The 268,118-nt window shown below is 39.1% G+C and overlaps 3 protein-coding genes and 2 long non-coding RNA genes across 10 annotated transcripts; 2 read left to right on the top strand and 3 right to left on the bottom strand.

Moving 5' to 3' along the window:
- Positions 1 to 24,600: 24,600 nt before the first annotated feature.
- LOC145516134 (uncharacterized) lies at positions 24,601 to 34,029 on the bottom strand. Its single transcript, XM_081517317.1, has 5 exons — positions 34,010 to 34,029; positions 33,795 to 33,875; positions 29,432 to 29,816; positions 28,087 to 28,176; positions 24,601 to 25,250 (listed from the first exon to the last, which is right to left on the bottom strand). Exons 1-4 carry the CDS (start codon positions 34,027 to 34,029, stop codon positions 28,129 to 28,131), a joined length of 534 nt encoding a protein of 177 aa, XP_081373443.1. The 3' UTR covers positions 24,601 to 25,250; positions 28,087 to 28,128.
- Positions 34,030 to 34,702: 673 nt separating this feature from the next.
- LOC145538045 (cyclin-dependent kinase inhibitor 2A-like) lies at positions 34,703 to 59,808 on the bottom strand. 3 transcript variants are annotated; one of them, XM_081569397.1, is made up of 3 exons: positions 59,361 to 59,808; positions 37,615 to 37,921; positions 34,703 to 34,974 (listed from the first exon to the last, which is right to left on the bottom strand). In XM_081569397.1, exons 2-3 carry the CDS (start codon positions 37,916 to 37,918, stop codon positions 34,949 to 34,951), a joined length of 330 nt encoding a protein of 109 aa, XP_081425523.1. In that variant the 5' UTR covers positions 37,919 to 37,921; positions 59,361 to 59,808; the 3' UTR covers positions 34,703 to 34,948. The 3 variants fall into 3 exon arrangements, with proteins under 3 accessions (XP_081425523.1, XP_081425512.1, XP_081425534.1); XM_081569386.1 differs by lacking the exon at positions 59,361 to 59,808 and adding an exon at positions 41,123 to 41,624; XM_081569408.1 differs by lacking the exon at positions 59,361 to 59,808 and adding an exon at positions 41,037 to 41,150.
- Positions 59,809 to 59,909: 101 nt separating this feature from the next.
- On the top strand, positions 59,910 to 126,984 carry LOC145538051 (uncharacterized). The gene is made up of 8 exons (XR_014076612.1): positions 59,910 to 60,240; positions 61,597 to 61,724; positions 93,788 to 93,905; positions 98,096 to 98,149; positions 116,736 to 116,857; positions 119,201 to 119,323; positions 119,894 to 119,968; positions 125,900 to 126,984. It is a non-coding gene; the product is annotated as an uncharacterized LOC145538051 (long non-coding RNA).
- Positions 69,377 to 74,358, bottom strand: CDKN2B (cyclin dependent kinase inhibitor 2B). 4 transcript variants are annotated; one of them, XM_081569359.1, is made up of 4 exons: positions 73,767 to 74,317; positions 71,282 to 71,514; positions 70,999 to 71,204; positions 69,377 to 70,704 (listed from the first exon to the last, which is right to left on the bottom strand). In XM_081569359.1, the coding sequence occupies exons 1-3, from the start codon at positions 73,899 to 73,901 to the stop codon at positions 71,051 to 71,053; spliced, it is 522 nt and encodes a 173-aa protein (XP_081425485.1). In that variant the 5' UTR covers positions 73,902 to 74,317; the 3' UTR covers positions 69,377 to 70,704; positions 70,999 to 71,050. The 4 variants fall into 4 exon arrangements, with proteins under 4 accessions (XP_081425485.1, XP_081425479.1, XP_081425496.1 ...); XM_081569353.1 differs by having other exon boundaries at positions 69,377 to 71,204; positions 73,767 to 74,358; XM_081569370.1 differs by having other exon boundaries at positions 70,999 to 71,514.
- A 4,053-nt stretch (positions 126,985 to 131,037) lies between the features above and the next one.
- Positions 131,038 to 151,043, top strand: LOC145538053 (uncharacterized). The gene is made up of 5 exons (XR_014076613.1): positions 131,038 to 131,475; positions 132,920 to 133,049; positions 133,225 to 133,303; positions 149,681 to 149,779; positions 150,558 to 151,043. It is a non-coding gene; the product is annotated as an uncharacterized LOC145538053 (long non-coding RNA).
- The last annotated feature ends 117,075 nt before the right edge of the window (positions 151,044 to 268,118 follow it).

Below are 268,118 nucleotides of genomic sequence, written 5' to 3'. Positions count from 1 at the left end.
TTGGGTAGACTCCGGAAGTTGGTGATGGACAGAGAGGCCTGGCGTGCTGCAATTCATGGGGTCGCAGAAAGTCGGACACGACTGAGTGACTGAACTGAACTGAACTGAACTGATACAGTAAACCCATGAGCAAGCAGTAAGAAAGTTACTTCAGAAATATATAGTGCAAAAAAACCATTTAAGAAATTAAAATGCTAGATGAGATGATATTAATTCAATGCAAAAGAAAGCAATAAGGAGGAACAGAGGAACAAAAAAGACACAAACACATAAAAAACAAAGTAAAAGGGCAAATATAAATTCTAGTACAGACATACCTCAAAGATATTGCAGGTTTGGTTTTAGACCACTACAAAAAAACAAATATCACAATAAAGCAAGTCACAAGAATTTTTTGGTTTCCCATTGCATATAAAAGTTATATTTACCCTATAATGTACTCCATTAAATGTGAAATGGCTTTATGTCTGAGAAAACAATGTACACCCTTATTTTAAAAGACTTTGTTGCACACAACACAGTAAGTCAACTATAATCCACTAAATTTTTTTAAATTAAAAAAAATACTTTATTGCTAAAAATATACTAACCACCATCTGAGCCTTCAACAAGTTATAGCAGTAACATCAAACAAAGGTCACTGATCACAGATCGCCGTAAGAAATTCACTAATTAAAAAGTCTGAAATACTGCGAACATAACCAAAATGTGACAGAGACATGAAGTGAGAAAATGCTGTCGGAAAAATAGAAGCAAGAGACTCGCTAAACACAGGATTACCAGCAAGCTTCAATTTGTAAAAACCACAATATCTATTAAGTGCAATAAAGGGATGCACAATAAAACCACATATGCCTATACATCAATAATCATGTTAAATGTAACTACATTAAACAATTCAAAGGCAGACACTGTCAGACTGAATTACAAACAACAAGATCCAACTATATGCTATCTACAGAAGATATTTTAGATTCAAAATACAAACAAATTCAAACTAAAGGGATGCTAAAAGATATATTATGCAAACAGTAACCACAAGAAACCTGGAGTGGCTATACTAATGTCAGAAAAAATAGACATTAAAAAAGTGCTGCTAGACAAAAAAGAGTGGCATTTTACAATCATTAGAGTCAACCCATGAGGAAGACATAACAATTATAAGCATATGTGCACCTAATAGAACATAAAAATATATGAAGCAAAACTGAATAATGAAGGGAGAAATAGGTAAGTCAACATAATAGTTTAAGATTTCAACACTCTACTTTATTTAAAAGAACAATTAACTAGAAGATCAACAAGGAAACAAAAGATTTGGACAACACTATAAACCAACCATTTATTTATACAACATTCACAGAACACCCCACAGAATAGGAACAGAATATACATTCTTTCCAAGTGTACATGGCCAACCTCTAAGACAGAGAGAGCATAGACAGACCAAGACAGACAGACCATAAAACAAACCACAGTGAATGTACAAAAAATAGAAACGATGAAAAGATTAAGAGGATAGACATGATACAAAACTATGCTTTCCAACACTAGAAATCAGTAACAATAAAAAGTGGAAAATTCAGAAACATATGGGAATTAAACTGTACACTCCTAAATAATCAGTGGGTCAAAGAAATAAAAAAGGAACTTACGAAGTATGTTGAAATGAATAAAAATGAAGACACATACCAAAACTTAAAGGATACAGCAAAAAGCAATGCTCAAAGGCATTTGTAGCAATAAATACTTATTTTATGGAAAAAAAAAGACCTCAAATCAGTAACCTAACCTTCTACTTTAAGACACTAGAAAAAGATGAGCAAAATAAACCTAAAGCAAGGACTTCCTGGAGTCCTGTATAAGAATCCGGCTGCCAATGTAGGGGATCCAGGAGATTCCACATGCTGTGGAGCAACTAAATCCATGCACCACAAGAACTGAGCCTGAGCTCCAGAGACTGCAAGCCACAACTACTGAGCCCATCACACACAACTACTGAGTCCCACACGCCTAGAGCCCATGCTCTGCAACTAGAGAAACCACTACAATGAGAAACCTGCCTGAGGAGCCCCTGCTCACCACAACTAGAGTCCACAACTAAAGTCCTTACAAAGCAACGAAGACCCAGTGCAGCCAAAAGTAAATAAATAAATAATTAAGAGAAAAAAAAAATCTAAAGTGAAAAGAAATGGTAGATTAGAATGGAAATTAATGAAATATAGAATAGAAAATAATAAAGAAAATCAATTAAACAGAAAGCTGATTCTCTAAAAAAAGAAAGAAAGAAAATTGATAAAACTGGCCACTCCAGTACTCTTGCCTGGAGAATCCCATGGATGGAGGAGCCTGGTAGGCTGCAGTTCATGGGGTCGCGAAGAGTCGGACACGACTGAGCGACTTCACTTTCACTTTTCCCTTTCATGCATTGGAGAAGGAAATGGCAACCCACTCCAGTGTTCTTGCCTGGAGAATCCCAGGGACGGCAGAGCCTGGTGGGCTGCCGTCTATGGGGTCGCACAGAGTCGGACATGACTGAAGCGACTTAGCAGCAGTAGCTTTAGTAATGAAGGCAAAAGAGATGAGACTCACACTGCTAGAATTAGAAATGAAAGAAGGTACACTCCTACTGATCTTCCGGAAATAAAAGGACCATCAAAAAATACTATAAAAACTGTATGCTAACAAATTTGACAACTAGATAAAAGGGGAAAGTCCCAGAAACACACAACTTCTAAAATTAACTCAAAAAGAAAACTATAACAAAGATATTAAATTGGCAACCAAAACACTACCCAGAATGATCATTTCAACAGATGCAGAAGCAACTTTGACAATATTCAATAACCTCTTACGATGAAGTTCTCAACAAATTAGAAATACAAAGAAATTATCTTAACATAGCAAAGACCATACACAAAACCCCACAATTAACATCATACTGAACAACCTGAAAACTAAAAGATCAGGAATAAGGCAAGATGCCCATTCTTGCCACCTCTATACAATTCTGTACTATGAGTCCTAGTCACAGCAATTACATGGGGGTAGAGGATGAGGAGCATCCAAATTGGAGAGAAAGAAGTAAAACTATTTGTTTGTAGATGAGACAATCTGATATAGAAAACCTTAAAGACTAAAAGGTACACACACATACACACACATCAAAAACAAAAACAAAAAAAATCTGCTAGAACAAATGAATTCAGAAAAGTTGCAGGATACAAAATAAACATTAGAAAATCAGTTGTATTTCTATATGCTAAACAGCAAACTACCCAAAAAATAAAATCTCATTTGTAATAGCATTAAAAAGAAAAAATGGCTTAGAAGTAAACTCAACTAATGAGGTGAAAGATACTTATACTGGAATCTTCAAAACACTGATGAATGACATTAAAGAAGACACGAATTAATGAAAAGGCTTCCTGTGCTCACAGATGGGAAGAATTAATACTGTTAAGATATTCTTATTACCAAAAGTGATCTACCAATTCTGAGAAATGCTTATCAAAATCTCGATTTTTTCACACTTAGAAAAAAATATCAAGTTCATATGAAACCACGAAGGACACAGAACGGCCAAAGCAATCTTGAGAAAAAAGAACAAAGCTGGAGGCATCACACTTCCTGAATGTAAATACATTATAGAGCTACAGTAATTGAAACATGTGTTACTGGCATGAAGACAGATAAACCAACCAACCAAACTAGAGAGCCCAGAAATAAACTCACACATATACAGTGAACTCATCTTCAATAGAGGTATCAAGAATTTTGTTATTGCTGTTGCTCAGTCATTAAGTTATGTCCGATTCTTTGTGACTCCATAGATTGCAGCAAACCAGGCTCCCCTATCCTTCACTATCTCCCAGAGTTTGTTCAGATTCATGTCCATTGAGTCGGTGATGCTATCCAACCATCTCATCCTCTGCCTTCTCCTTTTGCCTTCAATCTTTCCCAGCATTAGGGTCTTTCCTAATGAATTGGCTCTTCATATCAGGTAGCTAAAGTATTGGAGCTTCAACTTCAGCATCAGTCCTTCCAATGAATATTAGGGACTGATTTCCTTTAGGATTGACTGGTTTGATCTCCTTGCAGTCCAAAGGACTCTCAAGAGTCTTCTCCAACACCACAGTTCAAAAGAATCAATTCTTCGGAGTTCAGCTTTCTTTATGGTGCAACTCTCACATCCACACATGACTACTGGAAAAACTATAGCTTTGATGGACCTTTGTCGGCAAAGTAATGTCTCTGCTTTTTAATATGCTGTCTAGGTTTGTTATCACTTTCCTTCCAAGGAGCAAGTGTTTTCTAATTTCATGACTATACTCACCACCTGTAGTGATTTTTTGGAGGCCAAGAAAATATAATCTGTCACTGCTTCCACTTTTTCCCCTTCTGTTTGCCATGAAGTGGTGGGACCGGATGCCATGATCTTAGTGTTTAATGCTGAGTTCATACCAGCTTATTCACTCTCCTTTTTCACCCTCATCAAGAGGCTCTTTAGCTCCTCTTCACTTCCTGCTATTAGAGGGGTATCATCTGCATATCTGAGTCTGTTGATATTTCCCCTGCCAATCTTGATTCTAGCTTGTGATACATCCAGCTTGGCATTTCACATGATGTATTCTGTCTATACGTTAAATAAGCAGGGTGACAACATACAGCCTTCCCTACTCTTTTCCCAATTTGGAACCAGTCAGTTGTTCCATGTCTCGATCTAACTATTGCTTCTTGACCTGCATACAGGTTTCTCAGGAGACAAGTTAAGGTGGGCTGGTACTCCCCTCTCTTTAAGAATTTTCCACAGTTTGTTGTGATCCACACAATCAACGTCTTTGGCATAGTGAATAAATCAGAAGTAGATGTTTTTCTGGAACTCTCTTGCTTTTTCTATGATCCAACAGACACTGGCAATTTGATCTCTGGTTCCTCTGCCTTTTCCAAATCCAGCTTATACATCTGAAAGTTCTTAGTTCATGTACTGCTGAAGCCTAGCTTGAAGGATTTTGAGCATACCCTTGCTAGCATGTGAAATGGGCACAACTGTATGGTAGTTTGAACATTCTTTGGCATTGCCCTTCTTTGGGACTGGAATGAAAACTGACCTTTTTCAGTCCTACGCCCACTACTGAATCTTGGAAGACAAATGAAGCAGGGTAAAGGCTAATCGTTTTGTCAAGATAACACACTGGTTATAAACAAACACCCTTTTCCAACAACCCAAAAGATGACTCCACACATGGACATCACCAGATAGTGAACTTGGAAATCAGATTATGTTCTTTCCAGCTGAAGATGAAGAAGCTCTATACAGTTAGAAAAAACAAGACCTGGAGCTAACAGTGGCTCAGATAATGAGCTACTTATTGCAAAATTCAGGCTACAATTGAAGAAAGGAAAAACAACTAGGCCATTCAGGTATGACCTGAGGTGACAAATATATTCAAGGGATTAGATCTGATAGAGTGCCTGAAGCACTATGGATGGAAATTCATAACACTGTACAGGAGGCAGAGACCAAAACCATTCCAAAGAAAAAGAAATGCAAGAAGACAAAGTGGTTGTCTGAAGAGGATTTACAAATAGATGAAGAAAGAAGTGAAAAGCAAAGGAGAAAGGGAAAGATAAAACTAACTGAATGCAGAGTTCCAGAGAATAGATAAGAAGGCCTGCTTCAATGAACAATGCAAAAGAAGTATAGGAAAACAAAGAATGGGAAAGACTAGAGATTTCTTCAAGATAACCGGAGATACCAAGGGAGCACTTCATGCAAAGGTGGGCATGATAAAAGACAAAAATGGTAAGGACCTAACAGAAGCAGAAGAGGCTAAGAAGAGGTGGCAGGAATATACAGAAGAACTCTACAAAAAAGGTCTTAATGACCTGGATAACCACAATGGTGTGGTCACTCACCTAGAGCCGGACATCCTGGAGTGTGAAGTCAAAAGGGACTTAGGAAGCATTACTAAAAACAAAGCCAGTGGAGGTGATGGAATTCCAGCTGAGCTACTTAAAATCCTAAAGAATGATGCTGTTAAAGTGCTGCACTCCATCAGTTCAGTTCAGTTCAGTCACTCAGTCATGTCCAACTCTGCGACCCCATGGACTGCAGCACACCAGGCTTCCCTGTCCATCACCAGCTCCCAGAGCTTGCTCAAATTCATGTCCATCCAACCATCTCAGCCTCTGTCATCCCCTTCTCCTCCTACCTTCAATCTTTCCCAGCATCAGGGTCTTTTCCACAGTGAGTCAGTTCTTCACATCAGGTGGCCAAAGTATTGGAGTTTCAGCTTCAGCATTAGTTCTTCCAATGAAATTCGTATGTCAGCAAATTTGGAAAACTCAGCAATGGCCACAGGACTAGAAAAGGTCAGCTTTCATTCCAATCTCAAATAAGGGCAATGCCAAAGAATGTTCAAACTGTAACCAACAACATGACAATACAAATTGAATTAATTTTTAAAATGGTGGAGGGGACTTCCCTGGTGGTCCAGTGGTTAAGAATCTACCTGACAATGCAGGGGGTACAGGTTTGATCCCTGGTCTGGCAAGATTCCACTGGCCTCAGGGAAACTAAGCCTGTGTGCCATCAATCTACTGAGCCCTCGCTCTAAAGAAGCCCCCATTTGCCACAACTAGAGAAAGTTGGTGCACAGGAACCAAGACCCAGAGCAACTAAAAATAAATAAATAAATTTTTTTAAATGGTAGAGATGAGGGGAGCGTGATTGTCTGGGTCGTGAAGATCTTTTTTGTACAATTCTTCTGTGTATTCTTGCTACCTCGTCTTAATATCTTCTGCTTCTGTTAGGTCCCTACCATTTCTGTCCTTTATTGAGCCTATCTTTGCATGAAATGTTCCCTTGGTATCTTTAATTTGCTTGAAAAGATTTCTAGTCTTTCCCATTCTATTGTTTTCCTCTATTTCTTCGCATTGATCACTGAGGAAGGCTTTCTTATCTCTTCTTGCTATTCTTTGGAACTCTGCATTCAAATGGGTATATCTTTCCTTTTCTCCTTTGCTTTTCGATTCCCGTCTTTTCACAGCTATTTGTAAGGCCTCCTCATAAAGCCATTTTGCTTTTTTGCATTTCTTTTTCTTGGGGATGGTCTTGATTCCTGTCTCCTGTACAATGTCACGAACCTCCATCCATAGTTCATTAGGTATTCTGTATATTAGATCTAGTCCTTTAAATCTATTTCTCACTTCTACTTTATAGTCATAAGGGAATTGATTTAGGTCATACATGAATGGTCTAGCAGTTTTTCTCTACTTTCTTCAATTTCAGTCTGAATTTGGCAATAAGGAGTTCATGATCTGAGCAACAGTCAGCTCCCAGTCTTGTTTTTGCTGACTGTATAGAGCTTCTCCATCTTTGGCTGAAAAGAATATAATCAATCTGATTTCGGTGTTGACCATCTGGTGCTGTCCATGTATAGAGTCTTCTCTTGTGTTGTTGAAGAGGGTGTTTGCTATGACCAGTGTGTTCTCTTGGAAGAACGCTATTAGACTTTGCCCTGCTTCATTCTGTACTCCAAGGTCAAATTTGTCTGTTATTCAAGGTGTTATTCCAGACAATCACGATGGTGTGATCACTCACCTAGAGCCAGACATCCTAGAATGTGAAGTCAAGTGGGCCTAAGGAAGCATCACTACGAACAAAGCTAGTGGAAGTGATGGAATTCCAGTTGAGCTATTTCAAATCCTGAAAGATGATGCTGTGAAAGTGCTGCACTCAATATGCCAGCAAATATGAAAAACTCATCAGTGGCCACAGGATTGGAAAAGGTCAGTTTTCATTCTAATCCCAAAGAAAGGCAATGCTGAAGGATGCTCAAACTACTGCACAATTGCACTCATCTCACATGCTAGTAAAGTAATGCTTAAAATTCTCCAAGCCAGGCTTCAGCAATACGTGAACCATGAACTTCCAGATGGTCAAGCTGGTTTTAGAAAAGGCAGAGGAACGAGAGATCAAATTGCCAATATCTGATGGATCATCGAAAAAGCAAGAGAGTACCAGAAAAACATCTATTCCTGCTTTATTGACTATGCCAAAGCCTTTGACTGTGTGGATCACAATAAACTGTGGAAAACTCTGAAAGAGATGGGAATACCAGACCACCTGACCTGCCTCTTGAGAAATCTGTATGCAGGTCAGGAAGCAACAATTAGAACTGGACATGGAACAAAAGACTGGTTCCAAATAGGAAAAGGAGTACGTCAAGGCTGTCTATTGTCACCCTGCTTATTTAACTTATATGCAGAGTACATCATGAGAAACGCAGGGCTGGATGAAGCACAAGCTGGAATCAAGATTGCTAGGAGAAATATCAATAACCTCAGATATGCAGATGACACCACCCTTATGGCAGAAAGTGAAGAACTAAAGAACCTCTTGATGAAAGTGAAAGTGGAGAGTGAAAAGGTTGGCTTAAAGCTCAACGTTCAGAAAACTAAGATCATGGCATCTGGTCCCATCACTTCATGGCAGATAGATGGGGAAACAGTAGAAACAGTGGCTGACTTTATTTTTCTGGGCTCCAAAATCACTGCAGATGGTGACTGAGCCATGAAATTAAAAGAGGCTAACTCCTTGGAAGGAAAGTTATGACCAACCTAGATAGCATATTAAAAAGCAGAGACATTACTTTGCCAACAAAGGTCCATCTGGTCAAGGCTATGGTTTTTCCAGTGGTCATGTATGGATGTGAGAGTTGGACTATAAAGAAAACTGAGTGCTGAAGAATTGATGCTTTTGAACTGCGGTGTTGGAGAAGACTCTTGAGAGTCCCTTGGACTGCAAGGAGATCCAACCAGTCCATCCTAAAGGAGATCGGTCCTAGGTGTTCATTGGAAGGACTGATGTTGAAGCTGAAACTCCAATACTTTTGCCACCTGATTTGAAGAGCTGACTCATTGGAAAAGACCCTGATGCTGGGAAAGATTGAGGGCAGGAGGAGAAGGGGACGACAGAGGATGAGATGTCTGAATGGCATCATCGACTCGATGGACATGGGTTTGGGTGGACTCAGGGAGTTGGTGGTGGACAGGGAAGCCTGGCATGCTCTGGTTCATGGGGTCGCAAAGAGTTGGACGTGACTGAATGACTGAACTGAACTGATCTGATGGGGGGAGCAAAGGAAAATGAGCTAACTGTACTAATTTTAAGAGTTTCTCTTTGTACTATGGTCAAGATGCAAATTTGATCCTGAGATTTTTAAGTTGCCAGGAATAGTAAAAACAAAAGTATGACAAGTGTTATAGTGCTCATTACTAGGAATGAGGCAACATGTTAAGTTCACAATAAATCCCTAAGTAAAGTGCATAAGAAATAGCTGTCAGTCGGATTCTTACATGCAAGAAACAGATGCCATCTCCAGCTAAGTCACTAAACAGATAGAGGGACAGCTCACAGAATCTACTATGAAGAATTTATATATAGTCTCAATATGAAACCACAACACGAAAAATCAATGCAAGCACATTTCAGAATTGATATGGAGATAAAACTCTCCTGCCAGTGCCACTGGACACTGCCACTTCCATGTGCACAGCTAGCCCAGCTGTGCAGTGTATCTGGCAGCACCTGATTGGTAGAGTCGAGGTCACATGTCTGTGCTGCAGATGCAAAAGAGAAAGAGAATGTAAGCATCTGGCACGGTTAGCTCCTATAGCATACTCGACCCTATGAATCAAATAATCTGGGGGTTAGGAATTCCACCAAAACAGATGATATATTTCCTGATAATAACCCTAACTGTCTTATGAATTTGCTCTATAATAAATGAAGTTCACCCTGGGAGGGGCTTAACGAAGAGACAGCTAATTGTTCCTTGTTCCACACTGACTTGCTGATCTAACTATTCTCAATCCAATGATGTATTATAATCCTGCATTTATTTACTGTTTTCAGTGGAGGCTCTTAATAAATACATGTTTGTAGTTTTAGTGAATCAATTTAACTTGATCAAAACGTAGAACCCAAAATGCTTGCAGGAGTGGCTACACTAGCAATCCTTCTTCTTATCTCAAAAGGCTCTTAATAAAACTGAATCCATCAGTTAAAACAGCAAATGATTAGGTTAAGAACAAAAATATCAACATATAATAAACATTTGTTTACCTTAAAATGAAATTAGCCATTATCCAAATAGAAACTGAAATTCCCACCAAGATATAAATTTCAAAAGTGACAGAGATACATATAAAGAATTGAAAATTGAAGTAATAAAAAAAGCTACTGGGGAGAAGATTAATTCAACTATATGCACGACCATCTCAAAAGACAAACTGAGCTCTGTTGTATTCTTCCTGAGTAGTGACTGCAACTGACAGAGGAGGAGGCCATAATGGCCTGTTTCTTTCCATGGTGCTGAGTGGAGCCTGCTTTGCTGCTGCTAAGTCACTTCAGTCAACTCTGTGCAACCCCATAGATGCCAGCCCACCAGGCTCCTCTGTTCCTGGGATTGTCAAGGCAAGAATACTGGAGTGGGTTGCCATTTCCTTCTCCAATGCACGCATGCATGCTAAGTTGCTTCAGTCGTGTCCGATTCTGTGTGACCCCATGGACAGCAGCCCACCAGGCTCCTCTGCCCACAGAATTCTCTAGGCACGAGTACTGCTTTGCTAGATGACTTCAAATGCAGGCTATTTCAAAAGGTGGATTCAGGGACAGCATAGTTTTTAGAGTATGACTGCCAGTGAGCATGGGTGAGGCATGCTTAGGCTTGCTGCAGGATGATGATCCTTGGATTATACGGACAAATTAGCCTGAAACAAGTAACCTAAGACTGTCTCTCAAAAATCTCAAGGTCCAACTCTGAACCAGAATTTAAAATGTCTTCTACTGATAATATGTGGAAGTAGAATGAAATACTCCTGGAAAGAGAAGAGATGGAAAATATGAAGCTGAGTTTCTAGGAGAAGAAAGCCTTTTTCTGCTCACAGAGCTGCTGTCTATTCCAGGGGCAGTTGGCCTTCTCTCTGTACCTTCATCAAAACTGCTTCTCTACTGCTCTTGCACTCAAACTATGGCACAATTGCACTCATCTCACACACTAGCAAAGTAATGCTCAAAATTCTCCAAGGCAGGCTTCAGCAACATGTGAATCAAGAACTTTCAGATGTTCAAGCTGGTTTTGTTCAGAGATAAAATTGCCAACATCCACTGGATCATCGAAAAAGCAAGAGAGTTCCAGAAAAACATCTATTTCTGTTTTATTGATTATGCCAAAGCCTTGGACTGTGTTGATCACAATCAACTCTGGAAAATTCTGAAAGAGATGGGAATACCAGACCACCTGACCTGCCTCTTGAGAAACATGTATGCAGGTCAGGAAGCAACAGCTAGAACTGGACATGGAACAATAGGCTGGTTCCAAATAGGAAAAGGAGTACGTCAAGGCTGTCTATTGTCACCCTGCTTATTTAACTTATATGCAGAGTACATCATGAGAAATGCAGGGCTGGATGAAGCACAAGCTGGAATCAAGATTGCCGGGAGAAATATCAATAACCTCAGATATGCGGATGACACCACCTTTATGGCAGAAAGTGAAGAATAACTAAAAGGTCTCTTGATGAAAGTGAAAGAAGAGAGTGAAAAAGTTGGCTTAAAGCTCAACATTCAGAAAACTAAGATCATGGCATCTGGTCCCATCACTTCATGGCAAATAGATGGGGAAAAACAGTGGAAAAAGTGTCACACTTTATATTTTGGGCTCCAAAATCACTGCAGATGGTGACTGTAGCCGTGAAATTAAAAGATGCTTACTCCTTGGAAGGAAAGTTATGACCAACCTAGACAGCATATTAAAAAAACATTACTTTGCCAACAAAGGTCCGTCTAGTCAAGGCTACGGCTTTTCCAGTAGTCATGTATGGATGTGAGAGTTGGACTGTGAAGAAAGCTGAGCACCGAAGAATTGATGTTTTTGAACTATGGTGTTGGAGAAGACTCGAGAGTCCCTTGGACTTCAAGGAGATCCAACCAGTCCATCCTAAAGGAGATCAGCCCTGGGTGTTCATTGGAAGGACTGATGTTGAAGCTGAAACTCCAATACTTTGGCCACCTGATGCGAAGAGTTGACTCATTGGAAAAGACCCTGATGCTGGGAAGGATTGGGGGCAGGAAGAGAAGGGGACAACAGAGGATGAGATGGCTGGATGACATCACCGACTCGATAGACATGAGTCTGGGTAAACTCTTGGAGTTGGTGATGGACAGGGAGGCCTGGTGTGCTGCAATTCATGGGGTCGCAAAGAATCAGACACAACTGAGCGACTGAACTGAACTGACTGCTCTTGCTTAACAAACCTAAATGCTGTGAGTCACTTTTACCAGCAATGTAGACAGGTCTTGGTAACTGCTGAACATCCTGAGCAAACAATCCTGACTCACCAAAAAGAAAAAAATATATACATTAAACATCATAGTAAGGATGAAGCAGAGAAAAAAAATTCAGGGCACAAAGAGAATTATCTGATAATGCATGAGATTGTTTTGGTTGATATTGCTGATTAATAAGGATTTACTTTTAATGCCCAAATTTTCAACGTACAATTTTCTCAATTCACTTAGAACAATGCTGGGTTTAGTACTATTCAGAGGATGTTATTTAACTGGAAATGGAAAATCGCTTAGAGCCAATATGAAATTTTGATTTACTTATTATTTCTTAGTTAATAGAAACCAAAGTTAAAGTCAACATACCTTCAAAAAAAGTATTGGTTTAGGCTGCTGATATTTTTTCCCCAAATTTTCTGTTAGTATTCCTGATTATAATATATACATACATACACACACACTGCCTATTCCAAGAATATGGAAAACGAAGTAAAAGATGTGAAATTTCATTACCATAGAAAGTTAGAAATGCTGACAATGGCAGCACTCTGTTAAGTGCATAGGTGAGATGTCAATATAGTGAAAGAATTTCCAAGGGCCCCAAAACAAGAAGGAACAGAAAAACAAAGCAGTAATAGTATGGGGAGGGGGAACTTCTGACAATAGCAATCAAGATTTGGATTTTTGTAATAGCCACTCACTGATGGAGATAAGACTTTGAAACTAAGAAAGCAAGACACTGGAATGTTGAAATTCTCACACAGAACTGGATCTCTTATACAGCTATAAACTGATGGCCAAGAGGTCCTAGGATATATGCATGAGAATGCATAAGATTGTGCCATTTGCTGCCATTAGTGGCTCTGAGTCGAGAGAAACATCTTGTGAGGAAGTCTCCCTTAAAGTTGGTTTGGTATTTACTTAGTTGTGTGGTCTGGATACCTCCATAAAAAGAAATAAACTAATTACAGACTAATAATTTTTGTGAGACCTGATAAAAACAGACAGAAGTTAGGAATTCCCTTTAGGTCCAGTGGTTGGAACTCCACACTTTCATTGCAGGGGGCATGAGGGTCAGGGAATTAGGATCCCACAGGCCACACAGCATGGCCAAAATAATTTTTTTAATAAATAGAAAGAAGCAACATGCTTTGGAAAGATTCACCTAAAACTCAGGCTACATAGGATTTTTATGGATAAAGCCCCATTTAAAATGATCTCATTTTCCAAAATACAAAGCTCAAAAGGGAACAATCTTCCATGAGGAAATGTCAGCAAAGAGAAGAGAAAGTGAAAGTCACCCAGTCCTGTCCAACTCTTGTGACCCCATGGACTATACAGTCCATGGAATTCTCCAGGCCAGAATAGTGGAGTGGGTAGCCCTTCCCTTCTCCAAGGGGTCTTCCCAACCCAGTTGATCGAACCCAGGTCTCCTGCATTGCAGGAGGATTCTTTACCAGCTGAGCCACAAGGGAAGCCCAAGAATACTGGAATGGGTAGCCTATCCCTTCTCCAGAGGATCTTCCTGACCCAGGAATCGAACCAGAGTCTTCTGTGTTGCAGGTGGATTCTTCACCAACTGAGCTATCAGGGAGGAAGAGAGCCAGATTATATTCCTAAGAATGTGAGATAATGGAAAACTTAATTACATAAATCCTATTATAAAAATATTTTTGAAAATAATAGAAAATATGCTAATATATATATATATATATATATATATATATATATATACAGAGTGAAATTTTTCTGGAGTTAAATTGTAAAGAAACTAATTATGTAGATCCAATTGCATAAAGGACTTTGAATGACAAAAAGAACTGCATAGCCAATAGTGGTTGGGCAGAAAATAAAGACTGTAGTGATGGAAAACAGATCAGTGAATTGCCAGGGGTTAGAAGTGAGGGAAAGGTGTAACTACAAAGCAAGGTTTTGAAGGAATTGTTTTGTATCCTGATTGTGGTTGTGATTCACATGAATCTGTATAAGTGAATGCACTGTGCACCCACAAAAAAAATCAATTTTTCTGTATGATAATTTAGAAATAAAAGATAAAGAAGAGTTTGAGGGAGTTCCCTGGTGGTTTAGTTGTAAAGAATTTACTTGCCAATGCAGGAGGCAAGGGTTTGATCCCTGGTCCAGGAAGATCCCACATGCCTTGGAGCACACACAGCCTGCGCACCACAGCTACTGAGCCTGTGCTCTAGAGCCCAGGAGCTGCAACCACTGAGCCCAGATGCCACAGCTAACGAAGCCCACGTGCCCTAGAGCTCGAGCTTCTCAGCAAGTGAGGCCACTACAATCAGAAGCCTGCGCACTGCAACTAGAGAGGAACCCCTGCTCTCAGCAACTGGAGAAAAGTCCTTGCAGTAGCGAAGACCAAGCATAGCCATAAATAAATAAATAAATAAATAAGCAATTTTTGATTATTAAAAAAGAATTGTTTTAAAATATACTTTAGAAAAGTAGAAATTTTTATATTTCCAAAATATTCTTTAGAAAAATAGAAACAAAGGCTGGAAAAACAGTGGAAAAAGTGTCACACTTTATATTTTGGGCTCCAAAATCACTGCAGATGGTGACTGTAGCCGTGAAATTAAAAGATGCTTACTCCTTGGAAGGAAAGTTATGACCAACCTAGACAGCATATTAAAAAAACATTACTTTGCCAACAAAGGTCCGTCTAGTCAAGGCTACGGCTTTTCCAGTAGTCATGTATGGATGTGAGAGTTGGACTGTGAAGAAAGCTGAGCACCGAAGAATTGATGTTTTTGAATTATGGTTCAAAACTACAGTTCAAACTACAGTTTCCATGTGCCAGACAATATGCTATTCGTTTAACAAGTATTAAACACTTTGATTCTCACAACACATCCATGAGGCAGATACTATTAAATTCCCCATTATGTAGATGAGGAAACTAAGGCTCAAGAATATTAGGTAACTTGACCAAGTCACACATAGTTTAACAGTGGCATAACCAGGATCAAACCCATAAGGTCTATCTCTAGATTCTGAAAGTGGAGGTATTAGAGAAAAATAAAAACTAGTGTAGGCTCAGCAGAGAAGGGTGAAGGTTGTAAACAATATTAAATAGAACAGTCAGCATAAGAAAATGACACCTGATGATAAGAGAATTAGTCTCTGGGGAAGAGAAGTCCAGAGAGAAGAGTTCTAAGACCCTAAGTTGGGGAGGGCCTGGCATATTTGAAGAATGGCAAGGAGGCTGGTGCAGCTGAATCAAAACGATCCAGTGGAACAATAGCAGTAGATGAGGTAAAAGAGACAGATATAGGAATGTAAGTCACTAAAAAGTTCAGGGATTTTTTTGAGGGATGGTGGTGTCTTTGTGGGTTTTCTCTTTGTTTTTAGTAACAACTTTATTATATTACAATTCACATATCTTAAAGTTCACACTAATAAAGTATACAAGTCAGTGGTTAAATAATACATTCAGAACGGGGCTACCATCACCACAATCCAACTCCAGAGGATTTTCATCACTCCCAAAAGAATCCCCATATCTTAGCAGCTGTTTCTCATTCCACCTTTCCCCTTGCCTCTGGAAACCACTAATTCACTTCCTATCTCTATGGAATTGCCTATTCTGGACATTTCATATAAAAAGAATCATACAACATGTGACCTGTGCCTGGATTCTTCTGTTTGGCATAATAGTTTCAAGGTTCAGCCACACTGTAGCATACATATATCAGTACTTTGTTACATTTTAGGGCTGGATGATACCACATTTTGGTGTATCAATTTGGCACTGGGCTACACAAATGACAAATATGTTTGTTGATATATTATAAAGCATACAACTTAGGAATAACCAAACGGAAAAGATGCATAGGGAAAGGTATTAACAGGTGGTGGTGTCAAGTCAGTGATGCCATCCAGCCATCTCATCCTCTGTAGTCCCCTTCTCCTCCTGCCCTCAATCTTTCCCAGCATCAGGGTCTTTTCCAATGATTCAGCTCTTTGCATCAGGTGGCCAAAGTATTGGAGTTTCAGCCTCAACATCAGTCCTTCCAATGAAAACCCAGGACTGATCTCCTTTAGGATGGACTGGTTGGATCTCCTTGCAGTCCAAGGGACTCTCAAGAGTCTTCTCCAACACCACAGTTCAAAAGCATCAATTCTTTGGAGCTCAACTTTCTTCATAGTCCAACTCTCACATCCATACATGACCACTGGAAAAACCATAGCCTTGACTAGATGGAACTTTGTTGGCAAAATAATGTCTCTGCTTTTTAATATGCTATCTACGTTGGTCATAACTTTCCTTCCAAGGAGTAAGCGTCTTTTAATTTCATGGCTGCAATCACCATCTGCAGTGATTCTGGAGCCCAGAAAAATAATGTCAGCCACTGTTTCCACTGTTTCCCCATCTATCTGCTGTGAAGTGATGGGACCAGATGCCATGATCTTAGTTTTCTGAATGTTGAGCTTTAAGCCAACTTTTTCACTCTTCACTTTCACTTTCATCAAGAGGCTCTTTAGTTCTTCTTCACTTTCTGCCATAAGGGTGGTGTCATCTGCATATCTGAGGTTATTGAAGACCATAGGGTTGTCAATAAAAAATTCAAATCAGCCAGAAAAAAGTCAATAAAACAGTCATCAAAGCACACAAAAGCAAGAAATAGGACTCAAAAAGAAGCCAAGTGTCATTTAGGAAGCAATTATCTGATAACACAAAACTCAGAGTCCTTTTGGACCTAACCTTAATGTACATATTAAATATCAGTTAACTGATAAGGTTTTGTGGATTATATTTGCCAAAGGTTATTTGTATTTCAAAAAGGAGTTAACTTCTAAAACAATGGAGTGCTTTAATTCATTCACCAAATATTTGCTGAGTACCTACTCTGGGATGTGATGGTGAACACAACGGAAACTTTTCCTGGAGTCAAGGGGTTTTGGAGCAAGCAGTAAATCCAAATATCAATCAAACAACACTATGCCACAATTGCAAACTGAGGTAAATAAGTGTTCCAAAAAGAAAGAAAATCATTCTGTGAGCACTTATACCAAAGACTCTAATCAAGGAAGTAATCTGGAGGAAATAACCATTTAACTGAGATCTGAAGGATGAGCTGGGTTGAAAGGTCTGAGCCTTCAAGTGAAACAAGATTTTTACCAGAGAATTGGTGTGTTAATTTGCTAGGGTTGCCATAACAAAGTAACACAAAGTAGATGGCATAAACAACAGGAATGTATTGGCTCTCAGTTCTAAAAAGCTAGAAGTCAAGGTGTCTATAAAATTGGTTCCTTCTGAGAGTGTTTAGGGAGCCTCTGTTCCATTCCTCTTCCCCAGATTATGGCAGTTTGCTGGCAATCTTTGGTGTCTCTTGGCTTGGTTTCTGCTTCATCTTCATATGGCATTCTCCTTGTGTTCATATCTGTGCCTAAATTTCCCCGTTTTATAAGGACATCAGTCATATTAAATTAGGGCTTCACCCTAATCCTCATCTTAATTAATTACATCTGCAATGACCCTATTCCAAACAAGGTCACATTTTGAGGTACTAGAGGCTAGGACTTCAACATATGTATTTTGCAGGTATAAAATTCAATCCACAACAGTTGGAAAAGATACAATGTGAACAAAGAGGGGTCTCAAATTCACCTCCTGACTTCAAATGGGTTGCTAACGAGAATAAAAATTTTCATATCAGAGACCTTCAGGAAATTCCATGTCCTCAAGAGAGTGTTGGATTACATTTATACTCTTCAAGAAGGAAGCAGAAACTAAGAAGAAATTGAGGCTACAGAGCATTAGCTAATTACAGAGTAACAATACTAGGAATACAGTGGAAAGTTTGGGAGGTGGGAGAGATTTGGGTTAAGAACAAGGGATTATAGAGCATTATGAGCATGAAGGGCAGAGAGAGGAAATTGGTCAGGAGTGCTTACTTACACTGAGGTTTCTGACTGATGAAAACAGGAATAAGAAGCAAAGGTGGCTTTAATCCCAAATGCTTTTTAGAGAAAGGCCTAAAGACCTCCCAGTGTAGAGCAAGATCAGGCTCAATAAGCATAGTCCATGTTCTCCTGGACAGAACTAGGATCAAATTCTGGCTCTACCATTCACTGGATATATACGGTTGGGCCAGGGTCAGCACCTCTCTAAGCCTTTGCTTCCCTATTTATAAGATGGGGCTTCTCTCATGACTCACTGGTAAAGAATCTTCCTGCCGATGCAAGAGACAGGAGACGCAAGTTCAATCCCTGAGTAAGATGCCCTGGAGAAGGAAATGGCAACCCACTCCAGAATTCCTGCCTGGGAAATCCCCATGGACAGAGGAGCCTGGTGGGCTATAGTCCATGGGGTCACAAAAAAGTTGGAAAAATTGAATGATTGAGCATACATGCATATATATATGTATGTATATCCATATACATATATGCACACACATATGTATATACACATATATGTGTGTGTATATATATACATATATACATATATGTAAAACATCAGAACATCTAAATATATAAAGCAAACATTGACAGTTTGAAGGAAGAAATAAGCAATACAAGACAAGATAATAACAGTGAAAGACTTCACTCTCAATAATGGAGAGAACATTCAGACATAAGATCAAAAAGGAAACAGAGAACTTGAACAAAACTATAGACTAAATGGACCTAAGAGACATACAAAGAACATTCCACACCGTATCAACAGAGTACACATTCTTCTCAAGTGCACATGCAACATTCTCCAGGAAGCTCATATTTAGGTCACAAAACATGTCTTAACAAGTTTAAGAAGACTGAAATTATACCAAGTATCTTTTCTGCCCACAATGGAATGAAACTAGCAGTCAATAGTAGATGATAAATGGGAAAATTAACAAATGTGAAAATTAAGCAATAATAATCCTGAGCAACTAGTTTTAAAGGAAATTGCAATATACCTTGTGATAAACAAAAACACAACATATCAAAATACATGAGGTACAACAAAATATTCAGAAAATCAGTCCTGAATATTCTTTGGAAGGACTGATATTGAAGCTGAAGCTCCAACACTTTGGCCACCTGATGGAATAAAAAAGATTAAAACATAAGTAAATGAAATAGAGAATAGATTAACAATGTGAAAAAACCAACAAAACTAAGAGGTGATATCATGAAAAGATAAACAAAACTGACAAACTCTTAGACGACTTAGAAAAAAAAAAGAGAGATGACAAAATAAAAACATGAATGCCAATCTGTCTCAAACTCTTCCCAAAACTCAAAGAGAAGTATACATCCAAATTCATTTACAAGGTCAGCGTCACCCTGATATCAAAGCGAGGTACCAGAATTACCCTGATAACAAATAAGAAAAGAAAACTACAGACCAATGTCCTAGATGAATACAGATACAAAAATCCTGAACAAAATACCAGCAAACCAAATTCAACAGCTCTTTAAAAGGATCATAAATCATGACCAAGTGGGATTTATCCCTGGAATGAAAGGATGGTGCAACATATACAAATCAATGTGTCACACCATAAGGCCAGAATATAGAATAAAACTTATAGACGCATCTCAATAGATACACAAAACGCACTTGACAAAATTCAAATATCCTTTCAGGATAAAAATCTCAACATAAGGAAATTACCTCAACATAACAGAAGCCAGATATGATAAGCACACAGGTAACATCACACTAAATGGTAAAAAAAATTGAAAGCTTTTCCTCTAATATCAGTAACAGATAAAGATGACTGCTATGCTACTTCTATTTAGCATAGTACTAGAAGTTAGAGGTAGAGCACTTTAGGCAAGAAAAAGAAATAAAAGGCATCCAAATTGGAAAATAAGATCTAAAATTATCCACGTTTGCAAATGATATGATCTTATATATAGAGAAAATCCTAAAGACTCCACCATAAAGGTGTTAGAACTAATAAATTTGGTAAAGTTGCAGGATACAAAATCAACATACAAAAATCAGTTGCATTTCTATATACTAACTAAACTATCTGAAAAGAAAATTAAAGAAACAATCTCATTCACAATAGCATAAAAACATATTTAGGAATTTAGGAATATACATATAAATATAAAAATACATATAAATATACATATTTAGTATATTTAGGAATAAATTTAAACAAGGAGGTAAAAGATTTGTACACTAAAAACTATAAGACACTGATAAAGACACGAACAAATGGAAAGATATCCATGTCCATGAATTGAAGAGTTAATATTGTTAAAATGTCCATACAATCCAAAGTGATCTACAGATTCTATGTGACCACTACCAAAATTCTAGTGGTATTTTTCACAGAAGTAGAAAAAACAATCCTAAAACTCATATGGAAACACTGAAGAACATGAACAGAAAAAGCAATCCTGCAAAGCTGAAAACACCCCACTTACTGATTTCAAAATATACTACAGAGCTACAGTAGTTAAAACAGTACTGTGCCTGCATAAAGACAGAGATCTAACCAATGGAACAGATTAAAGAGCCCAGAAATAAACATATGCATATATGGTCAACCTGATCTTTAATGAAAGTGCCAAGAATACACAACAGGGAAAGGACAATTTCCCCAGCAAATGGTGTTAAGAAAACCGGATATTCACATGCAAAAGAATGAAACCTTACCCTTATTTTATACCATATATACAAATCAACTCAAAATGGATTAACATTTAAAAAAGAGATAAGAAAGTGTAAAACTCCTAAAAGAAAATGTAGGGAAAAAGCTTTGTGACACTGGTCTTGACAATGACTTTTTTTGTATATGACAACAATACCTCAGGCAAGAAAAGCAGAACAGTCAACTGAGACTACATCAAACTAAAAAGCCTCTCTATAGCAACAGAAATAAGAAAGTGAAAAGGCAATTTGTGGACTCAGGGAAAACACTTGCAAACTATATAATTTATACACACACACACACACACACACACACACACAGAACTCCTAAAAGATGATGCTGTGAAAGTGCTGCACTCAATATGCCAGCAAATTTGGAAAACTCAGCAGTGGCCACAGGACTGGAAAAGGTCAGTTTTCATTCCAATCCCAAAGAAAGGCAATGCCAAAGAATGTTCAAACTACCACACAATTGCACTCATCTTACACATTAGCAAAGTAATGCTCAAAATTCTCCAAGCCAGGCTTCAACAGTATGTGAACCGTGACCTTCCAGATGTTCAAGCTGGATTTAGAAAAGGCAGAGGAACCAGAGAGCAAATTGCAAACATCCATTGGATCATAGAAAAAGCAAGAGAATCTACTTCTGCTTCATTGACTATGCTAAAGTCTTTGACTGTGCGGATCACAACAAACTGTGAAAAATTCTTAAAAGAGACGGGAATACCAGATCACCCTATCTGCCTTCTAAGAAATCTGTATGCAGGTCAAGAAGCAACAGTTAGAACCAGACATGGAACAATGGACTGGTTCCAAATTGGGAAAGGAGTATGTGAAAGCTGTATATTGCCACTCTGCTTGTTTAGCTTATATGCAGAGTAAGTACATCATGAGAAATGCTGGACTGCATGAAGCACAAGCTGGAATCAAGATTGCTAGGAGAAATATCAATAACCTCAGATATGCAGATGACACCACCCTTATGGCAAAAAGTGAAGAGGAACTAAAGAGCCTCTTGATGAAAGTGAAAGAGGAGAGTGAAAAAGCTGGCTTAAAACTAAACACTCAAAGAACTATGATCATGGCATCTGGTCCTATCACTTCATGGCAAATAGATGGGGAAACATTAGAAATAGTGACAGATTTTATTTTTCTGGGGTTCAAAATCACTGCAGATGGTGACTCCAGCCATGAAATTAAAAGACACTTGCTCCTTGGAAGAAAAGCTATGACCAACCTATACAGCATATTAAAAAGCAGAGACATTACTTTGCCAACAAAGGTCCATCTAGTCAAGGCTATGGTTTTTCCAGTGGTCATGTATGTGAGAGTTGAACCATAAAGAAAGCTGAGCACTGAAGAATTGATGCTCTTCAACTGTGATGTTTGAGAAGACTCTTCAGAGTCCCTTGGACTGCAAGGAGATCCAACCAGTCAATCCTAAGGGAACTGAATATTCAGTCATGAATATTCATTGGAAGGACTGCTGTTGAAACTAAAGCTCCAATACTTTGGCCATGTGCTGTGAAGAACTGACTCATTGGAAAAGATCCTGATACTGGGAAAGACTGAAGGCAGGAGGAGAAGGGGATGACAGAGGATGAGATGGTTGGATGGCATCATTGGCTTGATGGAGATAAGCTTGAGCAAGCTCCAGGAGTTGGTGATGGACAGGGTAGCCTGGTGTGCTGCAGTCCATGGGGTCACTAGTCAGACACGACTGAGTGACTGAAGTGAACTGAGAACTCAATAGCCAAATACCAAAACCTGATTTTCAAATGAGCTAAGGACCTGAATAGGCATTAATCCCAAGAAGACATAAAAATGTCTATCAGGTACACGAAAAAATGTTCCACAGTCTAAAAATGTGAAGGAAATACAAATCAAAGCCACAATGAAATATCGTCTCATACCTGTAAGGATGGTTATTATTATTTTTTTTTTAAATCACAAGAGTTGGTGAGGATGTGGAAAAATTGGAACCGTTATGCACTGTTGGTAGAAATGCAAAACAGTATAGCCACTATGGTAAACCGCATAGAGGTTCTTCAAAAAATTAAAAATAGAACTACCATATGACCAAGCAATCCCACTTTTAGATATTTATCCAAAAGAACTGAAACCAAGACCTCAAAGAAATATTAGCACTCCCATGTTCATTATACCAGCATTCACGATAGCCAAGATGTGAAAACAACATAAATATCTATCAACAGATGAATGAAGAAACAATACTATACACATACAATGGATTATTATTTAGCCTTTAAAAAGAAGGAAACTCCGCAGTATGCAACAACATGGATGAACTTTGAAGATTTTATGCTAAGTGAAATAAACCAGTCACAGAAAGACAAATATTACATGACTTCACTTATATATGGTATCTAAAATAGTAAAAATCATAGAATCAAAATGTGCAATGGTGGTTGCCAAGGGGCAGAGAGAGGGGTGGTATGAATTATTAATCAACAGGCATAAAGTTTTAGTTAAGCAAGATGAATAAGTTCTAAAGATCTGTTATACAATATACTGTTATCTATCCTATAGTTAACAATACTGTATTGTACACTTAAAAATTATTAAGAGGGTAAATCTCATGCTAAGTGTTCATTCTAAAAATTAAATTTTAAAAAAGAACTCTGAAATGGTCTGACTGGGTTAAATCAATTCGTTTTTGAGGCTCTGAGGGATAATTTGTTTCTTACCTTTTCTACTCTCTAGAGGCTGCCCATATTTCTAGGCTTACTGCCCTCTTTATTTCATCTTCACAGCCATCAACATCAAACTAAGTCTCCCATTGCTAACTCTCTGGCTCTTTGTTATGCCTCTCTCTCCTATTTATATGAGTTATAATTACATTGGGACCATCTGGATAATCTCCCTATACATGGGAGAATGACTAATGTCCTCCAAGATATACAAGTCTGAATTCCTGGAACCTATTATTACTGCCATAAAAGGAAAGAGAGACTTCTGAATATGTAATTAAATTAAGGATTTTGAAATGGGGAAATTATCCTAGATATCTGGGTGAACTATAATTACAAGTGTCCTTATAAGAGGGAGATTGAAGGAGATTTTATGAAAGAGATATGACAGAAGTAGAGATTAGAGAGATTTATGCTTCCAAGATAGAGGAAGAGGCCCCTAACCAAGGAATACAAGTGTCCACTAGAAGACAAGAAAAGGGACTTTCCATTCAGAGACTCCAGGAAAAAATCAGCCCTACAAACACTTTTATTTTAGCCCAGTGAAACTGATTTTGGCCTTCTGAAATCCAGAACGGTAAGAAAATAAATGTGTATTGTTTTAAGCTACTAAATTTTAGTAACAATAGGAAACTAATACACCATCTCAAGGTCTGCTGATTACCAACCTTAATTCCACCAGAAACCTTCATTTTATTTGCCTTGTAACTTAACATACTCAGTTTCCAGGGAGTAGGACATGGACATCTTGCGGGGAAGGGCATTATACTGCCTATATCACAACTTCACACAAAGGGAAAATAAAGTACAAGTCAACAAAATAAGTAAATGTCAAGTATTAACAGCAAATGTAGGAGAATGTATTCACAATCTTGGGTGTGTCGAAGGTCTTAAGACAACAATATTGTTAAGACTGCTTTTGAAAAAACTGATACATTTATTTCCATTAAAGTTTTAAAACTCTGTAATCTAAATTACATAAAGCAAAAGCACAAGCAACAAGCTGGCAGAAAACATTTGCAGCATATATAACCAAGAATAGGAGTTCCCTGGTGGGTCAGATGGTAAAAGGATCTGCCTACAATGCAGGAGACCTGGGTTCGATCCCTGGGTCGGGAAGATCCCCCTGGATAAGAAAATGGCAACCCACTCCAGTACTCTTGCCTGGAAAATCCCAAGGACAGACGGAGGAGCCTGGTAGGCTACAGTCCACAGAGTCGCAAAGAGTCGGTCCAAAGAGTCAGATATGACTGAGTGACTTCACTTTCACTTTTAACCAAGGATTACTAGCCCATTTTATACTAGTAAATATAGAAAATGACTTAAGTGTTTATCAGTAAGGGAATGATTAAATGGTGCATTTACCCATACAATAGAAAGTTAGTTGCACAGTCGTGTCCAGCTCTTTGTGATTCCATGGACTGCAGCCTGTCCCACTCCTCTGTCCATGGAATTCTCCAGGCACAAGTACTAGAGTGCGTTGTCATTTCCTTCTCCAGGAGATGTGCCTGACCTGGGGATCGAATCCAGGTCTCCCACATTGCAGGCAGATTCTTTACCAGCTGAGCTACAAGGGAAGCATACAAATTGTTGTAGGCTACCTACAACAATTTAAAAGAATAAGCAAGAATTTTTCTGATTCTTTGCAAAAATCTCAAAGACATTAATATTTTAGACAGTAACAGAACAGTATGTACTGTATAATGCTATTTTTAGGGGGGAAACAATATGCACCAATCAAAGCCATAAATCAAAAAGCATTTTCCCCACTTTCATGAAGATATCAGCAGTTACCTCTGGGCAGAAGAGCAGCAACAAAGGGAAACATTAATTTTGTTCTATATTATTTGAAGACAGACACACTCTTGTATAAACTGCATAATATTTTTTAAAGCACAATTTTGTCTTATTCATCATTGTATCCAAGCAGCCAGCACAGTACTTGACTGGTAATGTTTGTTTAGCGAATGAAATCCAAGGGGATGAGATTTACTGCTAATGATAAATCATGTGCTGGTGAGAATATGCCTGAGTTATGCCTAAACTCTTTCTGCTTCAAGCCCAGCTTGGTCTTCATTTGGAAACTGCTTTGGGGAAATTGGAGGACTGAGCCAAAAGTGAGTGAGTGAATATGTGTGTGTATGTGTGCTTTAGTATGTATAATAATTTATATTCTTTATGCTTCCAGACAGTAACTCTGCAAAGCAGTCATCCTCATACCCATTTTACAAAATAAGGAAACTAACGGTTAGATAAGGGACTAACTGAAATGACTTACCCTAAGGTTTTCTTTGTTCTCTTCCTGTAAATGAAATTTTGACAGTGACAGAATATGGTGAGTTCAACAAAACTACTTCCTTCTACCAGTACTTTACTAGGTGTTTGTTTTACTTGTATTAAATAGTTCATACCTTTGTTTTTTAAACTGGCAGTAAACTGTATTCAGTACAAAGTAAATCTCCCTCCACACAGCCTGTAGTCATCTACCTCCCTCCCTTGAGACAAGAGTCAGCAACTTTTTTTGTGTCTTTTCAGAAATATTCTATGTATATACAAGCACACATACAAATATATCTAAAATCTAATTTGAAGTATTTTACACACATAGTCCTGTACTTTTCTTATTTCACTCAACAATGTACTTTGGAAATCATTTCATACTTGCTAGATCTACTACATTCTGGTTAATAGCTGTACATTACTAATTTTAGGGAAAACTCATAACTTAATTAATTCCTCATTTATGGCGACTGCAGTTGTTTCATATCTTCCGTTATTACAAAACTACAGTGGCTATTGTTATACATAGGCCATTTTGCACATGTGCAAATGTATCTGCAGAATAATTTCTAGAGGAGCAATTGCTGAATACAAAAGATGTATTAAATTTTTCGTGGATACTGATAATTTCCCTCTGTAGATGTTATATAATTTTACTGCCTCCCCCACCAGTGTTTATTTATACTCCTCTTCCAACACTTGGTAATATTTTCTTTCTTTAATTATTTTTTTAATTGAAGGAAACTTGCTTTATAGAATTTTGTTGTTTTCTGTCAACCATAGTGTTTTCTTATACAAGGAAAAGAAAAAAAAAAGGAAAAAATTTACTTCATTTGCATTTGGCACCCAAAGGTAGCTCTTTCAACCTTGCCCAGATACAAGCTGCAGTTCTATCAACCCTCCATTTCCTGCAATGGTACTACTTATCAACCAAAACTGTGAAACCTATTTCTTTCTCTTTTACTTTAAACATGACTGATCTACTTCATATAGGGCTGGGCATGGAAATTAGTAATTCTGCTCTTCCATTTGAAAGATAACTCTCCTTTCAAGGTGATCAACCCCTCACTACCCTGGGGCACTTTCTGATTGAACTTTCCAGAAACATCCACCTTTGGTTCTAGGGTGGACCCACTGTCCCTTCCTGGCAAGTATGTATATCAGGTACTTTTTCTGGCAAAAAAGAAACACACTGTTGCCATCTCTCTCCTCCCTCCTTTCATCAATCTCATCTCACTAGTCCTTAGGAAAACACTTTATTTCATTATTATTTAGCTTTGTGCAAACAAGTTTCCCCAGTTCCCCAACCACAAAGATAGACTCCTTGATTTCCAAGGCCAAATTTATTTCTTCTTACTACTGGGCCAAGAGAAAATCTATTTATTCTTTCCTATACAAAGTTTGTGGAGAAGGAAATGGCAACCCACTCCAGTATTCTTGCCTGGAAAACCCTACAGAGGAGCTTGGTGGGCTACAATCCACAGGGTAACAACTGAGCTTGCACACTCATACAAAGTTTTGAAAATATGGGAACTAGGAAAATCTTTTTATATGTTAAAACAGCTTTAATATTATATAGCAACTAATGGTGACTTAGACATTAGCAAGTAGAAGGATCCTGAGATTTGCTTCCTAGATTGCCAACTTCAAATTTCATCTGCGACAACAGTTTTCTCACTTGAGTTATTAACAATAAGAAGAATCATTTCATTATATGATTTATAATGAGGGTAGCACTATTTCTTTCTCTCTCCTCCAATAAAGAAATAATACTATCAGCAGCTTCTTCTGGGTAGAGTTAACATGTTGATTTGTTCTCTTATTCACTTAAAAAAAACAACTTTGGGGCAATCTTTACAGAATCAAGGATGTTCGGCTTGATTGGAAACAGTTATGATTTTAGTCTGTTAAGAAGTTTGTGTAACAGGAAAGATTTTCTCAGAAGGTAGCCAGAACAGAATATTGGAAGATTTATGATCAACACCAGTACTTTATGTTTTGTTTTTATCTGTCCTTAGAGATGGTGAGTCCTGTAGTCCTATGGCTTGGCACAGTGCCTAACATACAAGAGGTACTCAATTAATTATTTCTTGCATAAACTAATGAAAGAGACGACTACTTACAGAGGCAGAACTCCTCGCATTCTTCCCCCTCAAATCTCACATCTATTTTCTTAGTAAATTGGTAGGGTCTGGGGCAGCTACATTGTCCACCTGGATGGAAACAGAGTTTAGGGAATAATTATTCTGTTTACTCAGAAATACCTTAAAGATATAAATAAACAGAGAAGATAAATAATTTCAGGTAGCTGTACATGGGGCAGAAAACGTAAATGCAGACTTGTTCCTCGACTATGATGTCTCAATAGAAATAATTCTCTAAGGCCAAGCCATCTACAGACAGAACTGGGGCAACACTCGATTGAGTCAGCTATTTAAAAGAAAAGACTACTGAGAATTCAGAAAACAATCTAAATTACTGTAAAACAATTCACTCAAAGAAAATTCAAATAGAAAAAACAGGAAAACTATATTTGAATTTTCTTTGAGTGAATTATATATATATTTGTTGTTGTTGTTTATTGCTTGACCATTACTGCTTAAGTCCAGCACGTGAGTTCTCGGGGTAGGTGTTGCTTGCTCCTTGGAAGAAAAGTTATGATCAACCTAGACAGCATATTAAAAAGCAGAGACATTATTTTCCCAACAAAGGTCCTTCTAGTCAAAGCTTGGTTTTACCAATAGTCATGTATGGATGTGAGAGTTGGACTATAAAGAAAGCTGAGCTCCGAAGAATTGATGCTTTTGAACTATGGTGTTGTAGAAGATTCCTGAGAGTCCCTTGATGCAAGGAGATTCAACCAGTCCATCCTAAAGGAGATCAGTCCTGAATATTCATTGGAAGGACTGATGCTGAAGCTGAAATTCCAATACTTTGGCCACCTGATGCGAAGAGCTGACTCATTTGAAAAGACCCTGATGCTGGGAAAGATTGAAGGTAGGAGGAGAAGGGGACGAGATGGTTGGATGGCATCACCGACTCAATGGACATGAGTTTGAGTAAACTCCAGGAGTTGGCGATGGACAGGGAGGCCTGGCGTGCTGCAGTCCATGGGGTCGCAGAGTCGGACACGACTGAGCGACTGAACTGGGCCCCTCCCATCGGGCGCCAGGGCCTTGCAGGCAGCTGGGAGACGCGGCCGAACCCAGGGAGCTCTGCTCTCCGGGGGCCTGGGGCTCTCCGTTCGCCGCACCCTGGGCGCTCCCCACTGACGCTAGAATACCCCTCAGTCCGGCAGTTTGTTTCCTCCAAGGCCGGTTGACCCCGAATTTCCGTTAATAGGGGGAAAACCCAGGCCGGCCCCAGAGCCGGGATGCGGTCTCGCACCCTCGAGCCAGCCTCCGGGACGGGGCCTGCCGTCTAGTTTAAAACCTCTCCCTTTCCTCTTCCTCGCTCCCTTTCTCTCACCTTCCTTCTTGCTCTCTTTCGTTTGTTTTTCAAATCGGAGCAGACAGCCGAGTTTTTCGAGTCGCTCGCAGGAGGCCGTCCCCCAGCCCCGCGTTTCACTTCCCAGTTGCGCTGGCGGCGCCAGCTGCAGGGCGGCGCCGTGAGTGCTCGCTCGGGGGACGCGCACGTGTACGCCCCGCTCAGCTCGGCGACCGCAGGTTCCGTAAAGGGCCCGAGAGCGGCTCCTGTGGGCCAGAGCTTATTCGGGGCCTTCAGCTGAGGGCCCTGAGGCGCTCCCACCCTGCTGGGAATCGTGTAGAAGAACAGGGTGGGCGTGCGTGTCTCTGTGTGTGTGTGTGTGTGTGTGTGTGTGAGAGAGAGAGTGAGTTGAGGAAAGAAGAGCCTCCTTTTACAGTGCAAAAAAGAGGCAGGAGAGCGGGAGGAGAAAATTTTGGAAGAGGCTAGCTGAATCTTCCTGGAGTAGGAAATGGCAACCCACTCCAGGATTCTTGCCTGGAAAATTCCATCGACAGACGAACCTGGCGGGCTACAGTGCATGGAGTCGCGAAGAGTGGAACACGACTGAGCTCTCAGATACAGCTGAGTGTTAGAACTAGACCGGGCTTCAGAGACGTGGTGGGGGACAGAAAGTGGGAAGGTGGGGCAGGGAAGACTTGAGTCCCAGTCACATAGAATGTATAGAGAAAGGAACCTGGCACATCAGAGTCATTTTGCCATTCGGCTGGAAAGCAAAACAAAACAAAAGCTAGAAGGGCTATCAGTGGAAATGGCAGAATAGGAAGCTCCATGGGCCGTCCCTACACAGAAACACCAAAATGGTGTCAGAAATGACTTCCTGGGAGCTCTGAGAAATAGTTGATCATTTGTAGCATTCAAGTGAACCCTCAATCAAGAAAAAGATGATTTAAACACAGCATAATGGAGACATTACTAGCGATTTTAAGGGAATAAAAAAGATTATAAGAGAAAACTATGAACAATGTACACTAACAAATTAGGTAACCTAGATAAAATGGACGAATTCCTAGAAACATATAGACCATCAAAACTGATTCGAGAAAAAAAAAAAAAAGAAATCTAAACAGCCTTATAACCAGAGATTGAATCAGTAGTTAAAAAAAAAAACAAAACACCTTCTGATGAAGAAAAGTCCAGGACCTGATCAGTGATTCACTAGTGAATTGTATGAACTGCTTAAAGAACAATTAACACCAATCCTTTTCAAACTCTTCTAAGAATAGAAAAATAGCCAACACTTCTTAACTCATTTGATGGGATCAATATTATGTGATACCAAAACCAGAGACATCACAACAAAAAAAAACTACAGACCAATATCCCCTATGAATATAGATGCAAAACATTCTGAATAAAATCCTTGCAAACTGAATCCAGCAGAATGTTAAGATAATTACACACCACGACCAGGTGATATTTATCTCACAAGGGGTTCCACAAATAAGAACCAATCAATTATAATATACCATATTAATAGAATGAAAGAAAATATAATAATCTTCAATTGATGCAGAAAAAGAATTTTACAAAATCCAACACTTTTTCATGATAAAAACATTAAACAAGCTAGGAATAAAGAGAACTTCCTCAATCTGATTAAGAGTGTTTATGGAAACAAACAAACCCTACAACTAACATCAATAGTGAAAGACTGAAAGAGTTACCGTTAAGATCAGGAACAAGAACAATGCCTGCTTTCACTGCTTCTATTCAAAATTGTATAAGAAACATTGTCCTGAAAGTTCTAACTTGAGCATTATGTCAAGAAAAAGGAAATAAGATATATCCAAATTGGAAATAAACAAGTAAAACTATCCCTCTTTGCAGATAATATGATCGTATATGGAAAATAAAGAATACACACATGCACAAACACACAAAAAGAAAACTATTAGAGCTAATAAATTCAGTGAAACTGCAGGATAGAAGAGCAACATGAAAATCAGTTGTATTTCTAGACACTAGAAATGAATAATCCAGATAAGGAATTGAGAAAATTCAATTTTTAGTAGCATCAAAAAGAATAAAATATTTAGAAATAAATTTAACCAAATAGGTGTGATTAAAGACCTAAGTGAATGGAAACACATCCTGTGTTCATAAATTAGAAGACTTAATAGTGTCAAGATGGCAGTAGTACCTAAGGTAACCTACATATCCAGTGAAATCCCTGTGAAAATCCCAATGTGCTTTTTTCTTTTTTTGGTAGAAATGAAAAAGCTGATCCTGAAACATACATGGTATTGCAAGGGACCCCAGATACAAACTTGAACCAGATCAAGATACTTTTGAAAAGAAGAACAGAAATAGAATCCTTACTTCTCAATTTCAAAACATACTGCAAAGCTAAAGTAATAAAAACAGTGTGGAGCAGATATTAAAAATACATATATATCTCAGTGGAATATAATTGAGAATCCAGAAATAAACCAATACATCTATACTCAATTGATTTTTTAAATTTACTTAAAATTTTTTGTCGTTGTTGTTGCACTAGGTCATCATTGCTGTGCACAGGCCTTCTCTAGTTGTGGTTAGCAGAGGCTTCTCTTCATTGTGGTGTGCAGGCTCCTCAAAATGGTGGTTTCTCTTATTGCGGAGCACAAGCTCTAGGGGCACAGGCTTCAGTAGTTTCAGTCAATTGATTTTTGACAAGAATCTCAGACCATTCAATTGACAAATAACAGTCTCATTAACAAATGGTGTCAGACAGTTGGATATCCACTTGGACGGGAAGATAGAACCCTACATTACACCACATGCCAAAAAAAAAAATATCAAAATTCATCAAAGAATTAAGTAAGAGTTATAAAACTCTAAAAGTCATAGAAAAAGTATAGAGGTAAATCTTCAATAAGGACCTACTGTATAGTAAGGGGAACTCTGCTCAATATTATGCAACAATCTAAATGGGAGAAGAATTTGAAAAAGAATAGATTTGTGTATATGTATAACTAAATAACTTGAGGTACACCTGAAACTAACACAACATACTTCAATATGAAATAAAAAGTTAAAAAAGAAAACATAGAGGTAAATCTTTATGACTCTGGATTTGGTAATGGAATCTTAGATATGACACCAAAAGCATAAATAGCAAACATAAAGCAAAATTAATTAGACCTCATCAAAACTAAAATGTTTTGTTCACAGGAACACTATTAAGAAAGTCAAATGACCACAGATAGAATGAAAGAAAATATTCATAAATCACATATTTGATAAGGACCTAGGATCTATAATATACAAAGATTTCTTACAACTTCACAGCAAAAAGAAAAGTAACCCAATTTTTAAATGGGCAAAGGACTTGAAAAGACATTTCTCCTTTGAAAACATACAAGTAATCAATAAACACATGAAAAGATACTCAACATCTGCACTCATTAAGGAAATATAAATCAAACCCACAATGAGTTATACTTAATGCCCAATAGGATGTCTTCTTAAAACACACACAGACACACACACACACAGAAAATAAGGAGGATGTGGAGATGTTGGATTTCTTGTACATCGCTGTTAGGAATATTTAATGGTGCAGCTGCTGTGGATAACAGTTTGGCAGTTCCACAAAAGGTTAAGTAGTATAATTATAACCTAGCAATTCCACTCCTAGACAAAGGAATTGAATACCCCAAAGCATTGAAAACAAGTATTCAAAACAAATACTTGTATACAAATGTTCACAGCACTATTCACAAAAGCCAAAAGGTGGAAACAACCCAAATGTTCATTACCATATGACCAGATAAACAATGGACTATTATTCAACCGTAAAAAGGAGTGAAGTACTGATACATGCTGCAACATGGATGAACCTCAAAAGCATTATGCTAAGTGAAAGAAGACAGACGCAAAGGACAACATATTGTATGACCTCACTTATCACCAAGTGTCCAGAATAGGTAAATCCACAGAGACAACAAGAGGTTAGTGGTTGCCAGGGACTGGGAACAGGGAGGGTCTAGGAACAGGGAGGGTCTAGTGAACATGCTTATTGGGTATGGAGGTCTCCTATGGAGATGATGAAAATGTTTTGAAACTGGATAAATGGTGATGGCCGCACAACATTATGAGTGTACTAATATCACCTTAGTGGATTATAAAATTTATAATTGTTGATCTTATGTGAATTGCACCTCAATAAAAAATGAATAAGCCACAGAGGCCAAGGCAGCCCTAGCTGAAGTTGGAGCCACGTTCCTGCAGCACCCTTGCTCTGGCAGGGAAGGCAGAGCGGGTTTTGGCTTGTTTGGCGGTCAGAGCAACAGACCCACGCCCCCCTCCTCCCTCCCTCCCCGCCAATCCCAGAGCACTGGGCGGGCACTGAGGGCCCTCTCACGCAGGTCCCCAGCGAGTTGCAGAAAGAGGCGCGTGGTTGCCAGTCACGTTCTGCTGGCTTCGCCACCTATTGGCTGTAACACTTCGTGCAAAGTACCCAAAACTTTACCGGACTCGAATTCTGGGGCCAGGTAAGTAAGGGAAATCTCAATCTGAGGTCTCACCTGGAGTTTCCATTTATCAATTTTTAACCCCATTTCATCAATCTAAATTTGCCGCTTTGGCGATTTCGTCATCTGAAATCCGGATGTCTTATTGATCTATGGTAACATGGCAACCCACTCCAGTATTCGTGCCAGGAAAAATGCTACGGACAGAGGAGTCCATGGGGTCTCCAAGAGTCCGATACGACTGAAGTGACTGAGCGGTGCACACACACGTACACACGCACTAGTAACTGCAGCGGTTTTTTTAAGAGGTACGTGAAACAATGGTGTGTCGGAAACAAATAAATAGGCCTTAAAATTTGTAGTTATGTGTTGTGTGCTTATTATTTGATGTCTGTCTCGCCTCCCTTCCCACCTATACCCCTGGCAAGGTGCCATAATAGGTGCGTAATAAATATTGACTGAACGGAAAGAACACTATTTGTTTTTATTTTTTTTATCCTTGGCTCCACCCCCCTCCCCCCACAGGCAGTTTGACACAAGTAGAGTCATGTAATTCATTTAAGCTTCGTTTTCCTAGTTCACAAAATGGCTGTAATAAACCCAGAGCCTGGCGGGTGCGAGGCTTGAAAGAAGTGTCTTTTTTAGACGTGTTCCCAGGGCACGAGTACTCGCTCCATAAAACTCCAACCCGATGAAAAGACAAGAAGGGTGTTTTTTTTTTTTTTTTTAAGAAAACTTTTATAGCAAAATGTATATGGGAAATTTAAGGGAAGGGAAAGGAAAATCGAAGCCGTTCCAATTTTTTTTTTAAAAAAAAAAGCTTTATTTGATGCGTGCCTGCTAAATAGCTTCAGTCGTGTCCGACTCTTTGCGACCCCATGGACCGTAGCCCGCCAGGCTTCTCTGCCCTCTAGGAAACATTAGCGGAGTGGACTGCAATGAGTTCCTCCAAGCGATCATCTCAACCGAGGGAACTGGCATTAAGACAGCTGGGAAGAATTGGGTGTGGGTGATGTTCTTTCTCGTATTCCAAATTCAGTTGATTTCAATGATTCTTTAGGTCCGAGCTGTCTGTAGATGGCAGAGAGAGAGAGAGAAAACACATTAGAAAACGGAAGTCAAAGACTGTAACACCTCCCTCCTCCTCTCTGCTCCCACCTCCCACCCTCGGCAATGCTGACGTCTTATCCAACCCTCAGTACAGGGTCTGTCTAGGGGTCTGGACCTTCCCAGCCGCCGCGGCACTCACTGTTCTCAGGAATTTCGCAGCGCGTCCGCTGCCAGGCTGGGCTGCTCCGGGCTCCGCAGTCACTCCCAACGCGCCCCACGAGGGCAGGGAGACAGCGGTTGAACAGCCCGCGGGGTTGAGAAAACAAAGCGGGTCTATCACTAGTGCCAAGCTGTTTACCACACATAACTCCAAGCGACTGGAGGCGAAGGTGTAGCCGCCTTGCCCTTCGAACATGCCCAGGTAGCACCTAACTCAGAGCGATTCAGCGAACTGGCGTAACCAGAGAGGTCAGGAGTGCTCGGACTCAGGGGTGCTCCGCAGTTATGAGAAACTTCGGTTCCAGTCCTATTGTCTTTTTTCCCAGACACCCCTTTCCCAAAGCGGCTAATAGCTTCCTAATGTTTCTAGAACAAAATCTGTGTGTGTGTTTTAATATTTATTTATTTGGTGCCCAGGGTCTTAGCTGTGACATGTAGGATCTTTCATCTTCACTGTGGCATGCAAACTCAGCTGTGGCACAAGGAATATAGTTCCCTGACCAAAGATGGATCAAACCGGGGTGTCTTACATTAGGAGTACGGAGTCTCAGCCAATGGAAAACCAGGTTGATCTAACATCCTTTTTTGGACTTACTGGGCCACTATCTTATCTGGTCTCTACCCTTCTCTCTTTGATCTCTGTGTGCTTTCTCCATCTGGTCTTTCCATCTTCTTAACCTGCCACGTTCTTTTGGAAGTAAGTCTTTGCACTTGAGAGTTTCTCTGCCTCCAGTGGCTAATCTCTTCTCATAAGTCTGGTTCTCTGACCACTCTTAAGATAGCCTCGCCTCCTATTCACACTTCACTCTTATCCACCACATTGGTTTTACAAACTCACTCTTCGAAATACACTGTTATGTTGCTTAAAAGTCTAGTTTCCCGGACTATAAGCTCAATGAGGGCAAGACTCCTGTTTTGTCTTGTTCATTTCTGTGTCCGACCTAGAATGGGGCTGATCACACAGCAGGAACTTTGAAAAAGAAAAGAAAGAAGAAAGGGTGGGAAGAAGGGGATGTGGAAGGCAGAGAGGAAGGAGGGATCATCTGTACTTGGGTTAAATATCTTAGGTTAGATTATTCATTTGCCTGTGGCCCAATTTGATCATCTAAATCCTCCTCTTCAGCTCCTCCCAGTTCTTGCTCAGCCCAACAGCCCTCTGATTGGCCCCTGATCCTATGCCTTCCCTGGTGGCTCAGACGATAAGGCATTTACCTACAATGAGGGAGACCTGGGTTCAATCCTTGGGTAGGGAAGATCTCCTGGAGAAGGAAATGGCAATCCACTCCAGTATTCTTGCTTGGAATGGAAAACCCCATGAACGGAGGAGCCTGGTAGGCTTGGAAATCCCAGGAACGGAGGAGCCTGGTAGGCTACAGTCCATGGGGTCCCAGAGTTGGACACGACTGAGCGACTTCACTTTCCTATGCCACCGCCTTACGCAAGCTTCAATTTCAGGAGAGAGAGAGTGGCAGGCTAAAGATGTGCGTGCCTCTCATACCCAAGGCGCAGTGCTCAAGACATCTCCCCAAAATCCAGAGCTAGCCCCTCCACTCCGTCCTCCTAAGCTCCCCTAGTGCACGAGGAGCCTAATACCCCAGTTCTGAGCCAAAACAGGATAGGTTTCAATCTCTTTGAGGTTATGGTTTACCTTAAATTTTCGTGTAATTTCGTATTGATATAATGCTTTAGATAGATAGATAAAACAATTCTGTCTTCAGAAAACTAAGAGTAAAGTTGGTATTTTAGGCAGGTAGGAATGAGCTGGGGGAGAGGGGGCCAAGGGAAAAGAAGTTCTTGTGGTGGTAGAAAAAGGCAAGGAAGACCACATTCCCATCATAACAGAATGCTCAAGGGAGGGAAAAGCTTAAGAGAGTGTTTCTCATAGAGTGCAGCAAATCCCAGTGTGCAGAGGTGGGGAGGTCTCCGCTCCAGTTGCCCTCAGAACCCACTGTGGGGGAGCTCTGGAAAACTCGACCGCATTTGCAACAGAGTTGGGAATGACAGGTCTCTGCCAGATGATGCCACGCGAAGCTGACTTTGAAAATCCCAGAGTGGTTCAGCGATCTTGGTAAACTAATGGGAAAACTGAGAGCCATTGAATGGATGCGGCTGCAGCTCATTTGCAGGAAGAGGGGCCACTAGACCTGTAGCCTCCGGAGTGTTCAGCTCTCCTCAATCTAGTCTAGTTGTGCAGTGAGTGTTTACAGGATGGGAGGCACGGTTTCTGCGATGGGCTTTAACGTGCGGAAATCCATCTTGAGATACACCCGTCCGCAGCCCTAACGTGGTGGCGCGATCGGAGACTGGGGTTGTCCCACGGGTTGGCAGGGTGAGCTAACACCAAATAGCCTACTCTCTTTAATCCAACTTTCTCTTCTGAAAAGTGAATGCTCTGGGATGCGGAAGTTCTCTGAGTTCAAACTCGTGGATCCACCACCTCACCTGCCGGACCTTCCGCGGAGTCTGCGCGGGCGTGGCTACCGCCTTCCGTGCCCTCTGCAGCCGCGCGCAGGTACCGGGCGACGTCGCGGTGGCCCCGCTCCTCAGCCAGGTCCACGGGCAGGCGACCCCAGGCATCACGCACTTCCAGCTGCGCCCCGGCTCGGTGCAGGGCCACCAGCGTCTCCAGGAAGCCCTCCCGGGCTGCGTCGTGCACCGGGCGGGTGAGGGTGGCGGGGTCCGCGCGGTTGGGGTCCGCGCCGTGGAGCAGCAGCAGCTCGGCCACGCGGGCGCTGCCCATCATCATCACCTGCCAGAGAGAGCAGAGTGGTCAGGGCCGGTGGGGGCAGGGGCAGGATTAAAGAAGTTACTTGTAGAACCCCTACTCCCTGCAGATGCGTTTACGATCTGCAAGTGTCTAGTTACTACTTTTTTTTTCAGTTACCAACTAGCTTAGCCAGTTCTCCTACCTGTTCTTTTTTTTTTTTTCTGTATACATTGTTATATTCTCCAACATTTTGCGGGGTTCCAGCCACGAACAGAACACTACCAGAGTCACAGATAACAGCAAAAGGGTGAGGAACAAACTGACTTCTACAGCCTAGCCTCCTGTGTTTTCTTATTTTGATATGAAATTACGCAAGCCCCAGAGACTTTGTATGGTTCACTGCTGTATGTCCAAGCCCCGAACGTGGTAATTGTTTAAAAGCAAAAATGAAAAAGAAAAAAAAAAAACACAAAAACTTAATTCTTGTAAAACTTTAAGCTACCCTTGATTTCCCTGAACGTTAAACTTCAATTTCTTTAAGTATAAAATGAAACAGTTTGTCTAGCCAGTCCTAAAATTTCTTATTCTGGTAAGCTAAATAACGTCCCCCAAAGATGTCCACTTCCTGATACTCAAAAGCTGTTAACATATTACCTTATACGAAAAAAGGGACTTTGCAGATGTGATTAAATTAAGGATTTTGCAGGCAATTAACCTGTATTGTCAGGGTGGGCACAATTTAATTACAAGTTTCCTTATAAAAAGATCACAGTCAGAGAGAAGATATAAGAATGGAAGCAGAGGTCAGAGAGAAAACGCTGGAGCCCAGAGCCAAGGAACGTTGACTGTCACTAAATGTTGGGAGAGGCAAGAAATGGATTCTTCCTTAGAACTCCCAAAGGGAATGCAACCCTGTGGACCCATTTTAGAATTCTAACTTACAGAACCATAAGATAATAAATTTATGTTGATACTAAATTTGTGGTAATTTGTTAAAGCAGAAATAGGAAGACACTTTCCAACATCACACTCTGAGACTTCATTAAAGAGGAGGTGCTCACCTCATTTGGTTCCTAAATAATCTTTGATGATATAAGATCATTACCAAAGAGGAATTTTGAAATACTGTTCACAATCACAGCAACTTTACAATTTGAGTGTTATATGGTGGGTGGCGGTGACAGACCATTCTTTTTTAGGGTAACCATTATTTGGTTACATTAGCTACACCATATTTAGGAATTATTTATTTTTAGTTGAATTCTGTATTAAACTCAAATTAACTTGTCCAAACCAAGGAATCTTAACAAGTCATACTTGAGTTCTGTCCTGGAGAAAGTGAAACTGATTTAATTTTCAAAAAAACACAGAGAAAATTTAAGTGAACCAACTTGAAGCTACAAAAAGAAAGAAAAACTAACATAATGTATTAGAAAAAGAATTGTTTTAAAAGAAAAACTGGGGAAATTTACACTATTAGATTTCTAATGGATTATGAATTAATTTCCAAAACAAAGGGGCCGCACCCAAGGATACCATAATCTTTTGGAAGCTCTACTACAAGTGCCAGAGCTCATATATATATGTATGTCTACTTCCATGCTTGTATATAATGCAGGTGAAAATATATTAGATGAGTTGGATAAATTAAGTCCTTGGTCTTAGTTATAAAATTGGTTAAAGGTTTTATTATATGCTACAGTATAAAAGTATGAAAAGTAACATAATATTTAAATATTTAAATCATAGTAGCAATCCAAAGCAAAAAGAAAATCATTCCAATGAATATTTCCAGGGTACTTAAGTCAAATTGAAGATGTAAATTTAATTTAGTAATTAAAATTTTTCTATAAGCTAAGTATTTTTTTTTAAGCTAAGTATTTTTAAACACAGATTTGGTTAGGGTTCAAAACTATAATCATATCCCTTTTGTAGATGACCTTATCCTATTTAAAAATAATTTAAAATTAATTATCTAACTTTCTTTTTGTATTTAAACAATAAGATGTAATATAACATCTTCCAGAACTAGAAGGCTGTAACACTGAGTCTGCAAACTGCTGGCAAAACTTTAGAGATATCAAATTATGAATCATGCATGCATTTTTCAAAAAAAGAACTCATGCTTCTCTTCTACAACCACTCAACTTTTTCATCTCCACATCTCTCCACATTTCAAATCCCCAATAATCTCAAATTTGAGGATATTTTATTTTTATTTTTGTATCTAAAAGTATATAAAATGTATCTATTCTATGTAGCATAGTTTGAAGAAAGGACGATTCACTTGTGAAACTTATAAAGTTCCAAATTGAGTTACTTTTCCTTTGTCTTGTTTTGCTGGAGTCTTTGCAGTGTGCATTTCATACAAATTTTATTTTTCAGAATCAGAAATCATTGTCGAAACCTGGAATAAAACTGTAGTGACGGCCAGGAAGAATTCATTTTCAACCCCAGATTCAGGAAGTTAGTGAAGGAAAAAAAGAAAAAAACAGAAAAATCGAACTCACAACGCATCCTCACACATACAAAACTGGTGGGGAGAGGAGAAATGACATTTTTAAACTATGAGGAATTGAAAACTCCTCAACAAATTAATCTATACCAAGTAAGTTTAAAATACCCCAAAAGGTAAGAGACAATCGAGTGGTAACTAAATTGGCAGCATTGTTTCAGGCATAATTGCACTAATTTTTTTTTCCATATATGTCTATTTCCTAAACAAGCATATATATTCCTTACTCGGTTAAAAAATAATAAACACGATATGTGGTTGCTTCTGAATAATTTAAATCGACCTTTATTCCAACTTACACAGCAGTAAACTTCCACTGAAATCTCCCTCCCAACCGCCCCCCCCCCAACAAAGAAGTCGATCAACTCCATTCACAATTCTATAAGTTCCGGGGGTAAATGGTCCAGAAAGTCTTACTGTCTTTATACTCGTACTCCAGACGTTCGTCAATTTCGCATCTCGGTCTATATTAACACACATAGGTTCTCCCCTCTAGATCGTCACACCATTTTAGAGATCTGAACCCCACGCGCCTTCTCGGCCAACTCCGGGGGCGTCCTGAGCCCCCTGAGAGTCGCCGAGAGGAGGTCTCCGATCCCGAACTCGCTCTGAAAAGTCTCCCCTTTACCAAAAAACGCTTACCTGGTTCCGACACACTGGCAGACCTCGTCCTCCAAAGCCTCTCGCCCTGCACCCCCCACCCTTCTGCGGCAGACCTGCTGACCCACCTGAATCGCGCTTCGACCGTAACGGTTCGGCGCGTTGGCCGACGCCCCCGCCTCGAGCAGCGCCCGCACCTCTTCAGCCCGGCCCAGCGCGGCGGCGGCGGCCAGCAAGTCGGCCGAGGTCTCCATGCTGCTCCCCAACGCTCGCCCCTCGCTCCCTCCCTTCCTCCCGCCTGCGTTGTGCGCGGGCGGCCCGCCCAGGCAGCTTGTGAGCCGCCCTCCCCTTCTCTTTCCTCCTCCCGGGCTGGCGGAAGCGGCCCCCAGACTCGGCCCCTCAACTCCTTCCGAGAAGTCTTTCCACCCGGGGGGCGCCCTCCACGTGCTCTTCCAGCAGGCGCCCTTTGCTCCCAACGAACGAGAAATCTATGAAGTCGCTCCCCGCCGGGCAGCCTTGGTCGCAGGTTGGCCGCCCACGCGACCAGAGGCACCGGCCGGAAGCTGTCCGCTCTGGCAGCGCAGCGAGACCGCGAAAGGAGGGCGCCCTGGGACCTCCTACCTGCCCCCCTCCCCGCGTCCTCGCGGCCGGTCTCCGCGCGCAGCGCGCCCCCACTCCCATCAGAGGCGCACGCGCGGCTCCGAGAGAGTTCACTCCAGCCAAGTAAAAATTCCTCGCGTATGCGCCCTGCGTGGCATGAGACAACTGCACAGGATTCCTAACTGCCAAGTTCGAACCAGTGTGTTTGGTGTCATAGGCAAAGTATTGCTTCCTCTTTTAATCAGAAGAAACAGCCAGCTTGTCCTGGCGCTGAGAGCCCAGGATAGGTATCAGACATTCCACCATGAAGCTTTCCCTCTTGGAGAGGACACACTCCCCCTCCAAAGCTCAGCACCTGGTTTTCGAGCGCTGACTCAATTATGCCAGAAATTCTAGCTCAAACATCCCTTCTGGAGAGCTGGCTCACACGCCAGCCTGTGCCTCCCTCCCTCCACACACATGTAAAACGGATGTCGGGGGAGAGCGTTTCCTAGGCTTGCACAATGCCTGGTACTACTGCCCAGTATACGGGCTGGCTGCGAGCAGATGAGGTCAATTTAAAAGGGATGGTGGAGATTTCTACCTATAAGCAGTTAGGAAAATGGCAAGGGTGTCCTTGGGCTTAATAGGCTCTGTTCTCAATAATTCCTCCTACACCAGAAAACATGCTCATTGCCCTAGGGACAGGGTTGCATTCAGAGATGATTCAGAAAGCAGGCTCACACACTGTCATGGTGCCACTTCTGTCCACCTTTCCTTCCTATTAGAAAAACCTCACACTTTTCTTAGTTATAAAATGGCCGCGGGGGGGGTGCGGTTAAGAGTCGTGCCTACTTCCTAGGGCTGTTTTGAGTTTTAAATGAATTGATACACACATAAGCATTTAGAACAGTATCACACATCCTAAGCTAAAGCCTGTTAGCTCTTAAATTATCCATTTTGAAAATTTTCTTGCAATCTAGGAGACAGAGAAGGAAATGGTTTGGGTAAAACTATCAATATTACATATAAAAGGGCAGGCAAGAAAACTTTAACCACTGAAACAATGATAGACATCTTCCAACAACCGCCATATTTAATGAAACTGCTGCTGCTGCCCCTGCTGCTGCTAAGTCGCTTCAGTCTTGTCCGACTCTGTGCGACCCCACAGACGGCTGCCCACCAGTCTCTTCCGTCCCTGGGATTCTCCAGGCAAGAACACTGGAGTGGGTTGCCATTGCTTTCTCCATTTTATGAAAAGTTAATGCTTAATCTGTCTGCTAGATAACCCAGCTCTGTTTTAAAAGTTATATTTCAATCCCTACTTGACTCCTCTTGAAGACTCGGAATACTTGACTATACTTTCAGTGGCTGTTAGCTTAGGCAACACATGAGGTTTTAAATAATGCCAATTAAAACACTTACGGGATGTCAAATCCATTATAATATCCACAATGCATCACTGTGTTATTTATATTTTCCTCCAGACACCTCTCAATTACTAGAGCAACCATGATGTGGAAAATTCAAACTGTAGTAGAACATAATGTAAACATCTTCTAATGTAGTTTAAGGTATTGTATGATGGGGGAGGGGAAAACAGCGGTTGTGGTAATGAGATGGAGGGAACAGATTTCCCTTGTAATATGTCTGGCTTTTTAGACTAATGCCAAAATTAGTTCTCATCATTAAAATAATGGTTCTTAATCTTAGGGTAGGGAGAATAGGCCCTTAGGAGAACCTGTTGAAAGCTATATACCCTTTCCTTCAAAAATAAAATATGCAATTTTATTTAAAAAGTGTGTTTGCTGGCACATATAACTTTTAGGGAATTCAGAAATTCGTCTAAAATTCAACTATAGATTCCTTTATCAGGAACTCTTTAAACTCTCATGCAATATGTTGGACTGCTGATGAAGGAAATGAGTGATAGAATGGTATAAAAACATCCACTGGATGCATTATATATGGACATAGAGGTCGATTTCTTCAAGAGCAGGTTTTAGACATGTATGCACTAGCTCCAACACTTACAGTAGAGTTCGCTAAAGACTATGGCATCCTTGAGTGTGGCCCCTTTGTTCTGGAAATTGACCCCATACTCGGTTATAAATCTTGTATAAATAGGTAGCTAGTAATAGTATGAAAGATTGCCTAGTTTTTCTTTCAAACTCTCAATTTACTCATGTATATCAGATCAGACCTGAGGGGGAAAACCTCAGAAGAAATAAAATATAAAACCCAGGATTCTGGTGCTGGTTATACTAGTCTCAGATTCCCCATATGTAAAATGAAGTCATATTTTATGGATTGATAAAATAGGATGATACATGTCAAAGAGCTTTAAAAATTCTAAAGTTTGTTGGTTACTGTTATTACCCTTCTCAAACGTCCTTCTCTTCACTGAGAATGACATGGCTTTATTTAGATTTGTGCTGTGTTGGCAGTTTTGAAAATCTATACTATGAAACAAAACTCTGTCTCAATTCTGATCGTTTTTTTTTCATGATTACTCACCTCTTAAAAATGAATGTCCATTCAACAAGCTCAGAGGTTAAGGGTAGAGCACTGAGTGGGGCGGGGCGGGTGGGGAGGGGAGAAGATGTTAAATGTATGGGGCTTGAGTTGGAATGCCTGGGTTCAAACCTAGACTTTTCACTTAATCACTCTATAACAAAGTAACTTAATGCACATGGAGCTCAGTTTTTTCATTTGTATAACTGGGATAATGGTACTTGCCTCAAGCAGTTGTTGTAAGGATTAAGTGAGGTATTATATGTAATATGTGTAGAAGAGCAAAGAGAAGCAGAGGATGACACAAGAAAATGAAAACGGAACCAAGCTCATTCTGTGGCTTCAGCAAAGTTTCCATGGATGCTGAAAACTTATCTTAGTCTTAAAAAATGTGAGTATAAAGATATAAAAGTATAAAGGTGTTCCAGGTAGAAGTGAATGCAAAGAGGTTTGGGAAAACTGAAAATAATTTACTGGGATGCATGTGAGAAGCTGGAAAAATAAACTTCTGAAAGAAAAGCCTGCAAAGGAGTCTGCTAAGTGCTGCTTATATGGATCAGAAGGAAAACCAAGAGTGAATGGGATGTCAAGGAAGTGGGGACACTGTGTGTAGGCTACTCTTTCACAGGCTAGCTGCAACAGTTCAAGGCAATGTGTGGTAAGATGAGTCAGAAGGAAGGTGGAAGAGGCCTGAGCACACATGTACCCTAAATGAAGTGTGCCAGGTGACAGGAAGACGTTAGGAGAAGAAAAAAAGAGAGAGAGAGAGAAATTGAGGACACAGGCAAGATAGGGTATTTCTGAGGACCTGAGGCACCTAAAAAGTCAGGAAGAAATGGAGTACAAGGCACAGGGAATGGTCATAAATTTGATGCAGGAGATTCAGCTAGATGTGGGAAAGGAGAAAAGGTCAGGGCAGGGAGGAAGTTGAAACACTTCCTTCTGTGAACAAAGAAGCCTAGCTTGTTTACAGTGATGATAAGATGGTGGGTTAGGAAGTGAGAGTGGTGAAGATTTAGGTTATCTGTTAGGAAGAAAGAGGGATGGGCTAAGACAGACTTAGAAACTGAGAAGGCTTTCCTTCAGCCTGGAGAACCCAGCTGAGGGTAGATGACACTACTAGAGGAGTGAGTGACTCTTTTATTTAAATTAAAGAAAGCCTTGTGATGATGGTGCTCCTGTGACCCTACAAATAAAAGAATAGTAATTCTAGATGTGAATATTAATTCAACACATCACCAGAAAGAGAAAGAAAGACATTTGAGAAGGTGTTAGTAGTATTCTGAAATTAAGTTCTGGTTCTTACAAGCCACTGCAGGATTCACAGGGTATGATATGCATGATATGCAAACACATCATTTGAAATCATTATTTTATGAGGAAAATAGAGGGTATTGGATACATAACTCTGACTTGGTGACAGGACTGTCTGACAACTGACAGTCCTGGTTTCACTATCTGACATGTTTTTAAAAATAATTTTTAATTGGGGGATAATTGCTTTATAATATTGTATTGGTTTCTGCCATACAACAACATGAATCAGCCATAGGTATACATATGTCCCCTCCCTCTTGAACTTCCTTTCCACCTCCCACCCCAACCTGCCCCCCCCACCCAGGTCACAGAACACCTGATTTGAGCTCCCTGTAGCATACAGCAAATTTTCACTGGCTATCTAATTTTACATATGGTAGTCTATGTTTCAATGCTCCTCTCTCAATTCATCCCACCGTCTCCTTCCCCTACTGTGTCCACAAGTCTGTTCTCTATGTCTACGTAATGACATGCTTTTCCACTGTGAAATCTTTTGAGAATACTCTTAGCTTCAATGTCCACATCTTTAAAATGGACTCTATCTTGCTCTATCTTTCTGTCTCATGAGATTGTTATATCAAGTGAGGCAATATACATGAAAGCATACATCTCTTTACTGTATTTAATATTAGTATTGTTATAAAAGAACCGTCCAACATATAGCTTGAGGTTAAAAATAAAAAATATATAGAATACCTTTGGACAGAAACAAAGAAGCCTGTTAACTGTGGGGAGAAGAAAAGGGGTATGAGGATAGGCATGTGATTTTCTTTTCATATTCTATGACTTATATTGTTGGAATTTTATACTATATGCACATATTAACCATCTAATTAAGTAAACAATATATTTTATTAGACAAATATGATGGCTTCTGAAAGCCATCATTCATAATGTTATTTGACAAAGATTAACTGAGTTTGTACTATATGCCAGGCACTTGGCTTTAAATTGTGCATACAAAAAAAAGAAGGGTCCTTAATCAAGAGGGTAAATTGGTAACAGCCATCAACATGTTTGATTCTCTGGAGGAGAAAGGTGGTCTGGAATTCAGATGTAACCTCTAAGGGAGCCTACATTAACAGTATAGGAGAAGGAAGATGCACTCTGATCTGTGCACATTAGTGTTCACACTTTAGTGTGGTAATACACTTCAGACCTGTGTTATCAGGAAAATGACGTTGTGTTTCAGGGCCTGGAGAGGTTCCAATAATTAAGGTGATCTCCTTAGGAAACAGCTTATCAGAGTAGGTGTGCTCAGTTAACAGTGCTTCTAGACATATGTGGGTTGAGCCTGAATAAATGGGCTCTAGTGTTGAGTAAATGCAGATGGTGACTGAAGCCATGAAATTAAAAGACACTTGCTCCTTGGAAGTAAAGTTATGACCAACCTAGACAGCATATTAAAAAGCAGAGACATTACTTTGCCAACAAAAGTCTGTCTAGTCAAGGCTATGGTTTTTCCAGTGGACATGTATGGATGTGAGAGTTGGACTATAAAGACAGCTGAGCGCTGAAGAATCGATGCTTTTGAACTGTGGTGTTGGAGAAGACTCTTGAGAGTCCCTTGGACTGCAAGGAGATCCAAGCAGTCCATCCTAAAGTAGATCAGTCCTAGGTGTTCATTGGAAGGACTGATGTTGAAGCTGAAACTCCAATACTTTGGCCACCTGATGCGAAGAGCTGACTCATCTGAAAAGACTCTGATGCTGGGAAAGATTGAAGGTAGGAGGAGAAAGGGATGACAGAGGATGAGATGGTTGGAGGGCATCACCAACTCAATGGACATGAGTTTGAGTAAACTCCTGGAGTTGGTGATGGACAGGGAGGCCTGGCGTGCTGCAGTCCATGGAGTCACAAAGAGTCGGACACGACTGAGCGACTGAACTGAACTGAAAGCAATGAAAGAATAATTTCAGGCACCTCTTTTAATATAGAAAGAGATAGTAAAGTAAAGAAGAGCCCAGGCCTAGCTCCACCACCAACTTTATCACCTTGAGAAAGTAATACTTTATTCTGGCTTCGATATCTTCAAAGTGGACACAATAACAGCTGTACCTCAAGAGACTTGTTCAGCCAAGAAAACTGCCCCTCAGAGTGCCCCTGGGTAAGAATTCTAAGAGCTTAGTGTCCAAGCTTGGCATTTTAAATGGGAAAGAACTTTTTTGGGTAAAAAATAGCAAAGAACACAAGATTTTCCTTTATTTATTTCCCCACAGGGATACAAGGTAACTATAGCAGAAGGGGAGATCTCTGAGAAACAAAGCAGATCTCTGTGACAGGTTAGTTAAGAAAAGGGAATGTGCCCCCAGAAATTATATCTTTGGAAAATTCAAGATGGAGGCATGTTTTCTTCTCCTTTTTTTCTTTTTTAACTATTCTCTAATTAAATTCAATACAGCACAGTTACTGAGTATCTGTTATGAATAAGGCACTCTTTCAGGGACTCTATGATTTTAACTTGCACTCTGAATTATTGCAAAATTTATCTTCCTGCTCAAACAGGATGTGGGCAAAGGGCACAAAACACAAATTCTCTTTAACTTATTATAAACCCGATGCATAATTATAGATAAGTCCCAATTTCTCTAGGTTTCCAAAGTGTTAATTGGGTGTAGAATCTGCAGTACCTATCATCATTTTCCCAAGATGATTTTGAGGATAACTCATAAGTGTATGTTATACAGCAGCTGTCTTTTTCAAAGTGTGTGCAAAACATATGTGATTTTAAATCTATGTAAGGAATTTACTATTAAAAATATTTATAGAGTGGACTCTTGTGAAATGAGGACTCTTTATAAATCATGAAAATGATTAATCTCTAACTAAATTGTTTTGTAAATGTCTGTTTTTGTTTATTGATAAGTTTCTTTTGTTGAATTACTTATTTATGCTTATCTGTGGCTACTTAGCAAGTTGAAAAAACTAAAAGATAGCACTGTATGTGTGTGTATGTGTCTCTCTCTTTATATATATAGTATGTGTATATATATAATATATATTCGTGTGCATACATGAATAATTTGTTTATATGCACAGAATATGGAGAATTAGAATTAGCCTCATCCTGAAGGACAAAATAAGTAAAGCATATAATTAGAAGAGAGAGAGACAGAAGGAAATAGAAATAAGAGAAAATTCATTCCAAGTTGCCAAGAAAATCATAATGGCTACCATTATTGAACCCCAACTATGTGATAAGCATTAAGCAGCTTTAGATACATCATTTCTAATCCCATCACTATCCTGTGGGATAGAGAGTATTATCCTTCCTTCATAAATCAGAAAAAAAGAAGCCCAGAGTGCTTAAGTCACAATGCAAAAGGAGACACAGTTCAAGCTCAAGGTTCCCAGTTCCGTCTGAGAGATGCACACTCTCCCCACTAGGTCTCCCTGCTGATTGATTTATACAGTACATAGTGGACAACTCAGCCGTGCTTTCTCTTTCTTGAGAACTGTGCCATCAGGCAGGTTGTGAATTCTGGACCAAGGTGACAGGATCTCCACTTTTGGAAATTACCATGCTTCTGTGTGATTATTCCTGGCTAATAATACAGATGGTGACAGAAATTTGGTTCTTGAAGTCCCCTCAAAGTCACTTAATCCAGTCCTCTCATTTTTGAATGACTTTTTCCTGATTATAGTTCACATATGCAAAAAAAAAAAAGTAAGAAATGAGCTTCATAAAGAAAATGAAAAATTATACTACATAGAAACAAGAACAACATTTTGAAATATTTCCTTCCTGTCTTTTATCCTTGTTCAGTTCTTGTGGATATAACACAGTTTTGAAATGAGCTTTTCCTCTTACTCATTGTTAGAGCATTTTCCCAAATTCTCCAAAATCACTTTATAAACACTACTTTTAATTTGCTGCAACATACTCTACTTGGGGGAAAATGTTTACCTACTGATGCCCCTGTTGTCAGATATTTAAGGTGTTTCAAATTTTTGCAATAAATAGTATTGCAGGTTTTCAACGTGTGTAAGTCTTGTGACACATACTAAAAAATTGTTTTTCAAAGTTACCCCTTTGATTTATAAATGGAGGGGTAGTGCATTGCCATGGTTACTCAGCAAGTAAATGTTTCCTGCAGATCTTAAACCCAATCCTCCTTCATGTTCTTTCTTGGGCCACAGCAACTTACTCTACCATGACAAATGTGGTTGGTGAGGATGTCAACCACACCCTTAAATAATGATCTTGGAGAAGACACAAATGCAACATGGGTAATGGGACAATCTTACTCTTTATACTCAGGTAGCCCTCATCCCTCATTGACCAGTTCTGCGGACTTGAATAAATGACATAAACTTTCTGAGCCTCCATTTCCTTACCTCTCAAAGTGGGGAATAAAACATATCTCATAGGGTTATTATAAAGAATATAGAATGTCAGATATAGAAAAATCCAGGCACACAGTAGGCTCTCAATAAATGGAACTTATTTTCTTTTTCTTTTTTTAAAAGGATACGACATTTACTATCATCTTATTCATTTAGGCCATCTGTCAATTTTTTTTTCTCATTACTGTACATTCTGGCAGATATCTGTGGATTGAACAAGCAAACTCCTTTCCAAAAGGTGTGATTAATTCTGTCCTCTTTGAATTCTAATCCCATGAAAACAGAGCTTCTTTGTAATCACGTTGGCTGTGTTATAATAAAAGTATACTTCCACAAAATCTTTCATTAAATCATGGGAAGTAACAAAGGAGTGTGTCACTATGCTCATTCAGTGTTTCCTCTGCATTCATTGCCACCCACCACCATTCCTTGGATTGCAGTACAAGTAGAAAGTACAATGGAGAAACTACAGGCAAAATTGTAAAGTTTACCTTCTCTAAGCTTCTATTCCCAATCTCCCTCTTTTTCCTCCTTGATGGGATAGATTTTCTCTTTTCAAACATGTGTTGCTGTCTTAATTGCTAACCTTGAAGACATATAGTATTTGAGCATGTAGTATGCTGGTGCTTGTATGTGCGACTATCAACTCGAGAAAGTGAAACTAACGGAGAAGTAATATTGTGTTTAGTTTTTACTCTTGGTGGAAGTTGAGTGTTCGCGGTTGATCAATAGGGTTTAACGATGATTTAGGATACTCAAATTTCCAGTAGCCTAATACTCAAGTATTCTAATATATCTATATTGTAGCTTTCCTCTTCAAAGGGAGACCTAGTTACCACCCTCCCCACAACTATCCTTTAAGAGCAGACTGTCTTCTTGGGGCTCTAGAGTCTAACTGTTATCTTCATTTTTTTTTTTTCTTTCCTGGACTACTGAAAATTCTGAAGCCAAACTATCCTCTGATATTGTAAAAGATCATAAGAAAATTTTCCATGTTGGATCACTCTTCCTGTAGTCACACTCTTTATCCACTATGGGATTAAACTTCTCTAGAAGGGATCAACTTCATGATCACATACGTCAATTTTGAATAAATCATAAAATGCTTTCTATTTGTTTTAGCACCTTTCACTTACAGATTTAACATTCCCACTTATGCTTTTCCCTTGAGACTCTAGATTGAAGATATACTTTTACAGTTCTCTATCTTATGCTTAAGATGATAACTCCCAGACTTTATTTTTCAAAAAAAAATGATAACAGAATATTTTTTATGTTTACTCTGCACTAATTTTATATACTTCAGTCAATTTTGCCCAAGGAAGTATATTCAATATATTTTGTCTCTTTGATATCCTACTAAACATGAATAAGAATAGTTGGAGGTTATCTTCCAAGGCAGACATTTTGAAGGTTTTGAGGATGACTTTAATGCTGTTTCCCCACTTTCCGTCCACCACACACACACACACTCACACACACAACCCTATGCATGCACATTTTTTACCAAAGAACTTTTAGGAAAATCTGTGCAAAAACTATTGATTCAGATACACTGCAGCAAACTTTCTGAAGGAATAAAGAACTCATTATCTCAGTGTTCCCTCCAAAAATTATTATTTGGGGTTATTAAATTTTTTGATAAGTTGAAGGCAAGTTAATAACTTTTTTCAATTTTCTAAAACCAATTTAATTTCTTATTTTAGAAAACAGAGGTTCATGACTATTGTTAAAACCTATTTAATAATTATGAATACTAGAAAAGTTTGGGATCACACTACAAAGGCCATCATGTAGGGCTTCTCAAAACTTTATACTGATTTTCTGCACAAACTTACCTGACACCTTGGAATACATCAGGTATTTGAATAAATAAATATATGTTTATTATGATATGCATATTCTTTAAAATGGAGTTCAGGAATTCCTAGCCACTCTAAATAATTATAGTTAAGAAGGCATTTACTGTAAAAGTAAACTAATGTGCTTTTAAGGATGTAGCTTAATTAGTCACTTTAATAATAACTGACAAATATATGTGATGGATTGAAAGTTTACAATGCCTCTTTACATATGCTATTTGTAGATGTACTAGTTCTTACTGCATGAGTACTAGAGGGCACCACCTCAGGTTTACAGATGAAAGCACTGAGAGCTGTAAGTATTTAGTCCTGGTACCGCACAGCTAGTAAGTAAAAGAAATGGAAGCTAATCACAGACAACATATTTCAAGAAAGTGACGTTTCTACTTTGTGCTTCAAGTGACCCTTATGCTGGTGCATAGGTTTCCTATTTATTGATCTTAAATTGAAGTGGAAGTGAGTAATTTAATTTACAAGGAAGTTTTGAGTTAGTTTTATTCTGGGCAAGATATAAATTTCTAAAACAAGTTAATCTTCTTGTTTTATTATGAGATTCAATGGCTTTTAGAGCCTAGAAGGGACTTCAGTTATTAAACTGCCTTATTTTTCAGAACTTTTTCATTCACCTAATCAATATATATTTGTTAGAATATATGTAGCTGATGCTGAATAAAACGTGGATCCAAGAGTTAAGCAACTTACAAAATAACAAGTAACTATAAGAGATGGACCTGAAATTATATATATACATTTATATATAAATGTATACATATAGTTATATATAATATGTATATATAATATATATAGTTATATATAATATGTGTGTGTATATATATATGTATGTATATATATATATATAAAACATGTATTCTCTCAAGAGGCAGTTATAAAGGGCTAAGTTAGGGCATTTGGGGCAAGAAGCACACCTAGTTGAATTCAGCGTGTTACTAGTCAATGACTTTTGACAGACCATTTGCAATCCAGTCTATGAAATGTGAGAATAAAACCCCTAAAACAAAAGGAAAATGTGACAATTAAATGAAATAATGTAAGTTGATGTGCTCTATTACTGTTAATAATCTCCTCATGATTATTTTGAGGGAAAAGAGAAAGCAAACTTGACCATATACTTTTAGAAGAAAGTTTCAACAAGTTTCTTTTCAAAAATTGTGTTACACAAAATAAACTCAGTTTCAACTATTCAGCATGTAAATTGAATGGAGTAAAATTCAAAGTGTCCATGTTGCATGTATGTGTAACAATTATTTCCGAGTTAAAATATACTGCTGCTTCTATAGGCTGGTAAAGATTTGCAACTGGGGGGATACACTGTTTTGGGATAGTTGCTGTTTCTTTAAATTGGGTGAAAGAGTTGTACAATTGCTGAGTCAGATGATCTGGCAGCCTGAGAGATTCAGAGCAAGAAAATGGTGGCACTCAAAAAAAGAAAGTAAAACGTAAGTTTCCCCCCCTAATAAACCAGCAAACTAATAGGTGGAACATTAGAAAAAATGTAGTTTAAAAGCAGAAAAATTATGACTATAATTGGGAAAGCATAATATTGTAGTTTTACCTATAATTGCATATTCTTTTTAAGCTTACATTATTTATAAATATATTTTCTCCTCGCCAATGTGTTTTTACAGACACAAAGATCCATCATTTTGTCGATAAGTGCTTTATTCTGTTATGGGTACATTTTACTGTAATTTGCCTTGATCATAAATAAATATAATTTAAAACCTGTAAAATACTTCTATGTTTTCTTTTCTTTCTCTTACATAATTTTAGTGTGTTATGTTTACTGCTTGGTTTCTGATTTGGAAAATAAAATAAAATGAAAAAAATCCCTTATTACTTATTACTCTATCTATCTAGCACTATCCCTCCTATGTAAACAACAGTAAATGTATATAGTGCTTCAAAAAGACATCATTACTGTCTTTTGTGGAAATTTTCTGTCTGGTGCTAGAAGCTTTAATGCACAAGTATATCCTATTACATCCTTTGCCCTCAAATGTGTTCTGATTGTAGAGACCTGGCATCTAAGAGATGATCTTTTCCAAGTCACATGAAGAATCACGTAATACTAATAAAGGTCCCCTTCATTTGGTAAAATAGCTCCTCCAATGATTTATTCAGATTCTCAGTGTCCTATCTGGGACCCAAAGTGTGATTCTAAAGTTTTAAATCTTATCTAAAAGTCTGAATCTCAATTTAAAAGTAAATAATCAAAAATAAGTTAAAAAAAAAAAAAGTTGGCCATATTTGTTCCAAGGAGCCACCTCTTAACAGAATCCCCCTTAAATGCTTTAAAATGCAGGTTCTTGGGACTCCACAGAAAATCTGCTCAGTCAGATATTCTGAGAGTGATATGATATTCTGAGCTCCAGAAATATGTATTTTAAAGAGCAGTCCAGGTAATAATGCTGCTGATAACCTTTGCCTTACTTCTTTAACCTCTCTGATTATTCTCATGCTTAATTTAAGAAAAGGCATATCTATTTACACCACTCTGATGGCATAACTTTGTTAGTTTCAATTTGTTTAAGAGATTGTATATCCTTGTTCATACAGTTCTGAACCTCTACAATCTACAAAACTTTTCTTCCTTGAGAAAAAAACACTTACTGGCTTTGAAACCATTTAAATAAATTCTGAGATTTTCTTTTTAAAGGTAAAGGGGAAACTGAGAGCTAGTTGAAGAAGAATTAAAAAGTCATTTGTAATAAAAGTTTAAAAATCAACTTATTCTTTTCCAAAGGACCTCTGAGGCACTGTAATTTTAAATCTTGTACTTGACACTTTAATTCTTCCCTTCTATTACTTCTTTCTGATTATGTAGTCCTGCCCAACTGCAACAATCACTCCAGGTTTTATGAAATATAAAACTGCACTGACAAGCAGAGATTATCTCCAATCCTTCTTTCTTTAAAAAGCAAATGTTATTGACATATAGTAAGTTCAACAATTGTCAGCGCACATGGGATTGCTGAACAATCATTGAAAGACCATGAATTAGGATTCGCAGCCTCTGCGGAGGCCCCCAGTTGGTGGGCATTTTCTAAGGTGGAGTAGTCTTTAAAAAGAACTCCCTTTTCCTACTAAACAAAATATTTATTACTAAGGTTGTCTCCATCAGTTGGCTTGCTGACATAGAAGTTGACCTTATTTTCAAACTTACTTTTTTTTTTTCATTCTGATAAATGATATCTTTTAATGTTTTAACTTAAGGAGAAAAGTTTTCAAATATGAGGAAAGCTTCAGTTATGAGAAGAAACCTATTGCGAGACCGTATCCGTAGAAGAATATTACGGACTGTTCTTTATACCCCTTGCATCCCAGATAGAGAAACAAAGAAATCGAGGCCTGTCAACACTCTGGTTGCCCCCTAGCCTGGAAGGTAAAGAAATAGTCGCCAAAACTTGGAAGTGCGCCTCGAGTGAACCTGTCCCATCCCGCTCCCTCTCTTGGGGGTGGGGGAGGCCTACTCAGTTTCAAGCTGGAGAGGTGACCCAGAGATGTCCCCTGTCATACTTTCACCCCTCTGAAAGCCACGAAGCCCACTCAGATCCCACCTGCCCCGACGCCTCTCTTACCTCTCTCAGCCCGCGTCCTGCTCTGCGTTTAACCCTTGCTCTGCTCTGTTACTTTGATGAAATATTATCTGCGGAAATAGTTGCGGTGAGAAGGAGCGAGGCCCAGGGAAGGCTAAAAATAGAAAGCGCGCGTTTTGGGAGTTGGGTGATCAAGTGGGTCGGCGTCTAGCTCTGGCTGGAGGGTCCTGCCCCAGCGGCCAATAAAATCTCCAGCATTCAAAGCATCTCTAAAAACAGATTCGGTGGGGATAGGAGTCAAGGAGGGTGGCTGGGGTTGAGAAGTGAAGGGCCGGTTCGGGGCAACTTCGAGTCTCACTTCCTTGAGTCTCACTTCCTCGAGACCTCACTTTGAGGTCCTGGCGACAATCATGGCCACCCCAGCTCAGCTTTGGGAAATGGCAAGCCCCACCTAGAAGTCGTCTAGAGGGGACTTGGGAGAAGGGATCCTGAGAAGGGGGCAAGTGCTAGAACCGGAGAGGCCTAACACCCAGGCACCTTGAAAACAGGTAGAGCCACCCATTTATCAATTATTAAAAACTACGTTGTGAATAGGGACAGCGTGCCCTAGAGTCAGAACCCTTACAGACTCTCCCCATACCTTAAAGTCACCTTCTTATATAGAATAATTGCACAACTCCTTTTCCTCATCCTTTCTGAGCAAGGTCTTATCACTGTACTGTAGGAAAATAAGGTTTTTATCTTTTCTTTCTTTTTTAACTGGCGATGCTCATAACACTTTGGAAAACTCAAAAGTATAACGAAAAAATAAAAGACCAGCAACCATCTTGAGGAAGCCACTATAAATATTTTGTTACAGTGTGTGTGTGTGTGTGTTTGTGTGTGGAGAGAGAGAAGCAAAAAGAATAAAAGTTTACTGTTACTGTTTTAAATCTTGCTTTTAAAAAATCACTTAACTTTATAATGTAATAATTTTACATTCTATTAAATATTCTTCAAAAACGTGATTGCCTATAATGATCCAGATCTGAAATATTTCAGACCTAATTCCAGAGTATAATTCAACATAATTTAACAATATGATTGCTAGAATTTTAGGCAATTTTCAATTTCTTGCTACTATTTATTTGTATCGATTTTTGTCAGAATTTTTCTTTCCTTAAGATGATGCCTACTTATAGAAAAGCTAAATAAAAGTGTATGGATATTTAGAAGCTCTTGATATACAATGTAAAAAATGTTTTTGCCGGTGAGGTGTTTAGGAAAGTGCATAAATCTTCAGTCAATAAACAGACACAGTGTTAGTCATCAGGTATGCAAAAATCAGAATCTGTAGGATTTTTTTTAAAGCTATTCAATATTAAATTTTATGTTTAGAAAATAAAACTATACCCATTGTTTACATAATTTAAACTACAGAAAGGAAACACCACTAAAACTTTTTATCAGGCTGGATTTTGGAGCAGAGAGGATTCTCTGGCCTAGAGTGTTTTAGGATGGAGTAGGGCAAGTGAGGTTGTTATGCTTTTCAAAAAGGACTAAAGGTTTTAGAAGCAAAAACACTGGGCCAAATGTTCAGCCTTCCTTTAAGAAAGTATTTTTTGAGATGCTATAGATCATTTTATCATCAGGAATCACTCACACGTTAGGGAAATGGCTTAGCTTAACTCTATCATGGTAGTTACTAGTGATACTAATACGTAATTAGCAGACCTGTAAAATATTGTGGACTCAGACAGAAATAGGCTGTGTTGAGAATGGACGTTTTTTAAAATTCGAGTCCTCAAATAAGTAAATGAATATTGTCTTATTTCTGATAGTTAGAGATCATGTACACATTGGGAATAATGGTTTAAGCTAACTGTATAGTGCTTACGTGAGAGAACACTGTGCCGTTAAAGGAGGAGAAAACTCCTAAGAGTTCCCAGATAGCAATGAACAAATAAATAGTTAATTTCAAAAAGTATGACTATTTTATAAATACACCAAGGTAGAGACAACAAGTCAATTAGTGTGATTCATCAGGTATGTATGGATAAGACACTAGTAACATGAAATTTTATTATATACAGTTTCCAGTTATATAAAAAAGTCATAATGAATATATTTGCAAAACTATAAAACTATGTTAAACTATCACTACCATACAGGTCAGCATTAATGTTAAATAATTCATACAAGTTATATTTTTAGCACTGTGGCTCTCAAGGAATTGTATGAGTCCCAACATAATTACCATCCACATATATTCTTAAATCAGCACAACCATAGACATAATATATATAATTGTGAAATATAGAATTACATGCCATTTATAATGAATACTTCCAGATGTTTATATATGTGTAAAATTTCATATACGAAGTTAGAGAATTGCACATATTTTTAAAATATTCTATTTTATCTAAGCCACGTGTTCTTGCATCAGATATTTGCTGAAAATTGGGCTTTTCATATGATCAATGCATTTTAAATAGTTTTCATTCCTGAAAATTGACTTATACCTAAATAACAAGAAATAAATGGCTATTTTCAATGAACCTATCATTTTTATATTTTAACACTTTATACAACAAATATATTATAAAATGAATATTTCTCTAACTTAAAATAATTGCAATATTATCCTATGTACTCCTAAAATAGAAATTAAGTAATTACAGTATTTACATAGGTTAAAATTTTCTACTTCGTTACTATAGGTTTTTGGATGCAACTTAATAATTTAAATAAAATAGCTTTATATAGAGAATAGTATTAAAAATGAAGATATTAAAAAACATATAGTGGCTAAATGCTTGCTGGTACAAATAAAGCACCGTTTAAAAAATGGGATCCTATTAGTGTTTTAAAATGAACTGAAATCAAATCCAGTAACACCCCTTGAAATTTTTTACAAGCTACTTCTACTAATGCTCAAAAATAACTGAACTTAATAAGAACATGAAAAAGAAAATGTGTACTTTCCCTATCAATTGTTTGTAGATTTTCGCCAATAGAATTGAGGCACCTAATTAAACACAGATAGTGTTAACAGTTTTACATTTACATGTCAAAAAATCTACTAACGTTAAAATAAAAAAAATAATTCCCCCCTATGCTGGCCTTTGCTTTTTTCAAAACACATATTCCCAGGGAAATAATGCCGCAAGGAAGGTCACAAAAATGAAGCCTCATTAAATTGTTTTTGGATGTATCATCCTGGTTCTAATTAGGACTCTATATATTATAACTATATATATATATTTCAACTATTCTGGTCATAGGAAATTACATCGACTGTGTAAAGAATTAGCTGATGTGAGGACACAGCTACCTAGATTTCTGTTTTTCAAGAAGTAGGCCTCATTTTGGGCCTTTTAGTTGGGGCCTGAGATGATTAAAATATGATCGGTGTCATCCTTGGCCTCCGCACTGCAGTTCTGGCTTCTTCTAAACACGTGGGCACTGTCCCGACTCCTTTAGATAACACCAGGCCGCTAAAGAAGAAACCTCCATCTCACTACGAAAGTCAATCTCTTCTTTGACTTGAAACAGCAAGTGATTGCTCCTCTTAGAAGTTACTGATCCTGCGATCAATATTACTATTTCGAGAGTAATAGTAATATTTGAGGGTTCGAGCCCCCACCCTCAAACCTCCTCCACTACTGTTAGGAGAGAGGGTTGACCGGGCAGGAAGACTAGGGAGAAAAAAGGCGGCCTCCGGAAATCTAAGACCGTTAGTAATACCTTCCTTCAGGGCACAATAAAGTGCTTTTGAAATACACCTTGTGTGTGGATGTGTGTGTTTGTTTACTGATTCCCAGTCAGGAAATTCAGGATTGACTTCTAGAGTGGGTTTAGAATCTCCCGGTTTCCCCCAGAGTTTCAGGAACTTAAGGAGGTGTGTGAAGGGGGCTCCGGGCTCAACATGCTGGGAGAACTGCACCTCGGAGAAACTGTGACCCGTTTGGGGAGAAAGTGGAAGGAGCCTCCAACCCCCGTAACAGCCTCCTCCAACCTCGTCCCGAGGTGACTTATCTGTGCACTAGATTACATCAAACAAAATCACCCAAGGGCAGATTGCGCCCCGGGATTTTCGAGGCCTTTCCTACCTGGTGAATGATATGATCTCTGCGCTCAGAACTGGCTCCTCACTAGCATCAGCACGAGGGCTTCAACGGCCCCCACAGTCGGCGCTGCCCACTTACCCGCTAGCAGCACGATGTCCACAAGAAAAACTCTGACTCGTGGTGGGCCGTCTGCGCGCCGAATCCTCACAGTGATCAAGAACCGGCGCACCATGTTCTTGCCGCCTCTGAGCTCGGCGACTGCTGCCCCTGCCTTTTGACTTCAGAGGTAAGCAGCACGGCGCCCGCCCCCCAATGATTGCAAACGATGACCCACTCGCAGCCGCCCGCCCATCCCCGCCCCGCAGGCGCGCCCCCGCCCGGGCAGGCGCGCGCTCGCTCGCCCCCAACCTCCTGGGAGCCCAGAACCGTTCTGCGCTCAGCGCGCGCGGGAAAGGCGGGCTGAGGCGCCGGGCGGCGCGCGCGCGGGAGGCTAGCTTCCTAGGTTCCTCTCTCGCCCGCGCACCCACCTCTCCTTTCCCGCCTTGTCCACGCTGCCCCCCTCCCCTGCCCCGCCACCTTCCCACCCAGCGCGCGGGAGCGCCACGCGGTGACAGCTCCGGGTCCTGACGCCACAACGCATCTCCAGGCAGCCCGCCCCCCTCGCCACATCCGTCACCTGACCCGGCCATATCAGGAACCGCCGCGGTCCCGCTCGCGTCCCTGCTTCCCTGTCCCCCTTCCTTTATTCCTCGCGCCCCTCGCTGGGGAGGGGGGTCCTCCCTTTCTTCAAACCGGATTATTTAAAAAACAAAAAGAAAGGAAAAAGAAAAAAAAAAACGCAAAGTCATCTCCTGGCTCTATCCGCCATTCAGGAGGTTGGATGTCAGTTTTTGAAAGAAATGGCGCTACGCTCCACTTCTAGATTTGGGAAACGAGCGGAATTAAAGGAAACTGCTGCGACATCTGGACACTGCGTGGCGCTGGCGCCGCTGGAGCGGCGGGCCCCGCGCCGGACCAGGTAGGCGGAGCCGAACCCCAACTCCCGCTGGGTCGGGGCGCCCCTTCCCATCCCAGCTCCACGCGCTGCGGAGGGTTCTGGGCTAGGCCAAGAGTCCATTCACCAAGCAATTTTTATTTTCGGTTTTGACATCCCGCTCGGCGAAGCATCTGAACGCTTCTTCCTCTTTTCTCCTCCCGCCGTGCTCCCCTCCCCCACGGCTGCTCCCCGCTCTCCGGGTGTCCCTGCGTCCACCGGTCCTTCCTCCCGCAGCCTTACCACCCTCCTCCCGCCCCGCGCTCGGACACTCTTCCCTGTCGCTGCCGGAGTCCCCAGCATGGTCCCTCTTCTCTCTCCTCGCCTCCTTCCCTACCTCCCCCCTCTTTTCTTCCACATCACTGATCCTTTCTTTCTGGACCCCCCCCACCCCCCTCCCTGTGCTGCTGTGGTCCACCCTGCACAGGAAAGCGGGGGAAGGAAAGGAAAGAGCCGCATAAAGGAGCGGGGAGGGAGGTTGAGTCGAGGACACCGAGGCGGCCTGAGGACACTCAAGAGCCGGGTTCTGGAGCGCAGTCGGACTGGTCCCGGCTCCCGGGCTGGAAAGAGCTTTGACGCGGGCTCGCCGGCTCCCCGAAGGCGAGTGGTCCAGCCCGGGACGCCGCTTGCAGGCGGGCGGCGCTGACCCGATGCGCCCAGCTCCTCGGCCCCGAAGTCGGTCTCGATCGGCCCAGAGCCTCACGGGCTGGAGGCGCGGCCTGGCCGCTCGGCTTGGAAGAGAGGGTGTGGGACTAGGCCCAGCCCTCGGAGCCTGAAAGGTGGACCACATTGAAGTGGCTTCTTTTGCTTGTCCCCGAGCCTAGTGGCCAAGCTGCCGAAGCGGATCCCTAGGGAGACAGCCGATAGGTCCTCTGGAGCGAACGCGGAGCTCCTCACTATCTGGAGGAGGCAAGTGGGACTCGGATGGTGCGAGCCACCGTACTGTAACGGTGAGGCCAGGTCCAACTGCACTCGGGCTGCTTCCACTCCCCATCCCTCACTTCCGCACAGGACGCAGCCTCCTGACTGGCCGGTTGAAGTGAGACTCAGGCGCCAGGCTTAAATGTTTTTGTTTAGTCGCTAAGTCACGTCTGACTCTTTGCCACCCTGTGGACTGGAGTCTGCCAAGCTCTTCTGTCCATGGGATTTACGAGGCAAGAATACTGTAGAGGGTTACTATTTCCTTCTTCAGGGGATCTTCCCGACACAGGGATCGAACCGGTGCCTCCTGCGTCTCCTGCATTGGCAGGAGGATTCTTGAGGATTGAGCCACCAGGGAAGCCCCAGGCTCAAATAGGCACTCTAAATAAATTACAAATGCACCTCTCCTCTCTCCTGTAGGAATCCCTCAGACTTTCCTGACCATCCAGGCTCCATGCTGAGGCTGCTTGCCACTCTTATGTGACAGAATGAATGTGCTTCCTCGCTCTTCACAAGGCTCGCTCATTCTTCTTCAGGTCTCTTCTCAGGTATCCGCCCTCAGAGACTCTTCCTCTAGGCACTGTATTTTTTTTTTTTCCCTTAACGCCCTTACCCTACAGAAGTTATCATAAGTAATTATTTGCCTCTCAGTAATTAGTATGCAACCTCCATGGAAGGCGGATCTTGCTCTGTTTTGCACTATGCCCATGATCCCCTCCTTCACTCCCCCCACCAAAAAAAAACTTCATAGGAGAGATGGGCTTGTAAAAACTTACAATTATAATGAGGGAATTTCGTTTTATGGCAAACAGAGGAGGGGTACTTTAGAAGACGAAGTATAAGAGAAAGAATCCTGGAGGAGAAGTACTGCCCAATTGCAGCTTAGTATCATTTAAGAACCTTGGAGAGATGAAAGAGTGAACCCAGGTAGTGTTATTAGCTGGGGCAGTATACTATGGTGGGTGAGGATGAGAAGACTTGTATTACACATTTCTGTATTATCATTTCTTGAAATTAATATGGTTCTCTAGAGAGACAGAAGCACATGTGTGTGTTTCTATGATTTATTTTAAGGAATTGGCTTACCTCAGTTGTGGGGCTGGCAAAACTTGAAATCTGCCTGACAAATAGGCAGGCTGGAGACCCAGAAAGAGTTGATGTTGCAGTTTTGAGCCAGAAGACAGCAGCCTGGACACTGAATTCTTTCTTCTTTGGGCAACCTCTCTTTCATTTAAGGCCTTCAACTAACTGGATGAGGCCCACACACGTTATGGAGGATAATCTGCTTTACTTAAAGTCTATGGATTTAAATGTTATTATATATTAAAAATAGCTTTATAGCAATATCTTAACTGGTGTTTGACCAAACAGTTGGACACCATAGCCTTGCCAAGCTGACACATAAAATTAAACCTCACATTATCCTATTATTCCAAAGAGGTCTGCTGAGCTTCAGTTTCCCAAATGAAGTTTTTAACTTCAGATCCCAAGTTTAAATTCAGGGATCTGTCTGCATTGATTTGGCCTGTATAGCTTCACCTATAACCATTTCCTCTCCACCTAAACTTGTTCTGGGGATAAGGGGAATTACTCACTTCAGAGGAATATCATTTGAATGACAGCACAGAATAAAACGACTATACAATAAGCTCTATATTGTAGTGAATGAACAGTTCAATGAATATAAAATTAAAAACTCAAACTTAAATTCCATCTTGGTTTTCCCTTGCTGCCCAACACCTGTGTTTTTTTAGTTGTGGTATGCAGGGGAATTCCATCTAATTTTAATATTAGACTAAGCAAAATATAATTATGAAGATGAATCTTTACCAGCACAACTAATTTGTGGCATTCCAAAGACATTTGGCGTTTCATGTGACTTTGGCTATGTGTTCTTCAAAAACAGTATGACCAAGAGCTGGGCAGTGTTATTTGTATACACTTTGGCTTCTTTTACTTATTTTATCCTCACTGTGGGCCTTTGAATTTGGGATTACTACCCTATCTTACAGGTGAGAAAACTGAGGCCTAGAGGGACTAAAATCTTGGGTACTTTATGACCTGCAAGTGCCAAGGCTGGAATCATTAAGAAAGTCTTTGGACTAAAGTTCTTGTGCCCTTTATGTTGTTCTACAGGCTAGAATCAACAGGAAGTGAGCTATTGATGGGTCATTTTTGGCATAAAAATGGACTTCACAGATCTGAGTGTTTGAATGGAGGAAAATGATTTTTTATTTTTAAAAATGATTTCTATTTTAGATAAGCAAATTCATCCCACAGGCAGAGATAGGAGTGGACATTTTACTAATGACTTGTCTGTACCATCCAACTCTACTACCCACCTCCCCAGCCATGATGTCCTAGAGACAACTAGCTTTTTCCCTCAGGTATCTCTTGATTGTCAAAATTCTGTGAGAAATTTTCCTAATATTGCACATGCTCAAACTAAAAATCCCAAAGGTGTAAGACACAGGACACTATAAGCAAGATTTTAAAACTATTATTTGAACATATATGATGAAAGATTAACTCTTAGAATATATGAATACATAAGTGAGTTAGAAAAATAACCCAGTAAGAATGGTAGCAAATAATATAATGGGCAGTTTAGAATAGAAGATATTAAAATAGTCAAATGGTAAAAAAAATATGAAAATATATTTAACTTTACTGATTAGTAAAGAAATGTAACAAAAACACTGACATATACCTATAGGTATGGCAGAAATAAAAAGAGTGATAACATTGGGAAAGTTGTCAGAAAATAATCATCCTTACATACTATTGTAACTTGGTACATTCATTTTGGAAGGCAACTTTATAGTATCTATTAAAACTACATACATATACATACCCTTTGGCTCAGCCATCCCACTGAGTTTATGTATGCACATATACACATACATAAATATAGGTATGGAAATATGTATACTATTTGTGTAGGGTTTATATGTGTATGAAAGAAATACATATTACATATGTATGTATACATGTCTTCCCTTTGACTTAGCAATTCTACTCCTATAACTCATTTAAGTATGAGAAGTATATATGCATATATATGTGTATATATTATTGAAGATATACACATACACATATATATACAAACATAAGTATGGAAAGATTCTATACACAAATATGTGCAGACATACACTGTATGCGTGTGTGTTTGTGTGTGTGAGAGGAAAAAGAGAGATGTACCCTTAACCTTAGCAATGTCATTTCTATAAATTGCTACAGATTGCTCATATAGGGATTAAAAAAAGTTCTTTGTAGCATCATATGTAGTAGCAAAAAAGAGAAACAATTTACATGTTTGTCGATAAGAAACTGATTTTAAAAAATTTGGGTTTATCTATAATATATAAACTATGCAACTATACAAAAAATGAAATGCATCTTTATTTCCTAATGTAGGTTGTCAAAGATCTACTACCAAAAAAAACAAGTTGCAGAATGGTTTTCTAAATGTGTGTATTGGGAAGGAGTGTTTACAATTATATGTACTTATATTTCTGGAAAGTTGATTAGTTAAAAAAAAAAGTAGTTACTCCTGGATAGTGAGAATGGTGAGTAGGGAAGTTTCAGGAGGTATTTACTTAATTCTGTTTATTTTCTGTACTGTTTGAAAGTTTACTATGAACCAGAATTTTAAAATAACAACTACAGAAATTTTCATCTTCAAAACTAGAGATTCTAATTTTGTAGTCCTGAAGTGGTCAGTGACTTCAAAATTTGGAACATAAATGATTGAGAGCCAGGGTTGAGAATTACTTCCCTACCTGTTGATCTCAAATGACTGGTGGGGAAAGCACTGTCATTTATACAGATACCTGGGGCACATGTAAAATGAAATGTCATGTAATTTTTCCCTAGAAAGGGGATGGCATATTCTTCTGTTCAAGATGGAATTTAAACAGATCAAAAGGCTCCTGAGGCTCTGGAGTAGATCCATATATAATATCTCTAACTATCAAAGGCAGACCAGAGGTGAGAGAGTAGTAGAGTATGACAAAATATTTTAGGCAAGGTTATAGCTTATAATTCTAAATTGGCATGTTGGAAGCAGATACAGAAGACTGTACAGGGTACTTACTTTTGTGTCCTAGGAAAGGTGATAGAGTTTAGTAACTCATAACCCACAGACAGAATGAGAATCCAATTTCCCAGAATTCACAGAAGAAAACTCTGTGTATTATCGATAATCTGGTGACCTACCTGTGGCTTTGTTAATAGAAAAAGTGCTTACTATTTTATGTCTTTATGTTATCTCTTATAAACATATTATTAAATATGTAATGACACATACTAAAATTATTTATAGCTTAATCTGATAAAGAAAACAAAATGCAATTATTTATATTAAGAGATGAGTGAAAACTGAAGAACAATGGATAATTTTTACCTATCTGGTTTAGGGCTATATTGAAAACCACTCAAACAGCAGACACTCATGACTGGTTCTGACTCCCACTCTTAGCCACACCTTTTATCTTGTCAGAAGAAAGTGGAATTCTCAGTGAAATGCAGTTTTCAACTAAAACAAAGGGATGAAGAAATTTGTGATGGGATAGGGAAGTAGAGTGGAGTTTGGTTAAAATGACCCAGAGGTCACACAAGAAAAGAGTTCAAAGGAAGTAGCTCCAATCCTGTCAGAATATAGAGTATTCCAAAGAGAAAACAGATTATGCATTTTGAGAGAAGGCCAAATTTGAAACGGAAATGAGGCATGTTTTAATTACTGTAATTGGTCTTAAAAGTTTTCACCTTAACTCTGTAGTAAAACATTTTATGTGCCAGCACTGACTGTATAGATCTAATGGAGGTCTAATGTCAGGGGCCTCTGAATGGGAAAGGGATTAACAGGTGTTTGGGGTTCTTTGTAAACTTCAAAGAAAATGTAGATGTCTGTGAGACAGTCATTGTATCATCTTTGTACTTTTCTTTCCATTTTTTTTTACCCCCAGAAAAATATTTTGTTTATACTGATTTAAAACTTCAAATCAGAAAATCAGAATTGGGGTGCTCAGTTGGGAAATATATGATTTATATTACTGTGCTTAATATGTAATCCATGCCAGTTATGTGTTATTTAATCAGTAGTACTGGCTTCAAAGCAAAATTTCCTATATTACATAATTAACAAAGGGGTGATATATATACAAGTTATTTCCATAAAGTAAAAAGGACTCCTACCCTGGTGGCTTAGATGGTAAAGAATCCATCTACCAATGCGGGAGACCTGGGTTTGATTCCTGTGTTGGAAAGATACCCTGAAGAACGAAATGGCAAGCCACTCTAGGATTCTTGTCTGGAGAATCCCATGGAGTGAGGAGCCTGGTAGGCTACAGCCCATGGGGTTGCAAAGAGTTGGATATGACTGAGGGACTAACACACACATACACACCGTTTGTAAAAGCTGATCCTGAGAAAAGCTTTATAGAAAATGCAGACAGTAGGGAATGAGCAGATTCCCATTATTTTAGGCCTGGAGATATTTCACAAACCCCACCAGCGTGTAGATCATATACAGTTTGTTTTGGTTTGATTTGATTAATTCTGTTGAGCTACTCGCTGATCCATCTTCCACAAAACACCACATGCCTCTCCTTCTATTCCTTTCTTCTCATCTCATTCTCTGCCCTCCTGAAATGGCTGACTCATACATATTCAAAACAAAGATCATGGCATCCGGTCCCATCACTTCATGGCAAATAGATGGGGAAACAATGGAAAAGGTGACAGACTTTATTTTCTTGGGCTCCAAAATCACTGCAGATGGTGATTGCAGCCATGAAATTAAAAGATGCTTACTCCTTGGAAGAAAAGCTGTGACCAACCTAGACAGCGTATTAAAAAGCAGAGATATTACTTTGCTGACAAAGATCTGCCTAGTCAAAGTTATGGTTTTTTCAGTAGTCATGTGTGGATGTGAGAATTGAACTATAAAGAAAGCTGAACGCCTAAGAATTGATGCTTTTGGACTGTGGTGTTGGAGAAGTCTCTTGAGAGTCCCTTGGACTGCAAGGAGATCCAACCAGTCAATCCTAAAGGAAATCAATCCTGAATATTCATTGGAAGGATTGATGCTGAAGCTCCAATACTTTGGCCACCTGATGTGAAGAACTGACTCACTGGCAAAGACCCTGATGCTAGATTGAAGGCAGGAGGGGAAGGGGACAGAGGATGAGATGCTTGAATGGTATCATTGACTCGATGGATATGAGTTTAAGCAAGCTCTGGGAGTTGGTGATGGACAGGGAAGCCCGGCATGCTGCAGTCCATGAGGTCGAAAAGAGTGGGACAGGACTGAATGACTGAACTCAACTGTACTTGTTCAGGTGATACTAAGCTCTTCCCTGACCGGCTGGTTCCTACTATCACCGAACACTTAGGGACCTAAAACTTCATAATCCAATGGAAGCAAATGAGAAAGTGCAGACCTTTAGAAATGGATCTGTAAAATCCATGACAGCTATTTATAGAGTTATTCATCTTCTAATGACATTTCTACATATTTTAGCCTTCTCATGCTTCCCACTTTCTATTCCTTCCAAAATCCCCAACCTTTTTTCTTGGTTTTAACTCCTATACCAACTCCTTTTAGGTCAGAATCACTTGTTATAAGCGTACTTTAAAAACATCTTTCCTTTCAGAGCATTTAGTTGGTAAATACCTACTTCAGCATTATTTTAATAAATTTATTGGGTTTACCTGCTTATCTCACTTAAACAACTGAGTTCTTTTGATGGCTCTGAGTGACATGAGATAAATGCAAAATGCAACAACAAAAAATCAGGTAAGATGGAGTGAGAAAGAGCTTAAAATTAAACTACATATTTAGTTTACAAAGCATCTTTTTTGTGCTAGTTCCCACAAACTTGTCTATAACTTTTCAGTTAACTGGTAGAGGTGGTACTTACAAAGATCCCCCATCCCCCAGGGCTCCAGAATTTAAAAATGTGTTTCTTCTCTCTCTTCCTTTATATAGCTTTTCTTGGCTCAGAAAGACCATGGCAAAATCATTACTAATAAAATATAAGATCCCATTACAGTCATGTATATGACAAACTTATAAAGGAATTAAAATGTTAGTGATGGTTGGGAGCTTAAAAATAATCTAGTTCCATTCCCATTTTTTATACATGAGGAAGTTGGGGCTAATCATGTCATTTGATTTAGTAGATCATATATTGAATTAGCTGAAGAACCAATACCAGAATCCAGGTCTCCTACCTTCCATTCAAGTCCTAATTTCTTTTTCCTTCATTCCCTCTTTCTTCCCTGGAATTTTAAATAGAACAGGTAAAGATGTTTAAAGTATTGTGATTCAACTCTTGTTGCTTCTTCAGGTAATTTAAAAAATTAAAATGTTCTTATTTTCTTATGCATTTACCGCCCCCCCCATCTTTTTAAACTTGGTAATTGAATGTGATGAAAGTACACCAACCTAGGATTTCACAAGATAATGAAATAGTTTGTTAGTAGTGAAAACATAGTACTCATATCAATTTGGTTATGATTAGCTGCTGACATAAATACTGAAGCAGTCTTCTTATATTGTAGATGACATCAGACTTGCCATTTGTTTCAGAAAGTAGTCCACAAGAGTGTTTCTAAGGTTTTACAATCACTAATTCTAATTGCTTTTTTTTTTTTTTTGGTAGAGTGGCAATATCTTGAACATTGGAAAAGAAAAATAAGCATGTCTTGGTTTTTAAAATAATTGATAATTACGGAGGTGGTAAAAAAAAAATCCCTATTGACTATTGCATATTAACACACAAGTAACTTGTTTTTTAACATTTCCCATAAAGGAAGGGCAATATAGAATCTCAATGTGCTTGGTGTAAGTTAAATTAGTTTTATTTATTTGCTGAAGGTCAGTTACCTAGCTTTATAAAATGAACTTATTTGGTCCTGGACACCATATTCATATTGTTTTTGTCATAACACAGAAATAAAATATCATTAAGGCATTCCTATGAACACACTTTCCCAAAGCTGCTAGGAGCTGTATGGATCTTGAGCTCTCAGAATTTATTTCATTCCTTATATTTGAAATTACTAATTTTAGCCATTAGAACATAGGAAATTTTAAATAGATTTTAAATAGATTTTGCTTTCATAGTAAATCATCCTCGTTTTCTCATCCATTCACTCAGCTGAAAAAAGAAATATAAAAATGAGGCCAAATGAATACATTATTGAATTATAAATTTATTTTACTTCCAGATCTTGCAGTGAAGGTCAGGTGATAAGATTTTTACAAACCTTGGTAATATTTTAGATTTAGATACAGAAATTAACATGTATATTTTTCTGTAATTGTAAAATGGAGCCAGAAGCAGGGCTCATGTATATAGAGCTATATTTATTTGCATATATCCTTCAAAGTAAAATCTTAAACAGATTTAACATATATATTTCTTGTGCGACTGATAAAACACATTGGCCATATCTGCCTACCAGGTGGATTTGAAATCTGAATTTACTTTTACATGCATCATAAATATTTCAGTGCAACCAGGTGGTACTTGATTTTCCAATAATGTATGATGTTTTGGCATATATATATATATGAATCTCACAATACCCTGTAGTACCCAACTATACTTTCTTGATTTACTTTCCATTAATATAAGGTTGTCACCAGATTCCATAACTCCCTTAAATTAGGAATGGAATCACATGTTTTCAAGCCAAAACCTTGGCGTCCTATCTCAACTTTTCTTTTTAACATTAAAACAGTGAAATATCAGTTATTCCAATGCTGTGATGAATCATGCAACACTGGAAATTAAATCTCCGAACAGTACACCTTTAGTTTGTTCAGCAGATATTAAGACATTCCACGAGCCATCATTACGTATTTTCAACGGTTTCACACTCAGTCTACTCTTTCAGCAACCCTTTGGGAAATATCCTGAGATCATTTACTGGGTAAATGCATGGATCTTCTAAAAAACATTTGTAATATTTCATAGTTTGACCCTGGAGACACTCCAGTGAAGGAAAAAAACTTTAACAAGAAATAAATAGGTTAAGGACTGAAGTAATCTGGGCATTGGCACTGTGCCATAGCTTCGCATAAAAGCTGTAGTTCTTCCTCACTTCCTTCCCAAGGGCCGCGAGTTACTTTGTTATTTAAAGTCTCCGAATTAAGACTGCTACTGAAGAACAACCCAGAAGTTCAAAATATCACAAAATCTTTTCAAGTGGCAATTTACAGGGGGCTCTCTGAATCCTACCGTGTAGAGATCAAACAAATCGCTACAGTTAACAGCCTACCTACAATCGCTCTGGATAGAACCCGGACTTCAGTCTGTGAGAGGACGAAACACCGCAGGAATCTCGCCGTAACAACAGCAAATGGGCGCCCCTTTCGGAGAGCTGTTCAGCATCACCTCGACTTTGAGGTGATTTCCGGGTCCTCTCTTCCCCATCGCTATCTGATGGGGCTGGACAAGAGGCCCCAAGGCTTCCAGTAGGTAGCTTTTTGCTCGCGACCTGCCCCGCTCCGCAAGCCTGTAAAGAAAGCGTTGGTCGCCTACTGAGCCTGTATCGATCTTCGTCCTCGTCATTGTATGGTCCTCCATCTCCAGATTTTCCCTCAGGGCTCGACGCCCGACGTGGGGACTTACAGGGGAGGTCCTTCAAGGTCAGTGGGGCGATCTTTATCACCAGCCTCCCACCTGAAGGCTAGTTGCCGCCGCCTCCCACTCCGCCCCAGCACCTTCGGTGTGAAGATTTACAGCACTTGAGTTTGTTCATGGACTTGTTCACATGCCGCTTTTCACCAGAAAACCCTGAAAAACAAACCTGGGAGTTCCACATTCGGCTCCTACTGGAAATCCATGTGCCCCACCTCTCTTCATTTTGCTTCAGGGCGGTATCCGGGTGGGGGGGGGGGAGAGAAAAAGTCATTCCCAGTCAACTCCTCCTTCCCTGCCGGGAATCCAGTCGCCCAGGAAGACTTCCGCTGCTCCACGTTTGCAGCCCTCTTTGAAGTAAGTTGGGGTGGCGGACTGGAGAGGAAAAAAAAAAGTCGTTGTGGGCAGCTATGTACGCGCGCCCTCAGTCTCCCGCGGCCGCGCGCAGGTACCGGGCGACGTCGCGGTGACCTCGCTCCTCAGCCAGGTCCACGGGCAGGCGGCCCCAGGCATCGCGCACATCCAGCCGCCCCCCGGCTCGGTGCAGCGCCACCAGCGTGTCCAGGAAGCCCTCCCGGGCGGCGTCGTGCACCGGTCGGGTGAGGGTGGCGGGGTCCGCGCAGTTGGGGTCCGCGCCGTGGAGCAGCAGCAGCTCGGCCACGCGGGCGCTGCCCATCATCATCACCTGCCGGAGAGCGCAGAGTGGTCAGGACGCGGGTAGGGGCAAGTAGAGTCTTTTCAAAGAAATACCTATTCTTGATCTCCAGGCCCTGACAAGCCTCGGAAGTCTAGTTAAACTTCATTTGCGGACGCAAATCCCCCCCTCCCGCCCCGCTCCCGCACACCTGGCAGCCCCAGTTTATACTCTGTTCAGACCTAATTAGTTCACTTTTATTCTCCAAACGGGGAAGACAAGAAGAGCTGATAACAAAGTGCTTATCGCCGTTGTGGGAAATTTTTTAAAAAATTTCCATTGAAACAGGGGAATCTATGTTGTTAAATGATGGGGAGAGTTAAGTGTAAAGACTTCTAAAGTCTTAAATGTATTTCCCTTGCTCTCCCCTCTCCCCCAGCCATAATCCCCATCTAAAAAATTTACTAGGCAGTCAGCTGATATATTTATTTTAGACGTTAGAGTAATGCTTTAGGAGAGAAAATAAGAAACAACTATGTTTAAAACAAGGTTTACTTTGTTTAGTTCTTGTAGTAAATCCCCTGTGGGAAGGCTTTTGCTTTTCATTGTTATATGTCTCTGCTCATAAAGGGAATATATATAGTCCCATAATTTGAGCCACAATGGGAGATAGAGGGGGGAAAAGTAAAGTCGTGCATAGTTTTATAAGACGATGAAAACAAACTATTTGTTTTCAATCAATGATTCACCACTTTTAATATTTAACATTATAGATAAGGGCTAAAGTTTAGAGGATAATATATTTGATGTGACTTTGCATTGTACAGGATTTTATAATGTGCTAGGATTTTATATTGTTAAATAGTAAACATTTTGCTATCTAAAAAGGAGCTTGGAATTTAGCAGTCAAACCAGAGCAATGCATAATTTAGAAAAACGATGTTTTGAAGCAGTGATCCTACTGTGTCCATCTGTGTACATGTACATTATGCCAGCATTTACTTTCTTAACATTTTTTGATAATTAAATATTCAAAATGAAATTATATGTTCTTGCGAGTTTATGCTTTAAAATGTACCATGGAATCAAAATATAGTATGCTAGTTTTTTCATTGTTCCATGGTTATTGAAAACATCCATTTCCTCCCTTAAAAACCATGATATATTTTCTATTAGTGATGTAAAGGACATTTCATATATAGAGGAGAAAAAGTGGCTCTTAATAGCTCAGAATATGGTGAATTAAAATGACAATTAAAAGCCCCCTATTACAGTTACTAATATAATTTGAAGTCTTTAAGGACTACTTTAAAATATTTTTGCTGCTTTAAATAATCCTTCATTTCTTCCAACATTTTCTATGAATTAAAAATGAATAAATACATATTTTCTTTAAAAATTGCACGATTAACAAGATTTCTCACTAATGACTTGGTTCTGGAAGATGATTGTGAGGTGAATACTAATTTTTAGTATTTAATACTGCTGACTACGTGATCAACAGTAAAACACAAAATACTACCTTTGATTTTAAAGAAATTAAAAAAATAGATAAGCACTGATTAAAGTGGGATTAATAGTTAAACATATCGAATAATTGAATTTTAACAATGAAGAGGCTAATTATTCATAAAGACCCTTTGCCATTTAACAAAGCTGCAGGAATGTTTATGTAATCCAAGCATTCAGAATGATAAAAATCTATAGAAGCATATTTTTTCTTATGTAACACTCAAGAAACACTGCTAACGTAAAATAAAAGGAATTAAGTACTGCGGTTGAGGAATCCTGACATTACTTTGTATTCAATTCGCCTGCATGAGGAAAGAATATAACATTTCATATCGCAGCTTAAAAATTCAGGATGTTTTGTTTCATGTGTTGTGATGTAGGAGTCCTTAAATCCAATCCAAATTGCGCAACTTGCAATTTAATTATCTCTATCGTTGAAAGTTGATCGCTATTTGTTGAAAGACAAACAGATAAGACAAAGCAGTTCTCCCCCAAATAGCCTCTCCTTTTTCCCTTTCCTGCCCAGTTGAACCTATCGCTTTCATCTCTTATGAGATGGGAGAGGCTTTTGCCCCTCTATTAAAAATAAAAGCAAACTGAGGTAGTGGGGTTTCCAATCCCTTTCTTTAGAATTTTTGATGAGTGAAAACCTGCTTTACACCTGAGCTCCATACTCCAGCAAAAAGAGACACAGGTCTGTCCGTGGAGATCTCAGTTCCAGCCGTGTCCACGGAGGCAGCGGCCCCGTGTTCGTGCGCCCCCTGCCGGCGAGGCCCGGGGACCCCAGCTACCTGGATCGGGCGTCTCCCGAAGCGGTTGAGTCCGTTGGGATCCACACCGGCTTCGAGGAGCTGCCGCACGGCCTCCACTTGGCCCCGCGCCGCGGCGTTGGCCAGTTCCGCATCACCGCCACCACCACTGAGCATGCCCTTGTCCTCTTCGCTCACTTCGCAGCCCCCAGGCGCAAACTGTCCCGGATAATCCACCGCTGGCCGTGAACTTAGCAACACCTTACCCTCCCTTCCCACCTCGCCACTCGGGAAGGGCTCTCCCCACTCGGGAAGAGCTCAGCTCAGCTTCTGCCCCTCTTTGCCGTCCTTCTGCGGCTTGAGGGGTCGGTACAATGGCCGAACGGCCCGTAGTTAAAGCCGGGCTTTTCCCGGATGGCTCCCAGGAAAATGCGCCTCGCGCAGCCGCAACCTTGCGCGAACCTACTCTGGTTGCACAGTGCGGGCGCGTCAGAGAGTCCTCACCGCAGAGCTTCCCTCCGGCGGAGCGGAGCGCCGGCAGGGACTGAACCCGTTCCCAGCTGGGCTGTCGAGAGGCGCTCTCCCACCTCCTTAGGCTCCGCCCCCTGCGGGTCCGGGCACGTCCCACTGTGTTGGCGCGATGGCCAGGCCCGCGGCTGACGTTACAGCCTAAGAGGGTAGGGGCGGGGGAGAGCAGTCCAGATGGTGCCCGGCCGCATGCGCCGAACAACGCCGAGCGGAGCCCGCTGCGCTACTGCCTGTGGGGTATCCAGCAATTCTAGGTTAAGTTTTTTGGAGCAATTGAAGCAGTGTACTCAGCTCCTGATCTCCTCCCTCCAGCAGGCGGAGCAGAGGATTTCTAGTTCTTCAGTCCCGGCCACTTAGAGATGTTAGTCGCTCCCTGTGTAATCAAAAGGCCGGGCATTTGAAATAACCTTGTCTCAAGATGTCTTAAAGAGACAGCTCTGCCCCTCTCAGGCAGGTTAAATTCATCCCCAGGCAGTACTTGAATTTCACTTGCTTCACATCTTCCATCAAATTTAGCAATTGGGAAGGGGGTGTCTATTTGACTCAGCCAAAAATCGGTCTGATTGAAAAATCCCAAGAATCATATTTTGAATGTGCTTTTTATTCTTTTCGTCTTTAAATTATGGATGCAATACTAAAAAATAAAAACAACCCACAAAAACAAACAAAAAACTTAGCCACCTACTACCCACACCTAATTTGAGAGTTGCAGAGCTTGGTACGTCGGACACTTAAAAAATATAAATATACATTTTAAGAACTTGAGATCTCAAGTTCATGATATTTGAACTATTTTTCTTTGCACTCTTACCTATTTAAACCCACCTCAGCAAGTACTTGATTTCCATTTATCATGGGTAATAAAGGAAATTATGCAGTAACAGTAATGAAACATAATAAAACAGGGGTGTGGTGCTGGGCCTGTCATTAAACAGGCTGAACCTGTCATTAAACCCGCTTCTGAAGATTTAAAGGCCAAGTGCTTTGCTTTTCTTTCTAATATTCGTGAGTTTGTATTAACATATGCATTGATTTAAAGGTTAAAAAAATTACAGCTGATGTGCTATTGAAATAAGAGAACCACAAGTTATGTATTTGTATTTCCTCACGTAAAACTTTGGTGAGGAGCTACATGATAATGCCCCTAATATTTAACAGCTCTTGAACATCCTTTTTGGTTTAGAGTGCAGAGAAACACAAAGGGAGGACAACTGAAGTAAGAGACTCCACATGTTTCCTCTGTAGTGTGTCTTATTTTGGACTCCCTTGGTTCCAATCCACTGTAGAATAAAGAAGAGCTCTTTATGGACAGGGTGGGGTGGCATGGAAGTGGTGGTTAGGGCTAAAGCTTTGCTGACTGAGTCTCAACAGGGTTGAAATTCACCTGGATGGGGAAGGGAAGGGGGCAACATTAATAACATTTTTTTCTGTCTTACCACACCCTCATTTCTTAGTTTTCACAGTTTTAATTCCTCTTTCACTCTTATTTGAACCTCTACTCTTATCCAGGGGTGGGGGGGACCCTGTCCTTTTATTTGTTGGTGATGATTCTATTCCTAGTCTGGCCAGAAGAACAGAAGTCTGTTGCTGGATGAAAAACATGAATAACTCTTTTTGTCTTAGAGGCCAGTTCCCATGCACAGTGTATTTGAGATTACAGGTGTGAAGGTTGAATGGGGGAAGGAAGAGAAAAGATGGACAGTAGGAAGCCAGAGACTTTGAAATGAATGGCATTGGGTCTCTGCAAGTTACCTTGAGGAGTTGAATCACTAGACTGACATTGGTGGGTATGGTGGCAAATAGGCTCAGACAAAAATATCTTCATCAGAACAGCCTGATTACTCTGAAATTTAGTGCACAGCCAGATGCAACAAGGTATTAGAGGGAAGATTGTTGGATCTTCCTTCTAATGAATTCAGCAGTTAAATTTAGTTCAAGAATACTTAGTTCAGCATATGCTATACTACATTTCACAGTTGAACAAGATATTGATCCTAGATTTTAAACCAACAAATAGAGAGTTTGAGAATCAATGCAATCCCTATCAAAATACCAATGGCATTTTTCAAAGAAATCGGACAAGTAACACTAAAATTTATATGGAACCACAAAAATTCCAAATAACCAAAGCCATCTTGAGAAAGAACAACAAAGCCAGAGGCATCACACTTTCCTGATTTCAAACCACATTACAAAGTTACAGTTATTGAAACAGAATGGCATTGGCATAAATAAGGAAATAAAGATCAATGGGATAGAATTGGAAGCCCAGAAATAAATCCATACTTATCTGGTCAATTAATTTATGACAAGGGAGCCAAGAATATACAATGTGGGAAGGAAAGTTTCTTCAAAAAATGCTGTTGGGAAAACTGGAAAGTCACATGCATAATAATGAATCTTGACAGCTATCTTACACCATACACCAAAATTGACTCAAGATAATTAAAGACTTGAATGTAAGACCTTAAACCATAAAACTCCTAGAAGTGGTAAGGAGTGGCAAGGAGTGGTAAAACTCATAGGTGGTAAGTTCTTTGACATAGGACTTGGCAATGATTTTTTGACTCTGACAATGAAAGCAAAGATAACTAAGTGGGACTACATCATACTAAAAAGCTTCTTCACAGAAAAGGAAATCATCAACAAGATGAAAGTCACCCTCTATGATTGGGAGACAATATTTCCAAACCGTATATCTGATAAGGGATTAACATTCAAAATATATAGAGATCTCATACAACTCAATAGCAAAAACCCAAGCAATACAATTAGAAAATGGGCAGAAAGTCTGAATAGACATTTTCCCAAAGAAGACATACAGATGGCCAACAGGTACATGAAATGATGTATAACATCACTAATCATCAGGAAAATGCAAATCAAAACCACAGTGAGATATCATCTCAAACTTGTTAAAATCGCTATTATCGGAAAGACAAGAAATACCAAATGTTGGCGAGGATGTGGAGAAAAGGCAACACCAGCACACAGTTCATGGGATATAAATTGAGGCAGCCACTATGGAAAGCAGTATGGAGCATCCTCATAAAACTAAAAATAGAACCACCATATGATCCAGCAATTCTACTTCTGTATATTTATCTGAAGAAAATGAAAATACTAACTCAAAAAGATACATAAATCCCCATGTTCACTGCAGAATTATTTACAATAGCCAATATATGGAAACAACCTATGTGTCCACTGATGGATATATGGATAAGCAACTTCTCAAATATATGTTTTAGCTACAAGAAGACTTAAATCTTGCCTTTTGTGATAATATAAATGGAACTTGAGGGCATTATGGTAAGTGAAATAAGACAAAGACAAATACCATATGATCTATTTTATACATAGAGTCTAAAATGAAACAAAATCCCTTCCTCAAAAAACAAAATAAAAATAATCAAACTCATTAATACAGAAAACAGATTGTTGGTTACAAGAGACAGGGAGCGGGGGCTGTGTAAAAAATGGGTGAACTTTTTTTTTAGCTTGAATAAATTCTTTAAATAAATGTAAAAAAGGTATTCCCCCTTTAATTGTAACAGCAGTCTCATGTTTGTCAGCTCTACAATTTCTCCTTCGGTATAGTCTCATGTTTGAAGTCTTGTTCACCCCTACAGCTAGTTACAATACTTGTGACGTTAGGGGGACAAAATCCAGCCCTTCTTGCTGCAGCTGGTTGCCCAGCCACTACTAATAATCCTTGTCTCCCTCTTTAAGTACCCATTCTAGATTCCCTCCCTCTTAGCACATCTGGTGATCTAGGTGTCTAACTTAGCAAGTCAAGTAGATCCCCATTCCTGAGAGTTGTGACTAGTCCTCATGCTCTTTTCAGATCATGGTTGGTATATTTGTGTATTTACTGTCACAATTGGGCAGATAAATAGCAAGAGTATTCCAATGGATATACTGGATATTCCAATGAATATCAAATGCTTTTTTCCTTTTCTTAGATTCAGAAGTCCCATCTTCTCCTGATAAACATGATCAATTATCCCCTATAGGAAAGATGACTCCTTTATGTCCTAATTGGTCTCTTAGCATGAAGGGTCTGAAGTGGGCAGCATCTAGAGCTTAAATAGGACTCTTCCAACATCTCATGGTGAAACTGTTCTCTCTCTTTATGAACCTAGATTTCCAGGCCACAGATATTAGAATTGTAAGGGTGGAAAATATAAATTTCTCATGTGGGTTACAAAATGTGATAAGCCACTCCTGGCAATGGTCAGAGAGGTAGCAATGTCTAGGTTTCAGAGGAGGACCATCCAGGATGAAATAGAATCCTAGTTCATGAATAGAACAATAGAGGAAACCAAGGCAAAGTTTTAGGGTTCCCAATGAAAATGAGTTCAGGATAGAAGTTATGAGAGCTTGTCTTATGACACGGAACTGGGCAAGAAGCATTGGTATTGAGGAATTGAAGGAAATGCTACTAGTGACAGATATGATTATTCAGGTACTCAAGAATTCAGATGTAGAACAACAGACTACTTGCAGATTTCCTTTTTGAAAAGGTAGATATAGGGATGGATGAAAATAGTGCTTGAATATACTACTATGACTATTACTACTATTATATAAGTATACAATTTTAACTCTATTCTAAAATGAATGTTAGTATGATTGCATAAAAACATGGCTCAAAATTACAAACCCAGTTGACCATGATAACTAAGTTCATAAATTTTCCTTAAACTGGATAAACTTTCTTAGTCTAGTCTTCTGAAATTGCATGCTTCATCAGCATAGGTAGATATGACATGTGGAGAAGAGAGGAAGAGTGAAGTGGGTACAAGATGGCCAGAGCTTAAAAAAATAAAAAAGACTCCTAGATTTTAAGAAACTCTTTCTAGTGACACTCAAAACTAACAAAGAGTTTCCATTTAATGTGATAACTTTACTGAGAGATGCATCTATAAGGTATCCTGGGAGTTAGGAATAGGGGAACTTAAGAAGTACAGGGAATTTTCTTAGAGATGTCATTTGAAGAGAGTCTTTAAAAATGCATTGGAGGTTTACTGCTTCCTGCATTCTTGCTTCAAGCCTTGGATTTCTCTAAAACAACAAAAGATTAGTGAAATATAGCCTGAATCAATTTTTGAGCCATCTTCTTACATGGTAAGACATGGTCAAAGTGTCTAAAAAATAAAAACTATTTGAAGTTGATAAGATGGAAGAGAATTGTTGTTGTTGAAGGAGATGTAGATAAAGAATGTTAAGACAGGAAAAGTCCAAAGAGCAGAATGACTGATAATCTTCCAATAAGCAGATATGTGCACTAAACAAATTGACTGGAAAAGAACTTTGGACAGGGAAAATATTGCCAGGGGTATGCTTGGTTTCTAGCACCATGGACAGCACTTCTCTATTAAGCAAAATGTGGGTGGTCCTAACCCACTCCAGACTGAGAATTCCTGAGGAAGCTGCAAATTTGGTTTTCCAAAGTCCCTTGCTCCCCTGAAATTTAAAGGAAACCAATGGAAGCTCAATGGACGTCTTTTACAAAACCAACCTGCTCAGCCTGGTTTCCAAGTATTATTGGATAATCTACACAGAGAATTCTACGTAGACAATATTAAATATCCTCTATACTTGAAAGATGAGAGGAGAAATTACACTTATTGTGTACTATGTTGCAAATGCTTTATGAGTATTATTTTATTCAATCCTCATAAAATTCCTATACAACATGCACTTGTATCTCACTTTTACAGGCAAGACAAAAGAGAAGTTAAGTCACTTGCATACTAGCTAATCATTGGAGGTATAGTCTAACCTGTGTGGCTTCAGAGCCTCTACCATTTATACTACATTGGGTTTTTTGCAGCTGTCATGATAGGCTTAACTGGAAAGAAAGCACAACAAACTGGTTTATAATTATTTTTCAGTCTATACTGTGTTTTCCAGATGGCTCACCTCATAACACATCCTTAATAGACTTCAAAGATGATATTTCACACATAATACAGTAGCACATTTGTCTTGGGCAATAGAGGGAGATAATGAAACATTTTACCTCTTCCTGAAACCCAGCTGTCTCTAGGATGAAATATAACCTGTTGTTAATGCTTTGAACACATTTAAGAGATGAAATGGATGGGAACAGAGTGGGCAACTGAAACTGGGAATTGAAATAGCTCTGCCTTTTAATAGATTGAATTATTTACAAGTGAGATGGGAGAGAAAGTAAACAGTAAATTGGCATAGAATTTTGGAAGTTAATAGAAGGGAAAGAATAGAATCAGTTCCAATATCATAAATAATTCAGATCCCTAGTGAAGATGTTTGTATTCTAGTTCGTGAAACTACAGGGCTTCCCAGGTGGAGCTAGTGGTAAACTACCTGCCTCCAATGCAAGTTAGACGTAAGAGATGCAGGTTCGATTCCTGGGTCATAAAATCCTCTGGAGTAGGGCATGGCAGCCCACTCCAGTATTCTTGTCTGGAGACTCCCACGGACAGAGGAGCCAGGCAGGCTGCAGTCCACAGGGTCCCACAGAGTTGGACATGATTGAAGCAACACTATATATGAACTCACTTTCAGTTCAGTTCAGTTCAGTCGCTCAGTGGTGTCCTACTCTTTGCGACCCCATGAATTGCAGCACGCCAGGCCTCCCTGTCCATCACCAACTCCTGGAGTCCACCCAAACCCATGTCCATCGAGTCGGTGATGCCATCCAACCATCTCATCCTCTGTCGTCCCCTTCTCCTCCCGCCCCCAATCCTACCCAGCATTAGGGTCTTTTCCAATGAGTCAACCCTTCGCATGAGGTGGCCAAAGTATTGGAGTTTCAGCTTCAACATCAGACCTTCCAATGAACACCCAGGATTAATCTCTTTTAGGGTGGATTGATTGGATCTCCTTGCAGTCCAAGGGACTCTCAAGAGTCTTCTCCAACACCACAGTTCAAAAGCATCAATTCTGCGGCACTCAGCTTTCTTCACCGTCCAACTCTCACATCCATACATGACCACTGGAAAAACCATAGCCTGGACTAGATGGACTTTTGTTGGCAAAGTAATGTCTCTGCTTTTAAATATGCTATCTAGGTTGGCCATAACCTTCCTTCCAAGGAATAAGTGTCTTTTAATTTCATGGCTGCAGTCACCATCAGCAGTGATTCTGGAGCCCAAAAAAATAAATTCTGACACTGTTTCCACTGTTTCCCCATCTATTTCCCATGAAGTGGTGGGACCAGATGCCATGATCTTAGTTTTCTGAATGTTAAACTTTAAGCCAACTTTTTCACTCTCTTTCACCTTCATCAAGAAGCTCTTTAGTTCTTCTTCGCTTTCTGCCATAAGGGTGGTGTCATCCGCATATCTGAGGTTATTGATATTTCTCCTGGCAATCTTGATTCCAGCTTGTGTTTCTTCCAGCCCAGCGTTTCTCATGATGTACTCTGCATATAAGTTAAATAAGCAGGGTGACAATATACAGCCTTGACGTACTCCTTTTCCTATTTGGAACCAGTCTGTTGTTCCATGTCCAGTTCTAACTGTTGCTTCCTGACCTGCATACAGGTTTCTCAAGAGACAGGTCAGATGGTCTGGTATTCCCATCTCTTTCAGAATTTTCCACAGTTTATTGTGATCCACACAGTCAAAGGCTTTGGCACAGTCAATAAAGCAGAAATAGATGTTTTTCTGGAACTCTCTTGCTTTTTCGATGATCCAGCGGATATTGGCAATTTGATCTCTGGTTCCTCTGCCTTTTTTAAAACCAGCTTGAACATCTGGAAGTTCACGGTTCACGTATTGCTGAAGCCTGGCTTGGAGAATTTTGAGCATTACTTTACTAGCATGTGAGATGAGTGCAATTGTGCGGTAGTTTGAGCATTCTTTGGCATTGCCTTTCTTTGGGATTGGAACGAAAACTGACCTTTTCCAGTCCTGAGGCCACTGCTGAGTATTCCAAATTTGCTGGCATATTGAGTGCAGCACTTTCACAGCATCACCTTTGAGGATTTGAAATAGCTCAACTGGAATTCCATCACCTCCACTAGCTTTGTTCGTAGTGATGCTTCCTAAGGCCCACTTGACTTCACATTCAAGGATGTCTGGCCCTAGGTGAGTGAGAAGTATGAATAAAATCAGTTGAGTGAGCAAGAGAAGTAGTGACATAATTACACCCTCATTACTGTCTCTTTCTTTTTTAAATCTTAGACAGTGGTTCTAAGTTGGGAGAGAAAGAAATTCAGAATCATATTCACGGCTTTTTCAAGCTACTGTGTATATGACCCACATCTCACCAGGAGACTTAATCCTCTCCATTTCACCATTTGAGATTTATTGCCCCAGGACCCACAGTACAGCTCCTTCTATATCCCCATATATGGTTATAAGTTTAATTGAATGATGGACATATATATCATTTTAGCATCAGTATTAGTTTTCTGGGGCTGTGTGTGCATTCTAAATTGCTTCAGTCGTGTCTGACTCTTTTTGACCCTACGAACTTGTAGCCCACCAGGCTCCTCTGTCCATGGGATTCTCCAGGCAAGAATACTGAAATGGGCTGCCATGCCCTCCTCCAGGGTATATTCCTGACCCAGGGATCGAACCTGCATCTCTTATGTCTCCTTCATTGGCAGGCAAGTTCTTTACTGCTAGCACCACCACAGACAAGGTGGCTTTAAGAACAGGATTTTATTTTTTTAGTTTTGGTTCACTCTTCTTGCCTTGCAGATGATCTCTTTCCTACTACTGCTTTACATAGTCACACTGTGTGCATGCAAGTTCCTGGTATCTCTTTTGTGTGTCCAAACATCCTCTCCTTATTAAGATACTAGTCAGATTGGATTATACCCCACTCCAGGAGCCTTGTTTTAACTTAATCACCTTAATGTGCTGTCTTCCAATACAGTCATTCTAAGATACTGGGGGTTAAAGATTTAACATATGAACAATTCAGTTCATATGGAGTCTCTTCCAAGTTTTACACATATCACTTTTCATTGCTTTTTAAAAAACTGTTGTCAGTAATTTATTTATTTGAATAAGCATGAAAATAAAATCAACACATTGAAATTGGTTGAAGTTTTTACTAGTCTCTTTTGTCTATTCTAATTTATCAGCTCCCCTCTTTCTTTCTTTCTTCTTTTTTTCCTCTTTCAATTTATTTATTGCAGGAATTGGGTTGCTAATTTTGTAATTTTCAAAAGTCTGGACTTTGCAGAATGCTTCTTCATGATGACATTTAACATTTTTCTCTGTCACTTGTATTTCTTATCATTTGTTATTTAGATCCAGAGTTTGGGTGTCATTCAGGCTTGATATTTCGGCAAAAATACTTCATAAGTAGAATTATAAACTTCCACCAAGAGACAAATAATCTGATTGTCTCTTTTTCTACAACTTGAACAGTCATTAATTATTTCTTAGATCTATCATTTCCTTAGGGGTTGCAAAATGGTGATATTTTAATCCTTTCAATACTTCTTCATCTACTAGCTGGGCTACTTCTATAAAGAGACATTTTTCTTTATTATCTACTTGGTTGCCCTCAGGTACATATAAGATACAGAATGAATACTTTATTTTCAAGTTTTCAAAATGATGAGTTGAGTCCCTAACTTCTTCCAAAGGTGATTACTGACTTTTAAATTATTGTAGAGGTAGGCATTTAAACATAATTGGTATGTTTCAGTTTATTATAATTATCATTCCTACTGATGCTCAACCCCTATCTTTGGCCAATGGGAACTCCTGAAAGTTGGCTCCTGAGTCTTTTTAACATGACTTCAGTAGTCCTTGACAGAATCCTTTATTTCTGGCATGATAATATATTCCACTTTTATCTTGTCTATTTCCCTCACTAGACATGGTATCAACCATTTCTCAAGGGAGCACTGATTATTTTTTAGTGGGAAATGGAATTTTGAAAACACAGTCTGAGTTCTGGAGATTTTATTGCTACCCAGCAAGTGATTATATTTTTAGGCCTTTGTGTTTATACACTAAAAATAGTTTAATCAGAATATTTAGATACATTTTCACCAACATGAATTTACAGAGGACTTACTGCTCAAGTTAGACACGATGAATAATACAGCAGTATAAGAGTCAGTAATTATTTGTGACATGAAGTTCTCTCTCTTTATTTTATATTGACTGTCTAGTTTTAATGTTAGTATCTAGTGAATTTCACAGCTCTTATTATTGTAGATGGAATATCAGGAAAGGGAATGAAAGGTTGAGTTACCTGAAAAGCATTTTCTCAAAGTAGAGATAGTTGCTAAATTTCTTGAAATATGCTAAAAGAAAAATTTCAATGAACTGAGAATTTTACTTTATCTTCATTTTCTCTTGAATATTGTTATTTAGCATAAATTACATATTTAACTTTTTTTTTCTCAGAAATGTGTTATTTCTGAGCTATGTGTAGTACTAATTTTCATTAGGGCTAATTATACATTTCTGATAAAGTATATTTTTTCTTTATATATATTTGGCATGGATATATAAAGGACTCTTTATATATAAAAGCATAAAACTTTATAGTGATTTTTTAAAACTTAAAATGTAGTGATTTTTTAACAACTTAAAAAAATTACAAAGCTTATTTGTTTAAAAAAATGCAAGTGCATATACAAGCACATATACACATATCTCAGCAGAATGAATTGGCTTGAAGATTTTATTAATCTGTTATGTGGTGGATCCCGCTCTACATTCAAGCCTCCATCTGTTTGAGTTATCGTGAAATGAAAAGTGGATCTTTTTCTCATCTACAAGAGCAAGAAAATGTTGCTCTTGTAGATCTAGCACAGACACAATCAAATCATTACCCTTTACATTGCTAGAGAAGCTGCTTATTCAGAATGTAAGATCTTTGGAAGAGGAATGTTATTTCTCTTTCAATTCACTCCTCAATCTTCTGCAATCTGGCTTTCAGAATCTAGGTAACCATTTGTGAAAGTAATCAATGATTTTCTTGTCACTTAATTCAATAATCTGACTATAATTTCTTATAATCTTCATTTGACTATAGTTTCTTCCTACAGCTTTGTATCCAGATTAACTCTCTTTTCTTGTGGCTTTTAAATTTCTTGCCTCTCACAAAACCATTCTCTCATATATTTACAATATGTTGTGTGTGTGATGTAAATAATACCAACATGTTCACATCTTCCTACAAATATATATATATATACATATATATATATTGTTTGTTTGTTTGTGCCTTTTAGCATGTGGGATCTTAGGTCCCCGACAAGGGATCAAACCCATGGGCCCTGCATTGGGAGCATGGAGTCTTAACCATTGGACTGCTAGGGAAGTCCCCTAAAATATATTCTTATTTCACATTTAATCCATCCATATTTTTAGTGACAATGCCAAAGTGAAATCTTGAATTATTAGCTATCTGTAAAATATCTACTTATTCATTAAGAAATTTAATGTTGATTCCCTACTAAATATCAGATACTATGGGCTAGGTATAAGTGATGAGCAAATCAGAGAGTATTAACTACAAAACTTGGTAATGCCATTATGTAAAATTCCTGGATGCTATATGAATGCATAATGAGGGAATTGATCTGGTCTGGTGGTCAAGAAAATTAAGGGATATTTGGGTTGAGATCTGTAGGATAATGTTGGTATTAATTAATCAAAGGAATGGGGCAGTAGTTGCAAGGAGGAACATTCCAGGCTGAAAGAACTGCATGTGAAGCTCTGAGGTGGGGGTAAGTATGGACATACTGAATGAGTTATGGTTAAGCACATAAGCATAGCATCATTAACTCAACAGACATAAATTTGAGCAGACTCTGGGAGATTGTGAAGGACTGTGTGCTGCAGTCCTTGGGGTCGCAGAGAAGGACACGATTTAGCAACTGAACAATAACAATAGTTAAGCACAGGGATGGAGGAGGAGAGAGTATGGCTAACTGTGGTTGGAAAATTAAGTACAGCAAAATCTTGTAAGGGCAATATACGCCATGCTAAGAATTTTTTCTTTATATTAAGAAAAGGAGAAGCCATTGATGTGTTTAAGCAGAGAAGTGATGTGGTCAGATTTTCAATTAAATAAAAGAAGAAAAAAATTACTTTAGATGCACATTGGAGAATGATTTGGAGAAGAAGCAAGAGTAGATAACTGTGGGGTGGCAATTCAGCGGATAGATTATGGTAGCTTGAACTAAAGTGTTTCAAATCCTCAAAGGTGATGCTGTGAAAGTGCTGCACTCGATATGCCAGCAAATTTGGAAAACTCAGCAGTGGCCACAGGACTGGAAAAGGTCAGTTTTCGTTCCAATCCCAAAGAAAGGCAATGCCAAAGAATGCACAAACTACCGCACAATTGCACTCATCTCACATGCTAGTAAAGTAATGCTCAAAATTCTCCAAGCCAGGCTTCAGCAATACGTGAACCGTGAACTTCCAGATGTTCAAGCTAGTTTTAAAAAAGGCAGAGGAACCAGAGATCAAATTGCCAATATCCTCTGGATCATCGAAAAAGCAAGAGAGTTCCAGAAAACCATCTATTTCTGCTTTATTGACTATGCCAAAGCCTTTGACTGTGTGGATCACAATAAACTGTGGAAAATTCTGAAAGAGATGGGAATACCAGACCATCTGACCTGTCTCTTGAGAAACCTGTATGCAGGTCAGGAAGCAACAGTTAGAACTGGACATGGAACAACAGACTGGTTCCAAATAGGAAAAGGAGTACGTCAAGGCTGTCTATTGTCACCCTGCTTATTTAACTTATATGCAGAGTACATCATGAGAAACGCTGGGCTGGAAGAAACACAAGCTGGAATCAAGATTGCCGGGAGAAATATCCATAACCTCAGATATGCGGATGACACCACCCTTATGGCAGAAAGTGAAGAAGAACTAAAGAGCCTCTTGATGAAGGTGAAGGAGGAGAGTGAAAAAGTTGGCTTAAAGCTCAACGTTCAGAAAACTAAGATCATGGCATCTGGTCCCATCACTCCATGGGAAATAGATGGGGAAACAGTGGAAACAGTGTCAGACTTTACTTTTTTGGGCTCCAGAATCACTGCTGATGGTGACTGCAGCCATGAAATTAAAAGACGCTTACTCCTTGGAAGGAAGGTTATGGCCAACCTAGATAGCATGTTTAAAAGCAGAGACATTACTTTGCCAACAAAAGTCTGTCTAGTCAAGGCTATGGTTTTTCCAGTGGTCATGTATGGATGTGAGAGTTGGACGGTGAAGAAAGCTGAGTGCCGAAGAATTGATGCTTTTGAACTGTGGTGTTGGAGAAGACTCTTGAGAGTCCCTTGGACTGCAAGGAGATCCAATCAATCCATCCTAAAAGAGATCAATCCTGGGTGTTCATTGGAAGGTCTGATGTTGAAGCTGAAACTCCAATACTTTGGCCACCTCATGCGAAGGATTGACTCATTGGAAAAGACCCTAATGCTGGGTAGGATTGGGGGCGGGAGGAGAAGGGGACGACAGAGGATGAGATGGTTGGATGGCATCACCGACTCGATGAACATGGGTTTGGGTAGACTCCGGGAGTTGGTGATGGACAGAGAGGCCTGGCGTGTTGCAGTTCATGGGGTCGCAGAGAGTCGGACACGACAGAGCGACTGAACTGAACTGAACTGAACTGAACTAAAGTGTTTGTACCCAACATGGAAATAAATAGAATGCTGTAAGGTATATTTAATATTTAAGGATTAACTTCAACAGAGTTTAGCAATAAATTTGAGATAGCAGATAAGAGAGAGGAAGATATTATGCAGATTTGTACAACTGAAGAAGTTGGTGATCATGGTCATCAGAATAAGGAATAGTGGAGGAGGATGCAGTTTGAGGTAAAGATCACATGTTTGCGTTCAGAGAGCTTGAACTTGAGACATGGTGATGTATCCAGAGTGGAGATGTCCAGTATTAGAAAGATGGGTCTGGAGCTCAGAGAGGAGTGCAAATTTTAAATGCAAACTAATTTGTACTGACAAATGTAGAAATGAAATTTGATGTCACAGTTTTAGCATGGAAGGTTTATTTTTCAGAAAATAATAGTAAAAGTTATAACAAATAATTCTGAAATGTTTCCAGCAAAAAAGTTGATAAAATACATTGAAACCACCTCTTCCAACTTTAAATTTGCTTGATCATTCTGAAGATATTTTTTACACTTCTTTTCATTGATAATGTTTTTTGTTTATTTTTAAAAATTTAGGCTTAACTGTTTTTTGATTGTTTATATATAAGGACCAGTTCCCAAGTTGTGAATGCACAGGCATACTTTGGAAATGTCAGATCAGTTCCAGACCACAGCAATAAAATAAATATCACAATAAAGCATTTGCACAAATTTTTTTGTTTCCTAGTGCATATAAAAGTCATATTTATACTATAGTCGGTGCGTGCATGCGTGCTCAGTCTCTCAGTTATGTCCGATTCTTTGTGACCCCATAGACTCTAATCCATCAGGCTTCTCTGTCCATAGAATTTTCCAAGTAAGAATACTGGAGTGGGCTGCCATTTCCTATACCTGGGAATCTTCCCTGACCCAGAGATCGAACCCATGTCTCCTTCATCTTCTGTATTGGCAGGAGGATTCTCTACTATTGTGCTACCTGGGAAATCGTACTTAGTCTGAAAGTGAAGTGAAAGTGTTAGTTGCTCAGTCATGTCCAATCTTTGCAAGCCCATGTACTGTAGCCTGCTAGACTCCTCTGTCCCTGAAATTATCCAGGCAAGAATACTGGAGTGGGTAGCCATTCTCTTCTCCAGGGGATCTTCCCTGACCTAGGGATTGAACCTGGGTCTTCTGCATTGGAGGCAGGTTCTTTACCATCTGAGCCACCAGGGAAGCCCCATACTGTAGTCTATTAAGTGCTAAATTGCATTATGTTTAAAAAAAAGTGCATACCTTAATTAAAAATATTTTATTACTAAAAAATGCTAAACATTGTCTGATTCTTCAACAAGTCATAATCTTTTTGCTCATGGAAGGTCTTAGCTCCATGTTGATGGCTTCTGACTAATCAGGGTGGTGGTTTCTGAAGATTGGTGAGAGTGTGGCGATTCCTTAAAATAAGATAAAATGAAGTTTGCTGCATTCATTAACTCTTCCTTTCATGGAAGATCTTTCTGTAGATGCAATGCAGTTTGATAACATTTTACCCACTGTAGAATTTTTTTCAAAATTGGAGTCAATCCTCTCAAATCCTGATGCTGCTTTATCAACTAAGTTTATGTAATACTCTAAATTTTTTGTTGTCATTTCAACAGTCTTCAAAGCATCTTCATCAGGAGTAGATTCCATTTCAAGAAACCATTTCTTTGCTCATCCGTAAAAAGTGACTCCTCATTTGTTAAAGTTTTATCATGAGATTGCAGCAATTCAGTTACATCTTCAGGCTGCACTTCTAATTCTAATTCTCTTGCTCTTTCCACCACATCTGCAGTTACTTCCTCCACTGAAGTCTCGAATCCCTCAAAGTCATCTATGAGGATTGAAATCAATTTCTTCCAAACTCTTGTTAATATTGATATTTTGCCCTCTTCTCGTAAACCATGGATGTTCTTAATGGTATCTAGAATACTGAATCCTTTCCAGAAGATTTTCAGTTGACTTTGCTCAGAATAATGACTATCTATGGTAGCTGTAGCCTTATGAAATGTATTTCTTAAATAATAAGACTTGAAAGTCAAAATTATTCCTTGATGCATGAGCTGCAGAATAAATGTTGTGTTAGCAGAATGAAAACAATCTTAATCTCATTGTATATCAGAGGTCTTGGGTGACCAGGTGCATTGTCAGTGAGCAGTCATATTTTGAAAATAATCTTTTTTTTCCCCTTGAGCAGTAGCTCTCAGTAACAGGCTTAAAATATTTAGTAAACCATGTGTAGACAGACATACTGTCATACAAATTCTGTCGTTTCATTTACAGAGCTGAGACAGAGTAGATGTAGCATGATTTTTAAGGGTCCTAAGATTTCTGGAATGGTAGATGAGCACTGGCCTCAATTTAAAAGTCATCGCTGCATTAGCCCCAGGCTTTGAGTTTTGACTTCTCCTCTCTAGCTGTGAAAGTCCAAGATGGTATCTTCTTCTAATACAAGGTTTTATGTATAAATGAAAATCTGTGTTTAATAGAGTCACCTTTGTTAATTATCTTAGCCAGATCTCTGGATATCTTGCTGTAGCTCCCACATCAGTACTTGATGCTTCACCTTGCACTTTTACGTTATGGAGACATAAACCTCATGAACCAACTTCTGCTACCTTCAAGCTTTTTCCCTCACCTGTCTCAGCCTTCACAGAATTGCCAAGAGTTAGGGCTTTCTTTGGGTTAGGCGTCTTAAGGGAATGCTGTAGCTGGTTTGATCTTACATTCAGACTGCTGAAACTTTCTCCATATCAGCAACAAGCCTCTTTTACTTTGTTATCACTCATGTGTTCAGTGGAGTAGCAATTTTAATTTCCTACAAGAACTTTCCCTTTTCATTCAAAAATTAACTGTTTGGTGCACCAGGCTTCCCTGGTGGCTCAGATGGTAAAGAATCTGCCTGCAATGTGGGATACCCAGGTTTGATCCCTGGGTTGGGAAGATCCCCTGGAGAAGGGAATGGCTACCCACTCCAGTATTCTTGCTTGGAGAATCCCATGGACAGAGGAGCCTGGCAGGCTGCAGTCCATAGGGTTGCAAAGAGTCGAACACGACTGAATGATTTCATTTTCTTTCTTTTGGTGGGGAAGGCCTGACTTGTGAACTATCCAGGCTTTCAACGTACCTTCCTCTCTAAGCTTAATCATTTCTGGCTTTGATTTAAAGTGAGAGACCTGCAACTCTTCCTTCCACTTGAATGCTCAGAGGCTATTGTGAGGTGATTAATTGGCCTAGTTTTAATTTGTCTTATCTCAGTGAATAGGAAGGCCTGAGGAGAGGGAGAGAGTCAGGGAAGGGCAGGTCAGAGGAGAAGTCATAATACACATATTTATCCGTTAAGTCTGCCATCTTTATGTTGTTACAGTTCGTGGTGGCCTCAAACAATTACAACAGTAATATCAGAGATCACTGATCACAGATCATCATAACAAATATAATAATAACCAAAAAGTTTGAAATATCATGAGAATTATCAAAATATGACACACAGACTTGAAAGGAATAAATGCTCTTGGAAAAATAGTGTAGATTTTCTTGCTGCATGGTTGCCAAAAATCTTCAGTCTGTAAAAAACACAAGATCTGTGAAGCACAATTAAATGAAGGGCAGTGAAACAAGGTATGCCTGTAATTCAAATTGGAATAATCTATTGCATTCAACCTTGGAATAATCTATTGAAACAAATCAGAGAACTACATAAAAAACACTCAGAAACAATGCCAGGAGAAGGCATTTACCACATAATATCCCTGATAAGAGTTTCTTCTGAAGTTTCTCTTTATATGTACATTCTTACTAAGTGAAAAAAATAGTGAGCAAGACAATATCATTAGAAAATTATCTAAAAGTAAGGCCCTTTCTGAATGAGGAATACTTTTCTCCATGGTTGCTCATTTCTGTGTGCGTCTGTTTTGATTATTCAGTTCATGTGATAGTCACTCAACAAATATTTAATGAGTGTCTGTTATGTGACAGGCACTCTTTTAAGCTCTCTAGATGTATTGGTGACAAAATAGTAAAACATCCCCATCTTCATGGCTCTTATATTCTAGGAAGGGTAGCAATTTTTGTTGTAAAGTTAATCATATTATAGAAATAACATGTAAAAGAAATTATTTTAACACATGTAAACCCATGGCTGATTCTTGTCAATGTATGGCAAAAACTATTACAATATTGTAAAGTAATTAGCCCCCAAGTAAAATAAATAAATTTATAAAAAAAAAAAAAAAAAAAAAAAAAAAAAAATAAAATTGAATATATTTCATATGTTATACTACACCCTCAAACATATGAGGTTTGTTGTTCAGTAGCTCAGTTGTGTCCGACTTTCTTGCAACCCCATGGACTGTAGCCCGCCAGGTTCCTCTGTCTATGGGATTCTCTAGGCAAGAATACTGGAGTGGGTTGCCATTTCCTTCTCCAACACAAGATTTAGCTTATGATAAATTAATACCCCATCATATAAAGACTTCTAAAAATTTTTTTATTACATGAATGAATCAATAATAGGACCATTTTCTCAAAAATCATAAACTGAACACAGAGTTATTTTCCTCTTAAAGAAAGCTTGGTAGATTTAAAGTAAAAGTTTCAAGAAACAGACCTAGACAGCATAATAAGGCATGTCAGGTTTGGGTTACTGATTTTGCTATTCCTATGTTAAATGAGTACCCCTGATTCAGAGCTGAAGAACTAGATGTGATTATACACCAAGGCATAGTTGAAATGAAAGTTTTACAAAAGCATCATAAGCCAAGATTGAGTATCGTTATGATGGCAGTTTTAGGATTTTAACTTTGACACTCTAGTCTCAAATTGTGTTGATGCGGTTATAACCAAGGCAGTGTTGAAATGAAAGTTTCAAAACAAATTCAAAGAGTTATCAGAAACATAATCAATATAAAGGCAATGTTAAGATTTTAAAATTTGGCACCTAATCTTAAATTAGCACTTGAAATTTAACAGTGAAGTATTAGACATGCTTATAAAACAGTGTTACTGATTTTGTTGTATACTTTGTGAGTACGGTTTGAGGTTCATCTATGTGGGGTTCCTGATGGAACATTTGATATGAATTCAGTCGTAGAGGAGATGGTCTAACCAATTCAGATTGTTGAATATTCTCCAGAAACACTGGCCAGGACTCTTTAAAGGATCCAGAGAAGAGAGAATGTAGGTGGCCACGCTCTGATGGCACCTTCCATCTGGTCTCTGACCCAACACACAAGACTCTGCGGTAGTCAGGGTGATATATGCCCGCGAGGCACACACCTGTACTGCTGTATGGGGTTATCTTCCAGGGCTATATGGGAAGAGAAGAGTAATGGGAAGACATTTCTTCTAAGTTTAATCTGAACATTCTTAGAGAATATCACAATGGCTTGCTTTCAGATTTTTTAAAATAATTTTCCATTTTAATGTATTTACTTCTGACTTTGTATATTTACAAGTTAATTTTATCTTGTTTGTAGTTACTAGGGCCTGAATCTTGTGGTGTTAATACTCCATGATTCAAATGAGCAAAAACTTGCTTCCTATTACAAAATGGGGAGTGAATAATATAGAAAGTGGTAGTTTCCTCATAGGACCATTCCATTTTGTACAGCCTCCTGAATTCTAATTCCCACTGGTTCATGGGCTATAACTTTAGTAACATTTTCTCAAAGTAGATTTTGCGAGTCTATTTTTCTTGATCTAAAGACATAAAGCTCAAAGTTCTTCTTGGAAAGAGAATTAAAAACATTTTACTTACCCTTATTACTTAGAAAATCAGATGTCAGTGAAAATTTACATGTCATACTGAAAAAGCAAAACTCAGATGCTGTCTGCTCTTGAGGAGAGATTTCTTTGCAGTTACACAACCCACCAGGTATTTGGAGCCCATGAGTAATGTGCTTCTTCTTTGTTTATAGAATTGTTCTTGGTTGGAAGGACATGCAGAGGAAGTGGAGAGTGGTAACATCCCTGCCTGGAAGGAGCCCTAAGAAGTGCCTTAACTGTACATTTCTGTTTGCTCCTCTGCACTTCAGAGTAAGTGGGGCGAAAGAGTTTGGGCCAGGAAGCAATTGGTTCTTTATTCTGTTTAATGTGTATGTCCTGTTTGGGGATTTGGCAAAAAGAAAAAAAGATTCATTCTCTGACCTTGTTTTGAATGCCCTGGTATTGATATATTTTCCTGCATTCCAGAGGAAAAAAATTAGAACGCTAAAATGTGAAAGTGTAAGAAGTCAAAAAAGATGAGGTGTGGGCATACTGAGTGGAGGTCCAGTCCTTTAAAACATTACTAGCAGAAGTAGACTTAAAACAGGATTTAAAGTTAGGTAGACCTGAGTTTAAATTCTACTTGTCAATGTATGGCAAAACCACTACAATATTGTAAAGTAATTAGCCTCCAATTAAAATAAATAAATTAAGAAAATAAATTCTACTTGTCTTATTATTTTGCTAAGTTACTTTGGCCAAGTTATTTAACCTCTTTAACGTTCCGTTTCCTCATTCAAATGAATGGTAATATTAACACATCTTTCCTCAAGGATAAATATTAGTTGAAACTGTATATGCACATTTTAGCATAGTGAGCTCCTAATATGTGGAAGTTATTATTAATACATCTAAGGACAAGAAAAAAGGCATAGAGAATGAATAGTGTTTTATTAATAAAATATTAATAGATGTTTTATTTGTCAGCAAACAATTTAGGATTGGATTTTCAAGGAGTCATCTCTTTTACCAGGTGTAGTTAGGTTTGCTCTGCTAGTAACAAGGATATATCTAGTTACCTTCTTCAACCAGAGTCATGGGGCAAAAGTTAATGAATAAGATTCAGTGTATTTACTGAGCATGCTAAATTTTATGCAATCATTTGTATACCGCTTTCACAGTTTTTGTCCTATTCTTAGATCATCTAGTATATTCTTAATATTTTTCTTCGTTTTGACTCACACTTTCCTCAACTTCATTTAAATCTCACTTAAGCAACATTAGCTATAAAATCATGGGTTTGCTATGCACATTATATTTTTCTAATACACTCTAAAAACATATACTTGAGAAAAGTTCCTCCTATAATCCCATGGGCCACTTAAAATCATCTCAAGCACCTCTAGTGCTATGTTACTTTAGTTTGGAAAATATTGACACACGTGATCTTCCTTAGTCCTTGTAACAATTATATGAGGCAAAGAGAGAAGGTGTAATTATTCCCATTTCTAAGATGAGAAAATCAGGTTCATGGATAAAATTTTACAGTCAGTAAATTTCCAGAAATGGGCCTGGTACTCATGCTTTCTCCATATCAACCCAATGCTTCCACTGTACTATGAATACTTCTAAGGAACACAAATTTAGAACTAAGAGTAAAGTAATTTTTTAATTTAGATATGACTATTTTGGAATTTGGTGGTAATTTGAATAGCAGCCAAACATAAAATAATTAGCAAACAGAAATACTGAGAATAGATTGCCAAGTGGTGGTCGGCAGCAACTCATAGTTTCAAATTAGCTCAGCCTCCTAGGAGTCAAGCCTGTGTAATCCCCTCCACTTGAATTACTTACTTTGAACCAATAGAATGTGGCAATTTAGAGAAGGTATCATTTCCCTGATTACAAAAGTTTTCAAAAGATTGTCACTTCTATCTTGCTAGAAGACTCTCTCTCCTGCTGGTTCTGATGAAGAAAAGTTGCCATAGGAGAGAGGACCTGAGGGCTGTCTCCAGCTAAAGCTGGCAGGGAACTGAAGCTCTTTGTTCACCCTCTCTCAAGGAAATTAATCCTGCCAACAATCAGGTATATTAACTTGGAAGCAGCGCCTTCCCTAGGTGAGCCTTCAGATGAGACCCCAGCCCTGCTGGACACTTTTACTGCAGCCTGGTGAGAAACTGTGAAGAGGAGGACCAGTCACACCATCCTCAGAATCCTGGCCCACAGGCATTTTAAGCCATTCATTTTGGGGAGGGGGTGATTTAATTTACTAATCAGCAACATGTAACATGAGTCCATAGGGGTCCTTTGGAGAAGTGAATTAATGAGGTGGGATCAAGTGAAATGGTTGCGTGTGGGCCCCAAGTGTTTGCAGTTCTAATGGATTGTGATACCTAACACTGGACACCTTTTCTATCTCTTTTTATTCTCCCATTCTTTCCTCCTTTCCCCCTCTTTCCCGCCTCTTCATTTCTTCTACTCTTTCCTATGTTTTTAATTAATAGAGCAGTTGGAAGCTTAAAGACAATAGTAACACTAAAGAGAACTCCCATCTGTAAAACAGCATCATGTAACCTTGCTATAATGCCTTGCCTTGGGCTTCATACGCAGGTTTCATGTGCATATGTGGGAAGTACTTGACAAAGGTTCAACTCTTGCTATTATTGAATCATCACGGAGTTGCTTCATTACTGTCCATTTCATTTTGTTTTCAGTTTTCTATTTGTGAGAGTATCTTTATTCCTTGCAGGTTTTATATAATCATCTTTTCCCTTTTCCTCTGTGTGAGATTTATAGCACTAATCTATCAGTATCATTTGCTGACTTTGATATGAAGATGGTTTTTTCTGCAGGTATCCTTTCTACAAAATTAACAACATTGAGAATGAGGAAATGACATGCCTGCTTTACATCATAATGAGTCCCCTTGGATTTTCTATTCACCACATTACCTAAAATATTTTCACTTTTTTTTTTCTTGGCCCTACTGAGCAGTGTGTGGGTTCTTAGTTCCCCCATGAGGGATCAAACCCATGCCCTCTGCAGTGAAAGAGTGAAGTCTTAACCACTGAACCACCAGGGAAGTCCCCTTCCCTTCCTTTTTCTGTTTTGAAAGGTTTTTACTTTTAAGCAGTGTTTATTTCTATCTCACATGCACAAGTAGCTAAAGAGAATTAGGCAAGGACCATTCCAAGTGATTCTATCTGTATACATCCTTGAAAATAATCTGACACTAGTCCTTGATAAATGGGGGAGGGGTCAGTTGTGTGAAGGGACAGAGCGGTGGTGGGGAAGTGTATATACAGACAAGTCTGAATCACAGATTCCTCACTGTGTGTCAGCAAAATTTAATAACAGCACTACTCCTAAACACACACACACACGTAAATGAATCATAAAAACTTCCAACAAGTGCTGGCAAGTCAGATGGCAGACTCACCCCGAAACCTGTTTCTCTAATAAAAACCTTGTAATTAAAAACAAGGTTGTCCATAAGTTATAACATATAATAACAATCATACGCACTGGTACCAGACTTGATTAGAAAGCTAAAAGTTAGCATTCTCAGGTGAATTCTTCAACTCGACCATAGGCAACTAGCAGGTTATCATCTATAGGTAAACAGTGAGATGCTACCTGGCTCAAATGCTAATACGTATGGACCTTGTTCCAAAAAGAGACTGAGGTGATGCAGTTTTACTCATCTTGTAAGAACAATACTAGTGTTTGCCGTATATTGATAAAGTTCTTACTATGTGCCAGATACATTGTTAGGTATTGAATGTGCTGTCTCAGTTTATCTTCTTTAAAGTCAGAGAACAGTTTACCATGTTTTATTTATATAAAACTGAGGCTTAAAGTGGTTTACTGATTTTCCTAAGTTTACACAAGCAATGAGTGACCAAGTCAGGGTTTGAATCTAAGTCTGCCTGATTCCTCAAAGGTACTCTTTCCATCAAAGTTGTGGCCTTGGTAAAGGACATGAAATTAGTGAATATATTAGTGAATATATAGGTGTAACATATGGCTGTGGCCTTGCACCAGACCCTATTGAAAGCATGGTAGATTGGACGTGCGTGCTAAGTCACTTCAGACGTGTCTGACTCTTTGCGACCCTGTGGACTATAGCCTGTCAAGCTCCTCCGCCTATGGGATTCTCTGGGCAAGAATGGTGTAGTAAAAGTGGCCTTTTCTCTGTTGCAACCTTTTAAATCTCGGACAAGTCACCCAGCTTTGCTGAGTTTTTGTTTTTGTTTTTTTTCGAACTGATCAACGCTATCATCTCAATTAGTTATTAGCTAATAGGCCTTCCATAATAAAATACTGTTCTTCTAGTCTATAAATTCATGTACTCAGGTGCACCAAGCTAACAAGCCTAAGGCAAGTGAACCCTGGAACGTGGCATGCTGTTCCTTTGGAGTTCCCCTGTGGCAGGGGGTCAGTGTCTTAGAATGGATGGAAGTTCCCTGAAACTATAGCACTATTTTTTCATTGTGTTTCTCCCTCTTTTTCTCTCGTAGGTGCCCAGTTTGGTAAGATGTCCTGTGAGAACCTGAAGTGTAAAGGAGCTGAAAGTAGGTCTGGGAAGGATGTGAAAGAATTCCTTGGTGAAATTCAGGTTCTAAGTTTTGGAAACACAAATATGCTTTCCCCAACTGAGTTTTTAAGGAGTGGAAGAAAGATCTATGCACAGGCAGAATGCCCTAAATTGATTGCAGTATACTCCCATTTCTTAGAATTTCATAATTCCCTAAAAGTATTTACTATACTCCGGAGAAGGCAATGGCACCCCACTCCAGTACTCTTGCCTGGAAAATCCCATGGACGGAGGAGCCTGGTAGGCTACAGTCCATGGGGTCGCTAAGAGTCGGACACGACTGAGCGACTTCACTTTCACTTTTCCCTTTCATGCACTGGAGAAGGAAATGGCAACCCACTCCAGTATTCTTGCCTGGAGAATCCCAGGGACGGCGGAGCCTGGTGGGCTGCCGTCTATGGGGTCGCACAGAGTCGGACACGACTGAAGTGACTTAGCAGCTTAGCATTTACTATACTCAACCTTTTAAAAATACTTAATGGCATACTGCATTGCAGAAGTTGGCCAAATTGTTCTCTAAAGGGCCAGATAGTAAACTCTTTACCCTTTGTGGGCCAGATACTCAATTCTGCTGTTACAGCACCGAAGCAACCATAGATAATACAGAAATGAATGAGAATGTCTGCATTTCAGTATAGCTTTATATAAAAAAACAGACAGCAGGACAGATTGGACACAAGGGTCACAGGTTGCTGACTCCTGGTATAGTGGAGACAGTCCAGGGGGAATCTGAGTATGGTTCTTTCACTCTAACTGGTGTTCCTGGGAAAGATATTTAATTTAGATTTGATGTAGCTTTCTTATCTGTAAAATTGGAAAAATAAAACTTACTTCACAGACTATTATGAAGATTAAGCCATGTAGCTAAATACAGCAAACTGGCACCTAATAACTTCTTAATAAATGGTAACTATAATTATTATCATCATCACAGTATTATTATTTTAATTCTCTTAGTTTTTTTTTTTTTCAGTTGTTTCAGCAGTCTAACTAATGTATTCACAGCAAACCGATAAATGCTGTTGAGGGCAGTTGGAACTGTGTTTTGCTTGTTCACCATTGAAAATTCTTCTACTGGAATTGGAATGTTGCTTAAGAGAGTGTTGGTGCTTATTTCATACTTACTGAGCTAATACCATTCTCTCTTAGTTCTAGTTTCTCTACCTCAAGATCTTTGAAAACAATTGTATAGGAATGGGTGTAGGTGTGCTTTTTCCCTTTATTTTCCTTGTTGGGCGATCATGTATATGTCGATTGGCACCAAACATACCTCTCACCTCTCCTCATGCTACAGGTTTCTAGTGACTGAACTCGGAAAAGCCCTGGTGGCTGTGAGTGGGAGAGTCTGGGTGTGTCTGGCTTGGGCTGTGGCACCAAGGGAGGGTGGATACGACTGTTCCACTTGTGTAACGTGGGCGCTAACCAAGTGGCTGCTGCTCTGTGTATTTGCCTTTGTCTTCTCCGTGAAAAGTCCCTGGCTGATTTGAGCTGCTGGATCCCACAGCCTCATTTCTAGAGGTGAATTTGGCTCATGAAAGTGAGACTCTAGCTTTTTATCTTTGTGAATTTCCCTAGGAGAAAAGGTGATCACTGCTGAGGTCTTGAGTCACTGCAATACTCAGAATTTTTTGTCAAAGGGGAAAAATTGTACAGTAAGGCAGAAGCCATAGAATGGAGCCTGGGATGTTGACTTACTGTGAACGTAGGGGCTACATTTAACAGATGACCTTCAATTCCCATTATTGAAAGGATAACCAGTTCTTTTCTCTTTTTTCCTTGACCTTTTCCCCATTCTCTCCTTTTCATTTACCTTTCTTATAATGAAGAGTAAAGACAAATGATAACAAATATGCTGTGGGCTGGTATGGAGGCTAGATATACACTTAACATCTGAAGTTCACTTTTCTTTTTGAATTAAAATTATAGTGTGCACAGGTTAATTAGATTGAAGGCTTTAAACATTAATAGAGATAAAGCTTGCAAAAGTGACTCCAGAGAAAGTGTCTAAAACAACCTAGTAACACTTAAGGATAATACTAAAAGTGTTCACACACTGTACTTTAAAACAAAATTATTTTTGGTAGGTAAAATAATCCAAACACTCAAAATTTTTTTTATCAAAAATTCACTCTAAATCATTGTAATTTTGGAGGTAAAACGTAATAGTGATTAAGTAAAGAATGCATAATATTTCATACTTTATTTACATATTTGTGCCTTTTTCTGCTTTTGCTTAATCTTTAGGAAAAGTGTTTAAGTTGAATCAAATAACAAAGAAAGTTTTAACCTAGACTGTTTCCTCCTGATTGTTTTCTTTCACTTCTATACACATGGACATGTCTGTATGCTAAGCTACCTCATTCTTTTAACATCACTGTATGAGATATTCTATGATTTATTTACTCTCCCCTATTAATGGGTTCTTAGCTTGTTTCCTATTTTACTCAGAAAGGTTTACACTTGTGTGCTCATGCAAAGTTAGAAATTGTATGCTAATTTCATGGGTGGTGTTTTCTTCCATAGCTCCTGGCTTCTTGCATGCCTTTGAGAATCATCTTATGAAAAAAGCCCAAATTGCTTTTGGAAAGATGTTTTATATATATTTATATCTATTTCCAGGTCTATTCCATGATTTGGTTGCATCAAAGACCCAGCAGTATAGGTTTAATTCGAACTCCAGCAAAACCTAATACTATGGTTGGACTCTGGTCAGGCAACTTGCCACTAATTCATCTGTGGGATGGGATTTAAAGGTGACTCTTCCACATTTTCACATCAACATACTGATTTGGCCTTAGTGCCTACTTGCTGTCCCTTTCTCTCGATGCTGCTGCTGCTGCTGAGTCGCTTCAGTCGTGTCCGATTCTGTGCGACCCCACAGACAGCAGCCCACCAGGCTCCGCCGTCCCTGGGATTCTCGAGGCAAGAATACTGGAATGGGTTGCCATTTCCTTCTCCAATGCATGAAAGTGAAAAGTGAAAGTGAAGTCGCTCAGTCGTGTCCGACTCTTAGCAACCCCATGGACTGCAGCCCACCAGGCTCCTCTGTCCATGGGATTTTCCACCTTTCTCTTGATAAAGCTCACAAAACTATTTGTGTACATGTCCCTGTCTTCTTTACTCCTCTAAGGGTAGGGACCATACCTTACCATCTCTGTAGTTTTGAAAGTTTCGACCACAGGGCCTGGCCCAGAGTGGTTACTCAAGAAATGTGTGTTAAAAAAAGAAAAGAAAAGAAATGTGTGTTAGAGAAATACTTATGGTGGTTTAGTTGCTAAGCCATGTCTGACTCTTGCGACCCTATGGACTGTAGTCTGCCAGGCCTCTATGTCCATGAGATTTCCCAGGCAAGAATACTGGAGTAGGTTGCCATTTTTCTTCTCCAGGGGATCTTCCCAACCTAGGAATTGAACCCTGGTCTCCTGCATTGCTGGAGGATTCTTTACTACCTGAGTCACCAGGGAAGCCCCAGAGAAATCATTATACTCAGCTAGAAATTCTCATTCAGATTTCCATATCTGAACAACTGGCTTTCAGGTTTTGGGTGGGATAAAGAAGAAATATGGCTTTTAGGTACATAACTGCACTTTAATGTAGAATTTAAGAGCTGCCACATATAGTTCAGAATCCTCTGTGGCTTTCTGGAATTAACCTCACTTCTATACTAGCCATGTGTCAATGCTTGGTGACTCTTATCCTGGCGTGTTTTGGCAGGAAAGAACTCTTCACCTGGTTTGCCTAATCTACATTGGCTTCTAGTTTCAACAGGAATTGTTTACATGCATTTAATTTTAGCTCTTGGGCTATAACATGTCATTGTTCTTTTTACTTATCTCCTCCCCTTGTACTTGAAACAGACAGGCATCTTCAGTTCCTGCTGTTCCTGTTTGCTGTGCTCTCAGGTGACTTTTAGCTTTACCTTTTAGATTTCCTGGCACTCCGACATATTTTCCAGTTGTATTTCTTGTGTAAGAAAATATAGACTATGTCATTATAAAGGGGAGTGGAATTTGGGGGACAGTATTTAAATCATTCAGGGAACTCATATCCTGGTTTTAAGAAAAATTAAAGCAAAGTATTTGGATGAACTTATATAATTGTTCTGTATTCAATTTACAGGATACTGTATCCAGCTCTTAATTTTATCTGTTCCTGTCACAATGAATCTAGAAGAAAAAATATATACTTAGAGCTTAGTTTTAAAAAAGTCATTTTTAGTAGAATTACTTTTATTAATTTTTTCTTATTTAGGGGAAAAAGCATTCCCTAGAAAAATAATAACAAACTTTGGACAAAACAATGTTTTATTAAGCGTAAGTACTCCATGAAAATTGAAAGTACCCAAAACAATCTTGTACAAGTGCTTTGAAAAGTCTCTTGCACAACTCAATTTCTTTATAGTACTTACACAATCATATTTCTGAATGATTTTCTATAAACAATTTTTTTGGATAAAAAGCCTTTAAGGTTTTTTTAACAAAGAAATAACTTTAGAAGGAAATAGATTTATGATTGTGTACTTCTACACTAGGACAGACATAAAATTATGTATTTTTTTAAGTACAGTTTTCATGTCAATTGTTGAGACAAGGAAATGCAATACACTGTAGGAGGTAATAGTTTGCCACCTAGAGGAGAGACATGAAACAACAGTCCTTCAAACAACTTCAGTAGAATTCATTCCTTAATTATTTACTCATTTAATTATTAAAAAAATAAGTATCTACTAGGCTTAATTATTGTGCCAGTACATATTTGGTAATCTTCTAAAGAGTTATGAGCTCAAAGAAACCACAAAGTGTATCTTACTTTAATTGCACAGCTGCTTCTTTTTAAAATCATACATTTTTAAGACTATAGCTCAAAATATCTGGACAACCCCAAATATCATATTTGTGATGTTACTTTTAGTTCTTGGGATATCTTTATTGGTTTTTACTCATCCAACTGTAATATCTACAGTGTAGATATTATTGGCTTCTCTGTACAAATTAGGAAATGTAGCCTGAGAGAAATTAAATAACAAGTTTAAAGTGTTACAGCTGTTTCATTATAGTGCCAGTGTGACCCCAGAGTGACATCACTCTGCTCAATTCTAGTCCAATCCAGATGCTCACAAACTATCAGATTGTATCTGGGGTGTGTGCAGTGCTTATGGGTTGAAAAGGAGATCATGGCCAGCATTGGACTGTCAAGAAAGCAAGCTGGGAGAAGCTTGATGAAGTCAACCAACTAGTCAGAATATAGATGGTAGGATTGCTCATATATATTGGTCATATATATAGATTCATTCCATATAATCAACTCCTAAATATCCCTGAGTTAGTCCAGTCTGCTGCTGCTGCTGCTAAGTCGCTTCAGTCGTGTCCGACTCTGTGCGACCCCGTAGACAGCAGCCCACGAGGCTCCGCCATCCCTGGGATTCTCCAGGCAAGAACACTGGCGTGGGTTGCCATTTCCTTCTCCAATGCATGAAAGTGAAAAGTGAAAGTGAAGTCGCTCAGTCGTGTCTGACTCTCAGCGACCCCATGGACTGCAGCCTAGGCCAAAGTAAATAGAAGGCTGTGACAGTCGGTGTGCGTGATCACCCCCTTTGCAGCTGGGTATCTAGTATCATTAAAAACCACATCTCATGCAATACAGAGATATACAATTTATAAATGAATACAACATCAAACTCTTTTGCCATCTGATTCAGTGTTGTTGTCATTTCTGTCAAGCAGACAGGCCATGCTGATTATGTAGATGTGGAAACTGAAATACAAGAGGTTCCCCGAATTCAGTTCTGGCACCAGGTAATCCTTGGTGCTGGAATTAGTCCCTAGGTTTTCTGAGGTCAACCCAGCATATTTTCTATCTTTCTCATCGCCAGTAGAACTGGCTTTGCTTTCTCTGACTTTTCTTAGTCACTTCTGTGGTTTTATACCATTCCCTCCTTGTCATTAAATAACTCTCAAGGAAAGGCAGAAATTCTCATGAAAACAGAAAACAAATGTACTAGAGAGGCTGGCCTTACAAGAGGTAAAACAGAGATAAGGAGAAGGCCTGTTGTGAAGTGGTGTCCATTGCTACAAAGGAGAAAATGGATATATTGGGAGGAAAGGAAAAGAGAGAAAATGAAAACCTCTAAATTAGTTCTGAAGTAGTGAGGAGAACAAATGTTATTTGTATACCTGAAAACAGGCATCATCTGGAGGAGTTGCATCTAAGGTGAACAAAAGTGTAATTGTAGAAACTGTCTAGCTGTTGAGAGATTCTACTGGGAACCATTTTTCAAAGTAAAGAAAATTCTGATCAACCTCTAGTTTGTTAATGGAGAGGACTTTGCCCAGCTATACCCAGAAAGCTTGAGAATATCACACCAGCACAACCCTGAGACAAACTGTTTACCAAGGGGATTTTCTTAAAGAGAAATATTAAGAAACATTAAACAAAATTTGTTTAATTCTGCTGCAAGGACGTGTGACGAGTGCATGATGACTCTCTATTGTAGACTGTCAAGACTTAACCTTTCTGCATCTACTGCTGAGGGAGGAAGAAGAGCGTTTTCTTAGGGTTTTGAATTTACTTCAGTTGAAATCTAACTGAAAAAGGCAGCACCAGAGGCTGTACCTTACTTATTTTGTATCATTCTCTGCACCTAACAACACGTTTTTTTTTTTTTTTTTTGGATGATGATTAATAAAGGGTGCTGTATTTTATTTAGTTATTTATATTTAGAAATAATATCCAGATATTGTTATTCAATAAATTTGAATGATTTTAATAAAGACATCTGAGGACAGTTCACATTCAAAAATTGGTTCAGTTTGACTTATGTTTCCTTCTAGTTGAAAATTCATAGGCTCCAAAGCAACTGTTTTCTGTTTGAAAATAACTCAAAAATCACCCAGAAGCAATGACCCTGATCCCCCTGCTTTTATTTATGTATGGTTAAAGTTCAAATTTCTCAACATACCATAATCTCAGTGTAACTGGCCAAATTCCATGGTGGATAGATAATTAAATCTAGCCTAGCAGGGCAGATTTGGAGGAAGAGAGCAGTCACACTGTACTTCTGATAATCTATGAGCCAAGTTTACTGTGTTTGACATGAGTGGTTGGACTCTCCTCACTTGCTGACTGGACTAGCCCAGCAGGTTCTGCAGGTGAGATCACTGCTTGGCTCTCTCATTGCCAGGCCTGATAGGCGGAAGAAGACATGAAATAAATGGACTGACTTTGGATTCAGAAATTCTCTTTCCTATTTCCTCTCCCAAACCCTTTCTTCTGCCAACTGTCTAGGGACTGAAACACGTATTTACAAATGCATGCATTCATTCATCCAACAAATGTTTACCAAGAATCCATAATGTGTCAGGCACTGACCTAGGCTCTAGAAATATAATATATATATGTACATACATATATATATAATCAGACATTTCCTGCCTTTAAGGATTTATAAATGAATAATTGAAATACTCAGCGAAAAATAATAATAATAATCCAAGTCTCTTAAAAAGCAGAAAGTGCACAAAGGTATGGCATGGAAGTGTATTTATAGATGGGAACATATTAAATTTATGGATATGTGAACCTGTTTTTCCGTTCCACTGTGCATTCAGAATAAGCCCTACCCTCCCTTCTATACTCAGAGGCTGTCTTGGCTAAGGCCACCACAAGTGCTGCTGGAAGCACTGCTCTCAAGGGGCTCCACCTACACTGTTTTTGAGTGTCTTCCATGTGTTGTCCCACAAGTACTCAGACCCAGTAGTAAGATTAAAGAATTTTACTATGATATTCACTTTGACCTTATCATGTTAAAGAAAAGAAAAGAGGTATGATTGAACTTCTCAAAAAGCCCTTATGTTTCAGCAAGAGTCTCTGAAGTCTCTTTTGTGGCATAATCATATAAGGATTGATGTTAAATGATATGTTTAAACTCCCCTAATCAATGAAATTATAGTCTTTATGGTTAGGTAATGTGTTGCCTTGCTTATGACATGTATACATGCTTTGAAAATCTATTTACAATAGAGTTTTTATGCTATTCCTATTAATAGGCTGTCATTGTAACACTATTATAACACTCTTATATAGGGGTTTTAATTCAGCCTGTTTCTTTCAGTTTTAGCTTCCTCCCTGACCAATTGTACAGGGCTATCAGGTCTGCATTATGATTATGAAGCTTTAGGTTATTTGTTGGTGTAATATTCACATTAATCATTCATTCAACAAAAAGTTATTACTGCTACTATGTGCTTAGACTTTTCAAACCAGTCCGTCCTAAAGGAAATCAGTCCTGAATATTCATTGGAAGGACTGATGCTGAAGCTGAAATTCCAATACTTTGGCCACCTGATGCGAAGAACTGACTTATTGGAAAAGATCCTGATGCTGGGAAAGATTAAAGGCAGGGGGAGAAGGGGACGACAGAGGATGAGATGGTTGGATGGCATCACCGACTCTATGGACATGAGTTTGAGCAAGCTCCGGGAGTTGGTGATGGACAGGGATGCCTGGCATGCTGCAGTCCATGGGGTCGCAAAGGGTCAGACATGACTGAGCAACTGAACTGAACTGAATGTGCTTAGACTTTTCCAATGTTGTGAAGAGTGAGTGGTTAAAAGTTTCCCTACATGTATTAGAAATTAAAGATTTTTTTAACCCATGCATTTTAAACATTGGTAAGTTCAGTTCAGTTCAGTCGCTCAGTCGTGTCCGACTCTCTGCGACCCTATGAATTGCAGCACGCCAGGCCTCTCTGTCCATCACCAACTCCCGGAGTTTACCCAAACCCATGTTCATCGAGTCGGTGATGCCATCCAACCATCTCATCCTCTGTCGTCCCCTTCTCCTCCCGCCCCCAATGCTACCCAGCATTAGGGTCTTTTCCAATGAGTCAACCCTTCGCATGAGGTGGCCAAAGTATTGGAGCTTCAGCTTCAACATCAGACCTTCCAATGAACACCCAGGATTGATCTCTTTTAGGATGGATTGATTGGATCTCCTTGCAGTCCAAGGGACTCTCAAGAGTCTTCTCCAACACCACAGTTCAAACGCATCAATTCTGTGGCGCTCAACTTTCTTCACCGTCCAACTCTCACATCCATACATGACCACTGGAAAAACCATAGCCTTGACTAGACGGGCTTTTGTTGGCAAAGTAATGTCTCTGCTTTTAAACATGCTATCTAGGTTGGCCATAACCTTCCTTCCAAGGAGTAAGCATCTTTTAATTTCATGGCTGCAGTCACCATCAGCAGTGATTCTGGAGCCCAAAAAAGTAAAGTCTGACACTGTTTCCACTGTTTCCCCATCTATTTCCCATGGAGTGATGGGACCAGATGCCATGATCTTAGTTTTCTGAACGTTGAGCTTTAAGCCAACTTTTTCACTCTCCTCCTTCACCTTCATCAAGAGGCTCTTTAGTTCTTCTTCACTTTCTGCCATAAGGGTGGTGTCATCCGCATATCTGAGGTTATTGGTAAAGTGAAAAGTAAAGTTGCTCAGTCATGTCTGACTCTTTGCAACCACATGGACTATACAGTCCATGGAATTTTCTAGGCCAGAATACTGGAACGAGTAGCCTTTCCCTTCCCCAGGGGATCTTCCCAATCCAGGGATTGAACCCAGGTCTCCCACATTGCAGCTGAGCCACAAGGGAAACAATTGTAAAGATTGTCTCCTATTCATAGGTTTTCTCAATAGTAAGAAATCCTTGGTGTTGAATAAGGTATGACTCACAGTTTAAGCCCTTTCCATATTCACTGCCTTTATATTTTTCTCCAGTAAGAGCTATCTGAATAAGCAGAATGTTCTGATCAAAGACACACACATAGAGTTTTAATTATCTTCAAATTTAGGTAGCTTTCAGTCATTGAGCACATATTAATGTACTGACATAGACGAAGACTGAATTTTCCCTCAAGAGATTTGTAATCTAGAATATGAGAGATTTGTTTCTTTCAAAATGTGACACTCCTTCCTCACTCCTCAGATTGTGAAAGTTGTTGTTTATGCATTGTTTCCCAAACTTCAGTTGTTGCTCATAATTTTCATAATTTTGTTGTATTCACATACCACATACCACCTGTACAATTATGCTTCTGTAAATACTACTATTTTTTTACTTAATGAAATTCATTTAATAATAATAATAATAATTGTTAAATCACTAAGTTAATGTGCTAGCTGTAAAATTTTCAAATGTACTTTAATATATACCAAGCTAAGTTGCTTCAGTTGTGTCTGACTCTCTGTGACCCTATGGACTGTAGCCCGCCAGGCTCCTCTGTCCATGGGATTCTCCAGGCAGGAATACTGGAGTGAGTTGCCATACTCTCCTCCAGAGTATCTTCCCAACCTAGAGATCGAACCTGTGTCTCTTATGCCTCTTGCATTGGCAGGCAGCTTCTTTACCATTAGCACCATCTGGGAAGCCCTAATATGACTTCTAAATTAAGCATGACTTTTAAATTAAATTTTGTGTGTGTGTGTATATCCCCAAATCTTCTCAAGGGCTTTTAGTACTACACGTGTCTTACCTTGGGAAGCTTTACATGTAGGAATTACCTTTGAAAGTGAGGAATGGCAGAAAAAAATAAAATGCATAAATAATGACAATAACCATAGCAGTGGTAACAAGAGCTATTATTTATTAAAGGTTTTGCATAGTCATTTAATTTTACCTTACTTAATCTCTGCAACTCTCACAGCCATGCCTATCACAACGTGAAACAAAAAGGCAGGAAAGAGAGAAGAGTGAAAGTGAAGCTTAATTTTGCCTAGAGCAGCTGTAACTAATAATATGCATCATAATATTTTAGCATTTATTCTTTATTTAGATGAGATTTCATACCTGATTATTTTATGAAAATTGGAGTGTGATAGTGGCAGATTAAAACACTTTTAATCAAATATATTTGCTATATTTGTTAGTCAAATAGAATAATAACCACAGAAAAAGGATGTTAGTGTCAATTAAACCCATTCTATAAATGCAGGGAGAAATCAGATTAAAAGTTTTATTTATATATATTTTTTGGCTAATAGTTTTTTGTTTCTTCAGTTGCTTATCACTGAGAATATCTTTGTCCTACTGAACCAAGGTATTTGTTCAAAAACCTCTGCATTCTCTGGTACAGTGCCTAACTTATTAAAGGCAAAATTCTTCTATCTCTCTGCTAAAAAATAGTGAAATAAATATTTTTTATAAACATTAAAAAATATTAAATTTGGAGGAGACCTGAGGAGACTAGGACAACTCCTTCACTTTATGGAAGGAAAAAAAGTTCAAACCTGGCAATAATTAGAAAAAATTTCCCCGTGTTTGCATAACTGGTATTTCCATCCTTTTATGACATACACGTGTTCTATTTGCATACCTGAATTTTGATTTCTAATATATTGTGAATTCCCAGCAAAAACCATGCCTTGTTTCTTACCTGAATTTTCAGCAGAATTCCTTGTATTTAGTGGATCTGAAAGAATTGTTTTTTAGCTAGCTAAATTGGATAGTATATCCCATAAAGCTTGCTTTTTAATTCTTTGACATAAGCTTTCTAGATATGTAAACCTCATTCAATCATTTATCTTCCCTATAAAAGTGTAAAAGACGTGTATTTGAGAGATACTTTGGTGTGAAATATACTATAAGAAGTATTGCATTTCCAGAGCTCTGTTTTAAACTGTGAAGTTCAATGCATCTTCCTTTTTAATCCTCAAAACTGCTTTTTTTTTTTTTAAATAGCTTGATGGACTATTACATGCTTATTCTATCTCCCCCTTCTTCCTGTGCCCTTTTCTCTACCAGTTTTTTTTTTTCTCCTAGTCTTCTTGGCACTTGGAAGACTTTTTCTGCCAGATGAGTCAGTTAGAGTGGAAAATTTTAACCTGAATTTTCTTTATTGGCTGGGAAAAGAGGCTTGAAGGCAAAGATGTATGAATTTGCTTCATTAGGCTCTTCATATCACCCTCCTGCTTATTTAACTTATATGCAGAGTACATCATGAGAAACACTGGGCTGGATGAAGCACAAGCTGGAATCAAGATTGCTGGGAGAAATATCAATAACCTCAGATATGCAGATGACATCACCCTTATGGCAGAAAGTGAAGAAGAACTAAAGAGCTTCTTGATGAAAGAGAAAGAGGAGAGTGAAAAATTTGGCTTAAAGCTCAACATTCAGAAAACTAAGATCATGGCATCCAGTCCCATCACTTCATGGCAAATAGATGGGGAAACAGTGGAAAGAGTGGATGACTTTATTTTGGGGGCTCCAAAATCACTGCAGATGGTGATTGCAGCCATGAAATTAAAAGATGCTTACTCCTTGGAAGGAAAGTTATGACCAACCTAGACAGCATATTAAAAAGCAGAGACATTACTTTGCCAACAAAGGTCCATCTAGTCAAGGCTATGGTTTTTCCAGTAATCATGTATGGATGTGAGAGTTGGACTATAAAGAAAGCTGAGTGCCGAAGAATTGATGCTTTTGAACTGAGGTGTTGGAGAAGACTCTTGAGAGTCCCTTAGACTGCAAGGAGATCCAACCAGTCCATTTTAAAGGAAATCAGTCCTGGGTGTTCATTGGAAGGACTGATGTTGAAGCTGAAACTCCAATATTTTGGCCACCTGATGCAAAGAGCTGACTCATTGGAAAAGCCCCTGATGCTGGAAAGATTGAAGGCAGGAGGAGAGGGGATGACAGAGGATGAGATGGTTAGATGGCATCACTGACTCAATGGACATGAGTTTGTGTAAACTCGCAGTTGGTGATGGACATGGAGGCCTGGTGTGCTATGGTTCATGGGGTCACAAAGAGTTGGACACGACTGAGCGACTGAACTGACTAACTGACTGACCACCCTCTTGACCCTCTCTTGAGAATACCACTTTATATTCACATTAGAAAGCACCAAATCACCTGCCACTGTGCAGAAAAATCACGTGATCTTGAAATCACGAGATCAATACTCAATTTAGAAAGTTTTTTTTGAAGAACGAGAAAAATGTTATTGATTTACTTGTGTGTGCGCATTTTTCTTAATACCTAGTCTAATTCCACAAAGGGTTTAAGGAGGTTTTACAAACACAAATAATACTGTAGGATCAAGAGTGGAAAGGAAAAAATATGTATATTTTGCAAAAAGAGAAAAGGAAAATAGGAGAGGAATTGTTAAGTTGAAAATAAATTGTTTGTATTCTAGCACAGAGTACCTATCAGCTGTCGAGTGTTGATTATAGGTAGAACATAACACTATCTAATCAAAATATGTAGTCTAGTAGAATATGTAGCCACTATTTTGAATCTGTTTAGATTTGGTAGATGTAGAAATTGAGGCTTGAGCTGGTTAATTTAATGAACTCCACACTGCTAATTAATGGTAGAAATGGGCTTTTACATCCAAAGCAATCTATGGCTTGCTTTTTGCAGAGGTATTTATTATTAGTAATGGTAATACACCATACTATCTTAGCAAATACACAAATTAGCTGCATTAAATCCGTCATTTTTTTCCCTAACTGTCAATGCTTAAGAAGTACGATAGGTTGGAGAATCAGTAATTGTTGGGTACTGGTGGTAGTTGTGGTTTTGATGGAGGAAGTAGTAAAATACACAGGTTGTCCCTGCTTTTTCCTACAGTGCAGGTCAAAAGTACACCATTTAAAGACTGATGTTATCCTTGAAGGCTGTATTCTTCACCAAGATATTGGTGTTAAATAAACTATACAGACTCAGCCATCAAGAATCTTCCTGCAATGTGGGAGACTGGGGTTTGATCCCTGAATCAGGAAGATCCTTTGGAGAAGTGAATGCAATTCACTCCAGTATTCTTGCCTGGAGAATCCCATGGACAGAGGAGCCTGGCAGGCTACAGTCCATGGGGTCGCAAAGAGTCAGACACGACTGAGCGACTAACACGTTCACCTTCATTTGCTGTAAATGTGAAGATACAACAGTAAAAATTCTACTATGATATAAATTGCTTGAAATTGTGGTTAAAGCTCTTTACAATCTCATAAATCACCATGCACATTCATTAAACACTATATATATATATATATACACATATATATATATATATGCACACACACAAATATAATACCATACTGCAATATCACAAAATCAGACCTAAAATTAATTTGTTGGCTATATTAAATACTAAATATTCAATAGGATGCAATTTTATTTGCACTAGACTTAAGACATAGGAAAAAAAATTGGAACAACCTGAATATTTCAGATCTCTTAAGAAAAGTCCCTTGAGAAAGTATTTTGAAAAGCTTCTTTTCCTCCAGATAAATTTCTCTGTGGCAAATGGAAGCCATCAGAATAATTCCCTACACCTTAAAGCTATTTCAAAGTACTATAATTTGTCTGCTTGACAGCTTACTGAGTTAGATCAGAGTAATGATTCAAGAAAATGTGCTGACTCTCTATGTCTTAGACACATGCTGAGAACATTGTGAACATCATATAGAAATTTTAATAGCAACTCCATGAGATGTTATTATCCCCATTTTAGAGATTGAGAAACCACAGAAAGATCAGAGAAGTAAAACAATTTGCCCCAGGGCCACATCCATGAAGGAACCTGAATTTAAACCTAGACATGATGCCAAACCCCATGGACTTAACCACTGGACTGTCCCCCTATCCTCTAAAGGAACAGCTAAGGTTGTCATAGAGACTTGACTGTGTATAGACAGTTGCTTCAAGAGAGGAAAGAGGCAAGAGGATTTGGAGTATAGGTTTCAGGTCAGGTCAGTTCAGTTCAGTCGCTCACTCATGTCTGACTCTTTGTGACCCCATGGACTGCAGCATGCCAGGCCTCCCTGTCCATCACCAACTCCCGGAGCTTGCTCAAACTCATGTGCATTGAGTAGGTGATGTCATCCAACCATCTCATCCTCTGTCATCCCCTCTCCTCCTGCCTTAAATCCTTCCCAGCATCAGGGTCTTTTCAAATGAGTCAGCTCTTCGCATCAGGTGGCCAAAGTATTGGAGTTTCAGCTTCAGCATCAGTCCTTCCAATGAATAGTCAGGACTGATTTCCTTTAGGATGGACTGGTTGGATCTCCTTGCAGTCCAAGGGACTCTCAAGAGTCTTCTCCAACACCACAGTTCAAAAGCATCCATTCTTTGGTGTTCAGTTTTCTTTCTATTTCAACTTGCACATCCGTACATGACCACTGGAAAAACCAAGCTTTGACTAGATGGACATTTGTTGGCAAAGTAATGTCTTTGCTTTTTAATGTGCTATATAGGTTGGTCATAACTCTTCTTCCAAAGAGCAAGCATCTTTTAATTTCATGGCTGCAGTCACTATCTGCAGTGATTTTGGAGTGCAAAAAATAGTCTGTCACTGTTTCCATCGTCTCCCCATCTATCAGCCATGAAGTGATGGGACCAGATGCCATGATCTTAGTTTTCTGAATGTTGAGTTTTCAGTCAACTTTTCCACTCTCCTCTTTTACTTTCATCAAGAGGTTCTTTAGTTCTTCTTTGCTTTCTGCCATAAGGGTGGTGTCATCTGCATATCTGAGGTTATTGATATTTCTCTCAGCAATCTTGATTCCAGCTTGTGCTTCATCCAGCCCAGCATTTCTCATGACGACTCTGCATGTGTGTTAAATAAGCAGGGTGACAATATACAGTCTTGACCTACTCCTTTCCTGATTTGGAACCAGTCTGTTGTTCCATGTCCAGTTCTAGCTGTTGCTTCTTGACCTGCATACAGATTTTTCAGGAAGCAGGTCAGGTTGTTTGGTATTCCCACTTCTTTAAGAATTTTCCACAGTTTGTTGTGATCCACACAGTGAAAGGCTTTGGCATAGTCAATAAAATAGAAGTAGATGTTTTTCTGGAACTCTCTACCTTTTTTGATGATCCAGTGGATGTTGGCGATTTGATCTCTGGTTCCTCTGCCTCTTCTAAATCCAGCTTGAACTTCTGGAATTTCACAGTTCACATACTGCTGAAGCCTGGCCTGAAGAATTCTGAGCATTATTTTGCTACTGTGTGAGATGAGTGCAATTGTGTGGTAGTTTGAACATTCTTTGGTATTACCTTTCTTTGGGATTGAAATGAAAACTGACCTTTTCCAGTCCTGTGGCCACTGATGAGTTTTCCAAATTTGCTGGCATATTGAGTGCAGCACTTTCACAGCATCATCTTTTAGAATTTGAAATAGCTCAACTGGAATTCTATCACCTCCACTAGCTTTGTTCATAGTGATGCTTCCTAAGGCCCACTTGACTTCTCATTCCAGGATGTCTGGCTCTAGGTGAGTGATTCCACCACTGGGGTTATCTATGTCATGAAGATCTTTTTTTGTATATTCTTCTGTGTATTCTTGCCACCTCTTCTTAATATCTTCTGCTTCTGTTAGGTCTCTACCATTTCTGTCCTTTATTGAGCCCATCTTTGCATGAAATGTTCCCTTGGTATCTCTCATTTTCTTGAAGAGATCTCTAGTATTTCCCATTCTATTGCTCTCCTCTATTTCTTTGCACTGATCACTGAGGAAGGCTTTCTTATCTCTCCTTAATATTCTTTGGAGCTCTGCATTCAAAGGGGTATATCTTTCCTTTTCTCCTTTGCCTTTTGCTTCTCTTCTTTTCACAGCTATTTGTAAGGCCTCCTCAGACAACCATTTTGCGTTTTTGCATTTCTTTTTCGTGGGGATAGTCTTGATCACCGCCTCTTATACAATGTCACAAACCTCTGTCCATAGTTCTTCAGGTACTCTATCAGATCTAATCCCTTGAATCTATTTGTCACTTGCCCTGTATAATGGTAAGGGATTTGATTGAGGTCATACCTGAATGGTCTAGTGGTTTTCCCTACTTTCTTCAATTTCAGTCTGAATTTTGCAATAAGGAATTCATGATCTGAGCCACAGTCAGCTCCCAGTCTTGTTTTTGCTGACTGCATAGAACTTCTTCATCTTTGGCTGCAAAGAATATAATCAATCTGATTTCAGTATTGACCATCTCGTGCTGTCCATGTGTAGAGTCTTCTCTTGTGTTGTTGGAAAAGGGTGTTTGCTATGACCAGTGCATTCTCTTGGCAAAACTCTATTAGCCTTTGCCCTGCTTCTTTCTGTATTCCAAGGCCAAACTTGCCTGTTACTCTAGGTATTTCTTGACTTCCTACTTTTGCATTCCAGTCTCCTATAATGAAAAGGACATCTTTTTTGTGTGTTAGTTCTGGAAAGTCTTGTAGGTCTTCATAGAACTGTTCAACTTCAGCTTCTTCAGCATTACTGGTTAGGGCATAGACTTGGATTACTGTGATATTGAATGGTTTGCCTTGGAAACAAACAGAGATAATTCTGTCATTTTTGAGACTGCATCCAAGTACTGCATTTTGGACTCTTGTTGAGTGTGATAGCTACTCCATTTCTTCTAAGGGATTCTTGCCCACAGTAGTAGATATAATGGTCATCTGAGTTAAATTCACCCATTCCAGTGCATTTTAGTTCGCTGATTCCTAAAATGTTGATACTCACTCTTGCCATCTTCTGTTTGACCACTTTCAATTTGCCTTGATTCATGTACATAACACTCCTGGTTCCTATGCAATTTTGTTCTTTACAGCATCAGACTTTACTTCCATCACCAGTCACATCCACAAATGGGCGTTGTTTTCCCTTTGGCTCTGTCTCTTCATTCTTTCTGGAGTTATTTCTCCACTGATCTGGAGCATATTGGGCACCTACCGACCTGGGGAGTTCATCTTTCAGTGTCCTATCTTTTTGCCTTTTCATGCTGTTCATGGGTTTAAACTAGCTGAAATTGCTGAAACTGGAAGATGGAACTCTTGTATTCTAGTTATTGAGTGGAAGTATACCATATTCAATGTATTTCTCTACTTTGCACACTGTCCAGGTGATAAAGGGACTTAGGAAGTGGGGAATAAGAAATATCTCCCGTGTTTAGGCCAAATCACATATTTATGAACACTTGCCTCTTCTTTCTCCTACAATCAGTCTCTCTTTTGATGAGAGGAAGAATAGCCTCATTCTGAATCAATGAAAAGACTTCTGTCTTCTTGCCAGCAGATATATGTTATCTGTACTTACAGAATTGTAAGTGTACCTCAAAGGAGCATTCTATTGGGAAGAAAGATAATGAGATGAAATAAAAGAGAATGAATATTTTTAAAATCATAGACACCTAGGATGAAATCCTGGGGTTGATGCTTTTTAGTAGCATAACCTACTTTACTTCTTTGAGCACTGATTTCTTTTTCTGAAACTTGAGGGTGATCCGAATTACCTCCAGAGTTATAATAAAGATATAATGCATATAATACAGATAAACTCATGATCCTAAAAGACATAGACCAAATGAAGTCTTTTCATCTCTTGTATTTATCTAAGAGCTCGTCCCTTTCCTTCTCTTCTCTCTCTCTCCTCCCTTTTCTTTTCTTTCTCTTATTTTTTTCTGTAGCAGTGTTTAACAAGCCCAAGAGTTTTGTCTATGTATATTGTTTCTACAATTTTGTATAAAGGGAGACCCTGATTCTTTGCATTTGTTTGTGTATTAATATAAGTGTCTCATCTTCACAGGTTTTAGAGGGGGACTCTGGATGCTGGTGGATCGGTGAGAAAAAGCACTTATTTTACCCCTGACCTGAGCACTGAAGAAAAACCCTTTCACCACTGTTGCAAATTCATTCTTCCAAGAACTGGTGAGTTGAAGAACTTATCCATTGTGTCTCCATTAAAGAAGATATATTGCAAAACATAACTAATAACATCAACAGCAACAACAACAAAAGTAGAAACAAGGACCTACTATGTAATGCCTTCCTAAGTATTTTCCCTTTAAGGAAATTTTGAGATCCAGCTTTTCTGTGGTTAGACTCTGGATAAGAAAATATTAAGTTGGAAACTCCAAAGATGATGTAAGTCGTTGGGTATATTTTATAGCTGGATTTGTTCAACAACCACTTGTCACTGTCATCCTATTAATGTCTCTCTGTACTAACTCCATTGCCCCAGGCAGTCGTGTGCCTCTCTAAGACATCTGTCAGCTGTGACCTTCTCTTGGAGGGAGGGAACTGGCCAAAGGGTGCATACCAACCAAAGCTCCTCATTATATTGGCCTAACTCTCCTGATCTTACATTTCTCAACATATATCTTTTTCTCCTTTTGTATTGCATAAGTCCAGTGGAATCATTTCCATTGAATTACATGGAAGAGTCTGTTCATGGGGCTAGTCCGGCAGTTCTCCTTTGGATATTTAACTTTCACAATTTCGTAATTTACATATACTGTTTTCTTGAAGTCATAGTTCATTCTCAGGTCCTTTAAACAGTTCAGTTCAGTTCAGTCACTCAGTCGTGTCCGACTCTTTGCTACCTCATGAGCTGCAGCACGCCAGGCCTCCCTGTCCAACACCAATTTCTGGAGCCCACCCAAACTGATGTCTATTGAGTCGGTGATGCCATCCAACCATCTCATCCTCTGTCGTCCCCTTCTCCTCCTGCCTTCAATCTTTCCCAGCATCAGGGTCTTTCAAATGAGTCAGCTCTTTGTATCAGGTGGCCAAAGTATTGGAGTTTCAGCTTCAACATCAGACCTTCCAATGAACACCCAGGACTGATCTCCTTTAGGATGGATTGATTGGATCTCCTTGCAGTCCAAGGGACTCTCAAAAGTCTTCTCCAACACCTCAGTTCAAAAGCATCAATTCTTTGGTGCTCAGTTTCTTTATAGTCTAACTCTCACATCCATACATGACCACTGGAAAAACCATAGCCTTGACTAGACAGACCTTTGTTGATAAAGTAATGTCTCTGCTTTTTAATATGTTATCTAGGTTGGTCATAACCTTTCTTCCAAGGAGTAAGTGTCTTTTAATTTCGTGGCTGCAATCACCATCTGCAGTGATTTTGGAGCCCAAAAAAATAAAGTCTGGCACTGTTTCCACTGTTTCCCCATCTATTTCCCATGAAGTGATGGGACCAGATGCCACGATCTTAGTTTTCTGAATGTTGAGCTTTAAGCCAACTTTTTCACTCTCCTCTTTCACTTTCATCAAGAGGGTTTTTAGTTCCTCCTCACTTTCTGCCATAAGGGTGGTGTCATCTGCATATTTGAGGTTATTGATATTTCTCCCGGCAATTTTGATTCCAGCTTGTGCTTCCCCCAGTCCAGCGTTTCTCATGATGTACTCTGCATATAAGTCAAATAAGCAGGGTGACAATATACAGCTTTGACATACTCCTTTTCCTATTTAGAACCAGTCTTTTTTGTTCCATGTCCAGTTCTAACTGTTGCTTCCTGACCTGCATACAGGTTTTTCAAGAGGAAGGTCAGGTGGTCTGGTATTCCCATCTCTTTCAGAATTTTCCACAGCTAATTCAAACAGTTAAATTTATTAATTTATTAAATTTATATAAATAATTTTAAATTATATTATATATTAAATATAATTATTATAATTTTAAGTATAATAAATTATTATAAATAATTATAAAAATGATTTATAAATTTATTAAATTAAACAGTTAAATGTCTTTAATTGCATCTTTATGGTTTTACTGTTTTTTTTTTCCTCTGGATAATTTTTGGGGATATATCTAGTAACCAATCCATGTCAGGGAAGCAGTAGGACAAATAAATGATCTTGAACCACCTTGGTTGATTGAATAAGATGTTTGAGAGAACACTGGAGAAGTGGGGAGGTTGCAGGGGAATATGCTAAAATGTTCTGTTACTCCTGTCCCAACTTTACCCCTTTGTCATTTTGGTGGCGATTTGGATCATAAGAAATATTAATGACAAATCTAGTCTTGTTTAAAGATGAAAATCCTAACAGTGTTTACCTCATAGGGATATTGTAAGGTTTAAATGAAATAATCTGTATAAGAGGTGTGGCACTATGCTTTCCATTCTATAAGAACTCAATATCAGCTGTACAGCTATTATTACTCTCAATTCTGAAATTCTATTGGTCAACCTTTCTCCACTGGAGTTTTAAAATAAAATCTAATAATTAGGCTAATATGTTATATGGTTCTTCCAGGGTTCAAGCATTATTGTGAAAGACAGAAACCTTTCCTGAGTCAGTACTGCTGCAGTACTACTTTTGAGGATAAAATCGGGATACTTATTTGGAATGTTTTTAACTCCAAAGAAACTGTCTGAGGTAACTGGTGGGAGATGGGACACAAGAAACCTATTAGACATCCAAACTGAATTAATCTTAGTTGAATAAAATTCCTGAACAGCTCATTGCCACATCTGAGGAACAGTTTTGGTCTAAATGAGAATGATCAGAGATTATAGAAAAAGTTCCTTCCTGCTCTTTTAAAAAATATTTGTTTATATGTTGAAATATAGATGATGTACAATATAATGCTAGTTTCAGGTGTACAACATAGTGATGCTAAATTTTAAATGACTATGAAATAATCAGCATGGTAATTCTAGTAACTGTCTGTACCCATACAGTTATCATAGTACTATTGACAATATTCCCCATGCTGTATATTACATGCCCGTGGCTTATTTATAAGTAGAAATTTGTACCTCTTAATCCTCTTCACCAATGCTTATTTTGCCCAACCTCTATTCCTTCCCCTCTGACAGCTATCCATTTGTTCTCTGAATCTATGTGTCTGTTTTCATTTTGTTTGGTTTGTTAGATTTCACATATAACTGAGATCATGGGGTATTTGTCTTTCTCTAACATTTCTCTTACCATAATACCTTATAGATCCATCCTCATTGCTGCAAACGGCAAGATTTCTGTTTTCATAGCTGAGTAATATTTCTCTCTGTGTATATGTATGTAAGTATATATATACATATAGATCCGTATCTTCTTTATCCATTCATCTATTGGTGAATAATGCTGTGGTAGTTCAGATGGTAAAGAATCTGCCTGCACTGCAGGAGACCCCGGTTTGATTCCTGGGTTGGGAAGATCTGCTGGAGAAGGGACAGGCTACCCACTCCAGTATTCTTGGGCTTCCCTGGTGGCTCAGAAAGTAAAGAATCTGCCTGCAATGGGGGAGACCTGGGTTCAATCCCTGGGTTGGGAAGATCCCCTGGAGAAGGGGATGGCTACCCACTCCAGTACTCTGGCCTGGAGAATACAGGCCTAGACTGTACAGTCCATGGGGTTACGAAGAGCTGGACATGACTGAGCAACTTTCACTTTCACATTGGTGGATAATGCTGTAATGAACACAGGGGTGCATATATCTTTTTGAATTAGTGTTTTTGTTTAGGTGAATACCCAGAAGTGAAATTGCTGGGTCATGTGGTAGTTCTATTTTTAATTTTTTGAAGAACCGCCATACTGTTTTCCATAGAGGCTGTACCAATTAACAATCCCACCAACAGTGTTGAAGGTTTCCCTTTCTCCACATCTTCATCAACACTTGTTATCTTTTGTCTTTTTGATAACAGCTGTTCTGACAGATGTGAGATGATATCTCATAGTGGTTTTAATTTGCGTTTCCTTGATGTTCATGATGTTGAGCATATTTTCATGTATTTGTTGGCCATCTGTATGTCTTCTTTGGAAAAATGTTTATTTAGATATCCTGCCCATGTTTTATCAGGTTATTCTTTTGCTATTGAATTGTATGAATTATATATATGTGTGTGTATATATATATGATATTAACCCCATATTGGACATAATTGCTTGCAAATATCTCCTCCCACTCAGTAGGTGACTTTTTCATTTTGTTGATGCTTTCCTTTGCTGAGCAACAGATTTTTTAGTTTGATGTAATACTATTTGTTTATTTTGGCTTTTGTTTCCCCTTTGTCTGAAGAGATAGATCCAAAAAAATATTGCCTAGTCCAGTGTCAAAGAGTATACTGCCTATGTTTTCTCCTTGGAGTTTTATGATCAATTCTTATAATTGTCTCTAATCCATTTTGAACTCATTTTTGTATATGCTGTGAAAAAGTAGTTCAGTTTCATTCTTTTGCATGTAACTGTCCAGTTTTTCCAACATCACTTATTAAAGAGACTGTCTTTCCCCCACTGTATAGTCTTGCCTCCTTTGGTGCAGGTTAATTGTGTGTGTGTGTGTTTCTGGGACTCTTTCCTGTTCTGTCTAAATGCAAATCTGTGGGGCATTTACCCAAGTAATGCAGCTCTTTTGATATGAGTGTGAAGCTTCTTTGCCCTTTCCTTTTAGAACACTCCCTCACCCCACCCTCTCTCTATGGGCCTCCAGGAACCTTCAGCTCTAATATAAAGGGTGCTCCAACCAGCCAGAGCACGTGGCCCAACTTTTAATAGCAACTGCAAAAAGCTGGCGCAAAAGAGAAACACGATTTCCTTCACAGAGCTGAAATAGCTCTGACTAAGCCCAAGGGCCCTGAAGACAGACAGACCTGAATTTAAATGGTGTTTTAGTTCTAACAATGAATTTCTTCCTAAACTTAGGCGTAATGTATAATATTATTAAATGATACATATTTCATGGGATCATAATGAAGAGGAACTGAAGTCATATTTGTAAAGAGCTTCATAGATTGGCCAGCATATAGTAAACATTTAGTAATCAGTAGCTATTATTATTTTTTCCTCAAAATATTTTGTTTGCCAGCAATCATGAAAGTCAGTCTTTGTATAGATCCCATGACTAGGACTTGGAGAAGAAAAATGGTCTGAACAATTTGGACAATTATCTTTCTCCTTAGGATCAAGGGAGGCATTTTTTTCCCTTAAATATCCAAATGGTCCATGTCACTTTACTCATCCAGGGACTTGCCACATCTATACCTCACTTTTATACAATGGAAAACATTAAAAAACATGTATATACACACATATACTTAGGTATTAATATAATATATGAATGTACTTTCTGTAACATTTTGCTCATCTGTTCTCTCCAATGACTGCAACCCTGTGAGGTAGGTTTTATATTATTCTATTTTATGATTAAAGGAAAAAAGAAGCAACTTGGCCAGGCCACAGGCCTTGCAGCTGATTAGGGATAGAGCTGGGGTGTCCTGACCCCTTTCCAGTTTTTCTTCCTTTGTACTGCTCCAATGACCATGTAAACGAAATGCACTGGAGCTTGGCTGCCAGAGAAGTTTCAGCTGATAGGTAACCAAAGGAAACAGCATGGCTGAAATCCAGTTAAAAGTTAAAATCCCGTTGGGCAGTTCCTTCTTAAGTGACGACAGGAATTGCTGTCACATCCCCGTCTAGCCACTTTGCAAACAGCGGGGATGTTAGCAAGAGCTCGCGGTGAGCGGTGAATGCTTCCTAAGGGAGCTGTGATTGCTTTGGCTGGGTTCTGCCGTAGCCGTTTCCTGGTGATGAAGAGACTGTAGGCAGACAATCAGAGGCGGTTACCATTTTCTAATAACCACCTCAGGTTTCTGGCACCTAATTCTCTGGGACAGTCTAGGGAAGCTCTTTATGTTATTTTATGCTACTTGTCAAGTTCAACTGCTTGTCTAATTTCGCTGGGAAATATGACACTGTCCATCAAATTGCTCACCACAGTGGGATCCAGTGTGTGCTTTACACAAGTGAAAAAGTGAGTTAGTTGCTCAGTCGTGTCTGACTCTTTGCAACCCTGTGGACTGCAGCCTGCCAGGCTCCTCTGTCCACGGAATTCTTCAGGCAAGAGTACTGGAGCAGGTTGCCATTTCCTCCTCCAGGGCATCTTCCCAACACAGGGATCTAACCCAGCTCTCCCACATTGCTGGTGGACCCTTTACCATCTCAGCCACCAGAGAAGTGTGCTTCACACGTGGAATTGTCATAGGTGTTCTGGTCGTCTCTGACAAGCAAACAGCAGAGAGAGAAATTTTTTTAAATGGCCCCATTTTACCCAGTTTTCCCATCTGTGGTCCCATGGTGTTTTGAAATCGGGTTGTGGTCCTGAGTGAATGACACAAGGAAACACTTTGCTGCTTGTATTGCCTACTTGGTTTTCATGAACCTCACATGGACTGGCTTCATCCTGTCCCCAAGTTCATAAGTCTCTATCTTCCTCTCTGCTTCCTGTGCAGGCTTCCTCTGGTTTGTGGGCTGTGTACTTCATCTTGTTCCTTCAAGGCGAGGACTGAGCTACTGGTCAAACAGCTTCTGTGGTGGCTTCTACCATCTGCTTATCATCCAATCCCAGGCTCAGGTTTTCCTTCCTTGTTTTTTTATACCTGAAATAGCTCTTTTCCCAAATTTTTCTATAGCCTTCTCTTTCCACTTTCTTTCCCCTCTTCATAGTAATTAAGCAGAAGTTATGCTCCCTTTCCACACTTTGACTTTGTAATACTTTTTTCCCTAAAGAGTTATGTTCATGAGATTAACCAAAACATGTTAAACTTGGTATTGATTCGATGACTTCATAAACCCTAGACTCCTTGACAGCTTTTGTGTGTGTGTGTGTGTGTGTGTGTGTGTGTGTGTGTGTGTGAATGAGCTGGCTTGAATCTCTGCTAATCTACCTGAATTTCCTTCTTAAGGCAGTTACATATAATGCCTCTTAGAAGGAATTATCTATATAAATTTGCAGTTTGGCAGGCAGGCTCCTCCTGGGATGCTGGAGGATTAATAATAAGTCATGGAGATTACACGTTCGTGTGGGAAATATGAAGGCCCCAATGTGGGTAAATACTACTTAAGAAGACCCCACATCACAAGGAAGGTTGGAAGTATTTTGGAGACTCTTAAAACACTCCCTTTGTATCACTTAACACAGTGGACTTTCTCCCTCTAGTGAATGTTATATTCACATTGAATCATTCCAGCGATTTGCTTTTAGCCTGCATATACCATGTACTGTCTGATCTGGGTAGATAAACCAGCCTTATAGGTTTAAAGGAGATTGCATGAGCTGCTGCTGGGAAGTTTTTCTTGAGTTAGTTAGGAACCTGTGAAACTTAGTCCTCGATATTTCAGTAGCTGTCATCGGTAATAAAATCTGGTCCTCAGCATGGTGAGGGACGCTGGTGGGCAAATAGAGGGAAATCCCTTACTCTTTTTTTCTGACTTCCCCACAAACTTATGCTATGACCTTAATTTAAGAGCTTATTGCTTCTCTCACTAAAAAGTTACAAATTTCAATACTTTCTGCTAAACAAAAGTAAAATTATAAGAATGTAATACTCTTCCAGTGCCCTGGAAATTGTCAAAGACTGCCCAAGGACTCCCCAAGAGCTGGACTGGGTCTGACTCAGAGACTGTTTCATCCACAGAAACTTAAATTGTTTCTGTATGCTGGGAGTATACAATGAATGAATGAAGGCACTCAATGAATAAAATGAATGAATGAAAGGAAAGATAGAACCACAGTCATATTTTAGTAGCCTAATTATATATTTTCAGAGTAATGTATTTAAAAAGGGACAGTGATAACACATTTCTAAAAGGAGCTAAATGGCATATTTCACACTTTCCCAGAAGGGATTCTGCTTCTATCACTTGATCTAGGTTTTCAATTTCACAAGCATAGAGAATTCCCTGTGGATGAATACTGGTGAATTTTTAAGGCAAGTTTTAACCCAGGCTGCCCTTGTGGACATTAATACTCCTATGGAGCACTTTCCATGAAGAAGAAAAGTATGGGTTTGCTGCCTTTGCATCAAAACTCCTAGGATTTGGCTGACTGCCTGGTTCATCCCAGGACATTAGTCAGCCCACAAATTTAACATTTGTTTATTCAGACCAGAGCAAGTGAATACTGCCACTCTCCCATCTCCTTTGTTGGAAAATGCTTTGTTAACCTGAATTGAGCTCTGCAACACAAAACGAAGTGACTAATCTTTTGGGGGTTCCCCCTCCCAGGTTCTTGTACGAGCAACTGAATCTAGAGACCACAAAGTCTCCACTGTCACTTTCCCTCACACTGTCTTTTTATTCTGATGGTTCCACATTGTACTTTAGGAAACCAATACCTTCCAGAGTGTAGTTGAACTGGTGCCACCATTAAGAAAAGGAGGTTACTGGACTATTTAGTGTTGCAGCAAAGGGCAGCTAGGTTGATTATTCTCATACTCTTTTTAAAAAGCAACTTATGTATTTGGCTGCATTGGGTCTTAGTTGTGGTGCTGGCTCTCTAGCTGTGGTGTGCAGGCTTAGCTGCCCACTGGCATGTGGGATCACAGTTCTCTGACCAGGGATTGAACCAGCATCCCCTGCATTGGAAGGTGGATTCTTAATCACTGGACCACCAGGGTAGTCTCTAGGTTAATTATTTACTCTTATGCAGTCTACTGCTTAGCATCTGCAAATCATCACCTTGTACATTCAAAAAAAAAAAAAGTGTTCTCCCTCTGAGTATGTGGGTTTGAAGGTACAGGAAGTACAACTATTAACAAAAAACAACCAGTTGGATGATCACAAATATGTGGTAGATCTGGCATATGCAACTAAAAAGAATGTGTACTCTTAATCAACAGGCTATTTGTTTATCTTCGAGTATCTGTAAAGGCCTAAATTTTTTGGGAGAGGTCTGAGGGTCTAATTTGTAAATCACCATTGGCCACGAAAGAGTAATTAGTTTCAAAAGACAACTGTTTTGCAACATGGTACAAAACAGAAGAGATGATAAAGGAAATCATAAAAATTAACATTTTTGCTATTGAGTCCCAGTTGTTTTTATAGCAGGTTGCACATGGCAGCTTGGTAAATAATTCTCCCTTGTTAGGCCTGTAGAGATTCTTTTTGATATATTAAGTTTTGACTGTGACTGTGTTTACCATGGATAACCTGTTTTTCTCTCTCCTCTTCCTCCAGCTAGCTCTTAGCCAGAACTACCTTCCAGATGCCCTCTTTCTACCACACTCCTCCTCCTCTTTCTACCTCCTCCTCCTCTTATTGGACAAGCACATGATGTTGTTTGAAGCAAGAAGATTAAAGAATTGCTGCCTGCTAACCCTGCACTTGGATTAGAACAATCTTCTTAGCTCTTTAATGTGAAGTTCAGGGATCACAATTTTTTTTTTTTTCATTCACGAGACTTTTGCAACTTGTTATTTTCATACCTGAGATCTGGAGGAAAGCTTAGTCTAAACAGTTTCTAAAATAGCCATTAGCTCAGGAGATATGCAGCCAAGAGGAGCTGTGACAGGAGATATGCGTGTGACAGGAACTTTGCCTACACTACACTTTTTTGGTCACAAGTTTTTTTAAGGTGTCATTTAAAAAGTTTGTTTTTTGGAAATGATTCTTCCCACTATTTTTCTATAGAGGGAAATGTATAAATAATTTCTGGGTTGGGTGCAGAAGGTACATATGCTGGCAAACAAATCTACAGTGTTAAAGCAGATTGTCCTTTGGAGATACTTTTTCAGGCTTGAGTTCTGTATTTCTGGATTTGACTCAATGAAAAACTTTATTGAGTACCTAGCACATGCACAGCACTCTGCTGAAATAATAGGGGTTGGGCGACTATAGTCTAATTGGAAGACAAGAAGGATAAAGAGAGAACACCTATACATATAGCACAAAGCAGAATAAATTATAGTATACAACAGGTGATGGAATATTGTGGAGCAAGAGAGCATTTTTTATTAGTGGAGATAGGAAATGCATTACCAAGGTGACGGCATTCTTGCTGGGTCACAAAAGACAGATAGGATTTTGGCAGGTGAGGAGCCATTCTAACGCAAGAGAATAATAATAGAAAAAGCACAGTGGTCCATTAAGGGCAGAAGCAGGGAAATAAAGGGTGGCTGGGATTACAGTGTGATTTCTGAGCTGCATGCACACAGCTCTATCCATGCCTTCCTCCTTTTTAAAAAAAAAAATTATTTATTTTAATTGTATGCTAATTACTTTACAATATTGTGTGGTTTATGCCATACATTGACATAAATCTGCCACAGGTGTACAGGTGTCCCCTCCATCCCAAACTTCCCTCCCACCTCCCTCCTCATCTCATCCCTTTGGGTTGTCCCAATGCACCGGCTTTGAGTGCCCTGTTTCATGCATTGAACTTAGACTGTTCATCTATTTCACATTTGGTAATATACATGTTTCAATGCTATTCTCTCAAATCATCCCACCCTTGCCTTCTCCCACAGAGTCCAAAAGTCTGTTCTTTATATCTATGACTCTTTTGCTGTCTTTCCACCTCATTAGAACTGACTCAAATGCATTCTTTTTAATAGCTGAGTAATATTACATTGTGTATATGAATCACAACTTTCTTATTCATTCGTCTGCCAGTGGACATCTAGGTTGCTTCCATGTCCTAGCTATTGTAAATAGTGCTGTGATGAACATTGGGGTACACGTGTCTCTTTCAATTCTGGTTTCCTCGGTGTGTATGCCCAGCAGTGGGATTGCTAGGTCATATGGCAGTTCTATTTCCAGTTTTTTAAGGAGTCTTCACACTGTTCTCCATAGTGGCTGTACTAGCTTGCATTCCCACCAACAGTGTAAGAGGGTTCCCTTTTCTCCACACCCTCTCTAGCATTTATTGTTTGTAGACTTTTTGATAGCAACCATTCTGATCAGTGTGAGATGGTACCTCATTGTGGTTTTGATTTGCATTTCTTTGATAATGAGTCATGTTGAGCATCTTTTCACGTGTTTGTTAGCCATCTGTATGTCTTCTTTGGAGAAATGTCTGTTTTGCTCTTTGGCCCATTTTTTGATCGGGTATTTTAAGCCCTCCTCCTTGAACCATTGTTTGCTCCAGAGTCACAGTGCCCCCTGACTCTGACAACCTCACCAGCCATTGCTTCTCAGTCAACCTCACCAGCCATTGCTTCTCAGTCACCCTTCCTGGCTGTCCTTCCTTGGCCTGAGCTCTACACGTTGAAAGGTTTCAGCATCAGGTTTTTTTGTGACTTTCTTCGCCTAGGTTAGTAATACTGAAAGTGTTAGTTACTCAGTCGCATCTGACTCTTTGCAACCCCATGGACTGTAGCCAGCCAGACTCCTTTGTCCATGGAATTCTCCAGGCAAGAATACGGGAGTGGGTATCCATTCCCTTCTCCAGGTGGGAGAAGGGGATTTTCCCAACCCAGGGATCGAACCTGGGTCTTCGCCTATCTTGCTATCATTTCAGTATTAACATCTACATGCCAGTAACCTGCAATTCATTAACTTTCCCCATGATCCATGCCCTGACCGCTAGGCTGTATATCAAATTTTCTATTCAGCATTTTCACTTTTGAGGCTGAATAGCAGGTCTCTTGGTCCTTTGTCTGCCCTCTCTGTGGAAATCCTGCTCGTTTACTAGTCTTCTCCATCTTAGTTAATGGGCCAGCCATCCACCTAGTTGCTTAGCTCCTCCCCACCCCCAAACGAAGACTTATTCTAGAGACAGCCTTTTATCTCACTCTCACCATATACTAACAAGTATTTTGATTCCACTTCTACCCCACATCAAACAAGTAACTACTGTTTTTTGTCATGTTTTATGTTAGTAAGATTTGCCTCTATATACACATGAATTATCTTGATAAAAATAAGCATTAAATTAAAATATTACTTTTATAGAGATTGTCTCTTGATTCCTTTCTAGAAATTAGCTCCTAAATTACCCAGAAGACCCATGTATTCTTAAGTTTGCACATGCATTGGAATTTATTTTTCCCAATTTCTTTAAGGGCCTTCACATTTTCTTACCCTTCAGACCTAGCTGCTGTGGATTAGACACAGAACTGTATGTCCTTTTTTAAAAATCTGTTTCACAGTAAAAATAACAATAATGATGACAGCAATAGTATTAATAATACTATTAATAATTTGCACCTATTAAGACCTGTGGGCACTGCAGCAAGCACTGTACATTCATTGATGGTCTAGCCCTCACAGTGATACTGAGACAGATACTATTACTGTCCTCATCTTAGACCTGCCCAAGGTCACACAGCTGGGAAGTGGCAGAGAAACAGGACACAGACTTATTTCTGCCAGACTCCAAAGCCCATGTTTTTAACCAAAAATCATTTAAAATTCTGAACTACTGAATCTTCTAGTGCAAAGAATATTTTGTCTGCCACACTCAGTAAGATATAAAGATTAGCTCTAGAAAAATCATATAATATAATAAAATAGACCTTTTTACATCACTTTCCCATAGACCTCATGGTCTATTTTTACATAATTTCCAAGGTAATTTCACTTTGTGGATGCTTAAAAATTGCCATTCATTTATTTTTTTCCCTCTAACCTTCATCTCTTCTCAGTTTCTCTAACGGACAAATTCACTGACATCAAAACTGTAAAGAGAGAAACCAGGGCAAAACATGAATCTAATGAGATGATAAAATGAATTATCAGAAAAGTTCTTCAGAGGAAGAACATTCCTTGCAGCCATTTCAATCTTTATTTCTTTCTGTGCTTGACAGTGAGAGTACCACATAAGCCTGAATGAAAACAAAACGAGATTGACTCAGGATAAACCAGCTTATGCTATGGTAACAAACAACCTCAAAATCTCAGTGCCTTAAAGAGCACTCACTCACTCATGATACATGCCCATCAATGGCCACATTCTATGATATATTCTCCATCTATCCAGCATCCGTTTGTACCCCTATGTCTTCATTCTGGGCACAAGGGCTGTTTTTTGGCTTCATGTAGAAACTACCTCAGGAGAAAACGCCGCACAAAGTTCTTTGACTGATTGATTTTGTTTGAGGCTTTAAATGCTTCCTTGGAAGACTGGTTACCCCTAGTGCCTTTTTTCCTTGGTTTTGGGCCATTCTGCAGTTGGAATAGTCTAATTTGTGCTTCTTTGGCTCTGAGAGCCCCCTCTAAAATTCTTCTTCAATTTCTATCATGGGCTTTGGAGGCAGATGAGTAGGCTGGTCACTTACTAGTTGTGTGGCATTGTAAATGTCTTAACCTCTCTCAGCTTTAGTTTCCTTGTTTGAACAGGGCTATTGTTCATTCTTTGAACAGGGAAAAGTGGCTGAATTTGAGAAAAAGCCAGGAGATAATATTAGTAGCAGTTGTTGATAACTTGGGTGAAGCGGAAGGAAGAGGCAAGGATGTCTACCAGGTTTCTATCTTGAAAAATGGGTGGTGATGCATTTTATTGAGGAGGAGATAAGAGAAGCAATTTGTATGTGTGTGCGTGTGTGACAGAGACAGAGAGAGATCAATTTTGACATAAGGATTTGAGATATTTTCTAGATATATAAGTTGAAATGTTGAGTTTAAGTTTTAATGATACATAAGCGTGTGACCTGGATTATAATAGAGGTTTCAAAGTCCTTTGCATAAAGAAGATAATTGAAACTGTAGAAGCTGATGAGAGATACTTCTCAAAATGAGCAGAGAAGAGAGCTCAGGGTGAGCCTAAGAATTTCTTTATTTAAGAAATAAATAATACTCTAGAGATAGTCGAGGATTCTTCCCTCAAAAATTAGCTTTTATGTCACCATATCCCCTCCTTTTCCTCTGTCTCTGGACATCTTTTTTTTGGGGGGGGGGTGAAGAAAAAGATTACAGCCTCAATAGAGATGTATAGGAGAGTAGGGAGGAATATTAATCAAGTGAAAAGATTGAGATGTATTAAAGTTTTAAGATCAGAGACCACACGCTTTTTATGACAATAATCTGAATGGCTTAACATTTTACTTCGGAGTGTTCAACCTTCTGGGTACCAAGATGGCATTGATCCTGTGTTGGGAATTTGCCAGGTAAATGCAGTATAGGAAGAGACGTCTATCTGAAGGTGCTGGTGGTGAGTAGTTCAGATAGCCAACTACTTAGAGTCCTTTTAGGGGGATGCTCATGGACTCTGAGGAAATGAAGACCCAGGAGCCAGAGGACTCAATGAATTTGAAGAGCAGATATGTTCAAATGAGGGTCCTGAGAGCTTTGGAGGAAAGATGGCTAGGTTAGAGAATTACAGTGGTTGCAGTTAATGGTATGGAACCATTCTGGTTGATGACAAGTTTCAGGGTGTATGCTGGCAGTGTGGGGAAGTCTAATTGGAGTGGAGGCGAGAATTGTTATGTATTAGAGGCCAAGGAACAGCAGATTAAAAGTACTAGGTGGATTGCTCCCAAAGACACTGAAGTTTTCCAGAACAATGGCAGAAGTTGGGCTTGAGGGGAGGAGTGTTCTGTCTTACAGCATGTGACCAGGAGGTCAGTAGATGATAGAAACATGTATGTGTGCATAGTAGTATTGTCAGATGTCAAAGATACCAGGATGGAACTGTGGTGGTTCTAAAGTGGCATTAATGGGTTAATAAATTGTCACCCCTATCCTTAGTTCTATGGTAGGTGAAATATACAGCTTAATGTGGGGAGATGTTGTGTTTATTGGTTCTTTTTCTTTTACATAAAGGATGAAGATTCCAGAGGGTTTAAAGGTTTGAGGAGAGAAGCCAGAGAGAAGAGGTACAGAGCATGAAGGGGTTAAGAACAGGGGAAGGAAACTGACGTCCTTTTGGCATATGAGGATTATAGGGATGGAAGCCTTAATTAGAATTAATTGACCACCGACATTCCAAAGGTGGAATTAGTCATAACAAAGATGTCTTGGGGTCTGAGGTGGGGTCTGGCCCAGTCATGTGTGGGTGCACTCACTGTGTGGGGACTGGGGTCATCAAGCGTCTGAACATGGACCCCCTCCTGTGTGCAGGATGGAGGACCCGGCCTCTTTTCCGTGGGGTGGTCTCAAGATGCACTGAGTAGCCACATGCAGGGTAGTTGTCATTTAACATCTCATTTCCAGCCTCACAATAAACCTGTATCCCTGGAATTGTGAAGATTCAACACAATCATTTGTGGGAAAGCACTTTAACAACTATAATCACAATAAGTTTGCTGAGTTTTAGTGTTCCCCACACCTTTAATGTATTTCTCTCTATGCTTTTCCATGTAACTGTAGCATATTCCTTAAGACGATAAGGACTTCCCTCTGATAAGGACAAAGCCAAGATATTTTATTTACAGTGTTCGGCTGGCACCTGAGCTGATTCTCTGTAGTGTTTATGTAGTCTTGATGTGGACTGGCATCTTTCCCTGGACCTTTGAGTATCTTCCTCAGCAGCTTCTCATGGCCAAAAGCGCCATCTCTGTGTCTTTTTATTACAAAGCCCAGACTCTCTTCTAGGCCACCCACCAAGTTCTTCGTTCCAGTCTTAAGGGTGCCTACAGCTCCAGGCTCATTTGCAGAACAGAGCTGACTGACACACCCTAAGCAAGGGATGCCAATCTAGTCTAGTTTTCCAGGTACTCTTTGATGATTTGATAGAAAGGTATCCACAGGAAAGTGGTCCTAGATTCTGAGAACTGCAGTTTTACAATGTTCAATGTCTTCCAGGCTTTCTTGGAGAGAGGCAGATATGATTCTAGCCAAGAAAAACTCCTTTCTTTATTAAACCCCCTATCTCCCTTTGAAATTTAACTGAGACTGTACTTGACTTTTTAGATGTTAAATTTTCTTGGAAGGGGAAAGACGCTCTTGTGATTGCATAAGCTTTATTTTTTTAGGTGGGGGTGGGGGGGTGTTAATTCCCAAGTAACTCATTAGCTTTGTTCTATCATCACTTTTCTGTTCAGTGCAGTGTAACACACATTAAAAGGCGTACAAATTATTTTTAGTAAAATGTGAATCAATCTTGGGAGAAAAAACTAAGCTATATATTTCCTTTACTCAGTTTACAACATTCCAGAGAATTGAGTAGAAGGAGAAGATACTTTTTTCCTCAGTGCCTGTTTGTACTCCATCTCTTTATACTGGGCAAAAGGGCTATTTTATTGACTTCATGTAGAAACTGCCTTAGGAGTACACCCTATATGCAGAAGTTCTCTGAACTGTCACTGATGTTTTTTTTAGGCTTTAAATGCTTCCCTGGAAGGCTGATAAATCCCACTGCCTTGTTTCTCTGATGAGTGAGTGTTAATCTTTCAATCGTGTCCAACTCTTTGCGACCCCACGGACTGCAGCTTGCCATGGAATTCTCCAGGTAAGAATGCTTCAGTGGGTAGTCATTCCCTTCTCCATGGGATTTTCCCAAACCAGGGATCAAACCCAGGTTTCCTACAGCATTCTTATTTTTTTAATCATATCACTCTAGGCTCCATGAGGTATATCCATCAATGCATAGGGAAGAGATGCTTTTTTTTTTTTTTTTTTTACAGTTGCCCTCTGCAGAGCCATCTTCTGGAAGAAAACCCCAATTGCCAAGGATAAACACATTTTTGATCGTCTTCCTTTTTTGTAAGTCTGTGGAAATTTAATATGTAAGCATTCTTTGCATAATTTTATGGGCTCTAACATTCAGATGGTGACTAGCGTTAATTTTTTTTTACTGTAAGAAGAAAATCTCTACTGTATCTTCTGTTTAGGAGATGGGACTTAATCATTGTCATCTTTTGTACTTAGTGGTGCTGCCAAGGCAGTGTGGTCAGAATAAGGATGAAATTTCAAATAAAAGAAACTTGGGAGAACATGAGCTTGGTTGAGTCATATAGGCAAGCATCTCAGCTTCCTCACCTAACACAGCACTAAAATGTTTTACTGCAATTACAGAGGGCTGATTTAAAAGGAAAATGAAAAGGATAAATGCACAAATGTAAACAGCTATGCATCTGGGAAGGATGTGGAGAGCTGAGATATGAAGGAAGGAAAAAGCATCTCTTTGAAAGCATACAGCCCACAGCAGTAAGCACAGTGCTAGCCCCATAGCAATGGTTCTGTAATGTTTGTTGATTGAGCTGTTTTCTGAAATAATACTGTAGCATACAAAGCAAAGAGCCTCAAATATCTTTATAAAGCGTAAGAAACAGGTTTTAACATTTCCATATTCAGTTACAAAACACAAGTCTGAATTCAGAGTATTTGTTGGGTTCCAGGTGAAGAAGGTAAAAGGAATCAATGAAATTTGAAAACGTTCAAAGCCTACTTTCCCCCCACCTCCCAATTTTTCTTTCTCTCATTTTCCTCTTCTTATTTCAGGAATCCAACAAATTTTCTTTTGGTTCATCAACCTCTTGTATTTTGACTCAAACAAGACAACTATAATTTATTGAGCAGGAACCATGACTTATTGGACTTTGTAGCCCCCATGCACATCATAGTCTAGTGCCTGATACATAAGAGGGAATTACTATATAGTGGAATGTTAGTTTGGTTTTTATTTTGTCTTCCTTTCCCAGATATTCCCCCTTTTGCATCTGTATAAACATAAAAAGAACTTTTTCTTCATTTTCCCCAAATTTGATAAGTGCCTCCACACTCCCATTTTCTTGTTCACATCTGTGAACATGACAGAAAGGATCCTGGCCATTGAGGACTTTACATGCCTCAACCAAAGGAGGCAGCACTGAACTCTAGGGAAGGAAAAGTTCTAGACATGAGGAGGTATGATTGAGTCCAAGAGATCTTGAGAAGTATTTCTGGAGAACATGTGAGTTGAAGGAAAACAAAGTCAACTAGATGAAACTGGGGAACTAGAATGTCAGTGAGAGAAGTGTATTCCAGGCAGACAGGACAGTCTATCCCAAGCCTGGATTTGAGAAAGAGCATGAATCATTCAAGAAACCCATAAGTGGACTTTCTATAGCAGGAGCATGAGGGTGTAACTCTTTTTCAGTGGTGTAGTGGGTGGTCTCTAAGTGGATTTGCAGTGACAATAACATCAGTATGGCAATACCATGTGAACTCTTCTGGTAAACATACATGCTTTCTGAACTTGTTTGTTTGCTTGTTTTTCCAAGTCATGGTCAGTGAGTTAAGTAAATGAAACCTCATCGAGCTTAGATAATATTTCCCACTAAGTTCCTTAAATTCCAAAATGGTCAACTTAATAATAGAGGTCTAAGAAGTAAGAGCCACACCCAAGTCAATAATGCAACTCATTAGGCGGAGTTTTTCCTGGGCTACAGTGACTCCTGCAAATTATGCCGGGGACCCAAGCCTTGGTCTCCTTTGCTAGTAGCTGTAGATGTCATTATTCCTGTAACTGAAGACAAGAGGAATGGCTTGCCTTCCTCTTTGAACATTACCTTTCCTTTCCTAGGTTTTAAAAAATTCAGTTCTTCCTGTATAAAAATAATGAAGTGGAATATAGGTGTGGCACATAGAGTGAATACCCTGCACCCAAATCCCTGTCCTGCAGCTCCCTATAGCAAGGTTTTGCACCCTAGAGTCCTTTGGCATAATAACCTCTGGCTACGGAGGATGAATAGGAATATTATCAGTTAACAGATTCCCAAAACACAGAGACATCTTTTCTCAAATTAAACAGAATAGCTGAGGAATATTGATAGGAAACACAAATTGTACACTCAACAAACTTCATTAGAAGTATTCTCCAGGACTTCCTTTGTGGTCCAGTGGTTGAGAATCTGCCTGCCAATGCAGGGGACGTGGGTTTGATCCCTGGTCCAGGAGGATTCCACAAGCTGCAGAGCAATTAAGCCTGTGTACCACAACTACTGAGTATGTGCACTCTAGGGCCCTTGCTCTGCAACAAAAGAAGCCACTGCAATGAGATGCCAGCCCACTGCAACAAGAGTAGCCCCCGCTCGCTGCAACTGGAGAAAGCCTGCACAACAACAAAGACCCAGCACAGTAAAAAAATCAGTAAATAAATAATTTAAAAAGTATTCTTCAGTATATGCATCAAAGAACTCCTAGGACAATGAATACAATACTGAGATACATTATGTAACTGTATGGGTATTAGTGCACATTTTCTAGTGCCCAGATGTCTCAGATTTAGAGATGGAATCTCATTCATTGTGTGAAAACCAAATAAACATTTGTCCTAAAAATGATCAGAAAGCAGGATTAACTCTGCTTTATGAACATATAAGACTGTAAAATCACTTGTTATTGATAGAGAGTTGGATTGGAGTATGGGAAGGGAGATGCATTATTTTAAATTGTATTGTAGGTGACAGAATGAGAGTCAGTAATGTTCTAGTTCAAAGGAACAAGATTTTATTGATTCACTAATTGATTCATCAAAATTTACTGAATGATTGTTATGTTTTGGGAACTGTATTTGGCCCTGAGCACATAAAGATGAATAAGGCATGCTCCCTCATCTCCAAACGGCAGTGGAAATACTCCTTGGAGAATTTGTTGTTCAGTTGTGTCTGACTCTTTTGTGACCCTATGAACTGTAGCCTGCCAGGCTCCTCTGTCCATGGGACTTCCCAGGCAAGAATACTGGAGTGGGTGCCATTTCCTTCTGCAAGGGATCTTCCTGACCCAGGGATCGAATCTGTGTCTCCTGCATTCACAGGCGGATTCTTTACCACTGAGCCACCAAGGAAGCCTCCTTAGAGAAGACATATACATAAATGAATACTATACAATATGGTATATATTCCAGTCTAGGTAGCTAGGAAGGCCTAAGTACAACTGAGTGATCAATTTCACTTGAGGGGAGTATTGTAATCAGGGAAGATTTCAGAGGAAAATGATGTTTTGTTCAACGAGTAAGCATTTTGCAGACAGATAAGGAAGAAGGGCATCCCAGACAGAGGGAAGAGCGTATCAAAAGGCAAAATGACATTTGACAACAAACTACACAGAGGAAACTACAATTAGGAGGAGCTGAAGTGTGGGGCACACCATGAAGCACTAGCCATGTCAAGGCCATGGCAGTGGAAATGTAACAAATTCCTTCCTTTTGGGGGTACAAAGAGGTACTTAGATTCCTCCAGACAGTTCCTACATACTTATACTCTAAGTAAGACTTTAGTAGGATCTCACAGAACCAGGAATCAGTGCAAATGCCAGTGACCTTAAAGGCATTTTGTCCAACGTAGTTGTTGATTTTGCCTGACTCAGAGGACTTGGAGAGGATATAGGCCTAGAGTTTCTGGAAGCCATTTTCTGACACATGGAGCCTGAAAGCAGAGCAATATAGAGGAGCATAGCAGACAGATAGGAGAACATTAGGTCCTGGCAACAGGATTCAACCCCTGGATTAAGACTCACCTGAAATGTGTCTACTCCTGTACACAAACCAGTTTGAATTTTTTGCTTAAGTTAGTTTTTTTTTTTTTTCTTTTTCCTTTTTGGTCAGTTGTAACCTAATGAACCTGGCATCTTCATTTTATAGTTCAGGAGACTAATACCCAGGATGGCAAAGTCACTTGTTGTTAAGGGCCTCATTAAAAATTGAGACTTGAACTCAGATCTCTTCACTTAGGTCAGACCTAAAGAATACCCAGCATTTAAAAACTGTCTGCATGTGAGTGTCCCAGTATGCATATACTTAGAAATCTTTTTTGCAGTAACCTCATATTCGAGAGTGTGATCAAGTTTATTTTAAAAACGCATTTCTTCATAACTGATTTAGCATTCAACCAAGATGCTGACATTGTTGGTTCATGGCCCACTTTTGCCACTAATTACCTTTGTGACCGTGGGCCTATCTCTCTGGGCCTTGTGGTTCATGAGATGTAGTTATCTCTAAATCTTCTTTCATTTCTATGATTCTAAGCATAAATACACCCAATTTTCAGTTATCCATTGTGGATGTTACATATGGCTATATTCCCTGGGGAAAGCTTCCTTTTGAACTGTTTTGATATTACCGGGTTTAGCTTCACAGATACTTACTTAACACTAATTAGGGGATAGGTGTTGCAAAAGAGAATAATTATTTCTAAGCAGTATTGCTTATGTACTTTTGTATTCTCATATGCAATCTGATATTGTGTGCAGTTTCAAAGTATTAAACAATGCCTTCTGATCCAGGAAATGTGTGATTCCAGGTAGGAGTGGTATTAGACAAAGGAAAGACCTATCACTGTGCATCAGTTGGAAAGGTGATGCCACAGTGTTCAGCAGTCAGAAGGAGGAACAAAGCAGAGTCCCAAGAAGCACAGGCAGATTGGGAACCACACATGTGTACAAAAGCACATTCTTGCCCATATAGAATGGGTTTCTTTTTTACCAGTGATCTTCCGCAGATCAGCACCACAGTGATCACTGTGGATAACTGTCTTTTCAGAGTAGTTGTCTCTGAAGTTAATAACAACTTGCTAATATTTTTCTTTACATTATGAACACTTAATGCTTGATGAATTCTTTCAGATAATCTTTGTGTAATATAATGATTCATTTGATTCACCAAAGTAATTTTCCAGCTTGTATAAAGACAACTTCAGTCAGTTTCTTAGCCTGTCCCCATTTGAACAATTCCATTGGCTGGAAGATGACCCTGGAGTTCTGTGACCTCATTTGTGGAGTCTTAGAGAGGGACAAAGATGCTGGCTCTGTAGTTCGCTAGAGCCAGATTCCATTTCTTATCCAATTCTTGCCCGTCTGGCCATGCACACACGACGTGAGCTCTCTAATCCTCAGTTTTGTCTTCAGTCAAATGGGAATAATGATATTTCCCTCAAAAGACTGCCCAAAACAGTGATCATTTACAGCATAGCCTGGATGTTACTAGGTAATAAACTATTAGTGAGGTTTTCTTGGGACTGTGTTCAAGTGACACTTTAGGTTCCAAAGAGGAAAAATGGCAGAAGCATGAGACAGTCTAATTTTCAAGGTAGATACACAGTATGAAGATGCACCATAGTTTGATAATTTCATTTGACCATAAGATAAACTGGTAGAATTTGTCCTAGTTAATTACTACCTTGCTTTGTTACTTTGGGAAAAGTATTTAGGCAGGTTCTTTACCATCTGAGCTACCAGAGAAGCCCATTTTACTTTTCTAGATTTTTACTTCTTCATAGTTATATTGAGAATATTATTGCTATCTTATTTCATAGAAACTGAAAGAAGATAACGAATATGAGTCTCTATGAGACTAGAAAATGTAAATGTGAAAGTGCATGCTATTATAGTACAATTAACATTAAAAGTTAACTACAGGTCATTCATTTTTTTGCATAGTAACATTTGTTATATTTGTGTGTTGGCCCTACTGTTTATTAAAATATTATTTGCTCTGCTTATTAATTTCTGTGAGACTAATATTGCCTTCATACTTTATAAATGGTCCTAGAAAGGCAATATTTGTCAGATATCTCAGGCTAAAGAGTAAAAAGGGAATAGCTATACATGTTAAACATAGCAATTGTTGATGTATGCTTTTTCTACCAAGAAAATAATCCTTTCCTTCTAAAGAGCTATTAATTTTTAGAACAATATTTCCACTATTCAAAAACATTGTGTGGAACATGTGTTAAATCATAAAACACTTCCCTCTGCAAAATATTTCTAAGAGCATATATGCATCTAGGCTAGGAAAGTATGCAAAAATCCCCTAGCATTTTCATGTCAAGCCACGTGTATTTAATACACACCACCTCAAAGAGGAACGTTATCACCCTAGCACTGTGTAGTAGAAAAACAGAAATTTCTAAGAATATACGGGTGTAATTTTCTGTTAACTGAAAGTCATTGACAGTTCGTGGAAATCTGCCTTCAAAATAACCTCTGCAGCACCCTTAGTTTTATTAGCTGTGAAGGAAACTGCTTGTTTCTTACCCATTTAGCTATCAGAAGCTCTTTTTCTTTGCCATCCTAATTGCCTAAATCCCTACAGATACATTATGTAAAATCCATGTTTATTTAGCTTTTTTTAATACCATTGTTCTTTTTTTTTCCCATTTGAGAGTTGGCTGAAATAAGGTCATGTACAGAAAACTACATGTAGTCTAGATATAAAGTCATTATATGTACCTGGGGGATTGTAATAAAGTTTGAGGTCCTAGAATTTTAAGGTGATTTTCTGAAGGGAGAAGCTTTATTTCATTTCACATGCATAGATACAGAACAACTAAATTGTGCTGGTAAAAATTGTAACTCCCAAATAAGAAAGGGGAACTTGGAAGAAAAAGTCAAGCTGAATTTATTTTATCTGCAGAACTTGGTTTAAGGGAGATTATGAAACTATCACTAGAAAAAAAAAGGATTTGATAGAGGAGGAAGTAAAGCACTAGAGAAACCTGTCTAGTCACTTTGGGATACATAGTACACCCTAAGTTAACTTCAGACTTCATCTGTTTGCTTCTTTTTGCCTCCCAGTTAAACTCTTTCTCCATGCCTACACTCACAGGATGCTGCTTACCCAGATGCCACTGCTGGGAGCTACAGCCTGGGGGTGGAATGTGTTGGAGAATGAGTTTCTTGGGACCATTTTGCTTTTCTTGGACTTTACTGGGTTCCTGCACTTCCCTATGCCCCATCCCGTCCTCGGCTCTGAGTTCAGAAAAAGGATATTCATACCTATGAATCTTGGTTCAGAGAAAGTCTTTGTTCTGAAAAAGCTGATATCCTAAGCCAAATCAGTTTTTCGTGGAATTTTCATAAGCTTGTATCCATAGTTCAGACTTCCATCTGTTCTGCCACGACGTTCTGGACCATTATTCCTCCATGCAATGGGTGTACCACTAGTGGTGGAAGAGAAGATTTTAGGCGGTAATGGATAAATGTTTAGTTGTTATATATTATCAATGCATATAAATACATTAGTTTTCTATTTATGCCAGTGATATAAAGTTCCTTCTTTAAATACATCTAAATGAAAACTATGAGTTATTTAAAGATGCTTATTAATAAGATCTCAGGTATGATAAAAAACATGAAATTGGCATGTAGCTACTTGAGGTTTGGGAACCACTGTTATATACTCTAGGCCGTCTCTTTCCTTACCCTTAGGCCTATAAACTAGTCAGATTCTCTCAAAAGTCAGGATGTCCTTGGCATGTTGGCCTTTACCTTAAGAATGTCAGGCAATGATGAGGAAATACACCTCAGGAGATTTTAGGAGATCTTTGATGTAGAAAATGGTGATAAACACGAGAGAAGGAGTCACAAGGTACAACAGGGGTAGAGGAAAGGACATGACATTTAGCAGTTGGGATATTGGAAATGTTTACTGAAAGAATAAATCTTTACTGGGATGAGCAGGAGTTAGCTAGGTGGAGAAGGAATGATGTAGTCTAAGCTTATTTCTTAAGCCACAGCTCCCAGTTGTGAGCTTTTGGGCTTTGTCTGGGGGAGATGGGAAGAGTTAGGCTATCTGTAACTTCATTCCTGTTATTCAAGTGTATATAGCTTGATTTTTACTGATTCTCCTGCAGAGGATGGAACAGGGTGATGATCTCCTCTATGACCAGTCTCACCCAAGGGGTGACAAGGAAATAGCAAAAGAGGTGAATCATCTAAGGGATCACCACTCACCTGAAATTAAGGAGCAGGAATGAGAAGGGATTTCTCCTTGTATTTAATACATTCCAGAAATGTCTCATTTCATTGTCTGAGAGTGTCTCACAGCAAGGAAACTATGCATTCCTAAGGGACTCTACTCAAACCTCTGCAATACTTGGAGGGGTGATGGAGGAACAAATGTTGGAGAGCTTGCTCTTCCCAGTGGGGTTTGCATCTTTCCTTATGAAGTCTGGCATGTTTGATAGAAAAGTCAACTACTGGCAGCCTTAGCTTGGAGTGAGAGGTTTGAGTTTCTTTTCAAACTTCTTCAGAATGACACAGAACAGGGGTGTCTAATAGAAATATAATGTGAGCTGCATAGATCATTACAAGTTTTAATAAAGACATCATAAAAGTAAAGAGAAAGAAGTGAAATTAATTTTAATAATATGTTTTAACTCAATATAGATCTAAAATGTTTTAGCATAAGAACATATAAAATACTGAAATATTTTGCATTTCTTTCCATGTAAATATTTGATACCTGGGGCATACTTTCCACATACAATTAGGATGCTAAATTGTCATTGAAAATAATATTTAGATTTCACAGCATTGAAAAACTAAATTTGTGTGTCTAAAATGTCTTAAAGTTTTCTCAAAACTGAGTTAAATGTTAGTTTAAATAAAATAATTATAGTTTTTCAATTAAGTTAAAAGAAAATGAAATTTGAGCTCCTCAGTTCCACTATCCGTATGTCAGGTACACAGCTGCACGTGAAGCTAGGGGCAACTGTATTTGGATGACAGGGTAGAAGAAAAAAATCAAAATAAACTTTTTGGGTCATGTTTCATTCCTTTTCTTCTGTAATGATTACCAAAGTAGGAATTTCTTAGCAAGCTGGATGATGAAAGTACATTAGACAAAGGCTCAGAAAGCCTTGCTCTAGACCAAGCTCCATCACTGATCATGCTCTGCTGTAATTTGAGGAGAATGACACCTGCTTCTCTGCCTTGTCAGGTTTTGCAAAAGATGCTCTGAAAATCCAATGAAGTCCTAAATGACAAATTTATGGGGCCTGAATGGTCTTCAGATATCTTAATGGTTGGTTCTCAAAAGCTTGTCCACAGGCCAAATGATTTTCCTCCATGTTTTTGAGCTTCTTTTTCACCCAAACTTTTCTTAAATAAATTGACCAACTCTAATTCCTTCAACAATTCCCCCTTACCCTCCCCAGGTCATGATTTTAATTTCACTATCATGGTTCTTCTCAAGTGAATGTGTTCTTGTTTGTCTCTATGTTTTTTAATTGCATTATCTTGAACTGAATGCACTTAAGATAAGATATGACGAGTGTAAGGTAGAGTTGGGCAGTCATCTTCCTGATCTAGATACCATGCTTCTATTAATGCAGTCTCTAGCTTGCTTGCTCTTCAATTTTTTTTTCTTTTTTGGTAGCCACAGACATTTGACTCATATCAAGCTTATCAGTAACTGAAGCCCCTGTTTTCTCTCTTCCTGTACTTGTTTGATTAATTTTGTTGCACTTTCTGAAATGCCTCCCTGTTTTTCTTGAAAAACAAAACAAAACAAAAAAACCGCAACAATTGGTCCTCTCTATACACTTTTGATACCTTTTCTTACCCATCTAGGGCTTCCCTTGTGGATCAGCTGGTAAAGAATCCACCTGCAATGCAGGAGACCTGGGTTTGATCCCTGGGTTGGGAAGATCCCCTGGAGAAGGAAAAGGCTACCCACTCCAGTACTCTGGCCTGGAGAATTCCATGGACTGTATAGTCCATGGGGTTGCAAAGAGTCGGACACGACTGAGCGACTTTCAGTCACTTTACCCATCTAAAGTTTTAAGCCATATTGTGCTCAATTTAAAAAATTTTTATTTTTAATTGAAAGGTAACTGCTTTACAATGTTGTGTTGGTTTCTGCTGTACAACGAGAAACAGTCATATTTTCTCCCTCCCATCCCTCTAGATTGTTACAGAGTGCTGGGCAGGGCTCCTTTTAACAGGGGGTGTAAAGGGGCTTGAGAAGTCTTAGTGAAATGCCTCTCAAACTTTAGTGAACACACACCTATACTGGGGATTGTGTTAAATGCTAACACTGATTCAGGAGATCTGGGGTAGGGTCCAAGACTTGACATTTCTAACAAGCTCGCATGGATCACATTTTGTACTACAAAATCTTTTAGGATATCTGAAGGGTTTTCTTACACCCAATCTTTCTTCCATATTTTCTTCATTATCAGATGAATGTGCGTTTTCTTACTGTTAACCAGCTCTGAGATCCTTTACAATCTTAGCTGGGGCTTATGTGTGCAGCATTTTGAGATCTTCAGTTTCTTAAGGGAAGAAGCCATGTATACTCTTCTTCTGGGTTTTCTCATAGTCTGATAAAATGAAGTGTTAATAAATGGTGCTGATTTTTACTGAGTTTGTTTGGCTCCCTGGTGAGAGCTGGAAAAGGCCACAGTCATGCAAAACTTACTGAGGAGGCAGGGGTAACTAACAGCAAAGTGGCTGTCAATCTCTGCAGAATATTTTTCCAATTCGCTTTAGGACATTTTTGATTTCCTCAGTTTTAACTCATTTCATTAAAATTAAAAAGAAATAAATGCAAAACATAAATATCAGAGATCTTTTATTTTCATTTGTGTGGGGAAGAGAGGAAGGCTGAAAGAAGGTGTGAAGTTTGCTGTAGGTGAGGAAACAATTTGTGGAAAAGTGAATTTACCAGGTTAGAAGGTCCTGGCTGGGTTCCTCCATGCCGTTTATACTCTCAGATGCAGACCCAAAGTGAGGTAAAAAGTGGGTGCTTTTTTTTTCTTCAGAATGGAAATTTTCCCCAGGTTTTCTTTTCTTTCCTTTATTTTTTTACTCCTTTATCATCTATAGATCTACATTTCCCCTTAGATGCCCCTGTCCTTCCTCCACTGTTACATTTATTTTTTTTCTCAATCTTCTTGGATTCATCTAGCTCTGTACTACATTTGTCACACTTCTTTGAAAACCTACTGTGAGTCAAAGTGTCTTTCTAGTAATACGGATAGCCCTCACTCGGTAACTTTAATGTGGTTTCGTAGAGTCGTAGAGAGCAACATTGCTTTATGGAAATGAATTTGAATCTTCGGCGGTGTGGAAAATCATGTGTGTTTCACACTTACATGTCTGAGAGAGGCCCACTGGAGTATTTTTCTGCTCTCTACTAAATCTCAGAGGGGTGCTGAGTAAGTACCTGCCAAAGGCATAGGTTGGTAAGGAGACTCAGTTAGGCTGACTCTGTGCAATCAAATGCAGCCAGCTTGGTTTGTGTGTGAAAGGACTGGGTTTTCCCCAAGCTGTTGGTAATGATGCAAGAACAGACTTTCTCCTCCCTGGCTTCCTGCAGTAAAATGGCTGCCAATGTATTTGGAACAGAACTTGCAAATGTACCAATCACTGGAAGACAATAACAAGGATCCTTTGATAGTTTTGTGTTCACTATGATCACCTGGCATCCACTTCCTTCTTGGGGAAGGATTCTGGAATATCATTGGCTGATGCAAGCTTGTGACATGGCTTGTGACGTGACGTTTGCTCAGGATGCACTGTTGGCATGGGGTGGGGGGCAGTCCTATTTGGATTGGGAGTCCCTCAGGAACACAAGGTTACAGGAGTTCTAGTGGAGCCCATCAGGGAGCAGAGAGAAACCAGACACAATGGGGAATGTTTAACAATTAAAACCAGCCCTTGCTTGTGTGGTCCTGTGTTTCAACACATCATTTTAATAAAATGGACAGCTGGGAGGAAGAATGGATTTCTGGTAGTTTATGAAGCCAAAAACCTGTTGAACATTCTTTATAAGGTAGTGGAGAAAATGTCAAAACCCTCAAAATTTTACGGAAGTTACGTCACAGCTCTGATTACCACAGGCCACCAGGCTGGTGGGTCATGGGATCATGGGTGCATGGTGAAGAAAATAGGAGGTGGGCTGAGTTAGACTCAGAAACAATTCCAAAATGTGCTAGGACTTTCTAGGAGACTAGTTCTTTTTATTTTTAAAAAATAAAGCTTTTTTTTTGCATTGAGAAATAACTATGCTCATTAAAAATGCTGTAAGATGTCACTAAGCATAAAAATAAACAGTATGATTTCATACTGCAGTGTATTCTTTCAGAGTTGTTCTCTATGCTTTGAACAAAAACATAATTATGTCCACATAGTAAATATAATTTTGACTCCTTTTGAAATTTTAGCTTATCAAAGTCTATTTTCTGTTGCTTCAAAGTTGTCAGGCACAATTTGTCATGTAAGTTTTAATGACTGCTTTTGTAAGTTTGAGCCAAAAATTACTTATTCATTCCTATGATGTTAGGCTTTTTTTTTTTTTTTTGTATTATAACTACTGAGGCCACGTGTCTTGACTATTTTGGATTAATTTCTCAAAATTAATTCTCAGGGAGGCTATTTACTTTTCTGTGATGGGCAGAGTCTAGTGGATTTATGATAGAATTCTTGTGTGATTTAAGAGCATAGTGTTGTTTAGGCCAGTATCTACAACTGTATTGTCAACCTAGCGGCACCTGAATCACCCAGGTCACTCTTTGCTCCAGCCTCACTTACAACCAGCGGGCTCAAATCTGTTTGGCTGGACTAAGAGGAAGGGATTCTGGGGATGAAAGAAACAGTAACTAATTGCTCTTCTGAGTGAAGTATGCAAATTGATTCAAGAGCACCCCTGGGACATGTGCTCAGTGAGATGAAATCCCTGCTTGAAGTGCACTTAACAATTAGACTCTTGCAGGGGAATTGAGTTGGGGGGAGTGGGTTTGTTCACCAGCCATGTAATCTTGAGCAAGTCTCTTAACCCCCTGAGACTCAAGTTTTTCCATCTGGTACTTAATCTCTTGAAAGGTTGATGTAGCAATTAGAGGAAATGTTTGTAAAAGAATTAACATAGCACCTGGTCTAAAATGAATACTCGATAAAAGTTAGCAAGCATCATCATCATTATAGTTGTTGCTGTGTCTTGCTAGCATCATCATCATTATAGTTGTTGCTGTGTCTTGCTAATCTCTTTTCCTAAGGGCTTCACTCTGCCTCCCTAGTCCTTCAAATATCCCCAGGCACAGAGTTTCTGGAATCAGGATGTTTCACACCCTGATAAAGAATATTGGCATGCTTTCAAACTGTGATGCTGGAGAATACTCTTGAGAACCCCTTGGACAGCAAGGAGATCAAACCAGAAAATCCTAAAGGAAATCAATCCTGAATATTCATTGGAAGGACTGATGCTGAAGCTGAAGCTCCAATACTTTAGCCACCTGATGCAAAGAGCAGACTCATTGGAAAAGACCCTGATGCTGGGAAAGATTGAAGGCAGGAGGAAAAGGGTGCAACAGAGGAGAAATGGTTGGATGGCATCACCAACTCAACGAACGTGAGTTTGGGCAAACTCCAGGAGATGATGAAGGACAGGGAAGCCTGGCGTGTGAAGAGTCTGACATAACTGAGTGACTGAACAACAATAACAAAGCTGATCTGATCACCAAACTCACCCACCTCCAGAAAATGAACTCTCTCCAGACTGTTTCCCTTTATTTCCACCTGAGCTTCTACTTTTCTTTACTTTTATCTGAGCTTAAACTTTAGGTATTGGTTAAGGCAAGAACACTAAGAACTTTATGTTTAGAGAGGAGAGTATAATTGTGTACTGTATGCCATTTATCTGTGGTAAATTGGTCCTATACAAACATATAGAGAATTGTGTTTATTAACTTAATTTAGTGTCACAGCACCCAACTCTGGTTAGGTGGTAGTTGGATAAGTCAGACCTGGGCAGTGGATGAACCAAATCACACAAATTCCCACTTGGCTGAGCTGTATAATCTGCGCAGGCCTCAGGTATGAGTCCTGGAAAGAAATGTGGAAGAATAAATGCCACATGAAAGGATGTTTCATGACTGGTGATTACTAGAGGTCTAGGTAAGTGAAGTGACGTGAAAATTGCTCAGTCGTGTCTGACTCTTTGCGACCCCATGGCCTATATAGTCCACGGAATTCTCCAGGCCAGAATACTGGAGTGGGTAGCCTTTCCCTTCTCCAGAGGATCTCTGCAACCCAGGAACCAAACTGGGGTCTCCTGCAGTGGCAGGTGGATTCTTTAACAACTGAGCTATCAGGGAAGACCAGAGGTCCAGGTAGGAGAAAGGCAATTGGGATGAAGAAAGCCTAACTTATGATTTATTCGCTGAAAAGGAAACTAGGAGCCAGAGGAGAAAATGAAACAGAAATTACATAGATTTGTGTCATAATAGCAAAAATAATTATATTAGCTAAATAATTCTAATAGCTTGCTATATGTCAGTCCCTGTACCTATATTAAGAGATTTATATATTTCATCCATCCAAATCTCATTTAATAGGTATTAGTACTATCTTCATTTTTCGGATGAGAAAATTGAATCTTAGAGAGATGAACTAATTTGCTCAAGGTTATAGACATGTAATTAGCAAAGTAGGGATTTGAATTTAGATGTGTTTTCCTCTAAAGCTTAGGATCACATAGATCTGGCAGCACTGGAAAGATAGATGAAATGGGATGATGGCTGGGGGACTGGATGCAGAGTGACCACTAATTCAGTGATTTCTGTATTCAAGAGAGAGATGAGGGGCTTCCCTGGTGGCTCAGTGGTTAAAAAAAAAAAAAAAAATCTGCCTACCAATGAAGGAAACATGGGTTTCATCCTTGATCCAGAAAGATCCTACATGCCATGCAGCAACTAAGCCCATGTGCCACAACTACTGAGTCTGTGTTCCAGAGTCCGGGAGCTGCAACTGCTGAGCCCCTGTGCCCTAGAGCCCATGCTCCGCAGCAAGAGAGTAGCCCCCACTTGTTGCAACTAGAGAAAAGCCTGTATAGCAATGAAGACTTAGCATAGCCAAAATTAAATAAATAAATACATAAAATTATTTTTAAAAAGAGAGAGAGATGAGGGTATAAAGTAAAGGGGCTGCCGCAGGAATGGAGATGAAGATACACATACATAATCTGGTAAGACTGTATACTACAACAGTGGCTTCCAACTCTTGAAGAGTATCAGTTCTTTGTGGAAGTTCAGCATATTTATTTTTGAAAGTAGATTCCCACAGTATATATACCTCAGGCCTTCTGAATTAGAACTTCTAGGGCAGGACTTGGTATTTTTCCAAAGTACCCTAGTTCTGAAGCTCTGCCAGGTTTAAGAACCACAGTTCTACTGCCCTTGATTCAGATGTTTAGGGTGGAACATGAGAGATGGAGGGTTCTAGGATGACATTCAAATTTCTGAATTTTGTGACTGAGTGAATTATGGGCACACTCCACCGAGCAAGGAAATACAACAATTTTGAAGGGTAACATGCCGAGTTCAGTTTTGGACATGTTGAGATGTAATAGTCCTGTGGGGAGCTGGATATCAGAGTCTAAAGCTTGGAGAAGAGGTCAAGGCTGCAAATTTAGATAGGGGATCGCTGGTATTTGGAAGGTGGTTGCTGTATATCTCCAAATACCAATGACTCCATATTTGGCGTATTTAGAGAATTCCATGGACTGTATAGTCCACTGGGTCGCAAAGAGTCGGAGATGACTGAGAGACTTTCACTTTCATTTTCTGCTGTATAACTTACATGGAATTTTCAAAATATCCAAACCTCCAATTTTTTTCTCAATAATCAAATAGTCACTCTACATTTTAAGTACATTCACTTCCTGACCTGTGACTGAGTCTATTGCTTTTTAAATCTAAATAGCTACTTTATAGTTCCTTCAGAGTCACTCACTGTTACAAGTACTCATTTGCATCATCTCATTGGAGTCAAACCAATGATTTGCTAAAGTAAAATTTATTATCCCTATATTTTAGATGAAGAGATTTAGGGAAGTTGTGTAACTTGCCTAAAGTAATGCAGAATCAAATAGTTGAGTCAGAATTTGAACCTAAGATTCTTTCTGACTCCAGCTTCAGAGTTTTCTGGCTGTTTCACAGTAGAGCTGCTCCCAAGTCAAGCAGACAACATTCACATTACCTTTACTTTTACAGGCTAACTCCAAAGTATGTTTAAATACAGAAAAATACATTTAGGAAAAATGAGTTCAATGCTTTTGAGACACAACTATATTTAGTAAAATGAGTTTATGTGTACTTTCCTGGGGTCAGTAGCATTAAACTGATCCAAGTACCTTTTGACCTTTGCCCAGAAGCCTTAGAGTAGTTTCCATTGTCTGCGCACTCAGAGAAAGGGGGTGGGGAGGGGTATGGCATTGGTTTTTTTGGCTCCGGAAATTCTTTTGCATGAACTGACCTTTCAGGATTTTCCCAACTTGCTTTGGGTTGTATATCCAACTTTGGGCTATAAATGAAACTAAAATGGGCTCTTGGTATATCCAAATTGAAACTATGTCTCAGCACTAACATTGCTTTTCTTTAGATTTGGCTAGATACAGACATCTGCCACATCGTCTTGGTAGCACTGATAAGTGTGAGAAGACCTGGTCAAAAACATGCAGGCCACTATGAAGACTGGCAGGTTAGAGTCAATACACTAAAAGAAATTACATTCTTTTCTGCAAGATGAATCATACAGCTGAAACTGTGTGGTATCATCTGGGTCAACAATCATAATAATAATATTTACCCTCCAAGTGACAGATATCTAAGATAACAACTACACCCAGATGACAACTCAGGGAAAAATAGCCCAGGTTTTTGGAATGAGAACAGAATAAATGCTAATCGAGCAATATTCTTTCCAGAGGGATCTCAGCAATGGTAATGCTACTAGAGATTTAATAATCCCCAATATACTCTGGTTACTAAAATTCAAGATAAAAATAAATTCTACCAGGATGTAAAATATGGAAATATTTGGGTGATGATTAAGGAGAGAACGTCTGTCAGTTAATTAAGAGTTGGGTAGCTAGAATTTGCCCTCAGATGCACTTAAGTATAAGGTAAGGGAAAACTCACCTAGCTGTGAAAAGGCAAGCTTACCAATAAGTTTGTTTTCCCCAACCCCACCCAGCCAAGTACATTCCTATTGCCCAGGTGTGCCTGTTTATCCCCAAGTCCCAGCCACACCTACTCCCTGTTCTGGCCCCACACAAAGGAACATATAAAAATCCCCTCCCTTGAGATCGCAGAATGTCTTGGAGTCACTATTGATTCTTGACCTACTTCCCCTTTTCCATCATGTCTAGACATGTATCCCAACCTCTCTTCTATTCCATGGCTTGGCACATAGTAGGGGTTAAATATCTGTTTGTCGCCTAGATTTGGTTTTGACTCTTGCTTTTCTATTCCTTCAGGTCTCAGCGTGTACCTTGGATCTCATTTCATAACCTCTTAATTTTGTCCTTCGGTGTTTGGTTGCACAGACCCTCAGGAGGCAGGATAGTTCAATGGAAAGAAGACAGGATTTAGGATCAGAAAAGCCCAAGTTAAAATCTTGGTTCCATACTTACCAGTTTTGTAAACTTGAAGAAATCACTCCCTTACTTTGGCCCTACATTACCATGCGTAAAATAGCCAGTGGGAATTTGCTATGTGACTCAGGGAGCTCAAACTGGTGCTCTGTGACAACCTAGAAGGGTGGGATGGGGTGGGAGGGGGAAGGGAGGTTCAAGAGAGAGGGTACATATGATTTATGTTAATGTATGGCAGACACAAACACAATATTGTAAAGCAATTATCCTCCAATTAAAAATAAATTCAAAAAATGACTGTATTATAGGGTAATTGCTTGGATGAAAACAGAATAAATACAAGGAACTTGGCACCCTTTATGTGCTCAATCAATATTTCAATATTTGTTGAATGGCCATTTCCTGTCTCATGTCTCAGTCCAGATCCAGCTTCAGTCATTTATTTGATTCTATTCATTCTGGAGTGGGGAATAAAGCTAAGAATTATGTTTAGAGCGCATTTATAACAGTAGTAACTCAACTGAGGTGAGTTGGAGGCTATCAGAACATCTTATTTGCTGGAGCTAAAGTTATCTGTCAGGACCAGATTAAAACATGGACAAGGCCTCTGCACAGGCAAGATAAAGATGCTTCTTCACATACTCCACATGTAAGTTAAAGTGTAAAAAAATGTCTAATGAAGTTCAAATAACGTTCTCATTTTCCCTCCATGATGTCTACTCTGCAGCTTTAAAAAATGTCTTATTCTTAAAAATAATAGCAACCACAGCCACTTTAAAAATTGGCCTTTGCCCTTCAGGTCTTTCCTGCCCACAATAACTGAGGCAGGTGGAATAGAGGAGAAGGATTATCAACCAATCAATGTGTTTTAAAACCTTGAGATACAGTTTTTTTGAGAGTTTACTCTATTTGGACCCTTAAAAACAAAACAAAACTGTTAGCTTCCATTTTCTGTGTGTATCTTGTCAGTTCGGCCCAGGTTTCTATTAACTGTGACACTGGAATAAGAGTTTTCTCCAACATTAATCCTTAGACTTTGTGCATGTCACAACTTGTTCAAGTCTCATGTTAATGCAAGCTCATGGCAAGCAATGTGGACTGAATACTCAAGAGCCATAACCCTCCTACTTCCTTGCCAAGAGAATCCCAACACTGTTCAGTTACTAAGCCCATAATCTTTTTTTTCCAGATAGTGGAGTGCAGTTTATTACACCAGCAGGCCCAAGGCAGAGTCTCCTCTTAACCAAGGAACCCGACCAGTTTTTGTGAAAACCTTATATACCCTATGAAAGCCCATAATCTTTATTGATCCTTCCTCGGCCTCAGTGGATGAATGAGTATTAGGTTAAGGCAATCCTGATGTAATTCCTTTTCTTCCTGGTTCTGTTTGATTTTATACAGGTGTACTCTTGCTTAAGAAATGTGGAGGCAAATAAGGGAACTTTTAGGTTTCCTCTGCTCTGGAAAGGGACAAAACGTTCATACTTTTCTGAATCTGGTCATTGTTGGATGAGACCTGGTGCCATGGAAGCTCTCCTGAGATGAGAAAACAAATACAAGGACAAAACTGACATACTAAGAATGGTGGAGGAAAAGATGGCAAGAACCTGGATCCTTGATGTCTCTGAGTCACTGACTGAATCTATGCTGGAACTATTAGGAATTAGTCCTTATTAAGATACTTTTAGTTATGGTTCCTATTGTTGTTGTTTAGTCACTAAGTTGTGTCTGATTCTTTTGCGACCCCATGGACTGTACTCTTCTGTCCCTGGGATTCTCCAGGCAAGAATATTGGAGTGGGGTGCTGTTTCCTTCTCCAGGAGTTCTTCCCAATGCGGGGTTCAAATCCGTGCCTCTTGCATTAGCAGGTGGATTCTTTACCACTGAGCCACCTGGGAAACCCTGCGTTTTCTATTATAAGCATTTAAATGCATCCTAAGTAATTAATATTAAAGGCATCGCTCATAAAAATACTTACTTTTTTCAGGAAAGCTTACTAGAAATTGCTATTGCTGGTTATAAGACATCCTAAACAGACTGAATTTTCTAAAAGATTGTTAATCTCTCTAAAAATAAAAAGCATGACTTGATTAGCAATTGTTTAGTCTGGTACTTCTCAAACTTCTATTATTTACATCCCAATCTTATGATTTTATCATATCCTTGTGTCATCTGTACTAATAAAAACATTTTTAAGTTGTTCTTCCTTTTTAATAGTATACTTATTTAAAAAGTAAACTTTCTTATTAACTAAAATTGAAAACCAGGATTATTTGCCTTAAATAGAATGAAAAAAGAAATACCAAAAAAACCCAAAAAATACCATGAGCTAAGTAATGTTAGTAAATTCTTGTCAGATATAGTTTCCTGTGAAGACTGAGCTGGAGGCCTGCTAATTCTGTTGAAAGCAGACACTAGGGAGTGTTACTGAAGTGGTGAATTAATCCCTATGCCAACTGGTACTATGCCCCTGCTGTAACCGGAAGCACTAAAAGAGTATGTCAAGGGAGACATCCATGACTAGCTGGATTTATCTAAGTGTCAAGCTGGTGCCATCTAAAATCATCTGATATTCCACCAGTGCTCTGATTGCCGCTAAAGCTGACTTGGCAGACAGCCCTCTCAAGGGCCTGGCACCCTCAGCAACACCTCCTGCAGAGATGCTCACATTAACCTTGAGGAGAGGAAAAAAGGCCTAATAATCAGCCTTTGATTGTTGTCATTATAAAAGGACATAAGAAGTCAATGTTACAATGTTTTACCGTACTTTATACTAAAGCAAAGGCAAGTAATCATTTATTATTCTCTCTATGTCTGTTGTTTTTTACTTTTTGAAATTAGTTGACCCATTGAGAATTTTTGGAAAACTGTGGTTCTTCTACTCAGGAAAATGCAAAACATGGTTTTCTGAATATGTCTATGAGTGAGTAAGAGTAGGAAGTTAATTTAAATGCACTAAACTAGAGACTTATTCTCCCTTAAACATCTACTTTGAATAGACATAGGTTATACTGATATTGCCTTCCAGGAGGCTTTAAGAGACAAGGCCAGGTTCTACAAAAAAAGTATTAGCCAACTCTATAAAGTCATCCTTCTGAAATTTGAAATGCCACTGAATGTACCCAATAAAATTATTCCTGGGCAACCAGACTCCCAGGCCTGGGTGGAGTTCACAAGAGTTACTTAGGTAAAATAAACAAAAAATGACAGGAACTTTGGATTGCTTTTGTCTGAACTTGACTGTCTGTATAGATCAGCAAAAGCTGCAAACCACACACCTGCTTGTCAAAGCAAAGAGAAACCCAACAGGCACCTGTTTCTTACACCATCAACTGTGCAAGGCTCTCACAGGATTCTAATTTATGATGGCCCCTCAGTCTTTAAAAATACTCCCTCCTCTTTTTTTCCAGTCAAATAGCTTTACCTTTAAAAGGCATAGAATGAGCAGAAAGATGAAAAAGACCATTTTAACTTCTAATTTCAAAAGATAATATTAAAAACATTCAATAGTAGGACTAAGCCATTAACTCAGATGGTAAAGAATCTGCTTGCAATGCCTGAGACCCAGGTTCAAACCCTGGGTCAGGAAGATACCCTGGAGAAGAATATGACAATCCACTCCAGTATTCCTGCCTGGGAAATTCCGTGGACAGAGGAGCCTGGTGGGCAGCAGTCCATGGGGTTGCAAAGAGTTGGACATGACTGAATGATTCAGTTCAGTTCAGTCGCTCAGTCGTGTCCGACTCTTTGTGACCCCATGAATTGCAGCACGCCAGGCCTCCCTGTCCATCACCAACTCCCGGAGTCTACCCAAACCCACGTTCATCGAGTTGGTGATGCCATCCAACCATCTCATCCTCTGTCGTCTCCTTCTCCTCCCGCCCCCAATCCTACCCAGTATTAGGGTCTTTTCCAATGAGTCAACTCTTCGCATGAGATGGCCAAATTATTGGAGTTTCAGCTTCAACATCAGACCTTCCAATGAACACCCAGGATTGATCTCTTTTAGGATGGATCGATTGGATCTCCTTGCAGTCCAAGGGACTCTCAAGAGTCTTCTCCAACACCACAGTTCAAAAGCATCAATTCTGCGGCACTCAGCTTTCTTCACCGTCCAACTCTCACATCCATACATGACCACTGGAAAAACCATAGCCTTGGCTAGACGGACTTTTGTTGGCAAAGTAATGTCTCTGCTTTTAAATATGCCATCTAGGTTGGCCATAACCTTCCTTCCAAGGAGTAAGTGTCTCTTAATTTCATGGCTGCAGTCACCATTAGCAGCAATTCTGGAGCCCAAAAAAATAAAGTCTGACACTGTTTCCACTGTTTCCCCATCTATTTCCCATGAAGTGATGGGACCAGATGCCATGATCTTAGTTTTCTGAACGTTGAGCTTTAAACCAACTTTTTCACTCTCCTCCTTCACCTTCATCAAGAGGCTCTTTAGTCCTTCTTCACTCTCTGCCATAAGGGTGGTGTCATCCGCATATTTGAGGTTATTGATATTTCTCCCGGCAATCTTGATTCCAGCTTGTGTTTCTTCCAGCCCAGCGTTTCTCATGATGTACTCTGCATATAAGTTAAATAAGCAGGGTGACAATATACAGCCTTGACGTACTCCTTTTCCTATTTGGAACCAGTCTGTTGTTCCATGTCCAGTTCTAACTGTTGCTTCCTGACCTGCATACAGGTTTCTCAAGAGACAGGTCAGATGGTCTGGTATTCCCATCTCTTTCAGAATTTTCCACAGTTTATTGTGATCCACACAGTCAAAGGCTTTGGCACAGTCAATAAAGCAGAAATAGATGTTTTTCTGGAACTCTCTTGCTTTTTCGATGATCCAATGGATATTGGCAATTTGATCTCTGGTTCCTCTGCCTTTTCTAAAACCAGCTTGAACATCTGGAAGTTCACGGTTCACGTATTGCTGAAGCCTGGCTTGGAGAATTTTGAGCATTACTTTACTAGCATGTGAGATGAGTGCAATTGTGCGGTAGTTTGAGCATTCTTTGGCATTGCCTTTCTTTGGGATTGGAACAAAAACTGACCTTTTCCAGTCCTGTGGCCACTGCTGAGTTGTCCAAATTTGCTAGCATATCGAGTGCAGCACTTTCACAGCATCACCTTTGAGGATTTGAAATAGCTCAACTGGAATTCCATCACCTCCACTAGCTTTGTTCGTAGTGATGCTTTTCAAGGCCCACTTGACTTCACATTCCAGGATGTCTGGCTCTAGGTGAGTGATCACACCATCGTGATTATCTTGGTCGTGAAGATCTTTTTTGTACAGTTCTTCTGTGTATTCTTGCCATCTCTTCTTAATATCTTCTGCTTCTTTTAGGTCCATACCATTTCTGTCCTTTATCGGCGGCCGACAGGGCCTAGGCCGGGCCGGGGCCCGGGGGCCGGGGGCGGCGGCTGACAGGGGCTAGGCCGGGCGGGGGGCCGGTGGCGGCGGCCGACAGGGGCTAGGCTGGGCCGGGGGCCGGGGGCCGGGGGCGGCGGCCGAGAGGGCCTAGGCCGGGCCGGGGGCTGGGGCCGGCGATGGTGGCGGCCGTGAGAGGAATTACCCAAGGCCCAAGGTAAGAGAAACCCAAGTAAGACGGTAAGTGTTGCGAGAGGGCATCAGAGGGCAGACACACTAAAACTAAAACTACAGAAAACTAGCTAATCTGATCACACGGACCACAGCCTTGTCTATCTCTATGAAACTAAGCCATGCCGTGTGGGGCCACCCAAGACGGGTGGGTCATGGTGGAGAGGTCTGACAGATTGTGGTCCACTGGAGAAGGGCATGGCAAACCACTTCAGTATTCTTGCCTTGAGAACCCCATGAACAGTATGAAAAGGCAAAAGGATAGGACACTGAAAGATGAACTCCCCAGGTCAGTAAGTGCCCAATATGCTAATGGAGATGAGTGGAGAAATAACTCCAGAAAGAATGATGGGATGGAGCCAAAGCAAAAACGATACCCAACTGTGGATGTGACTGGTGATAGACGCAGAGCCCGATGCTGTAAAGAGCAATATTGCATAGGAACCTGGAATGTTAGGTCCATGAATCAAGGCAAACTGGAAGTGGTCAAACAGGAGATGGCAAGAGTGAACGTCGACATTCTAGGAATCAGCGAACTAAGATGGACTGGAATGGATGAATTTAACTCAGATGCCGATTATATCTACTACTGTGGGCAAGAATCCCTTAGAAGAAATGGAGTAGCCATCATGGTCAACAAAAGAGTCCGAAATGCAGTACTTGGATGCAATCTCAAAAATGACAGAATGATCTCTGTTCGTTTCCAAGGCAAACCATTCAATATCACGGTAATCCAAGTCTATGCCCCGACAAGTAACGCTGAAGAAGCTGAAGTTGAACGGTTCTATGAAGACCTACAAGACCTTCTAGAACTAACACCCCAAAAAGATGTCCTTTTCATTATAGGGGACTGGAATGCAAAAGTAGGAAGTCAAGAAACACCTGGCGTAACAGGCAAGTTTGGCCTTGGAGTACAGAATGAAGCAGGGCAAAGGCTAATAGAGTTTTGCCACGAGAACGCACTGGTAATAGCAAACACCCTCTTCCAACAACACAAGAGAAGACTCTACACGTGGACATCACCAGATGGGCAACACCGAAATCAGATTGATTATATTCTTTGCAGCCAAAGATGGAGAAGCTCTATACAGTCAGCAAAAACAAGACCAGGAGCAGACTGTGGCTCAGATCATGAACTGCTTATTGCTAAATTCAGACTCAAATTGAAGAAAGTAGGGAAAACCACTAGACCATTCAGGTATGACCTAGATCAAATCCCTTATGAGTATACAGTGGAAGTGACAAATAGATTTAAGGGACTAGACCTGATAGAGAGAGTGCCTGACGAACTATGGACAGGGGTTCGTGAAATTGTACAGTAGACAGGGATGAAGAAAATCCCCATGGAAAAGAAATGCAAGAAAGCAAAATGGCTGTCTGAGGAGGCCTTACAGATAGCTGGGAAGAGAAGAGAAGCAATAAGCAAAGGAGAAAAGGAAAGATATTCCCATCTGAATGCAGAGTTCCAAAGAATAGCAAGGAGAGATAAGAAAGCCTTCCTCAGCAATCAGTGCAAAGAAATAGAGGAAAACAACAGATTGGGAAAGACTAGAGATCTCTTCAAGAAAATTAGAGATACCAAAGGAACATTTCATGCAAAGATAGGCTCGATAAAGGACAGAAATGGTATGGACCTAACTGAATGATTAACAAGACTTTAAATATATAATAAGACTTAGAATAGTTTTTGGAACACATTTTAACGGATTATGAAACCACAAACTAAGCTTCTTATTTTTTCCTTTAAATTTGGTATTAGATTGAGCTAATAATTCATTTCAAACATTCATGAATGATTAAATTAAAACATGTTTCTTCCAAACATTGCAAAAAACAGGTTAAAAGTACTTGGTCTTGAAGAAGAGATCTAATTAGTGAAGTTTATCTGATATAACTTTACATAACAAATGTTAGAAAAATACTAAAACAGTATGAAAGATGAGTTTTCATTATCTTCAAGTTAGTTGATTCATATTAAGAAGGACCTGCAATTTTCATTTAGCTTGTAGTTTGCTTAACACTTGGCCAGAGACATCTAAAAATATCAGATGTCTCAAAAATTTTTTGAGATCAGTAAAGATGAGTTCATCTGCTTCGCTGAGGTGTGAACTTAACTCTATATCTGGAAGAAGTTTAGATTTAACTTCTTAATAATACCATGGAAGCTGAACAAAGGCCATAAGTAAAATATTATGCAAATGCTATCTTTTTCTTTGAAAATTCTTTTTCTCCAAAGTCAACCAAAGCTGAACAAACTTAGGTGATGGCAGACAAGGTCTAGTGACTTGAGCACAGAATCAGTTTGATGATGGTTACATTATCATGTTGCCTTTCTCTGTGGTCTGTGAAAATGTAAACTCTCCCCTCTCGGCTTCTTAATCTTTAGGGTGGCACTATCTACACATAACTTTTGTTTACTAGTATTGGAAATGTTCACTGGTGAACTTTGAGAACTGCATTAAAACATTCTTGATGAGTGTGTGAGGAATATAGTTTGAATAAAACAAGATTATCCCTTTCAGGGTTACATAAAACACAAATTCATTATCCTTCAAGTAACAACAGATTAATATTTGATGACACCATCTATCTGGCAGGGACTGAAATTTAAGACTAGGCCGTATGAGATCATTAAAATACACTGCAAGTTTCTTTAAGGATATTTCAAACTGCTGGGATCGATGCAGTATATACATGTGTATATATACTAATCTCTGTGTGTGTGTGTGTGTACATATATATGTATATATATGTGCATACATACATGTATATTTGTCAAAGGAGTGTCTTGTTATTTATTTTATTCTCAAGAATAAAATTGTGAGGTATTCAAACAAATATTTTGAGTTGGCAAGCAGTGATAAATATTTCCCAATAAATAATCCCTTTTAAGTAACAACCAATCTTAAATCTCATTAAAACTTTCACTTAGATTCTTAGGAATAATCTTGGTTCAAGGAAAATACATATGCTGATTTAATCACAGGAATGTTTTTTAGTGTGAGCCCAAGACTACCAACTCCAAGTCATTTGAGAGCTTGTTCAAAGTGTAGATTTCTGGGTCTCTGGACCCCATGCCTTTCCTATTGATCAAAATTACTGGGTGGCCCCTGCTATCTAAAATTTTAGTAAATGTCCTAAATGATTGTATGCACTAGAAGACTAAGACTGTTGTGTTTGAGAGTAGTCTCTGGGGACTCAGGAAGTAGCAGTGTCAAGGTTTTCTATTTCTTATAGTCCTGAAGGCAGATGGCAGTCTTTTTTTTTTTTTTTTAGGTGAAGAGAGAGAATTAAGCTGGCAATATTATCACCATAATTCTTAATAATCCCCTCCTGTTTCTTATCATCACCATCCTTATAGCTGCTATCATTTATTGAGCATTTACCATATGCCAGGCACTGTGTTAACTGCCTGTCAAACATGATCTCATTTAATCTTACAATGGGTTTTATGATTGCCAGTTTACAGTAAAGGAAACGGGGGATTCAGTTCATACCATTAGTATAGCACAGGGCTGAGAAACAAACTGTACAGTTTCTAATGGTGGCTTTCAAATGGTTGTGATAACCTAAAAACAGAACTAACTGGGTGGAGGAGAGAAATAACATTTGTTAACCACTTTCTGCAGCCAGATATTTTGCATGCATGGTTATATTTTCTACTCTCAACAAACTGTGAGGTATCTATTACTATCTTCACAGTACAGATGTCAAAAACGAGACTCAGCAGATTCACCCAAAGTGTCTGCTAATAGTGGATGGGATCAGATAAAACTCTTTGTCTTTTCTCTTGCTCTCCCTCTCTACCAAACACTAGCTCTAGGTTAAGAGTCAGATTGCATAGGTTCAAAGCTCTACTCTGCCATATATTAGTTATAGATATTTGTTATTGACAAACAGCTGAATTGCTCTGTGTCTCAGTTTCTTCATTTGTCAAATAGGGATAATAATGATATGGATGCCATACAGATTTTGTGAGGATTAAATGAGTATATGTATATAATGAGAACCACTTAGAACAGTGCCTCATATAAATCTAGCACTCTACAAACATTAATTACAATTATTAAATGTTGAGAGAGGAAATTAGATGGCAAGATGGAAAATGGCTAATTTAGGGAAAACAGAAAATCAGTGGTTTCTAGGCTTTTTTTTCTCCCACATATTCTAGTTGGAAAGAGTAAGTTGTACTTCATAACTTGTTGAGCAGGACTAGGGTAACCAGGGCTGGAAGAAACCCTTGCAGAGAGTGGGTGACCATGATCACAATTAAGGAAAGAGATACTTGGCAGGTGACACTTCATTGGCTTTGAGCTCTTGTTTATGAAAAGGAGGCTGAGCAGTCATTGCAAAGACTCTAGTTTGATCTATTGCTTTTACTTTAGAAGCCAACAAAATCATGATCATCACTGGAAAAATTTTGAAAATGAGGCAAAAATATATTACCTTCTATTTGTATAATGATAGGGAGCTTATGTATGTCCCTAGAATACTGTATGGTTTTGGCCTTTATACCTACAGGAGAGTTTAGATAAAGGTAAGATCTGAAGGGCAAATAAAAAAAGGAGATGATTATGAGGATTCCTCACCAGACTTCAATCTGCAGACATAAAAGTTAAGAGGACAGAAAGAAATCACAAGTGAACTTATCTACAAAACAGAAATGGACTCAAGACATAGAGAACAGACTTGTGCTTGCGAAGGGGGAGGGGAGGTGGAGGAGGAATGGATTGGGAGTTTGGGATTAGCAGATGCATCAGTTCAGTTCAGTTCAGTCACTCAGTCATGTCCTACTCTTTGCGACCCCATGAACTGCAGCACGACAGGCCTCTCTGTCCATCATCAACTCCCGGAGTCCACCCAAATCCATGTCCATCGAGTCGGTGATGCCATCCAACCATCTCATCCTCTGTCGTCCCCTTCTTCTCCTTCCCTCAATCTTTCCCAGCATCAGGGTCTTTTCCAGTGAGTCAGCTCTTCGTATCAGGTGGCCAATGGATCGGAGTTTCTGCTTCAGCATCAGTCCTTCCAATGAACACCCAGGACTGATCTCCTTTAGGATGGACTGGTTGGATCTCCTTGCAGTCCAAGGGACTCTCAAGAGTCTTCTCCAATGCCACAGTTCAAAAGCATCAATTCTTCAGTGCTCAGCTTTCTTTATAGTCCAACTCTCACATCCATACATGACCACTGAAAAAACCATAGCCTTGACTAGATGGACCTTTGTTGGCAAAGTAATGTCTCTGCTTTTTAATATGCTATCTAGGTTGGTCATAACTTTCCTTCCAAGGAGTAAGCGTCTTTTAATTTCATGGCTGCAGACACCATCTGCAGTGATTTTGGAGCCCAGAAAAATAAAGTCAGCCACTGTTTCCTCTGTTTCCCCATCTCTTTCCCATGAAGTGATGGGACCAGATGCCATGATCTTAGTTTTCTGAATGTTGAGCTTTAAGCCAACTTTTTCACTCTCCTCTTTCACTTTCATCAAGAGGCGTTTTAGTTCTTCTTCACTTTGTGCCATAAGGGTGGTGTCATCTGCATATCTGAGGTTATTGATATTTCTCCCTGAAATCTTGATTCCAGCTTGTGCTTGCTTCCTCCAGCCCAACGTTTCTCATGATGTACTCTACATATAAGTTAAATAAGCAGGGTAACAATATACAGCCTTGATGTACTTCTTTTCCTATTTTGAACCAGTCTGTTGTTCCATGTCCAGTTCTAACTGTTGCTTCCTGACCTGCATACAGGTTTTTCAAGAGGCAGGTCAGGTGGTTTGGTATGCCCATCTCTTTCAGGATTTTTCATACTACTGTATGTAAATACATAGACAACAAGTTCCTACTGTATAGCACAGGGAACTATATTCAAAATTCTGTGATGTAACATAATGGAAAGGAATATATATATAAAAGAATGTATATGTATATATATATGTATAACTGAATCACTTTGCTGTACATCAGAAATTAACACGACATTGTAAATCAACTACATTTTAATTAAAAAAAAAAGATGAATGAGATTAGATACCTTACATCCATCCATCCATCCTTAGCTAGCTGTGTGGTAGGCATTGTATTAGGTATTCAGTTCAGTTCAGTCGCTCAGTTGTGTCTGACTCTTAGGTACTAGAGGTGTAATAATGAGGAAGCAGTCATGCTTTCTGCTCTCACTGAGGTTACAGACTAGTGTGGAGACAGATGAATGCCTGTTACAGCAGAGTATAGTGAGTGCTATGAAAGTAGCACTCAAACCCATGATCTATATACAAGTGACCTTCCCAAAACTTAAATCCGATTTTGGTTATTCCCTATTTAAAATCCTGCAGTGGCTCACAGTCGTGGCTTCAGGGTGAAATCCAAGATCTATCACATGACCTCACAGGATCTTTCATTATCTGCCTCTGGCCATTTCTCCATCCTCATCTCATCTCTCACCATGATATTGGTCCTGTCTCCCTCTTCCATCCATTCACAGGGCACTATCTGGAGTTATTTAAAGACCTTGTTATTTCAAGACTTAGAGACTTAATACTTTTTGCGACCTCTGCCCTCCTCCATCTGGCCATCTCCAGCTCAGTCATTAGACTATTCTACTATTATGGCTCAAGCACCAAATAGTAAATATACCATGCTAGTATCTTTATGGTTTGTTGAGAAATCGGCTGTTAATGGGCTTTACCTGATTGCTCTAATAACCCTCCCTACTCCCCTGCCCCACCCCTTGTTAGAGTTTATGTCTTTGCTTTCTGGCTTCCATAGCTCCTTGCATTTTTCTTTGCCTTGCTGGGTTTGCAGTGTTTGTGGCCAGTACAGTACAGAGCACTGACTCAGGCTTCCACTTCTCTCGGTTCATGTGGTCAGATACAGTGCTGTGCTCCCATCTCAGGCCATCAGGAGTTTCTGTGCCCTTCCCCTGCTCATTCTTAATCCTGCTAAATTTTCTGCATTGTGTATACGTGACAGATGGGGTCAGAGTGACAGTAATCTACTGGGCATGAGATGGTGAACCGGCTGTCTGTACTGCCTGAATCTCTGGGCATCTCCTGATGAATCTGTTTTCCTGCCCATGTGGATAGCTTCAGTAAAGGGAGTAGGCAGACAGGGACTTGGGAATGGGAAACATAGTGATTAAATTGGGGCCATTCATATCAGAGCTTAAGTGTTTCAGGTCATCAACTCAGGTATGGATGCCTGAGAAAAAGAAAGGGAGAGAGGACATGGGTAATCTGGGCCATAATTAAACTTGCCAGCAAAACGAAGGCCTATTATTCTAATATCCACATTTAATAACCTTGTACTTATAATCTTATCATTTATGTAACTAGCAAAACTGAAAGAACTATTTACAAATCCAAACCATCTCCTTACACTGCCATGTCTTGATTTCTAAACAGACATTGCCTTAAAAAAAAAATGCAGATCTTGTTCCATATCTGAGCCACAGTCCTAAAATGGAAACTGTTTGCAAATACGAAAGTAATCTTTTCATTTAAAAGTGAAGGCTCTCTAGGGAGCGTATCATTTGTTGGTGAAAAACTAGTAGGACCCAGCTGTGCTGAAGACTTACTAGCCTGCTGTTAGCAGATTTATTCGGATTTCCAGGCAATACAGCGAGATCTTTGCTGATTCGGCCTGGTTGCGATTTTTCCGCCAGCGGTTGGTCTTTCATTGTTTTAGTCAGTAGTTTCTTTGTAGTTCCCTTTCGAAGGAGGTGAGCCGTGAGTCAAACCTATGACCTTTTGCTTATAGTTCAGAATTGTGAAATGAAGAATAAAGTCTCTCTTTCATACCTGTCTACTTGATTGGAATTCTTCTGAGCAAACTTAGAAGTTCACAAAGCCCCTTTAGTTATTAAGTGAATAAAGCAACATTCAGAACAGTGTGTGTTTGTGTATATATGTGCCTCTATACACATATATTAAAAACACGGTCCCTTGTGTGTCAAAAAGAAGGGGAATTAATATTCAGTTTTATGTGCTTGTTTTTGTGTTAATAATAAAATATGGGATAAAATAAAATAATAAAAATATGGGAAAGATTTAAAAGAAACTATTAAAGGTAATTACTGACAGAGGTTGGAGGTAATGATATCGCAAGAACTGGGTGTGTATGTGTTTTTTATCACACTGATTTCTTAAACATGGTATATGCCACTTTCTTCAAAACTGAAGTAAAATAATGGGAAAGCGAAGTCCTTTCAGTACTAAAACACGTTAGTGGTGTGTTTGTTTTCAGGGGATGTTATACCTGTTCAGCAGTGTAGAGTGTTTCAATCACTCTAAAAAAAGTTGCTGTGTTGAGAGTGCCAACCCCATGCCAGTGCCTTCAGATGCTTGCTTCATTTAATCTCTTCAGCAGTCCTTTTAGGAAGCTAATAATGTTCATGTTTTTGCACAAAAAAACCAAGCCTTGAAAACATAAACTGACCAAACTGAGATCAGAAAGTTTAAGTGTCAGAACCTATAATCAGCATCTTGTGATTTCAGACCTAGTGTCCGTCCCCTACGCTGAACTGACCACACCTGCACTGTTGCAGTTGTGATGATTATATCCAGGGTCCAAAGTACAAATCTATTCAGTAAACATGTATTCAATGTTGACCATGGACTAGGCAAAGTGGCTGCTAAGTCTGCTAAGTCACTTCAGTCGTGTCCGGCTCTATGCGACCCCATAGATGGCAGCCCAGCAGGCTCCACCGTCCCTGGGATTCTCCAGGCAAGAACACTGGAGTGGGTTGCCATTTCCTTCTCCAATGCACGAAAGTGAAAAGTGAAAGTGAAGTCGCTCAGTCGTGTCCGACTCTTAGCGACCCCATGGACTGCAGCCTACCAGGCTCCTCCATCCATGGGATTCTCCAGGCAAGAGTACTGGAGTGGGGTGCTATTGCCTTCTGCAGTTGTGATGATTATATCCAGGGTCCAAAGTACAAATCTATTCAGTAAACATGTATTCAGTGCTGACCATGGACTAGGCAAAGTGGCAATCCCTTGTAATTCAAGAAAAACAAGAGTAGTGAAGACAGACAAGGAAACAATGGAGCCTAGTACTAGGCAAAAAGGGCTTTTAATGGAATTAAGCACAGAAGGTGGCATCCCAGAAAGAACTTTTGATTGAACTGTGGAAGTTCATGGCAGTTTTCCCAGAGATGAGTCTTGGAGGATGCATGGTATTTAGTCAGGAAAGGGGTCAAGTGTACTCCAGGCAGAGGGAACAACATGTACAAAAACACACAGTTTTGAAAGAGCACCACCTCTTTGAGGAATTGAATAGTCAATAGTTGGGCATGTCTAGAGCATAGAATAGTGGAGAGAAATTAGGCCAGGAAAGGAATGGGTCTTATAAGTCACACTAACATATTTGAACTTCATCCTGTAGCAGTGGGAGACCATAAAAAATTTTTAATAAAGGAGTGAAAAGATTAAACCCAGAGCTTAGAAAAAATCACTCTGACAGGAGCCTATAAATTGATTTTCTGTTTTAAAATTTTTATTTATTTATTTTTGGCTTCTCTGGGTCGTTATTGCTGTGCATGGGCTTTCTCTCAGTGAGCAGGGGCTACTCTTTGTCATGGTGTGTGGGCTTCTCTTTGCGGTGACTTCTTTTGCTGCAGAGCATGGGTTCTAAGCGTGTAAGCTCAGTAGTTGTGGTGCATAGGCTTTTGTTCCTCTGAGGCATGTGGAATCTTCCCAGACCAGGGATGGAACCCATGTCCCCTGCACTGGCAGTCACATTCTTATCCACTGTAGCACCAGGGAAGTCCTATAAATTGATTTTTAATTTCTGAAAACTGAAGTACAATTGATTCACAATATGGTGTTAGTTTCAGGTGTACAAAAAAGTGATTGAGTTATACACACACATATATGTGTACATGTGTATTTGGGGGTTTCCATGATAGTTTATTATAAGATATTGAATATGGTCCTCTGTGCTATGTAATAAATCCTTGTTTATCTAGAGACTATGAAGTGAAAGGCAGTCAGGTATGATGTTGGAGAACTGGTTGAGAGAATGTCATATATTTTATTGTTTCTAGACGCATATATGTATATATTGTTACTCATGTTTTCTGACATTGGGATGCATCTTACAGTCAATGGTGTATCATAATTTAATTGGCAGTTTTATTTTCTCTCTTACTGGCCCCCAAACACCAATATGTCTTATCACTGATGGGTCTTAAGTTAGATGAAATATAATGGTCTAGGCAAGAGGTAATTAAGGGTCCTACCCATTTTCCTGGCTATGGGATAGTAAAGGGGGGAAAGAATTGAGTGATATTTTGATATGGTGCTAGTTATTTATTAAGTAAAAAAAGAAATGTGCAGAACACTACAAGTTGTGGAATAAAAGGTAGGGGTGTGTGTGTGTATGTGTGTGTGTGTATGTGTGTGTGTGTATGTGTGTGTGTGTATGTGTGTGTGTGTGTGTGTGTGTGTGTGTGTATGTTGGGGGTAGAATACACACACACACATATTTCTGGAGATGCATAAAATGTCTCTAGAATGATGCACAAGAAACTAGCAATTTTGCTTCCAGAGAAAGGCATTGGGTGGCTGAGGGACAACAGAAGAAAAACTTTCCACTGTGTTCCATTCTATACATGTATTTTGAACTATAACGTATGTATTATGCTCTTGAAAGATTAAAAAAAGAAGATGCTTGATAGAAATTGATGAATTTATTGACGGAATGGGATATGAGATAAAGGAGAGAGAATGTTTTATATTTTATGTTTTATTCTTTTAATGATTCTCTAGCTTTAATTTTTAAAACAACTTTATTGAAATATGACTTATATACTATAAATTTATCCATTTTAAATGAACAATTCAATGATGTCTAATAAGCTTACTGAGGTGTGTAACCATTTCCACAATAGTTTTAGAACATTTTCATCCTCACACTCATTTAATTAATCCCCATTCCCATCCCAGCTCCAGGCAACCACTGATGTCTGTTTTTAAGGTTTTACCTTTTTTGGGCATTTCCTATAAGTGGAATCAGATAATATATGATGTTCTGTGTCTAGCTCTTTTCACTTAGTATAATGTTTTTTAGGTTTATAAATGTTACCATGTCTTTCAGATGTACTTCATTCTTTTATATGGCTGAATAATATGCTATTATGTGATATACCAAATTTTGTTTATCCATTCACCAGTGCGTAGGTGTGAAGTCCCTTCAGTGGTGTCTGACTCTTTGCAATCCTATTGACCATAGCCCATCATGTTCCTCTGTTCTTGGGATTCTCCAGGCAAGAATACTGGAGTGGATTGCCAAGCCCTCCTCCAGGAGATCTTCCTGACCCAGGGATCGAACGTGTATCTCTTAACATCTCTTGCATTGGCAGGCAGGTTCTTTACCACCAGTGCCACCTGGGAAGCCCCATTCACCAGTAGATGGACATTTTGGTTGTTTCTATTTTTTGGCTAGTATTAATAAAGCTATTTTGAATACTCATGTTCAAGTCTTTGTGTGAGAATATTGTTTCACTTCTCTTGGGTAGACACCTAGGAATAGAACTGCTGTGTTGAATGGAAAATTAATAGTTAACTTGTAAGAAATTATCAAATTGCTTTCCAGAGAGGCTGTATCATTTTACATGCTCATCAACAATGTATGAGGTGTCTAGCTTCCTCACATCTTCATCAATACTTGTCATTGTCTATCTTTTTGACAGACATGATCCTAGTGGGTGTGAAGTGATACCTCATTATGTGTTTGATTTGCATTTCCCTAATGACTCATGATTATTGAGAACATTTTCACATGCTTGTAGGCTGTTTATATACATCATCTTTTGTGAAATGTCCATTTAAATCTTTTGCTTATTTTAAAACTGAGTTGTCTTCTTTTTGAGCTGTTAGTGTTCTTTGTACCCTTAACTTTAATTTGACTAAAGATCCTTGTCTACCAATAAGGAGACTCATTTCTCTATCCATCCCTGAAAATCTTAAATTCCTATACCTTTTAGAAGGCACTTCGAAAATTTCCCCTATTTATTTTTAGATTATTTTCAAGAGAACATAGGGATCATTCATGAAAATTGGTCACTACTCTTTCTCACTGCAGACTCAATAAGAATTATAATATAAATTTTTGTATTACTTCCATTTTTGTAATGCTTCCAAAGCTCTTAACTATCTTCATAATCATTTTCACAGTCAGACTGAATTTAATCTAGTTGAGCTATGTCTTACTTTGTTGTGCTCCAAAGGACACTGACTGTATGGAATTAGGAAATAGGTTACTCTAGAGATGTGATAAATGATCACAGAAGTAGCAACCTTTAGTAAACTAAATATAGAAGCTGTGTCAATGTTAAGCTATATTTCAGTTTTATATCTCATGCTTTATCTGACTTAAATACCAATTCTTTTAGTAAAATATATTTTAATGCTCTTTGATAAAATAACCACCAAAGAAGACTTTTGATTTTTAATACACCCTGATGAATAATTTTTTCTTTTATTTTTCCTTCTAAAGTAATCACACATTGCAGAGTCTCTACCCCTAATTCTCTTAAAATCTCTCTCTCTCTCTCACACACACACACACACACACGCACGCACACACATCTTCTAGATTTCAAATGGTCAGGGGTACAAAAATTCCTCTGCCTACGCCAAGGGTGGGAGATATTTTGAATGTAAGTGTCCTAGGCTGGCAGGTCAGGTTCAGTAGGAGAAAAAAAGGCCCTGCTCTTAGGTTTGTCTTGATTGGTCTGTGGCACATGCTTTAAATACTGTTAGAAGGGTCAATTGGCTCCAGAGGTGGCAACTGGCCACTTGTGGTCATAATTCAGACCTCAAGCATATTTGGTTGGCCCCACAGAGTGCATTTTGCCTGATTGATTTTTGAACTAACACTTAAAATACAGGAGATTTAAAGCAAAAAATGCAATAAAAATGGGAGTATCTGGCCATACTGGGCTTATTTTCACATACTGCGAACTGGATGGATCTGAGTGATGTGTTGTACTTCTTTTGGCCTAGGACATTTGTTCTACAGACTACTTGCACTTTCTGTTGTTTCCCTGCTTTGAGACAAAAGTTCTAGGGGCTGCTAAAACTGGAATTTCCCCAACTAGACTGCTTGCTCATTTCATTATCTGTATGATTCCTATAAAGGCATTTGTGTTTCTAAATGTATTTGTTTTCTATGGATGCTGTAACAAATAACTGCAAACTTGTTTCCTTTAAAACAACATAAATGTATTCACAGTTCCTCAGGCAGAAAATCTGAAATCAAAGATGTCAGCAGGACCCGTGCTCCCAGTAGAGGCTCTGGAGGAGAACCTTTTCCTCACCTCTTCCAGCTTCTGGTGGCTCCAGGAGATTCTTGGCTTATGGCTGCATCACTCCTCTTCTGTCTCCATCTTTGCAGAGCCTGTTCTCATCTCCCTGTGTCTCTTTTCTGTATGTTTCTTACAAGGATAGTTGTCATTGGATAAAAGGACTGCCTGGATCACCCAGGATGATCTCATCTCCAGATCTTAACTTTTTCCAAAAGAGCTCATACTCCCAGGTTCTGGGGATTAGGATGTGGACATGTCTTCCTAGGGATTATAATTACCAATACAGTAATCAAACTAGAGGATCCTGGAGGACATTCAAATAGGATGGGGAGTTAAAGCTGGTGCCATCCATCAGGATAAAGAAATGGAATTAGGACAAGACTGTAGAGAGCATTTCTGCCTCAGGTCTCAGTGTAATGAGGGAATCAGACAGCCTTAAATCTGGGGTACCTACCCTTCAGCAAGTTGAATTGACAGACACTAAGTTTCAGAGATTCATCAGTTTCACCTTGGCTTAAGTATACTTGTTTAATTGGCTGCTTGACCTTGACAATGATGATGTTAACTAGGTATGTGATCTACCATCTTTGCAAGCTTTCAGTTGCCTAAAACTATAAAAGTCATTGAAAAGGTAAAACAAATATGATGAATATTTTAATTAATTTACAACCAACTCTCTTTTTTTCTGCTCCGCGGAAAGATGGTGGGAGAAGAGATGTGGAACTAGGTAATACATAAAAATAGGTACTCATCGACTAGTTCCTGGGGGGCAGACAGTTCTGCCACATCTCATGAGCACCAGAAAGCCAATCCTCTCAGAAAGCTCCTAGTTGTCTAATTTCTTGGGGTCGTAGAAAGTTAGGGTGTAAAGGGCTTCAGGGATAATACTAGAGGCTTCAGTTGAAACAGTCAGAAATATGGGGAAAATTGCTGCTGCTGCTGCTGCTGCCAAGTTGCTTCAGTCGTGTCCGACTCTGTGCGACCCCGTAGACGGCAGCCCACCAGGCTCTGCCGTCCCTAGGATTCTCCAGGCAAGAATACTGGAGTGGGTTGCCATTTCCTTCTCCAGTGCATGAAAGGGAAAAGTGAAAGTGAAGTTGCTCAGTCGTGTCCGACTCCTAGCGACCCCATGGACTGTAGCCTACCAGGCTCCTCCGTCCATGGGATTTTCCAAGCAAGAGTACTGGAGTGGGGTGCCATTGCCTTCTCCGATGGGGAAAATTGAGGCAGATTAAATGTGAGGAGTACAAACTGCACACAATCTGTCTAGAATCTAGAATTTTTTCTAGTGCTTGTTTACAGATTTCTTGGTGTTTCACTTCTAGAGAAAACTTGTATGAGTGTCTGTGTGTTAAGGAGGGATGCCTGGGAAACCATACTTAGTTTCCCCAAGATCCAGACCTTCACTGGGCAGTTATATTGAAATGCCCAGACACACATAGCTGGGAGAGTTTAGCGTTCCCCTGCAGAGAGTTGGTGGGGGTTTTCTCAGCTGGAGCATGGTAACCAGGGCAGCAAGAAGCCCTGGAGGCTGCTCAGAGGCTAACCCAAACAGCTTTGCTTAATTCTGGGCTACTGCTGGGGGCTGGGGGGAGCGGCTGGCAGAGAGAGGCTTCTGACATTCTTGCCTGTTGACATCAAGCTGCAAAACTGCTGCCCTCTGGTGAGTCAACGGCAAAAGGCCCACATCGTTCGAGATCAGCTGCCCAATCAGAGAAGATGGTGCCACACCTCAGAAATCTTTCCAACCCTCAGCATTCTGCAGCCTTCAAATAGTTCCTTCCAGAGAAAGAATGCAGAAATGATTAAACTCATAAGCAGCATAGAATCTACAATAATAACAAGATAAACTCCATGTTCACTTTTAAAGTAATTTAGGACAGCCAGCACCCTGGTTTTCACTCATTTTGAAAATATTTAAGCTTTTCCTTTTATGCTGAGGCAAGAGGGCATACTGAAGGACCCACTGGGGCTTTGAAGTCTTCTGGATATTAAAACTGAGATGTGCTGGAATGACATTGACATCCTTGGCTGGCATTGAGTTCCAACTGGGACTCAGCCAGCATATCTAGATTTTTAGTGTTATGATTAGAATTTTATGTATACATTTGTATATATGTAAATTCTATGGTGAAAATGAAAATTAAGTGTAGACTATCTCTTCTCATCTTATTTTTAAAAATTTTATTTATTTTATTCATTTGGTTGTATTGGGTCTTAGTTAAGGCTTGTGGTATCTTAGTTTCCCAACAAGGAATAGAACCTGTATCCCCTACACTACAAGGTGGATTGTTAACCACTGGACTATCAGGCAAGTCCCCTCTTCTCATCTTACTAATCAAGTTTGTGTTGCTGTTTAGTAATTCCTCTCAATTTATCTCTGTTGAGCAGAAGTCAGTGTGGAAATATCATGCACGAGGCCAGAGGTGAATTATTTGCTTAGTGCATCACAAACCTACTTGTTGGCTGAGAGCAGAGTCCCTCCCACAGTGTTGCCACCATATGGTACTGGCATATTGTGGAGTCCATAAAAGGGACTGACATTGTAAAAGATTAACTGGTTTTATTTGGCAAGGTCAGGTATCTGGATGGCATGCTATAAAGTGGTTAGAAGAAGGAAGGGGATCTGTAGTTGGAGGCCATCTGAGATTTTGGCACTGGCTTTCCTTACAGTCCTGCCATCCGATTTGGATTTCAGGGGTAAAAAGTTTTACTTAGTAGAGTGAGGATGCTCTCTTCATGGCCGTGGTACTACAGCAACACTAGGAAGAGAAAGAAGAATTGGACTGGAAGAAAAGCATGCAGTCAGCACTAGGACTGCTTCCCACAGGGTGGGAGATCTCTATCAATTTTTTCTCTCTGACATGTGGACAAGAAAAGTTGAAGGGAGGCTAGATTATACATACTTATTCACTCATTTGTTCATCCATTTATTCAATTAATAAAAATATTTCTTGCATATCCTAGGTGGCAAGCATGAGAATACACTGTTCTTGTTCAAAAGAGGAAGCAGAGAAAGAAATAGATAATTGCAATTAAATACATTTAGTTCTCTAATAACAGCAACATGTATTGAACCTTATTAAATACCAGGAACTTTGCTTGGAGCTATAAACCCTTAGAATACTAATATAGGGGTTTGGTCATTACTTCCTTTTGGACGAACAAAGGTTGAAGAGATTAACTGCTACAGCCTGGAATAAGTGAACCAAAAAAATTTAAGCTTAGATACTTTGACTTGACACTTGATCCTTAACCACACATTTCCAGATTTGGGGAAAGATGGCTAAAACGACAACAAAACTACTCTACAATGACTCTTGAAAGCAAAATAACTCTCTAAATGAGGATATAGGTGGGCTGGCTGGGGCGTTAAGGGCTGGTGGTGATTTGTAGGCACAGGCAGCTGCATATTTGAGGAGAAGGAAATGGCAACCCACTTTAGTGTTCTTGCCTGGAGAATCCCAGGGATGGTGGAGCCTGGTGGGCTGCCGTCTATGGGGTCGCACAGAGTCGGACACGACTGAAGCGACTTAGCAGCAGCAGCTGCATATTTGAAGGCCATGGGAGGTGTGTTGTCAGGGGAAATGAAAATGATTAAATAGTGTTGGAGGTTTCTGTGGGTGATCTGATTTTTTTATTGGTGCATAACAAAACATTCCCAAACTTAGTGGCTTAAAAAATCACGATCACTTATTTAGTTCACAGATCTGCAAGTTGGTCAGGGTTTGGTGGGGCAGTCCCTTTATAGTCTATGCAGTGATTGCTGGGGCTGCTTCAAGTATGCCTGAACAACTGGGGCTTCTTAAGAATTTTTACCTTTCTGTGATCTCTTCACGTAGTGTCTCAGACACAGCAGCTTTAAGGAACTGAACTTACATGGAAGCCTAGGGCTCTAAGGTGCATGCTCCAAAAGAGACTGTCAGACAGAAGGCATGTTGGCTATTACGACCTAGCCTCAGAAATCATATAGCCTGACTTATCCCAGACCTCATTAGTTGAGGCAGTCAGAAGATCCTGCCTAGGTTCAAGTGGAGGGGACACAGATTGTAGGTTTTACTGGACAAATAGCAAGGTTCTGGAAAAGCATAGGGACAGAAGTACTGTTGCATACTTTTGTCATTTGGGGGGGTGGTGGGGCAGAAATAGAGGAGGAAAAAAGGCAGCATAGTTGGTCCTAAAGAATAGAGTTGGATTATGATGGGCTTGGATTCAATGATGGGCTTCACACTTATTAGCTGGGTAACTTTGGCCAAGATGCTTAACTTTCTCGAGTCTTAGTTTTCTTATCTGTAAAATGAGGAAGCTAGGACTGATCTTACAGTACTACTAATGATTAAGAATATATGTAAATCCTTTGGCATTGGGGACTGGCACATATTTCATAAGACCTGTGATTACTGATGGGCTAGTAGCAAGAGAGAGAATTGCAGAGGGAGAAGGGGTCAAGTGGGGGAAGGGTTTTCATAGCTAATAGTAAGCTGGTGAAACTGTAATAGTACTAATAGCCAAAAGTTACTGAAAACTAGCCACAGCGCTAAGCTCTTTCAAAGGCATATCTCATTGAATCTTCACAACAAACCTATGGTGAAGGACTGTTGTGACTCCGTTTTATAGATGAAGATATTCAGGATCAAAGAGGTTAAGTAATGTTCCTAAGTTGGTAAGTAGCAATGACAGGATATGAATCAAGGTGATTGCGTTACCAAAGCCTATACCAGGACAGTTGGGATTTTGACCTGAAGGCTATTGGAAGCTACTAAAAATTTTAAACTGGGCAGTCCTGTGGTCAAAGTTGCTCCATAGACATCAGCATGGAAACAGGGAGGAACATTTAACAGACGATTGCCTAGTCCAGGTGAGAAATATTGAGACATGTAAAATATTGAAGATAAAAGTAGTGTGGGAGACATGAGAAGTGGAGGAGGTCCTATGAAGGTAGTGGCAGTCAGCCTTGATTTTTGATTGGATGTGGAAAGAAGGAGAGGGAACTTCTGTCATCATTCGTCAGCCCTGAGTGCAGGCACTGGCTTGTGCGTTATTACTCAGGGCTCTAAGTAGAGAAAGAAAACAACCCCCCCGGGTGCCTTCTAACCTAAAGCATATTTCCTAAGTCCTTCCACTCTCAGTCTAGACTGAAAACAAACAAAACAGACTCCTCTTGAAGCTCTCAGATCTCTCACCTTGCAATTCTAGCTTTCAAATTCCACGCCAAGCTTCCTTTCCCACACCCTAAACCCTTGTACTGGGGATTACAATGATCGTTTGTGTGTACTAGATGATTGTTCCTTCCACATCAGGGGCCTTGGGAGGATGACCTAAGGCTGCTTTCTCCTGTCCTTACTTCCTCTACTCAGTGCTATAACTACACATGCAATCAGCTGGTTCTTATAAAGGATGCTGACCAGGGCTGTGATGTTGTCTTCAGGAAGCAGGGGGATCTCCAAACAAGGTACTTACTGACTGTGCCATTTAGCTTCATGTGAATTTCCTTTAGAGGGACAATATGTGCTTTGAAAGACAGAGACAGAATATGTGTCATTAGATAAGGCATTCCAGGTCTCTGATTAAGGACTTTTATCTATTGCTGGGTCAAGGTCTGAGAAATAAACTGGCCCTTGATGAAAACTAAAACAAATGAAGAAACCAACAGACAACCCCCTAAACCTAGTTTTTCTGTATGAAAATATGTTTTTTCAAATTACTTCCTTAAAATTGGAATAATTTTTGAGATTAAAAAATATTGCCATGATCTTTTGCGATAGATGTATTTACTCTTATTTACTTATTTGTGTCGCATCCTTCTCTGTTTCCTTTACAATAGGATTAATTTCTGAAAAGTAACTTTATTCTGATGCTACATTTTGAATAAATTACTGCCTCTCTCAATGAACAATGGAGGCTGGCATTTGACTGAACAGCTTTTGTCCACTGACTGGTACATTTAGGTATAGTGGGAGCTCCATTTAACTCAGTGTTTCTGACAATAAATCACTTGAGGAGAGAGGATTGCTCTCACTGTTTGAACACTTGTCTATGCACGTTGCTTGGTCATTTACTAGATAGTTATTAAGTCTGCCATTTGTTGTCAGTCTCTGAAGGCGTAAGCTAGCACAGCTGTACCAGTGCATGAGGTCACTAGCTGCACACACAGTTTGGTCACAGTCTTGCTTTAGGATCTCAAATCTCTTCCCTTAATAATCAAGCAGGCTTAAACTTGGCTTTGCCCACTAAATTATTCCTTTCGAGAAATCATACACTGTATCTCAATTACAATTTAATGTTTTTTTATTTATAAAAGAACAAAAAAATGAGCTATTTTATGATTTAGAAACTTCCTCTAAATGGGAGTGTCCAATGAAACATTAAATTGGTGAATGGCAACGAGTGATCAACTAATGAGGTCAGACTTTCTTGTTAAGAAAGTATGGAAGTATGTTATTATGAGCACTGCAGAGTGGCAACAGATTAGAATATAAAAGTTAGAGAAGGGTCTAGTTTCTGCTTAGAGGTCTTTTTGATTGTTTAATAAAAAGCTCCCAAGCCATCAAACATCAGACAACAAAAGGCACATTTTGATAATCTAAGCTATTTTCCCATTAATTAAACCTTATGTTTAGGGGATTGCTTTTCTTTTGTCCCAGAAGGAAACCTCTTGCATGGGACAGCTTCAACAATTTAACCACATTTTCCAAGCATATAGGGCAAATAAGAGGCAATCATTCATCGGTTATAAAGATAAGCCAGGGAATGGGAATACTTTTGTAGGTCACGTCACCTGATAGAAACTTTGGACTGATCCTTTCCTGGTTCAAGAGTTCAACCATAAGACCTACTTTCCCTATCAGCTGGCTCAGGCTGATTTATGCCTGAAGTAAGCAAGATTTTTTATGACTTTTATTTAATTGTCCGTGTGATATAGGGTTGGGGGTTAGTCTGCACAGAGTTACTTCTCACTGGTCTGTTTTTCTTTTGAATAAATCACGGTCTCCTTGATTGGACAAGGTACAAGGAGTTTGAGTAAATACTTTTCATCAAATTTCTAGTAGCCAGTACAGAGCCTTTATCCCTAACAGGTTTCCTGTAAGTACTATTGAAGAAAATAATTATAAACTTAGCCTTAGATTGTTGATTGGTTAGGGACAAACATAATTCAAGAGAAGAATAAGTAAGAGCATGTATTGTATTGTATATGCCCATCAAGTGGATTAGTTGCAGGTGATGGAGACAAGGGTAAAGTTGAAGGTGCCAGAGCTCACTGAAATTGCATATGAGATGTTATCTGCCATTAGAATGAGCTGAGTCTGTCTTCTTCCCAGGAATTTGGCTCAAAAGGAGTTCATAAAGAGGTGTTATCCCCAAAGTGGTATGCTAGGCCTGTAACCTAGGGAAGTTTCAATGGATTCCAGTCCTATGCTCCTTTGAAATGGACTAGGTGTTTCTGATCTCTCTTAGTTTCCCTTCTATTCCCATCCTCCTACCATCTTCCCTTCTATTTAGTCTGGTGAACATCAATAGTAGAATGTTTTTTGCAGCTTCTATCTTAACTTGTGTTCTAGATCTGAGTGTGTCACAAATTCATTGTTGACCTTGAAGGAGTCAATTAACGTCCCTGAGCTTTAGTTTCTTCAGCCGTACAACAAATAACTGGATGAGATGATGGTCAAGGTGCTTTGCTAATTCTATGATTTTATTATTCTTTGACTAGACCCTAGTTAGAATACCTTAAGTTCAATACTTAATCCTCTAATAAGATGCAGATATTAATCAATCACTTTTTCTTTAAAGATTGGGCTTAATTCTCTGGTATTAGGTAACTAAACACCTCATATTCATTAGTATAGATATCCATTAGGCACCTGATATTTAACCAAGCAGAATGCTCACCTGTGGCTGAGAATCTAAGACTCCCTCTGGTATAATCCCTTGGGTTTAGTGAAGGTTAAAAGCCATCAAGTTTCATTTTCTAAGAGGACTGTGTTTCTAACATAGATGTTCAAGCACTTTGGAGTATAATAGTGTAAACATATGAAAATACACTTTTTGGTATTTTCTTCTTCTAAGTGGTAAAAACATCTCCATGTCATAACATCATTATGGCTCCTATCACTTATTGAGAGCTTACTATATGCTAGACACTGCTGCTAAACATCCATGATCTTGTTTAGTTCTCAAAATGTGGTCAAAGTGAAAGTCGCTTAGTTGTGTCTGACTCTTTGCGACGCTATGGACTGTAGCCTGCCAGGATCCTCTGTCCATGGAATTCTCCAGGCAAGAATACTGGAGTGGGTAGCTGTTCCCTTCTCTAGGGGATCTTCAAAACCCAGGGATTGAACCCAGGTCTCCCATACTGCAGGCGGATTCTTTACTGTCTGAGCCACTTTATAATTATTATGTTTGTTTTGAAATTATCATGTATATATGATTATCATAAATACATACACACAATTTGTAGAAGAAATAGAAAGCAAATACCCTATACACATTTCTTAGTTTAAGAAATATAACTTTATCAGTCTTTGGATGTCCCTGTGTGCCCTCTCCACTCACGTTCCCCTCTTACCTCTAAAAGCAACCACTATCCTGGATTTTGTGTAAATCATTACCTTGCTTCTCTTTAGTTTTCCATCCCTAGATTTAGTTGTTCTTGTTTTAGAACTTGATGGAAATGGACTCTTATAGAATGCATTCTTCTAGAAGATACTAGTTTCTCAATATCTTATTTTGAGGTTTATCATTCTTGATGTGCAAAGCTGTGTTCATTGTTACTGTTGAATAATATTCCACTGGATGACTTTGCTACAATAAGTTATTCTACTGTTGGTGGATATTTGAGATGTTTTCATTTTGCTTATTTTATGGCATTATGAACAATGTGGCTTTGAATATTCTTATCCATGCCTGATGTGTATAAGTACATATATACATATACATACACATGTATCATGTCAGTTCAGTTGCTCAGTTGTGTCTGACTCTTTGCGACCCATGAACTGCAGCACGCCATGCCTCCCTGTCCATCACCAACTTCCAGAGTCCACTCAAACCCATGTCCATCCAGTCGATGATGTCATCCAACCGTCTCATCCTCTGTCATCCCCTTCTCCTCCTGCCCTCAATCTTTCCCAGCATCAGGGTCTTTTCCAATGAGTCAGCTCTTCACATCAGGTGGCCAAAGGATCGGAGTTTCAGCTTCAACATCAGTCCTTCCAATGAACACCCAGGACTGATCTCCTTTAGGATGGACTGGTTGGATCTCCTTGCAGTCCAAGGGACTCTCAAGAGTCTTCTCCAACACCACAGTTCAAAAGCATCAATTCTTCAGCGCTCAGCTTTCTTTGTAGTCCGACTCTCACATCCATACATGACAAATGGAAAAACCATAGCCTTGACTAGATGGACCTTTGTTGGTAAAGTAATGTCTCTGCCTTTTAATATGCTGTCTAGGTTGGTCATAACTTTCCTTCCAAGGAGTAAGTATCTTTTAATTTCATTGCTGCAATCACCCTCTGCAGTGATTTTGGAGCCCAGAAAAATAAAGTCAGCCACTCTTTCCACTGTTTGCCCATCTATCTGCCATGAAGTGATGGGACCAGATGCCATGATCTTAGTCTTCTGAATGTTGAGCTTTAAGCCAATTTTTTCACTCTCCTCTTTCACTTTCATCAAGAGGCTCTTTAGTTCTTCTTCACTTTCTGCCATAAGGGTGGTGTCGTCTGCATATCTGAGGTTATTGATATTTTTCCCGGCAATCTTGATTCTAGCTTGTGCTTCCTCCAGCCCAGCGTTTCTCATGATGTACTCTGCATATAAGTTAAATAAGCAGGGTGACAATATACAGACTTGACGTACTCCTTTTCCTATTTGGAACCAGTCTTTTGTTCCATGTCCAGTTCTAACTGTTGCTTCCTGACCTGCATACAGGTTTCTCAATAGGTATGTATATATGTGTGTATATGTGTATGTGTCTGTCTTAGAATGTATCTTAGAACACACTAGAAAACCAAGGCCCAGAGTCACCAAATAACTCATTAAGGGTCAGAGTGATGAGGACAAAGTCTGAACCAGAAATCTGTTGTCAGAGTTTGTGTCCTTAGCCACAACACTCTTGGATCCCCACTTTAAGGCCTCGGGGAATTTAAATCACTTGCTCAAAGAGCAGAGACTCAACAAAGTTCAACCTAACTAATGTTTTTCTTTATTTCTGTATCATCTAGAGCACATATTATGATTCATATGTGAAACTAACTAATCACAGATGAATGTAATTATATTGGGTTGGCCAAAAAGTTCGTTTGGGTTTTGCTGTTACATTGTATGGAACAACCTGGGTGAACTTTTTGGCCAATCCAATACTCAGCATCCTTATCTCTTTTACAAGTGTTCAGATGTCAAAATGTAAAAATGTAATTTCATATTATCCATATATATTTGACATGAAATTATTATAGTATTTAGGGGAAAACATGTACACCCATGGTGGATTCATGTCAATGTATGGCCAAACAAATAAAAAAAAAAGAATATGAATAGAGATGAAAAGAAAAGCAGGTTTTTTAGTGGAATAATTTTCCCTCTCTCTGTCTCAGCCTGCCAAATCTCTTTAGCAATATGTAGCACTTATAAACATTTAAGTTCACTGTCAGTTAAAGATATTCAAAAGTAGATGTACTAGATAAGGGAAACATGTATCTAATAAATGTTTATGATGTGACACTGACAGAATATAGGCTTCTATAATCAAGAGAGCAGCAATAACTTAAAAGTTCTTTTGTATGTGCAAAGCATTTGTGAAGGAGTATTTGGTATGGTGAACAAAAACAACCAAGCAAGTACTGCAGCTGGTGACATGAAAGGAATCAAACTGTAAGCCCTGCTGAATCATCAGTGTCCTGGAGACACTTGAATGAGTTTCTTTGCTAGAAGTGTTTCCCACTACATGATGATAAATGTTCTCAAGAAAAAATGAAATGAAGTTTCTCCATTCTGTGAGTCACATCTCTCTTGGTTGCAAATGACTGAACTCATCTTGAACTTGTTTAGGTAAGATGAGAAATGCTGATTCATGGAATGTCATGAAGACTTGAACAATCAAACCATGGGAACTTCAGGGATGCAGATGGATGGTCCAGAAAAACTGAAATATCTGGTCAAAAACTCCTGAGGACTCTCTTTCCAAAAGCTCCTGCTTCTGCTTCTCTCTCTGCGATGGCTCCCTTCTCTTTCTCTGGAGATTGGCTTCTTCTGCATGGCAAGAAACACTGCTATCACACTTCCCAAGTTCTATATCCTGCAACCTCTACTATGGGTGATGGATTAAATTACACTTTCTCCAGTGAAAAGTTAAAAATTACCAGGGGAGGGAGATTTATTGCCTCAGCTGGGAGATTTTGTCCATTTCTAGACCAGTTTACTGTTCTCTGGGGAAAGGAGGATGGAGTTATAGATGAATATGGACATTTTCTCAGAACCACTTGGTTTGACTGGGGGAAGAGCATTTCCAAAAGAATGGGAGTAAAGTTTATAGAGAGAGGTACAGTGGACAGATAAAATAATAGTTTTTCACTAGTTTAAACAATCCCTATGATATTTTCAGTATTTTATAAAGAGGGTAAAAAATGCTCCCAAACTATGACAACAAATTTAATCTTATCATATTTTCTCTTTGAATTATTTTACATATAATCTACCTGAAATATTTTCAAACAAACAATCAACATGAGGAAATGGGTGTTCTGTCTTGAAAGTGAGTTCTGATGCAAAGAATTAACTTTCTGATTTATGCTTTCTAATTAGGCAAAACCCTGAAGCTATGAACATAGTAAGCAAGAAACTCCAAAGTAAAAAAAAAAAAAAGTAGTTATTTTAAAAGGCTCCAGCCCACATATATCAGCTAAACTATCCATGTTTCTGAAAGATAGTGAAATCTCTTTAAATTCTCAAATTGGCTTTTGGTCTTAATGTAGCATCAGATATGCAAATTAATAACTTCAGGCCCTGATTATTCTTATCTCCACTCTCACCATCCAGTCCTCTGAAGAGCAGGTGCTAAGATGAGATTAGACATGCAAGAGATTTGCTGAAGGAGGTCTTGTGGGAGAAAATGGGGTGGGAGCTGGTGGCGGCTAGGAGGGCTGACAGAGCGCAATGCAGGACTGATCCCTGTGAAGGAGAGAGGCAGGGGACGCAAGGAAGAAAAGCCTGAAGAGTTCAATTCTGAGAAAGTTTTGGCAAGGCTATCTGGAGTCCTTGAGCTAAAGTTGCCCGTCAGAGGAATCCTGCATCTTCCAGGAATGCGCCTGCCTTAGCAGCACTGCTGTCTTAGTCATGGCTGGGGGCAGCCACAGAAAGCATGGCTTCAGAACAAATGTGGTGATGAATTTCAGAGGGCAGTAGTTGGAACCATCAGTCTACTATGTTTCCTGCGGTGGCTACCATAATTACTATCCTAGCAATCCGTTTTCTGGTACATCCACGGGATAAGGTTCTCCTCTTTCATCCCTTCAAACGCTAGGTCATTGAAAGGCTAGGTCATTCAAATTCATGTGGCATCCCTGACTGACTGAATACTTTCCATTCATCATATTTTATTTTATTTAAAAATACTTTTACTAATTAACCCAACTCACCATTGTCATCCTGATTGCTTCTTCTGTCTCCTTATAAATATTATTGTAAGGCATGCGCTGTAGCCTGGATCCTAAACCTCTAATCTTCAGTGAGCAACCAAAAGTGATTACAGATTCCTAACAAATACATCAGACAAAAAATTTCATTAGTATGAACTTGGGTTTGGACTCCAAATTCTTTTGGGATTTCCTTAATGGACAAAATGGACAACTGATCTGAGTCACAAGGACTCCTTTTCGCCTGCGGTCTGACATTGACCTGGGAGAAGACTTACATTCTATTGTCTTTGATTCCTTTAGTTTAGTTCCTTCTTGTCTTTTTAAGTGGAGGGAGGAGCAGGAAAGCTCTCCTTCAGAGTGACTGTATATTGCACAAGTTAAAAAGAAGCACTATTAACATTGCCAGGACAACAATCATAACCACGATGGTTCTGAGAAAATTGGATTAAAAGCTCACTCTAAGGTCTCTCTTCTCAAGAGTGAAGGAGACTTGAACCTCTTATCTCACCAAGCACATGGTAAGAAAGAGAGAAGTGCAATAATTTAAGAGAAATGTCTGAAAAGAGAGATGCAGAAAGAAAGAATTTTTATCAATTTTTCCTTCTCAAGATATGACACTTCTTGGAACTCCCAGTTCACAGAGGTGATTTTGTTCCAGGGCTCTTCCTTGTTGGGGCAAAGATGGGAATAGGTGGGTGGGCCATCAAGGGGTGGGTGGGGGCTGTGCTCCCTTCAAGACTTTTCCAGTGTCGTTTCTAAATGATTATCATCTTGGACCATATGTACTTGGGGATTCTTGGTTGTTTTCCAGGGTAAACAGGACACATCTTCTTGAAAGGCAATTTTTTCCCCAGTAATTTGAGGGGAAATTTCTTTTATATTAAATCAAACCCAGATATATACTAGTGGATTTAGAATGTGAAATTCATCTGGATTTTAAAAATAAATCATGAGACTTCAAAGATGTTTTGTCCTTAGGGGCCACTTTATACTCCTGTTTAGATCTTCCTCTAAGTATTATTATTCACTCTTCTAAGCTATTATATCTTATTGGAAAAGTTTGAAAAGACCTACCCAAGAAATTAGAGTGTATCTTCAACATTCTCTTAGCTCCTCTGTCTCTTTCCAAAATTGGATGACATTGGACAGTACCAGCTTCCTACTGTTTTGACAGCCATTTGAGGATATCATTGTAGCTGATAATTCAGTCCAGATTATCCAATGTGTAACAAGACTCAAGGCAGCCAGAATGCCCCAGGATAGATGGAAATGGTTGTAAGTAGGTGTGAAGATGAGCCACAATTTAGTCCTTCAATTTAGTCCTTTAGTATTTATTGACAGCAGCTCTTCTGGAAAGTGTGACACAGCAGGGAACAAGCCAGATAAAAGGCTTCTTCTCACACAACATAACAAACCCGAGAGAGAACAAATATTGATAAAAACTAATACATAAGAAAATAAAGCATTCTGGTAGCTTTAACTGATGGGGTGAAAATAAAGCAGGAAAGTATTCTAACCTCTATGGTGTGGTATACAGTGACAGCTTCTCTGAGAGAGTGACATTTGATCTTAGACCTAAATAAAGAGAAATAGCCAGTCAGTCCGATGAAAATGAGAGAAAAGTCATTCAGAAAGTAGCAATGGTGAGTGCAAAGAACTGGAGACAACTGGACTCTTTGGAGCAACAGAGAGGAAGCCTGCATGTGGGGCACAGTGGATGAAGGGGAGCTTGGTTGTAGAGAAGGGCTGGGCTCGGTCTCACAGAAAAGAGTTTGGCTAACATTCTAACTACATTGAGAATTTACTGGAAGGCCTTAGCTGTGGAATGTCATCACTGTCCAAATTACCCAAATAGTAAAACCATCTCTTCCTGAATTACTTGGCCAAAAAGGATATTATGGCTATGGATATGCATAACGATTAAGTGGAACATGGAAGAAGGGCCTCCAATTAAAACTGACCTCACTTCAACATGAGAGGAAGATGAAATGATAGCTAGCAACGTTTAAAGGATGTAAAGATGACTTTCAATAATGAATAAAATGTTAAATTTTATTATGGAGAAGAATGTTATGTATGTTATACAATCCAAAAGGAATTCTCATTCAAAATAACCGAAAAAAAGTCTAGGATGTTTACAACAATGAGCCTTTTAAGATAAATGGAAAATTCACATATCTAGAGCCTGACTTCTAAAGAGCTCAGACTTCATTGTATATAATATGTTAGGAAATTTTGTTTATTTATAATTTAACCCACTTGAGTCAAACTCACAAGGAAGTTTAAGGAATCTGAGTAACATTTAAAATGACCACTTAAATAGATTCAAAGTTGAGAGTATCATCACACCGTTTCTTTGATATGATCAACCCACCTCCCCATGATATTAAATAAGAGGAGGGGTGAACTCTAACCTGAACTCTAACCTGCAATCATGTTTCCAAGGAAAGAGAAGTGAGATGGGAAAAACAAAAACAAAAATCACCAACTCATTTAGAAACTCATGAAAGGCAGAGTAGAGTTTGCACATATCAGACCGATTTGCCTCGGTGTGTGAATCATTTAACAGGAAAAAACATGGACTGACTCAGCTTGAGTGAGCTCTTTCTGTTTCTGCTGAGGTCCTCCCTTAGTGTGGCCCCTGTCGCTCTCCTCAGACCTTGCTTCCCTCCTCCTTTCTCACTGGAGAGAAACAGGAAGTGTTGTTTATTAATAAGCCTGACCAGGGTCACACCCAAGGTAATATCAGGGCTTTACCTCTCTTGGGCTTGGGGAGAGGTTCAAAGATCAGGGATAAGTTCCCGGTTAGGATGCGAGGCAAGGCCAGACTCCAAAAAATAAACTCACAACTGGTACTTAACATAGGTGCCTAGAGTGACTTAGAGTGTATCTGGCTGTGTGACAGTTCACTGGTTCCTCCCAACCCTCTGGTGACACTTTATCCCTTATAACAGAGAGACAGCTGGCATCTCAACAGAGAAGCAGCTTGCCTAAAACAATGGGGGGAGCAGCACTTGGATCTAGACTTTGTGACTCCTACGGTTGTGTCATCTTCCACTTATCACTACTCCTTGGGAGACGTTTACGACACAGAGGAGAGTTGCCCAGTGTGGGGTCTCCTAGCTCGCTTGTCATGCATGAGTTTCCCTTGGCCTTTCAGTTGTACCTCGTGGCTACCTTCAGTCAGCTCCTGGACTGGGGTCATCTCTGTCTGACAAAGGTTGAGCCACATTAAACTTGAATATGGGGGTTAGGGAGAGAGAGAGAATGCCTGACATTTTATGGCAGGTTCCCTACCTCACCCCACCCCATTCCTTCTCAACAGGCAGAAAGTACCAAAAGAACATTATTGCTCTGAGGGGCATAACAAACTCAATGGGTATTACCTAGCTTGAAAAATCTTAGCGATGTCAAAAAGCCACTTGAGACAACAAGGCACCGGCTCTTCTGTCCTCATTCCTTATCAGTCCTTGGCTTTGGGAAGAGGCGCTTTCTGAAAGAAGGACCTTTGTGGAGAAAAAAAGGAGGGGAAGGTGTGTGCACTCTAGGCTCTGAAACAAATCAGTGACAAGTTGTTCCATAGACTGACAACTTTCCCCTCATCTTTCTAGCAGTTGTACGTCTCATTGTCAGAGACGCAGAGGACAAGTAATGGTTAATTATATAATGTAATCCCTGAAGTACATTGACCATCACATAGCTCCAACCATACTAAAATTGTCATTGTGATTCCAACTCAATTGTGGTCTGTGATCCAACAGGTAAGTGACCTCACTGAGAAAACTCACTGGTCACGGTGGCTTTGGCTTTCTTAGCATATACGAATTGTTATGTTCATTTTCTTCACACCAAATACTTAGTACAGAATTAAGTGGATTGGAAAATCTCATGAAAACCGTTAACCTAAACAGTTCCTGTTTACAGGCGTATCTGACCATTGTGATCAGTAACTTGCTTTGAGAAAGCACGGGCACTGGAGTCAGGTTGGCGGGGGGGTGTGTGTGTGTGAATCCTCAGGCTACCACAGTTACACTCTATGACGATGGGAAAGTTACATAACATTTCTGTGCCTCAGTTTCCTCATTAAACATGGGCATGATTGTGCAAACCTCATGGGGTTATTGTGAGGCTCAAGTGCAAAATAATTAGTGCTCCCTGCCTGGTACTGTTAAAATGACACCAAAGATAATGCAGATGTTATCTTAACACATAATTGCAATTTTGCTTACTCAAGCCCAAGTATCTTAACTTAGTAGAATTTTCCAAACAAAATGAAGTCTCCAGATGTCAAGACCATAGCTTCGTTGCTCCCTCATTTTTACGCTACTGCTTTTAAACAGGCCAGCAAATCCCAGTTGATGACTCAAGACTTTTCAGCAGGTATACATTATGCTGACCTCACCCTGATATGACCTCAGGCTTTCACTCATAAAATCGTGGGAGCAAAGAAGAGTGTTGGTGAGAAATAAATGAGGAAGAACAAGGACAAAAAAAAAAGTGTCATGAGTTTATTCACTGGCAGTATTTATTATACAGTGATCATTCTTCAGATGTATTTGCTCTCTGTTCAACTGCAAATATGGGAGAAATACCATTGCTCAACAGCTGTCTTGGTCTTTTACCAGGATTTGTGAGGTACAGGTGTCTCAGGGTGCCTTCAAAATACAGTGCCATGCTTGCACTGAAACTTTCATGATGGGTGCCAGACTGAATTAGTCATGATTGAAAAACAGCGCCATCTTTAGACTAGTTGCTCATAACAAAATAAATTCCCTTACGGCATCATGTTCTTGGGACCTTTACCTAGCAGAGCTTTTTAGTGGGCTTAAGATTTAGCAAAAGAATTAAAATGATAACCAGTATTTTAGTCTCCATAGACTTCAAGTCTCAGTGTGGCAGCATGAATGTTAGCATCAGCTCAAGCTCAGTCAGGCTTCCATTCAAATCCTGGTTGAAATTTGCTATATGGCCTTGGCACTGGTATTGAACCCTGTGAGGATCTTATCTCAGAAATATGGGCAATAAAACCTTCTCCTTCAGAGGTAGTGAGAACTCAGTGAGATTGACAAACTGATCGATAGTGTAGGTGTTCAACAAATGTGAATGTCTTTGTTTTATTCTTTCCCTGTCTTTCTTCTTGGTCATGTAGTGCCATTTGAGAGTCCAGCTTTTACAGGCCTAAGTTATTTTGTTCACAGCAAGTCAGACACTGGAGGAGGCACAAGCTATTTGAGAACTTTGAAGCTTTTTGCTAAATGAAGGCCAGAGACCAGAATCAGTATTTGTACTTTGCAGTACATGGGTCAGCAAATCAGGTTCACTGAGAGCATGGGGGATCCTAATGAGTGTTTCCCAGTGAAAATATGAAGCCTGTGGAAGTGCTTCATTGGATGTCGAGGGCTCTGGATTGTGTGGTATTACCATCACTACTGTCACCACTTATGTTTTCCTTCTCATTCTGCAGGTTAGGAATTGAGATCTAGAAAGACAAAAATTGATTTTCCCAAACATATATATCATTCTCATCCTTTTTCTAGCAGCAAATATAGTGCTTGCCTAGTGCCAACTACTGATCTAGACACTTTATATGTATCACCAGTAACTCTGGTAGATGGTAATCTTCATAACAACCTTATGAGGTGGCTACTATTATCCCATCTTACAGATGAAGAAGCAGAAGCACAGAGAGGTCCCAACGGCTGTCAAGTGGCTGGGATTTGAACCTTAGCAGTCTGATTACAGAGTAATCATTTTGACAACGTGGTGCTAGTGGTAAAGAACCCTCTTGCCAATGCAGAAGATATTAGAGACATGGGTTTGATCCCTGGGTCAGGAAGACCCCCTGGAGGAGGGCATGGCAACCCACTCCAGTATTCTTGCCTGGAGAATCCCATGGACAGAGGAGCCTGGCAGACTATAGTCCATAAGGTTGCAAAGAGTCGGACATGACTGAAGTGACTTAGCACACAGTGAACTTGGTATATGTATGTGTATGGTGTACACACACATACTTAAAAATAAATATGGGCTCAGATGATGAATACAGTTTTCTTGTATGTTTCCTTTTTTTTTTTTGATTTATGGGATCTTAGATCCCCAACCAAGGATCCAACACACACCTCCTGCAACTGAAGCAGAGTCCCAACCACTGGATTTCAACAGAATTCCTCTTTGAGTCTTTTTTCACTTCACAACACATTCTAGTTTACTACTTAACTTTTTCAAAAGGTTTTTTTTTTTTTTAATGTGGATAATTTTTTAAGAGTCTTTATTGAATTTGTTACAATATATATATGGATGTGCTCAGTCATGTTTGACTCTTTGAGACCCCATGGACTGTAGCCCATCAAGCTCCTCTGTCTGTGGGATTTCCTAGGAAAGAATACTGGAATGGGTTGCCATTTCCTGCTCCAGGGGAACTTCCAGATCTGGGATCGAATCTACGTTTCTTGTGTCACCTGCATTAGCAGATGGGTTCTTTACCAGTGCACCATGTGGGGAGCCCCTTGTTATAATATTACTTCTGTTTTATGTTCTGGCTGAGAGGCTTGTGGGACAGGGATTGAACCTACATCTGCTGCATCAGAAGGTGAAGTCTTAACCACTGGACCATCATGGAAGCCCTTATTACTTAACTTTTGAGAATGTTTTAAAGATTAAAATGATTCACATTAAATGTATTGGTTACATAAAAGGAGGAAATAGCTGCTAAAGTCAACAAAATTAATTTAGAGATAGCTTTGAGATATTTTCCCATGAGGCTGATGATGGCAGAGGTGAAGAGTAGATAGAAGGTTTGTTCCAAAAGAATTACAAGACATACCTTCTACAGTCTAATTGAGTAGAGAAATGAAAACAAAGTAAAGTCCAGTTGAAGTTCTAGAAGAGAGATGAGTTTACACTGAACAGGTAAGAGTTTCATGTGAGAGATGGGACAGGAGGAGGCCTCAAGAGGTAGGAGAAGCTAAAGAGTTGGCATGTGCTAATTTTAAGTAGACCGAGGACCCAGAAATAGTGTCAGATGAGAAATGGATAAAGAAATCCCCAAAGCCCAAGCCTGCTTAGGCTAGAGAAAAAAAGAATCAGCGAGATGCAAAGATTTACTTTTAATATTTTATGGTTGTCATGTGGCAAGGGGATTAGATTATCTGTGTTCTTCTAGGGAACAGAAGTAGGGAAAATGTATGCAAGTAGAAGATAGAAGATTTAAAATCAAAATGGAGAAGAACCTTCCAATATCAACTATAATATAGTGTAATAACAACAAGGACAAAAAGGATTACTTTTGCAATCATATTCCTCCTGATCCATAGATAGATATGTAAACAGAGACAAGATCACTGGTAACATTGTAGAGGGAGATAAACCAAACTGCATAACAATAAATACTATTCCCATTTTATATATGTTCTGAATATTCATTGAAAGGCCTGATGCTGAAGCTGACACTCCAATACTTTGGCCACCTGATGCGAAGAACTGACTCATTGGGAAAGACCCTGATGCTGGGAAAGATTGAAGGTGGGAGGAGAAGGGGATGACAGAGGATGAGATGGTTGGATGGCATCACCGACTCAATGGACATGACTTTGAGCAAGCCCCGGGAGATGGTGAAGGACAGAAAAGCCTGGCATGCTGCAGTCCATGGGGTCGCAGAGTTGGACACGACTGAATGACTGAACTGATATGTATCATAAGCATGTAAAAATACACCAAACTCAAACACTTGCCTTGTATAATCATTTTTTTCATTTTTAATGAACATATATTAAATAAAAATTTAGAACAACATACAATAATTTTTTTTTTTTTAATTTAGGAAATCTTAGGAAGGTTAATTACATGTCAGTTCAGTTCAGTTGCTCAGTCGTGTCCAACTCTTTGAGACCCCATGGACTGCAGCACGCTAGGTCTCCGTGTCCATCACCAACTCCTAAACTCATGTCCATTGAGTCAGTGATGCCATCCAACCATCTCATCCTCTGTTGTACTCTTCTCCTCCCACCTTCAATCTTTCCCAGCATCAGGGTCTTTTCCAATGAGTCAGCTCTTCGCGTCAGGTGGCCAAAGGATTAGAGTTTCAGCTTCAACATCAGTCCTTCCAATGAACACTCAGGACTGATCTCCTTTAGGATGGATTGGTTGGATCTCCTTGCAGTCCAAGGGACTCTCAAAAGTCTTCTCCAATACCACAGTTCAAAAGCCTCAATTTTTTGGTGCTCAGCTTTCTTTATAGTCCAACTCTCACATCCATACTTGACTACTGGAAAAACCATAGCTTTGACTAGATGGACCTTTGTTGGCAAAGTAATGTCTCTGCTTTTTAATATGCTGTCTAGGTTGGTCATAATTTTTCTTCCAAGGAAAATTCCAATGGATGTTGGCAATTTGATCTCTGGTTCCTCTGCCTTTTCTAAAACCAGCTTGAACATCTGGAAGTTCACGGTTCATATATTGCTGAAGCCTGGCTTGGAGAATTTTGAGCTTTACTTTACTAGCGTGTGAGATGAGTGCAATTGTGTAGTAGTTTGAGCATTCTTTGGCATTGCATTTCTTTGGGATTGGAATGAAAACTGACCTTTTCCAGTCCTGTGGCCACTGATGAGTTTTCCATATTTGCTAGCATATTGAGTGCAGCACTTTCACAGCATCATCTTTCAGGATTCGAAATAGCTCAACTGGAATTCCATCACCTCCACTAGCTTTGTTCACAGTGATGATTCCTAAGGCCCACTTGACTTCACATTCCAGATATCTGGCTCTAGGTGAGTGATCACACCATTGTGATTATCTGGATCGTGAAGATCCTTTTTGTACAGTTCTTCTGTGTATTCTTGCCACCTCTTCTTAATATCTTCTGCTTCTGTTAGGTCCCTACCCTTTCTGTCCTTTATTGAGCCCATCTTTGCATGAAATGTTCCCTTGGTATCTCTCATTTTCTTGAAGAGATCTCTAGTCTTTCCCATTCTGTTGTTTTCCTCTATTTCTTTGCACTGATCACTAAGGAAGGCTTTCTTTTCTCTCCTTGTTATTCTTTGGAGCTCTGCATTCAAATGGGTGTATCTTTCCTTTTCTCCTTTGTTTTTCACTTCTCTTCTTTTCACAGCTATTTGTAAGGCCTCCTCAGATAGCCATTTTGCTTTTTTGCATTTCTTTTTCTTGGGGGTGTTCTTGGTCCCTGTCATTTACTGAAGTCTTAACTAAATGCCAAGATTTGACTTAATCTCTGACTTAAAGTTTAATCTTTTTTTTTTTTTTTCAGGAAACCACAATCCTACCTTTTATGGAATCAAGAGGGGAAAAATTAGACAAGATGTGGAGGTAGTAGGTGTACAATAATATGTTGTAGGAGCTTAGGAGCGTTTCAACAGCAAATAGCAGATTTGGGGAGTATAACAAGAAAGTGATAAAGGAGACAGTTAAGTCAGTTGGAACTCAGTTCAGTTCAGTTCAGTTGCTGAGTCGTGTCCGACTCTTTGTGACCCCATGAATCGCAGCACGCCAGGCCTCTCTGTCCATCACCAACTCCCGGAGTCCACCCAAACCCATGTCCATCGAGTCAGTGATGCCACCCAACCATCTCATCCTCTGTCGTCCCCTTCTCCTTCTGCCCCCAATCCTTCCCAGCATTAGGGTCTTTTCCAATGAGTTAACTCTTCACATGAGGTGGCCAAAGTATTGGAATTTCAGCTTCAACATCAGTCCTTCCAATGAACACCCAGGACTGATCTCCTTTAGGATGGACTGAATTGTGACAAAGCAGGGCTGCTGCTGGCTGAGCAGCCAGGGTATGATCATCCTAGCAAGCTGCAGATGTGGAATCAAGATAGAGTGTGCCCTTCCTCCTTAATTTTAAAGTCCTTAAAGAAACAAAAATGTCCACCAACCAATATTATGCTTATTTGTGTCTTCCCTGATAGCTCAGTTGGTAAAGAATCTGCCTGCAATGCAGGAGACCCCATTTCGATGCATGGGTCAGGAAGGCCCGCTGAAGAAGGGATAGGCTACCCACTCCAGTATTCTTGGGCTTCCCTTGTGGCTCAGCTGGTAAAGAACCCCCCTGCAAAGTGGGGAACCTGGGTTCAATCCCTGGGTTGAGAACATCCCCTGGAGAAGGGAAAGGCTACCCACTCAAGTATTTTGGCCTGGAGAATTCCATGGACTGTATAGGTCATGGGGTCACAAAGAGTTAGACACTACTGAGCAGCTTTCACTTTGTATCTTTTAAGCTATTTTGTTTTTCAGTAACTTCTTATCCTTTAAGAATAGTTATTCTTGTGAAACAAAAGAATATTTCTCTCTTCTTTTTCCACGTAAATTAGAGGTCATATTTGTTATGTGGGAATAGACGTGGTCCTGGCTACTTGGGTCCGGAGTGAAATCTAGCTGTGTTAGGGTCAGAAGTGGTCTTAGCTGAGTTAGAACCTGACACCACTATTTACATAACAACTGTGGTCTGCCTCCAAGGTATAGTGAGGTGTTTTACAATCACCAGCTTTATGAGTTGCAGCTATAAAATAATCAATCTTTTAAAGCAAACATACCACAATGTCTACATCCAAAAGCAACTTGTCCTTCAGATCTGTGACCTTGGGGAGCTTTTCACATATATTGGCATAAAATATTTAAACTCTTTACTAGAAACATACTTTGGGCCCACTTTCTCTCTTTCTACCTCTCTCTCTCTTACACACACACAGTATTTTAAGATATACTTCATTTTTAACCAAAATGTTTTATCTTGTTTGATAACCAATTTTATTCCCCAGAGGACTGGCTGTGAATGCTTCTGGCTATTAGAAAAATCAAATCCATCATTAAAAGACTATTACCACCAAAGAGGGAAAAGGTAATGTGGTGCTGACTACAGAGACAATATCCAAAGAAGAGCTGCAGAGATATTTGGAATATTGGTAGTATCCTTAGCAGAGAATAGCCTTCTAAGATGCTGGCTTAAAACTCAACATTCAAAAAACTAAGATCATGGCATTTGGTCCCGTCACTTCATGGCAAATAGATGGGGAAACAATGGAAACAGTGACAGACTTTATTTTCCTGGGCTCCAAAATCACTGCAGATGGTGACTGTAGCCATGAAATTAAAAGACACTTGCTCCTTGGAAGAAAAGCTATGACCAACCTAGACAGCATATTAAAAAGCAGAGACATTGCTTTACCAACAAAGGTCTGTCTAATGAAAGCAATGGTTTTTCCAGTAGTCATGTATGGATCTGAGAGTTGGACCATAAAGAAGGCTGAGCACCGAAGAATTGATGCTTTTGAACTGTGATATTGGAGAAGACTTCTGAGAGTCCCTTGGACTGCAAGGAGATCCAACCAGTCCATCCTAAAGGAAATCAGTCCTGAATATTCATTGGAAGGACTGATGCTGAAGCTGACACTCCAATACTCTAGCCTCCTGATGCGAAGTGCTGACTCATTAGAAAAGACCCTGAAGCTGAGAAAGATTGAAGGCAGAAGAAGGGGATGACAGAGGATGAAACAGTTGGATGGCATCGTCGACGCAATGGACATGAGTTTGAGCAAGCCCTGGAAGATGGTGAAGGACAGGGAAGCCTGGCATGCTGCAGTCCATGGGGTCATGAAAAGTCGGACATGACTGAATGACTGAACAACAACAAAGATGCTATTTTGAAGGATATATTTAAAGGTATAATTATTCAAATATTTATAAAATGAAAACCAATCAAATTCGCTTCATAGTCCAACTTGGTTAGGGCACTTTTCATGGTATCATTTCATTCCTAATCTATGATCACTACCCTCTTGTCGCTTCTCTCACTGAAAACACGATCAATAGTTCCACACCCAGAGGTAAGGAAGATTTATGGTAAATCTGTGTTGGTGAAGATATGAAAAAGCAGTCACATTTATACACTCACTGTTGGAAGTGTGTGTTGGAAAACTTTGGAAGGATAAGTTGAGAATATCAAAATTCAAAATGCACTTACTGTTCTATTCAACAATTGTAATTTGAGCCTCACGTTTCTATAGATATGTTCAAAAATATATACAGACATCTATCCAAATTAAGTTCATTGCAGTGTTGTTTGTATTCAGGAAATATTAAGAACAAACCAAATGTCTATCAATAGGGAAATTGATCAATAAATTATGGTATATCTGAATAATAGAATAATATACAACAATGGAAATAGTAAAATAGTTTATATATGGAGATCTATAAGACATATTGTTAAAAAGCCAAGTAAAAAACTATTTATATTTCTCAATTTAGGAAAAACCACATACATGTATGTCTATATTCATAATAAATATCTGGAAGTGTACATAAGAAAATGTGATGGCAATTACTTTGGGGGAATAAAATAAGACGTCTATTATAGGTGAGAAAATAACTCTTTACTGTATACTCTCTTGTATGTTTAATTTTACTTAATCATGTGCAGTATTCTTTTCAAAATAATAAAAACAATTTTAAAAGATGAAATATACAGTGAAGGAATGTATTGACGAAGGTATGGTTGAGAACAAGATTTAATATTCTTTCAAAAGTGGATAACTAAATTTTGATTCTTGTTTTTGGGTGTACTTTGGTGGAGGGGAAGATGTGAGTTCTGGGAAGTAGTGAAAACAGTGATCAAATCAGAATGTGAAAGAAGTGTCATAGCTTTTTATTTGAAGATGAAGTACTGAGCCTAGAATAATGACATTTTGAGTCAAATCTTTCACACTGTCTGATCTCTTCCACTTTAAACACTAAACAAACAAGAAATTCTTATTTTTGGACGCTTGACCGATTATTAGCTTTCTGGTACTAAACGTTTTCTTTAAAAGTAAAGTAAGTGTGCCTGGGACATTGCCACATAGTAAATCTTATGGATGAATTAGTTTCATTAAATTGCCTCCCTCTCTTACAGATGGTTTAGTGGTGAGATGCTGAGTTTATGAGAGCTTTAATGAGGAAAGAAAGGAGGTAATTTTAGAGGCGAGGATGAGTTGGGTGGTACTTCTGTATTTTGGGGGTAAGCTTGGAGGGCATTTAGTGTTCTGCATAGAGCCACTGAGGATCTTGGGTAGAGAGGGGGGAAAAGAAATACAGGAAGGGAGGCAGGAGCAACAGTTTTGACCCCATCATGTTTTAACAAGGGTGGGTTATCAAGGCAAAGGATTGTGGATTCACTGAATGAGATGCTGAACAATGAAAACTCTCTGTGGGGCACTTGAAACTAAAGTGAGATGGGGTTCAGTAGCAGAAGGCTTTTATCTACTTTTCTAGTCTCTAGTACAGAAATAAAGGCACTCTCTCAATCTAGGGGGAATAGAATGGTGAAATATTAGGTTGGTTGAAAAGTTAGTTCAGGTATTTCTGTTATAGCTTATGAAAAACCCAAATGAATTTACTATCAACTCAATAAGAGCATGAAATCAGAGAGAACTGGGTTCAAAAAAGGGTTAGGACATTACAACTGGTTAGCTTTGGGTGAATTATTTAATCCTTCCATGCCTCAATTTCCTCATTTGGAAAACGCTGATCATATTACCTCATGGGATATTTCTAAACTAAGATATAATACGAAAAAATTTTCTGACTCCTATAAATTTTATTGACTCAATACATATTTTGTTATATGGGAAGAACTTCTTTCTTACAAACTTGATATTGTTTTATAATATGTCATTGTTTACTTCCAGTGTAGTATAATTATTATTACTATCATTCCGTACGGAGTATCTAGTTTGTTTTAAACCTTGGTTTAAGTGTTTTATCTGAAGCATTTCTAAACCTAATAGCAATTTGGAGGGCATGGTCTAGCCCATTTTATAGATGAGAAAACTGAAGGTCAGAGAGGTTAATTAAGGAAATAAGCAGGCAGTTCAAGTTTTGACTTTCTTCCAGATAACTGGAGGCATAAGGCAATGAATCAGATTCCAGAGTGACAGGGAGCAGCATTCGTTTGGCTCATAGGCTGCAAAGTGTGAAACCCGGGGAGACCCACAGACTCCGGAGAAGAACTACGAGAGCTGGGAAGACTGAATGATCTGCTTGTCATTAGACACAAGCTAGAGAGAGGCAGATGTATGGCTACTAGACTGAGCTGAGAGATACCATGGAAGGGAGGAAGAGGATCCTGAGAGATTTCTGGAAGTGCTGAGTTACAGCCAACAGAGAGACAGGATAGGGTAAGATAGGGCAGACCTCTTTAGGATGTGGAGTATGGCTGGTACATTGTCCTTTTTCCTTACTCTTCATTATACTTTGAAATATTATTTTACCTAGGTTAGATGCTAAACACTTCTTGTTGCTTAGTAAGGCTAATTACGAACACTAAAATTTCATTTTTTTACATGTAATTTCTAGAGGATTGTAAGATTTCCAATGTTCCATGGTTTTCCATATTTCCCTGCCCTCATTGATTTATAATATGATTTGAAATTATCGCTCCTCTTAGAGTTTCAAGAGAGAAACTGTACTCAAGGTACTTGGAAAAGAGCCATCTCTAGGTAGCAAAGAGCTACCCTTTCTAGTTTCAAGTTCAGAGAAGCAAACTATCCAATTTTAAAGGTATCATATTGGAGCTGAGCTGACTTTAAAAGTAAATATAATAAGTAATGGTACTTTGAGCAATGCATGTTTACTGGTAACAAATTCCACCAATGGGTGTGGTGAACAGTTGAGCATCTTTGGACTGTGCAGCTTCTGCTATTGTCTACAGCATTTCCTCTCTTGTCTCAGAGGCTCATGCTTTCTCAGGCCAGGGCAGTGGCAGGTCCAGATAAATGTCTGGGTTTTCTCACTCCAAGGCTGAGGTGGTGGGGGTGGTTGGGTGGTGGGGGTGGCTGTGGAGCTGTCTTTCTGGTATGGATTCCATTGTGGGGAAAGTCTATCTTTAAAAGAAATAGTAAACTGGGGCAACCAATCTCATCAGTTAAATGATTTCCTTGCTGATATGAGGTGAGGAAAAGATGAATAGCTTTTGGGGAAAAAAACTGTGAGGATATAAGAGAAGAAGAAAAATGAGAAGATAACATTGAGGAAATGAGATACATGAAGTGCAAAGGTAGATAGTTCTCTTTTTCAGTTTGGAATGCAGTGACATAATCTTTTCTTTCCAAATCAATAAAGCCCTAGTGTCTATTCTGCTCTGGGAGCACCAACGATTTTATCGAGGCCCCTAAATAAAGATAGCCAACTTACATAACTGTTCTAAGTCTCATTTTGCGGTGAGAGGCCTGAAAAATTATAATATCCAGAGTCAATATTTGTAGTGTGTGCCTAAGAGGTGGTGCTCTTGAAGAGCACTAAGGCCTGTCTTGGTCACCTTATGTTATGGGCATGTTTCTCTGTGAATGTCGTGCCCTGGCATCAGCTTACCTAATTTTTCTTAACAAAACTACAGGCCATTTTGAAACATTCAACCTAAATAATGGAAAAAATACACCCATTTGCAACATTTAATTTATGGATAGCAAAGTCAGCATCCACCACAAAATGCTTTGGATACTAACAATACCTTGTCCTTTGTTTCACTCCACTAGGATGATGAAAACTGTGGTTGGGGAATGGTTGGTCTGGGTTGTTCTGGGTGTGGGTTTGCTTCTTCCGGTCATTTGGGATTTGATTCACCTGCTGAACTGTGTCAGTGTCAAGAGTGCTGGGTCACATCCTGCACTATCCAGGTTTTAGGGGTCACTTTCTTGAATCAATGCTGATTTTTCTACGTAGAATTCTGTCTCCTTTGACAATTGCTCCAAATGTGTCTTCTCAAATACAGACTCTTCAGCTGTACTCAAATGTATTGTGCAGGTTATTTCTTATCTTAGCTTTGAATTGTCTAGATAAGTGATATGCTGGAGGTGAGATTCCTGTTATTCAAAGGTGATTTGCAAATTGTCTGGATCAGTGTGCCTGCACAGGTTGACTGTGACTGGGTCTGTGTTGAGAAGGGCTTTGGAGATATCTGTGGCTTTTGATGGAAGGAAGTTTCCTACTGAGAATCATCTAATCTTTAAATCTCTTTAGTCTGTTCTGAGTCCCATGTTGCCTCCTGGACTGCTCACCCTTGCTGAATACTATCCTTCTACTACTTTGTAAAGATTTTGCCATTTTTAAAGCTGTATAAATGTGTAATCTCTCTCTTACAGACACAAATACACAATGATGAATGACTCATAAACATAAAAAGTAAAAGTTTAAATTTTAACTCAGAAAAATCATTGTTATTGGTAGGAAACTGGTATGATATTTCTAAAAGTGGAAATTCAGGAAGAAATGGATCTTAAGTACTTCCTAAATGCCAAGAACATCTTACCTGCATCCTCTCATTTACCAACTTTTAAATATAGATATATCTTTTCAAAAATTAATTAATTTTAATTGGAGGTTAATTACTTTACCATATTGTGGTGGTTTTGCCATACACAGACATGAATCTGCCATGGGTGTACCTGTGTCCCCCCATCCCAAATCGCCCTGCCACCTCCTCCCCAGCCCATCTCTCAGGGTTGTCCCAGTGCACTGGCTTTGAGTGCCCTGTTTCATGCATCGAACTTGGACTGGTCATCTGTTTCCCACATGGTAATATACATGTTTCAATGCTATTCTCTCAAATCATCCCACCCTCACTTCTCCCACAGAGTCCAAAAGTCTGTTCTTTATATCTGTGTCTCTTTTGCTGTCTCGCATATAGGGTCATCGTTGCCATCTTTCTAAATTCCATATATATGCGTTAATATACTATATTGGTGCTTTCCTTTCTGACTTGCTTCACTCTGTATAATAGGCTCCAGTTGCATCCACCTTATTAGAACTGATTCAAATGCATTTTTTAAATAGCTGAGTATTATTACATTGTGCATATGTACCACAACTTTCTTATCCATTCAACTGCCAATGGACATCTAGGTTGCTTCCATGTCCTAGCTATTGTAAACAGTGCTGTGGTGAACACTGGGGTACACGTGTCTCTTTCACTTCTAGTTTCCTCGGTGTGTATGCCCAGCAACGGGATTGTTGGGTGGTATGGCAGTTCTAGTTCCTGTTTCTTAAGCAGTCGTCACACTGTACTCCCTAGTGGCTGTACTAGTTTGCATTCTCACCAACAGTGTATGAGGGTTCCCTTTTCTCCACGCTCTCTCTAGCATTTATTGTTTGTAGACTTTTTTTTTTTAATAAATTTATTTATTTTAGTTGGGGGCTAATTACTTTACAATATTGTAGTAGTTTTTGCCATACATTGACATGAATCAGCCATGGGTTTACATGTGTTCCCCTTCCTGGACCCCCCACCCACCTCCCTCCCCATCCCATCCCTCTGGGTCATCCCATTGCCCCAGCCCCGAGCATTTGTCTCATGCATCGAACATGGAATGGTGTTCTGTTTCAAATATGGTAATATACATGTTTCAATGCTATTCTCCTAGAACGTCCCACCCTCACCTTCTCCCTCAGAGTCCATAAGACTGTTCTATGCATCTGTGTCTCTTATTCTGTTTCGCATATAGGGTTATCGTTACCATCCTTCAAATTCCATACATATGCATTAGTATACTGTATTGCAATGGCACCCCACTCCAGTACTCTTGCCTAGAAAATCCCATGGATGGAGGAGCCTGGTAGGCTACAGTCCATGGGGTCGCTACGAGTCGGAAACGACTGAGCAACTTCACTTTCACTTTTCCCTTTCATGCACTGGAGAAGGAAATGGCAACCCACTCCAGTATTCTTGCCTGGAGAATCCTAGGGACGGCGGAGCCTGGTGAGCTGCCGTCCGTGGGGTCGCACAGAGTTGGACGCGACTGAAGCGACTTAGCAGCAGCAGCAGCAGCAGCATACTGTATTGGGGCTGGGGCCGGCGGCGGCGGTGGCGGCGGCAAGAGGAATTACCCAAGGCCCAAGGTAAGAGAAACCCAAGTAAGATGGTAAGTGTTGCGAGAGGGCATCAGAGGGCAGACACACTAAAACTAAAACTACAGAAAACTAGCTAATCTGATCACACGGACCACAGCCTTGACTAGCTCAATGAAACTAAGCCATGCCGTGTGGGGCCACCCAAGACGGGTGGGTCATGGTGGAGAGGTCTGACAGATTGTGGTCCACTGGAGAAGGGCATGGCAAACCACTTCAGTATTCTTGCCTTGAGAACCCCATGAACAGTATGAAAAGGCAAAAAGATAGGACACTGAAAGATGAACTCCCCAGGTCAGTAGGTGCCCAATATGCTAATGGAGATGAGTGGAGAAATAACTCCAGAAAGAATGATGGGATGGAGCCAAAGCAAAAACGATACCCAACTGTGGATGTGACTGGTGATAGACGCAAAGTCCGATGCTGTAAAGAGCAATATTGCATAGGAACCTGGAATGTTAGGTCCATGAATCAAGGCAAACTGGAAGTGGTCAAACAGGAGATGGCAAGAGTGAACGTCGACATTCTAGGAATCAGCGAACTAAGATGGACTGGAATGGGTGAATTTAACTCAGATGCCGATTATATCTACTACTGTGGGCAAGAATCCCTTAGAAGAAATGGAGTAGCCATCATGGTCAACAAAAGAGTCCAAAATGCAGTACTTGGATGCAATCTCAAAAACAATAGAATGATCTCTGTTTGTTTCCAAGGCAAACCATTGAATATCACAGTAATCCAAGTCTATGCCCCGACCAGTAATGCCGAAGAAGCTGAAGTTGAACGGTTCTATGAAGACCTACAAGACCTTCTAGAACTAACACCCTAAAAAGATGTCCTTTTCATTACAGGGGACTGGAATGCAAAAGTAGGAAGTCAAGAAACACCTGGCGTAACAGGCAAGTTCGGCCTTGGAGTACAGAATGAAGCAGGGCAAAGGCTAATAGAGTTTTACCACGAGAACGCACTGGTAATAGCAAACACCCTCTTCCAACAACACAAGAGAAGACTCTACACGTGGACATCACCAGATGGTCAACACCGAAATCAGATTGATTATATTCTTTGCAGCCAAAGATGGAGAAGCTCTATACAGTCAGCAAAAACAAGACCAGGAGCAGACTGTGGCTCAGATCATGAACTGCTTATTGCCAAATTCAGACTTAAATTGAAGAAAGTAGGGAAAACTACTAGACCATTCAGGTATGACCTAGATCAAATCCCTTATGAGGATACAGTGGAAGTGACAAATAGATTTAAGGGACTAGACCTGATGGACAGAGTGCCTGATGAAAAATGGACAGAGGTTCGTGACATTGTACAAGAGACAGGGATCAAGAAAATCCCCATGGAAAAGAAATGCAAAAAAGCAAACTGGCTGTCTGAGGAGGCCTTACAGATAGCTGGGAAGAGAAGAGAAGCGAAAAGCAAAGGAGAAAAGAAAAGATAGTCTCATCTGAATGCAGAGTTCCAAAGAATAGCAAGGAGAGATAAGAAAGCCTTCCTCAGCGATCAGTGCAAACAAATAGAGGAAAACAACAGATTGGGAAAGACTAGAGACCTCTTCAATAAAATTAGAGATACCAAAGGAACATTTCATGCAAAGATAGGCTTGATAAAGGACAGAAATGGTAGGGACCTAACAGAAGCAGAAGATATTAAGAAGAGGTGGCAAGAATACACAGAAGAACTGTACAAAAAAGATCTTCACAACCCAGATAATCACGATGATGTGATCACTCACCTAGAGCCAGACATCCTGGAATGTGAAGTCAAGTGGGCCTTAGAAAGCATCACTACGAACAAAGCTAGTGGAGGTGATGGAATTCCAGTTGAGCTATTTCAAATCCTCAAAGGTGATGCTGTGAAAGTGCTGCACTCAATATGCCAGCAAATTTGGACAACTCAGCAGTGGCCACAGGACTGGAAAAGGTCAGTTTTTGTTCCAATCCCAAAGAAATGCAATGCCAAAGAATGCTCAAACTACTGCACAATTGCACTCATCTCACATGCTAGTAAAGTAATGCTCAAAATTCTCCAAGCCAGGCTTCAGCAATACGTGAACCGTGAACTTCCAGATGTTCAAGCTGGTTTTAGAAAAGGCAGAGGAACCAGAGATCAAATTGCCAATATCCATAGGATCATCGAAAAAGCAAGAGAGTTCCAGAAAAACATCGATTTCTGCTTTATTGACTGTGCCAAAGCCTCTGACTGTGTGGATTACAATAAACTGTGGAAAATTCTGAAAGAGATGGGAGTACCAGACCATCTGTCCTGTCTCTTGAGAAACCTGTATGCAGGTCAGGAAGCAACAGTTAGAACTCGACATGGAACAACAGACTGGTTCCAAATAGGAAAAGGAGTACGTCAAGGCTGTCTATTGTCACCCTGCTTATTTAACTTATATGCAGAGTACATCATGAGAAACGCTGGGCTGGAAGAAACACAAGCTGGAATCAAGATTGCCGGGAGAAATATCAATAACCTCAAATATGCGGATGACACCACCCTTATGGCAGAAAGTGAAGAAGAACTAAAGAGCCTCTTGATGAAGGTGAAGGAGGAGGGTGAAAAAGTTGGCTTAAAGCTCAACGTTCAGAAAACTAAGATTATGGCATCTGGTCCCATCACTCCATGGGAAATAGATGGGGAAACAGTGGAAACAGTGTCAGACTTTACTTTTTTGGGCTCCAGAATCACTGCTGATGGTGACTGCAGCCATGAAATTAAAAGACGCTTACTCCTTGGAAGGAAGGTTATGGCCAACCTAGATAGCATGTTTAAAAGCAGAGACATTACTTTGCCAACAAAAGTCCGTCTAGTCAAGGCTATGGTTTTTCCAGTGGTCATGTATGGATGTGAGAGTTGGACGGTGAAGAAAGCTGAGCGCCGAAGAATTGATGCTTTTGAACTGTGGTGTTGGAGAAGACTCTTGAGAGTCCCTTGGACTGCAAGGAGATCCAATCAATCCATCCTAAAAGAGGTCAATCCTGGGTGTTCATTGGAAGGTCTGATGTTGAAGCTGAAGCTCCAATACTTTGGCCACCTCATGCGAAGGGTTGACTCATTGGAAAAGACCCTAATGCTGGGTAGCATTGGGGGCGGGAGGAGAAGGGGACGACAGAGGATGAGATGGTTGGATGGCATCACCGACTCGATGAACATGGGTTTGGGTAGACTCCGGGAGTTGCTGATGGACAGAGAGGCCTGGCGTGCTGCAATTCATGGGGTCGCAGAGAGTCGGACACGACTGAGCGACTGAACTGAACTGATACTGTATTGGTGTTTTTCTTTCTGGCTTACTTCACTCTGTATAATGGGCTCCAGTTTCATCCATCTCAATAGAACTGATTCAAATGTATTTTTTTTAATGGCTGAGTAATATTGCATTGTGTATATGTACCACAGTTTCCTTATCCATTCGTCTGCTGATGGACATCTAGGTTGCTTCCATGTCCTAGCTATTGTAAACAGTGCTGTGGTGAACACTGGGGTACACGTGTCTCTTTCACTTCTAGTTTCCTTGGTGTGTATGCCCAGCAACGGGATTGTTGGGTGGTATGGCAGTTCTAGTTCCTGTTTCTTAAGCAGTCGTCACACTGTACTCCCTAGTGGCTGTACTAGTTTGCATTCTCACCAACAGTGTATGAGGGTTCCCTTTTCTCCACGCTCTCTCTAGCATTTATTGTTTGTAGACTTTTTTTTTTTTAATAAATTTATTTATTTTAGTTGGGGGCTAATTACTTTACAATATTGTAGTAGTATTTGCCATACATTGACATGAATCAGCCATGGGTTTACATGTGTTCCCCTTCCTGGACCCCCCACCCACCTCCCTCCCCATCCCATCCCTCTGGGTCATCCCATTGCCCCAGCCCCGAGCATTTGTCTCATGCATCGAACATGGAATGGTGTTCTGTTTCAAATATGGTAATATACATGTTTCAATGCTATTCTCCTAGAACGTCCCACCCTCACCTTCTCCCTCAGAGTCCATAAGACTGTTCTATGCATCTGTGTCTCTTATTCTGTTTCACATATAGGGTTATCGTTACCATCCTTCAAATTCCATATATATGCATTAGTATACTGTATTGGTGTTTTTCTTTCTGGCTTACTTCACTCTGTATAATGGGCTCCAGTTTCATCCATCTCAATAGAACTGATTCAAATGTATTTTTTTTAATGGCTGAGTAATATTGCATTGTGTATATGTACCACAGCTTCCTTATCCATTCATCTGCTGATGGACATCTAGGTTGCTTCCATGTCCTAGCTATTGTAAACAGTGCTGTGGTGAACACTGGGGTACACGTGTCTCTTTCACTTCTAGTTTTCTCGGTGTGTATGCCCAGCAATGGGATTGTTGGGTGGTATGGCAGTTCTGTTTCCTGTTTCTTAAGCAGTCATCACACTGTACTCCCTAGTGGCTGTACTAGTTTGCATTCTCCCCAATAGTGTATGAGGGTTCCTTTTTCTCCACACTCTCTCTAGCATTTATTGTTTGTAGACTTTTTGATAGTAGCCATTCTGACTGGCGGGAGATGGTACCTCTTGTGGTTTTGATTTGCATTTCTCTGATAATGAGTTATGCTGAGCATCTTTTCATGTGTCTCTGAGCCATCAGTATGTCTTTTTTGGAGAAATGTCTGTTTTGTTCTTTGGCCCATTTTTTGACTGGGTCATTTATTTTTCTGGTATTGAGCTGCATGAGCTGCTTGTATATTTTTGAGATTAATTCTTTGTCAGTTGCTTCACTTGCTATTATTTTCTCCCATTCTAAAGGCTGTATTTTCATCTGGCTTATAGTTTCCTTCATTGTGCAAAAGCTTTTAAGTTTAATTAGTTCCCATTTGTTTATTTTTGCTTTTATTTCCATTGCTCTGGGAGGTGGGTCTTGCTGTGATTTATGTCAGTGTTTTGCCTATGTTTTCCTCTAGGAGATTTTTAGTTTCTGGTCTTACATTTAGATCCTTAATCCATTTTGAGTTTATTTTTGTGTATAGTGTTAGAAGGTGTTCTACTTTCATTCTTTTACAGGTGGTTGACCAGCTTTCCCAGCACTACTTGTTAAAGAGATTATTTTTTCTCCATTGTATATGTTTGCCTCCTTTGTCAAAGATAAGGTGCCCATAGGCGCATGGATTTATCTCTGGGCTTTCTATTTTTTTTTTTTCCAGACAATCATGGGCTTTCTATTTTTATCCATTGAGCTATATTTCTGTCTTTGTGCCAGTACCATACGATCTTGATGACTGTAGCTTTGTAGTATAGTCTGAAGTCAGGGAGGTTGATTCCTCCAGTTCCATTCTTCTTTCTCAATATTGCTTTCGTTATTCAAGGTTCTTTGTATTTCCATACAAATTGTGAAATTATTTGTTCTAGTTCTGTGAAAAACATTGTTGGTAGCTTGACAGGGATTGCATTGAATCTATAGATTGCTTTGGGTCAGTTCAGTTCAGTTCAGTCACTCAGTCGTGTCCGACTCTTTGCGATGCCATGGACTGCAGCATGCCAGGCCTCCCTGTCCATCACCAACTCATGGAGTTTATTCAAACTCATGTCCATTGAGTCAGTGATGCCATCCAACCATCTCATCCTCTGTCATCCCTTTCTCCTCCTGCCCTCTATCTTTCCCAGCATCAGGGTCTTTTCAAATGAGTCAGCTTTTTGCATCAGGTGGGCAAAGTAATGGAGCTTCAGCTTCAGCATCAGTCCTTCCAATGAACACTCAGGACTGGAAGGACAACATCAGTCCTTCCAATGAACACCCAGGACTGATCTCCTTTAGGATGGACTGGTTGGGTTTCCTTGTAGTCCAACAGACTCTGAAGAGTATTCTCCAACACCACAGTTCAAAAGTGTCAGTTCTTCAGTGCTCCGCTTTCTTTATACTCCAACTTTCATATCCATACATGACCACTGGAAAAACCAGAGCCTTGACTAGATGGACATTTGTTGGTAAAGTAATATCTCTGCTTTTTAATATGCTATCTAGGTTGGTCATAACTTTCCTTCCAAGGAGTAAGTGTCTTTTAATTTAATGGCTGCAGTCACCATCTGCAGTGATTTTGGAGCCCAGAAAATAAGTCAGTCACCTTTTCCACAGTTTCCCCATCTTTCTGCCATGAAGTGATGGGACCAGATGCCTTGATCTTAGTTTTCTGAATGTTGAGTTTTAAGCTCATTTTTTCACTCTCCTCTTTCACTTTCATCAAGAGGCTGTTTAGTTCTTCTTCATTTTTGGCCATAAGAGTGGTGGCATCTGCATATCTGAGGTTATTGATATTTCTCCTGGCAATCTTGATTCCAGCTTGTGCTTCCTCCAGCCCAGCATTTCTCATGATGTACTCTGCATATAAGTTAAATAAGCAGGGTGACAATATACAGACTTGATGTACTCCTTTTCCTATTTGGAACCAGTCTGTTGTTCCATATCAAGTTCTAACTGTTGATTCCTGATCGGCATACAGATTTCTCAGGAGGCAGGTCAGGTGGTCTGATATTCCCATCACTTGAAGAATTTTCCACAGTTTGTTGTGATCCACACAGTCAAAGGCTTTGGCATAGTCAATAAAGCAGAAATAGATGTTTTTCTGGAACTCTCTTGCTTTTTTGATGATCCAACGGATGTTGGCAATTTGATTTCTGGTTCCTCTGCCTTTTCTAAAACCAGCTTGAACATCTGGAAGTTCATGGTCCACGTATTGTTGAAGCCTGGCTTGGAGAGTTTTGAGTATTACTTTACTAGCATGTGAGATGAGTGCAATTGTGTGGTAGTTTGAGCATTCTTTGGCATTGCCTTTCTTTGGGATTGGAATGAAAACTGACCTTTTCCAGTCCTGTGGCCACTGATGAGTTTTCCAGATTTACTGGCATATTGAGTGCAGCACTTTCACAGCATCATCTTTTAGGAGTTGAAATAGCTCAACTGGAATTCCATCACCTCCACTAGCTTTGTTCACAGTGATGATTCCTAAGGCCCACTTGACTTCACATTCCAGGATGTCTGGCTCTAGGTGAGTGATCACACCATCATGATTATCTGGGTCGTGAAGATCTTTTTTGTACAATTCTTCTGTGTATTCTTGCCACCTCTTCTTAATAGCTTCTGCTTCTGTTAGGTCCCTACCATTTCTGTCCTTTATTGAGCCCATTTTTGCATGAAATGTTCCCTTGGTATTTCTCATTTTCTTGAAGAGATCTCTAGTCTTTCCCATTCTGCTGTTTTCCTCTATTTCTTTGCATTGATCACTGAGGAAGGCTTTCTTTTCTCTCCTTCTTATTCTTTGGAACTCTGCATTCAAATGGGTGTATCTTTCCTTTTCTCCTTTGCTTTTTGCTTCTTTTCTCTTCACAGCTATTTGTAAGGCCTCCTCACACAGCTATTTTGCTTTTTTGCATTTCTTTTTCTTGGGGGTGTTCTTGATCCCTGTCTCCTGTACAATGTCATGAACCTCCGTCCATAGTTCATCAGGCACTCTGTCTATCAGATCTAGTCCCTTAAACCTATTTCTCACTTCCACTGTATAATCATAAGGGATATGATTTAGGTCATACCTGAATGGCCTAGTGGTTTTCCCCACTTTCTTCAGCTTAAGTCTGACTTTGGCAATAAGGAGTTCATGATCTGAGCCACAGTCAGCTCCCAGTCTTGTTTTTGCTAACTGTATAGAGCTTCTCCATCTTTGGCTGCAAAGAATATAATCAATCTGATTTCAGTGTTGGCCATCTGGTGATGTCCATGTGTAGAGTCTTCTCTTGTGTTGTTGGAAGAAGGTGTTTGCTATGACTAGTGCATTCTCTTAGCAAGACTCTATTAGCCTTTTCCCTGTTTCATTCTGTACTCTAAGGCCAAATTTGCCTGTTACTCCAGGTGTTTCTTGACTTTCTACTTTTGCATTCCAGTCCCCTATAATGAAAAGGACATCTTTTTTTGGATTAGCTCTAAAAGGTCTTGTAGGTCTTCATAGAACCGTTCAACTTCAGCTTCTTCAGTGTTACTGGTTGGGGCATAGACTTGGATTACTCTGATAGTGAATGGTTTGCCTTGGAAACGAACAGAGATTATTCTGTCGTTTTTGAGACTGCATCCATGTACTGCATTTTGGACTCTTTCGTTGACTATGATGGCTACTCCATTTCTTCTAAGGGATTCTTGCCCACAGTAGTAGATATAATGGTCATCTGAGTTAAATTAACCCATTCTAGTCCATTTTAATTTGCTGATTTCTAAAATGTCGAGGTTCACTCTTGCCATCTCCTGTTTGACTGCTTCCAATTTGCCTTGCTTCATGGACCTAACATTCCAGGTTCCTATGCAATATTGCTTTTACAGCATTGGAACGTGCTCCTATCACCAGTCATATCCACAACTGGGTGTTGTTTTTGCTTTGGGTCCCTCTCTTCATTCTTTCTGGAGTTATTTCTCCACTGATCTCCAGTAGCATATTGGGCACCTACCGCCCTGGGGAGTTCATCTTTCAGTGTCCTCTCTTTTGCCTTTTCATACTGTTCATGGGTATGTTGCTTTGGGTAGTATACTCATTTATACTATATTGATTCTTCCGATCCATGAACATGGCATATTTCTCCATTTATTTGTGTCATCTTTGATTTTTTCATCAGTGTTTTATAGTTTTCTACAGATAGGTATCTTGTTTCTTTAGGTAGATTTATTCCTAAGTATTTTATTCTTTTCATCGCAATGGTGAATGGGATTGTTTCGTTAATTTCTCTTTCTGTTTTCTCATTGTTAGTGTATAGGAATGCAAGGGATTTCTGTGTATTAATTTTATATCTTGCAGCTTTGCTATATTCATTGATTAGCTCTAGTAATTTTCTGGTGATGTCTTTAGAATTTTCTATGTAGAGGATCATGTCATCTGCAAACAGTGAGAGTTTTACTTCTCCTTTTCCAATCTGGATTCCTTTTATTTCTTTTTCTTCTCTGATTGCTGTGGCTAAAACTTCCAAAACTATGTTGAATAGTAGTGGTTAGAGTGGGCACCCTTGTCTTGTTCCTGACTTTAGGGGAAATGGTTTCAATTTTTCACCATTGAGGATAAGGTTTGCTGTGGGTTTATCATATATGGCTTTTATTATGTTGAGGTATGTTCCTTCTATGCCTGCTTTCTGGAGAGTTTTTACTATAAATGGATATTGAATTTTGTCAAAGGCTTTCTCTGCATCTATTGAGATAATCATATGGCTTTTATCTTTCAATTTGTTAATGTGGTGTATCACATTGATTGATTTGCAAATATTGAAGAATCCTTGCATTCCTGGGATAAAGCCCATGTGGTCATGATGTACGATCTTTTTAATATGTTGTTGGATTCTGTTTGCTAGAATTTTGTTGAGGAATTTTGCATCTATGTTCGTCTGTGATATTGGCCTGTAGTTTTCTTTTCTTGTGACATCTTTGTCTGGTTTTGGTATTAGGGTGATGGTGGCCTCACAGTCCTGAATATTCATTGGAAGGACTGATGTTGAAGCTGAAACTCCAATACTCTGGCTACCTGATGTGAAGAACTGACTCATTTGTAAAGACCCTTATGTTGGGAAAGATTGAAGGCAGGAGAAGGGGATGACAGAGGATGAGATGGTTGGATGGCATCACTGACTCAATGGACATGAGTCTGAGTAAACTCTGGGAGTTGGTGATGGACAGGGAGGCCTGGCATGCTGCAGTCCATGGTGTCACAAAGAGTCAGACATGACTGAACGACTGAACTGAACTGAATTGGCCTTATAGAATGAGTTTGGGAGTTTACCTTCCTCTGCAATTTTCTGGAAGAGTTTGAGTGGGATTGGTGTTAGCTTTTCTGTAAATTTTTGGTAGAATTCACCTGTGAAGCCATCTGATCCTGGGCTTTTGTTTGTTGGAAGATTTTTGATTCCAGTTTTGATTTCCATGCTTGTGATGGGTTAAGTATAGTTATATCCTATCTTAGAGACAAGGCAACTTAGGTTCTGAAATGTGAAGTAACCTGCCAAGACTATACAAAGGTGCAGAACCAGGTCGGGGCCTGCTATGTCTGACACCTGGGAGCCCATACTCCTAATTAGTCTCTGTGCTGGACTTTAGTTAATGTGCAACTATTCAGTGATTGCATTAAATTCATGATGCTGCTTTCATCATAGAAAAAGCAATAATAATCACACAACACACACAGCATGACAATTTGCAATGGCTTCTGGCCAAGGTCACTGCTTCAGAGTCAGAACCTCACATTTGTATTGTGTTTTTTACTTCGTCAAACCCAAATAAGTGAAGTTTTAATATCTGAGGAAAACCAAAATGATCTTTATTTAATATATAACATAGCAAATTCTTAATTTCACATATTTCAGTCAGTGTCTGTGCCCATTATTCTTCATGCTTTAGAAAGTGGAAAATTTAAAAATCCTTTTGAGAATTTCTCCAAGGATAAGGGGTGATTGGGTATTTCTTTCCAAGGCAACAGCTTCTTAGTGAGAGAGTGGAGATGAGAATTCAGGTCCCTAACAGAGAGCTCATTGTCCTTTCTAAAACACCAAAGAATCCAGTGAAGAATCTGTCTAAAGATATGGGTTCCTCATCTATTAATAGCCCTTCTATTAATAATGTTCAGTGACTGGATATGCCTGGCTCTTGCTGGTATTTTGGAGAACTGAAAATATTTTCAAAGTTATATCCAGAAAGTCTTCAGTGTTTCTCAAATATGTTATGTGGTAAACAACTGAAACTATGGCAGGCAGGAAGGAAATAAATGTGAAGAATCTATTATTTTCCAGATGTATCAGAATGTCCTTTACATATAATGACTTTGTGAGACTGATATCAACTCCACTTTACAAGGGATAAAAAGTCTGAGAAATCAGTCATTTCCTGTAAATTATATGGACAGAAACATTTGAATCTAGTCTGTCTACCACCAAAGTCTTCACACTTTTCTTTACCTGGCCTCCATCTTGGTTGAAAATTAAATATATAGCTTTTCATGTCTTGATCACCTCAACAAAACAGTTGGGTAGTCTCTCACTGAAGTAGCTCACACTAAAAATAAATACCCTTCTTCCTCCCATGAGCTTCCCAAGGTTGAAGAGAGGACCTCAGGATCTCTGCTAAACCTGAGTTCTTCCTAGAGTAATCTGAACTCAGAGGCTCTTGTTCAGATCACTTTTTCCCCCTTTCTGAGACTGTCCCACTGATCTCTTATAAAATTTTGAAGTTTTATATGATGGAGATTTTCAAGCATACACTAAAGTAGAGGAAATAGCATTGTGAAAAAACTGGGTACATTGACCTGGCTCCAATATTATCTGCCCTGATTTTATGCTCTATATAATACTGCCATAAATTATGGTGTGTCTGCCTCTGGTGGTTAGCCTCGGGTTCTTACCCCAGTACAGGATGAATATTTTTCCTTCCAATACCAAGTCTTAATGGTGACTAGCACCAACATTTTAAAAAGCACAATATGTGAGATAACAATAATTCAGCTATCAGAATAAGATACAGTAGGGATATAAATATTTCACCTTGAAAAGAAAGCAAAGTCAGGAGAAGTGTGTAAAGACTGAAAATTAGGAATGTGAACACAAAAGATCATTTGGAGCCACTCTGTTCCCATGAGTGTATGTATATCGGTTTCACTGAAGGTTGGGAAGGACAGTAAAAGGGCACAACAATCACGTTAAGACCACTGGATTACCTGAGAGACATAATTATCTTTGGTTACATGGAGTGTCTGTCTGCATTGGGTACTATAATTTATCTGCCCTGAGAGAAATAGAGACTCAGGAAAGAAATTTGTTACATTATTTTTCAATTATCCACCAAAATGCTTGGGAACATTGGACTATGAAAGATAGAAGATAATAAAAAGCATTTGTATTCGACTTTGGAATGTACTGCTGTACTTACAATTATCTAGGGGGTGTGTCTATCTGGCAAGTCCCTTCACAGAACAGGAGGCCATTCTGTTACAACTAGGGCCTGTTGGAGCTGTTTTCTTGTTTCCTTTAGCTACATGTCTCTCTCTGACTCTCTCTGTCCTATTCCTGTCTGTCTGTCACTCTTGTGTTACCTTAATGACAGGGTTTTAAAAGGTCCTAGTCCTATAAACATAGCTTTCAAATATTAATATTAACAAAGTTGCAACTAAATAGATGAGATTTGGAGAGTTAAGCTTGGGTTTTCCAAGTCAAGTCTGTCTTCACAAAATTACTAGGGGAAGGCAACCCACTCCAGTATTCTTGCCTGGAGAATCCCATGGACAAAGGAGCCTGGTGGGCTATAGTCCATGGGGTCGCAATCAGTTTGACATGACTGAGCGACTAACACACTTTAGACACCATGACCCTTCTGGACCATTTTCTATGTCCACAGGGGTTCCGGTTCTATCAACAGTATCCCTCCAGATTTGGTTCTCACATGATAGTAAGTCTATTTCCCCCCTGTTTCATCTGCTGACCTCTTCTGCCCTGGTACTGGGAAGGTTTTTCTCCTGATACTGCCCTCATAACAAATTCTAGTAAATGAAGATAAGGATTTCTCTAAGAAAACTGCCCTGTGTTTGCTAATGATATCAATCCTGAGTCCCATAAATGGCTAGTGCACAATTGCAAATTAAATAAACTGAACCAAAAGGTAAAAGTCTTTAACTTGGATGGGAAAGACTTCCTGCAAGGACCAGTCAGAGAAGAGTTAATGCAGCAGCTGGGACTACTGTCAAAAGAAAGAAAACACTGTGTGCACATTGTTATGAATTTGCCAGCAAAGGCTATTGAGTTTCTCAGCACTTTCAAAGCACTCTTAGATGGACAACCATGTGGCAGTGAACTCCTTCCCATTGTGCACTGTTACTGCTTTTCCAAAGATCCTAATCTAGCTAAGGATGTTCAGCAACGAGCTGGAACTGTGTTAGGCATCTCCTTGGAGGCATGTAGTTCAGTTCACCTAGTAAGAAAAGTGGCCCCTAACAAGGAAATGTTATGCATCTCTTTTTGGATTCCTGCTGCTATACTTTACAAGAACCAGACTGTAAATGGAAACAATCATGAAGATCCACCTCTTAAATGCCAGAGGACAGATAAAGAATTTTAAGAAGAAAAAACACAAATTGCTTCAGTCACTTAATTGGAAATATTTTCTCCATTTCCTCACTAGACTTTGTCAAAGTAAACTATCATTTGTATGATTTCTAATATTTTAGCATTCAGTTACTTTGAAGCCTTTTATTTTACCCTAGCTGGCCTCCCTGGCAGCTCAGCTGGTAAAGAATCTGCCTGCAATGCAGGAGACCTAGGTTCGATCCCTGCTTCATGAAGATCCTCTGGTGAAGGGAATGGCAACCCACTCTAGTATTCTTGCCTGGAGAATCCCATGGGCAGAGGTGCCTGGCAGGCTACAGTCCATGGGGTTGCAAAGAGTCAGACATGACTGAGCAACTAACACACTAAGAACAATGGCCTGGGGCTTTCCAGGGGGCTCAGTGGTAAAGAATCTGCCTGCCAATGCAGGAGACTCGAGTTCGATCCCTGACTCAGGAATATCCCCTAAAGAAGGAAATGGCAATCCACTCCAGTATTCTTACCCGGGAAACGCCATGGACAAAGGAGTCTAGCAAGCTATTGTCCATGAGCTAGCAAAGACTTGGACACAACTTAGTGACTAAATAGCAGCAGCAAGAACAATAGCCTAGTGCATTGCACAGGTGTCTATATTTATGCACCCCAAGCTGGAAGGAAAACAACTTGTCTTAACTTGCCTGTAAATTCAAAAATCTTACCCCAAACAAATCAGTCCTGTATTTCACTTGTGTAGACCTGGCATGCTTTTATCTGAGGACTCAATCTACTAAAAAAGCAAAGCACAAGACTTACACATACAGTGATTCTCCCACCCTGAATCAACTGGTACTGTTCTCATTTCAATGCTTCTATTCCTTTGCCAATAAGTGTATGCAATTTGTGGGAGCATTTGTTCAGATTTCAGTACAAGCAGTGCAGTCACCATACTTACAGGATGATACAAAATAATATGAATTACTTTGCCTTTGCGCTGAAGAGAATTGCCTTTGTGTTGGTGAAATAATAAAAGAGACAATAATAATCACCAGTATTTATTTGTTCTCTACCAGCACTGTACTGAATGCTTGTTTTACTTTCATTACCTTATTTTGTCTTCATAGTATCCCCATTAGGTATTAATAAACTGTTATAATCTTCACTTTATAGGTAGGGGCACTGAGGCTTAATAGGATCAGTTAACTTGATTCCCAGTAGTTAGGGCAGAGCTGGAATTTGAGTATAGGCAGAATAGCTCCAGAGCTCAAATCTTACACATACCTACAGAACAACTTCTGAAAGTAGGGTGCTCAATCACTGTCATGTCTGACTCTTTGCCACCCCATGGACTATAGCCCGCCAGACTTCTCTGTCCAGGGAAATTGTCAGCCAAGAATACTGGAATGGGTTGCCATTTCCTCCTCCAGGGGATCTTTCTGACCCAAAAATCGAACCTGAGTCTCCTGCAACTCCTGCATTGGCAGGTGGATTCTTTACCACTGAGCAACCTGGGAAGCCTCTGAATGTAGATCCAAGGCAAAATATCTTTGAGTAGAGGAGCAGCATGTGAGAGTGAAGCTGAGGTGCTTATGTGACATAGATATAAATAAGGTTGATTGGGGTTAATCAGAAGGGGCTCAGTGTGCAAGATCAGCGAAGGAGGTAAAGGTCATGGGAAATTAGTGGTAGAGAGAAGAGGAAGGGTAGTCAGGGGTAAGACAGATAAAGGTGGAGGCCTTCAAGGTCCAAGAAAGAAGTCGGGGACAAGAGATGACAATGGAAACATCTCTAGGCTATTAGTCAGTTTAAGAGAAATAGTGGTCTATTGCTTTACTTTTTAGTAGCAACATTCTTACCATATAGACTAGTGAGAATCTATATGATACATATAATCTATATAATATACAGTTTATAGTCCATCTCTGTGATAGGTTAGAACTGGGTTCTAACTTCCTTTTTTTTTAAGATTTATTTATTTACTTTTGGGCTGTGCTAGCTCCTCATTGCTGTGCACAGGTTTTCTCTAGTTGCAATGAGTGGGGGCTATTCTTCGTTGTGATGTATGGGCTTCTCATTGTGGTGGCTTCTTTTGTCACCTCATGGAGCACGGACTCTAGGGTGCCTGGGCTTCAGTAGTTGCATCACGTGGGCTCAGTAGTGGCTTGCAGGCTCTAGAGAACTGGCTCAGTAGTTGAGGTGCACGGTCTTAGCTGCTCTCAGACGGGATCTTCTCAGACCAGGGATCGAACCCATGCTACTGCACTGAACCACAAGGGGAGCTCTGGATCTAAATTTCCTTCCTGAGTTTCTGATCTGAGAAGTTTTCTTCCTATTGTACTTTTCTTCTAAACACCTGAAACTTACTGAAGAAAGTGAAACATGCCTATGCTTTTGACTTTGATGACTAATATTAATTGTCATTCTAAAAAGTGACAAATTTTCCTTTTTTTAAAGTCTTGTTTGAAAGCACATTAGGCATGTGTATAAAGATAATAACCATGAAAGTATGAAGGTGTCCTCTATAGTTAGTCCTATGATATTTTACCATTTAACATGCATTTGACCTTCAATAAAGGGGTTTACCTGTTATGATTTTATTAGAGTAGATAACTTATCTTTTGTTTCAGGTACATTTTTCCTTGGTGCCAGGGTAATTGATACTAAGGCAAAATGTTAATACTTAAAAAAAAAGCCTAAGTAAGAAAGAATAATCGTTGCAAGTAGGAAATGTGGTATGTAATTGTATTTAGAGTTGAATCATATTTTAAAATATATTCTGTAATATAAATGTAGCACATTAAAAAATCACTTTACCAAATGCTTTAATAATAGCTGCTTGCCCTTAAAATCTTGGACTATGCCACAGAGGACAGAGTATTATGCTTTTAATTGTAGAGCCTTCTGATCATATGAATTCTTTTCATGTTTCATTGTAGTCCTATAAAACATTATACTTCAAAGGAAAAATGCTATGAATTTATAGTGCTTTTAGAATTCTAAAATCTGTTTCCTATTTTGTTGATTGAGACAGAAGAGCATTGATTGTGAATAAAGAACATACTATGTTGAAAAGAAAATTAAAGATTCTGATGTTTCTCTGCCAGATAGCACAAAAACTAAGAACACCACAGGAATTTTTCAACATTATTAACCTCCTGACAATGTGTGGGTCGTATAAAGGACAAATGAATGTTTTGGAGGGACTGAGAATGCCAATTTTAACAGACTGTCCAATGACTGTAGATAAATATTTGTGTTCCTGGGGATTATTTGATTTTTATCAAAGCAAATTGAATTGGAAACATGGCATGTATTAAGTCATTGGTACTTATTGTCTAATTCTTTTTCCCATAGAAGTTTCTATGCACTGAAAGAGCACTAAGTCATCAGTTAGACATACCATGTAATGATCCTTATCATATCCAGACAAAATAAAAGCCTTTTAAGAAGCTACTTCACAAGACAACTGCATAGCTTTCCTCACAGGAACTTGTTAAACAAATAACGATTATTAAAGCTATTGGGTCAATCGCTTACACCAGTTTAACAAGAACAATTCCAAGATGTCTAGCCTATTCCACATTCCATGTGACTAACTATGGTATCCAGAGCTTGGAAAATATCCAGGCAACTCACAGTAGCTTTTCTTAAATGCTTTGTGGACACTAGATTTTAAGGAAAGTAGTAAAATTAGGTTTACAGAGGAGAGTCTTCAAGGAATACCCCCTGTCAATGCTATAAATGGTCTCAACTGTATCAAAAAGTTGTTTAAAAGCACCCAAAGCTGAAAACGTTGCAGATTTAGCTCCTGTCTATATCAGAGTTGGCAAGTGCGTAAACCCTAATTGCTGATGTGGAGGTTTATTGTATCCAGTGAGATGAGTGCATGGGGGTTTTGCAGGAGCTTCTAATAGAAAGGGTACTGTGAGTTGCAATGACTAGCTTTTAAAAATGTGTCACATTAACCCCTTGCTTATTTTTACAGTCATGCCACGATCAGGGTAGAAACAGAAGAAGGAAGATTTAGAGTGGAAAGACAACAGATGAGAAAGACAGGAAATCAGTCCTTGTCTAAGGAGGATTTGGGCAGCTTTGGGGTCATTCTGTGTTTGTACTCTAAAACAGTAGGAACAGCAGCTCAGCAGTTATTGTAGTAACACGTAAGAGGTCAACTTCAAAAATAGTAAGTGAGAAGGCCAACTGATACTCTAGGTCCCTTTTCTTGAAAACAGAGTCTGGAACACAAAACTTTGAAGCTAAGTTAAATGCCCAAGATAAGAGACTTTAGAATACTGTGTCAGTGTTCTAAATCTAGGCAAAAAAATCTGGGTCACAGAACCACAGGCCTAGGACACCAGCACTAATAGGCAACACAGTCAAGTGTTTCTACATTTCCTGCTTAGAGTCCAAACTTCTGAAGATTTTGAAAGGTCTGAGCCCAAAGTTTTCTTTTTTCATTTGATTCATATTTATCAGACACTTATTACATATCAGGCACTGTATGAGCAGCAGAGACTATTACTGAACTAGGCAGATACACTATCTCTTTTTAAAGGAGACACACAATAAATCAGGAAATGTAGAAATGGACAAATGACTCTAGAAGAAAATAAAGGGCATGATAAGTTTGAGAATGGAAGGAAGTTGTTTTAGATAGGATGGTCAGAGAAAACATCTCCAAAAAGTGATATTGGAGAGTGAGAGTGAAGTTTGAGAATGAGCCGACTTTTGAGGAACTGGAAGAAGAACCTAGTGGAATGTCCTGGAGGTTAAAAAATAAGAGGTCTTGGCATACTGAAGGAACAAAAAGAGGTGGGTTTTGAGGATAGTGAGCACAGGAGAGATGGTGTGAGATGGGGGGATAGAAAAGTTGACAATTAGAAGAGAAAAGCTTTTTGCTAGAATAAGGCATGTGCCAAGTAGTCTAAGAACTGTCTTGAGATAATATGCTATTTTTGTAAACTAAAAGATAAATCATGAGGGACTGAATATTCTGCCTAAGCAGCCCATACATTATGAAGAGTTTAATAAGGAACTTTCTAAAAGCAGAGATGCACATACAAGGCAGACCTCCTCATGCTGTTCAAGTGAGTTTCTGAAGAGCCTGGGGTTAAAAATCAACTTCAGGGCAAAACACTGGCATCCAAAAGAGTGGTGGTGGAAGCCAGAGGTTTTTTTCTTTGGATGATGAAACTGTTCTACAAAAGACAGTAGGGCAGGATGGTGAGTCACCCAGCGTGGGCTGGTGTGAGGCAGAGCATTATGTGGCTAAACCTGAAAGGCACATGAATGGGGGGACAGAGGAAGGACGGAAAACCTGCTCTTCATACTTCTGCCGTTTACTGGGAAAACACGCTCCAAACGTAGCTGCTGGTGTCAGAACGACGAGATGTGTGAAGTCAACCTGACCCTAATCTGACTGTAAGCAAGCCTTGCAGATCCTCAGAGAACCTGCAGACTTGTGAGCAAGTAAAATGCTTTCTAATGTAGGTCGCTGAGATTTGTGGTGGGTGTCACCCAGCACTATCACAGTGGGAACCTCATTAATAACAGCTTGATGGTCCAGCCAGAGTAGAACACACGTTGTCTGTAATCCAGTAATCCATAGCAATCTAGCGTTCCTACTAAATTAGCCTGCTACTCATCTGTGCATTCATCACATATTTATGATGAATTTAATACGGAAAACAGAACAACAACAGCAGCAAAACTCAGCCAGACTGTGGTGTCTGCCTTTGCAAAGAAACTATTTCTAGTGAAGGAAGTGGACAAAAACAAGTAAATTTAAACCTAATCTAATGAGAAACTCTTATAATAGCACATATGTCCTTCTGAGAGAGAATAATAGATGGTGTGAAGGACAGGAGATGACGACCTTGGTGGTGGCCAGGGTGGGGCTTTTTGAGGTGACGGTGGAGCTGAGCAAGCACATCTTTCTCTCGCTTGAATGGCCTCAGATAATGGTTTCATTTTTTCCATTTTTCTAAACGTATGCAGTGTCAGCCCCACCGTGTGCCTTTTCTCTAGGCTAACTAGTTGTCCGTGGTTTGCATCCTGTGTGTTCAGAGAGCTGCTGAGCTGTTTTGCAAGTTTGTAGAGAAAGGCTGAAAAAGGCTTCATTTTCCCTTTTCCAAAGGGAGCAATTACTTACTCTCACTAGAACAACAAACTTAGGTCCTAGGCTGAGAATGAAATTTGATTTCTCTCAGGTGAGAAGTATTCTGTATATGGCAAGTCCAGAGAGAAATGTGATTTTAGCAATACTGCAGGGACTGTGGTCAGCATGGAGCTCATAAAGGCCTTTGTTTTCCATGTTTTCCTTGGCCCCGTGAGAAGCCTGGAGCAGCTCACACACCCATCTGTATCCATATTAGTGGGACTGAAAAGTGCTGACACAGGATTGCAGATCAGGGCCTGTGGCTTGCCAGGGTAAACTTGTGTAATACACTGTGCATCCCTCCGAACAACAGTGGTTCTTTTGTCACTTAAACAGAGGCTATTAGAACACGAGTCATTAAAAGAGATTTAGAAAAATAGGCAAAATTTTCCAATATTGTGGCTTTAGGTGATCCCTATAAAGTATCAGAAGCTCCGGAGGAGGTGAAGCATTTTCATGAGTAACTAATAGTGGATTCAGAATCCTAATCTGAATTGATTAGAAGCCAGTAATATTTTAAAATATAATTTCTGAATGTCAAAAGAAACCCATTGTTATGGAGAACTGTATGAAGATTAACCAGAATTTTTTTTTCTTTAATTTATTTATTTTAGTTGGGGGCTAATTACTTTACAATATTGTAGTGGTTTTTGCCATACATTGTCATGAATCAGTCATGGGTTTACATGTGTTCCCCATCCTGAACCTGCCTCCCACCTCCCTCCCCATCCCATCCCTCTGGGTCATCCCATTGCCCCAGCTCTGAGCATATATCTCATGCCTTGAACCTGGAATGGTGTTCTGTTGTGGTACAGACTATTTTTTGAATGCACATAAATAACATGAATAACAATACTTTCAAATCTTAAACTGGTCTGGGTAATTCTATATTACTGATAAAATAAAAACTCAAATAAATGGCTTTAGGATTTTTCTTATTTTTAATACATGCAACAGCAGAGTTGTAGGAATAAGGAAGGGAAAAAGTCCTTATTCTGCCATTCAAGAAAAAATCTGGTTAATATTTTAATGCTGTTTCTGCTAACATTTTTTTTTTATCACAAATGCTTTTTTACATAGTTGAATTCATAAGTTCAATTCAGTTCAGTTCAGTCACTCAGTTGTGTCCAACTCTTTGCGACCCCATGGACTGCAGCATGCCAGGCCTCCCTGCCTATCACCAACTCCCAGAGCCTACTCAAACTCATGTCCATTGCATTGGTGACACCATCCAACCATCTCAACCTCTGTCGTTCCCTTCTCCTCCTGCCTTCAATCTTTCCCAGAATCAGGGTCTTTTCAGTGAGTCGGTTCTTTGCATCAGGTGGCCAAAGAACTGGAGTTTCAGCTTTAGCATCAGTTTTTCCAATGAATATTCAGGACTGATTGCCTTTACGATGGACTGGTTGGATCTCCTTGCAGTCCAAGGGACTCTCAAGAGTCTTCTCCAACACCACAGTTCAAAAGCATCAATCTTCAGCACTCAGCTTTCTTTCTAGTCCAACTCTCACATCCACACGTGACTACTGGAAAAACCATAGCTTTGACTAGACGGACCTTTGTTGGTAAAGTAATGTCTCTGCTTTTTAATATGCTATCTAGGTTGGTAATAACTTTTCTTCCAAGGAGTAAGCGTCTTTTAATTTCATGGCCACAGACACCATCTGCAGTGATTTTGGAGCCCCCCAAAATAAAGTCTGTCACTGTTTCCATTGTTTCTCCATCTATTAGCCATGAAGTGATGGGATCAGATGCCATGATCGTAGTTTTCTGAATGTTGAGTTTAAGCGCACTTTTTCACTCTCCTCTTTTACTTTCATCAAGAGGCTCTTTAGTTCTTCTTCACTTTCTGCCATAAAGGTGGCGGTCATCTGTGTAACTGAGGTTATTGATATTTCTCCCCACAATCTTGATTCCAGCTTGTGCTTCCTCCAGCCCAGCGTTTCTCATGATGTACTCTGCATATAAGTTAAATAAGCAGGGTGACAATATACAGCCTTGATGTACTCCTTTCCCGATCTGAAACCAGTTTGTTGTTCCACGTCCAGTTCTAACTGTTGCTTCTTGACTTGCATACAGATTTCTCAGGAGGCAGGTCAGGTGGTCTAGTATTCCCATCTCTTGAAGAATTTTCCACAGTTTGTTGTGATCCACACAGTCAAAGGCTTTGGCATAGTCAGTAAAGCAAAAGTAGATGTTTTTCTGGAACTCTCTTGCTTTTTCGATGATCCGACAGATGTAGGCAATTTGATCTCTAGTTCCTCTGCCTTTTCTAAATCCAGCTTCAGCATCCGGAAGTTCAGGGTTCATGTACTGTTGAAGCCTGGCTTGGCGAATTTTGAGCATTACTTTGCTACCATGTGAGATGAGTACAATTGTGCGGAATTCATAAAGTACATGTAAATTTGCTTCATGCATTTTCTTTCACTATGTTATTCCTTAGGAGAGACCACAGGTTGTCAAATTATGGGCCAAATCTGGTGCACTGTCTGTTTTGATGGAACACAGCCACTCTCATTAGCTTCCAGAATTGTCTATGGCTGCTGTCATGCTTCAGGGAGAGTTGAGTATTTGCAACAGAGCCTATGGGGCCCACAAAGCCTAAAATATTTACATGCCAGCTCTTTCCAAAAACAGCTTACCAACTCTGAGGATAACTATTAGAGTCACATGTGAACAACATTTTAAGGCTCTTGTAAACATAAACTAAAAGTTTATATATCCATGGGCACTTTTCCTAGCATGTGTCTGATGAGACTACTGTTTGTCTGTAACCAGCTATACATATACATTATATATAAATATACACAATTAGTATTGTATCTCTTTTATGCTTTAATTTTTATTTATTTGAGTAGCAGTGAAAATAGTTTCCCATTGCTTTTTAAGCACTTTTATTTCCTCTTTTCTCAATTGCTTTCTCTTGGCTTTGGCCCATTTTGAAACAGTAAAAATTTTAAAAAGTAAATTTGTAAGGGCTCTATATCAATTTAGAATATTAATTCATTTATTGTTTTCACTGTGAAGATGTTTTCTAGGTTTTGGTTTTTTTTCCCTTTGAGAACCTATTTTGAAACTTTTGAGTTATTTAATCTGCCTAAAATTTGCTCTGTGAATTATTTCAAAGCTTCTGAATTTTAAGTTTCTCCAGTATATCATATTTAGGAAGTATCTTGTTATTTTTTTAATAAAAATTATTTTTTTATCCAGGCATCATCAACAAGCAACCAACAAAATTTTGTTATGGACTATAGGCCTAAGGAATCCTAAATTGATACTACATTGTTGGCATGTTGCAATTACCTAAAACAGTCTAGATTTTTTCACAAACTGAAAAGATGAATAAAAGAGAATTTAGAAATTTACAAAATTCCACTACCAGAAAAAAAAAAAATATAAGAAAAAGGATTCTAAGTCTCAGATAATAACTCCACGTGTTTCAATGAGTCAATAGATAAAGAAATTCTTCTTCAAAGAATGATAATATCTCCTTGAAGTCAATTTAATGAGATTTTGTCAATAGTTACAAAAACCTTTTTTTTAAAAAATAAAATTTGGCTATCTATTTAAATAATTTTCAGCATGATACTGATTTCACATCACAATAAAATGAGCCTAATGAAAAAAAATTTTTTTTAATGGAAAAGGATTTATATTTAAATTTATCAAATGTCTTTTCAGTGTGTGCTGATATAGATTTTTTTAATCTATTTTTATAGATCTATTTTTAAGATCTATTTTTATAAATAGATTTTTTAGGAAAAATTTTAGGCTTGCAGAAAAATTGCAATGATAGTACAAAGAGTTCCCATAAACCCCACACTCAGTTTCTCAATTATTAATATCTTACATTAGAATTGTATGTTGATTACAATTAATGAACCAATATTAGTACATTATCATTAAAGTCTATATTTTATTTGCTTTCTCTAGTTTTTACCTGATATTGTTTTTGTTTCAGGATCTCATCCAGAATGACACATTACATTTTACATTATATTACATATTACATCAAGTCTCTTTGGCTTTTCTTGGCCGTAACAGTTTCTCAGACTTTCCTTGATTTTGATGACTTTGACAGTTTTTTTAAAGGAACATTGATTGGATATTTTATAGGATGCCCCTCTGTTAGAACTGGCCTGTTGTTTTTTTTTTTTTCAGAGTTAGGCTGAGTTTATGGAATTTGGGAGGAAGATCACAAAAGTAAATTACCATTTTCATCACATCGTGTCAAGGGTACATACTATCAAATAACATATCATTGTTGATATTGACCCTGACTACCTGCTTGGGTTGTGCTTATGTTTGTTCATTGTCAAGCTACTCTTTTTTCCCCCTTTTCATATTGAATCTTTAGAAAGAAGTTTCTATGTGCAGTTCACATTGAAATAATGGGGGGAAAAAGTCAAACTCACAGAAACAGAAAAGTAAAAAAACAGTTGTCAGGGGTTGGAGGATGGGGACATAGAGCTTGATAAAAGGGTATAAACTTTCAGTTGGTTATAAGACAAGTAAAATTTGTGACTCTAACATAAAACATTGTGACTATGGTTGTTAGTATTAAATTGTATAACCGAAATTTGATAACAGAGTAGAACTTAAATGTTCTCACCAAAATCAGAAAATGATAAATATCCGAGGTATTGGATATATTCATTAACTAAAGGGGGGAATCCTTTCTCTCTCTCTCTCTCTCTCTCTATATATATATATATATACACATACATATGTGTATATATACATATATATCAAATCACCATAATGTACACTTTAAATGTATTATAGTTTAAGATGTCAATTATACCTCAAAAAAGATGGAATTAAAAATACTCAAAACATTAAAAAAGATAAAAAGGAATATGGAGTTATTTTCCTCCTCCTTGAGGATGGAGTACTTACATAAATTATTTGGAATTCTTCTGCATGGAATATTTTTTTCTACTTCTGCATTTATTTATTTATTCAATCATTTCTTTATATCAGTATGTACTCATGAATATTTATTACACTTTGGGTTATAACCTAACAATTTTATTTATTTGTAGCTCAAATTGTTCCAGATTTGGCTACTGGGAGCTCTTTCAGTTGGCTCCTGTATTTCTTTGACATACCTCTGTCAATATAGGGCTTTTTGCTTGTTTGTTTTGTTTTTTAGAGAGCTTTCCTAATTTCTGGCACAACAAGAAGCTCCAAGTTTATCTTGCATATTTGCTGCCTTAGCAATAGAATCAGTCATTTCTCCAAAGAGCTCCAACTTCCTTATAATTATTTTCCTTTTATTAGAAAGCAAGATCTGATCACTAGACATGGTTATTGCTACTGGATGCAGTTGCTTCTAGGACCCCTCAGCTGACAGGCCAAGGTAATGCATGTGTATCTATTAAGCTGTATAACACACCCATGTATAAATATTTCTATATGTAACCCACTGGTATCAAAAGTAACCTAAACATAAGCTCATATGTACATTTCCAACTCTAATCCATTACCTTTTGTATGTTTTAGTTTCCTCTTGTTAATTTGTATGCTCCTACTTCAACAATGGGAAACCTTGCTCCCATTACCTGCCAATTACACCATACATGTATCAGAACTGTTAACCCAAGATCCTTGTGGAAAACAACTTTATCAAGTAGCATAGAGTGTTTATGTACAATATCCTTCATTTCAAGTCTTAAAGACTCCACTCATTCCAAAGTTATTTGGTCTGTCCACTAACTTAATTCTTATTCTACTGCATTTTCTATTAAGATTTACTTCCTTTCCTGATTGTTAATCTTGAAATTGACATGATGATAAAGAGAACAGGTGCTTTCTGTGAGAGAATTTCAAATTTCCTGAGGTCATAAAGTATGTGTGTGGACATATTTATAATAAAGCCTTACTCAAGCAGAAAGCTGATATTAGATTGCAGATAACAAGTGGTATGAAAAATGTTTATGTAGAGTGAATCCTACCAATATGAGTCAAGAAGTAAGGTTGATTGGAAGTTGTAGCTGCTACTGCTAAGTCGTTTCAGTCGTGTCCAACTCTGTGCGACCCCATAGACGATAGCCCACCAGGCTTCCCCGTCCCTGGGATTCTCCAGGCAAGAACACTGGAGTGGGTTGCCATTTCCTTCTCCAACGCATGAAAGTGAAAAGTGAAAGTGAAGTCACTCAATCGTGTCTGACTCTGAGCGACCCCATGGACTGCAGCCTACCAGGCTCCTCCATCCATGGGATTTTCCAGGCAAGAGTACTGGAGTGGGCTGCCATTGTCTTCTCCTCAATAATAAAATATTTCTCTTCCTTTAAATTAGTTGTTATCAGCAAAATGAGTGCAAACTCTCTACCATTAACTTTCTGCCAAGGCTATTGCTTATATTACATGTTATAATGTAAAGATACATGTGGGATTTAGTCTTAGAAGTCAGGTAATGCAAATATCAAAACAAATACCACACACATCTCATGCTAAGTCATATTATGAAATGCTCCACAGAATTACAATCAACAAACAGTTTGATTATCAGTGAAGTGTCTGGCTTTCCTGAAGTAGTCCTCACATTAAAAATGTTAATAAGAGTAATACAACATTATAAATCAACTATATTTCAATAATTCAGACTTAAATTGAAGAAAGTAGGGAAAACCACCAGACCATTCAGGTATGACCTAGATCAAATCCCTTATGAGTATACAGTGGAAGTGACAAATAGATTTAAGGGACTAGACCTGATAGACAGAGTGCCTGATGAACTATGGACAGAGGTTCGTAACATTGTACAGGAGACAGGGATCAAGAAAATCCCCATGGAAAAGAAATGCAAAAAAGCAAACTGGCTGTCTGAGGAGGCCTTACAGATAGCTGGGAAGAGAAGAGAAGCAAAAAGCAAAGGAGAAAAGGAAAGATATTCTCATCTGAATGCAGAGTTCCAAAGAATAGCAAGGAGAGATAAGAAAGCCTTCCTCAGCGATCAGTGCAAACAAATAGAGGAAAACAACAGATTGGGAAAGACTAGAGACCTCTTCAATAAAATTAGAGATACCAAAGGAACATTTCATGCAAAGATAGGCTCGATAAAGGACAGAAATGGTATGGACCTAACAGAAGCAGAAGATATTAAGAAGAGGTGGCAAGAATACACAGAAGAACTGTACAAAAAAGATCTTCACGACCCAGATAATCATGACGGTGTGATCACTCACCTAGAGCCAGACATCCTGGAATGTGAAGTCAAGTGGGCCTTAGAAAGCATCACTACGAACAAAGCTAGTGGAGGTGATGGAATTCCAGTTGAGCTATTTCAAATCCTCAAAGGTGATGCTGTGAAAGTGCTGCACTCGATATGCCAGCAAATTTGGACAACTCAGCAGTGGCCACAGGACTGGAAAAGGTCAGTTTTTGTTCCAATCCCAAAGAAAGGCAATGCCAAAGAATGCTCAAACTACCGCACAATTGCACTCATCTCACATGCTAGTAAAGTAATGCTCAAAATTCTCCAAGCCAGGCTTCAGCAATACGTGAACCGTGAACTTCCAGATGTTCAAGCTGGTTTTAGAAAAGGCAGAGGAACCAGAGATCAAATTGCCAATATCCGCTGGATCATCGAAAAAGCAAGAGAGTTCCAGAAAAACATCTATTTCTGCTTTATTGACTATGCCAAAGCCTTTGACTGTGTGGATCGCAATAAATTGTGGAAAATTCTGAAAGAGATGGGAATACCAGGCCATCTGACCTGTCTCTTGAGAAACCTGTATGCAGGTCAGGAAGCAACAGTTAGAACTGGACATGGAACAACAGACTGGTTCCAAATAGGAAAAGGAGTACGTCAAGGCTGTCTATTGTCACCCTGCTTATTTAACTTATATGCAGAGTACATCATGAGAAACGCTGGGCTGGAAGAAACACAAGCTGGAATCAAGATTGCCGGGAAAAATATCAATAACCTCAGATATGCGGATGACACCACCCTTATGGCAGAAAGTGAAGAAGAACTAAAGAGCCTCTTGATGAAGGTGAAGGAGGAGGGTGAAAAAGTTGGCTTAAAGCTCAACGTTCAGAAAACTAAGATTATGGCATCTGGTCCCATCACTCCATGGGAAATAGATGGGGAAACAGTGTCAGACTTTACTTTTTTGGGCTGCAGAATCACTGCTGATGGTGACTGCAGCCATGAAATTAAAAGACGTTTACTCCTTGGAAGGAAGGTTATGGCCAACCTAGATAGCATGTTTAAAAGCAGAGACATTACTTTGCCAACAAAAGTCCGTCTAGTCAAGGCTATGGTTTTTCCAGTGGTCATGTATGGATGTGAGAGTTGGACGGTGAAGAAAGCTGAGTGCCGCAGAATTGATGCTTTTGAACTGTGGTGTTGGAGAAGACTCTTGAGAGTCCCTTGGACTGCAAGGAGATCTAATCAATCCATCCTAAAAGAGGTCAATCCTGGGTGTTCATTGGAAGGTCTGATGTTGAAGCTGAAGCTCCAATACTTTGGCCACCTCATGCGAAGGGTTGACTCATTGGAAAAGACCCTAATGCTGGGTAGGATTGGGGGCGGGAGGAGAAGGGGACGACAGAGGATGAGATGGTTGGATGGCATCACCGACTCGATGAACATGGGTTTGGGTAGACTCTGGGAGTTGGTGATGGACAGAGAGGCCTGGCGTGCTGCAATTCATGGGGTCGCAGAGAGTCGGACACGACTGAGCAACTGAACTGAACTGAACTGATATTTCAATAAAATTTTTTAAATGTTAACAAGAAAATGTGAATATATGTGATTCTGAGATAGCACATTTCAAAACCATCCCCTCAAATTTCCTATCATCTCATACTGAAATATAAAAATGACACAAAGATATAATTTAGAAAATGAAAGTACAAAATCGTATCAATTCCTCCTCTACCCACCTCCTTGGATATAACCACAGTGAACACATGAGTTTATTTTTTTCTATCTATATACCATGACTGGCCTCATGAACCATTCATCTGCCTAAATTTGAAACCACAGTGATTCCATCAACGAACTATTACTATTAAATGATCTGTAACAGCTAAAAGCTGATACTTTGTTAGAATACCTTTGATCAAAGTATCAGTGTGAAGTTTTTCTCAACTTTGATTCATTATCTCAGATCACTCATTAATTCTTGCCTTCTCCCATCCCCACTGACACTGCACAATTAGCTATAGGTTAAGACTCCAAAACTGTCTCCTGAACTTCATCATCCTATTCTCTTCCTACTTCATCTTCCTCAGTATCTACAGTGTAATCTTCCTGCAATACAAACCTAATTATGTTTCGTCTACTTAAAAGCCGTTGATATTTGCTATGTTTTACCAAATTCAGTCCAAATTCCCTGAGAAGCTTTTAAGACTGTACCAGAGCCTTTGGAACCCAAATTCACATTTTCTCAGCCTCATCTCTGCTTCCAGCCTGGATGAAATTGGCATTCTGGCTTTGACTCATCTCAACAGAATCTCATCTCAAATGGACACAATGTGTTTTTCACTTTTTGCTCTAGGACTTCTCCAGTGTCATAGCTGGGAATGGGATTCTACTGTTTGAGCTCACTCATGGAGCCCCCAAATTTATGAAAGTTAACTCTGAGGGAAATCCTTAATCCCTGAGGGATGAAATCAGCTCTGAGACATTTTGAGCTGGTGTTTCTTAGAGGCCAGAATTAAGCCAGAGGGTCTCAAAGCTGTGATATCAAAAGTACACCTTTCTGGAGACTTTTCCTCCTTCTCCCATTTTCTCTGGTTCCCCATCTGTGCTGTGGGATTATCTCCTGGACAGAGGCTTTGATTTTTGGTAGAATCAAAGCTAAGACATATATTATTAGACTCTCCCTGGGGGTAAATTAGGATGAGAAGATGTCAGAAACTGAAGCTTTGAGCAATTTGATATAGCTAAAGCATCAGCAAGGTGTAGGTCAATCATTAGCATTTTCTGGTGTTCACATGCCCAGTGATAATGCTGAATGGAAATTTCAGCAACCATGGCCTGAAATTAGCCAAAGGCTGAAGATAGCCAAGGGCTCAACCTGCTCGGGGATGAAGGTAGGCATCGTTCCACCGAGATAGACACCTAGACAAATAGGTCTTATAACTTCAAGATCAGTTTCAGCAGTGAAGACTACAGCTTATTACATTAATTTTGAACTATAAAGTCACTTGTGGAGATTACAGCTGGCCACCACCTTGAAGACTTAGAGGCAGATGGGACTTTTTATAGGGCATAGCTGTATCTGACTTGGTCTTAGTCTCATCTCTGATGTCAACACACATGTAGTGATAGTTTGGCTTACCTCATGCTGACATCTTCTTTCAAGTACTGGATGTTTTGTACTTTTGCCTTCAGGTTTTTCCAGTGCCACAGTTGCCTCTGGGAAGCCCTCTGTTCAATCAGGCATGCTGAGTCTGGAAGTATATAGGAATTTATTTAACCCAAAGTAGATCTCAATTAATGAGGATAATGAGCTATAGACAGAAGACATCAATCCTCAGGTACACAGTTCCAAAAGATATTCTATATCCTCTTTAGGCAATTCCATGCAGGTTTGAGTGCCAGTTGCTTGCAATAGTGATTTGAATAATGCATCTGTGTTTGCTTTTTGCACTGTTCCTCACTCCGGCTCCCTATTTACAAGTTTTTACCCTTGGGAAAGCCTTTGGGAAAACTACCTTTGGGAAACTCAAGCTAAAAAAAAGTCCTTAAATCCCAAAATGGCTCTATCCTCTATTTTCTACCCTTCTTGAAGACCTAAACATCTTGACAGGATAGCATAACATGTGTGTTTCCTTTTTTAATCTAAGAAATAGTGAAAATGGACATCAATTATTTTTTTCTTTAAAGAAGTAGCTGTATGCTTGGTTTGGGGAAATACAATGCACTATTTTTAATATTTGCTATTTCCTGGAATCTAAATCATGGAGTATACTATAAACAACATTTACAGGTGAAGAAACTGAGGATCAGATCTGAAGAATAATTGTTCAAGGATACTATGGTACTGCAACCAGTTTTTCCTTTCATGTTTTTGCTCTCTTAATGATATTAGATTGTTTCATCAATTATTAAGTGAATCCGCAAGTCAGACTTACCCCAGAGTCACCTGACCCTTATTAACTATCTTTTTTGTTAGTTGTACAAACTTTCCATTTCATTCTGGTAACCAAAGCTCTTATAATTCACAAAAGATTCGGGAAGCAGCTGCCACTGGGTTCAGCCTTTCACCAACATTCCTTCTACAAAGGCCCAGCTAAACATTGGATCAGTTCAGTTCAGTTCAGTTGCTCAACAGTGTCCGACTCTTTGCGACTCCATGGACTACAGCATGCCAGGCCTCCCTGTCCATCACCAACTCCCGGAGTTTACTCAAACTAATGTCCATTGAGTCGGTGATGCCATCCAACTATCTCATCCTATGTTGTTCGCTTCTCCTCCTGCCTTCAATCTTTCCTAGCATCAGGGTCTATTCAAATGAGTCAGTTCTTCGCATCAGGTAGCCAGAGTATTGGAGTTTCAGCTTCAGCATCGGTCCTTTCAATGAATATTCAGGACCGATTGCCTTAAGGATGGACTGGTTGGATCTCCTTGCAGTCCAAGGTACTCTCAAGAGTCTTCTCCAACACCACAGTTCAAAGCATCAATTCTTCGGTGCTCAGCTTTCTTTCTAGTACCACTCTCACATCCATATATTACTACTGGAAAAACCATAGCTTTGACTAGACAGACCTTTGTTGGCAAAGCAACGTCTCTGCTTTTTAACATGCTGTCTAGGTTGGTCATAACTTTTCTTCCAAGGAGCAAGTGTCTTTTAATCTCATGGCTGCAGTCACCATCTGCAGTGATTTTGGAGCCCCCCAAAATAAAGTCTGTCACTGTTTCCACTGTTTCCCCACCTATTTCCCATGAAGTGATGGGACCAGATGCCATGATCGTAGTTTTCTGAATGTTGAGTTTTAAGCCAAATTTTTCACTCTCTTTTAAAAGCAACAGTTAGAACTAGACGTGGAACAACAGACTGGTACCAAATCAGGAAAGGAGTACGTCAAGGCTGTATATTGTCACCTTGCTTATTTAACTTATATGCAGAGTACATCATGAGAAATACTGGGCTGGATGAAGCACAAGCTGGAATCAAGATTTCTGGGAGAAATATCAATAACCTCAGGTATGCAGATGACACCACACTTATGTTAGAAAGTGAAGAAGAACCAAAGAGGCTCTTGATGAAATCACAGAAACACTGGATGGTACCAAGCACTCTCTCCTAGGTGCTCTGGCCTAGATAGTGGAAGATGGTAGCTGGTAGATGCTGTGGTATTTTACCCACAGCTCCTGCTCCTCCAGAACACCTGCTGGGTGACTCTCCCATTCTGGCTTCTTCAGGGTCAACCCTCCCCTGAGGTCTAGCTCTCTCAGTTGACCCTATAAATTTATATAGGTATTAGGTTGACCCAAAAGTTTGTTTGGTTTTTCCCATAAAATGTTGGATTTCCAACCCAATGTATACAGTATAGGTAGATGCAGGAATCATCTACACAAGATCCTTTTCATTCTAATTAATTGTTGTGTGTCTTGTAATGGTCTGCTTGTGGGTAAGGATTGAATGTTAAAAGTTTTGACTCTTGAGAACCTAGCAGAGTGCTTCAGGACTTAGTAGTCAATCATTTAATTCTATTAGACAAAGGAAATTCCTCAAATCATGAACTTCATACCAACATCATCAAAGTTATAACGATAAGCTAGCTCATTCTAGGCATGTTCTGGGTAGTGACACTAAAGGAGTAATTTTAAAACTTGGAATAAATATAATATAACTACACATTATGGTTACAGTGATGTATTATATGTAATTAGGAGCAAGAACAAAAAGTTAAAATAGGCTGTTTTAGTGCAGTAAAGTTAATGAATTTTTTTTTGTATCTTTTGCTTTTTGAAAACATTATTTTCAAAGGATATGTGAAATGAATACAAGGTTGGAGGAAGAAAACTTGGAAAAAAATGATAGATGAGTATGACAATTACTAAAGAGCTGTAATAAAGAGTTAGAAATCAAGTGGTTTCTGGCTTACAGATCTGAAAAGAGCCTTGTTGGTTGATCTATGAAGGTTGGTTGATCTATGAAGGATGATGACCATCTCCATTAGGGACCAGACTAGAGGCACAGGCTTAGGTTACAGCATGAGGGATTTAGATAAGAGAAAAGGAAAAATTTTCAGACAGTGAGATTTGATAGACACTGGAATGTGTAACTGGGGAAGCTTGTGGAATTTCCTTCTCTAGAGGTTTTTCAAAAATAGAACAGCATCTCATCTGCCTGAAGGATGGACTCTATTTGACCTTTCAGAGTATCCACTGAACCCAGAAGGTACACACACCTTAGAGAAGAACATGAGCTTGAATTATCCTGGGCAGCTCGGAAAATAAAAATAGGGTGAATAAATTTCATGTTTAATTTGATTTATATATATCATATACGTAAATTATGATAGCTATAGTTCTTTCTTTTCCTGTCAGTTGAATATTTTAATTTTTAAGGCCTGGGGTTTAGGGCTTAAGAAAAAATATTGTAGGGAGGGAAGAAGACCTCATCTTACTTTAGAGCCTATTTTTATAGGGAATAGGTAAGGAGAAAAAAACATTTTGGATATTTTGATTTTGAGTTCACTCAATTATTTTAAATAATTTTTTGAAAAAACGTCAACCTTTCTGTTGGCTTAAATATTTTTAGTGTAAAATTTAAAAATATAACTTAGTTTACATGTTTCTCTTAGGGATTTTGGCAGAACTAGTATTCCAAACTGGAAGAGGTTTTCTGTATTTAATTTCCTCTCCGGAAGTTTACCTTCAGAGGTCCAAGTGTGAGGTCAAGCCTCGGGTTGCCGGAAATGTAATGTCCTTTACTGTCTGAGCACCCAGACAGCACTTAATGAAACATCCTACTTTGTGGACATTGGTAAGGATTAAAATGCTTTAACTATTTCCTCTTATTTTGTGATTTCTATATTCAGTCTTCTAAGATTAAAATATAGTTATATGTAAGTAAGAGCTATATTCTTACTTATGTTCTCTATATTCAGCTATAATTGCAGATTTCCAGTTACAGGTGACATTCCTCTTTTCCTTCCTAAAAACCAAAATGTTCTGCAGGTCAAAAGAAATGTAAGTTGTAGAACTCATTATCTACCTCAAGCAAAAATAATTCCAGGGTATTCTAAACTTGATTTCTTTCCAACTCTGTTTTGTTGACCTGAGGACACTTACAGTTTAAAACAGTGAACAATTTTCTCATATTCGTAGAGGTCTTCATTTTTGTCAGACTGCTTACTCAGTTAATATCTAATCTGATCGTAATAAGAACTTCATGAATATCATGATCTTATAGATAAGAAGATGGATTCTCAATAAGGAGATGTATGCAAATGTAGAGTCAGAACACTTCTGATTTCAAAGCCTGTGTCTTTTCCACTGTATCACACTATGCTGTCTGTGAAAAATCTTTGCTTTCCCGGGGTTTTATATTTTCACCATTGATGAACTCTTTCCCTTTGATTCATTCTGAACCAAATTATACTGAGACTATTACATAATGTTATTATTACCAAATAGAAAACCGTGCTATCATTCTCATGCAATAAAACATCAAAGGTTTTAAAAAAATTTTTTGCCAGTCCACATGTAAGTCATGTAAATTCTGATGGAGATTACAAACTGTTCTAATTCATACTAGCTATTGATTATTAAGCAGCATTTGTTTTTATTGCAGAACTTACTTTACTATGTCAGTCTCTAACAGTGTTGAACACAATTTCTACTTCCCCAGTTCTCTGTCCTGGGTGTCGTCAGGGTACACTGGCTTTATTTCCTTCTCTAACATTTCGGAAGTTTGTTTAATACTGACTCAGAGGAAACATTCTAGCTGAGTCCTCACATGGTCTTGTTTACAGCTCCGGAGTGCACATAATAGATAAGCTACTGATTTCCACAAGACCCCCTGCACTTCCTGGGTGTGTGGGTGTGTGTGCTCGCGCCTGTGAATTAAGATTGTGCAATCTCCCGGGTAGCTGCATCAAGTTGCAAAGTCATTTCACATCTCGTCAACATTTCTCTAGCAAGCCTAATTTCATAAACCCAGAATCATTGTATTTCACAGGAGGTGTGCTGGTAACTGATAATTAACACTGCAAACCCCATGAGTTTACAACAAGATGAAACCTGATATTGAGGCAAGGAGTAGAGAAATTTGCCTAAGGAAATATTGTGAAATAAAGTTGCAAATGGCCATAGATGAACACTGTTCCATCTGCGGGATTTCTTTCCTTGATCATAATTATAACTACTACTTATAGGGAGCCTAGTTATATGGCAAGAACTTTGTTAGGTCAGTATCATTTTATTTGATTCTAATGATAACCCTGAAAGATAAATATAGCTAAAGCAATTTTATGGAAGATGACCAGAGAATTCAAATAATGTTTCCTATGTTATCCTGATCTCTCTTTGGTTCCTTTTTTGATGTTACTCTGGATGAAGTTTAATTGTAGGTTACGTAAAGTATAGTAGAATTTATTAGAAGAACTGCTTCTGTATATTAAGGGGTTTGGGCTAAAGATGTTTGGGAAATGATGGTAGTGGGCTGAGAATAGATCCATTAAACTCTTGAATAGTTCAGAGAGGGTGGACCTAAGGCAGAAAAGTCACATAGAACTCAGACCATTTTCATTTGGAGATAGACAACGCACACATGGCTGTGCATATAACCTGTCTTGGGCATAGTTCTAAAGTGATTAAATCCATCATGAACAAGTCCCAAACATTAAAAATCCAGAAGCAGATTTTCTTTAACCAATAACTGAGCAACCCATAAAGGTTGCTATCTCAAGATTGTGCTCACCAAATTTAGGCATTCTCTGTGACTCTTAGTTTTTAAAAGCCATCATAATTTTTTCCCTTTGTTTTCTCTTTCCAGCTGCTGCGGCTTCTGAATTATGAGGCTTGCCATGCTTCACCTCTTCAGTGGATAGCTTTATTTCTGCAAAGTGCGTAGAATGAAGTTGTAGACTGCAGGCACTGAAAGACCTAAATGAATGTGTAAGAATGACCACAAGGCACCAGGCGTGGGTGTATTTATCCGTTTGTCTCATTACTAAGAGGTTTTGGTTCCAAAAAATATCCGGAAGGATTTAGTTTTGGGGAAGTGGGGAGGGAGAAGGAGTGGAGTTAAGATTTTTAAATTTTTAAACAATTTACTTGAGCTTCCTATTGATATATTTTATTTTCTTTACATCATAATCAGAATTTTTAAGGGACTCTTAAAGATTTTCAAATCAGTGTCCATAGGCATTAGAGAGTTGATTTTGGAAGTTTTTAGTATGTTAACAAAAAGGCATTTTATTTCGAAGATAATTGGAAATTGCAAAGTTTAAATGCAAGCTATTAAAACAACAATTAAGACATTTTGCGGCCCAGAAATATGCTGGTCTTGGTGACACATGCTCTGCTCCATTTGCAAGCTGATTCGTTTACATATGGCTAGCCAAAAAGTTTGCTTTACATCGCATCGTACAGAAAAACCTGAACAAACTTTTTGGCTCACTCAATAATTCTAGCTGATATTCTCTTTGCCAAGGAGGTCATGTGTTTTTCGCTGATAGAAGAAAAATGAAGCCACTTTCTCTCTTTGCAGAGCCAGCGTAGGATAGTGGTAAAAATATTCAGTTCTAGAGTCAGACTGCTGGGGTTAAAAATCAAAGCTCTGCCTCTATCAAATTCTGTGGCCTTGGCAAGTTAGTTAACCTCTCTGTGCTGCTGTTTTATTTGTATTATTAAAACAGGGATGATAAAATGATCTATCTTGCAGGGTTATTATGAAGATTAAAATGAAAGAATCATGATAGGCATTTGACACATGATATCAATATATGTAATTCTTCAAAATTTACATATAGTCATATTCACCTTTTTCTGGTGTACAGTCCTATGAATTTTAATACATGCATATTATAATCACCAACACAACAGGAAGCAGAATAATTTCAATACCCAAAGAATTCACTTATGCTGCCTCCTTCTAGTCAGATGCTAGTGACACTCCCCTCTCTCCTCCAGATCCTAACCCCTGGCTACAACTGATGTGTCTTATGTCCCTGTGGTTTTCCCCTTTCTCAAAATGTCATATAAATGGGATCATACTGTATGTGACCTTTTGAGACTGACATTTTTCATTTAGCATGATGCCTTTGTGGTACAATTTGATTTATACAGAATCTTATCTGAAGGGCTGACTTCATGGAAAAAGGATTAGGTGAGAAGTTTTTTTTTTTAAAGGATCATTAAAGGGAAGAAAAGCTCAGATTAATCTTATTCAAAAGGAGAGTTTGGCTTAGTATGAGAAAGGAAATTTTCAGAGTTATCAAAATAGGATATACCTTTAAGGGGAAATTCTTTCCCTGCTATTAGGGTCTAGAGACCTAAGTCAAAAAGCCACTTGGAAGGCCTGGTGTAGAAATATATGAGTCAAATATGAATTAACTGAAAGTAAAGTGTGTTTGTGTATGGAGGCTTGGAATGGGGTAAGGTGTTGGAAGGTAACAAACAATCCCAAATAATCAGTGAATGTAATCATACTAGCTCTGTATCTTACAGGTGCAAATTAACTATTGTTTGGTACAGAAGGGACTTGGACCTTAATTACTTCCATGGCTGACCTGTATAACTGGACAGGTTAGGTAGCTGCTATTATGAAACAGAGAAGTGATCTTAACCAGGATTGGAAAAGAGAATGCAGTGGGGTGGGTGGGGGAAATAGCAAGACTGAAAGAAGGGAAAGAGCTCAAATGGAGGCTGAACAGATAAAGCTGCAACTGGTGAGGCTGGAGTTGTAAGTCAATGTACTGATCAACTGGTGCCAGGGGCAGCAATTATCATCATATGCTGCAAATATCATGCGCTTTCTAATTTACACAGACACACATACACATATTATGCATATGAATGTGATTTTAATTCAATCTATCTTTATTCTATAAATCAGCTAACTTGCTCCTAGAAAATGTAATATTTACCATATTAACTACAGTTTTCTGGGCATATACCAGGGTCATTTATATGCTATTTAATTTAATCCTTGAGTCAAGACTCTGTGGGAGAAATAACTTTTTCCATTTGATAGATGAGGCAGTTGAGGTTCTGAGATGTGAAGTGACTTACCCAGAGAAACAGAGATAGTTAATGAAGGCAGAGTCAGATTTTGTTGTGTCTGTCTAGAGCTTTGCCTTTGCTGGGCTTTTTCTTTACTCTGCTTTCACATGATGAGAGTGGTTGGACTTGGAATCTATTTGAAAATCCATGATCTATTTTTAAATATGAGGTGACATAATATCTTATATTTTAAAGTGTATTCTATAATGACACTTTCTCTTTGAATGTTTGTTGTTATTTTTTAGTGGTGAGGATACCTTTCAACCACAGTTACCAACTGAGCTTAGTAAGAAGTTTAGGCAAGGAACAATGAACTATGGAAAAGTCTGAGAATCAGAAGACCTAAGTTAAAACTCCAATTCTGTTCTTTATAGCTGCCTGACCTCTCTCAGCTTTGTGTTCTTTGGTGAATTTAAAGTGATAATACAGGGATTCCCTGGTGGTTCAGTGGTGAAGGATCCACCTGCCAATGCAGGAGACATGGGTTCGATCCTTGTTCTGAGAAGATCCCACATGCCTCAGAGAAACTAAGGCCGTGTACCACAACTAGTGTGTCTGTGCTCTAGAACCTGGGAGCTACAACTACTGAGCCCATGTGCCACAACCAGAGAGAAGCTGGCATGCCCTAGAGCCCATGTTCTGCAACAAGAGAAGCCACTACAATGAGAAGTCTGCACACCACAACTAGAGAGTAGCCCCTGCTTGCCGCAGCTAGAGAAAAGCTGGCACAGCAATGAAGACCCAGCACAACCAAAAATAAATGAAAAATTTAAAAACGTGATAATACCAACTTCCCAGGGTTATTATCTGATTCAAACAAGGAAATTTCTGGGTAAATGCATAGCTATGCTTATCACATGGTAGACATTTAATAGGAGTTTGAGAAATTAGATGAAAATATAAAGGACTTTTAATTTCATAAGAATAAAAGATTTATTTATTTGAACTGTAGTCAATTTGGGGCTCTGGTCTATGCTTGGTGATAGTAGAGTAGACTATACATGACTATTTTGTTTATATTCAACTAAATCTTATGCATATAAGTATGAATCTACTATAGATTGTTAGATCAACAAGATATACATTGAACGAATTAAATTTAAGTATGGGATGGTATATAGATTTCCATGATAGTTCATACCTAAAGACATATAAACTTTACACCAATCTTCTCTCCTTTTAATTGTGCTCATATTGAAACTAATAAATATCTATGGAGATTTCAGTACTAAAAGTGAAAAAAGCCAAGCCGGGCTGAGAATTTAATTGTACTGCTTTAGTACAGTACATATGTTTTTCACTTAAACCTCTTCTCTCTGATTTGAAAGAAATGGAAATATGAATAGTCAAGAAATCTACGTTCCACTAGAATTCAATGCCCATAAAATTTACTGGCAGTGGATGTATGAGGCTGCATTATTCACTTTTAGACTGGCATTTTTCACCTTTCTAGTAGCACTTTTTATGCTATTCATTTGAAGTTCAGTTCTACTCACCAAGTATATTTATTGAAAGCTTGCTCCTACTCGTGTTCTACATGCTAGAACTTGTTGACACAAGGGAGGGAGCCAGGCACACCAATCGAGGCCAGAAGTTTGGGAAGCCAGCTAGGAATCAGCGCCCGGCTGGGCAAAACAGAAGACAGCCAGCGTGGGTAAAATTGGGGATTGATGATTGTGAGAGCAGGGCTGTCAGCTGTAGGTAGCCACGAAGTTGTTAACGCAGGAGGAGGGAGGGCAAGCACTCCAAAGTACTGCTGGAAACCTGGCAGCTTCCCCAAGTCCCAGCTGTGTTTCATCCCTCCTTGCTGCACTGAGGCAAGGGTTGTGGGCCTCTCCATCTCTTTAAAGGCACAGACCACAGCTTCCGATACACAGAGCTTGCTTGTTGAAAGTATTTTTAAAGATCATTTTAAGCACAGTATCTGACCTACTTGTTTACAACTGTGGTGGGGATTTTTTCCTCTTCTACTTAGAATGCCTCAATATACAGGTGAAGCCAAGTCTGTAGGTAGTTGCCAAGAGGCACAAAGTAATGAAGCTAGATTTTTGTCTATCCCATACGTCAGTCAAATTGACCATACCGGATTGAAATTAATTGAAAATGTTTAATTCCATTAATGATGCAGAATTTCCAAAAGGCAAACAAAGTCTTTTGTGTGTGTGTTTTTAAACCCACTTCAGCATAACTGGCAGATTGAATAATACCCATTTGTATTAAAAGTGGACATCTTTACTGCAGAAATTACTGAAAAAGACATGTCAAGTATCTTCAGCATCTTCCCAATGATATCACTGTTACTTATTTTTTTTAAAAAGTAGTCTGGGCTTTGCCAACATTTAATTTAAAAATATACTGTGTTTTACATTTTATAAGGATGTCTCACATGGTATAGATGTTATTATGTTCGTTTTGCAATGGAGGAGACAGAATCAGAGAAGTTAAGTGCTTCATCCAAGAACACACAGCCAGTAAATAAATAAAACCAGTCTGTGAATCTTTGTATACTGATTCCAGAGTCTTTGCTCTCTTTTCTATAGCACACAGACTTTGTGTAGATGCTAACAAAATGCTGGATGATATATATGATACACTCTATCTGATAAAAATCTACTGTATACATTATAATAACCTCTTACCCTTTTCTTGTTTCTCTCATTTCTTATCTACTTAGTTTAACAAGTCTATTTATGAGGTACAAAGTCATAATAATATGGTATAGGCACAAAATTCAACAGTAAGAGGGAGCCATGTTATCAAGAGAACCAGCAATATATGACTCTCCATACTCTATGGAGAGACTTATTACGTGTCAGATGGTATATTAAAAGAAAAAAAATTTAAATGAAAAAGAAAAAAAATGATTGGCATATTATTTGGGAAACAATAAAGTAAGCCTATAAGTCATGCACCAAGGTGAAATCTAGATAAATTAAAAATTTTAAAAAGTAAAGTCATTTAAAAAAAAACTATGAGAAAGTGAATCTACCTCATCTTAGGGAGGACAAGAATTTTTAAGCTTGAACATAATGAAAGAAAGCATAGACCAAAGTCTATAGACTTGATTACATAAAAATTTATTTCTGAATATTCAAAACATAAAATAAACATCAAATAAAGGAGAAATATTTGGCATCAGATTAAGAAGAGCTGTTATTTAAAAAAAACCATACAATCAAAGAACAAAAATCACTAAGACTTAAATAAAAAATGAACAAAGACTATAACAAGACAATTCGGTGAAGAAGAAATACATGACTAATTACAATTAAAAGATTTCAACCCATTTCTTGAGAAAACATTAACTGAAACAATATACCCTTATCTATCAAAATAGAATGAATGTTTTAAAATATATATTCAATTTGGTGATGGTCTGGTGAGATGGACACATACATATTAGTGCAGTTAATAAACTGGTACAGACTTTCTGGAGAGCACTTAAAATTCTTTTCTGAGAACCTCAAAGAAGCTCATGCCTTTGACCCCATAATTCTCTTCCTAGGAATATATTCTGTGGTTTCAGTAAAAATTTCAAAGCTACACACACAAAAATATTTTTATATCAATATTCTAGGAATTTTTTTATTATGGAAAATTTTATACCAGCATAAAGATAGAGAAAATATTACAACAAATCTCTATGTACCCATTATCCAGCTTCAGCAGTTGGTGATATTTTCCTAGTCTTGTTTCATCTATTTCTGCTCTATTTCTGTCCCTGGTTTCCTTTCTTTCTCTTTCTCCAGGAGTATTTTAAAGCAAATCCAAGAAATCTTATTTTCTTTGTAAATATCTGAATATGATAAAATCTTTAAAAATTATTCAAAGGTTGTTATTAAGTCTAGGAGAATTGAACAGGTTTTATGCTAAAATTTCATTGTCCCAAGAATGTTTTTCTCCTGTTTTCTTCACATTAGAATCCAAAAGAGGTCTGCACAATGCATACGTTGACATTATGTCTCATGTTCCTTCTAATGTACAACAGTTGCCCCCCTCCTCTTTCCCCTTTATTTATTTGATAAATAAATTAGCTTATCTGTCCTGTAGAATGTCCCTCATTCTAGATTTAGCTGTTGTTTGCTTCACAGTTTCATTCATTTTTTTTCTAGCCCACTTATTTCCTGTAAAGTTGTACTTAGGGTGAGGCTGATTAGAGACAGGCTCAGTTTTATTTTTATTTTTTGGCAAGAGTACTGTATGCGTGGTGTTTTGTACTTCCTGCTGTATCATGCATAAAATTTCTGGTTGCCCCACTTTTACTGATGATTGGTAGGTTCTGGTGAGCCCCCCCTCTTTATTTTTATCAGTTTCCTTATTGACTTTTTACATAGTTGCTAGTTATAACTTTCATTAATGATAATTGCCTACATGCATTATTTCATTAGATTTTTTATCAAAGTATAGTTTTTTTTACAATATTAGTCTCAAGTATACAACATAGTGATTCAGTATTTTAAAGAATATACTCCATTAAAAGTTATTACAAAATAAAAACGTTAAAAAAAGTTATTACAAGATAATGACTATAATTCCCTGTATAAAATATATTCTTGTTGTTTATCTATTTTATATATGGTAGTTTGTATCTTAATTCCATACCACTAATTTGCCTCTCCCCTTTGGTAACTATTTTGTTTTCTAAAGATATATGTACCCAAATGTTTTTTAGAATACAAAATGATATTTTTCTAGTTCTGCCAATTCTTTTGCATTAATTAACTAGAAATTTTCTACAAAGATAAACCTCTCTTTTTCAACAATTTGGTTACCCTAAAATAATTCATGCAGGACAGGTATGATACATGCTTGATTCTTTCTCTTATTTATCAATTTTCAGAGTAATGTGTTAATGCTCTTGCTACTTCTATTCATTGGTTTAGAATGGTGCAGTCTAGAAACAACATAAATGTCCAGCAGTAGAAGATATCCTGTGATATATTTGTGCTAGAAATACTGTGCAATCTTTAAATGTAAAAGAATGTTTAATAATATAGAAAAATATTTCAGATAAAATATTAAGTGAAAAAGGACATAGAAATATACATGTAGCATGATCCAAATATCTATAATACATACATTGCAAAGCCCTATCTCAGTCTCAGATATTAACATGATTGCCATAGGATAGTGAATTCTAGGATCTTAAAATTTCTATATTTATTTTCCATAGAACTTCCTATGAAATACATTACTTTTATCATGGTAGTCAAGTTTGAAGGAGATCAGTTCAGTTCAGTTTAGTCGCTCAGTCGTGTCCGACTCTTTGCGACCCCATGAATTGCAGCACGCCAGGCCTTCCTGTCCATCACCAACTCCCGGAGTCTACCCAAACCCATGTCCATCGAGTCAGTGATGCCATCCAGCCATCTCATCCTCTGTCGTCCCCTTCTCCTCCTGCCCCCAGTCCTGCCCAGCATTAGGGTCTTTTCCAATGAGTCAACTCTTTGCATGAGGTGGCCAAAGTATTGGAGTTTCAGCTTCAACATCAGTCCTTCCAATGGAGATCAGATACATGTTTATGAATGGCTAAGTACCTTTGCTGTTCACCTGAAACTATCACAACCTTGCTGATAGGCTATACTCCAATACAAAATAAAAAGTTTATATATATATATATACACACACATATATATATGTGTACATATATATACAGTCAGACTTAAAAAAAGAGAATGTGAATTTATTTAAAGGAAAGGTCTCTGGGAAAGTCATACTTGAAGAAAATTATGGGTGGTGATCTTAGTTTTGGCTTTGACTTCTATTGTAACTTTGGATCTTCCTTCCTACATCTAAATGAGTCTTTACGGAGCTAACCAAACAATTGTAGGGATTCTAAATGTGTTAAGTTCTGTAGACTCCTTTTTCTGTTAAACATAACACTCTCTGTTGACTCACATAATCAGTAGAAAGAGGTCTATTAAAGTTGAGTCGTGCTCAACTCAGTTTGATCAGTTCAGAAGACGGCCAAACTGAATTTCCTGTTTTTATTTCTTGCACATGATGTGTGTGTGTGTGTGTGCATGTGTGTGTGTGTGTGTGTGTGGTGTGTATGTGTGTCTGTTTTATCAACTGGTCCAGTGGTCCGTATCAGATGAACAAATGGACCGCAGTCTCAAGATCGCATTTCTCATCAGGGCCTGTTTAACATACAAAATTTGTTTGTTGCTTAGCTTCAAGATGAGTGAAAGGGAGCAGACACACTAGCTTTGATTTTGACAAGTTCTCAGTGATCCCATAGAAAGTACTTGTTTCTACAGGGACCTCCCTGAGGCCTAGTTTCTACTTCTGTAAAATGGGGATTAGATGGTTTGACTCATAGGATTGTTTCCAGCACAATGTACGTAAAACTCTTGGCACAGTCCTCAGCAATAAGCAGGTGCTCAACAATGCTAGTTTACTCTTCTCTCTTCTCAAAGAGGAAGTGAAGCAGTCTTTCCCCCTTTTACTATATTCTAATATTAGAGAGCAGATCCAGGGGTCAGGCTGTCTAGATTCAAGTCTAGCTCCACTCTTGGCTTTGGGCAAGTGATATAAATGCAAGTTTTGTCCCTCAGGTTTCTTATATGAAAATATGGATAATAATATTTCCTATTTATAGCCTGCTATGCATATCAAATGAGTTAGTTATAGTGCTTAGAATGTTTTCTGCCCAGACTAGGAACGATATGGTGTAAATTTTTATCTTTATTTTCTGCCTAAAGGAATGAAATTCCCAAGCCCAAAGTTTAAGGCATTTCCCCTTTGGATGATGTGTGAGATACACTGACCACTTCTTACTTTTTGCTTCTCTTTTACTAGGTCTTATATAGACCTTTTTTCTTCTGTTGATATATTTAATACAGTCACACAATCTAGATTTTACATAATCAGGTCAAGGTTTCCTCCTGTGATTATAATTGATCAGAATTATGTGAGGTTTTTCCCCCTTTTCTTGTTCCTTTTCCTCATTGCTGTTGTGATGGAGGTGGTGGTGGTGGGCAGCATCATATGTATTTGTTGTGACCCTGAAGTATAGTGGTGTAAACACCCTGTTGGACTTTCATGCAGCCCAACTTTCTACACGCTCATTTTATGACTAGTCTTTTGTTGGGAAGTTTCTACAGATTTCTGCTTCTGTTATGGGACATTTTATTACTGTCTCAAAAGGTAAACAGTGTACAATGCTTAGTGAGAGGTGGGAATGGAATAACCCAAGTTCTTTCCAACATGTTGACAACAGAGGATTACTAGGTTTAGGACTAGGATGCTGAATAACTCAGACACAGGGAGAAATCATAGGCCAGATTACTCAGGAATAGGACAGCTTAAGTAATGCACAGGAACCTCAGATATCAAATGGGAACATTATTCTCAGATTGTAGGGACTGTCTCAGGAAACGTTTTCCACTCACACTGAAGAAAATAACAATAGAGCCAAAGTAGATGTACCGTCTATGGCAGTAACCAAAGACATAATTTTTAAATGTGTTGCTAATGGGACCAAGGGGCATCCCAGGTGGCTCAGTGGTAAAGAATCTGCCTGCCAATGTAGGAGTCGCAGGTTCAATCCCTGGGTTGGGAAGATCCCCTGGAGAAGAAAACGGTAACCCACTCCAGTATTCTTGCCTGGGAAATCCCATGGACAGAGGAGTCTGGTGGGCCACAGTCCATGGGGTTGCAAAAGAATCAGACACCACTGAGCAACTAAACAACAACAACAAATGAGACCAAGGTGTCTTCTCTATTTATTTATAGGCACCAGAGTGTTTTTCAAATTGCATCAAAGTGACCAGGGTGTATACCTTAGGAAAACAGGACAGTAAGTATTGCATCACATCTAGGGAAATGGTGTACTGTGAAAACAGCTCGAGTTATAGAAAGGGAGTTTGAAGAAATGAGCGCCAATAGCTAAAACCTTCTCATTAGGCAGCCAGCAGTCCTCTGAGTAGAAAGTAATCTGATATGGAGGGTAGACCCCAGTTGTCTGGGCAGAAATATCTAGTAAGGGCTAGAACAATCTACTTAGACACTTTTCTGAAACTATGAAAAGCATCTGTTTTAGTTCTGTGTTCACAATGGCACAGACTAGGGTATTCTTTTTTCCACTGACTGTTCGCGTCCAAGAGAAGGAAGTGATTTGGTAAATGCTTGATGCTGGTTATCTTGTGAGATGAACCTTTTGCCTGGGGGCAGAAAACACAGGGCCTTGTGGGCCATGCTAAAGATGTTGGGGGTTGGAAAGCCATTTGTGTGTTTTAAGTAAGGAAGTGAGAGAAAATGTGGTGCTATTTATAGATTTACAAAATATGAAAGCAGAAAAAAACATCTACTTTAGCTATTTAAATTTAAGAGTCACTTGACTTCCATTCATGAAAACTTTGGAAACACTCTAAGATAGTGTATTAGTCAGAGTTCTCCAGAGAAACAGACCAATAGAACATACACACACATATATATATATGTATATATAAAATACATATTTCACATTAAGATTATACACGTCTAAAATTTATACTTTTAAATTTGTATATTCAGTTAAATATTTACATATATGTGTGTATGTATGTATAGATAGATAGATAAGTAGATAACTGGATTGGCTCTTGTGATTGTGAGGAGCAAGCCAGCAGTCTGGAAATTGAGATAAGAGTTGATGTTATAACTTTGAGTCTGAATTTCACGGAGCAGCAGTATAGAGATTCAGTAGGGTTTCTATGTTGCTGTCTTGAAGAGAAGTCCTTCTGTTCATTCCTTGCTCTTAAGGCTCTCAGCTGATTGGATAAAACTCACTCACATTAGGAGGGTAACTTGCTTTACTCAAGGCCTACTGATTAAATCTTAAGATTCCCTCATAGCTCAGTTGGTAAAGAATCTGCCTGCAATGCAGGAGAACCCGGTTTGATTCCTGGGTCGGGAAGAGCTGCTGGAGAAGGGATTGGCTACCCACTCCAGTATTTTTGGGCTTCCCTGGTGGCTCAACTGATAAAGAATCCACCTGCAATGTGGGAGACCTGGGTTCAATCCCTGGATTGGGAAGATCCCCTGAAGAAGGGGAAGGTTACCCACTCCAGTATTCTGGTCTGAGAATTCCATGGACTGTGTAGATCATGGGGTCGCAGAGTTGAAATGACTTTCACTTTCACACCTAAAACTGCTTCACAGCAAAATCTAGACTGATATTTGGCCAAAAAGCTGTGCCGGTTGTAGCTCAGCTCGTAAAGAATCCGCCTGCTATGCGGGAGACCTAGGTTTGATCCCTGGCTTGGGAAGATCCCCTGGAGAAGGAAAAGGTTACCCATTTCAGTATTCTGGCCTGGTGAATTCCATGGACTGTATAGTCCATGGGGTCACAAAGAGTTGGACATGACTGAGCGACTTGCACTTCACTTTGGCCAAAAAACTGGGCCAGGTTGACACATAAAATTAACCATTGCAGATAGTAAAGGTTTATGATGTTACCCTTAGTTTAGAAGTGATTTTATTAGCCCAGATAAGTCAACTGACCATTTTGCTTTAGGCTTGCAATCAGTTAAGACAGAGGACCACTCTCCTTATCTGCTTCACACTTGGAAGAGGAGGCATAAGGTAACAGGAGTATTTTACAGCCCCCTAGAAATCCAAGGTGATAATTACCGCTATTTGAACACTTCCCTTTTTGTCCTATATCACATAATCCTTTTATTGACAACTTTGTGATAAGGGCTAATGACTTTTAGCTTCATCATTGACATTGTGGAAACCTACTAGTTGATGTTTTGTTAATTAATTGGATCGAACCTGGGTCTCCTGCACTGCAGACAGACGCTTTACTGTCTGAGCCACCAGGGAAGCCTTAATTAATTGGAATTTTCCATGTTAAAATGAATGTCTCTACTTCTAGTGAACAACTGTTTTCTTCTAAGGAGGAAATATTTACAAAATATCAATGATTGTGTTTACAGAAGATGAAAAATGATACTGGGATGGGCTCTGGAAGATTGTTAACAATCCTGCTTGGTGACATAAAAGGGAGAGCTTCCTTCCTGTTTTCTAGTTTTGAAAGTCTTGCCCTGTACATCTTGGAGCCATGGTGGAAACACACCAACAACAGAGAAACAAAGATACAGTCCCAAGCTCATTGCATATCATCTACAGTTGACCAAAAAATTTTAGTTTCATAGAAAAATTGACTCATTACCTAGTTACATAAAATTTAAAGGTCACTTGCAATTAATTATTTGAAATAAAAATAGTCATAACAGTTCTAAGAATCTTCCATAACTTTTCTTTTAAACTCTGACCCTAAAACTTAATTTATTTCAGGTTTTAACAAAACAAATACCACCAAGGGTGTTATCAATTGCTAGTGTTCAATGCTAATAAACATGAGTTTGGGTTTTAAGGGCCATATTTTAGACTACATCTCAAGGTTTTAGACTATATCTCTAAGCCTTTGAAATATATCCTTACTCACTAAGTAAACCTGGTAAGAGGTATGGTTAAATCGATATACACCCAAGCTCCTGTGAGAAAACCATTCAGAATTGTAGGTTGTTGGGGTGTGGTATCGGATAAATTACATCATTGCCTGGTCAGGGATGGATGTGAAGGGTCAGAATCTTTCTTTATGTATCTTATTTATTTTTTGAATGAGATTTTGAGTTTTTTTTAAAAACCAACTAGCCAGGAATAAATCTATTGCTGCACATGTCAAAATACACAATAAAGTTTATCACTCTTGTTTGCTACATTACTCACAGATTCTAAAGACTGAAAACTGAACTTTTAACTAATTTTATGCATCATCTAGTTCTGAATTTAATCATCTATATGCAGGATTCATGCAAATTAATATTCTTCTTTTGTTTATGGGACATAACCCATAATGGTTCTACTGAAACTTTATTGCATGGTGAAATGGAAACTTTTTGTGAGTCTGAGAATTGCAGGAGAACTCCCTATGTGACAAGTACTGAGGACAAATATTCAAAGCAGCCCCCTGCCTGCAAGGAGTTCATAATGTCATGGGGGTCAAAGATAAAGGAACACTTGTAAAGTATTTTGATCAATGGGATAAAAGAGATTTGCCCAGAATTGGGTTTCTCCTGTACCATTTCTCACATCACCCACAAATACTTTGTCATGGACCCTGTGGTTTTTGCTGACTCAGACTTCCTTACTCCTTCTCTTACAGGACCCCAACTTTCCCTGGTAAATCCTGCCTCCCAATACAACCTGTCATTTGAAACTATCATTCAAGGTGACTGGACTCTTTTAACCAAGGGGGCAAATATGTGATACAAAGTAGGCTAACTCACACTCTCTCTTAGGACTTTGAATCTTTGAGAGTGTCTTAAGGAAAGAAATACTTGGAGGCTTCATTCCTATGGTCATGTCTTGAAGAGACTATCCAACCAGCCAAATGATGGGTCTGCCTTCCCTGACTTCTCTGTCTTGCAAGAAGCTAGTTATTCAAGTTTCCTTTGATTCTGTGAGCTATTTCATCCCATATCTTGCCAATAAACTCATTAAAAAATGTGGTTTATGCTGTTTAAAAACCAAAGAATTCCTGATTTGGTATCATTTAATATGAACAGTTCTTTCTGGCCCTCCTTAGATTTCTCCTACCTTTATCCTCTCCTTATATAAATTTTACTCTCTTTTTTGTTATTCTTTACATCTGCCTCTAGGGCATAGTGATTGCCATCTGAGGAAGATTCTGGGCTCAACTGAGGCAGGCCTGCATTTTCCCTTATTACAGTAATCACAATGGTGGGCATTTGAAGAGCTATCATTTATTGAGCATCTGTTGTTCAGTCGCTAAGTCGTGTCTGACTCTTTGCCACCCTGTTGACTGCAGCATATGTTACCTCATTTCATTATCACAGCAAGTCTATGTAATAGTATTATAGTTACTTAGAGAAGCAGAGTTCAAGCAAGTTAAGGAACTGGTCCAAGTTTACACAGCAGAAATATATCAGAGCTCTAATTTGAACCCATATCTACCTGACTTCAAAACTCAGTATTTTATTGAGGATTCTCTGCTACTCTCCTCCAAGTCATCACAAGTTTTGATAACTTGCACATATTACTTTAACTTTGTGAATCTTGGTTTCTTTATCTATAAAATTGGTATATGAATACTATGTCATATAGTTGTGATTACTAAATGGGATAATGCACAGAAAGCCTTTAGCTTTTACAAGTGGTCAAAAAATGTGAGTGCTTTCTAAGTTCAATTCCAAATTCAGTATGTAAATCTGAATCTCAGGGACTATGGGAATTCAAAATCTTAGTTGAATCTGTCATTTCCAATTATCCCTAACAAACGTCTCACCAGAGTGTAGCTGTGGAAAAATGCTGAATTCTGTTTTCTCCCTTTTTTTTTTTTTTCCTATCCTCACACCTTTCCAACTCCTGGAAGAAATGCTAACCAACATTGAAATGACTATAGTAGGACATCAATGGCAAAGACTGTTCATGAATTCAAAGTCTAAGTAAGTGGGCAGTAGACTTCTGCACGTTTGCCTCTAAGATGTCTAAGGTTTTATAATTTTACAGGTAATTTTTAGTTTGGCAGCTGAAAATAGCATCCTCTTTGTCTCATAGTGTTGCTATGAGTATTAAATAAAATAATATACGGCAATTGTTGTACCTTGAACAGAGTAAGCAGTTAAGAACTGTTAGCTATTCTTACTATGAGTCATTTTGCATTTATAATATTTTGAAAATAATTGATGCCTACCAAATGTTTGCTGAGTTGAACAGTCATTAGGCTACAAGCAGAACATGTTTCATGGAAAAGTGAATAGCTGAAAAGAAAGGATTTTAAGTTACAGAATATTTGAATGCAAACTGGGGAAAAAGAAGTAAAATTCTAATTAAACAAACAAAAAACACCTGGTCAACTTTTCTAGTATGATATTTGGTTATGGCAATGTTAAAAACTACTGACTTAAATGAAACTGTTGATTTTAGCTTCAGGTTTAAGTTTTACTCATTTTCCTGATTACCGGGAAGCAATATCTGAACTTAGTGGATGGGAGAAAGTCATACTTTTGAAATGCACCAAATTCTAAAGGTGCTTCCTTGTCCCCACAACTGTAAATGAAGCTCACATCCTTTCCTTCTGGCCAAGGTGATGGTAAAAACACCCTAGAAAATAGATTTGTCAAAGTGATATGGCTGTGAGAATCACTAGGTTAGAGCTGGTAGATGAGCCTTCATAAGTCTATAGTCTTGGGAGCATCAGATACCCATGTTCCTCTCTACTAGGTTGTGGTCAGAGTGGCTGGGGGAGGGGCCTGAAAGTAGAGAGGCTAGAAAAACTAGCAGTGGTGGTGTACAATTTATTAGAACAAGGCAAAGGCAGAGGGGAATAACTAAAAGCATGATAAAACAACGTATGTTGAGAGAAGTCGAAGGAACAGTAGTAGGGAGGGAAATTACAAATGTCAAGACTTATGGAGGTACAGGCAAGGCTGGGTCATAGAGTCAAGAGTTCAGAGCTGAGTAAGAATCATAAGGATATGGAAGGATCAAACAAGCTTGATGGTCTCAAATTCCATTGTATTTGCAGATCATTCATGGCAAGTCCACCACTAAAACAGACTACCTAGTTTAAGACAGACTCCAGGAAAGGGCTCTCTACTAACAAAGACAAGGCTTGCCGTACATAAGCAGAAATCTCCTACCACTTTGGAAGTGATGAGAGATCTTCTTGAGCAAGAGTTTTTATCTTTTATAATAATGTTATTTCTATCTGCCTTATATCCCAAATCTGTGGTAGAAGACCAAAACTGAAATAACACAGGAGAAGTATCATTCCATTCTATCTTAATGGTCTCTCAAATTTTGTCCCCAGCTCTGGCAATGAGAAATGTTACAGGATATGGCATGATAAGAGCAGTTTTTAGATGGTACTTTTTTGCATACTGACATTGACCACAGCTGTGTGAATGAATCTTTACTTCTATTTATAACTGATGGGAATACTGACTTATTTAAAAACATATAGCTTTAAAAAATCTATAACAATTTAATAAATATACAATATACTTATATAAACTATACTTTTCATAAATGTTATACATTTAAAATATAAGATATGTACATACATTTATATTTGTTGTTGTTCAGTTGCTAAGTTGTGTCCGACTGTTTGTGACCCCATGGTCACAGCAGCACGCCAGGACTGCAGCATGCTAGCCTTCCCTGTCCTTCACTATCTCCCAGAGTTTGCTCAAATTCATGTCTATTGAGTTGGTGATGCTATCTAACCATCTCATTCTCTGCCATCCCCTTCTCCTTTTACCTTCAATCTTCCCCAGCATCAGGGTCTTTTCCAATGAGTCACTCTTCACATCAGGTGGCCCAAGTATTGGAGCTTTAGCTTCATCATCAGTCCTTCCAATGAATATTTAGATTTGATTTCCTTTAGGATTGACTGGTTGAATCTCCTTGCAGTCCAAGGTACTCTTAAGAGTCTTCTCCAGCACCACAGTTTTAGAACTCAGCATTCTTTATGGTCCAACTCTCACATCTGCACATGGCTACTGGAAAAACCATAGTTTGACTATATGGACCTTTGTCAGCAAAGTGATGTCTCTGCTTTTGAATACACTGTCTAGCTTTGTCATAGCTTTTTTCCCAAGGAGTAAGTGTCTTGTAAATTCATAGCTGCAGTTACCATCCTCAGTGATTCTGGAGCCCAAGAAAATAAAAGCTGTCACTGCTTCCACTTTCCCCTTCTATTTGCCATGAAGTGATGGGACCAGATGCCATGATCTTCGTTTTCTGAATGTTGAGTTTTAAACTAGCTTTTTCTCTCTCCTCTTTCACCCTCATAAAGAGGCTCTTTAGTTCCTTTTTACTTTCTGCCATTAGAGTAGTATCATCTGCATATCTGAGGTTGCTGCTATTTCTCTCGGAAATCTTAATTCCAGTTTGTGATTCATCCAGCCTGGCATTGCACATGAAGTACTCTTCATAGGCATTAAATAAAGTGATAATATACAGCCTTGATGTACTCTTTTCCCAATTTCGAACCAGTCGGTTGTTCCACGTCCAGTTCTAACTGTTGCTTCTTTACCTGCATACAGATTTCTCAGGAAGCAGGTAAGGTGGTCTGGTATTCCTATCTGTTGAAGAATTTTTCATAGCTTGTTGTGATCCACACAGTCAAAGGCTTTAGCATAGTCAGTGAAGCAGAAGTAGAATGTTTTCTGAAATTCCCTTGCTATCTCTATGCTGCTGCTGCTGCTAAGTCACTTCGGTTGTGTCCGACTCTGTGCGACCCCATGAACGGCAGCCCACCAGGCTCCCCCGTCCCTGGGATTCTCCAGGCAAGAGTACTGGAGTGGGTTGCCATTGCCTTCTCCAATGCATGAAAGTGAAAAGTGAAAGTGAAGTCGCTCAGTCGTGTCCGATTCTTAGCGACCCCATGGACTGCAGCCTACCAGGCCCCTCCGTCCATGGGATTTTCCAGGCAAGAGTACTGGAGTGGGTTGCCACTGCCTTCTCCGTTATCTCTATGAGCCAACACTATATGTAAAAATATAATAATATGATAAGCAGCATTAAGATATACTGAGATTTAAAAAATGATTTCCACTGTGGTTCTTGACCCACTTCCAGCACTCATGCAGTGACATGAACTGTTATTAAAAAGGAGAATAATGTGTGAGAGGTCCAAATGAAGGGAGATAACTCAAAAGCCAGAGATATTTTACATTTTAACAAGATGTACTTGTTAAAATAGAGTACTGAGAAAAAAATTCTACTGCTTACAAGGTGTCATTCTGTATGATTTCTCTAGGACAGTGTTTTTCTCTCTGTAAAATATGTCTATTGGTAGCTGCTAAAATGATTCCACTGACATTTAAAAAAACTTTTTATTGTGAAAAATCTAAAGCATACAGAAAAGAAGAGAATAAGTATAATAAATTCTCATGAACCTATTATCCAGCTTCAAGAATTATCAATATTTTTTTCATCTTGTTTCATTTAAACCCTTACTTTTTTTGAGGGAGGGGCTAGTATTTTAGCAAATTTCAGACATTGTTTCATTTCACTCATACACATTTCATTATGCATTGCTAGTTGAAAGAGTATGTTTTATGTACCAACCATGTCATTATCCCAATTTATAAAATTAACAATTTTAACATTCAACCTATATTCAGATTTGCTTATTTCACATATTTTTAAACAACATATTTCACTTATTATAATTAGGCAAAAATGTGAGAAGTTATTGGAAATTATAATAGACTTATTTGAAGAAACATGTCTAGTAATAATATTTTGATAATGATAATGATGGTGGTGATAATGAGAGATGTGATCTATTACAGGAAAAATGATTATTATCTTTGAGATTAAGTTGCAAAATGTTTACTTTTAATTGCATATTATTTTAGAAAGTCAATTTATAGGTTTTGCTTTTTAATTTTTGTAAAATTTATTTAATTTGATTTCCTATAATATAATTACAGTGTTCAAGAGTGTGAATGCTTGTAAGATTTTTAAAATCTCTTCCCAATTATCCCCTGGAAATTGTTTTCCAATTCAATTTCTAGAAACTGAGTACTTATTTTAATTCAACTTCATTAGTATAAAATATAACATGTAACTTTTAATAAAATTATGTATGAAATATTGCATCTTTCCTTTAGCTTTTTGTGAGAATGAATTATCTTTCAAAGTTTTTTTTTTTAATTCTTTTTCAAATGTTTCTATCTATAATTGTAATTCTTTGCCTGGCATGATGCTGGACCAACTTTCTATTTCAGGGCTCATCTTACTGATTTGTAAAAACTTTGTCTACAGTAAAGACATAAACTTCTTGTGTACCTTATGTTGTTAAATATTTTCTTCTAACTTCATTTGTTTTTTCCAATGAAGTTTTACATTTTTACAGTCAAATCTATCAGTATTTTTTATTGTTATTTCTTTAGAAGTTTTACTCAGAAAGTCCTCCCCATCCTAAGATAATATATATTTAAATTTGCTTCATGTTGATTTATGACTTTTTAAAAACGCTTAATTTGTTATTTGTTCTGAATTAATTTTAGGAGTATGGTGTAATCGAAGGCACTGACAGGACTTCTTCCAATCATTTCATCATCTCCATATCATATAAAAAGTAACTTTTCCTTTCCTTACTGATTTTTTTAACTAAGCTTTTATGTCTACTGTGGCTCATAAAGGTGTATTGATTTACAAGTGAATGGGCTGTCTACATATTTTTTCCCTAGCAGACTGTTAAAGGATCCTTTTGTAGTCTTCCTTTGTATTTCTTACATTGCTTTGAGCATGGTAATCAATAAAATTTGTTGTATGAAATAAACAATTAATGAGTCATTAATATATCTGGGAAAGTATTAACTCTAAGATAAATGAATGTCTGTTTTGACTGGTTTAAATATTTAACTTTTTGAAAAAAGAGCGCTGGACCTGAAGGGTTCTTTAACAAACCCCCCAGTTGATGATTCTTTCCTATAACTCAAGTAATGCAGTCACTTTCCTAGTCAGAACATCACTTTTCTCATGGTCCCTAGGATCAGGATTAATATGTGGATTCAAGGCATTTGAATTCATCATGCTTTTGAAACAACTGTGATGCAGCTGAGCTGTTATCTCTCAAACCCTAGTAACCTACAGACATTTTTACAAAACACCTTTGAAGATTGCATTATACTTTGTCAATCCAGCAGGATTTCCATATATGCCAGCCAGTTCAGGGACATCTCAACAACATTCTCCTAAGAATTTGCTTCCGGGGACACATACATCCTAACTCCACTATAAACTCCATCCTCACAGGGACTAGATCTTCCGTTGGTTTTGTAACCTCCTGCAGTATTGCATTCGAGTGACGAATACTGACGCTTGCTCCATGAATGAAGCCGCACCTTGCTGCGCTCCTCTTCTCCGAGCCCCTGCGCGGATCGGGCTTTGCGGTCACCTCCCAGTCTCCTGGAGGCCGCCGAGTCCCGCAGCGTCGCCGGTCTCTGACACTCGGTGGCTGCCTAACTTAGCTAAGCTCTGCAGGCTCGCCGGCCTTGGTCCGGGTCTGAACGCCCCGCGGAGGGCTGGGCACCGCTCGTAAGGCTCGGAGATAGACCGTTTCCCCGACTTCTTCCCCATTCTCGCCCTTTCCTGCTGCCCTTGGCAGCATTGTAAGAATGGATTGAGAAAGTCTTTTTGTTTCGTTACTTCATTAAGTAAACGTCTTTGCTTCTTACGGAGCAGCCCTTGTGTCTGGCCTTCAGTTTCCTTTCAGTAAAACAAGGGGACTGAAATAGATGGGCGTTTTCAAAATGTGTTTGAGTTCCTAGGAATGAAAAGGTGCTTCAGGGGCCGCTGTTTAAAAACAATCTAAACCAAAATATAACAGTAGAACACTTCTCCCTTCCCCTGCAAACTAGCCTCAGAAAACCCAACAGCAAAAAACCCCTTGTAAAATCCCTGAGGCAGATAACCCTCCACTGTTTTTTCACAGCTAACATGCTATGCTTCAAATTTTCTTCATTTTCTTTACAACACATTGGTTTTTCATCTGTAATGATTTTCATAAATTGAGAATTTTACTTCAATAATTTCTTCATATAAATTTAATAACTTGTGTGCCTTATATCCACTAGCTGATTAAAGCAGCTTATGTCAAAAATCATCACCACACAACTTCTGCTTCTGAGAAAATTCTAGAATCTAAAGCAAAGGGTTTTAGACCTAGGTGTGCCACTGTTTTGTCTTGAGCAATTCATTTGAGCAACCTTACTTTTGATCTCTGAAGAATGAGCTAGGACCTGAATGACATCCAAGTCTCTTTCCTGTTTTGAATTCTCAGGACATCCATGCTTGCTGAACTGTTGGCAAGCTGATTATAGTCAACTTGATTATAGTCAGATCCTCAAATGAATATAGGTTTAACAGCCTAGGATGGTGCCTTGGCTCCACTTTCAGATTTTTTTCCCCCTAAGGTCAATGGCTTCATTGACCTTACCAATAGGAAGCAGGATGAGTCATTTGTTGATGGGTTAGGGGTGGGGGGGTGGGGGTCAGAGGATGGATGTGTGTGTGTTTCACAAGGCTGGCTGCTGATAGCATCTGAACCTAGGTCCCAGGAAGGAACCCATGGCCATACCTCATTATAAGGTTTTCATTACAAGAAAATCGGGCTAAGATCTTATACTTCTTTATAAGAAGCCACTCTTCAAAATGTATTGGTCTACTAAGGCCACTAACTAGTTTTGACACAGAAAACTTTGACAAAGACAAGTTTGGTGCCAAAAAGTTAAGTCAAGTGAGGTAGGATGCAAAACAGGAGGTTGCCTGGGGTGAACAAAAGGTGTACAGCTGGAATTTTCTTATAGGGTCAACTTTCTTGGACTAAAAGAAATGTTCACTTAGTATTGTCAAGGAGGTCAGGAAAAACATTAGTGACAAACTTTTGATTTAACCCACAAATCTGAGATCTTCCTGAATAACTTCTACCTAATCTAGGAAAAGCCTATCAAAAAAAAAAAAAAAAGATAGATATGTCTTTCACATTAAGATTACTCAATTTACAAGTTAATTTCCTAAATAGTTTCTTTGGTGACAAAGGTGTAGATGGTATACTGTGTCTCTAAGCATATTGACATTTCTGTTATTTCCAAACCCAGTAACTATACTCTAATAAATTTTTTTTAAAAAAAGTTCAAAATGTGTCTATTGTCTTCCACCCTTTGCTTTATACTTTGCCTAAGACTGTGATCATGTCAAGTGTCAAATACTAATATGCCAAATACTGTGATCATAACTAAAAGTTCTTTCCTTGCCATCTCATCCTTATAATGTTATGTGGTTTTTTTTTGAAATAATATTGAGTTCACTTGTTTTAGTTTTTTTCTCCTTATCCTTTTAAAAATATGTATGTTCATTCTTTGAGTATGTAGAATATTAATGTAATTTCAATTCAAAACTAAAAAAAACAGAAATTCACTGGGAAATGTCGCTGTCTTGCATATCCCTTCCACTCTGTTTCCCTCACCCCTTGTAGATAACCAACTTCATTATTTTTAGGTTTCTCCTTTCTGTTTCTTTTTGTGAAGTATGCAGGCATATGTACCATTTCTTACATCCTTGTCTTTTGTTACACAAAAGTAGCATACTATATATCCTCTTATGCTTTATGCTGTCAGTCACTTTACAATATCTTTGGGAGATTGCTTCACGTGAGTTCACAGAGATCTTTCTTACGGCTTCATGGAATTTAGAGAGTAGCAATGAGCCAGAGATTTAGAGAGAAATAGAGGGAGAGAGAGAGAAAAGGAGAGAGACAGGACTACTGCTGTATGGTGTACAGACATGGGAGAGAGAGATGTATAGAAAACATTTTTTGGAAGTTTTTCTCTGGGTTGTGAGGTGTGGTGGCGGTGGTGGTGGTTTAGTCACTAAGTCATGCCTGACTCTTTGCAACCCCATGGACTATAGCCTGCCAGGCTCCTCTGTTCATGAGATTCTCCAGGCAAGAATACTGGAGTGGGTTGCCACTTCCTTCTCCAGGTGATCTTCCCAACCCAGGAATCGAACCTGGGTCTCCTGCATTGCAGAAGAATTCTTTTCCAACTGAGCTATGAGGGAAACTAGAGCTGTAAGGTGTAACTCACTGTATTTCTCTATCCTCCAAGAAAATTTTCAGAAAAGGCCACTTTCCTATTTTACTGGATATGTCATTTTGCTAAAACACCTTTGAAAGTGCAACAAGAGGTTAATTTTATTTGAGTTTCAGGAGAGGGTCAATGATATTATACAGGGTGTCATTTAAAAGTCCTGTTTCAACTGTGGCTAAAAGCATAGATCCTTCAAGACCTGGTTGGATTATAGGAAAAGAGGCAGAGGAGACCAAAGCCTTGTGCTCTGGGAATTTGAAGGCTCATCCCAGACAGGATTAGCTAAGTGAGCAGAGCTGCCGAGTCAGAATGGCAAAGCATAAGTATTTTGGTAATGGCCTGGGATCAAGAGGGTTAGATGCTGATGTCAGGGCTGGGTTATTATGCCAGAATCTGAGAACTGGAGACAAAAGGAGGCCCAAACCTTTCAAGAGTAAATAGGGGGGGAGTGGGGTGGCAGGGTGGGGACGACTCAGGATGATCTTCCAGTTAGAACAAGTGCTGCTGTTCATAGCTTCCTTTGAAGTTCTGGTTGGGGTGTTTAATGAACCTGAGACACAAACATGAAGAACTCCAATGACTACGATAGAATACCATAGAAAAGGTCCAGAGAGGGAGCCTGAAGTGGGTAAAATATGAGTGAAGAGAAAATATTTGAACTTTGTTTCTATATTTTATGAAGAATCTAAGATGGAATGAGATAAAGCAACCTTGTCAAATTATAAGATACCCAAACTCAGACTCTTATGCTGAAACCTCTGAAAACTAAACAATATTTTAAATGTCAGGTAGTAAATGCTAATGATTTACTTCCTCAAGAGGTTGAAAATTTGCTTTATTTCTGGTATAAATTCTTAGATGAGTGATTTGAAAACAACTAAAAGAAAGTAGAGATATTCAAATATTCTTTTTTTCTTTTTCAGTAAGATAGAAGGTAAGTGCATATAGCTTGATAAATTGCAAAACAAATCTTTCACTTCTTCTTTCTTCATTCCTTTCCTCTTTCACTATTAAAACTGTGACAAACATTTACATTAAAATTTGAAAGCCCAAACAAAAATATACTTAGTAAAATTTGTCCAAGGACTATATTTAAGGGTCAATTTTAGAGTTAAAAAATACTAAGGGAATTCATTTTAATTTAAATTTGCAGATGGTCATAAGATTTATTTTCCTGAGTTTGTTTTTGTGATATTATTCTAACCTTGCTTATGCCACTGACACCTTTGGCTGTCACATGAAGCCTAGGGACTTCTCTAAATAGTGATTTTTAAAAACAGGTAGGATAAAATACAACAGACTATAAAAAAATACAATTATATGAAAATATAATTATCAAAAGTATAAAAATTATGATATAGTAATATATACATTTAAAAATTAATACATTAAGTAACAGGGAAATATATAGGTCTATCACAATGAGTAATACGATTCTGTGAGATGAAAATAAATAATATTTTGTGATATATGAAATAGTGACTGTGTGATATAAAAGTATCTGAGATTTATATTGATAAAAAAGTCAAAGTTATTACTATCGACCCTATGGTTTGTTGTTTACACTGAAAGCCATGCTAAATCATAGTTAATGAAAATAAATATGTAAATTCTTTCTAATTCAAGTTTGCAGACTCTCTGAATTCTTTGAGTTATGACCCCAGTTAAGAACCCTTGCTCTAAGTCCGTTATACAGAGTGAAACAAGTCAGAAAGAGAAAAACAAATATTGTATGTTAATGCATATAATGGAATCTAGAAAGATGATACTGATGAACATTTTGCAGGGCAGCAATGGAGATGCAGACATAGAGAACAGACTTGTGGACACAATAGGAGAAGGAGAGGGTGAGATGAATTGAGAGAATAGCACTGAAACATATATGTTACCATATGTAAAATAGATAGCCAGTAGGAATCTGCTGTATGACACAGGGAGCTCAAACTTGGTGCTCTGTGACAACCTAGAGGGGTGATATTGGGTGGGAGGTGAGAGGGAGGTTTCAGAGGGAGGGGACATATGTATTAAAATACCTATGGCTTATGACCCAGCAATCCCACTGCTGGGCATATACACCGAGGAAACCAGAATTGAAAGAGACACGTGTACCCCAATGTTCATCGCAGCACTGTTTACAATAGCCAGGACATGGAAGCAACCTAAATGTCCATCAGCAGACAAATGGATAAGGAAGCTGTGGTACATATACACAATGGAATATTACTCAGCCATTAAAAAGAATACATTTGAATCGGTTCTATTGAGATGGATGAAACTGGAGCCCATTATACAGAGTGAAGTAAGCCAGAAAGAAAAACACCAATACAGTATACTAATGCATATATATGGAATTTGAAAGATGGTAACGATAACCCTATATGCGAAACAGAATAAGAGACACAGATGCATAGAACAGTCTTATGGGCTCTGAGGGAGAAGGTGAGGGTGGGACGTTCTGGGAGAATAGCATTGAAACATGTATATTATTATACGTGACACAGAACACCATTCCATGTTCGATGCATGAGACAAATGCTCAGGGCTGGGGCAATGGGATGACCCAGAGGGATGGGATGGGATGGGGAGGGAGGTGGGTGGGGGGTCCAGGAAGGGGAACACATGTAAACCCATGGTTGATTCATGTCAATGTATGGCAAAAACTACTACAATGTTGTAAAGTAATTAGCCCCCAACTAAAATAAATACATTTATTTAAAAATAAAATAAAATACCTATGGCTGATTCATGTTGATGTATGGCAGAAACCAACACAATATTATAAAGCAATTATCCTCCGATTAAAAATAAACAAGTTGAAAAAGAACCCTTGCTCTAAAAAATCATTATATTTAATTTCTCAATGAAAAAAGTATGGATCACACTTCTACATTCACTGCAGTATTATTCAAAACAGTCAAGATATAGAAATAAATAATATATCTATCAACAGATGAATGGATATACATACATAAATATATATTTTATATACACAAATATATACATTTTATATACTTAAAATATTACTCAGTCATAAAAAAAGAGGGAGAAATCCTGCCATCTATGATAACATGGATGAATCTGGAGGAATTATGTTGACTGAACTTAGCTAGTCACAGAAAGACAAATACTACAGGATTCCACTTACATGAGGGATCTAAAAGTCAAATGCATAGAAGCAGAAAATACAATAGTGGTTTCCAGGGGCAGGGGCTGGGATGGGGAAAATGGACAGTTACTGTTCAATGTGTTGCAAGTTTCAGTTAAGAAAGATGTGTGAGTTCTAAAAATCTGCTGTACAGCATAGCGTGTGTGCGCTCAGTCATGTCCGACTCTTGACGACTCCTTGGACTGCAGCCCATCAGGTTCCTCTGTCTGTGGGATTTTCCAGGCAAGAATATGGGAATGGGTTTCCACTCCCTTCTCCAGGACATCTTCCTGACCCTGGGATGGAACCAGTGTCTCTTCTGTCTCATGCAGTGGCAGGTGGATTCTTTACCACAGCCCTACCTGGGAAGCCCCATAACATAGTAACTGTAGCTAACAATACAGTATTATGCCCTTCAAAATTAATTAAGAGGGTAGAGCTCATGTTAAGAGTTCTTACCACAAAAAAAGAAAAAAGAAGAGTGAAAAAGCACACAAGAAAATTTTAGGAGGTGTTGGATGTATCTATTCCCTTGATTGTGGTGATGATGTCATGGGTGCTGCCCATCTCCAAACTCCTCAGACTGTACGCCATTAAATATGTGCAGTTCTTTGTATATTGATTACATCTTAATAAAGCTGTTGAAAAGAATAATTCTAAAAAAGCATACAATGATAGAAGCTTAAATTACACAAGCTTAAAGCTAAACATGTCCCCATGTGTTGCCTGTTCATGCCCCCCAGTGCATTTCTAATTTTTAAATGATTATATTTTTCATTTCTAGGAATTTTATTTTTCAAAACTCTGCCTGGTAATTAAAGTCTCATATCCTTTTATATATTTTTGTACTTAAGTTGCTTCTTTAAAGTATTTATCACACATTCATATTTTGACTACTTGTTAAATTAAAATTTATTATTTATACTGACTTTTATTTGTAGTGCTTGGTTTTACTGTGTGCAAACATCATATGTCTTGCTATCTTATTTGTGGGAATGTTTTGAGGCCTGAATTTAAAGTACTTTCCTCTAGAAAGAATTTATATTTACTTCTGTCAGGTGTGGGAGGATGGGGAGGATCGAGGAGAGATATCACCAATCCAGAAATCTCATAAATTAAATATTCAGTTTTATTTTTATTTTTAAGCTTCAAACAATATTGCGAACCTTTGTGAGTGCAGGATTATGGCTAGTAAACTTCTGGGTAGATACATATTTTATCACTCAGATTTAAGGGTAAGACAAGAAATATCTTAATGCCCTCTGAAGGTGATTTTGAGAATCCTGGATTAGGTTTTTGCCCCCGCCTTGCTGGTTCTCTGATCGTGGATCAGAGAAGCAGATGCCCACAAAACAAATGCTGTCTCAAGCACCTGCGCCCCTCTTTGCATATATGTTTTCTCATTGTTTCTGGCCTCTGAGGATTTCCCTGGCTTCTTTGCATACTCAGAAGTGCATTGTGTGTGTGTGCTCAGTCGTGTCCCACTCTTTGCAACCCCAAAGACTGTAACCCGCCAGGCTCTGCTGTCCATGGGATTTCTCAGGCAAGAATACTGGAGTGGGTTGCCATTTCCTTCTCCAGGAGATCTTCCCGACCCAGGGATCGAACCCAGGTCTCTTGAGTGTGTTGCATTGACAGTCAGGTTCTTTACCACTAGCACCACTTAATGCAGAAATGCATTAGTTAAAAAAAAAAATTATAAGCCTGTGTGCAGGTGCACATATGTGACTGTGTCTGTGTCTGGGAGATATTCTACACAGAGAGGATTTCTTTGGACACTGACACCTAGAACACTGTATCGTCAGATCTAGTGCTGCCCAAAATCCAGGTTTTAATCTTGTTTAATCTTTACGATAATACAATGAGATAGCTCTTATGTCCCCCTTTGTTATAAATATAGAAAAGAGAAGCAGCATGAGCAGGCTAACCTTCTGCATTAATACAGCAAGTCAGCGGCAGAACTGAGATTAAAAACTGTATCTGCCAGGCCACCAAAATTCATGTTCTTTCCTTTTTGCTGCCCTGGATTTTATCCTGTGCCTTGACATAGCATTATATTAGAATGTTAGTTCCATTATGGAAGGAGCTATAGGTTTGATCCCTGGGTCGGGAAGATCCCCTGGAGAAGGGCTACAGTCCAAAGGGTCTCAAAGAATCGGACATAACCGAGTGACTAAGCACACAAAATTCATAATGATGATTTTTCAGGCTGTGTAACTTTCTAATGAAGGGATTGATTTGGGACAGTGAATTTTAAACTTTATACTAAGATATTGTACCATCTGTCTTCAAAGTGCAAAAATGCTCAGAGATGGCCAATTATTTTCTTTTCTTGTACCATCTCTGTCCTATATTGCACTAATCCTTTTAAGTGTTTTTTTTTTTTTTTTTCGCTTTATTTTGTTTTCTTTTCCCAGCAAGTCACATCACAACATCTCTGCATTGTGACTCTCTACTTTGGGCTGGTGGGCTCCCTGCTCCAGGTTTTGAGGGCTCTGGAGGTGGTTTCCCTTTCATCTCCTGTACTATTCTTTGTAGAGATTAGTCACAACAGCAACGTGATCCCAGGCATTCCTTCTGCTGTGCAGCTGACCGTGAAGCCAAGTAAAAGGGCAAACTATGTATAAGTCAAAACAGTTACAGGTGCAGAGGACAGATAAGAGTTTAGCTTTGTCCAGGCTGGACACAGAATTGAGCCTCATAGGCTCATTTTAGATTTAAGATGTTAATACACACAAAAATGATACGAAGTGTTTATATTCATGGAACAGATTGCTGATTAGTCACAGGTTTGCTTTTTTTATTTATTTTTGCTTCTGTTTTCACTTCCTTTCTTGCTTCTCTTGCAAGCCCGTATTAATTCTTTTTTATTTCTGTAACAAAAGCCCCCAAATATGTATTTATGCTCCCAGCACTTTGCAAGCACAGAGTGTGTGCAAAGTAATAAGACGGGAATCCACCACGGAAAATGGGAGGACATACTCTTTGAAATATCCAGAAACAAGAGCTGGTTCTATGCTGTTTTTGTCCAATACATATTTCATGACGGGTTTGACTCTTTATTTGATATCTATGAACCGTGTATTACTTTGGGAGAATTTTGTTACTGATTCAGATTTTCTGCCTTGGAACCTTAAGATGTTATGGCAGATGTTAAATTTTTTTTATAAACCTTGAATAATATACAGTATCTGCATTGAGGCTGATGAAGGCAGTACATTTGAGAAAATTGGTTTTTCTGGAAGGAAACAACTCGCTGTCATCCTGACCCTAGGCAACGGGTTTTCAGATGCATTTAGGAAATATGGTAATCCTTGCTTCCTATTATCTCTGAGTATGACAAAATAGAGTTGAATAAATATTTATTGAAAGCCCACAGAGAAGAGTCTCCCAGTGTCTGCATTAGGTCTGATACAAAAGCTGGCTGTAATGGAGGAGGAGAACCATCAGAAGAGGCAGGAGTAAGCTCATAGTGACAAGAAATTTTAGGAGTCTGTGATGGCTACAGTTATAGAGATATTTCAGGGTATAGTGGGAAAGCAAGTTTGACTATTTCTAAAAGGGCCTGGAATACTTAGCTGGACATGGCAAGTTACACATGACCAACACTATTAGGCCTTGGCTTTTCATCCAATAATGAGTCAGTGTCAGGTGAGACTCTGACGCAGTGAGAATGCTGTGCCAGCAAACTTGTGCAACCCTGAAAGGCGGTCTCCATCTGATCTTTGTTTGTGACATGATCAGAGTAAGTAGTCTGAACAGTGGTGATCCCTAAAGTTTTTAAGCAGAGTTCCATTCAGCAACTTTTCTCCTTGAAGGTATGAGGAGGTGTAAGAGCTCACACCTGTCCAAGCCCACAACCTATTCCCGAATCACAAAACATTCGCATTTATTTCTTATGGTGCTTCAAGAGACAAATGGAGTACAAAGGCCATGTGGATATTTTTTTCTCTCGTTTTTGGAAATGATGTCTATTGAGGGTACAGAGTATGGTTTCTAAGGTCCTTTGACCACTTGGTTTCAAATTGGGGTTAAAATCACTCACAGAACTTTTAAGACAATGCAAATGTCTATTATTTGAAAAACAAATGATGAGTTGGGAAGAAGTTCTTTATCTATACCACTGTCATCATTTTAAGCTTTTTATTAAGGAGCTAGTGATTATAGTCATTTAATTCTTGGAGGCCATCAATGGCAGGGCCTAGATCTGTGATTTTCAAATTAGGTACTATTTGGGTGGGAGTCAGTTAGGGACCGGACACAATAAATCCTAAAATCTTTAATTTGTATCTTATTTATTATTTAAACAAATATGTCATTGGCAGTTTTTCTGTGTGTGTGTGGGGTGGAGTGGTTAGTGCTAATTTGCATGAAGAGAATTTATAGTATTTATAATAAGGCGGCCTGTTTACTGTCCCCATTTTACAGATGGCAACTCAGAGTCTGAGCAACTTACTATAGATAGTCAAGTGGCAGAGCCTGGACTGAAAAGGGGATTCTGATGCTCCTCCCATTGCACTAAGCTTCTTCCATGAATGTCAAGTGCAGCTGGATAATGGCATTCTTTTCAAACTCGAATCAAGGTGACTCTTTAGGAATTGGAGTTGTTGTGTGTAATATTTTTGTTTGCTTTGTATCCTTCCTCTACAGGAAAAGGGAAAGATGACACATCAACATGGCTGCAGAGCACAAGTACCTTGATCTGTAAAGACATCTGCAAATATTCTAACCACTTTATAAACTATCTTAAGGAAGTGTGTGTGTGTGTGTGTGTGTGTGTGTGTATGTGTGTGTGTGTGTGTTTAAAGTTTGGGTTGATTTTCTGGATCAAGTTTTTAAAAACTGTCACTGTTTAAAAAAAAAGTCTGTCGTTGACATTTATTTTACTTAAAAAATTTTTTTTCCAAGAACCAGAACTTTCCAATTTGGGGGTAGTAGTATTTGTTAATTCTTATGTGCCAGGCACTGCTACATGTATTCTTTTTAAGCTGTCACAACAACCCTGTGAGAAAATAACTATTATTATCTTAATATTATAGATAAGAATATTGAAGCACAGAAAAGTGATCTGCTCAAGGTGATGCAGCTAGCAGATAGGAAAACTGGGGCTTGAACTTGGCCTGACTGGCTCCAGAAAATGTGTTTAACCACAGCTTTATAAAATGCTCTGTCCTGGCACTTGACTGATGAGTGTGTGACCCTTCTTAGGTCAGTTAACGGTTGTGGTCTTCAGATTCCTTATTAGTACTAGATAACTTACGGGGGAGCCTGGTGGGCTGCCGTCTATGGGGTTGCACAGAGTCGGACACGACTGAAGTGACTTAGCAGCAGCAGCAGCAGCAACTTACTCACTTAGCAGTACTCTTTGTTTACACACACGTCTAACAATAGCATTATTATCATCCTCACTTTACATATAGGGAAATTAGAACTTGGAGGGTTCAAGTGACTGCTACAGGTGGCATATCTGAGATTCAAACCCATTTTAAGGGCTTATGCAGACTTAAACTTCTATGCATTGAATCCTTTATTTGTTTTAAATTTCAAAGTTAAACTGATAACATGTTTGTTCTATAAAGCTGTTAGTGACAGTTCTTCCAAGATATGACCTTAATCTACAAATGGTTGCAAGTGTTTGGGAACCACTGACATAGATAACAGCAGTCTTAACAATGAAACACTGTACTATTAATATTACATTATTTTTTTTTTCAGAAGTCACATGTAGCAAACAGGATGTTGCCGGACATGTTAGGCAAGCTGTTGCTAACCCAGAAGACTAAAAGGGATTAAATTCTCATTATTACTCATAGTTAGTCCCCAAATATCTGTGTATGTTCAGTTTCTTCAGTTTGGCAGGAAGTTTTAAGGAACCAAACAGCATGCCCTTCCGCCCCTGGCATATTCATAAGCTATTTTGGGGTGAGTCATCGGAATTCTGTGGTTTGTATATCCTGAAGGGAGAGAAGAGACACTGTATGGTTAGTATTTATTTGAAACAGCTAGTTGGAAAAAAAAAATTCTTTGATAAAAGTTCAGTGTTAGGTAACAAATGCTTGCGGAAGGACTTTGTTTTGTTATGAAGATTCAGCTCATAGCCATGTCTCTGGGAATATAACATAAATCATATTCTCTAGCCTGTGCATATTCACAGCTTAACCTAGCGCATGCAGAAGCTCTGATCTCACATTTAGTTGGGAGTAATACTCAGAGAGTAAACAACTGGTTAAATCACTCTTCTTCTGTTCTGGGGAGTCTCTGCTCCCTAATGCTAAAGTAACACTCTAAGTTGGATAGAATTGTAGCCATGTGAAAACAGAGAGCAAGCTAAATCTCTGGTCTGTTGGATGATAATATCACCAATATTATAGTTGTAGATTATGATTAAATAATTACAACAGTAAAAAAAATACTGGTGGGAAAGAATTAGTTTTTCTCCTTGTAGCTACAAGGGAGCCCAAGGGGGAATTTCAGTCATTAAACAAATTTTTTTCTTTTTTAAAAATTTGATAAATTTATTTTATTTTTTTAAACTTTTTGTTGGGTATTGGAGTATAGCTGACTAACAATGTTGTGATCGTTTCAGGTGAACAGCAAAGGGGCTCAGCTATACATATACATGTACCTATTCTCCCCCAAACTTCCCTCCCATTCAGGCTGCCACATAACACTGAGCAGAGTTCCATGTGCTGTAAGTAGGTCCTTGTTGGTTATCCATTTTAAATATAGCAGAAACACATTTTTTTTTAATCAGGAAAAGAAACTGATTATTAATGGAAGAAGGAAGGAAATACAAGTTGGTTTGATACTTATAGTGTGCCGGATGCTGCAATAGGACTCCCCAGTC

This window comes from Giraffa tippelskirchi, chromosome 1 (assembly GCF_054371585.1).
Source record: "Giraffa tippelskirchi isolate mGirTip1 chromosome 1, T2T-mGirTip1v1.2.pri, whole genome shotgun sequence".
Lineage (NCBI taxonomy): Eukaryota > Metazoa > Chordata > Mammalia > Artiodactyla > Giraffidae > Giraffa > Giraffa tippelskirchi.
The sequence above is the reverse complement of the archived record's forward strand: the minus strand, read 5'-3'. Positions and strand labels throughout refer to the sequence as shown.

Bases quoted from the DNA above. Each gene is read 5' to 3' on its own strand.
- LOC145516134 (XM_081517317.1), bottom strand. From the start codon at position 34,029: ATGACGAAATCGCCAAAGCG. The intron at 33,876-34,009 runs GCAAATTTAGAT...CTTTGCACGAAG, and splicing joins ATGACGAAATCGCCAAAGCG to TGTTACAGCCAATAGGTGGC. The intron at 29,817-33,794 runs GTGAGAGGGCCC...GCACTGTAAAAG, and splicing joins GCAACTCGCTGGGGACCTGC to GAGGCTCTTCTTTCCTCAAC.
- LOC145538045 (XM_081569386.1), bottom strand. From the start codon at position 41,248: ATGGAGACCTCGGCCGACTTGCTGGCCGCCGCCGCCGCGCTGGGCCGG. The intron at 37,922-41,122 runs GTGGGTCAGCAG...TCTCTCTGGCAG, and splicing joins ACGGTCGAAGCGCGATTCAG to GTGATGATGATGGGCAGCGC. The intron at 34,975-37,614 runs GTGAGGTGGTGG...TGCCATCTACAG, and splicing joins CTCCGCGGAAGGTCCGGCAG to ACAGCTCGGACCTAAAGAAT.
- CDKN2B (XM_081569344.1), bottom strand. From the start codon at position 73,901: ATGCTCAGTGGTGGTGGCGGTGATGCGGAACTGGCCAACGCCGCGGCG. The intron at 71,515-73,634 runs GTAAAGCAGGTT...GCTCTCCGGCAG, and splicing joins CTGGAGTATGGAGCTCAGGT to GTGATGATGATGGGCAGCGC.